Source organism: Mustela putorius, unplaced genomic scaffold (assembly GCF_011764305.1).
Source record: "Mustela putorius furo isolate JIRA1106 unplaced genomic scaffold, ASM1176430v1.1 tig00003850_pilon_pilon_pilon, whole genome shotgun sequence".
Classification (NCBI taxonomy): Eukaryota; Metazoa; Chordata; class Mammalia; order Carnivora; family Mustelidae; genus Mustela; species Mustela putorius.
The window spans coordinates 15349320-15594891 of record NW_025422002.1 but is presented as its reverse complement, the minus strand read 5'-3'; the positions used below and the strand labels follow the sequence as shown (position 1 = coordinate 15594891).

The following is a 245572-nucleotide window of genomic DNA, read 5'->3' as shown; positions in this document are numbered from 1 at the left end:
AAGGGAAAACAAAAGTCTTAAAACAGGCACTTTTTAATTATTATTTTTTTTAAAGATTTTATTTATTTATTTGACAGAGAGAGATCATAAGTAGACAGAGAGGCAGGCAGAGAGAGAGAGGGAAGCAGGCTCCCCGCTGAGCAGAGAGCCCGATGCGGGCCTCGATCCCAGGACCCCGAGATCATGACCTGAGCCGAAGGCAGCGGCTTAACCCAGAGCCACCCAGGCGCCCAATTATTATTTTTTTTAATTTGAGAAAGAGAGCATGCATGAGTTCAGGGGAGGTGCAGAGGGAGAGGAAGAAGCAGACTCCCCTCTGAGCAAGAGGCCCTACCTGGGACTCCTTCACAGGACCCTCAGATCATGACCTGAGCCAAAGGCAGACACTTAAGTGACTGAGCCACCCAGGTGTCCCTAAAATTAGATACTTTTTTTTAAAAGATTTTATTTATTTATTAGAGACAGAAAGAGAGCACAAGTAGAGCAGCAGGCAGAGGGAGAGCGTGAAGCAGGCTCTTTGCTGAGCAGGGAACCCAATGTACAGCTCTATCCCAGGACCCTGGAATCATGACCTGAGCCAAAGGCAGCCACTTAACCAACTGAGCCACCAAAGTGCCCCCAAAATAGATACTTTTAAGTTCAGATTTGGTCCTCCTGATGACAGTCTTTCAAAATCTCAAGACTGGAAATATTAAGAGTATTAACAACAACATGAACAAAACACTTTTTAATTTTTCTATTACATTTCAAAAGCCAAAATAGCCCAAGCTCACATTTTAGAAACTGTAGCCCCCAATCTTACAGTGGGGAAAGTGTGTGAAATAATACAAAGCTGTGTTTAAACTCTTAAATTCCCAAAACAGTTGCTGTAAGTAAGAGGCAAGTAATCACCTTAACTCACTTGGGTCTTCCGTACCTGCATGAAAGCAAAATCTTATTCCAAGATGGCAATGTGGCAGTGCCAGCATGGGAAAACCTTAGCTCATGGGAAACAGCCCACCAACAAGGCATAATGCCAGTCCTTGCTAAGGGGACTTATTACAGACGGAGTGCCACAGTCTCCCAGCACCCTCTGTCCCCTGCTTCCCTTCCTGTGCTTTCAGTTCCATGGTCAACTGCAGTCCAGGAGAAGATTCCTTCTGATAAATGTTTTGAGGTTGAACACTAGGGCACAGTGCCTACATCATTCCCCTCACTTCATCTTATCAGGAGGGCATTTTATCATCTCTCATCCTCACAGGGGTGAGTACAGTACGATGAGATTTTCTTTTAAAAGAAATTTTATTTGACAGAGAGAGACACAGTGAGAGAGGGAACCCAAGCAGGGGGAAGTAGGAGAGGGAGAAGCAGGCTTCCCACTGAGCAGAGAGTCTGATGCAGGGCTCCATCCCAGGACCCTGGGATCATAATCAGAGTCAAGGGCAGACAGATGCTTAATGACTGAGAGACAGAAAGGGGCCCCTCAATGAGATATTTTGAGAGAGAGACAGGCAGACAGGCTACATTCACGTAACTTTCATTGAAGTATATGGCTATAATTGTCCCAGTTATTGTTGTTAATCTCTTAGTATATCTAATTTATAAATGAGGCTTTATCATAGACACATAAGTATAGGAAAAAAGTATATATATATTTTGAGGCATCCACTAAAGGTCTTGGAAATATTCCCCCCCTCCCCCATGGATAAGGGAGGACTACTGTATTCCTCTTCAACTCAAGCAAATAAATACTGGGAAACACATTTGGGAAAGTGGAGCTCATCACCCCGGCGCCTGGAGGAGTGGAATCAGGACACACCGTGGGTCATTGTCAGGAAGGGCTGCAGCCAGCCTCCTCTCAGAAAACACTTGGGGCTGCAGCAATGGCATTTAGCACTCAGCACTTAACACTTCTTTGAAAGGAATAACAATATTTTTTGCAATCCTCTTAGCCAGTGACCATGGGACTGCAAACCAGATAATGAAGCACGATGTGGGGAATTCATTTTAATGGTTTACCCACTGAGCACAGAAGGTAGAGACCCTTCAGTCTCCCAAATCAGCGTCTGCATTTCAGAAAGCTTTCAATGCTCACCCAGCTTGAGCTGGTCAAGAATACAGTTTGCTCGCCATTAAAGCTCAATAAAATACCTAGCAGATGACAGTGTGATTTCCTGCGTGGAGACTGATAACCAACTCTGCTCTCCGAGTTTTTTCATTTATCATTTCTACCCTGCCTGCCTCCAAGAAGGATCTGGAGTGTATATTCACATGCCATCAAAGGAATGAAGTGCATGAAAAACTCTTCTCTGTTGTTCCTGAAGGTTGTAAATGCAGATTACGGGACTGTGGAGATTCAGCATTTAAGTCAAACATTATTGATAATTGCTGGATCAGTTCCCTTTTAAAGACAATCACATAATAGAACTTGGCATGTACTCAGATTCATTTCTCTTCCAGCTATAATTTATAGAAGAGAGAACTCAGCGAAACTCATCTGAGGAACTAATTTTATATTTTCCCCCACAATACATCATAATTAATGGGGTTTTTTTTCCCCTTTATTCCTGGAGATTCAATATTCTATTGCTGGCCAGACGGTAGCCTATAAATTCTTAAATGCCCAGCACTGCCCTACAAAAGACATACAACATAGGGTTTCAGGATGTCCAACCAAAGTTGTCAGACAGCGGGGTTGGGATTCCAGGTCACAGTGAAAAAGGTCATTTGGGGTGCCGTAGACTAAGAAGTACTCCCTAGAATGAAGGCTTGTTTCTTCTCTGTGCCTGCCACATGTGAATTACCTCCCCGACTTGAACACAAAATCCAGAGAAGTGCGTGGATTCAGCTGGTGAGTAGGGAAAGTGTGTGAAATAATACAAAGCTGTGTTTAAACTCTTAAATTCCCAAAACAGTTGCTGTAAGTAAGAGGCAAGTAATCACCATACATACATACACCAGTATGTCCGGGCACCAACATTTTTTTCTGTGGATACCAAAACTTAAAAAAAATTTTTTTTACACGATAGGTTGTAGTAAAGTACATTATTTCCTTATGGGTGTTAAGGATAATGAGTTTAGTTTGAGTTACAAATAAATGAATTGGGTTTTAACTTGAAAAGCAAGAAGGAGGGGCACCTGGGTGGCTCAGTGGGTTAAAGCCTCTGCCTTCGGCTCGGGTCGTGATCCCAGGGTCCTGGGATCGGGCCCCGCATCGGGCTCTCTGCTCCGCAGGGAGCCTGCTTCCTCCTTTCTCTCTGCCTGCCTCTCTGCCTACCTGTGATCTCTGTCTGTTAAATAAATAAAATCTTAAAAAAAAAAATGATTTTCAGGAGATTTAAAATATTAAAAAAAAAAAAAGAAAAGAAAAGCAAGAAGGATGACTATGGCGTAAAGGATGTTTTATTTTATTTTTTAAAATATTTTGTTTACGAGAGAGGAGGGTGAGGGGCAGGAGGAGAGGGAGAAGCAGACTCCCTGCTGAGCAGGGAGCCCAATGTGGAGTTTGATCCCAGGACCCTGGGAAAATGACCTGAGCTGAAGGCAGACGCTTAACTGACTGAGCCACCCAGGCGTCCCAAGGATGGATTTTATTAGTATTTTTTTAAATTTGCAAGAGTTTACTTATTCATTTGACAGAGAGAGGGAGAGAGCACATGCAAGCAGGGGGAGCAGCAGGTAGAGGGAGAGGGAGAAGCAGGCTCCCTGCTGAGCAAGAAGCCCGATACAGGACTCGATCCCCGGACCCTGGGACCATGACCCAAGCTGAAGGCAGCTTCCAACTACTGGAGCCACCCAGGGGCCCCAAGGGTGGATTTTAGATCCAAAGTTAATGCAATGGTGTTTCTCTTTTACAACCTCTCCCTTGTTATGGCTTTGATCCTAGACAAGGCTACAGGACCTAAGGGAATACTATGAAAAACTAAAAAGGACAGACATTTGGTTTACGACCAGCAAGAAATGCAAATGCCTTGATAAAGCTCTTAGGTCCTGGTCAGCAATGTATTTCTTCGTAGGCAGAAGCAGCTAGGTGCTTCTGAGCATGCTCTAAAGCTCAGCTTTTGGGGGGAAAAAACTACACGAATGTCTCTGATGGATTCTAAGTTTACTAGCAATACCCAGTAACGGAGTCAGGAAACATTTTTGAGGAAGGAGATCTAGACACTGTCCAAAACAACATTCTCAGCATAGGATCTTTTGTGGAAAAAAGGCAAGGTATGAATATAATAAATACATCCTAATGATCTTTTTCGATAAATAAGATCAAAATTAAGTCAGGCTGGCATTCTGGAGTGGATTGCACCCATCCACCCATTTTTCTCCCTTCCCACTAAAACTGGAATAAGGGTTTTTAAAAGAACAGCACAAAAGATAAATCCTTAAACATGAAGAGAACAAGAGAGGAGAAAACACAATAAAAATCTGGAAGTTGGAAAACAGATGGACAAGTTGTCAGTGGCTTAGCATACACCCAACCCCCAAGCTGGCATGGAGAAATTTGAGAAGCAATCTTTATACTACAGATCTCAAAATCTTGGGAACTGGAAAGGCCAGTATCTCCTGAAATGAGAGTAAGGAATGGCTAAATACAAAATATTGGGTAAGAGGCATTTGAGAAGAGCTAAATGGGTCCTTTTCCAAGTCTGCTGGGTAGTCCTCTGCAAGTTATTTTCTCAGTAAAATAAGAAGGAAAAAATAAAGGCATTTTTTAGACACGCAAAGGCACAAATAACTTATCTCCCACGTACACATCTTTTCCCAAGAAGCCACTGGAGGATAACGCTCTATCAGACCAAAGAGACAGAGTGAGAAAAAGGCCATGACTCCCAGGAAACAGGGGATCCAGTATAGGAAGGGATAAGGGGAACCGTGGGCTGGTTACCTTTCAGTAGTCCTAGAGGGACAGCACTTGACCTTTAAGAAGATTCAGACATGTGTAACTAAGGATAATGCAGGGTTCTGTGTCTGTATCCATGAGAATGACTGGAAGCTAAGTTCTATCGATAAGATCCACAAAGATGGTGAAATACGGCTGAGAGTAAACAGTAAGATAGGATGTTTGCAACACGGATGCTTGTGTTGAAGCTTGGTGACTCTCTTAATATTTTGTCAAGAACTTTCTGATCTTCATAGATTTTTTTAAAAAGATTTTATTTATTTATTTGACAGAGAGAGAGAGAGAGAGAGAGATCACAAGTAGGGCAGAGCAGCAGGCAGAGAGAGGGGGAAGCAGACTCCCTGCTGAACAGAGAGCCCGATGTGGGGCTCGATCCCAGGACCCTGAGATCATGACCCGAGCCGAAGGCAGAGGCTTAACCCACTGAGCCACCCAGATGCCCCTGATCCTCATAGATTTTATACTGGAATAAAATATCAACCTACCTGAACAAGAGGAATTCTCACATGCATTGTTTGCGAGAGTATCTCTGGAAGGGATCCCAATACACTGGTGCCAATAGTTGTCTTGGAAGAGAGATTTGGCAGGCTGGGGAGAAGGAGGAATACAGAAGACTATTTTACTGTTTGATTTTTGTTGTTGTTTCTTTTGATATTTGTACCATGTACATAAATTACTTATTCAAAATAAATTAATGAGCTAAAATAGATCTTCAAAAAAAAAACCCCCAAAACAAAAAAAACCCATCATGCTTGGGGCACCGGGGTGGCTCAGTGGGTTAAGCCTCTGCCTTTGGCTCTGGTCATGATCTCAGGGTCCTGGAATGGAGCCCAGATTTGGGCTCCCTGCTCGGTGGGGATCCTGCTTCTCCCTCTCCTTCTACTGCTCTCTGTGATTGTGTTCTCTCACTCTCTGTCAAATAAAGAAATAAAATCTTTTTTAAAAATAATAAAAAATTTAAAAAATCATGCTTGTCACTCATAATTACTTGATTGGAATTTCTGCCAATGAGAACTCTTGAGGACATGATTAGAAAATCACCTGCCAGGTTATTTTATTATTTCCCACAAACTCTAATGCAGGCCATTCCTTCTGGCTGTGTCACCAAGGTGGGCGGGGATAGCCGATTCAATGAATTTGCTAAGTGGGCGGACAATAAACAAGGCATTTTCTGCCCTTGGTTCTGCCCTTAGGGAAATGTGTGAATCTGGGGAGGTTCGTAGAAGTAGGTTTCTTTTCCTGCTCCTTGGCTTACTAATGCTGTAACCTTGCACAAGTAACAAGCTGTCTGAGCCACTTTCCTCCTTAAGGTAAGGGTGACAAGGATGAAAGCAGCCAGCACAGGGCCTGGGGCAGGTGTGGGGAGAACTTTTAACAGGTGCCATGCTCTTCCTCTCTGCCATTCTTTCCTTTAACTTGGAAAATTTGGAAAATAGTATCCTTCCCGTGCCTCCGGAATTTCCCTGGCCATCTAGTAAGCTTTACGACTAAGAAATAACTATCACTCCATCCAACTGAAAGTTGCTTTTTAAATGATTAATGTTTGCCCCTCAAAGGAGAACAGAGGGAATGGGAGTGTGGAGGAGGCCTCCAAGCATGGCTCCCAATGGTCCCCAGCTTCACGGCAGTGTGTCACCCCCTCCTGCAGTGTACCACTCTGGGTCAGTGTGACCCATAGGCTGGAGGCACTTCAGCTCCTAACTTGCACTCTCTCCCCATGGTATATCACACAGTCTCGGGGAAGCTGTGTGTCACAACAGGACACCCAGCCCTATGGAGACCCTCGTGAGTGAGGGAGAGAAGCTTCCTCTGGCCAACAGCTGCTTCACGGAGCTCAGGGGCAGGTCCCCCAGCCCCTCCTCCAGGCTTCAGAGTCTGCAGCTCCTGTGGACATCACGGAGCCACAATAAAGCCGCCAAGAGAAGTATGTGGACTCGGAGGCATTACCATGAGCTAAACCTCAGACTTTCTTCAGGGTTTTTTCCCCAATCACCCTGGCAACACCTTTCCAACAAAAAGAATCAAGCCCCAAACTATGTGTTGCATTTAGTTTTTTCAACCTAGAAAAGTGCCCCAGCCATTCTTTTACTTTTCATCACTTTGTTTTTACTTTCCTATTTCTTAAAAAATTTAATCCTGTTATTTAAAAAGCTTTATGTATTTATTTGACAGAGAGAGGGAGAGCACAAGTAGGCAGAGAGGTAGCCAGAGAGAGGGGGAAGCAGGCTCCCTGCTGAGCAGAGAGCCTGATGCGGGCCTCAACCCCAGGACCCTGAGATCATGACCTGAGCTGAAGGCAGAGGCTTAACCCACTGAGCCACCCAGGGACCCTTTACTTTCCTATTTTTGAAGTCTATGGGCTGGTTACTTGGTAGAACGTCCCTCAATGTAGGCTTATCTGATGCTTCCTCATTAGATTCAGAGCAAGCATCGTTGGCAAGAATATCACAGAAATAACACTGTGCTCTTCTCACTGCATTTTTCTGGGTATACATGATTTAGGTGGTATCTGCCAGGCTCTTTTATTGACGGGTTGGTCTTCTTCCCATTGTGATCTGTAAGGCTGTTGTGGGAAAGTACTTTGCTTAGTATGATACCCACTAGATCCATTCATGTTGTTGTAAACCACAAGATTTCGTTCTTTTTCATAGCTGGGTAATACTCTACTGTCTCTAGAGAGAGAGAGAGAGAGAGAGTGTGTGTGTGTGTGTGTGTGTGTGTACGCCACATCTTCTTTATCCATTCATCTATGAACAGACACTTACGACTTCTTATCTTGGCTATTGTAAATAATGTTGCAACAAACAAAAAGGTGGTGGGAAGGTACATTCTTTTAACACATGGCTTGAACTCATGAAACTGAAATCGAGAGTCGCACCTCCACTGATGGAGGCAGCCAGGCGCCCTGAGTACTTTGAACTATGTTAATATCCCATTCTGTATCAGATGTTTAATTAATTCATTTTTAACTTGGTAATATGGATTCCTTTTTTAAAACATGATTTAATACATAATTCATATTTATATATAAAAGTTAAAAATTTTTATACAAATAATTTATACAAATTTATAAATTTTATAAATATTTATTAAAATAAATAAATTAAAATAAGTACAATTTATTTTAATAAAATTTTATAAGTCTTTACAAATTTATTTTTATAAATGTAAAAATTAATTTATAGTTTATATTATCTATAATAATAAATATAATACATATAAATATAATATTTATATTTATAATATAATATTTGTATAATATAAATGTCTATATATTTAATAATATATAAATAACATATATAACACTGTAATATATATATTTAAGTAATGATATTAATAATAATGAATAAAAAATTTATAATAATGAATATAATACATATAAAGATAATATTTTGTTTTAAAATAAGTACTTATTTATAATGATAAATTTGTAATTACTGATTTTAAAACTCAAAATAACCCATACTTGTTTAGTAGGAACCCTTTCAAGCTGGCTTCTGTGCCATTTTGAGCATGTCCTTACTTTCTGGTACAACGAAGTGCTCCAGACTCATCTTGTACTTTTCCTGCCCTTGCCCTGGAGTCAGCCATTACTCCTTGGAGCTCTGGTTCATGTCCATGGAGAACAGTGTTCAGAAGCCAAGATCTGGGCACTAGGTACACTCATGACGACTGAGATCTTCAATGCTCCCAATTCCGCTTAGTGAACACAGTTAGGGAATGTATGTATTTCTGACATATTTACTTCTCTTTCTATATTGAAAAACTTGACTTTACACCAACTGGTACCCAACCTTCAAGATGGTGTCCCATGATGCGCCTCTTAGGATTCACGCCCTTGTCTGAAAGGCACAGAGACTGTAAGAAATGAAAAGAGGTCATTGGACATCCAAAATTCTTCTGGCAGAAAACAGGCTGAGAAAATCACACTGTTGCAAACACATGCCACCTTCCAAGGAAAAGGAAGGACGACCCAGAGGGAAGCGACGAGAGCAGTGGGGAGTCACTCCAGGGCAGGAATAGGACCAAGTCCAGTCAACGAGCATCCAACATTTTCTTGGCTGCATTTCAAACTGCCTTGGATCACTGCTGTGTGCCTTCCATTTTTCCCCTTTAGGAATAGCTCTACATTGGCTATCCTATGCCTGTCTCACAGTTGTGCATCGGTGTGTGTGCTTTGGGGGTGGGGGTGTTGATCACTTGTTTCTTCAGTTCAGGAGACAAGTGAACTGTGTTCAGAGATCCTTGCCTGCACCTGGATGACAAGATCATGGACTTTGAGCTGCTGCTATAATGGGATGAAATTGACAGAAGTGGGGTGAGCATATTTTGCATGTGGGATAGACATGAATTATTGGAGACTAGAGGGTAGATGATGCTAGGCAGGCTCCAGGATGGTCCCCATTCTTTCCCTAGTGTAATTCCCACCCATTGCATAAGGGCTGCACTTAGGGACTGGTTTCTGATGAACAGAATAAGTCAGAAGTGACCCTGTGTCACTGACACTGGGTCATAGGAAACCATGCGGCATTGCTTTGGTTCTTAGATCACGCACTGTAGGGGAAAGCCAGCTGCCATGCTGGGAGTGGTGCTATGGAGAGGGCCACATGGTGAAGAGTGGAATCCCCTGGCCAACAGCCACGTGAGCGAGCTTGAAAGCCCCAGTCAAGACTTGAGAGGATCGTGCCCCTAGCTGACACCATGACTGCAACCTAGTGAGAATCCTGCGCTGGAACCACCAGCTAAGGGTTTCCTGCATTTCTGACCCACAGGAATTGTGGGATAATAAATATGTACTGTTGGAAGCTGCTAAGTTTGGGGGTAATTTTTCTACAACAGTAAATAATTGGCTAAGTTAATAAAATAAATAAACGCCTGGCTGGCTGAGTCAGAAGAACATGAGACTCTTGATCTCAGGCTCAGGAGTTTGAGCTCCCCGGTGGGTATAGAGATAACTTAAATAAAACTTAAAAAAATAACTAATACACTCCAATATATCCAATTTCAGTCCATCATTATGGGGTTCCTGCAATGGACAGGTCTAGAAATATCTATTTTTAAAATCATGAATTAAATATTAATAATTACAAATTAAATTTACATTATAGAACGTTTCTGAACTTTTTTTTAAGAAAAGATTTTATTTATTTATCTGACAGAGATAGCAAGAGAGGGAACACAAGCACAGGGGAGCTGGAGAGGGAGAACCAGGCTCCCTGCCCATCAGGGAGCCCAATGTAAGGGCTCTTGTAAACCCAGCAATACACATAGTTCTATTTGAGCTTGCTTTTCAGCAACTGAGCTACCCAGGCACCCCTGAACTTCTTTGATATATTTGTATCTTTCTACTTATATTAAAATACCAGTTTTATTAAGATTAATGTATTTACTTACTTGCTTTATCTAATAATGTACATAAAGTAGTTTCAACTTACAATAGCCATGTTACTAATTATAATAAAACTCAGTGAAGTTTAAGGTTTATTTGCAATTCCCTTTGTCCTTAGACTACATCCCACTGAGCATACAAGGTCAAAATAATGGGTTCAAAAGTCACTTGGAATTGCCATAAGACCCAGCAATTTCACTCTTAGGTATATATCCAAAAGAAATGAAAACAGAAACTCAAACAGTGCTACATGAATGCTCACGACCACACTATTCACAATAGCCTAAAGACGCAAAAAACTCAAACGTCAGCAGATGAATAGATAAACAAAATGTGGTCTACCTTGTAGTTCTTTGGATGTGTAAGCAACATCCTCCTGAATCATGAAATGTACTTGTGTCCCAGGAAGAGGCTCAGCAGCTATGACCCTCCTTGTGGGTCTTATGGTAAGAGGTGGTGGTTATCATGGGTCTGGGGGAAAATGAGCATCTCTTTAATGTGCCGCAGGTGGGTATCAGGGCTCTCAGGCAAAGGAAGGATGGTCTCCTCAGATATGGGAGCTGGGGAAGACACTTCCACTTGTGTGGGAGGCTCAGAGTGATATGAGGATTCAAGAGTCTCAGTTTTATCTCGGTCCAACCAGATGCCCCCATTCTAAGTTTCAGGATCCTACCCCTTCCCAATCAGTGCCCTAATCCTCACGTAAGAAATTTTAAGATTGTGGATTCAATGGTTGTCGTAAACCCAGCAATACACACAGTTCCATTGCCAGCCCCGTGGCTACATGAAACGAGAGGGTTTTTTGTTGTTGTTGTTTTGTTTTGTTTTTTAAGGGCTGTCATAAAAACTGTCGAGTTCTTAGACCCTGAGTTGGGAGTTAAAGAATCCAGGCTTGGGGAACCTGGGTGGCTCAGTCGTTAAGCGTCTGCCTTCGGCTCAGGTTATAATCCCAGGATCCTAGGATTGAGCACCTCGTAGGACTTCCTGCTCAGCGTAGGACTTCCGCTTCTCCCTCTCCCACTCCCCCTGCTTGTGTTCCCTCTCTTGCTCTCTCTGTCAAACAAATAAATAAAATCTTAAAAAAAAAAAAAAAGAATCCAGGTTTGCCATTTTCTCTCTGGACAGTCCAGTGTTGCACGCAGGAAAACCCACCTGCCCCACAGTCCTTGCACCCACCATTACTGCCATAGCCCTCAGGTGGGTTCCCAAGGCACTTATTTCAGTTGTCATTCCACCACAGACAACAGCATCACCAACTGTGATGGCACTGCGGACCACCGACGGCCACCGCCCCACTTTCCATTGGCAAGGTGCTCAGCACTACACTCAAGTCCACGCTCCATCCAACCAGTTACCAAATCCCATCGTGGAAGGGCTACCCCCTCGCACTGTTTAGGCACCAACTTGGTGTCCTCACAGTCCTGGGAGCAGAAGCCACAGAGCAATCCCTGGGGCCAGGGAAGGTTTAATATAAGGAATTTGTAACTAGAAGTTACAAATGCTAAGGAGAGACAGAAAACATACTCTCAAAAACTGCTGTGGGGCTGAAAGAGATGTCTGAGGAAGAAACAAACCCCCAGGTAGAAACAGACTTCCCAACACTGTCCTTCACATTTCACTGGGTTGCCAGGGACCAGAGCTCCCTGCAGTTACCAACCTGAGCCAGGGAACCACCGACAGGTAGTGGCAAGCAGGACAACTCCCGACAAGGAGCAGATGGGCAGAACCTGGTGGGCTGCAAACCTTGGCCAAGAATGGCAATCAGAAAACTCCCCTCGAGGGTGCTGCTGTGCTAAAGAATGTAGGCAGGGCACTGCCAGCTGCAGATGTAAACAGGAAAAACTGAGTCACCTGCCCTGCAAATAACACAGAAACTCATCAGAACCTGGAAGAAATCCCCAACACCCGGCAGTGCCCCTCCAGCGCCCTCTACCGACAAAGTTTAACATCATTCCAGGTGGCAAATGGAGAATCCAGCTGTTATCGCAGAGCAAAGGCAAGAAGGGTGTAAATCGGAGAGATCGTAAGTGAAAATGCAAGATGCAGAACGGTGTGCATGGTGTGTTATTTTTTGTGGAGGAAAGCCTGGAAAATTGAGTGCATCTTTGCTTAATTTTGCACAATAAAACATTGGATTGATATACCTAGAAACTAGTAAAAATGGTTAACAATTTAAAAGCCAGGAATGAAGTAAGGATAGAGAAAATGGTGATGGAAGTGAGATTTTCTGAAAATTGATGCGGTTTTGACTTTTGAACCATGTATTTCATGTGTACAAAAATAGAATTAAGTGAAAAAAGTGAAAGAAAAAAAAAAAAAGCAAACACTGACTGGTTTGCCGTATAGCCACCGTTACCAAGGAGCAGCTGGCTTAATTCAGAGATGAAATGGCATCATGAAATTTACAGAGCCAGTCGTGGGACACTACCTTGGAAGGACAAGTTCTGTGCTATGGGATACAGGATGTATTTTGAACCCAGACCCCACGACATGGTGGCTTCTCCTCCATGGTCAGAATACACAGGTGCGGACAGGAAGGGGCAGAAGTGGGAGGGGTGCTTGCATGGAACCCTTGCACAGAAATGCCCCAGCAACTTTGAGCTCTGCTGGTTTGGGGAGTCTTCACTCCCAAGGAGGAATTGCTTCCACCAAAGGAAAGAGAGCAGATTTTGTTAAACAGCAAGATGAGACTTTCACCCGGGCCATTTGGGGCTCCTTATTGCCACTGAACCAACAGGAGGTAAAAGGGTTTATTCTGCTGGCTAGACAGATTGTCCCTAATAGCCCTGGGGGAATTTTGAGCTGCTGCTACACAGTGGGACAGGAAGGATTGTGTGTGTAACCCAAGGGGTTCTCTTGGGCACCTCTTAGCAATGCTTAATGGGAAAATACAGCAACCCTAACAGGTAGGACACTTGAAGATGCCGGCCATCTGGGAAGGATGGCCTGTTATTCCATTCTGACCAGCTGAAATCTTGGAGAAGATTTCATGTGGAAACATGGAATGGGTAACAGAAGAAGGAAGCAGCTCTGTGATCAATTCCCAAACTGAGGACTGTGATAGCCTTTCCTTGTCCTCTGTAGGAGGCTTATGCAGTTTCTGTCTTCCTTCTCCTCCTTCTCCGCCCCCCACCTTTTTCATTTTATATGCAAGTTTTTGGAGGGTGGCTCAGTCTTTAGGTGTCTGCCTTCAGCTTAGGTCATGATCCCAGGGTCCTGGGATCGAGCCCCGCGTGGGGCTCCCTGCCCAGCGGGAACCCTGCCTCTCCCTCTCCCACTTCCCCTACTTGTGTTCCCTCTCTTGCTGTGTCTCTCTCTGTCCAATAAATAAATAAAATCTTAAAAAAAAAAAGATTTCTCTCTCTTCTGAGGTCAGTTTGGCTACTTACCAGTTTCCTTTAATTCATTTATTCATTTCCTTTAATAAGACACTTTAAAAAAAAAAGATTTTATTTGACAGACAGAAATCACAAGTAGGCAGAGAGGTAGGCACAGAGAGGGGGATGCACGCTCCCTTTCAAGCAGAGATCCCGATGCCGGGCTTGATCACAGGACTCTGGGATCATGACCTGAGCCGAAGGCAGAGGCTTTACCCCACTGAGCCACCCAGGCGCCCCAACACTTTTTTTTTTTTTAAAAAGGTCTGTCTTTTGATTCTTTGACAGTGTCTTGTCTTAGTTCCTTCTTTCCCTTCACCACCAAGCTTCCAAAGGAAATCTATTGCCCCCTCTTCTCCAGTAGTGCCTTCTACCACCTCTGACTCCAAACCTTTTGATTCCACTAGGTCTCAGTTCTCCTCTGGCATTTGTCCTTATAGGGTGGGTCTCTCTCCTTATGGGCATGAGCCTAGATGTTACCTGTTTCTACTGCCATTAGGACCGTATCATTTTTTCTTTTCCCTGAATTCCCCACCTGGATGTGTATTCTGGTCTGTCACACTGTGTCAGCTCTGCTAGTCCAAGATGTTTATGTTCCCACTGACTTTTTATTGAAATGCATGGTTTTCGCTCTTGCTTGGTAAACTGTAGTCCTAAGCCATAGGTGACTTTATCTGTCCTTTTCCTGAACAATTCTTTTTTAAAATTTATTTAAATTCAATTAACACATAATGTATTATTAGTTTCAGAAGTAGAAGTCAGTGATTCATCAGTCTTATATAGTACCCAGTGTTCATTACTTCATGTGCCCTCCTTAATGCCCATCACCCAGTTACTCCATTCCCATACCCCCCACCCTCCAGCAACCCTCAATTTATTTCCTATGATTAAGAGTCTCTTATGGTTTGTCTCCCTCTCTGATTTTATCTTGCATTATTTTTTTCTCTCTTCCCCTATGATCCTGTTTTGTTTTTTAAATTCCACATATGAGTGAGATCATATAATTGTCTTTCTGATTGACTTATTTTGCTTAGCATAACATCTTCTAGTTTCATCCACATTGTTTCAAATCACAAGATTTCATTTTTGATGGTTGCATAGTATTCCATTGTGTGCGTGTGCATACATATATATTTTTTCTTTACCCATTCATCTGCTGATGGACATCTGGGCTCTTTCCATAGTTTGGCTATTGTGGACATTGCTGCTATAAACATTGGGGTGCATTGCCCCTTCGGATCACATTTTTATCTTTGGGGTAAATCCCTCATAGTGCAATCGCTGGGTCATAGGACAACTCTATTTTCAACTTTTTGAAACAGTATGGAACCTCATACTGTTTTCCAGAGCTGCACCAGTTTGTATTCCCACGCACAGTGTAAGAGAATTCCCCTTTCTTTGCTTCCTTTCCAAGATTCGTTGTTTCCTGAGTTGTTAATTTTAGCCATTCTGACTAGTGTGAGGTGGTATCTTATTGAGGTTTTGATTTGTATTTCCCTGATGCCAAGTGATGTGGAACACTTTTTCATGTGTCTCTTGGCCATTCGGATGTCTTTGCGGAAATATCTGTTCATGTCTTTTGCCCATTTCTTGATTGGACTTGGGTTCTTTGGGTGTTGAGTTTGAGAAGTTCTTTATAGATTTTGGATACTAGCCCTTTATTTGATAAGACTTTTGCAAATATTTTCTTCCATTCTGTCAGTTGTCTTTTGGTTTTGTCAACTATTTCCCTTTCTGTGCAAAAGCTTTTGATCTTGATGAACTCCCAATAGTTCATTTTTGCCCTTGCTTCTCTTGCCTTTGGAAACATGTCCTGCAAGATGTTGCTGCAGCTGAGGCTGAAGAGGTTGCTGCTTGTGTTCTCCTCTCAGATTTTGATGGATTCATTCGAAGATGAGTTGACAACACAGTTGAGGGTCCATTTCTGGGTTCTCTATTCTGTTCCATTGATCTATATGTCTGTTTTTGTGCTGGATTAGCAATCTTGATTGCACAGTTTTCTCACTTATTACCCTGATTATATCATGCCAGTCCTTTCTGGCCTGCCAGGTTTCTGTGGATAGGTCTGCTGCCAGCCTATGTTTCTACCCCTGTAGATTACAGACCTCTTGTCCCAAGCTTCTTTCAAGATTTTCTCTTTGTCTCTGAGATTTGCAGGTTTCATTATCATATGTCAAGGTATTGATCTATTTTGAGCTGCGGGTCTCTGTGTCTCCTGAAATTGAATGCTTGCTTCCCTCCCCAGATTAGGGAAGTTCTCCACTATAATTTGCTCCAATATAGCTTTTGCCTCTCTCTCTCTTCTCTTCTTCTGGGATCCCAATTATTCTAATATTGTTTCATTTTATGATATCGCTCACCTCTCAAATGCTCCCCTTATGATCCAGTAGTTATTTATCTCTCTTCTTCTCAGATTCTTTATTCTCCATCATTTGGTCTTCTATATCACTAATTCTTTCTTCTGCCTCATTTATCCTAGCAGTAAGAGCCTCCAATTTTTATTGTACCTCATTAATAGCCTTTTTGGTTTCAAGTTGGTTAGATTTCAGTTATTTTATTTCTTCAGAAAGGGATTCTCTATTGTCTTCTCTGCTTTTTTCAAGCTCAGCTAGTATCTTTAAAATCATTATTCTGAACTCTAGTTTCGACATTTTATGTCCATACTGGTTAGGTCCCTGGCAGTCAGTACTGCCTCTTGTTCTCTTTTTAGAGGTGAGTTTTTCTGTCTTATCATTCTTGCCAAAAGCGGTTGCTTTTTTATTTGTAGAGTTGTAGCTATTCTTTTCTTAGATCTCCGGTTGAGTTTTCAGGTGTTCAGAATGATTTGATAGCTATCCATCTGAATACCTAGGACCAGAGGAAACTAAGGTCTTCTAATCCTCCACCATCTTGGACTATCCCCTCTCTGGAACAGTTCTTAAAGGATGTGGAGAGAAATTCCACTTGAGGTGACATGATTACCCTCAGGCATTTTTATTTTAGAATGATTTCTTTCCTACTAACTCCATGGGAGATAAGAAGTAGCAGTAGTCCCACTGGAGGTGAGAGTGGAGCATGGTTGTGAACAACAGGAAGTGGAGAAAAAATTCCCCTAGAAATGCCTCAATAATCACAAAGCTGCACATTAGAAATGGGGAAAATTAGCCTTCATGACATCGCGGCCATCAGCCGGCCAATAAATCTTTATTATAGTCCATTCTGTGCTGAGAGGTAGTATGGGTTCCCTTGGGAGGTGAGCACTGACTTGAACACACCGAATGAGTGGCATCTCACTGCTACAAGGCTACCCAGAGTTGCCAAAATTGTGTCGAGGTTCATCCCAGGAACTCAGGACTAAGGTTACATTCAAGGGTGTCCAACTTCTCCAGGTCTCATAACCTTACCAGAATCACCAAATCTACTCCGAAGCTCTAGGATTTCCTTCTGCTTCTTCCTTGTTTACCTAAATAACACTCTCCGTATGTCAAGTACATCATGGAACATCCATATGATGGGCCATTATGCAGATGCTATAAACCATTGAGTTTTTCATACTAAGGGGAACAAAAGAATAAAATTTACACATACAATATTGTACTAAACTGTAAGTTGTAGAGTGCAAGAGGCCACAGCTCAGTAAGTTTGGGAAACATGGCATAGACTGCCCTTCAGAGATTCACAGTGCACATCATTCTTTCATAGGTTCTGAGAAGTCCTGTAGTAAAAAACCAGTTTAACTTTGTCTAATCTGACATTTTCTACATATTTTTGCTTGTGAACTATTTGTTCATGATGGGCACCAAAGAACACTTATAAACCTTTTGGGACATACATGGAAGATCTGAACCAGGCAACTGAGACTATGTGTGAAGAGAAGATGGAAAGCAAGTAGTCCTAATAGTTATAACTGCTTTTGGGTGGTGGGATTGTAGGTGAGGGTATTCCCTGCTTTGTATGAATCTATTCTTTCCAAATGCTCTAAATGTGAGAACACATTTGGTGAAAGCTAAAACACAATGATTAAAAGCCTCCAACCACTGCCCCACTGTTCCTGGAAGTAGTGAGGAATCCCAGTAGGACTGGTTGGCTGCTCCCCAGCATCCTGGCCCCATGCTGCTTCTTTAGGTCTCTGATCTCATTTTAAGCCACTAAATTACATCGTGTATTTCAGCGCTAAATGACATCTTTGGTCCTAGGAGTTCACCTGTTCATCCAACAAACATTACTTGCAGTTCTGCTTGTCCCGAGTGTTGAGATGTACAAGAGCCACCACTGCCCCAACCTGGGATGTCTGCTGTTGCCAAATGATCACACTGTAGAATATATAACCACAAGGGATGCATTTAGAGGGGGTAATGGCTGAACTAAAGCTTGTTGGATAAAGTAGGAGCTAACTAAATGAAGATGGGAGGAAAAGCAGCCCCCCCATTGGGGGAAGGGAGAGAATACTTGGAGAATACTTGCATAGGCCCAGTGGAAGGAACCAGCTTGTCTGGGCAACTGAAAGGCCGGAAAGCAAGGGAAAAGTAAGGGTTTTGCCAGATCACGCAGGCCTCATGAAGACCTTGATAAGGATCTTCTTATTTTATTTTTTAGGATTTTATTTATTTGAGAGAAAGCAAGAGTGAGAGAGCACAAAGCAGGGGGAGCAGAGGGAGGAGAAGGAGAGGCAGAAAAGGAGAGGGAGAAGCAGACTCTGCACTGAGCAAGGAGCTGCATGTGGGACTCGATCCCAAGACCCTGGGATCATGACCTAAGCCAAAGGCAGACGCTTAGCCCACTGAGCCAGTTAGTGCCCCAGAAACAAGGGTTTCAAGAAGGACTATGTGTTAGATCAATGGAACAGAGTAGAGAACCCAGAAACGGACCCTGAACTCTATGGTCAACTCATCTTCGACAAAGCAGGAAAGAATATTCGGCAGAAAAAGGACAGTCTCTTCAAATTTTCATTGGGAAAAGTGGACAGCCACATGCAGAAGAATGAAACTGGACCATTTCCTCACACCACATCCAAAAATAGACTCAAATGGATGAAAGAACTCAACATGAGACAGGAATCCATCAAAATCCTTGAGGAGAACACAGGCAGCAACCTCTTCGACCACACCTGCAGCAACTTCTTCCTAGAAACATCACCAAAAGCAAGGGAAGCAAGGGCAAAAATGAACTATTGGGACTTCATCAAGATCAAAAGCTTTTGCACAGCAAAGGAAGCAGTCAAAAAAACCCAAAGACAAAAAACAGAATGGAAGATTATATGCAAATGACATATCAGATAAAGGGTTAGTATCCAAAATCTATAAAGAACTTCTCAAACTCAACACCCAAAGAACAAACAATCCAATCAAGAAATGGGCAGAAGATTTGAACAGACATTTCTCCAAAGAAGATATCCAGATGGCCAACAGACACATGAAAAAGGGCTCTACATCACTAGGCATCAGGGAAATACAAATCAAAACGACAATGAGATACCACTTCACACCAGTCAGAATGGCTAAAATTAACAAGTCAGGAAATGACAGATGCTGGCGAGGATGTGGAGAAAGGGGAACCCTCCGACACTGTTGGTGGGAATGCAAGCTGGTGCAACCACTCTGGAAAACAGCATGGAGGTTCCTCAAAAAAGCTGAAAATAGAGCTACCTCACGACCCAGCAATCACACCACTGGGTATTTACCCTAAAAATTCAAATGTAGTGATCTGAAGGGGCACGTGCACCCGAATGTTTATAGCAACAATGTCCATGATAGCCAAACTATGGCAAGAGCATATATGTCCACCAACAGATGAATAGATAAAGAAGATGTGAGATATATATATATACATACATACATATATATGTGTATATATATATATCTCACATCTTCTTTATATGTATATATATACATATATATATATATATATATAATGGAATACTATGCAGCCATCAAAAACATGAGATCTTGCCATTTGCAATGACGTGGATGGAACTAGAGGATATTATGCTAAGTGAAATAAGTCAATCAGAGAAAGACAATTATCTTATGATCTCACTTATATGAGGAATTTGAGAAACAAGACAGAGGATCATAGAGGAAGGGAGGGAAAAATGAAACTAGAGAGGGAGACAAACCATAAGAGACTCTTAATCTTGGGAAACAAACTGAGGGTTGATGGGGGATTGGGGTGGGAGGGATGGGGTGGCTGGGTGATGGACATTGGGGAGTGTATGTGCTATGGTGAGTGCTGTGAATTGTGTAAGATTGATTATTCATAGACCTGCACCCCTGGGGCAAATAATATATGTTAATTTAAAAAGTAATTAAAAAAAAGGACTATGTGTGAACAGAATTGAAAGCTGCCCAGAGGTCAAGTAAAATGAGGGCTAAAAATGTGCAGCGTGTGGGGGCTGGAAACGGCCAGTATGAACCACTCTTGCAGAAGTCTGACCGTGTCATGTATGTCCTCAGCCAGACTTCTTCATGTCAAGGGTAGCAAAGGGCTGAGCAAACAGGCTTCCATACATTTTTGAGGGTGGTGGTGATTTACACATGCTAAGATTGGCTTTGCTGTGGCCTCCCACACCCCCTTGCAACCACCAGTTCATTTTCACATGTATTTTGACAAGACCAGTCCTGTGCCGGTCACTGGATGCAGAGAGGTGGGTCAGATGCAGTCCTTGCCCCCAAGGAGCTCACAATCTGGTGGGGGGGAGACAAATGCAAAACCCAGAGAATCATCGCTACCAAGCCCCATCTTAGCTGCTCACCTACACCAAGCAGCTGCTGAGGGTGGCCCCGTGCATGAGTCGTGGCATCAGACAAAACTACAGCTGGCTAAGTGTTTTTGGGAATTTCTGTGAGCCTTGGAGTGCCCGGCCACAGAAATCTGAGAACCTCTTATGGTCCCAAGTCACTTCTCTAGGAGGGGTGGGCCCCAGTTCATTTTGGTCCCTAAAATTAACCTTGTTTGGGTTCTACAAATTAGATCTACCAGTTTTACTTTACTTTATGGTACAAAAATATTAACTTTGAGACAATATTCTCTGGAGCTGAATTTTGGTTCTGGGAAAGGAGAAATCATACGAGCCCGACGTGTTCTCACAGGCACGCCAGAATACACCTCCCCGGTTTTTGCACATCGCATTCATAATGGCATGGAAAAACGGGCTGCTTTGACCTCATAAAATCATCTCTCCCCCAGCATCTGGGGGCGGGCTCCCCCCATGGCATTCCCAGTCCACCTCAACACTCCAAAGGAGCCAGCTCCTCTCTAACTCAATGGAACTACCAAATGTGTGGAAAGTGGCTGGAAATTATAAATCCCTTTGGAAAGTTCCATCTGTGCCTACGCTGTGACGCATACCTTTATCTTGCACCCTTGATTTAAGTCAGTCCCGGGTCTTCCAGAAAGCTACTGCCACCGGCAGTCTTGACAAGGACGGGGCCGAGGGCTCAGCTGGAGAGCTGTGTCTGCTCGACAGAGAAACAGCTAGACTTTTCAGAAAAAGTAAAAACCCGAGAGTTTTAAAGGATTTATTCGATTTCTCCACATGATCACAGCTATGGTTTTACATCAATAGAGTCTGCTACTACTCACAAACAGAATGCATATAGAAACAAAAGCAATCCTTTCCTGCCCAAAGTTACACAGCAGGCGCTGGGCCTCGTGGGAGCGGTGTGTCTGTCTCTCGAAGTCTCTGAGCGGTCCACGTTCGAGACCTGATGCTAAGCGTTTAAAACAACTAGAAGGTGAACGACAGTTCCCAGGAGGAGACGGGTCCTGCATGGGACCTTGATGTGGCCGCAGGTAGGCTAATGGGTGCGCCCGCCAGGTAAGGGGTACACAGCTCCTCCCGCCTGTCCCTTTTCGCCACCCCCACTTCACACTGGATTTGTTTCCTTGATTATTGTTGTGATTGAAGACACTTTACAGAATTACTCCTTTCGCGGGCAGAAAGGGTGATGGTATTTTACAACGAAAACTGTAAGATGCATGCTTACCTGTAGAGACACAGCTTCATATGGAATGCTGAGTCAACACCTAGGGTCATGTTTAAGTATCTGCTGTCTCTTTTCAGCTCGTTTTAGAGAAAAAGAGGCTTCTGCTGCATGCAGCGTGGGGATGGAAAAAATCGCTCTACACTGGATGACTGAAGACATTTTTAAGCGAGATGTGCACATATTAGGATGAACTTTATTTTTACATTGTTGTACAATTCATTCATAAACTTAAAAAAAATACAAAGACATGACTTGATTGTTGTCCCAGAAAAGATCTTCAGCCACTTCTGCTAGGGTCTCCTGCTCCTGCCCAAAGGTCTGTTCAATTGCAACGATTTGTGCAACTTGAGAAAAATGTCACAAGTGTGTCCTGACAGTGGTGAGGGATGACACACACATCCTGCAGCCTATCCCAGGGGTGGGGGTGGGGTGGATGACAGGCCCCCACACCTGCGACTCTGTGGAGGGCCATGTCTAGAAGGAACTGTCCCATGAAAGCAACACTGGGGATGGTGGGGGCAGGTTGGGGGGGGCCCAGCAACTTGCCAGAGGCTTTCGCTGCCCAAATGAGACTTGGCAGCGTGGCTCCAGCCTCCTTAATAGAACAATGTACCTTCTGGAAGCATCTCCCACGATAAGTTTGTAAATATAACACAGTGAGGAAACCCACTGACTTGAGCCCAACACACTGTGTCCAGTTGGAAACACGGGGAGAAACGGAATTCATTCCAGAAGTGCCCTTTTGCTAGATCAGGCCCTGGGATGCCCAACAAAGCTTCAGGACACATGGATGGCAGCTTTGGAGGCGAGGGTTCTGAATGGCCAGCGGAGCACGAAGGACAGCGACGGACAGAGCACACCACCCTCACCCCCACCTCCCCCGCCATTGGCTTTGCCCTCTCTTGTTTTTCATTCATGGTCATCCCTTCGGAAAGGGTAATCTGGTGCCAAATAGCCTGTATCTTTTCTGGAACAACCTCGAGTTTACAGTTAGACTTTACTATTGGTACAGAGGGTGAAGAAAAGCCAACATATTTCATATGTTACCACTTTACTTCAACTATTTGTCAACAGTAACACTGATATAGTTTGCAAATACACAATACATAGAGTGTGGCCTCGCGGGACTGACGCCGGGTGGCATGCAGTACAATTTGACTTTTCCTGGTCAGAACAACATCCTTTAAACTGCAAGACAGAGAATGCCTCGGGGAGCCTGACTCTGCAGGAAAACCCAAGAATTTAGGGGCAAGTGGGAGCGGGGAGCCTCCCACCAGCCTGGCCTGGACCAAATCAGACACACCCGTGCTGTTGATTTCTCTCCTTCCAGGCAGAGGCCTGGGAGAGAAACATGACACTGATGGGAAGATAAAGGTGGGCAGGTTAAAGTCACACTTCCAAAAAAAAAAAAAAAAAAAAAAAAAAAAGGCTAAACTCTAGATTGCTGTATTTGCTCTCTGTGGAGATTAACAAAGTGCTCGGTTTGCAGATTTGCTGGTATGGTGACCCCGATGATATGACAAAGGGGTGGGTGGGGAGGGAAATGGGCAGGACCCTGCATCCCCCACCGCCCCGCCCCGGTCGGCCCGCCGGCTGAGCTCCCCTTGGTCGTCCTGCCGTCTGGCCACGGCACGCCACGCCATGCCATCCACGGAGCGCGGAGCGCGGAGCCCGGGGCCCGCAGAGTCCCGCACTAGCTTCGCCCTTTCTGAAAGGGCTCTCCACCGGGGCAGGGGCCGTGGGGCAGTCCTCGGGTCCCACGGCTTAGGAGCACAGCACTGGCGGCTGCAGTGGCTCGAAAGGCTGAAACTACAAAGTACGGCCCGTGGGTGACTCAGTCACATAACCGGACGCGTGTGGCGCCCGGCCCCGAAGGAGCAGATGGTGTCACCACAACACGGAAGCGACAAGAGCACAGCTGAGAGTCATGTGATGCCCTGGCAGCTAACTGGACCATGAGAAGGCAGCACGGGGGAGGGCGTCGCTGGCGAGGGCCGGCACTTGTCAGCCGGGGTCAGGGTGGGGGGCCACGGTGATGACACGGGGGGGGGGTTGTGCTAGCACACGGCCACATGAAATCACGATGATCACGGCTACCACTCAGAAAACAAAATGGGAAACACACACACCGCCCTGGGTTGCTACATGCTAGAATCAGCCTTCGGGCTCGCTCTGAGCGGTTCCTGGCAGAAACTCGCTCGGGGGCTGGTGCCTGTTGCGGTTTGGAGACAGGATGAGTAAGTTATGGTGTTGGGGAGACGAGGATGGGAGCTGGCCGTTTTCATGTTGGAGATGAACACTTCTGCCGTGGATGGGTGCCCCCCTCGGAGGGCTCTGAATGAGTGTGCATTAAATCATATGCATACAAAAGAAATATGGATCATGGGAATTCACAGTTATCGCAGCCATTAAAGTGTCTAAGAATCTGTGTCACCAATATCCTCGAACAACCAGTTCCTAACTAGTTGTCCCGAGTTGCTACTGTAGATTTACTGTATTTTTATCTATTTGCTTACCTGAAATAACAGAGCAGTTATAATACTGAGTACTTAGGATAGTTTTCTGTTAATAAAATAAGGATTTATACAAAGCAATATTGGACTTTTTAAACAGTTAGATGCTATGTTACTTGGCACAGTTAGTAATGATTGCGTAAAGATTTTAGCCAGTCCTGGAGGGACTTCTCTTCTTTTTATGAAAATATGGAAGTATCTGAATTTGTTCCTAGCATTTACGTTTTTGGTTTACTCTCTCTCACACATTCATGTAAGGTACTGTCTTCCTATCAGGTAAGTGGAGCTCCTCATAAAGTCTATATTGCTAATTTTGTGGACTGAGACGTTTCCTTTCACACACAAATACTACCTATACAGTATATATATATATATATTTATATATTTATATATTTATATTATATAAAGTTTACTTACGTTATTTTCATCAACCATATCAGGTCTACTTAATTTTTTGCCCATTGTCAATAAAAGAGCAATAAATGCAGCAAGTTTGGGTTTTTTGTTTTGTTTTGTTCTGTCTCTGGTTTTTGTGTCTCGTTTCTTCTTTTCCTAGGCTGGGTTTTCATATGTGTGTACAATTAGGGAGCAGAGCTGAGTGCTGCTTTGGAGTGGGGGGGCATTTCGACATCTATGTGGCCGGTGGCCCCGGTTTCAAGGCTGATGGTGGCCGAGGCCCACCCCTGGGGTCGAAGTGGATGGAACCTGGGACGCCCACGCTAAGTGCGATCGGGAGCTCTGTTCCCTACAGCGCAAGCCCCGTGGGCTCAGGGGGCTCCATCCAGGCCACGGGGAGCGGGGGGGTGTTGGGGAGAGGAGGTGGAAAGAGAAGGGCCCTGGTCTGAGGCGGACCGCCCCTGGGCGTGGCTGTGTGGTGTGCACTTGTTCCGCGGAGTCTGGGACCCCATCCCAGGCTGTCTACACAATTGTGCTGATGCCGCTGGGTTTGGCCTTGCTGCTAGTAGGGGGCGGCGGGGCGGGCGGCTGCCCGTGGTGGTGCACTGCATGGCCCGGATGGCCCGGGTGGCCGGCATGGGCCGAGGGCAGCGGTGGGTGGCTGTGCACATGGGCCCCATAGGGTGGGTGCCCCCCGTGGGGGCCGTGGTGGTACTGGTGTGCATGCTGGATGTGCTGGGGGGGGTGGTAATGGTGGTGGTGGTGGTAGGGAGGCGGGTTCTGCTGCATGTGGCAGTACTGGCTGTGGTGCCCATGCACCGAGGCTGGCGGCGGGCCCTCAACAGGCCCCTGGTGATGGCTGGCCACCACCGTGTGCGGCGGGTGGGGCAGGCCCGGTGGGTGGGGCGGCGGCTGGGGAGGGGCTGAGGGCGGGTGGGCCTGGGGAGGGGGCTTCCCTCTCTTACTCCCAAATAAGGAGCCCAGGAGGGAGGATGAGTTAGGCATAGTCTGGTGTGGGCGAGATGGACACTCTCGTGTTGATGTAGGTCTCCGGCGCATGTGAGGACTGCTAATGATGGACCCCTAAAAAGGAAATTCATAGAAATCAAAATTAAAAGATCTTAAAGCACTTATGTCAGAATGATTTTTTTTCTTTTTCTTTTTTGTAATGTAAAAAGTCCACCCACTGACTGCTAGGTCTTAGTTCAACTCACTGGTTGCCGAGGGCAGGGCTGGGTGAGGCTGCGTGAGCTTCACCTCGGCTCATGCTGCTATTGGGGGGCCGGCAGGGACTCAGAAGCGGCCTTCCACTGAGACATGGGGAGGGTCAGGGCACGAGGGACCCTCCTCCGGTCTGGTCAAAGCAGCAGCAGCAGCACAAGTGTGACTTCTGCTCCCGTCCTGACACGGAAGGTGGCCTGAACTTTTGGATCGGAACAACTGGCCTGGGGTGCCTGTGAGCAGCATGTGCGGAGTGGAGTGGGGTGGGCTGGTGTGCATGAAGGACCCCGTTCCTGCTGAAACTGCATCCTATACTCTCCTGGGTCTTCTCCACAGGTGCAAGGGCCAACTTTTCTGCCTGCGTGGGCCCCGAGGTTTCTGGGAAGCTGGTGGTAGGGACAGGAGGGGGCTTGGGGACCCTTGTTCTGGGTGGGTGGGGGCTGCCTAGGCATTTCACTGCAGCTACCTACTGCAAACCAAACAAGGAAAAAGAAGGAAACAAAAAGGTCTGCAAGCTGAGGTTAAGATGTGAACAGTAATATAGAGATGGTTGGAAGATGAATGAAATCTCATGAAATCCACTCGGAATTTTTCTTGCTCTCACGGCTCTCCTCCCCCGAGCTAGCTAAGCCAAGTCCATGGTGCCCTGACTGCAGACACACAGCAATCGAAACTCCAGGAAGGAAGCGATGGGGATGGCGGAGCATGGAAGTCAAGAGACCGGCAAACCTCCCCCCAGGGCAGCGTGGCTGGAGGGTGCGTGGGCGCCTGGTGGTGGTGCCTCCCCCCCAAGGAACAGTGCTGGCAGGCGGGGACCCTGAGGGGGGGGTGCCGGGAAGCTGGGATGTTAACCATGCTCGGAGCCACTGGGGACAGGGTTAAGCGGGAACTAAAACACGGAATCCAGAACCACCCCCCCCCAACGGGTCCAGCCCAAACAAGCGGTGAGAGGCACGGGCGATTCTAGGCGGGAGAAGCTGGCATGCACTGGGGCTGAGGCAGGCAGGGGTGAGGGCGGGCGTGTCTGCGCCTCTGTGCAGTAGGGGAAGGAAGAGCAAAACAAAACAAAACGAAAACAGAAAAAAAAAAAGACAACAGATATAAACCAAGGATTGGGGAGGCAACACACGACAGCCAGCTGGACGGAGGCGCTTCCTACTTACTTCCACATTGCTCTCTAGCGATCCCGCACTGCTGCGACGCCCTCGCTTCCCTGCCCAGAACATGCAATACCAGAGGTTAGACACGGACACGAGGCCGGGCCGCCGCCTGCCTGGCCCTGAGCTGCTGCCACCGCCACCGCCACCGCCGCCGCCGCCGCCGCCAGCACCATTGCTGGCCAGGGTGAGGGTTGGAGGACGGGCTCTGCCGGGAAGCTGGTGGCAGGGCAGTAACAAGGTAAAAAAAAAGGGGGGGGGGGGGGTGCGTGGGTGTTTAAAGAAAAAAGGAAATGTTTTGCCAACCAGCCCCAACTCCATGCCCCTTCTGCTAGACTGGCAGTCCGCTGGGGACAGGGGGTGCCTCCAGGTGGGCCGAGGCATGTGCCCAGCTGGGACCCTAGCCGCCTGCCAGGAGGGGACGACCGGACAGGGGCAGTTCCTATGATGGCTCAAAGCAAACAAAATGTGGTCCTACATAGCCGTGACTTGGCGTGGATTTCATACACGCATGTATATGCATATTCGTACATACATATACATCACCCCACCTCACAGGCAGGGTGGGCTTGATGGTTAGGAGGAAACTATGCTTGGCATCCTGTCTTTTCCTCCTGGGAAGCTCAAAGGTGCCCGTACCTCTGGAGTCTGTTGTTTGGTTTGTGCAGTGCCCTGGCCAGGGGCAGGAGACAGGGGCAAGGCTGCTGGGAGGGCCCAGGGTTGTGCTTCCTGTCTGTGAGCCACCCCCCTCCAACCCCAGAATACTACAAAGCATTCCCTCAGCTGTGAGTGCTCCCTGCCAACGGCTTGAAATATCCCCGGCACAGGGCGCATAGCAGGTACTCGATACACGTTGGCTGTGTCCAAGGAAGGCTGGGTCTCCTTCTTGGTTCTGGAGGCCCAGGGCTCACCCTGGCCTCCCCAGTCCCTCCGGAGACCGTCTCCATGGATTTCTGCAGGACGCTGAGGTTGGCAGGAACGGTTGGGTGCCCAAGCTTTGGGGTCTGGTCTCCAACGGGCTCTCAGGAAGGAACAGAGAAGGGCCTCCCACTTGACATTCTGTAGGCTTCCATCTGTGCAGACCTGGCCATTAGCCAAGCATATTTGTTCTTGGTCAAGCCCCAGGACCATGCAGGTCAGGCATCCGTGCCAAGGAGGAGACGGATGCTCTGGTTGGCCCAATTCCCGAGAGCAGGATTCACACTCAGGTCTGCCTGTCCACCTCTGGGGCTGGGATGCTTGGCCATGCTTGCCTTCTAAGCTGAACCCAGGCTGAGCCTAGGAGCCTGGAAGATGGATAGATTGCTACCTGCCTCTCTGTGGCCCACACCCTAACCATGTGCTGGGTGGAGAGAATGCGTCTGTGGGTCCATGGCTTCCAAGTGTACTGGACCGTGCCTGGGATACAACCTTGATCCTGGGCACACAACAGCAGACTCGGAGCACATCTGGTCCCTTTGCTTTGCCTGCCAACCCCCAAACCTGAGTACCCGCTGGGAGATTGCTGGACTCTGCGAGCCTCAGAACTTGCTCAGGACAGGGCCACATAGAAGATTAGGGCAAGAAGGTTTTCTACCCGTTTCTGAGGACCGGAGAGAACCAAACAGGACCTGGCCCTTGTTCCTAGCTGGAAAAAAGATGAAGGTCACGTATCCTCATCTTCTGGCTGGTGTGAGAAGACGGGCTGACCTTTTTCCCTTCCTGCTTTTTGTCTCAAAACGGCAGTCCAGAGACATGGACCAGGAGGAAGTCCTTTGGCTGGAGGTGATTCCACCTGGCGCTCCTTTGATTTTTTACGTTGGTTTCTGCATCTGTGAAATGAGCGTGGCCCTGCTTCTGAGTGGGCCGGACACGAGCATCAGACACTCAGGGTACCGTGGCCCCACGCAGAAATGCCGAGTCAGGTCTCTGCTGTCTTTGGGATTTTAAAGTCAGCTCTCTGGCCCCTCTAAGCCTAGAGGGCTCCCCTGACTGAAAACCGGGGACAGAGCAAGGCCAGCCCACCCCCGACCCCCCTGCCGGTGCCCAGCAATGTCTTCCAGTTGGCCTGCTTCTCCCACTGGGACTCAAGCTGGTCCTGGAGCTAGGTTTGAGGGCTCCATATGGTATCTGGTCTGAAGAAGGACAAAACCCTCCTCTTCTTCCTTCTCCTGCCCCCGGTGGGCCAGGCTTCACGACGGTTTTATCTTGGATGTCTTTGTGTGATGTTAAGTTTCTTAGAATTCACCTTTTCAACTTCTGAATCAGCACGAGATGTGGGGTATCCTTACAGAGCTCTCGGCAGTCCAGTCCCAGAGCCCCTTACTTATAGGCACACCCCACAGACTCACTGTAGACCCGGGTCTGGGGGAGTGCACACAGAACTCCCTATGTACTCATGGAGGCACTGTATGCCAGGACAGTGGCTCTCGCCCCTGCATCCACACTATCCCTCACCTGCACTCCAAACTCCAGGTACCCTCCCTCTCTCTTGGGATCTTAGAGGTGAGCCCCGCCCCACCCCACCTGGTGTCTCTCCTAGAGCCAGATCAGGCCCTGCCAGGTCAATCAGGGCCAGGATTAGGAACCATATCCGGAAGGTGCCCCCAGCATGGCTCTCCACATCCTTCCCCTGCTTCTTAGTGTCAGCACAGGGTACAGCAAGGGCTCTCAACCCAGGGTCTCACCCCGTGGCCCTTAACGATGCTGGAGGCTGAGCCGGTGCTGCTTTGGACACTGGCCGCCAGGAGCCACCAGCTCTCCCCTCGGAGGGCTGCCTTAGTACAGAACATGGAAGGTCTCCAGCTAAGCCCAGGAGCAATGACAAGGGCAAGTGGGTCCTATGTCCTCTGGGAGACAGCCTCTTCCTGGAGACTGGTGTTGAGTAGCTTGACCGGGAAGGGGCAGGAGGATGTGGGGCACTTGCCGGGGAGTGTCAACCATGACTTGACTGATCTGGGCCAGGGGCTAAGGCTCAGTCACACCCGTGCCCCTGGTCCTCGTAGGTCCTTGATTTCAGGCTGGCAGGACTCTGAATGAGCACGGGGTCCCAGGCAAAGGAAGACCCTGTGGAGGGTGTCGGGTAGGGGCCTCCCAGCTCATGCCCCTCCCTCTACTCTCAGAATGTCAAGGGCTCCTGGAGGTCTCCTCGAGGGTCAAGCTATAACGGCCTCTTGGGTCTCCAAGGTCTCCATCTGAGGTGTGTCGTCTCCTGGAATGATGTGTGATCACAGCTACTCTCAGGAGTGGTGCCACGCCAACTGCGGAGTGCTAGCTTGCCTGAGGGGAGGCGGTGCCCCTGACACCTCGCCTCTTCTCCACGAGCTCATCTTGCTGAGGGCCGCGGTGGGTGGAGTAATGCTGCCTCTGGACAGCGGCACCCTGACCCAGTCCCAGTCCAGGGCATGGAATTCCTTGTCTCCAGCCGCAGAGCCCAGCATCTTCTGGGATGGCTGCCGACCCTGGCCAGCCTCCCTCACGAGATCCCAAGTGGCCCATTCCTAGTCTGGGGCCATGGCAGCCGCCAGCCCTCCGGGACCTGTGCCTTGCCTTCCTGGCTTCCTGGGTAGTGGAGGCTTTCTTCCCTGGGGACTTTTTTCATTATCTCAGGGGAAGACTCTATCCCTAGAGGTTTTCTTAGTTCAGAATGCCTCAGTGACAGTGGCAACAGGAACAATAAACAGAAAGTAGCCGAACCTCAGAGCTCTGTCTGTCCTATGGCCAGGGGCCTGGGCACGCAGCTCTCCTTTATTCCCAGGAGCTGGAAGAGACGTGGCTGGCTGTGAAAGCCACTCTGGCCATGGCAAGAGCCTCAGTTTCAACAGAGTCACAGTCACTTGAGGGGCTGCACATGGCCCCTCAGCCCTCCAGGCACTGCATTAGGTATCAAGAGAGGCCAGAGCTTACCTACTGCACAAACTCAAACAGAGGCTCCAGCCCCCAGCCTGCAGAGGCCCAGAGGAGTCCGGTATTGTTGAGCTGGGTTTAACAAGCCATAGGGAAAACCAGCGGTTCTCAACCAGGGGCAGTTTTGCCAACAAGGGGTGATTTTTGCCCCCCTCTCCCCAGAGGACACCTGGAAATTTCTAGAGGCATTACTGACTGTTATGACTGGGGGAGGTAGGCCTGGACTCCCGTAGGTAGAGGCCAAAGCCCCTGCTAAACATCCTGCAGAGTGCAGGACGGCCCCCCACAGCACCAAATGTCAAGGGTGCTGGGGTTGAGAAACTCTGGGTTAACCCTCATGCTGGCAATGGATTTCTGATTTTTACCATGGGAAAAAAAATATGACAAGACAAAAAAAAAAAAAAAAAGCAAAGGAAAAAAGTCCAACTTAAAAAAAAAAAAGAGGAAGAAGAAAAAGAAAGGAAAAAAAAAACCAACCCAAATTTCTGGGCAATGGCTAAGCCGCAGGAGGGCAGGACTGCTGGTGGGACAGGGTTGGGATGGGGTCCCAGGCGGGCTCTTGTCACAGGGCCCAGAGCTGGCCACCAGGTAGTGCCCAAGGCAGGGTGGGCTGGGTGAGCCCTTGGGATGGGAGGTGGCCGATTTCGGCCTGACAGGGTCTCTTCCAATGAGCCAGGGCCTATAATCAGGCTCCCAGGATAAGCTGCCTGGCTAGATGGGACAGGGGAGACCGGGGAACACGGGGTTGGCGAGGGAGGCCTGTCACCCACAGCTCCTCTGATAGCGATGCAGGCCAGGCAGGGCTGGAGCAACACTCACAGGCGGCTGGCCTCAGCTCAGAGGACCTGGCTGGGCGAGGGCTGCCAGCAAAGCTCCCTGAGGCTCTCTAGGCACACCCTCCACCCTGGGAAATCTGGGAGGCTTAGTGATGCTGCTGGCTTGGGTGTTAAGAGGCTGGCAGCAAATAAACACACACAGAAACAAAGAAACAACAACAAAAACCACAGTCTGCCAGGGCTCTCCCCTGATGTCCCAGGGGCAGCCGTGGCCACCACCTCGGGGCTGGGTGTGGGGGGGCCTGGGTTCCCCAGAAAGGGAGACCTGTGTGAGGGAAGCAAGACCAGGGACAGCGGGAGGGGGGCTCCAGACACAGTTTAGAGGGCTTCACTCCATTTCATTCATCAGCATAAAACACAGGGACGCAGCAGCACAGAGGACAAGGGACACATCCATCAGCGGGGCCTGGCTCACTCTGTGTGAGAGCAGTTTCAGGAAAATAAATAAAAGGATAAATGAAACCCCTAGAAGGAGAAAGGGAGAATGAGGGTAACCTCCTGGCTGTTCTGCCTTAACCAGTGGGTCCTGTTTCTGGGGGAATCCGGCTCTGCGTGGTCAGGTGTTGCTACAGTTTGGGGACGTTCACAGGGCAGTGCTCAGTTGGAACCCTGCCGCCGCCACTGGCCGCTACCGCAGGCCCTTGCTGGCACACGACACTTGCCCCAGCGTCCCGGTCTGAGTCCTGCGTGCGCTGGGCTAGGAAGGGGGGCCAGGCCCGGCTCTTACCCGCTTCGGAGAGGTCCCTCAGGGAGCTGCTGAGGGCACTGCGTTTGAGGCCCTCCCCGCTCGCATAGCTGTCGTCCAGGCAGGCCCGGCTCAGTGTCCCGTTGCCCGACTCCTTCTTGAGGCTGGAGCACTGGGACATACTGGGCCGCACGACGCCCTTCTGCTTCTCAAGCTCCGCTGAAACAGAGGAGGAGAGGGACTGGTGAGAGGGGACAGCCTTGGGGGCAGGCATGGCAACGCACCCTGGGGAGAAGTCAGGGCCCAGGGCTGTCTTGGGAAAGAGAAGGTGCGAATGCTGCCTTTCACAAAAGGGAGCTGGAAGGAAACCCTAGAAAGGAGGCTGGAGGGGCACGGGCCTTGGGGTCTGCAGGAAAGACAGTCACTTTGCAGGCCTGAGGGCAGACAAGGAGATGAGCCTGGTCTGAGGATAACCAAGGGGTTACACAGCCTGGCTCGGGAGGGGGTGGCCAAAGGTGGAGATAGCCATGTGTCTCTAGGGATTGAGGCCTGGAGCCAGGAAAGAAAAGGATTATAATCAGCTTTGCTGGAACCCAGGGGATGGGCTTGGCTCTGACCCCATTGGTCAGTTGGGCCCTGACGTGGAAGACAAATAATCACCACACCAAAGTGCAGAGAGCTCAGCTCTGGCACGCTGGGAAAGCTGGTCTTCTGGGATGACCGGGGAACCGGGGCCCTCAAGGGACATGCCATGCGGTCCCACCAGCAGGATGGGCCTGGCCACGGAAGCCCCGGCTCTCACAGGGAGGCCTCTGCTGCCCTGCCCGCCATGCCGCCTCCTCTGGCTTCGGGCAGGTGGGTGGTCCTGTCGTAGGGCTTTGGGAAGGACAGGGGAGACCTCCCAGAGTCTACCGCGAGACCTCCCAGATAAGCCGGGGCTGCTGGCTGTCCCTCTCCAAGGGGCCCACGACTTACACTCTATCCTGTGCTTCTCCATCTCCTGCACTTCGGCAATGGACTCCCGTAGGTCATCAGTGAACTTCTTCCGGTCTTGAGGATTGGGCGCGTTGAAGTTTATTAACACTTTGATGTCTGCCCCGGGGACAGCAGATGTGAGCCGGATGCCATTGGGGTAGTCTGCAAAGGAGGAGGAGAGGAGAAGAACCCATGGGTCCCTGTGTGATCTTTGCAATTTCCCTCCCGGTCAAGAAAATACTAAGAAGTCCGAGAGCCAGGCTTTCAGCGGACATGTCTAGCCGGGAAGGAAAGGCATCCGCAGAGCAGACCACAGGGACTGCCAGGAAATCCTCATCTTCCAGCCTAGGTCCCTGTAGTTCCATCTATAAGTCAGGGTCAGATCTGGCTGATCTAAGCAGAAGCCAGAGCCCCCATTCTTCCTCAGCCTGAAGGTCATGGAGGCTGGACCCTTCAATTCAAGGTCCCTGGTCACTGCCTGCAGCTTGAGAAAGTGGCCAGGGCTGGAGTCCAGAGGGGGTGAGAGGTAGTGTCCTGTGCTGGGTGGGGAGTCTTATCTGGTCACCTCAGACTGTTTTCAAGGTACACTGAGCTCTGTTCTCTGCCAAATGGCCTCCACACCCTCGTTCCCTTGCATGTATCATGGGCGTTCTATGCTCAAGGCACTACGCCAAGGGCAGCATCTTTCTGCTCAGACCTTCCTGGTGCCACTTCTGAGCTCACAGGGTCCCTGTGGCTTTGGCCCCTGGCAGCACCTCTCTTTTCAGTGGGTGTCTGTAGGCTCTTCGCTCAAATACCAATCCCACTCTTGCTCAGACCTCGGTCAACGCTGGGAACTCAAACGCCTAGAGATCCAAACATGTTCCCTAAATGTAGGAAGCAGACCACATGAGACCTCGGCACGACAGAGCGAGTGGGGAGAGGGGCATGCAGCCCAAGACTACCACATGGGAATGCGGGCCTAGCGATGCCAAATCCCAGTTCTTTTTTTTTTTTTTTTTAAGACTTTATTTATTTATTTGATAGAGAGAGATCACAAGTAGGCAGAGAGGTAGGCAGAGAGAGAGAGGAGGAAGCAGGCTCCCTGCCAACCAGAGAGCCCAATGCAGGACTCGATCCCAGGACCCTGAGATCATGACCTGAGCTGAAGGCAGAGGCTTAACCCATTGAGCCACCCAGGCGCCCCCAAATCCCAGTTCTTAAGAGAAGTTAGCAGTAACCACAAGTTCCATATGAAGATTTCAATTTCAGCTCAACAAAATAAAAAATAAATGTATAAATGGAATAGAACATAACTGACCTGGGACTGACCCATGGCTACCACTCTGAGATCCATGGTATGTATGAAGTCATGTCCCGTAGAAATGTCAGTGTCAGCTCTGGGGCTCCTGCCAGTGCCTTGTGTCCAGGGATGAGGGCTGAGCCCTGGGAATCTAAAAATGATCATGGGGCAGCTTCTGCCTGAGGATTCAGTCTGGTGGGGTCACTGCTGTGAGCATCATGGCCATTGCCACTCCTTCCAAGCGGGGGCCTGCTCCTCAGGAGGATGTGGGACCCTCCCTGGGGCTGCCTGGTGGAAACCGGGGCAAGGCAGGCTTCCTGGCCTAGGATGTGGCAGAGCAGGAGGTGGGGAGATGGTAGGGTCAGCATCCTGGGCTCTTGGGGGCACAGTGGGTGCCAGTTCCATTTAGGACAGAGAAGGGGTAAAGAGCCCAGATGCAAGCCCTCAGGCCCCAGGGTTTGGGATGGCCCAGCCACAAGTCCCTGGAACTTTCTCAACCTGCAGATGGACAGCTGATCAGATAGATGGTAGCTTGGTGACCTGTCCGAGAGGATGAGGGCTTCCCTGATGCTGGAGACACCACGACATTCCACAGGTGCAGGCAGCAGGACCCAGCCCCTACCCCTCATCTCAGGAGGCCTGGCTCAGCCTGAAGTTCAGGGACCTCCAACAAGGACGGGATGAAGAGGGAGAGGAAGAGGGCAGGGCTTGAGTACTGGAGAAGGACGAGATCAAAAGAAGAAGTCGGGAGTGGCAGTTCCCCGCCAGACTCCCTAGTCCCCACAGACCACTCACACCCAGAGAATTTTCAACAGCAGCTAAGCATAAATCCTGTTTCAGGGGCTGTTCTAAGTACTTCATGTGCATGCACTCAGCTAAATCTATGAGCTATCAGCCCATTTTATAGACAAAGGGAGTGGAGCCCAGAGATGTTACGGGAGCCAGGCCACAGAGCTGCTAAGAGCAAGAGCAGTGCTGGCTCCAGGCTCTCTGGCTGGGGCTGAGATCTTCTCCTCTACCTCCCCTCAGGCATGACCTCAATCTATTTGTTCACTTACATTGGCATATCACCTATGCCGTTTAACTTGAGGTTTTCCCCTGCAACATTTTATTGATGTAAATGCACTCTGCTCTAAATTAAGAAATCTCACCAGCCGTAAGCAGAAAGAATAGGAAAAGTAAATGTGATAACCACCGTGTATGATGTCACTAAATTCTTTCCCGTTACTGTTGCTTATCAGCCTCCTGGCCTATATGATGCTCTCCGCAGGTGACACAGGCCTAAGAGCATGCGCAGGAGAGCTACCCTGGGATTCTGTCCTTGGGGAACCAGGCAGAAGGGGAGATCACTGGGGAGCACTGTGCTTCCTAATGACAGACTGAGAGCTGTGATGCCATCTCCCACCCCACGGTGCTGTGGCCACGTGTGGACGAGCACCCTAGGCCACATGCTCGTGGCCTGGCCATGGCAGGCCTCCCCTCCCCACACACACTTACACTGGTTCTCGAAGAGCAAGACCTGCATGCCGTACAGGGAGAAGGACTGTCGGAAGCTGTAGGTCACGGAATTCTTCTTTTTCTGGAAGATCTTGGTAACCTGCGGATAGCCAGAGACAGAGGCTAAGTCCCATCACCTGCCCAGGTGCAGCTCTGGGAGCTTGGGATTCGAAGTGGGCCTAATGTCAGAATGCTTTCAGTGATTCAGAGGTCAGGGCAGCCCCTGGGGCAGGAAAGGGCTGCACACTCATGCATATCCTGACACGAGTGCTGGCTGCTGTTGCTACAAGTACCAGGTGTCATGCTGGCTAGGAATGATGCCCGTCAGGCTAGCACAGAGGTGACAGGCACAGCATCCCCCAGGACCCTAAAGGTGCCAGGCCAGATGCTTAGGCCCAGGACCCCTCCTGAGTGCTCTGTATGCAAGATTAGTTTTGGGGGAGAAAACGGAGGCTCAGAAGTCTGAAGGAACTTGCTTGAGGTCAGGGACTCTTAACAAAGCATCAGAAACCCACAGATCTGTGTTCTAACCTCGGTAATCAGAGAGGACCAGCTGGGTCTCAGGCAGGTAGGGATATGGGGCAAGGGCCTCTAGCGAGAAACCTGAGGCATGGGAGAGACAGAGACCCAAAGGATAGGTTCGCCCTGCTACCTGCAGGGGCATCTTTATCCCCAGTGGCTAGCACCCATGCCACCTTTTTTCCAGGCAGGAGTGCCTCAGTTTCCCTTTGGGGAATCCCCTCTCTGCTACTTTTAGTCCAGTGGTCCTGCAGCTGGGCAGTGACCCAGGCTTAGCCAGTGAGGCAGCACTGCTCCTGCCTGGAGCCCAGGAGTGGCTAGGACATGGGCCTGGGAAGCAATGAGACCTTGGCTTGGACTCTTACGAAGAGAATCCCACTGGTGGCCAGGGATGCCAGGGAGGCCCAAGGGGTGGGGCAGGATGTAGCCTGCAGCTGCCAAGGCTGACACTCCCTTCTTGGACAGAGGCTGCCTGAGGAGGAAGCCTGCACAGCGGAGAGACAGCCCGACAAGGAGTCCTGCGGACACAGTTTGAGCCTCTGGGAATAGTTGAGGCTGAAGGCCCAGAGGCTCCTCTGGGCTTTTTCAGAAGCCAGCAAAGCCCTGTGTTCATTGGCAGCGCCATGAGTTAGACTCTGCCTCTGTGAACTCAAAGACCATGGGGCTAACTCCATCCCTGTGACCCACACCCCACCCCCACATGTGCCTCTTTCAGAGACGTGGCCACATGGAGACCACAGCTGCAGGTCAAGGGTGCCCTGAGTCATGCTCCCAGCCACGGCCTGCTGTGGGGAACCACATACCACCAGGAGGTCGTTAAACAGGAAGATTTCTCGCTGGTGCAGTCCGAGTTTCTGAGGCTTATTTGGGTCTGGAACCTCAAAGAGCCGGCAGTAGCAGACCAGCCTCCGATGGGGCAGAGAGAGCACCTGTGCGGGGAGGGAAGCCTTGCTGTCAGCCCCCTGCCCCTCGGCAGGAACCCGGGCAGCACATTCGAAACCCAGCCTGTGCGCCTGGCATCTGAAAATGACCTCTCCCACCAACTGCGCATAACAGAGCAGACACGTTTGGCCTCCTAGCAATTCTACCCCGCTCTTCCTCAGGAGCTCTCCTGAAGGGCTGTGGAAAGTGCCCCTGCTTCTAGTGATACCTCCTTTCCTTTCCTTCAGGCATGTCCCAGACTTCTTAGAGCATCATGTTCATGTTGCAGGACCCTCCACCCCGCAGTGAGAAATTCACCATCCGACTCCCCAAAAGGTGCCTGTCACAGACATAAGCCCATAGGTCTCTGTAAAGTTCTCTCCAGAGAGTATCTACTCTAGAGGGGGAAATTGAGGCACAGAGAGGTTGGGCAGCTTGCCTCAGCCACACAGCTAGGAAGGCACAGAGCCCCTCCTAGAGAATCCTGATGGTTCTGGTGCCTGAAAAGCCCTGTCCCAAATCCCCAGCCAGCTGCCAGAGCTCTGTTGGGCCTGGCCTGGGCCTCTGCTCTGAAAATGCCTAGCATGGGTTCATGTGCATCCCCACCCTGCTGAAGCCCAGGGTACTCTCAAGGCCAGGGGCAACGTGTATGGTGTCTAAGGGCTGTGGTGACAAGCCGTCTGGGAGGCCCAGTCACAGCTCTGAGGGTCCCCCAGCTCACGCAAGAGACAGTAAATTAGAAAAGGGCTGGCATGTGCTGTGTATCGTCATGGCAGGCAAGGAGGGTTCACTCTACCAACAGGTGCCCTGGGGCAGGGATGCCCGAGCTCATCTCACCCCTCGTTTACCGGTTTCTAAACCCAGTCAGGATAGGGATCCCTTTCCCCAGTCCTCGAACGGGGAGGGAACACATGGCCCAGGCTGGTGTGCTCAGGGAACGGCCCTGCTCAGAGCAAAAGTGTGAAGGGGAGAGGATGGTGGGAGGTGGGGCTGGAGAGGTGGGCGAGGGTTGGTCAGTATCCAGTGGACCCTCTCTGGGAGAAGCTGGTAAGAGCGGGGAGCGGACAGTTTTGTGATATTGACTCCTGCAGCCCAGGGCCGCCTGCTGAGAGGGAGAGACAGACACGTAAGGCATGTGCCATGTGCCTGCCAGGCGGGTGTGTCTCCAGGTGCTCCTGGGGTGAGCAGGCACACTTGCTCCAGGCCATGGCAGTGGAGTATCAGGGGTCAGAGCATGGGTCGGGTGGGAAGGGTCGTCTGTTTCGGGCACAGTGCCTCTGCGTCTGGGGATAAGCCTCGGCTTTAGAGCTCTGCCCGAGGGAGAGGGACGGAGACTATGTGCTTTGGCCAGCTGGCCCAACCCTCCCCCGGGCCCGCAGTCTCTGGGCCTGCAAAGATTCGAGGCTGGGATCATTATGCAAATCAAATTTCTCATCGCTCCAGAAATTAATTCAAGCAGTTAGAATTGTGGATCTGGGAGCCAGGAGATCGCAGTGATCTGAACAAAGGACACGGGGCCCAACCCCACGGCGGGCTATCATGTATGTAAAAGCAAAAGGATACTCACACAGCCAAGCCCATGATGCAGGGATCCAATCTAAGCAGGAAACATGAAACAAAGAAAAAAAGACAACAGTGATTGAAGAAATGCACCTGGGCCCAGAGAGAGCTAACAGGACTACATCCAAGTAGGTCAGCACCCCTCCTGTGGCTCCCACATCCTCTGTCCTCTGTCCAGACATGTCCCACGCAGTAGCTGGGGAGACCTTCTCGCTGCCAGAACCCCAAGGCAGCAATGAAGGCATTCCTGGGCCACCAAGGGACCACCGCAGGACTCTGGCTATTGGTTTCTTAAGAGCCACAGGCTCTTTTTTAAACAGAACCCAGAACCAATGGCTGTTACTCCCAATTAGCAGGAGCCACCCTACACCTGCAGTAATTCCCCCTAAGGCGCTGGGTTCCAAATGGCATCAGGGCTGCTGTCCAAAGCTGCAGCCAGTGAGGTGGGCCTGGGGTCACATGAAGTGGGGATGGGTGGGAGTGGGGTAGCCAGGGACACTGGGTCACCACATACCGGCTTCTTCCCCACGATGAGCTTCTCCACCTTCTGCACCTGGGACACATGGTCCTCATTGGTCTTCAGCTCCCGCTTTCGAATGCGCTCGTAGATCCCGATCAGCATCTCCCGGGGAATGTCCTCACCATCGTCCACACCTGGATGGGAGAGCAGCCGCCAGGTGTCAGTGAGGGCCGGGGCCTAGGTGGCGGGGGCACCCCTCTGCTTCGGGCCCCCAGGCTCACCCCTCATTTACCAGTTTCTAAACCCAATCAGAAGAGTGATCCCTTTCCCTAGTCCTCAGCAGAACTAAAGGCTCTCTGGACCCACAGTCTCTGAACATCTTCAGTCCTTTACAAAGTGTCTCAGAATCCTTCCACCAGGACCAAGCCAGCACAGTCAGGCTCCAAGGCTTTATGAATATCAGCTTGGTAACAGGCCTGGGCTCAAGTTCCTGCTTGGTTCCCAAGTTCCCGACAGGCCACGTGACCGAGTCCCTAAGCTGGGGGTCCTGTTTCAGGTAGGTCACCGAGAGCACTGGTGGCTTCCCAGAGATCTTGTGAGGAGGCTAGAGCAGCCCAGGTGTTTCCCAGAAAGTGTGAATTCCGTGCACCTGCTGCTAGCTGTCATCCCACGTCACATGGCACAGAAGCTGGAGGCCTGGCCTTGAACCTGAGTTGTTCCGACAACAGGCACATACCCTTTTCTGCTAAACCCTGAACAACTGCTGTGAGGAGAACAGCCCCACTCAGGAGAGAAACCCAAAACCACACCAGTCCTCAGACTGCAGGCTGGCAAAAATCCTGGGGTTTGGTATCTGACACTGTTGGTGAAGCTGTGGGAAGGGGCCTCACACACTGCCGGTGGGACGGGGCCCCTGCCCTGGACCACTTGCCACTGGCTATCACAGTTATAAACTCAAAACCCTCCGGGCCACTGATTGCATTTGGGGGAATTTATCCCGTGGGACAGGCTCCACAGACAAGGTGACTCATTGGAGCATGGTTTCCAAATAGTGGAAGACTGGAATTCACCCATTTACCCGTTCACAGGAGACCGGTTAAGCCATCACCGCACAGGGGGGCCATGGAATATCACACACCTGCCAGGAAAATGAGCAAGGCCATAGGGAGCCGACATGGAAACACCCTTTGAGATTTGTTAAATGAGAAAAGCAAGGTGCCAAAGGGACGAGGGTAAAACCAGTCGTGCACATTGGTACGTGTGTGAGCAGGGAAGCTGCGGGCAGTACACCAGGGACTGAACAACCTGGGTGCACAGCGAGGGTGGGAGGGGCTCCGCCACAGACCTTTCCTACTTTTTTTTTTTTTTAAACAGACTATTTTTTTAGAACTGTTTTTTGTTTTGTGTGTGTTTTTAAAAGATTTTATTCATTAGTCACAGAGACAAAAGTATTCGTATAAGCAAGGGGAGGGGCAGAGGGAGAAGCGGGCTTCCTGCTGAGCAGGGAGCCGATATCCCAGGAGCCTGGGATCGTGACCTAAGCCTAAGGAGACACTTAGCTGACTGAGCCACCCCGGTGTCTCTAGAACTGATTTTTAGAGCAGTTAAGTTCACAGCAAAATTGAGGGGAAAGCACAGGGACTTCCTTATAACTCCTGCCCTCCCAGCCACGGATCTTTTACATCTCCATAGTTTTGCCTTTTCTGGAATGTCACATAGCTGAAATCCTGTGGTATGGGGCCTTTTCAGACTGGTTTCTGTCCCTCAGTAATAGGACTTGAAGGTTCCTCCAGGTGTTCTCATGGCTGCATAGCTCATTTCTTTTTTAAAAAATTTTTTTTTTATTTTTAAAGATTTATTTATCTGACAGAGAGAGAGAGATCACAAGTAAGCAGAGAGGCAGGCAGAGAGAGACAGGGAAGCAGGTTTCCTGCTGAGCAGAGAGCCCAATGTGGGGCTCAGTCCCAGGACCCTGAGATCATGACCTAAGCTGAAGGCAGAGGCTTAACCCACTGAACCACCCAGGCACCCCAGCTCATTTCTTTTTAGCACTGAATGATATTCCATTGTCTGGATGGACCACAGGTTATCTATCCGTTCACCTACCAGAGGACATCTTGGTTGCCTCCAAGTCTTGGCAGCTGTGAATAAAGCTGCTGTAAATATCCATGTGCAGGATTTGTGTGGACATACGTTCTCAACTCCTTTGGGTAAATACCAAGGAACGTGAATGCCAGACTGCATTACTTTCTGTTTGCTTTTTTTTTCTATCTATGTGAGGATAATACCCATTCAAAAAATCAAGCTACAGAATTTAAAAACAAATATCAATAAAATAAAAGCATTGCTCATCTGGCTTCCATGCCGGTGAGCTCTTCCTCCCCCACCCATGTTCCAATTCCCAGAAGTGCTCCTGCTGCTGGACCTACTGGGTGACCTGGGGTGAGCAATTCCAGAGAGCAAACATGTCCAGTGTATGTTGGGGCGGGGGAAGGCTTCCTCTACAAAGAACAAGCTGGATGTCTGCCCAGTGCAGAGTACCAGGTGGGCTTGGAGAGACCAGAGTCCTGCCCCCTCTGACATGCACCTGCTGTGTGATCTTGGGCGGATCCCCTCTCTCTCTGCCTCGGTTACCCTTCTGGAACATAAAGAAGATGCAACAGAACACTCCCAAGTTCCTGGCGGGAAAAGATGGGATTTGGTGGGAACAGCCTGGGCTTAGAAGACAGAACCAGCAGCTTGCTCTGTTGAGCAGGGGGGGATAACACCCCCCCGCCCCCGCACAACCCCTGAGACTGCTGGGGATGGTCAGGTGCAAGGGCAGATATACACCGCAAAGCCACTGATATGAGGGCGGCTGTCTGGCAGTATCTGACCCAGGAACCCCATCTCTCCCCTGACCTTCTTTCCTCTGGGCTAATCATTTCTGGCTCCCCTTGTTGTTCCCCATACAGGGAGGGGGTCCCAATTATGTGGGTGAGGTTTCCAGGCAGAAAAAAAAAGTCATAGTCCAGTCACCAGACCCTTACACCCCCCTGGGCTTGCCAACAGCATATAGCGTACAGCCTGTATCCTGCGTCCTGGGGCCACGTGGGACTCTGCGAAGACCAGGCTCAGGCTCAGCCCTGCGAGGAGTGAGGTCTAGGGCCAATGTAGGAGAGCACATTGCTGCCTCATCAAAGCATCTGCTGGTCGAGCTCATGCGCTCTGGGGCTGACTTGACATTAAGTAAGTTCCCAGACTCCTTAGCTTCCTAGAAACTCTAGCTAAGACCTGAACTCCTTGGGGCCCAGGCTCCCCCTAGACCGAGCAGAGGGCCACACATCCTGAGTGCTCAGTGCAGGGAATGGCCATCGCCTGGGTGGTCTGCACGGAGCCGGGCCCCTGGGCTTCCCTGACGCCCCAGCTGGGAAAAAAGGGCAGACCCGTCCACTCTGGGTGGGCGTCCCCTTAGCCGGAGTGTTGCAGGGGTACCCACCACCAGGGGGCGCGCGAGGACAGTTCAAATCCCAGGAGGGTCCTCCTGTCCCAGGAGAAGGGGTGACAGAGCAGGGGGGCTTTGCAGGAAAAAAAAAAAGGACAAGAGAAGTACATTTAAATGGCTCAACAAGCTCACAAAGTTGGACTTGATTTAAACCAGCTTTTTCCTTTCTTAAAAACACGACACCCTCAGGGGCGCCTGAGAGCCTCAGACAGTTAATGACTGACTCTTGATTTTGGCTCAGGTCATGATCTCAAGGTCGTGAGACTGAGCCCCTGTCAGGTTCCACGCTAGGCGTGGAGCCTGGCTAAGATTCTCTCTCTCTTACTCTGCTCCTACCTCCCTCTTCCTCTCTAAAAAAATGTATGTGCTTGTGTGTGTGTCTGTCTATACACATATTAACGTGTCTGTGTACCTGACACGCTTTCTGAGGGGACCTCGGCCTGCTGCAGCTGCTATTTCCCCAGGAGAGGGACACAGACCCTCCTCTTCCTTCCAGGGACTCCAGGCACATGAGGACATGCTATCAGCTAACACTGTGCCCCCTGGGAGACAGCTGTCCCCTTTTCAATGCCTTTCCTTCACAATGATACCAGGAAAGCCTCCCTTCCCTCTGCCTACTTTAGCACCTTAGCCTTGGGGCCTGGCCAGAAGCAGCTCTGGTGCTCTTGTCCACTGAGTTCATTTTTATAGTGACTACCTAAGTGCAGTGAAGAAAATGGGCTTCCTGTTTATAGTGATGTTGGAAAGTTCCTCTAAAACACACACACACATACGCTGAGGCAGGTCCGTTTCATGAGGAACATCAAGCGTAGGAGAGAGGGGCACAGCAGTGATGGGGACAGTGTGTGCCAACCCCTCTGCCTGGTCCTCGCCTGCCTGGGGCACCCAGCACCAGGGCTCCTGATTGTGCTCCTTCACATTCCCTGATCTGGCCTCTGGGGACTGTAGTGGGTCCTCCTGTGCTGGGTCAAGGTTTCTTAGGCTGGCCCCCTCCGTCCCAGCACCTCTATCTGTCAAACCCCTGTGCATCCTTCCGGAACAGGCTGAAAATGTCACTTTCTTCCCAAGTGAGGTTTGTGGCACCACGAGACCCAGTCAGTGCTCCCACTGTGTGTGTCACTGTTACAGTAGTCAGCCCTCTTCAGGGTCATTTGTGCTGTGTTTGTGGAACCAAGGCTCACCCTGGGTCCCCGCCCCCGGCTCTACGCTGTGCCTAGCTGGGCATGCAGAGGGCATTGGAGAGACAGCTGTATGCCGGAGCCCAGGGCCCAGGGCAGCTCACCTCGAAGGTTCTTGACGAAGTCCTCCAGCTTCATCTTTCGCTCAGGTTTGACGTTGGGGCTGTACATGTCTGTGTTGAGCAGGATGATGGCAAATGCCAGGATGAAAATGGTGTCTGGGTTCCGGAACTGCCGAACCACCCCGGGGTTGCAGATACAGTACCGCTGGCTGGAGGCCGGGAGAAGGAGCAGGATCAGGACCTCCTCAGTCAGGGCTGGACGTGGGTCTGCCCCTGCCTCAGGACAGCGCCGCTGCTCAGGCCCCGATGCTGAATAGCTGAGGCTGGTCACTGTGCTAGGAGCCTCGGTTTGCCCATCTGGTCAATGGGGGTAACACCCGCTCCTCCTTACGATAGTTACATATACTTCAGCCATCTGTCCTGTACCTGGCGAAGGCTGCTGAGGGAGAGGACTGCAGCCCCCCATCTCTCTTGGAATTGGAAGCCGCCCAGAAGGTGAAAAAGTTTGGTCAGTGGGATATGAGCAGGAGGGATGTGGGCATCTTTAAGGCTGTACATTAAAGGGCAGAGCCCACTCTCTTCCCTGCCTGGAATGGGGGTGCAATGGTGTGTGCTGGACCTGCTATCTAGGACCTTGAGATGAGAGGAGCCTGGCTCAGGGAGGGGGTGGGTGAGGTGGGCAGACTGGAGAAGAGGAACCAGGGCATGTTATGACCAAGGCAGGAGCCATTGGAGCTCAGACCACCGGGATTCAATCCTGTCTTCTCCATTAATGCTGCCACCTCCAGGAAGTCCTCCTGGAAGGAAGTACCTGAACGACCCCCTCCCAGGGCCCCAGGGTTGTCCTCCTGCTGTGTCCTCATTCCCTACCTTGGCCCCACCGCTGGTGATGAGCCCTGAGGGCTGGGTCAGTGACTGACTCTGTCTCCCACACCCTGCTTGGGCATGAGGGATCCTGCCCAGTCACTGTGCACACAGTCCTGGGAAGAATGAGTATGGGGTGGTAGCCGACCTTGACTGTGGGCTCTCTCTCGTGCCAGGCACTGGGCTAAGTGTGCACCCACACCCAAAGTGGTTTAGTTCTTCCACTCTAAGTTAAGTGTTTTTTGTGATCCCCACTCTACAGGCAAGGACACGAGGCACAGAGAGATTAAGTAACCCATGCAAAGTCACAGAGTAAGTAAGTAGCACAGTGGGTGTTAAGAGCCAGGCCAATCGGCTCTGCAGCTTGTGTTCTGTGAGATGGGCTGCCCTTTGTGAATGGGCAGTGACGACACAGACTGACGAATGGGTGATGCTCGTGAGGACCTGGAGGGACACAGACTGTCCCAAAGTCTGGTTCTAGAGATAACCAACACAGGACCTGGCATACAGAAGGGGCTACTTACTACCTCATCCTCCAGGCAAGTTCAGGGCCATCTGCCTTGGGGACAGGGCTGGAGGGGGGATTTGGGCCCTAAGCCATGGGCCTCAGAGCCCAGAACCTTCCCCTTCCTGACACCCTCCCATGCCCTGGCCCGCCCTGCCCCCAACCTGAACGCCTCGATGAGCCGCTCCACCTTCTGAGCCTCCCCTTGGACCCGGATGTGTGCCTGGAACTTCCTGAGGGCTTCATCTAATTCCATGGCAGAGAAATCCATCTCATCCACCACGCAGCTGAAACGAGAGACCAAGGCCCCATGAGGGTCTGCTGCCTGTGCAGTCCCTGCCGGCCCTCCTGTTGGGGGCAGAGCAGCATGGGAGCCCATGCAGCGCAGGCCGTGAGCTGCCCAGAGCCAGGGGACCTGGCCGCCTCTTGTCCAGAAGGGCCCTCCACCTGGCTTCCTCCAATCACAGAACACTTCAGATTACAGCCCAAAGACCCCGCCCCACAGTGCTTCTGGGGGAGTCTACAGACCCCCGGAAACTATAGGAAAATGTTGCTGAAAATCTCTGTAATTTTTTTTTTTTTTTAAGATTTTACTTATTTATTTGACAGAGACAAAGATCACAAGTAGGCAGAGAGGCAGGAGGGGGCAGTGAGGGGGAAGCAGGCTCTCTGCCGAGCAGAGAGCCCGATGTGGGGCTCAATCCCCGGACCCTGAGATCATGACCTGAGCTGAAGGCAGAGGTTTAACCCACTGAGCCACCCAGGCACCCCTCTGTGAGTAATTTTCTACAGAGGGCCAAAGCCTGTGGTCTCTACTCAGGGCACAAATGGCTTGCAGCATGCACATCACACAGGGCCCAGAATGCTTGTCCCTGCTTGAGTCTTCTTGCACTGACTGTGAGGGATGCCAGCCATGTGCTCCCATCTCCTCCAGGAGAAGGCAGAGGCTGGCCGCTGGTCTGTCGGGCAGTGACCGTGCACTGAGCCCATCTCCCCATGCCAAAGGGCCTGGGGAGAGCTGCCTGGGTTTTGCCGGCTGTCTTTCAAGGGGCCTCTTGGAGGACCTGTGCCATACTCATCTGCCAACCTGCCAATGGGAGCAGAGCCTACAGAATCGGCTGGTAACTGGGTTTTGTCTGGTTCCCCTCAACCTAGCCCTGTCCTCCCGAATGCCGTGCTCTGTCCTCTGACCCAGATCCCTGGACAAAGAAGGTGGGGTCTGTCCCACGGACCCACTCAGCAGGCTGTGGTGTCCAGTGGATCTATGTTTAACAAAGCCGTGGCCACCCCTGGGGGCACTGTGGAGGCCTCGGCCGTGAGGGGCCTCATCCTTGCTGCCAGGGCCCTTGCTCTGCTGGGTCTGATGGGTTTGGACATAAACAGTAGTGCCCCCGACCTTCTCTGAGAGCTCCTGGCTCTGGAGGAGCCATCCTTCAAGGCTGCTGCTGAGCGGGTGGGGGAGGGCAGGGGCCACACAGGGAATAATTTGCTGACTAGCCTCTGAGCTGGACGCCTGGTGTGGAGGGTCGGGGGTGTGTGGGGGGATGAGGATTGCTGCTTCCTGAGGCTGCTGCTATTTTCTGATGGGGGAGAACAATGCACGGATTTCCTACGGACCAGCAGCTAGCTTGGGGGTTGGGGAGAGCCTGGGGGGAGCACAGGAATGGCTGCAGGGGGTGGGGGGCTGGCCCAAGACCGTCTTAGGCCCAAGCCACTAAGGACCTCAGCTGTTTCCCCCTGAACTGCTTCCTGAGGCTGGTTTAAAAGGCAGGAGAGGAGGCACTAACTCTATGAACAAAGCAGCAGATCCCCCGCCCCCCCACCCAACCCCGGTTAAGGGCCAGAAAAGAAATGGCAAGTGGGGAGAAGGCAGCCCAAGTGGGCATGCCTGGCCACGGAAGGGCACAGACGCCATTCTGCTGGGTACTAGCTAGAGCAGCCGCCAAAGGCTGTGGCTCACTGCGTCCTGTGCGTCTGTGCACATGCTGGGTATACGTGTGACTGAATAGGTACGTGTGCCTAGAAGTCTACGCGTGTGGGGGTGGGGAGCACCCGGGCCAGCCCTTCCCTGAGCCCGGGGTTTCCTCACTTGCGTAAGAGGCCTCAGGCAGCTGCCCACCTCCTCCTAGGGGCGGCTGCAGACATGGGCACACAGGTGGCCGTGGCCGGGCTCTTCCTTACAGCGAGGACGCCCGGCCCCAGGAGGCCCACTGCCCACCCCCTTGGCTTTGTTCTCTGGATGATGCAAGGCACTGCCCTTGTTACTAATGTTTGCTGTCTACCCCACTTTGATTCTGCTCCTGGTCTACATCTCGGTGTGTAGCTGCCTGATCAGAAATACCCTCAATGATAGGCCTGGAGATTCTCCCCCAGGGCCCGGAGCCCCACTATTCTGTCCTTTCCCACAGCTTTGACCCCTCCTCTGTGAAAGGGGCTTAAGCGAGACCCGACACACACACCTGTGTGTTTGAAGATGACGCAGGGCCAGAACACAGTATAAACACAAGGGTCCAGCTACTGGGGGCCTTTCTACTTAGGGCAGTCTCAAGGAGGAATGGAGAGATTTGGGGTACATGTTCTCGAAACTGTCAGCGGTTTCCAGGGAGCAGGAAACCGGATTTTCTGCAGAGTTCTAAGTAGCTGGGAAGGTGGTAGCTGCCAGCTTTGGTTGGACTCTTACCTCTAGGTCTCCCAGCCGGGAGAGGCAGGAGAGAGACACAGGGGAGACAGGCACTGGGGTCCCTCTGGGCTCCTCACGCCGCACCCGGCCCCCGCCCAGCCCAAGGGCATGTCAGGACGGCTGGCAGTCAGGCTGGGAGAGTGAGCTCAGACCTCCAACCCTACTCCTCCACCCCGAGCATGGTGGTGGCTCGGCCCTGCTGGAGAGGGATGGAGGGGTCAAAGGTGCATGTTGGGGGACCTGCAGGGTCGATGTGTGAGCTGTAGTGCCGGGGGGTGGATGCACGTGTGTACGCCTGGTAGGGGGTGACGTGCAAAACCACGTGGGGTGTCTGTGTGCATCTAGGAGCAAGGAAGAGCTAAGGGGTGGATTTAGGCCGTGTTCCAGCGGCGCAGGTCCACACACCCGCCCCCACACCTCCCGGCCCCGGAACTCACTCGAGCACATCCCGGTTGAACTGCTTCTGCCGGTTGCCCAGGAATTCGCCGATCATCTGTCTGCTGAGGCCCTTGCGCTGCAGCAGGAAGTGGGCGACCCCCACTGGTGTGTCAGGCACAAAGCCGCGCTCGATGAGGTACTGGACGCCCTTCTCAGGCTTCCTGGTGAGGGTGGGGTGAGAGACAGGCTCAGCCGTGGCTGCCCTGGCCCCTCCTGGCTGGCCCTCCTCCCTGGGGACTCTGGGTGCCCTGCCCTGGTCCGTGCAGAACTGTCCGACCCAGAACTGTGCAGACCCTGCACCAGGCGGAAGCTGGGACTGGGCCGTGGGCCAGTGCGGGGCTGCTGGTACCGGGGCAGGGACCGTCCCACTGCCCCCCGTGTTCTGCACTGCCCCATACACCCCTTGGTGTAGAAGTCACTGCCCCGTGTTTCACTTGCAGGCAGACTGGAACCCCTTGCCCAGCACATCCTGGACGGCCCTCCGCCCCACCGATAGCAAACTACCTTTTCTGTAAGGACTTCCTGAGTTAACACAGTTAGGTGCCTGGAACCACATGTGCACGAAGCACCATGGAAGGTTCTCACAACTAGCCCCAGCTGAGAGGAGAGGAAGTGAAGTTGCAGCCTTGACCCTTCCTGAGCAAAGAGGGTTTCTGGGACAGGCTGGGCTGGCCCGGCAGGGCTGAGGGAGTCCACTTGCACCCAGAGCCATGTGGCGTGGCTGGGCTGTGGTGGAGGGAGGCCCCCTCATGGGCTCAGCAAGGGCCCAGGCTGGCCCTTTCCTCCCTTTGGGCCTCTGTCCCCCTGCTGGTCTGTGGCATGGGCCAGGCTTGGCTGACCTCCTAGGGTGGTGCGAGGGGGTGACCTCACACTCTTGGAAGGCAGATGTCCTCTGACAATCCCAGAGCCTCAGATGAGCCTGAGGAGCTATGGAACCCTGGCGGTGTACCCAGCACCCATTCGGGGGTGGCGAGGGGAGCTGGGCCCTCCCGCTGGGCCCGGCAGGTGGAGATCAGAGTTCTGATCTCCCGTAGCAGCCCAGCGGCAACAGTGGGTATCCACCTGTCCCCATAAACCACGTGGCTCCTGACTGACAGCAGCATCCAACACAGACTGTATTTCCACCTGCAAGCAAAAACAGGGCCCCTGCTGCAAGGTAACCTTGCTATTTTTAGCCCAGGATGAACAGACACCCTAACATCACCTTCAGGCGTTCGGCCGGGAGTGGCTGCTGGCCAGCTGGGCCCTGGCACGGCTCCCCACTCCTTCCACAGACCCCATTCCTCCCTAGGATTCTGGTGTAGCCAACCAGGAGCCTCTCCAGCTGCTTGGCTGCTCATGCTCCCTCACGGCCCTGCTCCACGCCAGCACCCACGGGGCCCCAGCCTGTGCCCATTTCCCTCTTCCTCATCTTCGAGGTCAGAGGTCACCCCGGCAAGCCCACCGACGTCTTTTCTTTAGCTTACACGACGTTAACAGTAGGGATTCTGGTGAGCACACAGAAATTGGGGTAGCTCAATCTAGAATCCAGATTTCCAGCTTCTCTTGAAAAATCAGGCCAGCTGGCACTCCCCGGCCTGTGCTCCTGTGTGGCCGTGACCAGAGTACTGGGCTGGGCCACGCCACTCAGGCATCCCATGTTAGCCCCTTGCCTGGGGGCCCAGATCCAGTCCTGGCCTGCTTCCTTGGGGGCTGGCTGCTGTCCCCACTTGGCCCCCTCCCATGTTTACACACCAACGTCACACAGTATCTCAGACTTCAGGATCCGGGCTCCTCTGCCTGGGAGGAACAGAACACAGCAGAAGGAGAGTCTTACAAGGGGCCATGAGAATGCAGATTCTTCACAGATTAAGTACCCAGACTACTTTCTTGTTAGGTACTGCTCAGGATGACAGCAGTGATGCGGGCTGGTCAGGAATACCCCACAACGTCAGGCTCTAATCCTTGGTCTAAAGGACAAAAGGACTGAATCAATGATAGCTGGAGAGGAGAGGGAGGAGTTTCTGCAGGAAAATGAGACGCTTTCTCTGAGCAGGTGACACTGGGCGGTGACCTAAGTTCTTAGAGAGGTTTCTGGGTAGAGGCAACAGTGAACGAAAAGGCCCTGAGGCGACAAAGGGTTTTGCAGGATCGAGGACCAGCGAGCGATCTGGGGTGGCTGAGAGGAGGGGCCTTGGGGGAGGTCAGAGGAGAGCAGCAGGGTGGGTGGGCCGGATCCCACAGCGCTGTGCGGGCCACAGGGGGAATCTGGTTTTCCTCTTAGTGAGAGGAGAAGCCCTAGTGTGTTCTGAATCGGGCAGTGATGGGACCTGACGTCCGTGCTCTGTGTAGGGCAAGGCTAGGTCTGAAGTGTGAGCTCAGCGAGGAGCCTCCCACAGGCATCTAGGCTGCAGGGCAGGGGGTGGGGAGAAGCACCCAGTTTCCCAACACTGCCTGAGGGTAGAGATGGCAATAATTACTGGTGGATCCGAGGTTGAACCCGATGGCTCCTGATTCAAGTCTGAACCAAAGGTGGGAGGGACTGGTTCCACCCGGCAGGTTTCATGATGACGTCACAGGAGAAAGGAATCTGAACTCACTGGACCTTGACCAGTGACCAGGAGCTTGCCCAGCAACTGAGGCAAAGGATGGGGTGGCCGGAGGCACAGTTAAGGAGCTGGGGTCGGGGGTACGGTCCAGGTTGGGGGTCCAAGGTCAGGGTGAACGTGGTTCTCCAAGGAAGCTGCTGGATGGCTTTATGAAGGAGAGTGGTCTGGCCTTCACCAACCTCTTCAGCCAGTGCGCTGGACATCTGAGGATGTGAGTTCCCAGCCTGTGGAGACCTTGCTGGTCCCGTCTACCTCAATGGTGCAGTGAGGCCCCGAGTGTGCTCTTGGGGGCCCTGCCAGGCCTCCTAGATCCACCTGCTCCCTGCAGAGCTCCATGCTGACTCAAGGGGAACGTGCCCTAGGTCTTGCTAAATGTCATACACAGTGACCTGCTGGGTGAAGGGGGGCATGGGGAGGAGTCATTAGTGCTGGCCACCCTTGTGGCACTTAGGGGACCAGGTGACATACCACGGCCAATGCACTGTGAAAGAAGGGATGCATGGCTCTTCCTCTGGGAGCCGTGGGATTCCTATGGTGCCTTCCCTTGCCACAGGGAACCAGGGAGCCCACTGTGAAATGACTCCCCTGATCTCTAGTCCCTGAGAAACTTGGTGCACACAGCACCTGGCCAGCCTGTGGCAGATGCCGATGCGACAGAGGAATTAAGCTGTGCTGTGTCAGCATACGAGAGCCCACCCAGAATGGCAAAGAAGGGGGGTCTGGCTACGAAGCTGGGCCCCGGGGAATCTGGTTCCACCCCAAGGCAGAGACACAGTGATGGGGCTCTGTCTCCCTCCCCAGCTGTGGCTTTCCATTCCCTTCATTATGAGGGTACTGCGGGACTTCTGTCTGGAACCCCCCAGGCCCTAAGGACTGAAAAGGACACAGACTGGGGTCACCTGGTTCCTATCCTGGGGTCCACCAAGGGCCTGGCTTACACAGAGCTCACCCAACAGAAGAGGAACAAAACATGCCCCAGGGAAGGTATGCCTTTGCTGGCATCACCAGCACGGTTTTAAAACCTTCCAGGGGGGACGCCTGGGTGGCTCAGTTGGTTGGACGACTGTCTTTGGCTCAGGTCATGATCCCAGAGTCCCAGGATCGAGTCCCGCATCAGACTCCCAGCTCCACAGGGAGTCTGCTTCTCCCTCTGACCTTCTCCTTGCTCATGCTCTCTCTCAAATAAAAAATAAAATCTTTAAAAATAAAATAAAATAAAACTTTGCAGGGCCTCACAAACCATGCAGGACAAGATCTGGGCTTTCTGCCCCTGGATTCACATCTTCATTCATTGCACAAACATCTATCAGGCACCTCTTCTGGGCCTGGGGTTGTGCTAGCAGGCCTGTGGCCCAAAGTCCCCATCCCTAGAGATGCCTGGGTGGTTCAGTCAGTTAAGTGTCTGCCTTTGGCGCAGGTCATGATCCCAGGATCCTGGGATCGAGCTATCGAGCCCTGCATTGTGCTCCCTGCTCAGCTGGAAGCCTGCTTCTCCCTCTTCTTCTGCCTGCTTCTCTGCCTTCTTGTGGCTCTGTCTCTCTCTCTCTGACAAATAAATAAAATCTTATAAAGAAACAAACACCAAGAACCCCATGAAAAACCAACATAGTCCCCATCCTTGAAAAACACCCTAGCTGGAGCGTGGTAAAGGTGGAACATAAACTCCCAGGATACTCCCATAAACTCCCCAAAATACTCAGAGCACAGGAATCACAGGTATGTTCTCTGGGGCCAGAGGCCTGTGCTCAAACCCAGGCTCCACTTACAGGCTGGGTGACCAGGGCTGGGGTTACTTAATTTCCCTGAGCCTCAGCTTTCCTGTCTGAATAATGGGGCCAGAGATGGTGCAGATGGTGGAGGTACTGTGAAGGTTAAATGAGTCAATGTCCCTGAGCCTTCAAAAATATTGCCAGTCCTATGGCTCCAAGAGGAGGGTCAGCAACAAGCAGAAGTAAACCAAAGCAGGGGACCTGGAGAAGGTGTGGACTTCGGCTGGAAGGGGTGGGAGGGATGACCTGGAACGGCCTCCCTGGGGAGGTGGCACTGACCTGGGAGCTGGGAAGGAGGACTCCGCTAGAAAGAATGGCCAACGCAAAAGCCATATTTGACTCATAATGCAAAGAAGGCACAGAAAGGTCAAATAAGTGGCCTCCAGGGGGCCAGGCGACAGAAAGTGTGCCAGGAGTCTCAACCCATTCCTCTGCTCCAAGAAGCTCTGCAAAGTTTCACTCAGCCCTCCCCACCCTCACTGCTGCTGAAAAGCCCCGTCTGTCCTGCTGCTGGGCCAGTTTGCTTCTCTAAGGGCCCAGCGTCAACAGGTGCCGAGGGGGACATTTGCACCATCTGCACCTGACCTGCCTCTGCGCTCTGGGCCCCACTGTAATGGGTCCTTGAAAAGCTTTAGCAGGACAGGCTGGAGTGGGAGAGGTCAAGGCTTGGCCCTACTGTGGGCCGCCAGGCGGGGCTGGCTTTGTTCCACGTCAGCTGCTGATTCAGACTTGGCTGTGCCAGGCGAGCGCCTGCAGACCCCACCAGGGGCGGCTCTCATGGTCACCTCCTGTCACTGGGCTGCGAGCAGTCAGTGGGGACACTGAGCTGGCGGGGCCCCAGGGAGGGCAGTTACAGGGCGGGCACCATGCTCCCGGTTCACGCACTTGCTGGAGCTCCAGCTGAGTGCTCTGCAGGCTCTTGTCCCAGCAGGGCTCTACAGACTTCTCCTGTCCTTTCTAGTTACCCGAGCCATCGCGGAGACATGCGAATGGTCAGCAGCGAGCCGGCCTCCGGATTTCCCACCCCACCCACTCTGTCCCCCTGAGGACAGGGGGCTGACCTCACTCCCACCCTGGCCGCTCAGAGCCCCCCAATCCTGCTGACCACCATGAGCAGTCTGGAGCAAGCCAGCAGGAGCCAATGAGAGAGGAGCAGCTCTTTTCTTGCCAGGGCTGCCGTGAGGCTGGACCCTGGGCTGGGGATAGCTGGTAGGCCTCCTGCCCTGGTGGGGCACTGGCAGGGAGCTCTGGGGAGATGGCCGGGAGATGCCCAACAGCTTTCCAGATCCAGACCCAGTAAGACCTCTGCTTCCACCAGTCTCATTGGGTTCCTGTCGCTTGCAGCGGAGAAGGCTCTGATGAACAGAGACCAACACAGGGTCTGTTTACCTGCAGGGCCCACGGATCCTCTGTGGTGAGGGGACCAAGCTGTCCCCATAACGTCTCAGCTGACCACGGGAGGAGGGACTCACCAAGTTTGGTACTTGGACCCCTGTGTGCCTGGAAGCACCCTTCAATTCAGCGATCCGGGCTCAAATGCCCCCAGCGGCCTATGAAGGAATGACCACCTTCCCTCTGCTTACATACTTCCAGGGCCAGCAAGCTCACCACCTCGTCAGACAATTTCATGCAGCTCTGGTTTTTACAAAGCTCTTCCTGATGCCGGGAGCCCAAGCTGAACGAGGCTTGTCTTTACTGCAGAGAGAAGGTGGAGGAATCACCCTCCATCACGGCCAGCTGCCCTCCAGAGCCTGCCTTGGCTTGGTTTTCTTTCCTGAGAAACTGAGCACCAGATACCCCAGACCCAGGAGGCAGCTAGGGACCGCTAGGGCCAGGAGAGTGGTGAGGGTCACAGGCTGGATTGCAGGGGAATAGAAAGCTGGCTTCCTTCTTAGTAGCTCAAAGTGCTCCGAAGAGAGCTGATCTGTCAACTGTCAGCACTACCAGCAACAGCGAATAGCTTGCCGGAACCCTGGAGCCAGCATGTCTGGCTCTGTGGCCTCGAGCTAGCACCTGACCTCTCTGAGCCCTGGCTCCCTAGAGCCAAGTGTCATGGGGTCACCGTGAGGATTCAGTGAGCTGATGCACATGAAGTATTTCGCGCAGTGCCTGGGACCTAATACGTGTTTATATGGGCTGGCTGTCATCACTGGTGTTCTCATCACTCACAAGAAACACGTCATGCATGAGGAGCACAGAGTTGGGGCTATTGATCAGGAGCCCACCCACAGCTCTTCTGCTCACCGAGAGAGGCTGGCCCAGCTCTGTAGCCTCTGAGCCTGATTTCCACGCAGGGGGAGAACAGGTGACTGTCCAGGGATGCAGGAAGGGTGAAATCTCAGAGCACCCCGGACTCATACCAGGGTTCTCTTCCTCCCCTCTGCAGAAAGGAATGACACCATGGGAGCACCTGGCAGGCACCAGGGGCTGGGCCATAGGTGGAAGGGACCTCAGAGGGCCCCTTGAACAGCTCCCAGTCCATGCAAGAGTCCCAGTACACCATCACACCAAATGGTTGTTGAGGCCCTAACTTACATGCTCCTCAGAGATGGGGCGATCACTCCTGGTATGGGAGTGATCACAGGGGAGCTCTGGGGATGAGTGCACTCTTTCAGAGGCGGGAGAGGTCTGGCCAGGTCTACCTGGACAAAACTGGCCTGGGCTACAGTCGCCTGGGCTCTTGTCAGAGTGAGAGAGGCATGAAAGAGGAGAATGACGCAAGGAGACCCATATCCCTGAGCACATGTGTGAAACACAGGAACAGGGGACCCCATTAGGGCTGTTGGGGTACTGACCCGGGCTCCTAGCGCTGTGGTGGCCCAAGGATGACCTTGGCCATGTGGCCTCCTCTGGGTGGTGTGGCTTTTCCTCCTAAGCTCTCCATTTACCTCTGTGGCCCAGTGAGCTGACGGGGGGCCGTGGGGCCACACATGTAGCAGCCATTCCCACATGGAGCCGAGTGAGGTGGTGAGAGTTCCTGCTGGCCCACCTGCTGACTGTGTGACCTCAGACAGGACCCTCTTGGGATCTCAGTCCACCCATCTGTACAGTGGGGTTAATAAGAGTCTCTACCCCCCAGCAACACAACTTGTAGAACAGTGTCCAGCACATGCTAAGCGTATGGAACTATCAGCCACTACCATGACCTCTGACTGTTCTGTCCACGAAACCACCCGTGGGGTCCTCCTACAGCCTGTGTTCCTGGAAGCCCCCAACCCTTTGTTCTGGGCACAGCAGCCCCAGCTGCCACCTAGAAGCAGCTCCTTGCTGGTGGGCCCCAGGAAAATTTCTCGGTTCCACTTCCTCTAAACCTCACCAGGCCCTGGGAGGCAAGAACCTTGTACCCATTTTCCAGATGTAGGCGGCAATGCTCCAAGAGAGCAAGGAGTTGCCATGTCCCTGCAGCTGGTGTGTGGCAGAGCTGAGGCTGAAAAGCTCTTGCCTCTAGTTCCTGGGCCCCCACCCTCCCTCTGGGGCCATGAGCTCCACGAGCAGCCTGGGGCCTGTGAAGAGCAGGTGCTTGGGGGAAACATCTGGGTGTCAGGCAGACTGCTGCCTCCTCCAGGGGCCTCAGGGATGCTCCTCCCTGTCCCCCTCCCTCACGTTCTCGGGTCTCCTGTTTTGTTTTTCCTCCCCGCTCGCGGGCTCGCTTGCCCACTTTGGGTTCCTCATTCAGATCCTCCATGTACCCTATCTGGGGATGGGGGGTGGCTGAGGTTCTGTGTCGGGAAAGCCTACTACTGGAAGAGGGTGGGAACTGACAGCTATCCGGAGGGCGGGGTGGGCCTGGCGGGGAGGCTGGGGGCATGTTTCTCACAATGTCCATCAGCACCTACCGCTGTGGGCCTGCCGTCCCACTCTGCCTCACACCCTGTGTGAAGCCAGACTTGCCGCTGCCTGTCCCTCAGTGCTCTAGACCAGCACTGTCCACGAGCACAGTCTGGGGCGGCCGAACGTCGCCAGATCTCTGCTGTCAGGAACGGGGGACACGTGTGGCCCGTGAGCACCTGCGCCATGGCTAGTGAGTGCCGGGGGCACTGGATTCGTGTTATGTTTCTGTGAACTTTAACCTCAGTAGCCCCCCTGAGGCTGGACTGCAGCACTGGAAATACACAGGCTCCCCCAAGTGAGTCTCGGAGCTGAAGGCAACACTGGTGACAAGTTGACGGGGTTGCTCAGGGGTCTTAGTGAGCGGATTCCAAAATCCATGTGGAAGAATCCTCGCCCGAAACAGCCAAGACAATTTTTACGAAGCCCAAAGGAAGGGTTTTTGCCTTAATAAGCAAACGCATGAGACCCCAAGTCTGCTGCTCGTGGAGGAACGGACAGGCCCTGTAACAGTTAACGTGGAGCTTTACAAGCATCTTCGTTCTGTTCCCTGGTCTGTCCCGGGCCCCTGAAACACAGCCTAGTGTGTGGCGGGCGCTCAAGAAATAGCTTGCTGAATGAATGAAAAGGTCCCATTCATGAGGAATTAGATGGGACTTCAAGTCCACGAAGAAAGGACAGATTGTTGAATAGATTGTTTGCAAACAACTGGCTAAGCTCTACAGAATAATAGAAGTTGGGGGGCGCCTGGGTGGCTTAGATGGTTGGGCGCCTGGCTTCAACTCAGGTCAAAATCCTAGGGTTCTGGGATCCAGTCCTGCATCAGGCTTCTTGCTCAGCAAGAAGCCTGCTTTTCCCTCTGCCTGCCGCTCCCCCTGCCTGTGCTCCCTGTCCCTCTATGACAGATAAATAAAATCTTAAAAAAAAAAAAAAGTTGGACCCCTCACATTATGTGGTTCTCCTCTCCAAAACAAATTTCAGCTTGAAGTCCTAAAGGGCATGGAAATACACTGAAAAAAATTTTTTTTAAAAAGCTATGATTTGAGGCAGAGCCCCTTTTAATTTTTATTATTATAATTATCACTATATTGATGATTTGGGGCAAGGCTCCTTTTAATTATTACTATTTTTAAGGTAGGCTTCATGCCCAGTGTGGAGCCCAATGCAGGGCTTGAACTCATGACCCAGAGATTGTTACCTGAGTTGAGATCAAGAGTTGGACGCCTAACCGACTGAGCCACCTAGGTGTCCCTGGGCAGAGCCCTTTTTAAAATAAATAACATGAAAAGCCAAAGATATGAAACAAGAAAATACGAATTTAGCTAATTAAAATTAAAACCTTCCTGTACAGCATGGTGACTGTGCTTAATAATACTGGATTGTTTACCTGAAAGTTGCTAAGGCAGTAGATCTTAAAAGTCTCGTGGCAAGAAAAAACAAATTGTAACTACGTGTGGTGAGGGATGGTAACAACTTCCTGTCATCATTTTGCAATATACATAAAAAACGGAATCATTACCTAGTACACCTAAAACTGATGTCGGATGGCAATGATCTTAATTTTAAAAACACAAAAAATTATAAGCACTTTTGTTAGATGAAAAAGCACAAAGTTAAAAGACATATATCTGAGAACCACTGAACCATACACTTTATATGGGTGAATTTTAGGATACTGTGAGTTATAGCTCAAAAGAAAACAATTTTAAAGACAAATGACAGACAGAAAATGTTTGTAATTACAAAGTATCAGTATCCACAACAAATAAAGAACTACTGGTAAATCAACATGACAAATAGCCTGAGAGAAGAAAATGAGCCAAGAATATGAACTGGGGCCCCTGGCTGGCTGAGTCAATGAAGCATGTGACTCTTGATTTCAAAGTGGTAAGTTCAACCCCCATGTTGGGTGTACAGATTACTTAAAAAAAAAAAAAAAAAAAAAAAAAAAAAAAGACACACACAGATGCTCTATTGCTCCATTTTAGATGCTGGGAAATGCAAACTAAAAAGGCCAAGAGACAACAATGTCTACCCTTTGATTGGGGGTGGGGAGAGAACACAGTGTTGCCAAGCATGCGGGAGAACGAGGACCTCTCAGATCCAGCAGCAGAGAGAGGAAATGGATGGAGCTCCCCTTTAAAGGGTAAGTTTCCAGTGAAAAATGTGCCTACCTAAGCCTCCGTAATTCTGCTTTTAGCTAGCTTCTTTATAGACTCTCTTGAGAGTGTATGTAAAGACACTCCTTGTCCTCTATGGTTGGTAATTACGAGGAAGTGGAAGCAAGGGGCCAGGTCAATCATATGGCTAGCCCTACACCAGGGACCACTAGAGAGCAAGCAGCAGGAGGGAGGGAGGTGTCCCATGCACACTGACGAAGATGGGGTGGGGCGGGGGGCTGGACCTCCACCAGCAAGCCGTGCAGTAATATCCCAGTAAGATGATGTCCACAATCCCAGGCCGCAGATAATGTCAGCAAGGCCACAGCGGCAGCAGCTAACACTTGGAAAGGGCTTCCTTGGTGCCAGGTGCTGCTCCAAACACTTCACATACCTGCTTCCTTACAACTCACACCTTGTGAGGTGGACACTATTGGGCCCAGAAACACTGTACAGACGGAAGGCCAGGCTGTGGGCCTGGGCAGTCTCGCCGGGGAGCTGTGCTCTGAGCCATGGCTGTCTGTGGTTCCTAAGAGCGCACACATGCACGGAGTGAAGATCTGGGAGGAGAGACTACAAAAACAACAAGAGCCTAAGGGAACGTTATCCTAACTGGAAGGCTCTCATTTTCTAGGGGGAATACAGTCCCGTACTGCATCCGTAACTAAAAACAGAGCTAGAGAGCATCTACACAGACCAACGCTGGTTGGTGGAGGGACTGTTTTTTTCTGGCCTTCACCTGTCGACACGGCTGGGACTCCCATATCAGGGATGTGGTGGGCTCAGGCACAATGGGAAACCCAGGTCAGTTCAGCCCCCTGCCCAGGAGGGCCCTGACCTGGGTCTTTGAAGACCTGGGAGCTGGCCGTGCCCAGAAGCAGGTGGGAGCAGACTTCTGGGACAGAGCTCAGGATGGGCTCAGCAGAATATGGTCCTTTCGGCTAATGTGCTGGCTGGACACAACTCATGCAACGGTGAGGCTGTCCCTACGTGCCGTGAGACATAAGCTGATGGGGGTCTCAGGAGAGAGCTCCCAGGCAGATGCAAGGTCTTTGAGATTCGAAGTTCTCAGCTGAGTGAGGACCAGCGACCCAGAGCCCTCTGACTGCTCGCATGTAAAGGTCCTGTTCCCTATACCCTCTGAGTCCCTGGAGACAGTACAGCACTTCCACCTGTAGCAGGGATGGCTCAAAAGTGCCCCCCAAGCCTCCCTCCATCTCGAAGAGGAAGCAGAGAGCAGGGAAGTGCAGTGGATGCCTGTCAGTTGCCACAGGGCAGTCTGGCCGTGTCCCCAACCTTGGAGGAGTCAAGCGCCAGGCTGATGTCCGATGAGCCCCAATCCCAGAGGCCCTGTGGATGGAAATGATGTGAAATACGATGTTTAATAACCAGAGCCCGCCGGCGTCCCTTCCAAGGGAGTGTGCGGCCCTCCTCCCCTTCCGCTTGCTATTTTCGGCCGTGCTAAGAATAGCCTGCTTTAAATACCCGTCTCCCTCCTTAAATCGGCTCTCAGGACTGCCCCCACAGCACCTTTCTAGAACTCCCAGCAGGGAGCAGTCCCTCAACAGACCCAATTCACACATCCACCACAGGGACCTTGCTGAGACTTCTGTTAGCACCAGGTCTCTGTCCTGCCTCCCCCGACGCGTGCCTCTAACAGCTGAGCCTGCCCCAGCCCTGGGAGATCTTGCTCAGACACGGACCCCATCATGCACTTGCCCAAAGACCTTCGTGCCCCTTGTCACCCAGCGAAGCCAATCCAAACCCCCGAGCCTGGTGTTCCCAACCAGGCACATTACGCAGCACCGTCAGCCTGCACATTCACGTTTCCTGAGACGCTACTGTGGCTGGGTGCTGCTCTAGGTGCTCACAGGGCCCTGAACTCCTGTCCCTGTGTTGCTCTATCACAGAGAAACCCCTCATTTGGCTGCTGCTCAGCCTGTGAGCCTTTGCTCTCCCCAGGACAGGGCCCTCAGGTGGGGGGGCCGGGCCCACCGCTCACCAGGCTCCAATCTCCTCTATGACAGCATCACTGTGCCAGATGTTAGTAGAGGCCCCGCTAGCACAAGGCCCCACCCTCACACATATGCTTTTAAACCCTCAGTGTGTGCAAAGGCCCTAGGGCATGAGAGCAAGGCCCTTCCCGTGTGCTCCTGCAGGGCCAGCAGGCACTCACTTGTTGAAGAGATTGAGGCCGATGCGATAGTGCCTCTTACGGATGACATCGTTGCTGAAGGCGGGGGAGTCCCAGCTGTTGCGGGTCTCCTTGTGGTAGGTCTGCTTGCTGAGCGTCTGCTCCCTCAGGCTGTCCCGGGACGACGACTCGGAGCTGCAGTTGATGGTGTCGTTGGAGTTGGATGTGCTGTTGATGCTGTCGTTGTCCCCATCGGAGTAGTCGGACTCTGACTTGCTCTGCCTGTTGGCTGAGCCGTTGATGGCCAGGTGGCTGTCCAGGGGCCGGGGGGGCCGGGACCGTAACTCTGGCTCCTCCCGGGGGAGGCTCTTGGGGGGGCCGCCCAGAGGGCCGTGCTTGGGGCTGCCCTGTGGCCCGCCCAGGCTGCGTTCATAGGCGCTCTGCCTCTTGAGCGAGCCACGGTCCGAGCGGTCGCTGAGGTCCACGGAGCTGTCGCTGGGCGGCTCGATGGTGAGCAGCGGGAGGTGCTCCACCCGCAGCCGCTGCTCCGGCCGCTCGAGTGATGGTGTGCTCCGGCAGCTGGTGTCCGTGTCCCCCTTGTCGTCCTTGTGGGCCAGAGCCCAGTAGTCCTGTGCGGCGCCCCCAGCCCGCAGCCGCAGGTCCGACTCCATGCTGGGTGGCCGGTGCCCTGCCTGTGAGAGGGGCAGGGGCGGTGACAGCTCCTCCTCGTCGATGTACAAGGTGACATCACTGTATGAGGCCGTCATTTCGTCCAGTTTGTGGTGGTCCACGCTGTGCAGGGCCGGCTTGGGCTCGGCGTCCCGGGTCCGCCCTGCGTCGGGGGCTGGCGCCTCCTCGGCGTGCAGGCTGCGGCAATTGAGGGCGTCGTCGATGGACTCCGCCAGGGACTTTACCTGCCTCGAGAAGGCGTCCTCCAGCTCCGTGATGGCGTCCGCGAAATCGCTGGACGGGGCGGGAGACTTGAGGGTGGGAGGCTCGCCAAGGTCGCCGCACTCAGACGGCACCAGGGCCCCGAGCTGAGAGCCATCATCAGTCACAGAGACCTGCTTGCCCTCGAAGTAGGAGCTGTGCACTTTCTCCGGGCCCTCGAAGGAGAACTGCATCCTCATGTTGGACAGCACGATGCGGCGTGACATGCGGTTCTCCGACATGGAGCTGCGTAGGCGCTCGAAGTTCTTGTTCATCTGGTACTGGCGGAAGGCCGTCTGGATGGTGCGGGCCGCATGGCGGGTCACGAGGCGGCCCCCATACTTGCGTTCTAGCATCTCCACCTGATTGGGGGCAGGACAGGACATTAGTGAGCTCAGCCCTGTGTGCGTTCAGCCCCGTGCGCTGCCAGCGCAGCACCACACCCACCCACGGTCATGTCTGCCACCCAGCTCCATGGCTGCAGCAGCCAGGAAGGCCTTGGCACATCCCAAAGTTGGTTATGACAACTACGGAAGCAAGCTTGTGGGTTGCCCAGAACAGGGGTTCCCTGGGACCAAGAAGATGGAGAAACCCCCTGTTGAAGGGAAAGCAAGGATGTTCCCTGCACGACCTCCCAGAACCTTTGAAAGGTGGAGTGTTTCCAAATTTCTTTGGACACAGAAGCCTTTGGCCCCAGCATGTCTTGTGGCCTGGGCTTTAATGAAACTAGCGAGATGCTGGAGGAGGAGCAGAGGGGAAGAACCCGAAGCATGAGCAGGTTAAGGGACCAGCCAAAGGTTTCAGTGAGATCCTGGACCCGGACCTTTGGTGGCAGGCTTCGGGACTTCCTCTTTACCGCAGTGACCTCGTGCTCTTACCAGCTAGTGGAGGTGGTGGTGGGGGGTGTCACTGAGTTTCAGGGAGGCCTGAAATAATCACCTTAGTGGGGAGCAGTGGGGAGCAGGCTTCAAGGTCACATGCCCAGGCTATAAGCCTGGCCCTGCCCCTCGTTAGCTGCGCCACTCTGAGCAAGCCTTGGGGCTGTGCATTTCCTGTTTCCTCATCTGTAAAGTGGGGACGGTACTCAGCCCTATCTCGTAGGACTGTGGTGAGCACCTGATGAGACGGACACAACAGCTTAGCTCATGCCAAGCATGGGGACAGCTGGGCCTAGAAAACCCTCAGCTGCGTTCCTGGAAGATGTTGATGGTTTGGGGGGTCCTCGACTCCCCTCACTGGACAGATGGGGAGACTGAGGCCCAGAGAAGTGACTCAGCTCAGAGGCAGAGGCCTCCAGACTCCAGAGCAAGCACTCATTCTGCCACCCCAGGTTCCGATGGGCCCTCTTCGTGGTGAGGTACAGAGACGGGGCCGGGCTATGGGCAGGTGGCACTGTCTGGGACTCCTCCATGTGACACCCAGACTCCCAAAGCCCCGAGGCTCACTCCAGCCCTTGGTGATCAAGGACAACCCTGAGGACTGCTTCCTGTGCCTTGCTCCTGAGTGAAAATATGCCCGTAAAGTAGGAGGCTACCCTGTAGGAAGCAAAGAAAATTCAAGATAAGCAACTGGCTTCTCCACCAAGCCAGGGCTCTTGGACTGCTGGACAGAGGGGGTGCCTGATGAAAGGGCCAGGAAAAGCCTGAGGCCTTCAGGAGGAAGGCACTCTTGCGCCAACGAGGCAAAGCACCACCCCCTGGCCTGTCTAGACCCCATCTGCCTATGCTGTGCCTGGCATCACACCAAAGCTGGTGGCACAGAGAGATAAGGTCCCTGCCCTCCAGAAGCAAAGATAAGGTCCCTCTCCTCAGGGAACCAGGCAGATACACACACCTCACTGAAAGAAAACCAAACAGACACTGACCAAATCCACACTATGGCCCGAGTTGCGGGAGAGGGTCACTCAGAGCCACTGTGGGGCGGGCCAGGAACAGAGGGCTTGGGGCCTCACGTACCCTGGTGCCAGTCCTGGTCCCTTCACTTCCTGGCTCTGGGAGGCCACCCATGTCAGGGACACCGGCTCCCCCTGGACACTGAAAGCGCCAGCTCTCTGGGGCCCGTGGGAGAGGGAGCAGCAGGCTGGACAGAGCGGCTCCCTTCACAGCAGGAGAGGGTAATGTGTGTGCATGTGGGGGGAGGGGGGTGGATCAAAATGACTTTTCTGGGCCCAGAGTCAGCCAGGGTGGGTCTGTTTTTTCTCTTGCCCTGAAGTTACTGAACACCATCCAAAGAGATGACCTCACTTCCACATCTGTAAGCAGACTCTGTTTTTTGGGGGTTTTGAGTGGAGCTCTGAAAGCCGACGGGGCCGATAAAGGGCCCAAGGCTGAGTTCTGGGAAGCCCCCCTCCTCCGCCCTTCAAGGCCAGTAGCCTGGCCCCCCTCATGTCGCCTTCAGGGGCAGAGTCATGATACCAGGGCCACCAGCGTAAGGCCCAGGGCTCACTCAGGGCTCTTTCTCTCCTGCTTACTAGGGGCCTAGACAATTAGGCAGGGATGCTGTTTGTCCGAGACCAGCTTCCCAAATCTGGGGGAAGGGTGAGGGGGGATGAAGAGCGACCTTGGAAAGGCAGGAATTGGCTCTGTGTTGTCGTCAAAGCCCCTCTCAGTCCCTCCTTCCTGGTCTTCCCTGGAGGACACACACCGACCCAGGCCTGTTCTTACACAGTCCCCAGACTCATGGTGGTCATTCCTCCTCCTGGGCCACAACGGACCTGAGGCCCAGCCTGAAAGTTTACTGGGGTGCAGGGGAGGGAATCCAATTTATATGTGCTCACCTGCTGTATGTCGCCTTCACCCGATACTCACAGGACCTCCAGCCTGTAGAGAAGCCTTGGCATCCCCCTTCTCGGAGGACAGAGGCTCTGGGAAGTAATGTGACATGGAGATGACCCCTAGCCCTCCCTCTCTCTTTAAAAGGATGCGTCTCAACAGCAGGGGAGGGACAGGGAACAGAGAGGAACACCCTTCCACAAAGCAGAACTAGCAGCTCTGATGACTCAGGACTCCTGCTCTCTTTGATAGGAAACCACCAGAAGGTGCAGAGGCCCTGAAGCCAAAGGGCTCCCTTCACTAAACGGGACTTTTGCTTACTCGGCTTTAATCTTCGTGAAATTGTGTACCCTACTTTCATTGGGCAGTTCCCATGTAGTCTGTCCTGTTCCCATTCTTGCTTTCATTGCCGGGAAGCTCAACAGCTCAGTAGTCCTCTCATCTTTTTACCACCTCTTCCTTGCTACCCTTGTTCTGCCTCAGGGCCTTTGCACCTGGGGTTACTGGTTCCTGGAAGGCCACTTCCTTCAAACGCTCAGTTCAGATACCACCTTGAGGAGGCCTTCCCCACTCTCCTTATCCAATGCTGTCCCCTCCCACAGCTACCACTTCTTCCCCCAATTTCGTGATCTCTGGGGTTTGTATCACGCTCTGGAATTAAACTGTCTTTATTGCTAACTTGCTTCTGGGACCATCTCCTGGACCAAAGTGTCAGTTCAAGAGCTGGGGCCTCACCCTGTCCACTGTGGACTCCCCAGCACCCAGCACAGTGTCTGGCACACACTGGGTATTTGGTGAACATGCATGGGATCAGAATGACCAGCTGTGGCCCCAGTAAGGCCATATGAACCCAAGGATTATCTCCATAGGCCTCTGTGGGGTCTTCAACTTCCTCACTTCTGTTTCCCAACGCTTCTGCTGGAGGTCTTTTACTACCAACTGCTTCCAATTCACTTTGGATGTGGGTGTAAGTGATCAGTGAAACAGAGGTGGTCTTCCCCTGTGGTGGGCCTGGCCATGGAGCCAAGTGCCATGATGGGTAGGGGGATGGGGGCACTTTCTGCTCCCACAGCCCAACAGGGGGTCCTCTGTAGAAGGATGGAGAGAATCAGGGGTGAGATAGGTAGCCTGAGGACAGGGAGAGGTAGGAGACTTTTTGTTGGGGGCAGAGGGTTGGGAGGAGGAAAGACCCACCTTGGGCAGCACCCACATGGTTCCTGGAAGTCAGGTGCCATGACAGGCCCAGACGCTGCTCCGCAAAAGACAAATAGGAGCAAACAGAGGGTGGCAAGGTAAGGGGTCAATGTGACCACCTAGGACTCATAAGGAGATGGCCCAGGAGCTGGGGGAAGCTGGACAGATAAGCCTGACTCCCCCAGCTCCCGTACATCTACACAGCTGCTTGCCATAGCCTGAGGGTCTCCTGAAGCCAGAAATGTCCCTTCAGTTTCACCCAAGAATTCTTACTCAAGAGTCTTCTAGGGGCCTATACTCTGGAGGACCTCAACGTGATAATCTTTGTCCCCCACCCCAGTGATTGCTCATTCCCTCTGCTTCCCACCCCCCACCCAGCTGGGACAGGCCTCTCCCTCAACGCAGGAGGCTATCTTTAGTCCTTCCCTGGAGCCCAGCCAGGCAGGCAGGCCATGCACCCTCCTCGCCCTCCTGGCACATGGGTGCCAACCCCACGGTGGGTCTGCGGGAGGAAGCAGACCTTCAGTGTGGCCATTTCCCACGAGAACACAGACTGTAACCCAAAGGAGATATAAAGCAACCTTGCCTGCAGGCTGTGGACAGGCTTGGTGTTCTTTTCGGAGCATGTTCTATTTATGTTGTACACTGACCTCCTGCTCTTCTCCTCGGGGACTCCTCCTGAGGACTATCTAAGGTTCAGGTGTCCCCTGGGACCTCAGACACTCAGCGTCTGGCCACTGAACCTGTGTGCATGGCCATGGGGACAGGGAGTGGGGTGGAGACCCAAGTCCTGACACCCCAGTCCCTTCGCTCAGGGTGCCTCCGTGCGTCGGGCAGAGCAAGAAGGGGACCCTGGGCGGAGGTGAAGGCCACGTTCATAGCACAAGTGCACCTGAGTGGACGTCAATCTGTGGGAAAGCTGAGCTTCCTGCAGCCTCAGGCTGGCCCAGCAAAGGCCTTGGCACCCGTCTCCAGCCAGAGCCACCTGGCTGCCACCTGTTCCCAAGGCAGGCCCCACCTACCTGCTTGTCCTGCAGGTCGGAGGAGAGCTCATAGCTCTCAGACAGTGACCGCGAGCGCTTGATGGCCTCCTCCTCGGCCTGTTTGCGCAGGATGGAAGTCGAATGCTGCAGTTTGGGCCTCCGTGTGCGCTGCTGTTGCCCCGGCGGCCCCGAGTACAGCCCATAGGCTCCCACTGACGCGTGCTCGTAGCGGTCGGGGCTCAGACTGGAAGCAGGCGCTAGGGAGCCCTGGTGGTAGGCCGACGGGCTGTCTAGCGACGTGCCGGTCTCGCTGCTGGGGGCCTCGCCCTCCACGCTGCAGGGGACAGAGAAGAGAGAGAGGCCTCCTGTGAGTGGGAGACCAGATCCCGGGGCCCGACAGGGAGCTGGAAGGTGGGAGGGGGCCGCAGGCAGGAGGCAGCCCCACAGCGTCCCCCACACCACTGGCTGGCCTCTGACATACTTCACTGATTGATTTTGCTCACTGTCCATCTCCTACGTGAGGACCTCAGCTTTGTGAGGGCAGAGGTTGGACACATGATGTGCACTGACGAGCCCCAGTGCCTACAGCAGGGCCTGGCCCATGGCAGCAAAGGGTCAGTGAAAATCTACTGAGCAGCTAAATGGATCCAGTCCCCTTCTCTCCCTCATTCCCACCATCTGACTTAAGTAAACCACTGATTTTTGTACCCTTTGTTCTTATTTTAAAAAGACATTGATGAAAGTGACTCCTTACTACATACCTACTTAGAGGTCAGGCACTGGGGGGGTGGTTAGGGGCTGAGCCGTGTCCCCCCAGAATTTATATCTCGAAGTCCTAACCCCCAATACTTCAGAATGTGGGGGGAGACGGTCTTCAAAGAGATAGTTAGGATAATGAGGTCCGTTGGGGTCCTAATCCAACAAGACTGATGTCCTCCTAAGAAGAGGAGGAGATGAGGACCCAGACATGCACAGAGGGACGACCATGTGAGGGCAAAGGGAAAAGGCGGCCAATCTGCACACCAAGGACAGAGGCCTCAATGGCACCAGCCCTGATGACACCTTGATACTGGACTTGGGGCCTCCAGAACAGTGAGAAAATAAATGTCTGTTATTTAAGCTGCCCAGTCTGTGATCCTTGTTATGGCGGGCTTGGGAATGAATACAGTGTTATACATACATTTTTCTTTTTAAAAACCTTAAATTAGTCTGCAAAGAAAGAATTACTAGCCCCCCTTTTCCAGGTGGGGAAACTGAGGCCCACAGCGGTACAGAGACCTGTCTGCACAGGTAGTGAGTGGGTGAGTTGAGGTCAAAGCCCAAGTTGTGGGATTCCAAGATTTGGTGGGGGGTGTGTGTGCAGCCCTCCACCGCGTTGAGCCTCATTCCCAGGATGCAGACACCTCCCTCTCAACATTCCAAGTGCTAGACTGGGGGGACAGAGAGGGACTGGCTGGCTTACTCATCCCAAACTCAGGAACTCAGAAAACAGACATGGGTTCCTGTTGTAGACTGCTTTTCAGTATAGCACAAAAAGGCAAGGCTGTGTGTAACACAGCATCTAGCAGCCTCTCTGGTCAAGCCTTGCCATTTTCCTGTCCTTGCAGGGTATCACTCAACCTTTAAAGACGCTCTGATCCCTGGGGCCAGGGCAGGGGTCTCTCTGGAAGGGGCCCAGCAGAAAGAAGGGAACACAGCTCCCCTTCCCAGGCTGCAGTCCTTCCTCCATGGTCCTGTCTTCAGACCAATGGCAACACGCTGGGTGGGACAGCCTTGGGAACAAGTGTCTACCCCCTGCCCAGCTCTGCTTCCAGCCAGTGTCACAAGGCCTGGCAGTGTCGCCCTGTGAGTGTCGAACGGGACTTTTCACGGACTCCTGGGGGAGGCAGACTCAGAATGGGGGCAGAGGGAAGTAGCCTGCCCTGTGGTTCCAATTCTGCCCTGAGCCAGGGACGGGCTGCAAATCCCTGCACTTGCCTTCCAACTTGTAGTTCAAGAATAGTACAGGACTTCCGCTCCAGCAACTGGCTCTGGCCTCTGAGAACAGACTGCGGCTATCCTGTGACAGAGGATGGCCCCTCCTGCTCCCCAGAAGCTTAAGTGTGACAAAGGTCTTTCCTTGGGGAAGAGCTCTGAGTGTTTTGCCTTCATCTGGTGGAAAATCAGGGTGGGTCGCCCCTCATTTCAAGGCCTATCTCCCTGTCCGTTATCAATGTGGGATGGACCAGATGCTTTTAAGGTGTCAGAGGAATACCCACCCTTTAAGACTCTCCTGACATCAGTTACCCAAGAGCAGTCTCCTTTGGGCCCGTGTATCTGCGAGAGGGAGAAGGATGGGGACCAACAGAGCTAAAAATTCTCCCATTCTTCGGATAAAACTTTGAGCAATACTTCACAATAAATACTTGATGGCTTGATCCATAGTTGTATGAAAGAGAGAGGGACACCCCTGTCAGACCTGTAGGCAGTCAATAAAGCAAGTCCACCCACAGAAAGGCGACCCAAAGTCCCCGCCTTTGCTCCTGCCCCAGGCGTCTCCCTGCCTCACCTCTGGGCACCCTGTGAGCATCTCATGAGGAAGTACTTCCACCCTCACACCCCCATACTGGAAATGCTTCAGTCAGGGCAGAGTCTGTTTTTCCAAGCAAAAGGCTGACAGGAAACAAAATCTCATCCTTGAAGATGAGCAGCTGCTGGCGCTCTGGTCAGAAGGTTTTAAAATAGTCTCATAACCCTGAGTTTACAGAAACACAGGGAGATTGAGGGGTGGTCTCCGTGCAGGTCCTCAGAGCAGGAAGCCCTTCTATCTGTGCCTCACAGTGGCTCCATCAGGGAACGGTGGGCTAGGACCCTCATTGTGCTGCCCTGATGTGCCCTGGGATAAAGGAGCCGCGTCCACCTCTCATGTTCTGTGGGGGATCCAACCCTCTACCTAGGCCTTGCCCTCTGGGCCTCAGAGTAACAATGAACAGGCATTCTTCCTGACGACAGTGGGGACGGGGCAGGGGTCAGTCTGTGAATCTGGTAGGTTGTTGTCATTCCCTGGTGGCTGTGGTTTGGGGCAGAAGGGCTGTATGTTGCCTGGTAGTGGGGAAGAGCCTGGCTATCTCAACGGCAGGGGTCACAAGCAGGATGTCAGTGTGGGTCCTGGCATGACAGGGACATAGGTGGCTGGTGGGAAGCAAGCACTTTCTGGGCTGTGCCAGTCCCAGGATTCTGGCTTTGAGCATTACCCTGCTCCCAACTCTCTTAAGGCAGGAGGTTCCAGAACATCCTAGGGAAAGAGGGCCAAGCCTCCCCTCAAAGCCAAGGAAAGGGGTCTGATGGTCACCTGTAGCCTTTCTCTTCACCATGACGCCAACTCTGGTCTCCTCTCTCCTATCAGCCCTATCGTCCAAACATACCCAGGCTCTCCCACTTCTCAGCAGATGGTCCAGGCCACCATCACTGCTCTCTGGATTATCACAACAGCCTCCTCAACGGTCCCCCTGCCTCTCTCTTTCCCATGGCCACCACAGTGACTCCAATAAAACAGAATATCAAGGACACCTGGGTGGCTCAGTGGGTTAAGTCTCTGCCTTCAGCTCCAGTCATGATCTCAGGGTCCTGAGATCGAGTTCCGCATCGGGCTCCCTGCTCAGCGGGAAGCCTGCTCCCCTACCCGCACCGCCTGCCTCTCTGCCTACTTGTGATCTCTGTCTGTCAAATAAATAAATAAAATCTTTAAAACAAAACAAAACAAAAAATCCCCAGAATATCGCGTTCCTTCCTTGGTCCCATCACACTTAGAAGACGCTGTCCTTGCAATGTCCTTGAACGACTGACCTTGGCTGCTCTCATCTCGGCTCTTTTCCCCCAAGCCTTGCTCATTCTGACTTCCTGACTCACTGGCTTCCTTTCTCTCCGCTCAAAGGGGTCAGGCACACTCCTGCCTCAGGGTCTTTGCACTGGCTGTTCTCTCTGTCTGGAACACTCTTCCCCATGTCTCTGCTATTGCCAGATTTAAAATCACAGCTCCCTCCCCCTCAAGATTCCTGGTCTCTTTCTTTGATTTGCTTTGTTTTTCTTTTCTTTTTTTAAAAAATCTTCGATGATGATCATCACTTCAAAACACATAATATATTTATCATGATTTTTGGTTTGTGGCTGTCTCCCATGTCAGTACATAAGTGCTACAAGGGTGAAGGTAATTTTTCTGTTTTGCTTACTGATGTTTCCCAAGTGCCAACTTATGCCTGGCTAAGAGTGTTCAGGAAATACTTGCCAAGTGAGGGAAAGCATTTCCCCATGCCTGCTGTTGGCTGAGTCTTGGAACAGCTTCTTACAGCATCCCCACCAGACCTCCTATGTGCCCCAAACCAAACTCCTTATCTTTCTCCATCCTCACGCAGTGACCAAGCTGGGATTCTGGCTGTCATCTCTTCAGTCCCTCCCACACCGCCAGCTCCCGCCCTGCTCCGCTCAGTCTGCCACCAAGTCCTGTGAGATCTACACGAATAGTATCCCCTTGCCTGGTGCATGGGGTAGGCCTTCCACCCCACCAAAATCACCATCAGCCTCAGACCACCCTGATCAGAACCGAAATGGACAGGCCAACCTCTTGCAGCCAGCAATGACCCCGCCACAGACACTGCCCTCTGGTATAGGAGTGGACAAAAGTGAGAAGTGTGTGAATGCTTGCATGAAGTTTAAGAACCCACTGTAAGCCAGAGGATAATTGGAAGCTACATGCTATTAGACATAAAAAGAGAGTTTTTTCTTAATCCGAGCCAGACAGCTCGTTCACAGAAAGATCATTTTTTTTTTTTCAAGTGAGAATGCCCAGGATTGACGGGTATGGGCAGCAACAGGCATTTCAGAAGTTTAAGTTGATGTAACTTTTTCAGAGTACTAGCTAGAAACAGTGATCGAGTCCACTCGATGGGGCAGAAGCTCTGGAAGAACCCGTAAAGATGCCTTACGTACAGCAACACCCTGAACCCCTCGCCTGCTCTTGCTTAGTACTCGGCTGTGCCCCTCAGTTCCTTCCCTGGGGAGTGTGAACAGGACAGCCCTCTTCTCCCTCCCCACAGCAGATCAGACACCTCAGAGATCTTTGCTTTATATGATGTCCACGCCTGACACAGCAGGGAGCTGGGGGTCAGGGAACCACCGGCCCCGGCCCAGGCCCCCACCCCCCCAGAGCCTCCTGCACCAGCAGCCCACCCTGCACACTGCTTCTTCACCACGGTGGTTTCCTAGCTGCAGTTCAATGTCTCATCACCAGGTCGGCTCCTCTGCGGAAGCTTCTTCCACAACTTGCATCCATCAGCCAGGCCTCAACACTCTGTAGTGAGTCCTACGCCACACAACAGCATTCAGGGGTCTCTCTCAGACGCCTGGGCCATATGCAAATCAGGGAGTGGGGCGGGCACCCGTTCCAAGGACCTGACAGTCCCTGACAGTTTAGAGTTTCTGGAACATTCTATGACAGTTAGGTGGCCACTCCCCAGCACTCTTCGAAGAGGCTCCTGGTCTAGTAATCCCTCTGCTAGATATTCACGCTAAGGAAATGAGTGGATCTGTGAAGAGATAAATACAAGGAATTTCACCGCAGTGTTGGTTCTAATTATAAACATTTGGAAATAATCTAAATGCCCGTCAACAGGGATTGATTTAAATTACTTATATATCCATATAATGGAAACAATGTCAAGCCCAGGGGGAAGATCGGTTTGATGGCTGTTCTTTGGAGAAAGACAAGATTTTTTTGGCTGACTATAAGTTTAACATGAGCCGATGCTGTGACGCAGCTGGGAAGCCAGTCACCACCACGAATTAATACAAAACCAGAAGCCACAACAGCTCTGCAGCCGCTACAGGTGTCAGAACACAGCCGAGGACTGTGTCTCGGTGCTGCATGGACTGTCTGGAGCCCGAGAGTACAGATCACAAAGTGGGGGCAATTGTTCGCCTCACTTTCGGCTGGCCGACATCACTAATGGATCACAGACTCCCTCTTGCACATCTTCCAACCCAGAGTTCCACATGACTGACCCCAGCTGGCACGTGGCATGAACCCTACTTGCCAACCCCCAAATTACAGTATGCCAGGAATAAACCTCCAGGTCTGGAAACCACCTCTCACCAAAAGCTTGGACTGCCTGGCCAGGAGAAAAGCAGCCAGAGGGGAGCAAGCGAGGATGTCTACCATCAAGCCTCTAACAGACTGACAAGAGGCAGAGGGAACAGATTTCCATGGACAGACCATGACCAAGTCTGCCCAACTTGACAACACTCTCACATGGTTAGGGGTGCTTAGGAGGTGGTGAGCTCTCTGTCACTGTAGGTGTGCAAGCTGTAGCAGGTCAGACACTTGTCAGAAATAGAGCAAAAGGACTCCTCTACTGGCTAAAAGCTGCTATGGACTGTCTGAATCTAGACCCTCACCCTGTAGCTCCCCACTGCCCTTCACTTGGGAGTAGTCTGGTTCTAAGAGGCCACACTCTGGTCCCAGCACAAAGCCTACTTCCTGCATGGGGCCGCCCCCCGCCTAGTGTGGCCCCCATTCCCACACTCTGTCACGGTGAAGATTACCTGGAGAAAGAGACAGTATGAGAGGGTCTACTCCCTGCCCTCCCAGAGTCCTGCTCCTTGAGGGATGGGTCCCTTAAAGCCCCAGCCTCCTGCAAAGACAGTGACTGAGACTGGCTCCTTCCTGAGAAAGTTCCACATGTGCACGATGAGGCTCTTGAGATGGGCCTGGCCCAGCACAGCCGTCCAGATGACAGCTGGACCTACACACAGATGTGTCCCCAGTCCTCCCCTGCTGGCCTGGGCACTCGGAGCCCTGAGTCCCTGGAAAGTGTCCCCAACCTCCTCCTCCCCTTCTCCAGTTTTCCCAACATGCCTTCCTCTGCCGGAGTCTGGTGCATGTGTTTTATGTGGAGGAATGGCTGGATCACTACAAACAGCATCTAGAGTTTCTGACTGCCCTAGGATGATGAAAAACACCTAAGAACTAAGAACACATTTTGAAAAGTTCCCCTCTTCCCCGGCAGCATCCCTGTGGCCTTTCCGCCAGGTGAGGGGGCAGGAGTCAGAGCTCTGGGTTCTGCTGCTTATCAACTGTGTGACTGGGTGGGAATACTTCCATGTCTCAGTTTCCTTTCCTGCAAAATCGGGGCAGAGGGCCGACTTCATGCCACTGCTATGAGACGTAACAGAGTTAACACAGAGAAGTCCTTAAAAGACTGCCTGGCTCATAAAAGGCACTTTGTAATTGCCGTCTCTGGTTACTCTGATGGACAGGGCCCAACCTACACATCCCGGCAGCTAGAAGTGGGGGGGCAGACAGGCCCAGTGTGTGAGCCAGGGTCGCCCGCCTCTGCCTACTGTGGGGCCTCTCTCTACGCGGACAACCTCCTCTGGCCATGGGCTGTAGTCGCTGATGACGAGGCCCTAGAGAGGGGCGGGAGAGTGACAGAAAGGGACCCGGGCCCCATGGCCCAGACGCCACATCCTGACTCTAGCTGGGGAGTGAGTCAGGGCCGGGGGCCCTCGGCCACTCGGGTCACGGATGTCTCTAATTATGGCCTGTGAAGTCATGAATTACTTTTCTCAAGAAAAATGTTAGTCAGAGGGCAGTCTCTACGGGCGGAGAGGCAAGGGGGGAAAGTGGGAAGCAGGGACCCTCTGGTTAGGGGGCTGGCTCTTCACTCCAACACTGATGATGCTGATGGTAGTTACAGCTAATGTTTATATAGTCAGTGGTCTTCTAAGCGTTCTAAGTAACTCACTTAGACCTCTAACAAACCACCCTATGGGCACGGAGGGGAGGTTAAGCTCAACCCCAAGGTCATGGGGCTGGAACCCAGACAGTGTGGCTTGAGTCTGCACATTTACTCACTGGGCTTATGTGACTTCTTAGTCACTTACACACATGCACACACGGGGTGGGTTAGCAGCAGTGACTCTCCTGGGAACCTGCTGGGTACAGGTGTTGTACTGAGTGTTCGAACACAGCCTGTGACCCAACTACCATCCTGGGAGCTAGGAGGGAGCTGTGCCTTCTGGGGCTCGGTGGGGCCAAGTCACTTACCCCAAGTGGGTGCCTTGGCCACCCAGCTGCCCAGAGGAAAATCATGCAGTTCACATGCCAGGGGCCTGGGGCTGGGGTCCAGATCCTGGAGGTCTTGGGGTTGTGTAAGGTCACGAGAGAAATAAGCCTGGGCTGCATGTGGCCAGCTATGGTCCTATCACATGGTGTAGCCACCCTCTTTAGAGTGGCCTGGGTCTTCCGCTGCAGGAAGGAGGACTCTGAAAGCCTTCCTGGGTTAAACGCCCATGCCAGGAGACTTGGTCCACACGGACTGCTGGCAGTCTGCATGTGCCAGAGCCAAACAGCCTTCCGAAATACGGATGCCCTCATGCCTCCATGCCTTGTGGCCTCCCCCACCCTCTGCTCCCAGGGTTTCTGATTTCCAGAAAGGGAATCTAGGCCAGGACAGGGACAATTCCTTCCCAGCCCTTACATGCTCTGTTGTGCGACTTCTACAGCTCTTTGCTGCCAGGGCCATATTAACTTGAGGTCTATCACTCAGGACAGGGAAGGGGATGGTTTTGCTCTGTTCCAGGTCCTCGGGGAGGGACGCAGACAGACTAGGGCAGTGTCTGGGGAAGAGGTAAGTGTGGGAAGGAAAAGAAGGCCGTGTCCTCTGAGCAAGAGCAGGGAGGGCTCAGCTGGGGAAAGGCAGCCTTGGGACCAGCCACAACCCCTAGATCTCTACAGGGGGCAACGGGAGCAGGCAGGTCTGAGGAACCAGAGGCAGGGTGAAGGCAGCCCTGCAGCTTCAGTGGATAGAGATTTTTAGCAGTTCAGCTACTGGGGGAGGGGCTGCCTTAGCGGATACTGCCAGTGTTCCAGCAGGGACTAGAAAACCAGTCTTCAGGGACTACTGCAGCTCAGGGTGGGTCACCACCCAAATACACTCCCCCACCATGCCACATGGGAGCCCTTGCACAAACCATGTCCACATACTTCACCCCTGCAATGATCCCATAGAGGAGACTCAGGATTCGTGGCTTGCCCAAGACTGTAGAGCTCGGAGCAGAGCCAGGACTCAGTTGTATGATGTTCTCCTAGTCCTTCCCACTCTGTGAAAACTCCCTGGGCCAGGAGGCAGCCCCCCAGGGTGGGCCTGGCTGCAAAGAGCAGGGTACAAGGACACAGATGGATGCATTTCAAGGTAAGAGTGAGTGTGTAAAGGGACACACAGCCAGCAAGAAGGGGACAGAGAAGACTTCGCCAGGGAAGTAAGGGAGGCTCTCCACACCCTCTTCCCTCATCTTGGATAATCCAAGAGACACCCCGGAAGGGCTTGGCAGATGTGGGGCGGGGACTCAGGTGGGTTCCTGCTTTAACAAGTTACCAAATTTGCTTTAAGGAAGATATACAGTAATCACAGAAGCACCACCCCCAAACCCCAACATCTAACTGCCCAGCACCACCCCTTGGATGACGAGTAGACCCTCTCAAAGGCAGGATGGACACAGAGCTCCTGTGCTCCCCCCAACCCTAGGCCAGCTCCTTCGGCAGCCTCCCTGACCTCGGCTGAAACCAATGCTATCCTTCCAGCGGCTCAGTCCATAAATCTGAGAGTAACTCCTGGCAAGTTTCTCTTCTTCACACCCCACTTCCCATCTGTCGGCAGATCTGGCTGCTCTGCGTTCAGAGCAGAGGCAACCTCTGGCCCACAGGGCTGCCCCCTGCCACCAGCCCAGTCTTCACTGCCATCACCTCTTCCCTGTGCTGCTGCCATAGCCTCTCTACTACACCTCCCCCCCTTCCCCAGACAGTAGCCAGAATCCTGTTAAAGTACAACCCTGACCACGCCTTTCCTCTGATCCCAGATCACTGGGATCCAGAGCCCGAATCCTCAGAGTGACCCAGAAGACTCTAACACCTGAACAAACATTCTTCTTGCTACCCGCCTCCCTCCATGCCCTCTTGGCCACCCCACCCAGGCCCCACTGTTACTCTACACCCCTGGCATACTCCTGCCTCAGGACATTTGCACATGCCTTTCCCTTTGCCTGGTCTCTTCTTTCAGATGGTTACTGGGTTCACTTCCTCACCTTCTTTGGCTCACCTTGTTTAAAAGCCATACCCCTCCTGGACCCACCCTTATCTTTCCCTGCTTCATTTCCCTCTACAGTGCTCAACGGTGCCACTACATGTGGGGATGTGAGTGTCTTCATGTTCAGCCCTGAGAACTGGGGCTTCCCCACTAGGGCAGGAAACTGATTCCATTACAACACAGAACTCTGGCGCTTCACTCAGGGAACACATACCGAATGCCAACTAGGTGACCGACCCCTGCCAGGCACTGTGAGTATGGCAGTGAACAGACAGACATAGCCCTGTCCTCGCAGGCACTCAGAATGAAAGCCATGTTAGGGAAGGGAACAGAGGAAGCAACTGGTGCAGCAGGGTGGAGGCAGTGGAGCCCCGTGCCCTGGAGGCTTCCTAGGAGGCACACAGCCTCAGCCAGGACCCAGGGAGGAGCCGTGTGGCCGTGAGGGTGAAGACCGAGCTGAGGAGGTGGGTGTCCACAGTGTCAACAGGGATGGGAGTTCAGCGTGGCCTGCACGGAGGGGCGGGCAGGCCCAGAGCCTGCAGGCTGAGAGCAGGGAAGGAGGCAGGGAGGACATGGCGCTGCCTGGGGGCCAGCACTATCGGCAGCCAGGTGGGGACAGTGAGAAGAGATCTATGTGGGGTTTGGTGACAAGCCACAAGACACCTGTGGGAGGAATGAGAGGAAGGACAGGCATCCTCAGGGTCCTGATGCCACCAAGTTGGTGAGGCCAGAGTCACCGAGCAGCTGAGGCAGCAGAGAGCAGGGACAGGGCAACGGAAGGCTGGCACAAAGTGGGCTCAGAAGTTGGGCTGTGGCAGGGTGAGGAAAGAAGCTGGAGCGGAAGAAGCCTTCAAGGACAGTGGCTGAGAAGACAGGGGGCTTGGAGTGACAGCTGAAGGGGACTGGGGTCCGCAAGACTGGAAGACTGGTTTTAAAGCTGGGACAGCTCCAGCCTATCTGAACAGTGACAGAAGAGGGGTGGCCCACTGAGATTTCAGCAGGCAGCAGAAGGCGTAGCCAGCTGGGGCCTCCCTTCTGGGGGTATCACCAGTTCCTGAGGGGCAAGGAGGGGGACCAGGGGGCTGCTGAGGGGGCCAGAGCCCTCCTACCAGCAAGCCAGGGCCGAGGCATGGCAAATTTCAGGAGTCAGAGGTCTCAACCAAGAAGAAATGGGAGATTCCCTCCAGCCTTGGAGTGGGGCCCAGCCCCTAGCACTGACCCCTGGTCTCCACCCCCATGTCTCTTGGCTTCTGTGACCCTCTGACCTCTCAGGAGGCCCCTAAGCCCAGAACAGCTGCTCCCAGAGCAACAGCACCATGGGTGCCTGGCTGCATCTCTGCTGACTGCCTTCTGACCTCCAGGCCAAACCCCCTCCTCCTAACTTCTCACCCTGAGCCCTGCCCTGCTGAGGCCAACATAAGGTCTGGCCCAGATGCCCCTCCCGGCTACAGCATTATTCCTAATTAGCCAGCACCCAGACCTCCAGAAGTGGCTTTTATATAGGTATAAAAATATAGGACTCTGAACAATGAACTTCTCGAAGCGGGGGGCTATTTTTAGAGCTCTGCTTACTGAACCAACATCCAGCATTCCCCCAGGTTGTCAGCAGCTCCTGGCGGGGCAGGCAGGCAGCAGTTAGGAGGGGCAGGGTCTTCCTGGACAGCTTGCGCATAGCACGAAAGGGTCCGAGTGGTACCATATCCAAGCAGGAGGGCGCACAGTGGTGGCCAGACTCTTGCTCCCTGCCCTCTGGTCCCGAGTGCCCTACACGGCGCTGCAGGTCACTTTCCATTCTGATGCCAAATGTGAGTGACAGTGAGAATCTCCAGCCCCAGCTTCCCTGAGCCTCAATTTCCCACCCTCCTGGGGTCGGAGGCAGGGGGCAGGCCGTTACTTTGAGGCAATGCTGGGGGGGGGGTGCCCCTGGCAAGGAGCCCTGCAGACAGCTAATGCTTTGCCTAATTAGAGGGAATTATCCAGGAGGGGCCTCAGCAGTGCTTGTCCTCTGGTGGGGCTTGTTCTCATCAGCGCACAGCCAGAGGGAGGAAGGAAAGTCTGCTGTCCCGCGAAGCCAGTGTATACGCCAGGCCCTCGCCCTGTCCTGTCCACATGTTTTCCAAGGTCAACTTTCTGGCCCCAGGAAGGTGGTGGCTCCAGTCTCCCCAGCCCAGGCCTCACTCCTGAACATAAAGAACATCTGTCTGCCCCTGCTGGAGATGAGCTGGACTGTTCCACGGTGCAGCTGTGAGTCACTCCCATTAAAACAGCCCAGAGGACTGAAGTGGGCTTTGGAGATTGGAGTTTAGCATCCTGGGGACAGGGAGTGGCTGGAGGGAGGCCCCAAGGACCTGCAAGCAGATCACCCTGGAATGTTCCTGACGCTGGGGGGCTCCTGTCAGGAAGAGGGTCTTGGCTATGCAGAAACACAGTGCCCAGTGTGCAGCTCGGGAAGGCCCCTCGTGGTGTGCAGGGGCCTGCACAGGGTGTCCCCCGGAGATTGGAGCATGGCAGAAGTGGGGGGAAAGGGGTGTTCTGGGTCTATGATGCCACCTCCACTGCCTCTGTCCTGTCGAACTCCTGGGTCCCTTCACCGCACGTCGCACTGACCACCTTCTTCTTCCCTTTGATCTGTAAGTCCGTCTCCCACCAGGAGAGAGTGGGTTCTGGAAGGATGGAGGTGTGGCTGCCTGTGCTGATTCTGTGTCTCACCAGGCCTTCCCAGGGCCGCCAACAGGGTGTGGTGTGAACAGGTGCTGGTATTTGTTGGGTGAGTGAATGAATGAACGAACCAAGGAGCGAATGAGCGATGCTACTGGGGACTAAGAAGCCCACACGCACCTGGGAAGCAGCATCCTTCACTTGTCTGTGCATTCACGTGGAGAGCCCTGTGTTAGGTGCACCTCCCTGACCCCCACAACCATGCCTATTTTACCTTCTCCCTTGGACCAGGAGCCGTAGGACTGAACCGCTCCTGATTTCCTTTCAGACCCCCTTAGCCCACTGTCCCCTGGCACGTCACCCGGGCCCCTGGTTCTCTCCCCTTCAGGGGCAGGGCTCACTCCCCTCTCATCTGTGAGCAGGAGCACCAAGGCCTAGAGGGGAGAGAGGCTTGCTGGGTCATTGACACATGGCATAGCTGTGACAAGGGCCTGTGTCCACATTCGCTCCCCTGCCTGGCAGCTGGGCCTTGGAAGTACTCAATGGCTGCGGAAACCTGCAAATTTCTCCGAGATATGGATATGTCACCGACACCCAGAGCACTGGTCTCCAGACCCTGAGTGACAAAGGAACGGGGGCCCCATGTAGTCTCACCCCTCAGGGACGCCTGGGTTCAGCTCCCCTGGGCCTACCTCCCACAGCCCTGGGACGCCTATGGGGCCAGGCCAGCACTGGCGGGGCCTCAGACAGGAAGCAGGAGCAGAGTCTCATGCCACAGGTTGGCAAACGTGCACTCTTACTTGGGCTGAAAGCCAGCTGGCAGAGGGGAGCCACGACGCTCTGCCTGAGGGCAGGGGCCGGGGGCTGGCGCGAACACCATGCCATCAAGCCCAGCCAGGGCCTCTGCCCGGGGAGGGGCTGCTCACTTTAGTCCCAGAGAGTTCCTCAAGATGCCTGGGATCTCACCTTGCATCTGGGGACCGGAGCACCAAACCAGGGATAAGGCCCAAACCAAGCGCAAAATCAGGCCTTGATCATCAGGTCTGCAGGCAAACCCAGGACAGGCAGCCTTTCCACAGACAGCCTGTGAAAAAGCCCTTTATTCTTCCCAGTGCTATCTTGGCCAGGACCAAGGCAGGGGTGAGGCCCAGCCATCCAGGACCCCGGGTCCTATCCCTAAGATAGCTGGGTGGGAGGCCCAGTGCCCACCCCGCCACTCCTCATACAGACACTATAGACTTCACAGAGCTCTCTGGAAGACAGAGTGTCTATATGCAAGGGACTCCCAAGGTCCCCAGGCCCAAAGAGTATTTACAAAAGCAAACAACACCAATCCCCCTGCTCCGCTCCCCCCAGCTGTAAGAAACCACCAATATTTAACACTAGAGGCTTTTTTATAATGAAAAGTCAGACTTCTGACTTTTCTTGGGGAGAGAAACAGTTCAGGATCTGGCCATACTGGGCCTGTCGTCCTGCTTGATGACAGACAGAGCTGGGGGCAGCCACACCCAACAACCCAGGCTCTACCCCATCCCAATCCTCACCACTCCCTAGCACCTGCCACTCTTGCCTGCTCCTCCCCACATGTCACCTTCCTGCCTATTGAAGGCATCTGCTCTTCTTGCAAAGCTCACAGAGGATCCTTCTCAAAGAACAGCGGTCTGATCTGCAGCTCTGGGCTCAGTCATTCCCCAGGAACCTGATTTAGAACACCAGGTCCCAAGGGGCAGGACCTAAGCCTTCCTACAGCTCTGCATAACTAGTGGAACGCCAAGGCCTTCCACTCTGCTGTATCCTCCTTTTAACTTTTTTTTTCTTCCTTTTAGCTTTTAAGAGACTCTCCCAGAGTAACACCACCACACCGGTCACAATCCAAAAGCCCACAGTCATCATAGCCACCGAGCCCCAATTTCCCAGGTATCCTTATTCCTCAGGTCCATACAACCAAGACATGCTCTGAAAAGCCATCTGATATTCCCAGACCTGACATGTAGGTGGTTTCCTGGGGTCGGAAGCCCAGCTCTGCCCCTCCTTGGCAGCCTTCTCTGTCCGTCTCTGCATCTGGAACAATGTCCTGGTGGCTCCAGGCATGCCTACAGAGGATGTGGGGAAACTCTGGTTGGAGATCAGACCAGGTCGAGATCAGATGGCCACTTCAGGGCTGAGTGACCTGGGGCAAGTTACCTCAACTCTCTGGGCTTCTGGCTGTCTCATCTTTGCAGTGGATCTCACTCCCCTGACCCACTGGTGTGACAGGAATGCGGGTCTTGGTGGGGCACACTCTGCCATCGGCAAAGCCCTGTGTAGATGCGTGGAGCTGTCTCTGTTGTGGACCACACACTGAAGAAGGGCCTGATGGAGAGAGACTGCTGGGATTGCCAAGGCCAAAAAGAGGGGCTCAGGATGAGTGTTCTCCAGCCCAACACCAAACTAGGCACTGCCTACTCAGGAAACCAGAAATGTCTCTTGTGGATCTGTATGGAGCTTTATACTTTCAGAAGCCCCTTCCCCTTCATCCTACCCACTGCTCACCTGGCCTCAAAGCAACGAAGTTTACAAAACAGCTTCCTTGACCATGATTTCATCTATGTATGGCATCACTCTCGTCTCTTTCTGGCTTTTTTGTTTGTTTGTTTGTTTTATTTTTTGGCCATTTCCTATAGCCCACTCTCAGCCAGACCATCACGCCAGCTAAGCCAGGGCAGTCCTTTTTGGTTTTGAGTGCATAAAGACGACCAGAGCTTCCAACCCCGGGGCTCACTTGGAAAGATTTTTCAGAATACACACACACACACACACACACACACACACACAAACACACACACACACACACACACACACACACACACACACACAGCCAAAAATCTTCCTGGCTGAGCCAAATTAAATACAGAGGCCTCTAGTTATTTCCATACGCACAAAATGGGCTCAAATAAAGCAGTTCTCTGTGGCAGGCTCCAGCAGACAGGGCTGGGCCAGGCCCCAGGGACGCCCTGGGAGTGCCGGGCGGGAGGCACAGGCTGGGGAGGCTGGCTCCGGGACAGAGTGTGGGCAGAGAGGAGGAAGATGCCCGTCGTGCTGGCCTCGCTGCCTCCGGCCCACCCTGCTGGCCAGCGTCAGGCATGCAGGCCTCTCAAAGCCTGGGACAACCTTGGGCCCAGCTCTCCAGTCCCACCCCAGACCTGCATCAGTGCTAAACTGTCCTCACAGGGAGGCGGCGGGTTGGGGGGTGCTGCCTTCGCCCACCCTTAGCTTCCAGAAAGCACATTCTAAAACGCAAATCGTTCGTGTCTTTTATGGCATCAAATTGTTGTCATGGTCCAGACCTCTGCATGTGGTGTCGACATGCTCCTCCCACAGGCTCCCTGCCCACCTCCCAGTCTGCTGGCCCCCCACCACCCCCATGCAGCAGTGATATGGTGCTATGACTTCCAGCCGGTGGCAGTGTGCACTGCTCCCCTCCCCGAAACACATGGTACCCCACGGCAGAGGGAGAAGAGCCCAGGAGAGCCCCCAGGACTTCACTGCCCAGTTGCGAGCTCACCCCGGGAAGGGGTGCATTTTAGCATCTGTGTCCCCAGGAGTTCAAATCCATGTGTGAAGTGACTGACCCAATTACTGGACAATCTGATGATGGTGCAAAGAATGCTACAATGACAACAACAGACGCTCTAAGCACTTCGCACCGAACCATCTCCTAGCATACTGATGACTTTTATTTTTTAAAGCAGTTTCAGGTTCCCAGAAAAACTGAGCAGAAAGTAGAGATTTTGCATATTTTCTGTGCAGCCCCCCAGTGCAACCTCTCCCACTCTCAATACCCCCACCCACACTGTGGTACATCTGTTAATCCATGGACCTCCGCTGACATAGCAGGATGCCCCCAAGTCCACAGTTCACATTAGGGTTCCCTCGGGGTGTTACAGATAACCCCATTTGAGACAGATGCGGAATCCTCTCCCCATTTTGGGGATGGAGAAACTGACACGCAGCAGGGTCATGTAACTTACTGAGGCCCACACCACTCACACGGGGCGGGGGGTGGTGTGAGGAGAGGGCAGGCTGAGCAGCACCCTGGGCCCAGCACTTCATCCCTCCCCCCAAGCTCTGCATGCTTTCCCCTCTGCAGGAAAAACGCACCCACCCCAACTACCCACTCTCCTCTTCCTGCACTCCCAGGACCTATAGCACCACAACATTCCCGGGACTGGCCCCCATCTGCAACCCATGCCACAGTAGGCATGCAGTAAGGGCGCCTGGGTGGCTCAGTGGATTAAGTGTCTGCCTTTGGCTCAGGTCATAATCCTGGGGTCCTGGGCTCGAGTCCCGCATCGGGCTCTCTGCTCAGCAGGGAGCCTGCTTCACCTCTCTCTCTCTGCCTGCTTCTCTGCCTACTTGTGATCTGTCCAAAAAAATAAAAAAAAAAAACAAAAAAACTTAAGGGGAAAAAAAAAAGAAAGAAAGGAAAAGAAAGGGTCTGGGGGAAGGACAAAGGCCCAGAGTAGGGAATGCCTCCTGCCCTCCACCCTCCTGCACCTGCAGCTTTGACACACAACCCTTCCCTGTAGACTGCCGGTCTGGCATGTGGCAGAGAGGGGCTGTGTGACCTTGGGTAAGTGCCTTTTCTTCTCTGTGCCTCTATTTCTCAGCCATCAAATGGGGAGTACTGTCTTTGTCACAAATGATAATGCAGACACAAATCCTCAGCCGGGGCCCTGCTACCCAGAAGGGCTCAGGTAGCTGTTGTTACTATCACAACATAGGACCATTGTTCCCCACAGTGCACGGGGGCCCTGAGGGTGAAGGGAGGGGTTGTAAGACTGTGAGCATGCAACAGTGGGAAAAGGCCTCAAGGAGCACCCTTTGTTCAGAAGATAGGCACCTGCCCACCTGGCCCTACCCCAGTATCTGCACCTGAGGACAGTGAGGGGTGAGTGGACAGGGCTTGGTCCTGCTCAGAGCAGGACTGGGGTGGGACTCAGTCCCGCTGCCTGTTTTTCTTTCTTTCTTTTTTTTTTTTTTTTAACCTAAATTTGGTTGAGGGCCCTCTGTGTACCAAGCACTGTGTAAGACATTAGGGGTAGTAATAATAATATTCCTAAGAATATATTACAATACTATTGAACTAATACAGCTATCGCCACTAAAATTTACTGAGCACCTGTCATGGGCCAGGCTTCAAAAACAGCATCGTTAGAAGCTGTGGATGGAAGAGCCCACAGGGCAAGAAGGAAAGATGGCCTTGGCAGAGGCTTGAGGGAAGCACAGTGTGGACACAGTGTCAGGGGAGGAATGGGAGGGCCTGGACTCTTCAGCCAAAAAGACTGCTCTGAGTGTGTGCCCAGAGGCCAAGTGAGTTTGAAGGGCCAACCTGTCACGGGGCAAAGGCAGGTGTCACCACCTGACTCTACCTCTAGGCAAGGGGCAATAAGGGGAGTAGAGGCAGGGCCCATGGGGACACTCAGCAGCGCCAGTCCTGCCCAGGGAGCCTAGGCATGAAGGCAGATGGCTTAGGCACTCCCGACCTGAAACCAGTCCTTCCCCCAGGAAAGCCCTGCATGAGGGAGATGGCACAGGCCTGGCCTCCCCTGGCCACCTGCAGACACCTGGTCTCCAACACAGACTTCTCTGAATGTAGCAGGAACTATTGGTCTACGAAGCTGGGAAACTGGACCAGGCTCTGGCTTCCCCAGTTGGGCCACACAGCCAAGGGCTGTTGAGGGAACTTAAGGGCTCTGTCCCAGGAACCCACCCCCAGCAACTTGACATCTCCACCTCCACAGGACAGGTCCCTGATTACAAACATCAAAATGTCTGGTATGTGTCTTAAAATAGCATGGGATCAATGAAATACAATTGCCCATGGGGGTTACCCTTCTATTCTCTCTACTTCTGTATACGGTTCAAAGAGTCCATAAGGAGGGGCGCCTGGGTGGCTCAGTCATCAAGCCTTTGCCTTTGGCTCAGGTCCTGATCTCAGGGTCCTAGGATCGAGTCCTGCATCGGGCTTCCTGCTTGGCGGGGAGCCTACTTCTCCCTCTCCCACTCCCCCAGCTTGTGTTCCCCCTCTCACTGTGTCTCTCTCTGTCAAATAAATAAATGAAATATTAAAAAAATAATAAAGAAAATAAGAGTCCATAAGGAAAAGTTCAAAATAGTGCTAAGAAGCCACTGCCTTCCTCAAGGCTTTCCCGGGTCATTCTACCATTTCTTACTAAGTAGGAAAACAAAAACAAAATTGCAAACCCTGCCCATTTAAATTATGGCTCTTAGAAAAGTCAATGGCCCCAAAGGAACAGAGAATTGGAGTTTGCACGGCTGCACAACACCCCCTCACTCCCCCAGCCCTCCTCTGGTAACAGCAGAGGAAAGAGCCGCTTCCCCAAACACTTCCTCTCCAACCCCCCGCACGGGACTCACTGCCCTTCAGGATCTAGTCCAGGGCCTACCCCAGGAAATCACAGCAGGAACAACTGTAGTTGATAGCAGTCAATAAGAATCATAGGAACAACCAGCATTTACTGAACACCTGAAAGTCCGGCACTATTCTAGCTCCTCCTTTCTCGTATTCTCTGTGGAAAATCCTCCTAGGGAATGTGGAGGACAGTTCTTATACCCAGAGGACCTCCTGGGGCTGGCACACCACTGATTCTGGGATTCAAGGCCACTTGCCAGAGCTTCCAAGGGTGTCCTCTGTGGTCTCTGCCAAGTGACAACAAACCGCTACGCCCATCCAAGGGCTGGCGCCCGGTAGGACCCTGCAGGTTCTCTCCACTCTTTTACCTTCCCGCCCCTATTTCCCCGTCCATTCTAAGGCCCACACCCTCCCACCCCCTAACAAAGTCAGGGAGCAGGAAAGACACATGAACCAGAATACCAAATCTACTTTCTGCGTAGCTCAGACATGATTTTCATTTTTGCCTTAGTTTCCTTGTCTGTAAAGTGGGAATAATACCAACAACATCGTAAAGTCTCTGGGGTGGGTTCAAATAAGGTAAGTATGTGTAAAATTCAAAGGCCACCCAAGTGTCAGATATTATCATTTTTATTCTGTAGCCTGTTCCAGCTCTAGTAGCAAACTCGTGCCAACTCCAGACCCATCACAAACAGCCGTGGCTTTGCCCAAAGCCAGCTGAACCCTGTCCCCTTCTGCCAGCATGTACTAGACACCTGCTGTGTCTGCTCTGATAACCGCCTCTCCCACCAGGATCCCCACTTGGCAGATAAGGCTCACAGAGGGGACCACCTTGCCTGGGCCACTTGTTCAGAGAGGGGCAGAACTGGGACTCAGGCCAGGTTTCTCTAGCCCCAATGCCACCACCTTTCCACTGTAGCCAGCTGCCTCTCTGTCTGGTGGCTGGAGCTGGCTGGGGAGGGCAGAGTAGCACAGCGAGGGTCCTGAGGCAGGGCTCCAGAGCTCTTAGCCCCATTAGGGGCCGGAAGCAGCCCCAGTGAGATGAGGATGCCAGAGTTACCTAAGTACCAGAACTCAGCACCGGCCACCAGCTGAGGACTCTGGACACCCTGCCACCCTGTCCCACCTCGGCACTATGGGGCTGGAGCATCAGCCTCAGTGTCTCCAGGCGGGTCTCTCCATTGCCCTGGGTGTAGGCTGCTTGCCCATCCAAAGAAGTCTTCACTCCAACTGAGAGCCAAGTCCCCTTACTTTGCAATTTTTCCAATCCATGGGCAAAGTGATTTCTAAAACACTCTGGATCACCCTCTCTTAGCAGGCTACAAGCACATGCACATGACCATGGCCTTTAATCCCATGTCACCAAGTTTATGACCTGTCCCACTCCCAGGTACCACCACCTTGCACACAAGCAACACCCTACCCTCACTTGGCTCCCCCCAAAACTACCACCCCTCTTCTTCCTTCATGCTCTTACCCCTGGCCTTGTCTGTGGCCAGAAGGACAGACAACACATTCCTGTCTAGCAACACATCTCTCTTGAACAAGTACCATGGTTCAGTTTCCCCACAAGTGGCCTTGGCAGCCCTGAAGTCACAGCTAAAATCTACTGCCTCTGAGGAACTAACTGTGTACCCTTTAAGCACTTCATGCGGATTAACAACTCCATGAGCTCCTCCTGTCACTGGCAGTTTACAAATGGGGAAATCGAGGCACGAAAGCCCAAGGAACATGCCCAAGATCACAGAGAGTGTGAGAAGCTGGGGTTAGGGTTAAGGACAGGCTGATGACAGAATCTGTCCCACTCCCCACAACACTGGGTCAAACACCCTCCCTCAGCGAATGACCACAAGCATCACGAAGCTCACCCCCTTCACAGATGGGAAACTGAGGCTCAGGAAGGGGATGGGAGGAGGTGACTGATGCCAGGGCTTCTAGGGAGGCTGAATGCCAAAAACTAGTTAGAGTGAGCTCTTCTCAGCCCTCTGGAGGGAGAGACCTTCCAAGCTTAGTAATAATCAGGATAAATAGTGACAACTATAGTGACTATAATTAACATTTATTGAGCACTCACTGTAATACAATAAGGCACCATTTTAAATGTTTCACGTGTACTAATGCATTTCATTCTTGTACCACCTAGCCTAGCCTCTCAGCCAGAAGTAGAAACGCAAACACCATTTGCTTCCATCTTTTAAAACAGCCACTGGGGAGAAAGTATTCATGTTGGTGGACAAACCTGGACCAACTCAGCCAACAGGCGATTCTGGGAGCCTGAATGGGGAGGCTGCCTCGTAGCTAGGGACTCCTCCAAATTAATAGTCCTTCTCTCTCATGGGAGCAAGTTCAGCAGCCCACACGCATATGTGTCCTCTAATGACGTCAAAGGCCTTGGCCTTGGGTTTCCTCCCCATGCAGACGCTGGCTATGTTTGCAAGGGGCCTGCAGAGAGTCTGGGGATGGTTGGGTTTTGTCGCCGAGACCCTGCTCCTTGCTGCGGCTGGCCTGGGGCAAGCGTGTTATCCTCAGAATGCACAAGTGGTCAGGGCCAAAGGGCACTATCTCAGAACCCCACCGGAGTGTATGGGGAAGAAGATCGTGGGGCCTGGCAAGACAACAGGAGACGTCCTCAAACCAGCCTAAAGGTGGGACATTTTGGAAATGCTGACACCAGGAGATCCCAGGCACCTACCTGTTCCACGGCTTGGGAAAGATACGAAAGGCTCCATTTATGATGGTGACAGATTTTGCTAAAGATTACTTAACCCCAGAGGAGGCACAACCTGGCTATAAAGAGCAGAGACCCCAAAGCCAGGTGAACTGAGTTCAAATCCCAGCTCCGAGGCTTACTGGCCAGTGACCCTGGGCAAGTCACATAACTGTTCCCCAACTGTTCCCCCAAGTGGGGGCAGAAGCCCTTACTCACAGATTGCTTTGAGAATTAAGTCCTTTGCGCAGAGCTGAATGGCAACCACTGCGATTACTATTATTATACTGACCTTTGAACAAAGAGGAAAAAACAAATGTGGTCATAGTTTCCCCACCCAGACAGACAAGGAGGGGACTCTTGCTATGGCTCTACATCTGGGCCTCCGGTTCACATTAAATGCTCGCCATGTTAGGAAGGCGCAAAACAAGGAAATAAAATACAAAAAATGTCCCTTTCCATCAAGGAGCAGGGAAGCAAAAGCTACGTTCAAAGAAAGCATAAAAGGATATCCAAGTCAGAGATGCTAGGATCGTGCCTTAGCTCCTTCAAGGACAAGAGATTTCACAAAAAGCCACGTAGCTCCAGAAACCAGCAAAAAAGACGACTGTGATGAACCACTTTTAACTCAGTAGTCACTTCTCAAGAGAAGAGGTGGTGATGAGGCTGGTGTTGCTGGCTACTGGCTACTGGGCCAGGGATCGAATAGTTGTGAGTCACCAGGCAAAGCTGCATATCCCCTGCGGGGAGGCAATTCTTAGTCCCATTTCATGGATGAGAAAATCAAGCTCAGACGGGGGAGGCCACCTCACCAAAGCCACACAGCTGGGGAGAGGCAGAGTAGGCCTTGTGGGACCCCACCTGTCCGGGTTCTGTGATACACAGTTTCACATGACGAATCTCGGTTCCTTTCCATCTAGCCTAGGGTCTGGCACAGAGCAGGGGCGCGCGGTAGCTAGGGAGTGAAGAGAGGAACACAGGAAGTGCAACAACGGGTCCCAACGCATCACTCCTGAGAACAAACCACCCCCATGCCCAGGGGAGCACACATGCAGCCAAGGGTGCAGTCACTTGCTGCTGCCTGGCTGTGCCTACCACGTGGCCGGGCACTGTGCTGGGCAGGCATGGGAGCACACAGGCCTCAGGACTTAAAGGGGCACTTGCCCCTTCAGGGGGACAGCCACAGCAGCCAGCCGAATGGCAGGTCCAGGAGTCATTGTGCCATGCTTCCCACCATAATCACCATCCACTGCTCCTCGGGAGTAGCTCAGACAGTGGGAGTGGCCAGATTCTCGAAGCCTGCACCAATTAATTCTTCAAGAGCCTTAATGGCCTTTAAAGTCATTAGGATTTGCTTTTGAGGACAAATGATAAATCACACTCAACAGCCTTGGCGCATCCTCCCCCTGCCCACGGCACATACACACACTTCCACTGGGGACCTGGGCCACCTCTGCAGAGCTCTCCCCGGGCCTCTGGCCTACTGCAAGCCCACTGGGCAGACATTCCAAGCGTCATTGCAATTCAGAGGAAATTTAAAAAAGGGGAAGGAAGAAAATCCCCTGGGTCACTGGCAGCGGGAAGAGCAGAGTGCTGACCTGGACAATCATACCTCGGACCAAAGGCCTGGGGCTGGCCAGCATGGCGAGGGCTGTCAGACATGTCCTCATGCATCTCTGTGAAGCCGGGTACCAGTCCCTTCCACGGAGGGGGAAATTGAGGCTCTGAGGTGGTGTAGTGACTTGCATAATGTCACAAAGCTGAGCTGGGATTTGAAACCCAGTCTGTTTCCCTTCTTTGCTGATGCCCTGAGCTGCTCCTGGCCTCACAGATTCTCCTGGCAAACCAAGATCCCTCGTTCCACAGAGTCTGGCCAGCTTACACCCACACACATGTGCACCTGAACTCCCAGAGCCCGGGGTGGGGGTGGCGGGGCTGTTCATTCCCTTCCACAAACACCTTTTTGCCCAGCCATCACACGGTTTGACGATGCAGCTGTCAGTCTTGTCCATGTTTTTGAGCTAAAGCTGTGTAAATATTAGCACAGCTAGTTCATAGTCCGACTTCCTTGGGCAAAAGCCTGAAAATCCTGGCCGGGCTGGCAGGGGCCCTCCAGAGGCTCTCTGGCAGAACATGTGGGTTCTTCTCCAGGCTCCCCTTCTCTTACCACCCTGGTAACAGCCTGGTCAGGTCACTGGATTCCCTATTTTAACATGCCCCTTTAGAAAGGGATGGTGGGGAGAGACCAGGGCTGCTTTGAGGCTCAAAGAGCAGGGCACTTAAGTGCTGCCATACAAAGGGGGCCACCTGTGCTGTCACAGTGCTTACGGGGTGGCATGGCTGTTCCTGGAGGGGTTATCTTAGACCTGTTACAGACTGGGGGTCTCCTGAGGTTCTGGAGCATGCTGGATACTTCCTGGGTTTAGAGAGGGAGAGATGACCAGCTGGGAGGGCTCTGGGTGGGGGGCAAGCTGGCCAGCCTCTGCAGGTCAGGAGCTGGGCTGATTCTCTGCCCCTCACCCCCCCACCCCGCTTTCTTTGGAACTGCATACCAGACAATCTGGAGCAAATGTGATTCCACCTGCTCTGAGGCCGAAGGGCAAACCTTGGGTTGTGCTGCAGAAGGTCTTCTCAATCTCCAGGACACCTGGTCTGTGCTCTGAGACTGGGGGAGCAGCTGTTCATCAGCAACTCTGACAACAAAAGGACTCAAGCAGGCTTCCCTGCAGCTAGAAGGTTTAGAGTAGATTCGAAGAAGGACTTCCAATAAGAAGGGATGCAGGACTGGGAAATATGCCAAAGCGGTCCCTATGGACATCCCAACTGGAAGGGTGACACTGGAGAGGTCTCAAGCAGGGGCACTGGGGACACCCCGCAGTCTCTCTCAGCTGGGAGCGGAAAAAGAGACATTGCCTGCGGAGCATGCCGACTGTGTCCCCACAAGTGTGCTGGCCTTTACAGGGACAAGCACTCTGAGTTTTGCTCACTGCTATGTCTCCAGTGCCTAGACAGGGAATGCTCACAGCAGCTGCTCCTTAAACTGCAGAGCCCTGGTGCCGACAAGACTTAGCGCTCAGCCTCAGTTTGCTCTCCTGCAATATGGGGATGCCGGAGCCACAAGGAAAAGAATGTACATGCGATACTGGGTGGGACAGCTGCGTAAGACAGTAGCATGTGTGCAATATGAATATCGTGACCCCCGTTTTCGGACTGATGCCACAGATCTCAGACAGCTGGCCTTGCAGCTGCAGCTTGCCCAGCCTCTGCCCCCTAGACACAAAGAAGCCACGGGTTCTTGGGAACCACACCCCCACAACCCCACATGGAGCTTCAGGCCCAGAGTGCCAGGCCCCTGGGGCGAGGACTGGGCCAGAGGGGAACATATGCATGTTCTCAGTGCAACTGCTAGACACAGGCTGCAGAATTTTTGAACTCAGAGATCAAACGGCTGCAGGTGGTTTGCCCCCCAAGCCTCCGGGGCCCGACACAAGCCAAGTCAGCTTGTCAACAAATCCTCTCCGCCCCACAGCCTGGCTCCTCCAAGGGGCCTGCAGACAGCTCAGGGGGCAGCTGCGCTGGCGAGCGGTGCAAGAAAATCGATATTCCCAGCACATACACACTCTCTCTCCATAAATACGGGCCCTTGGACACTCAGGCAGCCACCCACAGGCCCCAAAGCAGAAAAGCGCTGGTCTCTGGGACACACATTCAAACTCCCACCCCTCCACCCCTCTCACTAAGACTCCATCCCTGACCACACCAGGCGCATTGAAAACACGCATACACCCAATCACAACAGCAGACCCTTCCCAGCCGCCCTCAACACAACAGCAGCAGCCACACAGATCTCACCCCCCCCCCCAGGGCTCCAGGCTCTCCAGTGCTCTCCTGGGTCCTCCCTCTTCCCCACCCCCCCACCCCACCTGGATCACCTGTGCACAGTCGGTGAAAGAATCCCTCGAACCCCCACACACTTGCCCAGGATCTCCCCAACAGAGCTGAGGCAAAACCCTGGACACAGGCCCAGGGGCTGGCTTAGGCCCCCAGAAAGACTCCCTGGCAGCCTCAGCCTGCCCCAACCAGATACAAGTACAGACACCCGCCTGCCACACTCCATCCAGTCCACGGTCTCCTGCCTGGCACCGGATACTCACCCCCACACAAGCTCCCATCCCGACACTCACTTGGGAGCGACTGCGCACATGCACACACGCGCCCGCGCACACACACACTCCTGTCCTGACAGCGTCTCTTTCTCACACGCACAAACTCAGGTCCCTGGGCTGGTTGCACACATACTATTACAGCCACGCTCCACCCCGTCAGCCCTTCTCCCTCCCTCACACACAGGCACTCATCACACACATCCTGACAGTCTCACGCACCCCGGCACACCCATCCCCGCAGCCTCTCTGGCACACACTTACACTTAGAGCCCCAGCAGGCGCTAACGAACCGGGGCACAACACAGGACCCGGCTCTCTCACAAACCCACAACATACCGCCCGCAGCCGTGCAATGACTGGGTTTCTGCTGGCACCCCCACCCTGCCCCGCCAGGCCATTTCCGTGAAGCCCCTCCCCAAGGCCCTCTAGCCCGAGCCCCGGCGCCACCCTCCCCCCCCCCCACTACGCCATCCCCCCGACCCGCGGCCACGGGCTTACCCGCTGTCAAGTTCCAGCTCCAGCAGGGATTGAGTCCGCTCGGAGTTGCAGTGCAGGCACCACATGGCGGCCGCGGCGGGAGCTGACGGGGCCGAGCGCCCGGGACCCAGGCCCCGCCGAGCGCTGCCGACTCCCGCTGGGGCGGCAGATCCTGGGACCGACACCCGACCACCGAGAGACCTGACCACCCACCACGCGACCACCTCGGGTCGCCCCGCCCGGTGCCCGCCGGTTCCCGCTGCTCCCGGCTCTATTCCTAGCCCCAGGCCGGCCAAGCCCTCCCCTCCACCGCCGCCGCCGCCGCCACGGCCACCCGCCCGCCTGGCGCAGAGCGAGGCCCGGCCGGAGGAATGTGGCCCGGGAGGGGGCGGGGCCAGGGGCGGGCCCGAAGGCCGGGCTGCTCCGGGAGGGCGGGGCTGCGCTGAGCCTCGTGGGGAAGCGAAGGGGGCGGGGCTGCGCGAAGGGGGCGGGGCGACCAGAGCCAAGTAGGCAGCAGGATCGTCTCCGCCAGGTTAGCTGACCAAAAGCACCCCTGTACCGGCAAGCTAGGCCCTTCTCTGGGAAGGCTGTGCACTCCCTCCAAAACAGAGTCCCCCCAAATACATATTTGGCTCCTCAAGGCATAAGCACAGCAAATATAAAACCCAAACCAGCCAACTGCAGCCTACTCTGCTTATGGCGCCAATCTCTGCCAATCCTAATTTTGGCCTCATCTTATAAAACGAGACCTCTGCTCCTGGGATGTTGTGACTTTTGGGTTCTGATGTTTCTGCCCCAGAGGAAAAAAATGGGTTCCATCCTGAGGCTGGGGACACCCATTTGGGGACTTCTGGGTGAGGATCTGATGAAAGCAGCTTCTTTTTCCCTAACCCCATTCTTCAACACCCTGCTTTTCCCTCACCCAGAGACAACTTTCAGACTCCCACGGCTGGCTTGGAGTAATCCTGATTTGCTGTTAGAGCTCTTTACCTACACTTGGTCCTCAAGACAACATGTGATATAGGTGAAGCTATTGGTGGCCCCATTTTCCGGAAGAGGAAACTGAGGCTCACCTTAACTGGGTTAACTCTAAGAGGTTTTCGCTCACTTCTCTTCCAGGCTGCTCCTCTCTCCCTACTATAAGCAATCCTGGCTTGCAGTTCTCAATTTGCATATTTACTTGTTTATTATCTGTCCTTGGGCTTCATGAAGGCAGGCATAGGGCCCAGCACCCAACTTGTGGAATGCCCATATGTGGTTGGGAGACATCAAGCAGACACAGACACAATCAAAACCCCACCTGCCCCAGCTGCAAGTTTATCTCCTGGAGGGCCAGGCAGCTGGCACAACTGCAGAAGTCAGGAAGAAGTAGGAAGCCACTAATGCAGGGACATCATCTTGTGCCTTTTTGAGTCTTCCATTTGGAAGGGGTGTTGCTGAGAGTCTAATGATGAGTGCTTTCCCAGATGGGGAAACTGGAGTAGGGTTGGGGACAATGAAGGAAGTGGGCTGGGCTGGCCCAGCTGGTAGCACCGGAAGAGGCCGTCCCTAGATCCAGTTTAGTGTACCAGGGTTCCCAGGCAACAGGCTGAGCAGGAATCTAGTGCCCCTCATTGCCCATCTCCACGTTTCTCCTCTCTGCTTCTGATGCTGTCTTTGCACATGAAAAATAAATGCTCAGAATGGGAGAAAATATTTGGAAATCACATATCTGATAAGAGTCTAGTATCCATGTCATATAACGAACTCTTCCATCTCAACAATAAAAAGGCAAATAACCCAATTTTGGAACAATCGATAATTGTTCAGTTGATAATTGGAACAATTAGAAAAAGGGCAAAGGATCTGAACAGACACTTCTCTGGAAAAGGTATATGAATGGCCAATAGACACATGGAGAGATGCTGAACACCACTAATCATCTGGGCAATACAAGTTGAAACCACAATGAGAGAGCACCTCACACCCACCAAGATGGCCAGAATCAGGGAGATGGACAAGAGCACTTACACACAAGGGTTCCAGAAGGAAACGACTTTGGACATGCACTGCTCAAAGCCTGTTACCATGTCCTGCATCCTGGTTGGGGGGTAATGGGAGGTGGAAGGGGATAGGCTTTAAATTGTACAGTTGCAGGGGTGGTGGTGGTGGAAAACCCCCACCCCAGCTTGAACAGCCCTCTAAAAATAGGCTGCAATAAATGGAGCCAAGAGAATTCCCCCAGCCCAGCTGCTGGAGCCCTCCAGACACAGGCTCTGACCGACAGCCTCACAACCTGGATTCTCCAAGAATTCCAGGCACTTGTCCAGGCCCACGGCATAGCCGCCTGCCAGGATGGTCTTGGCGACATTGTTCCGGCTGGGATTTAGAAGAAGGGGGTTGAATTTCCCTGTTAGCATTTGGAATACCAGAGGATGGAGTCCCTGGAAACCAAATGCCTCTTAATTCTCTTGTTTTATCTTTCTACAAAGTGTGCCTCTTGTTTCTGCTCAGTTAACTGCCTTGCGGATTAATAATTTAGGGAACCGTGAGGCAAACAACAAAGTTCAGCCTGGAAAGGCAAAGAAAGCCAATTTTTCTGCTAAAACGACTATACTGGGCAGAATTCTTATATGTTCCATTTGGGCAAGTTGCTTAGCCTTCTGAGTCTCGGTTTTCTCAACTCTAAGTTATGGCTCATGGACCACAACTATCCTGGAGAATTCATCTTCCTGTTTAATTTAATTTAGTAAGCATTTATTAGTGCTTACTCTGTGCCTGTCATCTGAGGCCTCAGTGGGAGACACTGATGCGACAAGTGTCCCTCAGTATGATGTTATAATAATCTGGAGGAAGAAGCTTGTAAGTCTGCCTCATAACAGGCTCCAAAGATGAAGGGGCTTTGGGATGGAGCCTTGAGGGATGAGTAGGAGCCCATCTATAGGGGCACAGGATTCAAGAAAGTCATGAAAATATTTAGTTCCACTGTACCGTCCTGGGTTTCAGTCCTGAGTTGCTTGCCTTGACCTGTCTCACGTGTCATGACCCAACTTCATCCCCATCCCCAGGCTTCTGACATCAGACGCGTATATAGCACCCTATCCCACCCCCAAGGCCAACCTTTGCAGTCCCTCTCCCAGAGCTGTCAAGATGAAGGCCAGCTCCTCCACACAGCCTGCCTCCAGGCCTGTGCCCTGATTGAGGTTCTCCTCTCCAGCCCTCGCCACTTATCATGTTCCCTCCACACACGCCACATCTCCAGTAGCACAAAACTTCTTTCAAAGCCCCAGACTCCTGCTGTGCCTGACTCCTGGCTAAGACTTTGGATTTCAGCTTACGAGGTCTCCTCTCCCAGAAAGCCACCCCTGACCAGCCCCTAGTCCAAGTTAGACATTCCTCGTAGACACTCTTGGGTTTACTCTGCACCTGCTCTCCCATTACACCAGTGAGCTGTACTGCTCTTGCCAGGCAGAGTTGGGCCTGTATTGTTCTCTGCAGCATTCCCCACACCTACTAGGGGGCCTGGGACACAGAGGTGCTCAGCAGTTGAATAAATCCAGCCTGAGAGTCAAATCCGGCCCACTGCTTGCTGTTTTAAAATAAAGTTTTATTGGAACAGAGTCCCACTCATTCACTTATGTATTGTCTGCAGATACTTTTGGGCTACAACAACAAAGCTGAACAGTTACAAAGGCGATAGATGACTCACAACGCCTAAAATATTTATATCTAGCCCTCCGCACAAAAAGGTCGTCTACCCTGCAATAAATGAAGGTCCTCTGGGGAGTTGGCACCAGCTACCCTGCCTGTCCTGCCAGACCTCCAGTGCCCTTGTGCAGGCCCACCACAGACAAGATCTGGAAGAGCAGAATCCAAATGTCATGGGGGAAGGTGGTGATTAAAACCATAGGGCCGGGGGCACCTGGGTGGCTCAGTGGGTTAAAGCCTCTCTGCCTTTGGCTCGGTCATGATCCCAGGGTCCTGGGATGGAGCCCTGCATTGTACTCTCTGCTCAGCAGGGAGCCTGCTTCCTCCTCTCTCTCTCTCTCTCTCTCTCTGCCTGCTTCTCTCCCTACTTGTGATCTCTGTCTGTCAAATAAATAAAATCTTAAAACAAAAACAAAAACAAAACATAGGGCTGGGTGAAGTGACCTCCAGACAAGATGGCCACATGTTGGGACGATCCACTGCTAGAAATGATTCCTACGGAGCTTCTTGCCTGTGTGTACAAAGACTTAGGATATTAGTTGATTGTAACAGTGGAACGGGGAGAAGGAGACATACAATGTCCCTCAGTGGGGACTGGGCAGTGGGTACATGGCTATACGCCCATTACTGGAGTTCTGTGTTAACAATATGGTGGCACACCATACACATAGGAAATGATCTGAGATGGGACACTGATTAAAAGTCCAATAAATCATCATATGTACTCATAGTAAGATATATAGAACACTAGTGTGCTTATATAGCATCATATAACCATTGACTATTTCTTAAAGAAGATCCAAGAAACATAGACCAGTGATTGTCTCTGGGAAGGGAAACTGGGGTTTCCAGAGATTCCTGGAGATGGGCCTCTGCCCTCTAAGCCTGAAGTCTTGTTGGGACAGGGCTGGGAAAGAGAAGGGAGGACTTCTTGCTGTATGCACCACCCCCCGCCTTTTTAAAAAAGATTTTATTTATTTATTTGACACAGAGAGATCACAAGTAGGCAGAGAGGCAGGCAGACAGAGTGCGGGAAGCAGGCTCCCCACTGAGCAAGGAGCCTGATGTGGGACTTGATCCCAGGACCTTGAGATCACGACCTGAGCCGAAGGCAGAGGCTTAACTCACTGAGCCACCCAGGTGCCCCTCTATGCCCTTTTATAGTTTTCAAAATTTTAAACATGTTTGTTCCCTTAAAAACAAACCAAAAAAGCCAGTGCAGTGAAGAAATCAGTACAGTCATGGCAACCTACAGGACTGGAGTTGTTCTAGCATCTTATAGGAGACCCTGAGGCCCTCCAGAGCCAGTGCCCAAAGACCCCAAATTCCAGATGGTACTTAAGTTACCTCTCGGGCCACTTGGGTTCCTTTGTCTCTGAGTAGGCTGTGTTTTACTGACAGCGTGAAAATCTGTGGGAGCCCATTTGACTGCACCCTTCAGTGTTGATCATTCCTCTGTTGTTCTTCATAACACCAAATGAACACCCCTACAGCACAGCCGGCATGCCGGGCGTGGGAGAGAGCTCTGTCATCATCCCTGCAGCCCATGCCCTCATTTTACAGACAGGGAAACTGAGGCCTGGAGTGAAAAAGGGATGTGCCCTGGGCTGTGTACTAGGAACACTGACACTGGTCCAGGCATCCTGCCTCCCAGGCCACAGTACCCCACAGTCCAGCACACAGCTGGGCTTGGCGGGGCAGGCGGTGTGTTGGCTCCCTACAGAATAGAACTTCTTCCTAGGAGCATTGGATGCTGTGAAAACCAGAGGCAGCTGTGCAGAATGCAGAATTGTGTAAAATGGTATCTCAGAGAAGCCAGTCAGTCCCCCCAGGACAGAAAGTTTCCAGATGAATCCAGCTGCTCCAAAGTGCTGAGTTACTTTTTAAAATTTCATTTGTTTTCACATAAACCACTTGCAAATCACAGGCTTCCCTAATTGCACTACACCAAGTAAAGTAAATGACCTTGGGATAACTTACTTTGGGAGGCTAGAGTTGGCCCCGAGGGGGTGTAGGACTGTTTACCGTGAACTAGTCGACATGGCCATCCCCAGTGCAGGTAGTACTTTGCTTGTCATCTAGTCCCTGATGTCTTGCCTTCCAGCCTCACCTCCAGCTACCATCCCTATAATAGAGCTCCTCCCAGTATGCACCGCACCCTCTTTTGTCCCAGTGCCTTTGCTTATGCGGTTCCTACTTCCCAGGCTACCCTTTTCCTCTGCTTGGCAACCTCCTACTCAGCCTTTAAGACTCAGCCCAAACGTCACCTTCTCTTCAAAGCCCTTCCCAGTACTCTGTCTCCCAGGTGGAGAGGGAAACCCTCACCTGGACTGTGGGCATCACAAGGGCAGGGACAATGGCTCTCTGTCCACTCTCCTGGTGGTGGGGCTCAGACACTGCCACTGCTCCGAATGACCAGCTACCAGCAGAGCTGAGTCCCAACCATAAAAACTCAGTGCTACTTGGGCAGGCCAAGACCCAGACTGTGACAGTGAGATTGAAGAGGCTTTAATGTTTGCATATCCTAAATTTTAGGGCTGGAAGGAGTCACCATGACCCAGCATTTACTGCTCACTAGGTGGGGAGCCTGAGGCCTACAAGACGGGGTTGCACTTCCCGAAGTCATTCTGGGGCCAGGCCAAGACCTGGTCATCTGACTTCCTCTCCGCATCTCCTTCCCCACTGCTCTGACAAAGCAAACCACAGAGTCAGGGAACCAGTGTGGTTTGAGGTGTAAGGAGGATGTTTTTCTGTGGTCTTTGAATGAACAATAAAAATCAGACGCAGGTGCTACTATGCCTACAGTTGACAATGGATTAACTGAGGCTGGAAGAAAAGATCCTTAGGGAGGGCTTGCAATGACAGAACCGCATAGTCAGGACACAGGGTCAGAAGCAAGGAGAATCGAAACCCTTACCAGTACTGGTCGGCGCTACACAAACTCTGAAAAGCCTAGCATGTGACAGGTGCTCCGTGACTGACACTGTGAACCAAATGGTCAGGAATGATCACCTCCTCCAAGAAGCCCTCCTAGCCTACAGCCCCAGAACAGCCTATGTTTCCAGGTCCCCAGTGCCCACCACAACCCGTGACACAGTGTGTGATTATAAAGTAGGTGTTATAAAAGTGAAGGAAGGTGGGGGGGTGGCCATGGGTCAGAAGGTGCTGATGGCTTCCCGCCTTAGTCCGGCCACTCTTGGGGGCCCCCTCCCTCCATCCTTGTCCCCCTGCTGGGCCTGGTCAGGTAAGCTGAGCTGCTTGCCTGGGGATTTAGGGCGCAGGGCCTGTGGAGAACAGACCTGTGGCTTCTAAGTGCCACTACTTGAGTTATGGGTCTCTACTCAAGTGGATGGGAAGTGGCCGTCTGCCGGTCTTCTTGCAGGATTCGAGAGGCCTGACGACATCAGGAAGACATTTAGTAGCAAATACCTAATTAGGCTGCTACCTTCGTCAGTGAAGGGCTCTTCCCTGACCACACCCCGCCCCACTGCGCTCGAAATCATACTGCACACCACAGTTCCCATCAGGTGGTCTTGCCAGCCCCGGCTCACAATCAAAGTGACCCCACCGCAGCCCCCCCTTTCCCTGGCTGGTAGCACTGGGAAGCTGCTTGGCCAGATCCTCTGGCCTGACCCTTTGGGCCCCTCCATACCTGAGATAGAGCCCAGGCCACCTCGGTTCTCTGTCCCAGGGTGAAGAGGCAGCCCTGTGGCCAGTAGGCCTGGACACACATCCCAGCCCCTGACCCCCTTGTGTCACCCTGGCTGAGTCCCCCAGCTTCCTGGGGCCTCAGTGTGTGGATCTAGAAACCCTCCTTGCAGGAGTGGTGTGGGGGCTTGGCAAGAACATCTGTAATTGCCTGGCCAGGGATGGGTACCACGGAGGCCTTCAGAACTGGGCAGTCCTTCCCCTGCTCCACCACTGTCCCCACAGAGTGGGAATGCTCACACCTGGGGACACCAGTTGGGGTCACAGCCTAGCTCCCCCACATCTGATGCTCGATCTTGCATCTTGGGCAATGGGATGGGTCTTTCTGTGCTTCCTTTCCCCCTTTCTGCGTCTATCTGCCTCTTCCTTAAGCTTGGGGCTGTTACCTCTCTAGACAGCCACAAGGCCACCCCTCACCGGCGCCTACCCTGTATCAGGCACTTTACAGAAGAGGTAGCATTTAATTCTCAACAACCTTCCACTTTACAAATAGACGATGACTCAGAGAGGCTGAGTAACTTACTTAAGGCTTCCCCCCACTCCAAGGGCTTATTGAATGAGGCTCTGTGCTAAATGCTTTACACGTATCATTCATTTAATGAGCCTTACAATGACCTTCTCAGGAACATACCACTATTACTATCCTCATCCGATCATCCAGAGAAAGAACCGAGGCTCAGAAAGCTAAAAGAATGTGCAAAAGGGCAAACAGCTAGGAAGTGAGGATTTAAACCCAGGGCTGTCTGATTCCCAAGTCTATGCTTTAAACACTATTCTCTTTGGTCTTCAAGGCCCAGTTCCAAGATGTCCCCTGCAGAAGACAGTTTCCCTTCTCAGCTGATATCATGGAAATAATAAAAGCAAATCCAGAACCACCCCCCACCACAACTGCCCCACGCTGGCTATGGAGTCCGACTCCTGGCTCTGTCCCCTTCTTGGCAGTGTGGTCTTGGGCATTGCCATTCCAAACCTCAGTCTCCTCCTCTGTAAAATGGGCACGAATAACCAGGCATATCACTGATGTTGTAAAGACTTTAGTGGGATACCCAGTGCTGGGCCCTCAGCAAGAGTTCTGCCCCCACTTAACCAGCTCCCAGGTCCCCAGTCACAAATCCCAATTCCCTCTGCCCTACTCTCTTCCCGGGGGATGCCCTGCTTGCCCTCTGGAGTGGAGAGCAGCTGGGGAAAAGCAGGCAGGCATGGTGGTAGCTGGCCCCGGGAAGGACTTGAGGCTTCTGCCAGCTCTGCTAAGGCAGCCCAGAAGCCCAGGTGGGGTCACATGGGGCAAGCTCACACTCAGTGGGACCACCAGGGATGAATTAACTTCTGTGGTCCCAAGCCCCACCTACAGGGCTACAGTCTGGGAAAGAGACCCCCACGTGTGAAGGGCTTTGAGACAGCACACACATGTTCCAACAGATGGCAGCCCGCTTGCCATCACCTCCTCTGAGGGATCTTCTGGAACACCCCCAGGTAAAGCCCATCCCCTTTCTCTCTATTTCATCTAATTCCCTTCAAAGCCCATCTCTCAGCCTATATTTATCTTGCTTATATTACTTGTTTACTTGTTTATTGTCTGTCTCTTCCATCAGAATGGAGCTCTGTGAAGGAGGGACTTTGTTTACCACCGTGTCCCCAGTATCCAGATGGAGCCTGGTCGACAGTACGTGCTCAGTAATTGTCTGATAAATGAGTGAGTCATGCTGAACCACAGTTGTTCTCAGTCAGGGACAACCACATGGATGCAGCAAGGCCTGCACGCTGGGAAGGGAACGGCAGGCTCCACTCCTGCTCCCCATTCTCACCCTTGTCTTATTCGATCTCAGCCAACGCCTCTATTTCCACCATAGATAGATTATGGAAGGGCTGGGTGAGATGGTCTTTCAAAAACACCAATTTTCATCTCCAGTGTGCCCAGTACATAAAGGAACCATCAGCCAAAGATTTTGTTTAAAAAAAAAAAAAAAAAAAAAAAAGATGCATCCCTTCAGCAGGGCAAATGACCATCCTTGACCTATCTGGTTCTTTCCTGGTAGCTCTGCTTAAACTGGGGCCCCTCTGTATTAAAGGGAGCAGGTAAAGTCAGGGCATCGGGGAAGAAATATGGAAATCTGCAAGGCCTTGTTCTGTTTCAGATTCAGACACGTGTCTTTCCAGGGAGCCGCTAAGGAAGGAGCCTGGTTATTCTTGAGCCATGGGTTCCCCACAGCAGAACAGCTACTGAGGGGTTGCCAAGCCAAGGCAAGGCCCCAGTGGCCCTCTCCCTTAATGAATAGACACGTTCATTTACAGCAAGTGCCAGGGACGCCTGTTTTGCAAATGGATGCCACTAAGTGCTCCTAAAACAACAGCCTCTCTTAAGTGGGTTAAAAATTCCCCTCTGCAATTTTCTTTATGTTATTGATTTAAACAGCACCTTCTCTCATCTGGCTGGGACGAAGACTGCATCCAGCTTGACCCGACTCCACTGATTCGGAATTAATGGAGGCGGGATACGTGTGATGCCTGATTCAGTGTCTGAATAAATCCATAACTGAGAACATGTGCACTCCTGAATGTGTCCCACAACTGCCCCTGACATTTATTCCTACCTACTCTGTGTCTGTCAGGCACTGACTGGGGAACCAGAAGGTGCAGAAGGAAACAGAGGCCCTGAAGCCCGGAGAGCCTAAGTCATTTGTCCAAAGACGCACAACCTCTAAAGCACAGAGCTGGGACAGGCACCCACCCATGCTGACACTCAGCCTGTGTTCTCTGCTCCACCGGTGGTTCTCAAAGGCTGCTTCCAGGAATAGCAACAGTTGCAGTCTCAGCTGGGACTTTTTTGCAATTGCAAAGTCCAACGGTCCAGGTGGGTCTGATGCCTACTCCAGTTTGGGACTCTTGGGTCAGTCAGGGCACTGAGGTGGGCCATCAGTTCAGTATGGGAGCCAGATGGCACAAGGTCAGGACTGACTGTGAGCAGGTGGGATGGCTATTTAGGGAAGGCTTCCTGGAGGAGGTGAGGTGAGGCCTGTCTTGGGATCTGTGGCAGGAATGGGAATTCACTGGGTGGCCCAGCAAGAGAAGGGCACTCCAGGTAAAGGGAATAGCATAGGAACAGCTTTGGTGAGCTTGGGAAAATATAATCATAGTTCTGCATATATGGGGAGTGTGAAGTACGGGGATGGGTGAGCTGTGAGGAAAGAGGCCAGAGGGTGAAGAGGTTAGACTTCCGGTGACAAAAGTGGCCTGGATTTATCCCTAGGTTGGTTTTCCCAATGACCACAAAGGACACGTTTACCAATTACTTAACACCATGCTTTACATGGGGGGGGGGGGGACTCGATCTTCTCCATCAATAATAAAAAAAAAGTTTCACTGAGAATAAAAGAATAAATTTAGTTTTCCCATAAAAACAAATCACCCAAACTAAAACACTGTTATAAAATCCTGCTTGGATTCTGTTATCAGCAGAAGGCCTGTGCTGGAGGCCTGCTCTGGGTTTGTTTAACGCAGACATTAGCAAGCAAAGAGAATTCATGTTCTAGAAGGCAGCCATAAAACAGAAGGGTGCTTTTTATATCCTGATAGGGAATAAGACACAAGATGTATTGCTAGGTGAAACAAGTAAAGTGATGAATGCTGTATTTGGGTAAAAAAGGAAGGGGGAGGAGTAAACACCCCCCCCCCCCCACACACACACACCGACGCGGACATCCACGCACACACGCACACTGACATATGCATAGAATACCTCTGGACAGCGGTTACCTCTGAGGGAACTTGCCAGGGCTGGGAGGGTGGTTTGCTGTTCACTGTGTGCCTTTTCTATCTTTAATTGTTGGACCATGTGACTACACAACGCCCATAAAAACAAGATACAATGAAGCCCTTTTTTGAGTGCTAAAGACTTATTAGCAGGAACCAACACTTTGGTCTCAGAATAACTGGCAGGGCTGAAAGAGCACTGGGAGGAGTTACACTCTCCCAGGTCCCATGTGATTCTGTTCCTGGTCCCTGGACGCCGAGTCTGGGGCTCACCTGGAATCATTTCACACAGCCAGAGTCTCACACTTCCACCTGCCTGGTGGGTAGCAGGGGCAGGGTGGTAGGGGAGTCAAGGCCATCTTCCTATACTCTTGGGAATAAGACTTGGCTGCCATTCCAACGTGCACCTCTTGCATTGTGAGGGGAGAAGGCCAGGCCCCCAAGGAGTACCTCCTGTATGCTGGGCAGTTGGCAGCTATCTGCAGCTTGGCACACACTGTCCTGTGGGTGGTTATCAAGCGCTGTTAGGCAGCCCACCAGGAAGCTGAGACACACAGAGGTTTGGTAGTACACCTGAGGCCGCTCAGCTCGCAGTGGGCAGAGCTGGGATTCCAATCCGCAGGGTTCGCAGGAAAGCCTTGGAGCCTCACTCCATGCCAAGTGGGACTTGGGCTGGTAAGGGAACATGGCCCTATGAAATAAGAGTAAACCTGGAGGCCCCAGATGGGGCCGCCCCAGACTCCTGGAGTGGGTCCATAATGAGCAGCCCTTATGCAACACAGCCCACGGATAATTTTGGTCTCTCTCACTGTTTCCGTACATGAGCATAATTTATGTGTTAATAGCAAAGATATCAAGGTTTGGAAACCCCTGGAGTGTTGGAAACGCAATTTGTAATTACAAGCACACAGCAATTTGTTCAACATGTCAGCCCTGTCCACGGTAATTATTCCCCTGGTTAAGGGTAATCCCCGCCGTGCATGGGAAAGGGAAGCCAGGAGCGAGGGCGCTGGGGCTGGGACCCCGGTTGTCTTCCTTGAGGCCATTTCTTCTCCCAAGATCCCTTCCCAGCCATAGAAAGAGCACAGTCTGCACCTTACAGAAGGGACAGAGGCCCAGATGGACCAAAACACTTGCACAAGATGTGAGATCACACACCAGAACACGGGGAGCTGGGATTTGATACCAATGGATGGCCCAAGCCATGAGGGTCCTCACCTGGGATGCAGCTCTGATTGGAAAGGGCATTCTTCATTCAACACACATTGGTTCCCCTTAGGCTTTAACTCCAGGGCAAGGTATGGGGGCTAAGGGAAGCAGGGGAGGGACTCCCAGGCTCTGAAGGCCCCCTGGTTGTCTAGCTCTGGCTGCACTAACTGTAGAGCCCTCATTCTCTGCTTTACACTCGTGGCTTGCGGATGCCCTGTCCACCCTGTAAATCTGGGACCTCACATTTCCATTTCACTGCCCAAGGCTGTGGAGCAGAGACCTGGACCCCAGCACTCCCCTGCAAAGTGGGGGTCCACCTAGCCATCCCAGGTTGGGCTTGGCGGCAAATGAAGTTGGGTTTTAAAAGGACAATTTAGGGCATAGCTGGTAGAGCCATCCTTGGAGAGGAGGAAAGATGGGCTGGAGCCATTGAACCAGCAGTTTAGGTGTCAGACTGGGGTGTAGGTGAGGAGCAGGGGGAAGGGTGGTGGGCTCTGGCATGACCAGAGAGCCCCAACCCCACCTCTCACCAGGCTGGGCCTGGCTGGGCCAGTCCATCCTTCACCACTGGAGGGCTGGCGCCACCTGTCGTCCTTCTGGGGAACTGCATCCTGGCCTTCCCAGCCCCAGGACAGAGAGCGGGCAGGACTCCATGGTACCCCAGCCTTGGGAAAGGTGCAGAGAGGGGCAGCTGAGTCAGCTTCTGGACCCCACCCTAAGCTTCCTCATTCAAACCTCTCCCCTCATGCCTGAACCATCTGAGACATCCTCCTCCCCAGCCCCCTTGCAGCTGGGTTAGGAAGGGCAGCTGGGTTAGGAAGCAGAGACAAGACTCAAAGCCATTTTCACTGACATTTCAGTCTAACGACAAATCATCGCCCTGCTTCAAAATATGGCTCTTCACTGCTTACAAAATAAGCACCAAATTCCTTGTTATGCCTAGAAGTCCCTGCAAATTTGGCCTCTGCCCTCCCTACTCTGCCTCAGCCTCTTACCTACTTGGTTGGCTCCTGCCACCACCCTTTAAAAATGCTAGTTCAGCACACATGTCTCTCTCTTTTCACCTACTTAACCGTGACTCCACCTTCAAGCCTCAGCTCCTTCAGGGACGCCTTGCCTGGCCTCCTCACTGGCCCCCTGAGCAATTCCTCCTAGCAACTGGCTGATGTTGTTCAGGACAGCATTTCCCTCTCCTATACCAGACAGCTGGGTAAGGATAAGGAGCATGTCTGTGGGACTCAACATTTACTTCAGCCCCAGAGTCGTGCCCAGCACATACTGGATTCTTGAGAAATCTTTGTGGAAGAAATGAATTATGTCTAGATCAAGTGAGTCGCTGTCCCCAAATTAACATGCCTTCATAAATAAAATATTCATTTCTCAAGGGGCCAGGCATAGAGGTAAAGGTGTTTCATACTTGAGCTCTGGGGGAGGGTATGGGGGGGATATTAACAGACAATAAAGTAGGGGGTCTGTGCACAGATGTCCTGACCAGGAGTAGACAGCCAGAAAAACTCGAGCTGAGATGTGAACCCAGGTCTGTTTTCAGTCAAGCCATCCTGTGGCCCCTGAGGCCAGGCATATGGCCCAGTTCCCTCTGAGGTTTCACCTAGCTGGGTTTGCTCAAGCTGCTCACACAGATGGAGGACAGTGGTTAGAGTTCCCTTTCCCCTGAGGTTACCAACAGAGTTCTGGAGAGAGATTCTAGAAAGCTAAGCACAAGAAGACTGCCTAAGTGGGGAGGAGAACCCACCACACCTAGGCATTTCTCCCTTGCCAGTGAGCATGCTCAAGGCTGGTTCTACCATCCGTGTGCAGGGCTCCTGTGCCTGTGTCTCTGTAAAAGGCGCCCTCTTCTGGTGGACACAGCCTCTTAGACTCCTGCTTGGAAAGACTGCGTTCTTTCTTTGCCAAGTGCTCTTACACAGTGCTCAACCTGGACATCTGTGCACTAGAGGTGCCTGGAGCTCTGCCCTATTGGGTGACTATGACCCTTAGTCCCTGCCACCCTCCTGACACCAGCAGTGGATCCTTCTCTTCCTTCAAGGGGGCAGGGAGCCCTTCCAGTAAGGCTTTATACCTATGCATGCAAGACATGTGGGCCACATGTAGCCACCAGCTGCCTTCCTTTCTCAGACCCTGGGAGAAAGAAGGCCCCAGAAAAAGCCCTCTGGGAGATTTACATGGCAGAGATAAGACAGTAGCAGGTCCAGAAATCACAAGGCCCACAGAGAAAACATCAGCAAAACTTAACACTGACTTAAGTTGCCTCAAGGGAAGACCGTCAAAGTTTAATAGGGAGGCAGGAAAAACTCCAGGCCACATTATCGGCATTAGCCCAGGTGAGATGAATGACATGTTGCCTGCCTGGGTCTTCAAGGAGACAGATCCTCACTCCTTTCAGAAAAGCTGCTGCATGTCCTGGGCTTCTGCACTGAGTCAGGAACCCGGAGGAGGCCAGGGCTGGCTCAAGGTCACCCAATGGCCAGCTGGCAGCCAGGCTGGGCCCATGCCAGGGCCCCAGGCTCCACCTTCGCTCCAGACCCAGATCTGCTGGAGTGGGGAGGAGGGGGAGCTGTTCTCCAGCTCGGGCCTTCAACTGGGCACAGAGGGACCGTTCTTTGCAGCTCAACGATCCCCCTGTTTGCCCCGTGCCAGGCTACAGCCTCCCTCGAGTCCTGCTGACGAGGAAAATCTGGTGCCAGCGTCCACAAATATGTGTGCCTTCTGGAGGGAGGAGGGAGTCAGGTTCTCTGGCCGAGTAGGTGGATTTAAAGGCCCAGAGGGAAGTCACAGGATGGGGGCAGAGCAAGCTACCGGTGTTTTCTTTAAAAGACACTGCAGGGATTAAACACACATATACATGTATCTCCTGAACATTTCCAACCGTATACCCCCAAAATGCTCCTCATGTTTACTCTGAGTGGGGGGCATATGAAGTTTCATTGTATATTCTTACAATGCTGAATATTTTTTTACCAAGTGTCTGTTTTCCTAAGTAAAGAGTAACCTCCTAGAAATAAACCAAAAATAAGAGGTCCAGGAAGAAAGGAAGCTGCCAGAAGGAGCTCAGAATTTCGGAGATGGAGGGAGCTCAAGGACTGACCTTCTCAGTAAAGAACAAAAGCTGAGGGGCACCTGAGTGGCTCAGTGAGTCAAGCATCTGCCTTTGGCTCAGGTCATGATCTCAGGGTGCTGGGATCAAGCCCCATACAGGGCTCCTTGCTCAGCGGGGAGTCTGCTTCTCCCTCTCTCTCTGCCACTCCCCCCTGCTTGTGTGCTCTCTTTCTCTCTCTACCTTTCTGTCAAATAAATAAAAATTTTTAAAGAAAAGACATTAAAAACAAAAACAAACAAACACCCAAAAGCTGAGATTACCTGTGCTTGCTGGGAGTTGGGTCGTGTTGGTGGCCCATTTCTGCATGGTGACAGTTTAGCCTCAAAGTGACCTGAAGAGGCAGGCCCTATTATTGTCACTCCCACTAAACAAACCAGGGGACATCGCCCCAAATCCTAGCCACTAGCCCAGTTTGGGTCTTGTTCTTGGCCTCAACTTCCTTGTAGGGACCCACAGTTCTCAGAGAGCCCTGGGGAGGAGCGACACTGCTCCAGAGGGAATGTGCCTCGTCAGGCAAGCGAGGGGAGTCCCCCGGCGGTGGTGGCCATGGAGGCAGGAGTAGAGTCTGCAACTTCCGGGGCCACGAAGGCAGGCTGCTAGTGGAGGCAGGGCCATTCTTGCAGCCCAGGCCCCTGCCAAACCAAAGCCACCCCCCCACACTGAGGCCTCAGTTTTCTTATCTATTAAATGGGTGAGTCTTCCGTGTTTTGCTTGGTAGGAATAAAGCTTACCCGAGGGGAGGTGCCTGGCAGGTGCTCAGTCTATACCCACTTCCTCCCTCCTTCCCTGCCCTAATAATTCCAAGAGCAGTGAGGCTGTGTCCTACCAGGCCAGGTAGTGGCCACTGCCCAGGGAAAGGCAATAAGATCTGGAGGGCTGACTGGAGGTTGGCAGTGACCCCTCCCATCTAGCAGGCACGCCCTGGACACAGAAGAGGACGCAGAGCCCCTTGGGAGATGGGTGGGGAGGGTGCCCAAGAGGCTGTGCGAGCTCGAGTGAGCTTGCATAGTGGCCTGAGATCTGGCAGACCCTTGTCCCACGCCGGGCCCTTCCACCTCCTACCTCTCGCTGCTTCCAACAGACCCAGATGCCAAGAGATTAGGAGGGGATGTTTATCTTCTAGACGGAGGCACCCGGAGTTGGGCAGGGAAGACAGGGCCAGGGATCACCCTGGCGCTCCCTTACCTTGGTCCAGTGCCCCTGCCACAAACAGCGCAGCCTCGCTGGCCTCTGGGGCCTCCTCGGCGGCCCAGATAGGTGAGCTCCCTCAAGCCCTTCCCTGGCCTGTGCAAGTGGCCAGCGTGGGTCCTAAGCCCTCAGCCCCTGCTTAATCCGACAGGGCCCTAGTCAGCGCCAGTGGGACACGTGACACCCACAGCCCCACAGACCTGTTTGGCAGGAGTGGCAGCTGGGCTGGTGGGGGAGGGCTGCCTGCCCAGCCGGCGCCCTGCCCTCGGGGGCTGTCCCTGATCACCTAGCTCCTGCTGGCTCTTCCTGGCCAGAGCCTGTGGTCCTGGGCTCCTGCCCGCCTTCCTGGGGAAAGGTACGGGTATTCGGGGAGGAGGAGGCAGGACAGATGAGGAAAAGGGCACGCTTTTTACCAAATGGTGCTGGGTAATGGTGTGTGCGTGAACATGTGTGTGCACGCACATGCGCACACTTGGAATGAGCCCCTTCTTTCACAACACACACCAATCAATTCCAGGCAGATCAAAGATCTAATGTAAAACACACAGAAGAATATTCATGACCACTGAGTGGGAAAGGAGTTCTAAAACACAAGACATGAATACTAAAGGAAAAGTTAAATTTGACTTCTTAAATTAAGAACTCTGAAATGAAGACGTTCACCCCAAGACCCCAGAACAAGTAAAAAAAAAAAAAAAAAAAAAAAGGCAAGATATCTACCACGTACGTAAATGATCAAGGATTCAAGTCTCAAATGCCTAAAGAATCCCCCCACCGCAAACCCACAAGAAAATAAAAAAGACAGCCCAAGATGGGCAAAAGACTTGACCACGCACTTCACCAAAGAAGAGATCCAAACGGCGAATAAACATACAAAAATGGCCCGACCTCACTGGCAATCAGGGAACTGCAAGCTAACATCACAGTGAGAAACCATCCTCCCGCCCTGGGTGAGCAACACAGGAAAAGACTGATATCAGAAGCCTAGCAGGGCCTAGGGAGAAGGGGACGCGATAGGGAAGGACCAGGACCGCACGGCTACTTTACAACCCTGTTAAAGGTAATGAGCAAGAGAAGGAAGGGTACGCCCGCCGCCCTAGGACAGACAGATTCCAGAACAACAGCCCCAAACTGAAAATAACCCACCTGTTCATCACAGTAGACCAGCTACATCAGCTGTGGCCCAGCGACATGAGGGAATATTATACGGCAGCAACGAGGACTCACTGTAGCATCTTAGGACTGAATGAGCCACACGGCTCCGACTTCAAGCCCAAGAAGCCAGACCCAGAGAAGTATCTACAGTCTCAGTCTATTTACAGACAGCTTGAAAAGCAGCAAAGCAGAAAAGTGGAAGGATACTGTAAAAAATTGTTCAGTAAGGTGGTAAGACAGCAAGAACAAGAGCATTATTATTAGAAAAGTTGAAATGGTGAGACTCTTTGAGGCATATTGATTGGGGAGGAACACAGAGCAGGGATCGGGGGAAGAGTTGTTTCTGACAACGCTCCATTTCTCGACCCAGGTGGTAGGCTCTTGTGTATTTCTCTAATTTTTCTTTAGGCGGCTGCATATCTGTCTTTTCACTTTCCTATGTGATGGGTTCACAGCACATTTAAACAGACACATTCGTATGGGTGGGGGATAGGTGGGGACCCCTAGGTGCGGAGCTACCCACCCCTCACCTCACCTGCAACACCTCAACACTGCGGCCACCACAGCCACATGGGATGTCCCAGCTGAAAGGGCTCATTCTACCCTCTCGTTTTCGAGACAGGCTTGGAAGATCAGAGACAGAAAGGAACTTGCCCAAGGCTGCAGAGCAAGTCAGGGCCAGAACTGGAATCTAGGTCTTAAACCAGGGCTGTCTCCTCTTCCTTTTGGAAGAATTTTCCCATTGCAAATCACCTTTAATCACCAGTTGGGGCAGACTCATTCTGTTTAGCACTGGGTGCTCTCAGGAATTTTTATTCACTTGCTTATTCATTTGGGACTGTGTATGCTAGAATACAAGCTCCTGGAGGAAAGGGCTTTTGTGTCTGTTTTGCTCTTGTGGTAAAATACTTGTTCCATAAATATTTGTTGAAAGAATGAATGAACGGAGCTGACATTTCTATTTGGACTTGGAGGCCCCAGAAATACTTAGTAGCTCCTGTGATATTCCCAAAGGAGAAAATGAAAAATAACTGTATGACATTGACACACTTTCTCAGAATTACTTTCATAACTGCCTTGGGTGGCCAGCACTGTCATCACTCCCATCTTCGGGAGGAGGAAACTGAGGCTCATCAGGGAGGTCTAGTGACATGTCCCAGGCCACGAAGCTAGGAAGTAGAGAGCTCATGTTTAAACCCAGCCCCAGAGGCAGGCTGGCCCTCAGCAGGTCCACGAAAGGATCCCCGTATCAGGATCCGCATGCTTCAGCCCCTCCTGCCCACCCCCACCCCTACCTCTTTCAAGTGCCAGTTACAGCTTCCAAAGTGATCTCTGGTTTCTTCCAAACTCCTTCGGCTCAGAGAGGGGAAGGGACTGGTCCAAAGTAACAGGGAGTCCAGCTCTCTGCCTTCAAGCTTCCCAAGGTAATGTGACCAACAGTGACCCCAGTGCGGCTCGGGGATTTGCCAGTAGACACTCAATTTCCATACTGCTTTACTTCCTACCAGATTCTCAGGCCCCTTGGCTAAGTCCAAAAGCTGGTCCTACTTCTGCAGCTGGATGAACCGGATAATGAAACATTCCCAGAATACCCTCAGGCAACTGGCTTTATTAAAACACTGGAGCACTTAGCATTTTTACAAACATATATTACCATCCTGATAGCTTTCACCAAGCCCCCAGATGATAATTAAAAAAAAAAAAAAAGTCATTGACTCTGGGAGTCTCGGAGCTACAATGACCCTCGGGGGCACCTATACTACTGATCTACAATTAATCCTCCGTCCATCCTCAGTTTGCATACCTCCAGGGAAGGGAACTCACTACCTTCTAAGGCAGCTTGTTCCTTGTTTGGACCCAGCTCAGTAGAGCACAACAGAAACTTCTATCAGCCAGTGAGGTGGTTTGGCCACCGTTCTGCCTTTGGGGAATTCAGTCGTAAGCGATTGTGTCATCCCAAAAGAATGGGACAGAGCCCAGGCTGGGATTACCTTCCAGAGCGGCAGCATGAGAGGCCTGAGCCATTATATCCCCATCACATGTGGCACGTGGATTTATGTGGGTCAGCCTGGACTCTGCTCAGTTGAGAACCCCTCCGGGGTGCTACCTCCCCGAGAGCATCTAGGCATGCAAACTGGCAAACTGTGAGGCTCTAGGGCCCAGGGAACGGAAAGGATGGTCATCACTCATAGGTTGGAGGGTGTGGCATTCCAAATAGTTCCCTCTGGCCTAGGGGCTGACATCACTGTTTTAATATTATGCTTCCAGAACCTTCATACACATGAACGGATGGCTCTGTGGTTTTGCAGATGAAGTGGGATGATATATGTGAGAGCCACTGTCACAGGTTCTGGCAGGTGGCAGACATTTAAAAAATGTTGAAGATGCTGGCCAAGTATGAATTGCAATCATGCAAGATCAGAAGGCCACATACACACTTTTCTTCGAAGAGTCACTGAGAACTTGGCTGCCTGTGTTCTGCCTTCCCAAGTTGGCACATGCTCGGGTAGCCCAGTGGAATGGCCTGGGCGGGCAGGAAGGGTTTCCTGCAGCCTGGTGACCTCACTGCACACCTATGCCCCTGCACACTCTCTGACAGGGAGGCTACAGGGACTCAGGGAAGGTTTTGCTGCAGCAGTGACATCGAGAGAGTAAAGGATGAACAGAGGTTTCTGTGTGTGTGTGTGTGTGTGTGTGTGTGTGTGTGTGTGTGCATTCCTGCAGGAGCTAGGACAAGGCAAGCCTGAGTCCAGAGGGAAGACAAGGGGTATAGAAGATGCTGCTCCTCCAAACACGTTTGAGTTACACTTCACCATGGCAACAACCAGGACTGAGTGTGGGGGAAACCCAGCGCATGCAGACCTCATCAACATGAGGGGCCTTTGGCCAGTCCCCTTTATGCAAAACACACTTTCCTTATGGGAACAAACAATCCCATTCCCTACCCCCTGATTCCACCGAGTGATGAGACCATAGACTGGTGACAGAGAGCTGGCTGGGCTTTTTTAGGCTAGCTGACTCTCCACCCCAGTCGTCAGAATGCGGGGGGGGGGGGGGGGGGGAAGAAAGCTGAAGACACAAAGGGTCCCAAGATCTGGCCTTGGACTTGGCACTCCCTCTGCACAATGGGGAAGGGGCATGACTAGAGGCGGGGGGCTGCTGTGGGCCTAGCAGGTATAGGGTGGGAAGGAAAGGGCGACTGCTCAGAGCTGCCGCAGGATGAGCAGGCAGCCACGGGCCCTTTCAAAGCCACCTTGACAGGCTGGCAACTCTGGTCATGAGACCCAAGATTACTTAATGTTTGCAAACTGTGCTGGAGCCAGAGTCCCCTGCAGAGGAAGGTGCCGGTCTCCTTCCTTGTCCCTCCACTGCAGGGACCTCTGTGGGAACACCAAGTCCTCTGAGTGTTCCCTAGGCAGCAGTTGCCCCAAGGATGGCTGCACTGCTGAAGAGCTGGGGACAGTGGGATGTAGTGTGACCTTGAACACGTTCCTGCCTCTCTCTGGCCTCAGTTTCTCCAGCTCTAACAAGGGATGGGCTCTAGGATGCTTCCTCCAGCTCTGATGCTCAATGGCTAGGCTATGGGCATTGTGGAACCCGGGGCACCTCTTAGCTCAACTTTTCCTGCCTGGGGATGGGGGTGTGGGGCAAAGGGGGAATGGGGCTATTTCTCTTCTATCCTTTCCAACCCACATGTGGGTTCAGGAGCTTGGCCACCTTACCAGCCCACAGGAGGAGCCAGGCATGATGCTGGAGGCAAAGGAGAGTGACCAGAGGGATACTCCTGTGTCACCTCAGTTCAGAGTTGCTCTGAGGGGGCTGCACAGGCCAGCATGTGGGTTGTCTGGCAGGGACTGATCACAGAGAGGAGCAGTAGCTTTGTCAAAGGGCACAGCCAGACTCGGCTCCTAGTTCAGAACAAGTGCTTCTCTCCCCGCACCCCACCCCCCACCAAATATAGAGCATGCTCAGAGCAAAATGTACAGAGCTGACCAGGCAGAGCAGACTGCTGTCCCCAGAAGCCTAATCCCGTGGATAGGCCCCGGGGGAGGGGACACCCACCGTCATCTTCTGCTCCGTTTGCTCCAGGAACAGATCAGCTGTGACAGTTGAGGGCTTGGGAATTTAAAGCAGCAACTGCCTGGCAGAAACTTGGGAGGGGGATTTCCCCATGACTGGAGTGGGGGTGGGTGTGGGGACAGCCTTGACTCACCTCTGCCAGCTGTGCTGCCCGCTATACTGCCCAAGGGCAGCCCTTCTGGACAGTGCAGGGATTTTCCACAGCGGGAGCCCCCTGGCCCCTGAGGATCCCCTCTCAGGCAGGCAGGTGGGGTAGGACATCCTGACACCTGACACAACCCCCTCAGTTCTCAGACCTGCCTCCTGTCCCATTTGGGACTGGGTCCAAAGACTGCCACGGGCTGTTCCAGTCCTTGAGCACCGTCACCCACACGGAGTGCCGGCTGCTGGGCCGCTGGGATCTGACCCGGAGCAGCCTCGAACAAAAACCAGCCTCTTGCCCACGTGGGGGCAGGAGGAGGGGTCGCCCAAGGTCACACAAGGGGTCAGGGTCAGGGCTGGATTTGGACCCTGCCCCTCCAGTCCAGCCAAAACTCCTCACTCTCTCCCTAGACGCGTCTATCTGACTACCAGCGAATTCCTGAGATGCTTCAACCTCCCGCCCGCAGGCTCCGGACCCTGGACGCGGTGGCGGGATTTCTCGTCAGGAGGCAGGAACAGAGAGGAGCAGGGAGGGAAGGGAGGGAGTGCAGTGGTTGGGGGGTAGGGTACAGTTTCGCTTGACGACCCTCGGGGCCTGGATTCACGTTTCCCCGCCCCGGGGTGTGGAGGTGGGGGGGACAGCAAACTGCATAGGCGCGGAAATGGAGCACCCTGAGCTCCCCTCCCCCCAAGATCGCGCTTTAGCGTTCACAAGGCTAAACGCCCCGCATAGCCGCGGAGGCAGAATCTCCTGCGTCCTCACCGCTCGAGTCCCGGAGAGCGACACCCGTAGAGCCCGGGCTCAGAAAGACTGGCGTTGACGCACCCCAGGCGCTCCGCGTAACCCCGACCTCCAAAGCCGAGAGCCCGGCGGCCTCCGATCCCCCAACTCTACAACCCGGAGACCAGTGTCATCCTCGCCACTGCGGCCTCGGAACCTCTACAACCAGCCGGGCTCCGCAAAGCCGCCTGCGATCACCCCTTTTTCCTCCCCGGCTCCCAAGAGCTGCTCGCGCGTCCGTGCAGCCGCGGTCCCGGGGGCGGAGCTGTCGCCCAGTCCTCTCCGCAGAGGGGACTCCGGCCGCGGCCCCCGCCGCCCCCAGCCCCGGACTAGACCCGCACCGCACCGCACCGCACCGGCTGCCGCCGCGCGCGTCCCCCGCCGGCCCGCCTCCTACCTCGCGGGTCCGCCTGCAGCCGCCGAGCGCGCGCAGTCCCCGCGGCGGGAGCGGAGCGCGGGCGCGGCCCCAGCGCGTCGGACCGGCGGGGCGCCGGCGGGGGGGGCGGGGGCCGGTGGCCCGGGGGCGTCCGCAGCCCGAGCCTGAGCCGTAGCCGGAACGCCGCCGTCCCTCCTGCCTGCGCCGCCACCGCGCGCCGTGACCTTGGCTGCGGCCTCTCCGCGCCCGGCCTCAGTTTCCCTCCTTTGAAAGGTGTGTGTCGGGGGCGGTGGGGAGGACTGGTGCCGCCCCGGCCGCCGACGTCACCCGAGCCGGGACGAGTTGAGGGCGCTCGGGTCTGTAGGGGCCTCTGCAGTGGAAGGGCCGGGGAGCGGGATACACACAGTCCAGGCGCATTGGAGGGGGCACTGTGACCCCAGCGTTTCCCTCAGACTCCCCAAGACCCCTAAATAAACACCTAGTAACCGCGGCCTCAAGCCAAGTCCCTTGGCCCCTCCCACGGAGAACTGCAGCCCCTGCAGGCAGGCAATGCCCAGCCCCCCCCGTGCCTCCCCAGTTCACAGATGAGAAAACTGAGGCCCAGAGAGGGGCAGCCACAGGTCCAGAGTTGCACAGCGGGTGGGGGCTGCTCAAACCCACCCTGGCACCACGTCTCCTGAGGCCCTTCCAGGACCAGTGCTCCTTGCAGTTCGGGAGGGGATCTCGGCCTGCCGGCTGCGCGCCTTATCCCACAGCCAACATTGACTCAGCACCAACTGAACGCTGGGGATGGGCCTCAGTGGTGTAGCAACTGTCATAGAGAATGGGGTGGCACAGTCTGAGAGACAGACCCAATCCGCGGGGAAGAAGTGGCATAAATAGGAGAGGCAGGAAGGGGGCGGATGCTCCGGGAGGAGTGTGCTTAAGGAAACAGCAAGGATGGGAATGCGCATTGCCCAGCGTGTAGGGGAGAAAAGGCGGGTTCTGAGAGCCTTGAACACCAGACCGGGAAAAAAAAAAAAAAAAAAAAAAGGCGGCAGCGAGGAGCCCCCTCCCCGACCAGTTTGGAGCAACCGCGTCAGCGGTTTGGGCTGTGTTTTCGGGAGCGCCCCCTGGTGCCCAAAACGGGGTGAGACAGTAGGCGAGAGGGCCGCGTCTGCAGTGGTCCAGCTGTGAGGAAGCCTGCTTAGTGATGTAATGAGTCAGGAGACTGGAGCCTCTGCCCGCCCTGCCACCAACGGGCTGTGTGACCTTGGGCATGGCACTTCCCCTCTCTGGGCTTCTGGGAGGGAAGGAGCCTGGTTTTCAGCTCTGATATCTCATCACCCTGGATCCCCGGGGCCAGGTAGGGGTAGCAGACAGGAGATTCAGGAAGGAAGAGACAGATCAGAGACTCAGCACTTCATGAGGCTTATTTCATTTACTTGTGGTAGAAACCACTACACCAATTTTACAGACAAGGACACTGTAGCACAGAGTGGGTCATTCACCTTTCCGGGCTCACACAACTGCTAAGTGTCTGTCTGCAGTGTAAATGGGGGCCTGACCACCTCAGCCTCTTGTCTTGTAGCATTTATCGAGCACCTAAGGCATTCCTAGAGTATACGAGGCACTGGTGACAGTCAGACAAATAAGGAACAGTCCAGCTCCTGGTGGCTCTTCCTCACTCTGTCTCACAGCAAGCCCAACAGTGGTCACCCTGAAAAGACACCTCCTTCTGTTATCAGTGCCAGGAGTCAGTTACCTGGCTGGTTGGGATGGTGAGGGAAGTGGGAACAGCAAGGGTTCTAGAAACTGTTCCACCTGGATGAGTCTCATCACCGCTCTGAGGCTCACTTGAATTCTTCTGTAAAATGAAACTAATGCTAAAAATCCCTACCCTGTCCCCCTTCAAAGGCTGCTGTGCAGATCAACCATGATATTTTGTAAAAAGTTTGTGTAAAGTGCACTGTGTAAGTATTTTTATTTCCAGAAACCATGAAGGAAAATATTGATAAACTGAACTATGTAAAAAATTAAAACTCCTGAATAGCATAAAAAATACCACAAAGTTTAAAAAATCAAATAGCAAATAAAACAATTATCTGCAGCGCATATGCCAGAAGTTAATTAAGGACAATGAGATGAACGTTAATGTTCCTCATACAGAAAGAGCTCTTTCAAATTGATAGGAAAAGATGATGAACCAATTAGAAAAAAAGAGCAAAGGATATGAGCAAGGAGTTCGTGGGAAGACACTCAATCGCACTTGTAATTAAATGCATATTAGAGAAATATAAATCAAAATATAACATGCCCATTACTTTTTGTAACCTGACCAAGTTGGCAAAAATGAACAAGCTTGGTAACACTTTTGCCATTGAAAGTGGGGGGAAATGCAAGCAGTCACTGTTGGGTGAGGGTTAAGATAGTGCCATACTTCTGAAGGGTCGTCTGGCTAAGCTATGCAGCAGGCAAATGGAAACATACAAGGACAATCAACAGTATTCTATGTAAGCAAACAGAGAAACACCTGTGGTGTCCAACAGTAGGGGACCAAGAAACGGCATGAAGACACATAAGCCAGGGCTTCGTCCTGGGAAGGACTGGGATGATGATGATAGACCTCAGAGGTACTCCTGGTAAGTGGGAAAAGCAAGGAGTGGTACAGGGTATGGTGTGTTCCTTTTCATGTAAAAAAGACGGGGGTCTCCTACACATGCTGGTCATGCATATATTATCTATGACAAGTGTGCTTAAGAAATTGGAACAGCGATGTCTTCAGGAATGGCAGAGACGGCTGGGGCTGGGGTGGAAAGGAAACTGGCTTTTCACTGCGATGTTGATTTGTGTGTGTGTGTGTGTGTGTGTGTGTGTGTGTGTGCTGTATGCATGTACTACTGGTTTTTGAAAAGTAGGTTGAAAAAAATAATCATTTATGAAACTGGGTGGGGAGTTTCTAGGGCCTGCTTTGACAGAAGCTGGGGTTGACTCTCTATGTGACCTCGATGCAAGATGGTGTCCCTCTGAGCCTCAAGGTCCCCTTTATCTAGTGGACAGGAAGCTAGAGATAAGAGTTTCAAGGCTCCTTACGCCTCTGATGCCATTCCAGCCCCAGAACTTTCCCACCAGAAGAGCTAACCAGCTATAGAATGGCTGTGGGAGGTAGGGGGCTCGCCACACTTGGACCTGTGGCAGCAGAGGCCAAGGGTCATTTGTCCTAATGATGGCAGCCTGAATGACTTCTAAGACCCCTCCTGGCATGCCAATATGTTGTTCCTTTTTCCTTCTCCCAGTCACAGTGCCCTGCCTGGAAACTCCTGGTTCATATTTCCTCTCTGGGTTACCCCTGGCAATATCCCATCTGTCTGGGTTTGAGGTCAGTTCTGAGGAGCCAGGACAGATGACACAGTCTTGGGCACCCATGTGGGATTGAGATGTCAGTGGGAGCAAAGCCTTACGCTGGGAAGCTAAATCTCTTACCCCATCCAGAGATCAGCCTTGGCCTCAATCTTGGTCCTTTCCACTTTTGTAGGCAGCTCTCCATTCCACTGCCTCTCTGGTTTGCCCCCAGTCATCACCCAGAATGTTCTGTGGCTCCTCATTGCCTACCAAATCAAGCTGACACTCTTCAGCTGGACATTCAAAGTGTTGCACTTTCTGGCCTCAATTTACCCTTGCAGCCGTCCCTCCATCCATTATGTCTCTTATTTAAAGCCATTTCAACAAGACAGATTTAATTACACCCCCCACTTGCTTAAAACCCTTCAATGGCCCAGTGACCTGTATGATAAAGTCTAAGTGTCACCAGCTAGACCCCAAAACCTGACCTTGACTGCCCACCTGGTTGTACTCACTGAACTTTGTCATACATTTTCCCTTAAGCTCTTCTTTTGGGTTTACCTCTTAACTTAGGCAAATAAAACCCAAAACCACCCCTCAGGTGATGGTGACTGTCCTGATGAGACCTCCCACTGGCCCAGACAACTCAGACCTTTTGAGCTAAACCCCCAATTTGCCCCTGCGCAGATGGACCAAGGAGTGACCTCTGGTATGACATACCATTACCTCTACCCCATTATAATACTAAAATCTTTGCACAAGGAGGAGCCCCAGGCTCATATAACATACAGTGTATATATAGGCATGTTTCCTTAAGATGCATGTGCTACCTATGCCCACATCTACATATGATAACAAGGCTTCCCTATATAAATATTCATCCTAACCCAAAACAAACGTAACCCATTTACTCCTCTCTTGGGGAGTCATGGCTCTGGAAACCATTCCCTACGATCTTATTTACCACAAATGAAAATTTTCTTTGTGTGACAACTCAACCTGGTGTAGTTTCTGACTCACCGAGGGGCAAACTCACTTTGGTTTGGTTACATATTCTTCTCAGGTTAGCATCAGAACTGGTTTCTGCCCTCCTGCCTAGCTCCATCTTTAGTGGCTTCCCCCAGAGCCAAGCTCTACTTAATGCCTTTTGAGCACACTGTACTATTTCACGACATTGAGTATTTGCACATACTATTCCCTTGGTTCCTCAATATATTAAGAGTTCTTACAAATAAATAAGAAAAAAATCATGAACTACTCAAAATAAAAATATCCAATTGATTTCCCTCGGTAGTTTAGAGAAAAAGTCATCCAGGTGGTTGGGAAAATTCTTTCGTTAAAATGGAAGGGGGTTGTCATTTTCATGCAAGTGACATTTAAAAAACTGTATCATAGTCAAATGATTTTTCACAAAGATATCAAGAGAACTTACTAGAGAGAATAGTTTCTTTAACAAACAGCACTGGAACAATTGTCTATCTACATGCAAAAGGATGTATTTGGACTCTTCCCATCACACTCAAAAATTAACTCAAAATGATCAGTGATCTAAATGTAAGGCTTAAAACTATAAAGCTCTTAGAAGAAAATAGAGGAGTAAATAGAATAGAAATAGAATAAGTTAAATTAAATAGAAAAGAGAGGAATAAATAGAATAGAAATAGAAGAGTAAAGTTGTGACCTTGGATTAAGCAATAATTTCTTAACTATAAAATGATTTTTTAATTCTTTTTTTTAAAAGATTTTATTTATTTGAGAGAGAGAGAGAGCACAAGCAGGGGGAGTAGCTGAGGGAAAGAGAGAAGCAGATTCTCCAGCTAAGCTAAGCAGAGAGCCTGACACGGGGTTTGATCCCAGGACCCTGAGATCATGACCTGAGCCAAAGGTAGCCACCCAACCAATAGAGCCACCCAGCACCCCTAAAATGATTTCTTAGGTTAAAAATATCTTAAAAATAGGTTTAAAAAAGTTAGATATAATGATTTCTTAGATACCCAACACATAAGCAATAAAAGAAAAAATTGACAAATTGGGACTTTATCAAAATTAAAAAATGTTACATTTCAAAAGACACCATCAAGAAAGCAAAAAATTAAGCGACAGACTGGGAGAAAATGTTTGCAGATCATATAACCAAAAAAACAAAACAAAATGAAACACCCCACAAAGACTTGTATTGAGCATATAAGAAGAACCCTTGTGACTCAATAATAAGAATGCAACACACTTAACATATGGGCAAAACATCTGAATAGGTATTTCACCAAAGGAGATTTGGAGTGGCCAAGAAGCACATGAAAAGATGCTTAACATCACTAGCCACCAGAGAAATGCAAATCAAAACCACAAGGAGATAGCATGCACACCCACTAGGATGGTTAGCATCAAAAAAACCAGACAAGTATTGGGGAGGGTGTGGAGAAATCCGAGCCCTCTTACAGGGTTACCACTTTGGGAAACTGTTGGGTGTTTCTTAAAAAGCTAAACAAACGGTTACCCTATGACCCCCGGATTCTACTCTTAGATAGCTACCCAAGAGAAATGAAAACACATGTCCACATTAAAAACTTGCATGCATTATTATAGCAGAACTAATCAGAATAGCCCCCAGAATGGAAACAACCCAATGTCCATCAACCAATGGACTATTATTCAGCCATAAAAAAGGGGTGAACCACAGCTACATTTTACGGATGAACAGGAAAACCCGAAGCTAGAGTGAAAGGGGTCAGATACAAAGGTCATCTAATGACCATTTATAATGAAAGGCTCAGAAAGGCAAATCTCTAGAGACAAAAAATAGATTTGTGGTTATTAGGGGCTAGAAGGGGGACAAGGCCTTGATGGAAACTAGGGGATGAGGCCTCTTTTCAGGGGGTTGGAAATAATTTAGAATAAAATTGTGATGTTTATATAACTCTGTAAATATCTCTAGTAATCACTTGAGCAAGGAGTCTCTAAGGGATGTAAATGACATCTTTACAAAGCTTTAAGAGAATGAGTAGTGACGGAATGCAATGGGAGATCTGGATGAGGGAACAAATTGACATGAAGGACATTCCTGAGACGACTGGTAAAGGTGACTATAAATTGGATATTAGATCCCAGTATGGTGTCAGAGTTAGACTTCTTGAATTTGGCTATTGAACCATGTTTATGTAACAGAATGTTCTTGTTCTTAGGAAATAGACCTCGAAACATTATTCAGAAGTAAAAGTCATGTTGCATGTCTGCGATGACCTCTCAAATAGTTCTGGGGGAAAAATATGGTGAGGGAGCAAAGTTTGACGAAACGTTAGTAATAAGGAATTTGGGTGAAGGGTACAGGGGAGAAGGTTGTTTTTTGGTTTTGGTTTTGGGTTTTTTTTTGGTATTATTCTTGCAAGTCTTCTTGAAGATGGAAATTATTACAAAAGAACTTACAACTCTGAAAGAATCCACACATTAAAAAAAATTATTGTGTGGAACCTGAAGACCTCTGAGAATAAACCCATGGACCCCAAAGGTAGAAAAAGCAGCAATCTAGTCGTAGACACAACTCCCATAGAGGGTGCCCCCTCCCTGCTCATTGCATGACTCTGAGATCCCGCCCCCCACTACCACCAAAACAAGACACAGCCAGAAGCCAGAGGGCAGTGTTGGGACACACGCCTCTGTGCCCCTCAACTTACATTAATTAATTCAGTAATTCATTCGTCCAACATATATCTGAGTGTCTACTATGTGCCAGGAATCAGATGGGACACACTCAGATGTTCCTCCCCTTGTGGCATTGACATTCAGCTGGGGTCAAGGAGGGTCCTGCCAGAGAAGGAAGGGGGTGTGTAAACCCTTCAGCTCTACCTGGGACCCCAGTCTAGAGGGCAGGGAATGGTGGCTGAATCATCTCTGTTCCCCTGGTTTATAGGGAAATCAAATTCTGTCCCCATAGATGAGAGGGTCCTAGCTTTTGGACACTGGGGCCCACAGCCTGGAGGCACCAGGCAAAAATCCTGGGTCACCTCAGATTGGCAGAGCTCAGAATAGAATCAAAAGAATGGCCATTAGGGAGGGGGGCTGCAGATTGTGAGCATGGAGGGGTGTAAGAGTGGGGTGGGGGACAGGGTGTCGAGGGAGAACCTCACTCCTCTCCCACCACAAAACCCAGCACAAGTGCTGGCCACGTAGAGCTATCATGAGGTCCCCCTCCCCCCATTCGGATCCTGGAAGTTCTGGGGATTCCCAAGCTGAGAGCCCCTGAATTATTTTAGGGGATGTTACAACCCATATGCACACCCAATGCTGTTGGTAGACCAAACAAATACTGGTTCACACATTAACATCTTTCAAACCAAAATAGAAGCTGTTGCGAATAAAATTCATAGACTTCAAATTCATCTGAAATGGATTGTCAGTGGCTCATTGTCATTTTTCAGCCATGGATACTAACCAGGGGGGTGGTGAGGGTTCTCCCGAGTTTTGGTGATGTAAAGGCATCCTGCTTTTACTGGAAAAGCCTGGCGAGTGGATCTAGAGTCCCCCCCCGCCCCACCTTACTTCACGGTGGGGAGGGCAGGGTTGGAGCAATGGGCTGGTGCCAGAGCAGGGTGGCCCTCCTGCTCTTGGCTCAGCACACCCTGGGTTCTGGCTGCCTGAGTGCAGGGCGGGTGGGAGCCAGGGGCTGGGGCTGGAGGGATGGTCTTTCTCACACCCTGTTACCATGTGTTATCAGTTCTCCTGTCTGGGAGAACCCCTCAAGAGCAGAAACCGGGAAAAGGCTGAATCCTTTCTGGGTCCCAAGCAGCCAGCGCGAGGTCTGGACGACCACAAAGGCAGGCACAAGGGCAGCTGGACAAAAGGGGTGGAGCTGGGCTCAGGCCAGCTGACTCCTGGCTCTCCACTCGCTAGCTGGGTGGCCACTGTGCACTTGGAACATGTCTAGTGCAGATGGGGAACTGAAATCTAAAAAAAATTCATCGAAAGCGTTAAAATTTAAATAGTCCCATATGGCTGGTGGCTTCCATCAGGAGCAGGGCATTTCTGTGGGCTTACCAGTAATACAGAACAGGGCTGCCGAAGGTGAGCAGTGTTTGAACCCCCTAGCACTCCCAGCAGGGATCTGTGGGTCCCCTCTTCACCGCAAAGGCTGGAATGCTGGGGCAAGCCTTGTGGTCTGGCTCGGGGACCACACACTTCTGGTGGGTATACAAACCAGGGACCCTGTATATTATGGGCAACTGAAGGGTCTTCAGGGGTAATTTACCAGGCTGGTTTGGGGCTTTGAATACAATGACCTTAGATCTTGCTTTGCTCACCCTAACCTTTGTGAGAGAAGAACCCAGTAAAATCCTAATGATACATGTGCTCTGATTATAAAATATGGCCACAAATTCCCCCCATCCTGGTGCCCAGGCCCCTCTGCAGTGGGATTTGTCCCGGTTGCCACCTGGGAGGAGGGCAGACCCCGGGGTGGGAAGCACGTGAACGCCTCTCCCCTTATTGGACCCACTATGCCAGCCAACCCTCCAGTTCCTGAAGGCAGGGAGCCCCTTTCCAGCTAGCAAGGAATATGGACAAGTGATCTGGCTGACCTCAGTTTCCCCATCTGCAAAGCAGGGTGGATATTCCTACTTGAGGGGGTTGCTACGAGAATGTGATGAACACCAAGTAGGGTCCCACACACATTTGGCATCCAAAGAACGACATGTCATTCTGGTGGCTGCTGGGAAGCCTCCTTGAGCTGCATGGCTCCTTCCCGTGCACTCCTGGGTCACCTGCAGGCGAGTCAGGGTGCCATGTGGCAGCCTTGGGGTGCTCGCTGTGGCCTGCTTATCTGGGGCATCTGTGTGTGCAGGTGAAACGTGGCTTGTCACGTGGTTATTTACTCAAGTTTGGGGCCTAGCCCAGACTTCTGATGTCTTGTGTTGTTTCTGGGGCCCCACCATTTACCCCATCACCCTTGGTCAGGAGCGCCCCCCCAAGTGTGTTGAGCTTGCCATGGGATCCACCGTGACACCCCTTTCCCAACCACGCTCACGGGATCTCCTGGCCTGTGGAAGAATGGCTTGATGGTTTCTTAAAGACTGTCTCTGCCACCTCTGCTGGGGAGCCATAGGCGAGAGAGCAGGGACACCAGCTGTCCAGAAATCCAGTGGACCAGGAAGGGGCCAGTCCCTCTGCGAGCACATTGGATCTTGCCAGTGAGATACGTTGTGGAGCCCTTGGGAGCTATGGGTCTTGCCAGCCTGGGTTCAGATCCCATTTGTGACATTACTGAATGAATTTGGCTGAGGGACTTAGCCTCACCGTCAGTTTCCTCCTCCATGAAGTGGGGCAGATACAAGTGCTATGGGAAAACAGACCCCCTTTGGGTTAGTGGGTGCATCTCCCCTTCAGTCAGGGGGATTTCTGGGCCAGCTTCTGGTCAGCTTCTGCTTTGTACACCCATGAGGGAGCCACTGTGGAGAGCGCCCAAACCAGGACAGCGCATTTTAAGGACAGACAGCTTTAGGATTTCAGCCCCAGAATTTTTTTTTTTTTTAAACATTAACAGTCTGTGTTTCCTTTATAAAGTCACCCTAGAATCCAGCAACAGAGTCTTTCCATACTTGGTCTCAGTCCCATCCAACAGACCCCCCCCCCCAGTGCCGAAAAGCCCGCTGTAACAACACGAGACACCAGAAGATGACACGATCTGTGTAAATGGCCTGACCATGCTGGACACATGCTGCTACTCCACCAAAACTTGATATCATTATTTGTGTCCCCGTGTCTCCAGAAAGGTCAGGGATCTAGGGAAGGGCAGTGGCCTGTCTTGGGCACACGGAAGTCCGGGCTGGGGTTATGACAGTTCTTGAAGATGAAATGTGGTTACTTATGTGGTTCTTAGAGTTCCAAAGTTTGGAGCCGACCCCAGCTGTTTCTCCCTGCAGTCCCCCTCTGCCAGCACCACCTGCCATCCTCAGTCTGGGGCTCCAGGGCCAAGCACCAAAGGTGGCTGGCGACTTCCAGGCTGTTGGATGCGCCCTTTCTCCTCTGTCATGATCCCCTCATCATCCTTCACAGGTGGGCCTCCGCCACCCCTGCCTCCAGCAAATGCTTACTGCATGAGAAGGAATAGCCCCGAACCCCGACCCCCGGGCTCTCACATGGGCCCACCCAGACTCCCCTCCTGGGGAGTAGGTGCCAGAAGCCCCTGGCCCCTCTCTCCTTTGAGTCTGAATTCCCTGGTGGCCGTCCACCCCACTCCTCCCTCTGTCACCCATCCCCCATTTCTGCAGATCACCTCCTTGTCCTCTGGTGCCTTCCTTGGAGACCACTTGCTGACCATCCAATTGAAAGGGGCCTCCACCAAGTCATCCGCCACCTCACCACCCCCCCCCCATCAACCCATTTATCTTCCTCACTGCAATGTCTTAAAGTATTTTGTTCAGTTGTGTCCTTACTTATTTCCTGTCTCCCTGCCCCTCCCGCCCTGCAGCTCCAGGGGAAGGAGATCTGCGTCTGACTTCCTCATGGTTTTCAGCAGGGCCTGGCACACAGTGGGTGCCCGTGGATACTAGCTGAATGATTTACTAATAGAATCCCTCACTTGCTACCCTCCCAGGGCAAGAAGAGGAGCCACGGGGGTAGAGGATGTCCATCTGCCCAGCGGGAAGGAAACACACCAGGAAAACCCATCCCAGGGGCTGGGCACTCTGGGCACTCATCTTCGCAGGGACCCATGAGGTGGTGATTAGTAAGCCATGTTCTAGATAAGGCAACCAGAGGCCCAGAAGAGTGAAGAGGCTTGCCCCAGGCTGCCCAGTTTAGACACAGGTCTCAGGGGGCCTGGGTGGCTCAGTCGTTTGAATACCCGACTCTTGGTTTTGGCTCAAGTCATGATCTCAGGGTCGTGGGATCAGCGCTCAGTGGGGAGTCTGCTTGAGATCCTCTCTTTCTCTCTCTCTCTCTCAAATAAAGAAATAAGTAAATCTTTAGAGAGGAAAAAAAAAGAGAGAGAAAGAGAGCTGGGTCTTAGGCCCAGCTTTCTTACAATCTATAGCCACACAAAGGAGAGTTCACTGCGCAAAGGAAGAAACTGTAACAGCCAACATTTACTGACACCTGCCAGACACTGACCCAGCTGTTTTTTCAAGCTCCATTCATCTGTCCACTCTGGGAGGTAATTACAGGTCCATTTTGCAGATATACAACTAAGGCCCAGAGCAGCTCTGTGACTTGCCCCAGGTCACACAGCAAAGCAGCAGCCCCTTTAGGCTATGCACTCAGGCTGCCAGACTTCCCCATATGGTGAAGACAAAGGTGAGGCATGCTGTGCCCCCTGGCTGCCTCAGTTTTCCCTTTGTGCAATGAAGGTATGGGCAGAATGACCTCTGACCTACATGATGTCATCAGGGAGGCAGGACTCATGCCTGGTAAGACTTAGGGCTGAAAAGGGAAGTGAGGAGTGGCTGTTTCCCCATAGCACCCGCTCCCCACCCTGGCCCTGAGCCAGGTGGGTGGTTACTTCCCTTCCACCACTTCCTCCGGAAATTCCCCAGGAAATGCCCCTGTGCCCTAGCCCCAGCAGAGGTCCAGCCTCCAGGCTCAGAAGCCTCACACCTTGCATCCTCCTGCTAAGATCGCCCGAAACAGAAACCAGGAGGCAAAGTAACCTGCACGCTTATGTGTGTGTATTTGTACATGTGGGTATATATATATATATACATACACATGTGTGCATACAAATGGCTGTGTGTGTGATATATTGCTGATTAGATCAATTTCTTTATCCACATAAGGAAACAACAGTGAAAGCTAGGGCTGACAGTGCACTGGGACATGCCACACCTCTCTCTGCCAGGGCCCCTTCCCCTCCCCTCTGTGTGGCACCAGCCTCCTGCCCCATCCTCTGCCTCCAGTCTCCCCCTTGCCACTCCACCTACCACTGGAGCTCCAAAGGCACCCTCTTTGAAATCAGATCTGGTACCTCCAAGGCAGTGGGGGAGATGGTTAAGAGCCCAGGCTTTGGGGTCCAGCAGACTTGGGGTCTGAGGCCATTTGCTAACGGTGGACCTTGGGCAAGCCACTCTCTGTCCCTAAGCCTTGGTTTTCTCATCTGTAAAGCAGGGATCAGAAGAAATCCTACCTCATGGGGCTAACACGAAGGGGGGATGCTGGATGTTTCTGCCTGCCCAGTCTCCTTCTCACTTCAGGAGACGCACCCTGATTTTCTTTAGGGAATCCCCCTCCTCCACTCTTAGTCCATCTAGTTTGTATCCGCCAATTCCATCCCTAACTCTAGAATAATTTGCCCCCTCGCCAGAGTGATAGGTCCAGGGAGGGGCAAGTGACCCCAGCTAGACCAGTGAGAGTCTCTTCTGGGAGTTCTGTTGGAACTGTTTCTGCTGTCGAAGTCGTGAGAGATGAAAAAGGAGAAAAAGATGACAGTGTTTAGAGAGTTTAGCTCCTGAATCAAACTGTACCTGAAGCCCTACTGTTACAGAAATAGAAGATAATAAAACCCTGCAGGGCTCCTCTGTGTCTGCTGAGTCTAGCACTCTGGGCTCTGGGCCCCACCAGCCCTCCATTTGGGCCTCAACTCTGGGCTTCATCCTTCCAGACTCCATGCCACCCAAGACTGATGGCTATTCTCAAACACACCATGGACACTCAACCGACAGTCTCCCCCAAATTCTCCTCTACTCTCCACTTGCCCAGTGTTCCCACTCACATGCCAAACCTGGCTCAGAGGTCGTTTCCCAGGAAATCTCCTCTCAATATCCCTCCAGCACTCCAAAATGTAAACGATGTCTCCCTCTGGCCTCCTTCCGCTCTCTAACTATTATCACTGGGATATAGGCCGCTAGTTTTTTTTCTTTTTCCTCTTCAAAAAGCTTTGTCTCACCATCTCATTAAAGAAATGAATACCCCAGGGGGCACCTGGGTGGCTCAGTGGGTTAGAGCCTCTGCCTTCGGCTCAGGTCATGATCCTGGCTGTCCTGGGTTCAAGCCCCGCATCGGGCTCTCTGCTCGGCAGGGAATCTGCTTCCTCCTCTCTCACTGCCTGCCTCTCTGCCTACTTGTGATTTCTGACAAATAAATAAATAAAATCTTTCAAAAAATTATAAAAATAAAAATAAATAAAAAACGAATACCCTGGGAGGGTTTGGGTGGCTCAGTGGGTTAAGTGTCTGCCTTCAGCTCGGGTCATGATCTCAGGGTCCTGGGATCGAGTGCCACATTGGGCTCTCTGCTCAGCAGGGAGCCTGCCTCTCCCTCTCCAGCTCCCCCTGCTTGTGCTCGCTCTCTCTCACATAAATAAATGAACAATCTTTAAAAAGAATTTTAAAAAAATTAAAAATGACTACCTTGGATCAATTAATATTTGACAAGTTCAGAATTTGGTTTTACGTCACCAAGTGCATTTCCTGAACTTGAAGCCTGACCAGCAGACACAGGGCTGAACAAGCAGGTGCCTGCCCTTGGGGAGGGGACGGGGAGAGTCGTAGTCTGAACCAAACGATTTCCCATTTGGCTCAAGTCTGTGGTTGCAAAAACAGCAATTTTTAAAATGTTATAATCAAACCAAGACGATTGCTTTTCCTTAGGGATAATAATTCTGGACATTTATTGAGCTCTTTCCATGTCGTTGCATAGGGCATGCCCTCGCTTTACAGAGGGGATATCCTGAAGCTCAGAGGGGTTCTAGCAAGCAAATGGGGAGCTAGGATCTAGCCCTTGATCCTCCTGCTCCCACCCCATGCCCTCCCTGGTTTACCTCAGCTACAAGTGAACACACTGTGGGGGGCAGCTCAGAAGCATTTTAAAAATTTGCTGCTTCAAGCCCCAAATCCAGCTGGTTTCCCCTGGTTGCTCATGCGCAAGTGACTCTCCATACCTGCTTCACCACGGGGGCCCCTGGCTAAGACGTGTCCCCTATCTTGCGGACATCAAGTTTCAGATTCGCGGTGTTTGCTTCCGGCTGCCGGTGCAATGGGAGTCTTAGTGGTTAGTGTGCTGGGAAGGTGTTTCAACATGTAGCTGTTTTGAACACTGTAACTTCCCCATATGTCCCTGCCATGGGTGGTATCTTAGTAGCTCTCGGCGGCTGGCCAGAGGCCACCGAGCCTGGCCAACTGGTAGGTCTGAAATTCCAAGTTTGTGGGGAAATATGTTTGACAGACTTAGATAAGGTATTTTGTCCTGGCACCTGTTTCATTTTCTGCAAAATGGGGGTGAGGTACCTCCAGGCTTGTCGTGTAGCCAGAACGAGGCAATGTGTGGAAAGTTACAGGCACACAGTAGGTGCTCACTAAATGCTCATTCTTTCCCATCCTCGCTGGCTTGAAGCCAGAGCCATCTTTCACCCACATGTTAGCTCAGCTGTTCCCACCCTCCATTGCTCACTGCACCCCCCACCTAGTCTGACCTCTAAGTCCCACTGGGAATTCCACAGCCTGGCCAGCCCCACTGGGTGTGGGTCCTGAGGCAACCAGAACTCCACACTGAATCCCAGGGCTCCTGTTCCCTCACTTCTCATTCCCCAGACCAACTCCTTCGCCTTCAAAAGCTAGTTCAGCTGTCATTTCTTCTAGGAAGACTTTGGGGAACCCATCCAGATGTGGTCTCTGACAACCCTCCTCTGGTCTCCCACAGGTTTGGAGGGCACACCGCTCTCAGCTCTGATCACCCTGAACGGCAACTTCCTCTTTTCTTGTCCTATCTCCCGCCGTGTACTGTCAACATCCCTAAAACAGAGATAAGGTGTTGCTCATGGCGGCCTGGTTCCTGAAGCTGGTCTGTTGTTTGGTTGGGGAGCATTCCCTGCATGCCAAGCACAGAGCTGGGGACCCCACCTGGAGGAGCCCTGCTTCAAAATGAAGCCAGTGGGAGGAGGGAGTTGAGAAGTCCAAACCTGTTACATAAATTTAACCGCTAGATCCAGCCATTCCTGAAGCTAGTTTACGCCCTGCCCCAGACTTTTTGGTTCCATGAACCAGTGAACCCTCCTTCTGCTTAAGCCTGTTTGATTTGGGATTTCCTCTCACCAGCAACTGGAAGGGTTTCCTCACTGACAGACTGAGGCTAACCTGAGGCTAATTCAAAGTCAAATAGCTAAGAAAGCAGCAGAGTTAAGACTCACACTGAAGTCTAGGCTCTCAACCTACTTCAACAGCCTGACTCTTCCCAGAAGCCTGCCTCATGGCCCTCTGAGTCCAAACCCCAGCTGACAGCTGCGCTGATGTTCCCCACAAGCCGGTTACAGCCTGGACACCTCACTCTGAATTCACACTGATAAGGATTCCTGGGCATTGGTTGGCTCAGCCCTCAAATGGGGCTCACAAAAACTCCCTTGCAGACCCAGGCAGAAGACCCAAGAGCGCCTCACACTGGCCTGATTCATAAAGGACCCTGAGTGGAGGCCGCAGTGTGGGCTGTCCCGCCTGCTCTCACCTGTCTGATTCGTGCAGGTGCTGTGCTCAGCAGACCCCTTCCCCAGCTCGGGCCCGAGGGCATGTCTGGTCAGGCCCTCCCTCTCTAGGGATAACCCTGCATCCGTGCTGGGGTTCTGAAGGCCATGCTGCTCTAGCTCCCTAATGATGGGGGTAGGAGATCTGAACGCCTCTGCCCGCTCCAAGCCCAGGGTGGGGGCTCCCGACAGGATGAGACTGGCAGGCCCCCGGGAGATGGGAGGGCCCAAGCTGGCTTCCTGGACTCTGAGTCCCACCCAAGCCCAATCCCCCCTGGAGAAGTCCTAAGCAAAACCCTCAGGCCTAGAAGGATGCAGGCTCTTTAAGGTGTGGCAGGCGGAGAGGGCCCATCAGCCTGAGCTTATTTGGTGCCATCAAACAGGCTTTCATGCTCGAGCAGCTGGCAGCTCAGGGAAGGCCTGTGGCTTCACAAGACTCACCCAGGCGGGCGCGTGGTGCTAGGACCCAAACCAGAGCCTGTCGGACGTTGACATCTCCACAGCGGGGGGGGGGGGGGGGGGGGGGGGGGGCGGGGGCGGGGGCGGTACTACTAGGACAGTCAGCAGAGTTCCAATGTGACCGTTGGCTGTGATAGACCTGTTTGAGCAGAGCCAAGCTGAAATTGTCACGTTAGAAGTGGGACTTGGTCTGGGGACTTCCAGAAGGTTCTGGGGAAGGAGCATCTCTGGAAGTCCCACATCTCTCCTCAAAGCCTAGACTCCCCCTAGGCATACATTAAAGCTCAGCACCCCCACTCGCCGGCCTCTGCTGAGAACCCCAGGCATCCACAGCCTACATGCACCATTCCGGCCCTCTCTGCCCACCGCCCACTCTCCAGGTCAACTTCAAATCCACTCACTTTTTCATTTGGTGAGTTTGTTTCCTCCTAAGCATTGGCATCTATGAAATCCTGAATCTGGTAAGCTGGCTGGTTTTATTTCCTAACAGGCAATACGTAGCTATGAAAACAAAACACACCCAACCAGGTACGCCTCCCGGCCCTGAACGCCCTCCTCCTGTGGCCTCCCGTTTATCACTTCTGTAGCCCCAGAGACAAGACGGTGCTTGGCCTGAAGCAGGTGCTCTGTAAGTCTGTTGAATGATTGAATTCATGAATGAATGACAAGCCTGAAACCCTGCAAAGAGTCACAGAATGCCTCACGGCTCCTGACTCCACCTGGATGTTCACAGGTGAGAACACAGGAAGACTCAGGAAAGAAAAGGGCTTGTCTGGATCCCAGATGAGCCCAGCTCTCCTGGCTCCTGGTTCCGCTCTTTCTATCACCCATCAGCCAGGATCCCAAGTCTGCACCCTGGAGCCCAACCAAGGCAGGTAGATGCTGGAGACCCCTGAACTGGAGGCCAGAGCCCTGAGTTCTGAGCAGCCTGACAACCCCGGGGTTCTCCCATAGCCCCCCGCCCCCTGGCTCACTTGTGTCATCAGGGGGTCTAGCAATGTGTCAGAGGAAGGCTTTGTTGACCTGAGAACACAGAGCCCCCCCTGGGAGCTCTCACTCGTGTGGCCAAGCCTACCCTGACCCCAGCCCCAGCTCCCGGAGGCCAGTGGGGCACACAGCCCCTCTCCTCAGCACTGGGGGCCAATCCACTACAGATGGAAAAACGGAGACCTAGTTATGGGATAGTCATGCGGTCATTCACCCTAGACAGAGACTACATGATGCACTGAGGGGCTCGGAGTCACTCTGGGTTCAAGCCCCAGCTCCCCAACTTATACCTGCTGGGAGACATTGCACAGATATCCCAACATCTCTGTGCCTGAGTGCTAGCTGTTGTCCTCTCCAGGACTGTAGTGAGCTTAGATGGAGAAGCAGAGCTCAGTGGGGAATCTCCCTGAGGTGCAGGTGGCCCCAGGCTCCCCATGTTGCTCAAGGGGATTTCCCAAGGGACAGCACCAAAGAGGCTCACCGAATCTCTCTCATTCTGTGTGTTCAGAGATGCCCATCTACCTGGGGGCTGTCTCCGGAGTATCCCCCCTTCCCTGGGGCCCTGAGGGAATCTGCAGACCCTCAAGGTTCTACTCTGGATCATTTAGGGAAAATGCTTCTGATCCCTCTGCCCTGGCTGCTTTGTGCTCAAAGTTTAAGCTGGGGGGGTGGCAGGAAGCAGTGGGGGAAGAAACTGAACCAGCTACACTACAGGGGCCCTCGGCAAGTGTGTGACCCCTGTGGACCTCAGTTTACTCAGCTGGAAAATGGGCATGGTTGCTTCTCGTGGAGGTGATGATGGGCCCTAGATCTTCCACCCCCACCAAGGCCTGGGGCTGGGCCAATGCCCTGGGGAGTGAAAGAACTTCCCTCCCACAGCTGAAGCCACCCTTCTAGGCAGCTGCAGGGAAACACCTGAGGTTCTCTGGGCCCTGGGTGGGCCTCTGTGCCATGCAGGCAGTGAGGACAAGTCACAGAGAACAGTTTCAAGAGACCTCGAACAGCCCGATGAAAGCCCCAGAGACCTTGCCACAGCAGGCTGCGCAGACCAGGAGCGGCCCCTCACAGGTTTCTCAGGTGGCCAAGACCCTCTCCCTTCCCCAGGATGGATGGTTGGTACTCACAGTGTCACGGGGAGAGGGAGGAGGTCTTCCCGGAGCCCCAGCACCCTGCCTGCCTCCACGGCCCCCAGGGACAAGCTCTTCGCCCTCCCCACTACAGGGCCTGACGTCGAACTTCCTCCCTGGTTCAGCCAGCATCAAGGAAACCACGCCCTGGAGAACGGGTGCCAGGCCCCCTGGGGCCCCCGCCCACCTCTGGCTGGGCCCCAGACACTCACTGCCCAGTGGGCTCCTTCGAGGTCCAGCCAGTCTGAATGGCCCCAGCAGGCCGGCCCCAGAAGCTTTGGTCAATAAATAATACAGCTCCCTCCCTGGTCAGTCTCGTGTGGCGGATTGCGTTTCAGGCCACTTGAGTTTCTGATGAGGCTGTTTTGTTCAGAATGCCTGCCCAGCCTGGGGCTCTGGCCACAGGGGTGCTGACACTCTCGCTGAGGGCCAAGCAGAGCAGGCAGGACAAAGGCGCAGAACAGGTGGCCCTGGAGACATGCTGCCCTACTTCTTCTGAAAGCAGCTGGGGCGCAGCCGGAACTGGGGTGGCAGGGGCCCAACGTTCCACCTCAACTCCCATGGCCTCCAACCTCTCAGCTCCCCACCCCCATACTGGTGGTGCCCCCTGGAAAGCCCTTCTGCCTGACCCACCCCATTCTCAGAGGCCCCGCCCTGGCCCCGCCTCCAGGAAGTCCCATCCCCCCCTTCAACCCCCACCCCTCTGCATGCGGGAGTGATCTGTTCCCATCTGAATTCCTACTGCCATTGCCTGCCAAGCTGTCTCCTCTGGGTATCAATCATCATTTCTCCTCTAGACAGTGGCCACTACCTCCTGATCAGTGTCACGTCCCCCCAGCCCGCACCCCTCCCTCTTCGCAGTCTCATTTCCTTACAGCAGCTCCAATGATTGTTTTGAAACAGAAAGCACATCGTGTCATTATCCTGCTTTAAACGCTGCCTGGGCTCTCCCCAACCCCAGTCAACTCTCAGGTCCTCTCAAGGATCTGACATTGTCAGGCTCTGAGGACTGCACGTTCCTTCCTCCTAGACTCCAGCTGGGCCTCCTCCATGTTCTTCAAACCCACCAGGCATGCTCCCGTCTCAGGGCCTTTGCACCTGCTGTTCCCTCCGCCTGGCATGCTCTCCCCCAGGTCTTTGTAAGCTCCCTTCTCTCTGCCACTCTCAACTCAACCCCACTCCCTCAGACAAGCCTTCCTCCCTTCTTAAAACAGTTTTATTGAGATATAATGCACGTTCTAGAAAATCCACCTATTCAAAGCATACCATGATTTCAGTCTATTCACAGAGCTATGCACACCTCACCACAATCTAAGATTCGGACATATTCATCATCCCCATCAAGAAACCGCGTTTGCATTAAGCAGCCTTCTCGTTTCCCCCGCAGCCCCTATTCCCCTGGCAGTCACAGCTCTACTTCCTGTCCGTGTAGGCTTGCTCACTCTCGGCTTCTCTCACTCAATGGTCTTTTGTGACTGGCTTCTCTCACTTCTACTGTTTCCAAGGGGGCTTCATGCCAGGACCACACAGCAGCACCCCATTCTTTTTTTCGTGGCTGTGTAGCATTCCACTGTGTAGACAGACTCAGTTTGCGTGCTCTGTGGCCAGTGGGCAGCTGGGAGAGGCCTTTTCCAACCACCCAGGTCACAGGCCATCTTGGCCCCAGTCACCCAATCCACCCTCCCCGTTTAATCTTCTTTCCTGTAATCCCTGTCCCAAGACCCCTCTGTCTATTTGCTTGCTTTACTGCTTCTCTCCCCCCGAACTGTGGGCTCCATGGGGCCTGGGCCCTTTACCTTACTCCGTGCCACATCCCCAGGGTCAGGCACGGGTCTGACACAGAGCAGGGGCCCAGCAAATATTTTCTGGCCAACCAAACGAAACTTTTCCAGCGAGATGCCCATGCGATCTCCCTCCCCAGCTCAGGGGAAACCCTGCTGCCCTCACCAAGAAACGCCTCAGCTGTGACCCAGCTTGGTGACCAATAACTTGAGGCCCTTGAGCCCCTGGCTCCTCCTACGTGCAGTGGGATGGTGGCCCTCCCACAGTGGACATTAGCTGGCTAGATGTGAGGCTGGACACCAAGCACCGGGCACAGTGCCAGGGCTGGAGGAAGGCTTCAACCCTGCACAGAGACTGGATGGGGGCGATGGGCAATAGAGCAACACGGGGAGGGGCCATGGGGTGGGGGACAAGTGGGAGGGAGTGGGGAAAGCAGGCCTAGGGGCTGAGGCCATTAAGTCCCACGTATGAAAGGGTAAAGCAGACACCAGAAGAATCCATGTGTGCTTTGGGTCATGCCTAGGCAAGGGGTGGTGACAACTGGCTGAGCCCTGCCTAGGAGCTCCCGTCCCAACCCATACACAACTCTAACCCTGCCCAAAGAGGGACAGGGATAGCTGGGGCCTGTCCAGAAGGGGAAGGGACTAAACACTCCGTCCTCAGCCTCAGGGAATCCTGGCCACTACAGGCTCTGCTGGGACAGAGAAGCAGATGGGCTGGGGGCTGGGAGAGCAGAGCCGGGGCAGGTCGGGGAGGGCAGTGTTCATTTATGTGTGTGTGGGTGTGGGGGGGCACATCATAGGAAGAGGGGTGTCAGCTCCAAGTGGGAAAGAATTTCCTTGCATCAGAGCTCAGCAGGCTGGGAGGTAGGGGTGAGCTCCCTGTCCCAGGAGGTGTGTGCACACGGCCTCCCGCAGAGGGCATCAGATGGCTAATTGTCCAGGAAGCTCCCTGGAAGCTCCCAGAGCCTGGCTGCCAGCTGCTCCTCAGCCCTCCCTCCCAGATGCACCACAGCAGGGGTGGGGTGGGGGGCGGGGCTGGTTCAGCAAACCCCCTGCCCAACCCCCATCAGTACCCCAAGCGGGCTGCCTCTGCCCACCAGGCAGTTCAAATGCCCCACTGGCCACCGTGGCACAAAACGATCTGTCACTCCCAAAATAACAACCAGCTGCAAAAGTGATTTTCCAGCCTGGCCCCAGAGGCTGAGGATTACCGATACCACGGACCTCGAGGCCTGTGACAGACAGGAGCTTGTAGGTGTCTGCTTAGAGACAGAGCCGCCACTGTGTGGCACCTAGCCTGCCCGGGGTCTTGACTCCAATAATCTTACAACAGCCCCGGAAGACGCTTACCCAGTAGAAAAAGGCTGGACTGGGGTTCGAACTTAGACAGGGCTGGCTGCTGAGCTGGCGTTCTCCCTACTCCAGCCCTGTGATGCTGAGACTCAGGGGGAAGAAGGGGCCAGGCTTGGCAGGGAGGTGCTCCACTGGGTGCCGGCCAGCGGAACCCATTCATGATCTTCCCAAGAACCTCCTAGCTGGCACGTTACCCGAGGAAGCAGGCCCAGAGGGGTTTAGCAACTCGTCCCCGAATGCACATCATAGGACCTACCGTCATTGGCTTTGGGCCCCCGTGCGCAGTTCCCAGGTGTTGCGCCCCCAGCTTCTGGGCTGCAGTCACTGAACCCCTAGGCAAAGGGCCAGGGCTGGCCGGCCAGTAGCCTTCTCCCCACACACACCTCTTGCTTTTCCAGATGTCGGCGGGTCTGGGCCAGGGGCGAGAGACTCAGGCAGAGGGGAGTCTGAAGACACAAGCAGAAAACTATGTGCTGTCCGACTGCAACCCTCCAATTTGTCACTGTGGCTGCGGCGCCCCGCCTCAGGCTGCAGACCTGCTGACTCAGGTCTTCCCTGGATCCTGGTGGGGGTGGGGCGGGGGAGCTGAGATCCCACCGAAGGCGGCTCTGTCCATCCGTCTGTCTGCATGACTTGGGGAGTCAGCTCAGCCTTCTTGGTGGCCTCCCAACAACAGGGGGTGTGGGTCCAGAGAGCAGAGCAAGTCTCCCAGGGCCCCCTAAGCACTATCTTTCCCAGCCAAGCATGGAGGTGCCCTGTAGTTAAAGGTGCTAAGTGGGGGTCTGGGGCTAACCCAGTGCCAATTATGGGCTCCACACCCACCTGGTGGTGTCTTTGAGGGTTAGGCGACCACCCCACCAGAGCTCCTATCGGTTCTGCAATGCAGGCCTGCCCATTGCCTCTGACAGTTTACCGGGCCAACAAAACACTCTCAGAGCGTTACCACGAGCCATGCAAGGCTCTATCCCATAGCCCCGATGGGTCATTATCCCCTACCATTATCCCTGCTCTGTAGAACAGGGAACTCAGCAGCAGAGCGGCTGGTCTACCAGGTCCTGTGAGGTTGTGCTTCTCCTCCTTGGGCTGGGCGAGCTTCTGGCAGAGCATGGCGGGGCCTCCCAGGCCTGGGCCCCCTGCGTCCTGTAAACAGCCCTTGAGGTTTCCATAGTGCCAATCCCCGGAAACCACAGGAGGGAATGAGACACAGGGAAATCCAGCTGAGGTTGGAGGGAAAGGCACATAACACACTCACTGTAGCTGGGAGACTCACCCCCTGCCTTGGCCTGCCTGGCCGAAGTGCCAACCCAAGGAGGTCTCTCCCAGGGTCTAAAGAGGGACAGGTGGCCACTGACTCAGTCCTGGGGTGAGCTTTCCCCTCTCTATTCCCACAGCCAGCCACATCCGCGTTCAAGAGAATGCCTCCGCCTTCATTCTCTGTCTTTTCCTAAAGTGAGACCCAAGGCCTATCCCTGCCATGCCTCTCACCTTCACCCACCTATCTATCCAGGCTCAGAGGTCCAGGGTCCCAGACCTCTCACCCAGCAGTGAAGACAACTGTGGCCACTGTAATAACGGTTTCCTAGCACGGTGATCATGGCTCAGGGGCTGGGTTTCTCCTTTCACTCTGGCTGCCAGGAAGCTCAGCAATTTTCACCACCACAGAAGGACCTCAGGACCCTGCTTAGCTCTGTCCCATTCTACTTTTTCCCTCCTAGGTTATGACGTTCTGTTCCATATTGTGCTTATCCTGGTCCTGATGTTTTATTTGATTTTTTAAAAATTGTTTATTTGAGAGAGAGAGTGGATGAGGGAAAGAGAGTGAGCACGCACAAATCGGGGGGAGGGAGAGGGAGAAACAGACTCCCTGCTGAGCAGGGAGCCCAACATGGGGCTCGATCCCAGGACCCTGGGATCATGACCGGAGCTGAAGGCAGACACTTAACCGACGGAGCCAGCCAGGCGCCCGATTTATTTCATTTACCGTAGGTATCTCCTATAAGCGGTCACAAATATTTTGTAAAGGAAAGGAGGAAAAAAGGAGAGAAAGCTTATATAGTTTGTAAACTATGTGATGAGGGTGGGAAGAAAGAGAGAGCATCTCCCAATCCCTTGCCCTTCGTAAAACCTCCCCTTAAAGTGACAAAGAGGCCCTTCGGTGATATCTAAGTAAGATGTCTTTCTGAGCCCTTCCAAGCAGCTGCCTCTAAGCCCCTCCCACATGAGCTGCAGCCCCACCCAATCCCCCTCTCCAGACAAGACCCAGCCTTGCCCGTGATTGCACCCGGTCTAGCACAGGGTCCAGCTCCCCACTCCTCCTTCTGAATGTTTTCAGCAGGTGCGGGGGCTGGCGTGCACAGCGGCTCCGGGCCAGGCACCGCTTCCCAACCGTCCAGCTGGCCAAAGGGGAGGGACGAGAGAACAAGAGCAGTGGTAATCACACCTGAGGCTTACCCAGCGTGGGCCCCCGGCCAGGCCCTGTTCTTTGTATACCACCTCCTTTAAGCCTCCACTAATCCCGTAAGGATCTGCAGGTGGGAAGCTTTGGCCACAGAAATGAGGCCACTTCGAGCTGCTGATAACGCCAAGGCCACTTTTAAATTTGGGCAGCCTGGTGGCTGCGTCCAGGCTGAGTTCTCAGCCACTCAGGAGCTGCCCCGGACAGTCACACGAGATCGCCCCATGCCACACTCTGAAGGAATGAGTGGGAGCCCCATTTTACTGAAGGGTAACAGACACAGAGAGGCTAGGGGACAGGGCCAAGGTCACTCGGCTGTGCCCAGTGCCTGTGCGTTATGTAACAAACGCCTGTTCCCGTGCTTGCCGGGGAGTCTGCCAGCCATACCGTACCTGCCCCTGGCATCCTCCAGCGGCCACGTCGGGTCCCAGCCAAGTACCCACATGCTCCCCACTACTGTTCCACACTCCTGTCTCCCTCCCTCGCCATTAGAGACTCCGAGTTTCTCCAGAGGGCACCGGGCATGACCTTTCCTGCCCTCCATCCCTGCTTCCTCCAAGCTGGAGCTATCCCCGAGCTCTCAGAGTCCGAGCAAACCGGCTAGCCCAGTACCCAGCCTCCCCTCCCAGCAGGCGATGGCTGGGCAGAGCCACGTCCACGCGCGCGCGCACGCACACACACACACACAGACAGACACAGGCATACAGACACACACGCGCGCGCGCATGTGCGTCTCCAGGTACCTGAGGGTCCTCACGGAGATGCAGTACTTCCACATAAGGTTCCAAACGGCGCTGCCACCACCCTTCATGCCTGGCTAGTTGGGAGAGCCAGCGGCTGAGGGACCCACGGCCACGGCCCTCCGACCCTGGTCTCCTCCCTGTCGGGGCTGTCTTTGCTGGCTCTCAGGTCACTTCCTTCTTCATGGTGGGAAGAAGAAAGACAAGGCTAAAAGCCAGGGGGTAGGGGGAGGTGCCGGCTCCCCCAGGCCACTGTAAGTCCCAGCCACTGGCCTTGCTGTCCCAGGCCAGCCTCTGTGCGCCGGCCTGTCCGGCTGCTTGCAGACCCTCCTCCTGGCCGAGTGGCCGAGTGGCCCTCTCGCACTAGACCCCGTGGCTTCAGCACAACCTTACGCCTGCCTCCTGCCAGGAGACAGCGGTGGCTGTGGGCCAGGGGAACAGTGAGTCACTCGGGGCGGGTAAGGGGCGTCTGCCCGGTGAGGGAAAGTGCTGGTCCTGTGTCCAGAGGCTGGCCTGGGACGGGAGAGGCTGAGCCCGAGAGGGAGGGAGGTGGGCGGGGAGGCGAGGGCGGGCCCACATCCTCCCCATCTCCCCAGAGGCCTAAACCCAACACCCTCCCGCAGCCCGGCCCACCGCAAGTGGCAGGCCAGGCGCTGGGCAGGATAGGGAAAGGAGCTGCTCTGGCGGCTTGGCTCCTGGGGGTAGCTTGGGGTGTGCAGGAGACAAAAGAAAGACAAAGTCACGGCAGCTTCCTAGGAGACTAGCTGGCCCATGAGGGTCTCCATTTGCTGGGAGAGAGACAGTTCCCAGACCTGGCCAGGCCACTTCCTTGCTGTGTGACAGACGATGTGTATGGCTGGCCCCCCACAGACCTTAATTTTCCCTGACCACTTTGGGCTCATGGAGTCCTGGGCACGGGTCTAAGCTCTCCACAGGGCCTGAACGAACACATCCCGTCCCCCCAGTGGTCTTATTTGTGAAATAGTTTTGATCTGTTTGTGAGGCAACTGAGGCACAGATGGGGAAAGTCACAGCCTTAGAATGCGGGGGAGGTAGGCTTTGTGCTGTGTCAGTCTGCTCTGGGAGCTGCATTTCTGGGTGGGGGGGGGTAGGGGGTTCGGGGCCTCTGAGTGGCCAAGGGGGGGGGCTAGGCCTGTGTGGGGTCTGGGGCATTTCCAGACTGGGGTCCCAGCTGGAGCCCCCGCCCTTGCTCCCCACCCCTCAACCAGCTGCTCCTAGGCCTGCCCAGGGCAGGCAGCTGGGGCTTCCCAGGCAGAGCCCCCAGAGACAATGACTCACAGGTCAAGGTCAGTGCTCACAAAACTACTTCTACCCACCCATAGCCCCCAGGAAGTTCCCCAGGGTCAGGTGGGCCCCTATCCTCAAACCCTGCGAGGCCCTAGGTGTAGAGCTGTGTAGCTACCGGCAGCTGCCAGTGTCATTCTGTCCTGTGCCCATCAGGGCCCCTGTTTCACCTATAAGGAACTGAGGCTCAGAGGGGGGCATCACCTACCCATAGACAGGGAGGGTGGCGCTGGGCCCAAGCCTGGGTCTGCGGGTCAAAGCCTTTCTCTGTCCTCCGGCCCCTTGCCCTGGCCTGGGCAGGACGTCCAGAATTCCAGCCTGATTCCCACAGGAGGATTAGCAGCTGCATGCTTGTCCGTCCCCCAAGCCAGGAAAGAACTTTTTCTCTGAAAGCAGCATTGGCTTCTACAAAGGCCGTGGCCTCCCTGGGGGGCTTGGGAACACCAGTTCTCTCCTTATCATCAGAAGCCACCACAGGGGCCCACTACCTGTCATAGGAGCTCCTCCACAGCACCCTGGGAAGGTGGCTGCCCAGCCCTGGCTTGAACCCTGCCCAGCACCCCCCCCACACACTCACCCAGTGATGGGAAGCTCATTACTTCTCAACCTCCACTGACCTAAGGAAATTCTCTCTGGGGCAGAGCCTCACTTCCTTGGGCCGTGCAGAGTGGGACTTCCATTCAAGAGTTTCTCTGGTCTGTCCTACTGGTGGAAGTTTTCTCAACATCTTCTGTGGGTGGAGGCAGTGTCTACGTCTCCTTCATGTCTATCCACGGCACCCAAGGACTCACGCCTCCATTCACACATCCATGCCCGGCTCCCGTGTCCCTTCCCTCGTCCCTTCAATCATCCACCCACCTGTCCTTTCCTCTTCCTTCCATCCATCCCCTCACTCACTCCCCTCTGGCCTGGGCCGAACCTGGCTCCCCACAGGGTAAAGAGCAAGAACACGTGATCTCAGAGAGAGGTGTCATTTTCAGGACAGGAGGCCAAGATCCCCGTTGGGGACACTTCCAATTCCCTGTCCTGGAAGACATGTCTGCCTCCAAAGCCTCTGGAGGGTCCCGGGCCTCTCTCCTCTTTCCCTTGGCTGCACCCTCCTATGTGCCCCTCCTTTCCAACAATAGCACACTGGGGCTTCCCACCTCCACTTCACAGATGGGGAAACTAAGGCACAGGGAAGGGATGGGTGTGGCTATTTCCAGCAGCCAGGGCATCGTCTGCTTCTCAGAAGACTGCTTCTTTGGCCTGATGGGTGAGGGGGTGGGGGGCACCCATGAAGGGTTAGCAAAGCCTGAGGGAAGAGCTTGAGGGTGCGAAGGAGTTTAGTGCCTCCACCTGGGGTGGGGGGCACACCCTCAGCCATCTCCCACACTCCCACACCAGTGACCCTTGAAGATCTGCTTCTTGAAGGTGCTGGCAGCCCCTCTCCCGACCACTGGCAGCCTGGTCCAGCGTCATACCCGAGCCGTTACAGGTCCCCCGCGCTGCTCCCCAACTTTGTGGGGTGCCAATGGCACAGAGACTGTCACGCGGTGGTGTGAGGGTGGCAGTGGCCTGGGGACGTGTGGCCCCCCCCTTTGCAACCACTCTCATCATGTCCTCTCAACAGCGTTGGGGAGAGTGGCTGTCACCATCCCATTTTATGGGTGAGAAAACTGAGGCTCCTGGTGCTCCCACCAATGGTGGCTTGTCGCTGAGAATGGGAGTGGACTCCTTCTTCACCTCTGACTCCCTTGTCCCTAACACTAGTCATTCCATCTCTCTGAGCCTCAGTTTGTTCCTCTGCAAAATGGGAACAAGCATCCTTGCTCTCCTGGCCAAGGGGAGGAAAAAGTGATACCAGGTTCACAGAATCGGGTGGCCCTGGGCGCGGGACTCAGCCTCTGAGGGCCACCTTCTGCAGGACCTTCAGTGGAGCTCACGGTGGCGGTCATGACAAGGCCCCTGGCCCGGGGATATCGTCCCTCTTTCTGCCCCTGTAGGACACAGGCAGCCACAGCAGGAAGAGAAAGTGAGGTAGGTCTGTGTGGAAGCGTTCCCACCCTCGGCTCTTCCCTCTCCCCAGCCACGCGGCCACGGCCAGGCTCAGCGGAGAGCTGGCCGGCCCTCCACCCTCTGTGCGGTGACTCACATGGCCCGCTGGGGATGAAGTCACTGCCGCCCAGGCAAAGAAAAGGATACATTTGTTCCCTGGGAGATGCTGATGCCATGGTGAACTTGGCCTGTGAGGGGACAAAGCCCAGGGCCTGTGCTCTCTGGAGGGACTTAACCACACCAACAGGGAGGGCAGGGGGAGGAGACGCTGGGTGTGGGGGGAGGGGACCTAAGGAGTGGGAGGCGCCTCTGTTCTGCAGACCCAAGGGAGGGTCTGTGAGCCTCCTTCTAGCCTCCCCGCCGAGCCAGGTTTGTCACTTCTACTTGCCTGGAGAGAAATGTCTGTGGTCTCGGGGCTCTGAATGTCCCCCCAACCCCTGCCTCTGACTTCTGCCTGTCTTGGCCACAAAATGGTCACTCTCCACTCTATTCCCTGGTAGTAAACTGGCGGTGACAGTGGGGTTTAGAAGGCCAGACAGGGGCTCCCTCCCTGTTCTCTGGATCTCTGTGTGGCCTCCCCAGGGCTGTCCCTGCCTTTGGCCTGTCCCCCCACCTGTCCATCATAAGCTTCGTTTTAAACCCAACATCCTCCCTGTGGCTGGCCATTGCCTACTCCTGGCCAAAGCACAGTGAGGCAGGCAAGACCCTTTGCTGTCTGCCACCCACATCGAGCTTCCTGATCCGCACATGTGGTCCCTGCTCCAGGCACACCCCAGGCCTCTCGGCTCTAAGACTTCTGACTCTGGACAGGAGCTCTGCATCCCTGGGCCCATTACTCTCCCAGTGCCCTACAGATGGATTGCCTCCTCTGCTCTGGGCCCATGGACTGAACCAACAGTCTCCGTGCTCCCGTTCCCTGTCTGTGGCCAGTGGGAGACCCTGGCAGGACAGCAAGAGGCAGAAGAGAGAAGCAGTGGTCAGGGTGTCCGTTGCCCCTCAGCAGCCACAGTGCCTGGCAGGTGTCCCTCTGTACACCGCTCTCTCTCTCCTGTTCCACCTAACTGCCCTCGGGCTCTGGGTTGGAAGGCCTCCCCGTTGCAGCCCCAGTGCTACTCCTTCCCCTGGGTTCTCTCTTAACCCTACCGCCAAATCTGCGTGTGGTCCCACTGTGGCCAGCATTGCGGACAAGTATTTCTAGGGAACCCTTGATACCCTGCCCTCCCCACCAAGGCCACCGCCTCAAGGAAGCCAATTATTCCTGTGTTTGTTCAGCATGTATGGACTGCCTTGTTAGTGCCAAATACTCCTCTTGGAACCAGGGAAAAGGACAGGGGAGTCAAGCAGAGCTGTTGCTCTGGAGGGAGGAGTAACCGGTCCCAAGCTGGTAAGCTTTCCTGGGCTCCTTCCTCTTCCGCCCGACATCCGCTCTGAGCCTGGAGCCTCCCACTACATGGACATGGCCTGTGTCCGCGTCCTTTCCCTCCCAGCTCTGAGACCCCACGGACAGCACGGAAAATATCCACGTGGTTTAGCTCTTTCCACCCTCTGCCTCACCCTGAGAGGTGGTGCTCCCTACTACCTCTTTTTTTTTTAAAACAAATTAACAAATGGAGGTTCAGATGCTTTGTCCAGAATGATCTCTAAAGCTGTCCATCTCCATCCAGCTACAAAGGCAAAGCTCTTTCTCCTGCTTCATGCCAAAAACAAAATGAATCACCCATCATTTAGATCTATAGACTTCTAGTGGTATCCAGAGCAGGGCCAGGCTGAGGCAGCCGCCCAACATGTGCCAAGTTGGCTGAATGTTTAAACCCTTAAACTTTAGCTTCTCTCTCTTTTTTTTTTTTTTCAAGTTTTTATTTATTTGACAGACAGAGATCACAAGTAGGCAGAGAAGCAGGCAGAGAGGAGGAAGCAGGCTCCCTGCTGAGCAGAGAGCCCGATGCTGGGCTTGATCCCAGGATCCTGGGATCATGACCTGAGCCGAAGGCAGAGGCTTTAACCCACCGAGCCACCCAGGCACCCCAACCTTCCTGCTTCTTAAGCAGCACTTGCCTTATGTGGAGGGTGTGCTGGGATGTCCCTATTTTCCAGATGCAAAAATGGAGGCTGAAGGTGGTTAAGAGTGTTGGGTCATGCAGGACCACTGTTGAGTTCCCAAGCCAACCGACTTTGCCTCAGGCCTTAGAGGCCACTAAGAGCTCAGGGCACTGGCAGGGATGGCCACAGACTCAGGCTGGGTGTTGGGGAAGATGCTAGAGAAGAGCTTTGCCATGTCCATCTTGGAGAACACGAGGCACATTGTGTCCAAGCTCCTCACTTTGTCTGCTGGGCAGACAGGAAACTGGGGGTGGGGGGCAAGGACCAGGGAGCAGCTGATGCTTGGACCCCGGAGGTAGCCCAGATGGTGGGAACAAATGGCTGGATCCTAGGAACATTCTTGAAGCCGAGCCAGTAGGGATGGCAGAGGGATGTGCTATGGGGTGAGAAAGAAGGGAGAGCAGGAGGTGATGCCTGGGTTGCCGGCCTGAACAACTGGGGCATTGGAGGCCCCACTGATGGCGATGGGAACATGAGGATGGCTGGTGGGGAGAGGTGTGGGGGATGGCCAGGTGGGACAGAGGGCTGCAGATCATGCCATCTAAACTGTTGCTCAGTAGGAATAAGGCTCTGGATTTTTTCAGAAATCCAGATTTTTGCCCAAAAGCTCCTGATTTTTACGTGCCTGCAGTAAATTCAAACTTGAAATGCCATGTTAGGGCTAAACCCATGCAGGTCAAATCAAGTCCGTCTGTGGGTGTCTGGCCCACAGGTCACATCTTGGACTCTTCGTTCACTGAGCTGCCATGTCCCATAGGAAGCTGCCCATGCCTGGTCCAGCACCTTGTGGCTCCTCACAGCCCTTAGAGCAGGGGAAAATCCAGACTCAAGGGTAGATACGGAGTTGCTCATCAGTTTCTCTTGCCCTGGCAAACAATTTGGCCCAGAGGAGGAGTATGAAGGAGTATCTGCCCAATGAATGAACAACCCTTTCACTTGAGCTGTCTGCCTTTTATTTTGTAAATGAGGAAGTTGAGGCCCAGAGGAGGGGTGTGTGCTGCCTAGGGTGAGATCTGGGGCAGGACCTGCTCACGTCCAGCCTGTGTTTGTCACCTGCTCCTGAGTATCCGAGGTGAGGGTGGCAGGTGGGTAGGGAGACTGTTGTGGAATGTCTCTTCAGGACCTGCCATGGGGGCCTGGCTGTGGGACCCATGGAGCCCCAGGGTCTGACATCGACGATCCGTCAAACTGACAGCCAGCCCTCCTGGCTGCTCTCTTCTGGGACTTGTGAATTTGTTCCCTTTTGGGCCTGGGGAATGCAGACGGTACCAGGGACCCTCAGGGGTTGTGGGCCCACCTGCCACATATGGAAATTAGACAGTGGAGGCCCCACTCCCGCTCCGCAATGTTGGAGATGGAGAAACAGAGTCACAGAGGTGTTAAGTGACTTACTTAAGGTCACACAGGGAGCAGAAGGGAGCAGAAGCAGAAGATCTGGGACTCTGAACACAGGTTCTAAGACCTTTCCACACCACTGAGCTGTACCAGCCATGGGGTTTTTATAAACCATTCGCTCCCCGCCCCCCCCCGCCTCCCCACAAGTGTCCTCATCCACAAACGGGGAGAGAACAAAACCTGCCTCAGGGGGCATTTGTGAAGATCAAAGCCATCATTGGAGGAGCCAATGTTGTGTGAATGTGCTTTGGAAGTTCTAGGAAGGATCGTGGACATAAAGCAATGCTCTTCTGAGCTTCTAGTCTCTACAGCTGTGGGCTGTAGCCATCACTAAAGCTGCCAGGGAGAGAGACGTTTCACTCTCACCCAATAGTAATACTACTACTTGGTGGTTATTGAGTGCTTATTGTTGCCGGCGCCCTACATGTGATGAGCTCACCAAATTCCTAGGCCCATCCGTGGAAGTGGGTACCACAATGATCTCATCTGTAGACTGGGGAAACTAAGGCACAGAGAGGTGCACAAACATCCCTAGGGCTACACAAATAGGAAATGGCAGAGCTAGGATTTGAGCCCAAGCAATTCTGTTCTAAAACACATTATAACCACTATGCAACATGACTTTCCTGCTCTGGTGGGGAAGTCCCTCTCTATGCCTAACCTAAATCCCACTTGCTGCTGGCCTTAGGCATTCCCTAGGTTCTTCTCAGGCAAAGAAGAAGAGCTGTTCCCTGGGACACCCATCCTGTGCTGAAAGGCCTAAATTCTTTGGCCCCTGGCTCCTCGCTTCCTAGGTCTTGGCACACAAGACAAGGGACCCCAAATGGGAACCCTCTCCTTGACTGATCGTGCCCACACATGAAACTCACTCAGAGAACTGGTGAGGACTCAACCGCCCAGGACCTTGTCCTCCATGGCCTTCCTGCCTCCTGTCTTTCTCATCTGCACCCCCCACCACCAACCCTGTCTGGCTCAGCTCCCTGGCTGAGTCTCCCCTGTCACTTTCCTTTGCTCATAGACAGTTCTTAGCTCTAGCCTCACCCCACCCTTCTGATGCGACTCTGTGGACATGCTGGTGTTGCATCTAATACTGTTTAATATTTTCCCTTAAAATCAACTGGCTTAAAATATCCAGCCTGGCTTCAAACAGCAAGTCTAGTCAAGCACCTTGCTGTAACTCTCAGTTCATAGCAACTACAGGAGACAGAGGAACAGGTGAGATGACACCCGTGGGGTAAGCGATCAGCCAGAAACGGAATGTGGGAGGTGCTAAAGCGTATGGCCTGGTTTCTTCAACAAAGGGATGGCAAAGCCGGAAAAGGACGAGGAGGTTCTAGACATAAGGAGACTCAACGGACCCATGCAGCATGCGGATCGTATTAGAATCCTGATTCAAACACATCGGTTGTAAAAAGGCATTTTGAGGGACCATCTGGGAAAGCTGAACACAAAAATGGGTATGGAACGTATGGAGGAAAGATGAAACACACCGGGCAAAGCCGGGACATCTGGCACAGGTAGGTGATTCATGGCGGGACCCTGCTGTGGGACCCTGGGCAGTTGCTCTCTGCCTCCAATCAGATCTCAAATTTCCAATAACAATAAGTTAGAAACAATGCACAAAACACCCAATTTGCTCTTGAATACATTCACTTTAAAGGGAAACTTTATATCACTCCCCCAAATGGAAAACTACTATCACTTGCTGTAAGTAGAAGGTTACCATGAAAACAAGACAATGTTATTCAATTTCAGGCAGATACTGTTTCCTGCCAAGGGCGCTGGGCTTAAAATCTGCCCGGTCTTTGTTAGGAAGCAGCTCTGGGAGAGAAGTGAATGCACTCTCATTGTGGGTCCCGCTGTATGGGGACGTGGGCCTTACAAGGTAAAGTCCGTGAAACACATTTTTTCTGTTCTTCCTCCATCAGGGAGGGGAGAAGTGAGGAGCCTGGGAGGCAGGGAGCAGGGAGGCAGGGTTACCCTGCCTGGTAATTCCCACAGCAGAGAGGGTCTTAGCTGGGGGATGCCGAGATGGTGCAGCAGCTTGGGACTTTCTGCCTCACAGCTTTAGAGCCGGGCTAGAGATGAAGAAATGGAAGCCCAGAGTGGGTTGGGACACTGCCCAGGGTCACTTGGCAAGTCTGCGGGGGAAACTGGGAAGGACAAGACTCTGGGTTTTCTGACCTGCAGCCCTCTGATCGTCTAACCTTTTTCTTGGTCACGGATGTGGATTGAGCACCTACTGTGTGCCAGGCGCAGAGGATGGGGAAGGGACACGGATGAAGGAGATAGAGTTCCATGGAGTTGACATTTACAGGTGGGGCCAGAGGAGACAAACACCAGGCAAATGATGAGATCATTTCTGATGTTGTGGAGGGTGATAACGAAAACAAAACTGGGGGACGCGGAAGATGACAAGTAGGACAGGATGGTGCTATGCCAGGTAAGGCAATCAAGGAGGGCTTCTCTGAGGAGGTGGCGTTCCAACTGGGGCTTGACAGACTGGGATGGAGGCAGAGGGGGTAATCTGGGGACACAAGGCTCCAGAAGAAGCCAGAGCATGAGTACTGTGGACTAGCCTTCAACAACTCCTGACACTTTCTTAAAACTTTGTATTTTGAGTTAATTTCAGATTCCAGCAAAGTTGCAGGAATACAAAGACTGTGTATCAGAGTGCCTGGGTGGCTCAGTGGGTTAAAGCCTCTGCCTTCGGCTCGGGTCATGATCCCAGGGTCCTGGGATCGAGTCCCGCATCAGGCTCTCTGCTGAGCAGTGAGCCTGCTTCCCCTCTCTCTCTGTCTCTCTGCCTACTTGCGATCTCTGTCAAATGGATAAATAAAATCTTAAAAAAAAAAAAAAAGACTCTGTATCCTTCACCCAGATTCCCCACCTATTAACACTGTATCCCATTTTACTTTATCATATTGTCTCTCTTTTTCTCTACACATACACAAATACGAGCAAGCGCGTATGCATGTGCATGCGTGTGCACACACACACACACTTTTATTTTTTTTCCCAGAATAATTTGAGAGTCGGTTGCCCACCTCAAGCCCCTGCTACTTCAGGGTGTCTGTCCTAAAACAGGACGTTCTCTGATATAACCACAGTACAGTTTTCCAAAGTCAGGAACATTCACATTGATTCAATACCACTGCCTAACCCTTGGATCTTATTTAGAATTGTCAAGGGACCTAATGATGTCCTCTCTGAAAAGACAGTCCCTAATTCTCAAGCCTCCTTTATGGATATCCAGAGGAAAATGCATTTTCAGGGCAGGTTTGCAAGGAGAACACCCAGCCTGACCCTTTAAAGCGGACGGCATGGCAGGTGGATGGCTGGCTCAGGGCCAGCTACAGCCTGGCCCGGTGCAAAAGGAAAAACAAGCACCCTGATAACATTCTTGCCAAAATAGCGTGCTCTATTTTGAACCAAGTGAGAAAGTTAATAAGCCTTTAAAATTTAAAAAAAAAATGATTATATATATATATATAGCTTCACAGTTCGCTCTCTCTCTGCACATCACTGTCGACTGTCAGAAACCCACCCTGCAGGGCACACGGGGCGGAAGGGCCTAGAAACCAGAGCCCCTGGTTCGCAGGACACATCTTTAGGTACAATTCTGACATTTTATTTACTTGATTACTGAATTCTTTCTGGTGCCCGCATAAATTCTGTGCCCGCAGTGAACACCTGCCTCACTTCACCCAGATCCCAGCCCCAACCGCCACACACCAGACACGCTGGCTCTGTGAGTGGACAGACGGTGTGTGCACACCTGTGTTTGGCTGTCTCACGATAAAGCTGAGAATGGGCCCTTGGACCCACGTCACAGATGAAGAAAGAGAGGTTCTACAGCAGTTCACCATATCAAAGTATCACACACTAGGGAGCTTAAACAACAGATATTAGTTTTTTGTTTGTTTGTTTGTTTGTTTTTTGTTTTTCAGTCCTAAGGCCTGGAAGTGTGATATCAAGGTGTCTGCAGGGCTGGTTTCCTCCAAGGCCTCTCTCCTTGGCATGTAGATGGCCTCCTCTCCCCCTGTCCTCAGGTGGGGTATTACTCAGGGTCCTCTAGTGGAGGAGAAACAATGGGTGTGTATGTATGTATGATTCACTGTAAGGAATTGGGGTATGTGAATAAGAGGGCTGACAAGGCCCAAAGTCTGCAGTTGGCAAGCTGGGGATCCAGAATGCTGATGGTGGGTTCCAGTCCAAATGCTGGGAGGCTCAAGGCCCAGGAGCGGCCAAAGTTTCCGTGTGAGCCCAGAGGCAGGCCTCAAAGGGAGCAGGTAGAGCTCCCTTTTACCTGGCCTTTTTGTGCTACTCAGGCCTTTGATTAAATGAGGCCCACCCATGCTGGGGAGAGCAATCTGTTTTGTTCAGACTTCTAAAGCAGATGTTAAACTCCTCCAGAAACACCCTCCCAAGTACATTCAGAATGATGATTAGCCAAATATCTGGACACCTGTGGCCCTGTCAGGTGACACATGCATTTAATCATCAGACATGGTCTTCCCTTGGTGTGTGTCCTAATCTCTTTTTATAAAGACTCTAGTCACACTGGATTAGGACCATCTTTGTGATTTCATTTTAACTTAATTGTCCTTATAAAGACCCTGTCTCCAATACAGTTCTATTCTGAGTTACGGGGGTTGGAATTTCCACATAAGAATTCAGTGCAGGGTGACAGGGGGAGGGGAGGGTCACCACTGGCCCCGTAACAGGCCCTGACAGGAGAAGGAACCCAGCTCATAAGCTCTGGAGCCCTTCTTAACCTCCCTCCCATAGAGGGGGACCAGCCTCTCTCACACACAGTGCAGTGCTGCTGGGGATCGGGGGGAGACACAAAGGTCTTGGTGGGAGGTGGAAGCCATGGGGTCTCCAGAAGCATCTTTCTGGAGATCCTCCCCCAGCCTCCCAGCAGGAGATGGCCTGAGCTGGACCAATCAGACCGTCACCCCAGACTTTACATCTGGAGTGGGGGCCTTTGGCTGTGGGCTTCTTCATAGCAGGGAGCCTGCCCTAGGGGCGATGGAGGTCCTGCTCTGGGTCCAGCCCACTTCTTCAGCTTCCTCTGAACTCCTGAGAGCGGCACCTAAGTTCCTTTTGCTTTAGCTGGCTGCGGGTGATTTCTGTTCTTGCCACTGAAGAGCCTATCGGATCCAGTGTTCCCACACCACCACTCTCATGTCCTTTTTGTGCCTTTTCTGCCCTCGGCACTGACCTCCCAATGGAGGTTTTGCCATTGGAAAAACCTCCTTCACCCCTGAAGACCCATCTCAGTTCCACAAGAACCTTCCTGGCCTACCCTGTTGACATGATCCCTCCCTCTCTTGAATAATAACCCTATTTTCTTCAAACTTCTTTCATTAATAAGAAGACCTACAATTTATCAAGAGCCAGCTGCATGCCAGGTGGTTTCACACCAATTAGGCACTGTTTCTAAGCCCTTCTGAGCTCAGGACTGGGCTGTGGAAAGACTGGGGAAGTGTGTTGGATGGTCGCCGTGACAAGTTTGACCTCCTAAGATGGCCCCATAGGCTGGGCCAGACCTTGCGAATCCTGGTCAGGAAGTGGGGTGTAAGTTGCCTCCCCTTGGACATAGAAAGACCCTGCAATGACCCAAGGAGTGGACTGCCATAGAAGTGAGACCTCATGACTTCTGAGGCCTGGTTGTGAAAGCTGACACACCATCTATGGGGCTCTCTCTCTCTCTCTAGGAAGCTGCTAATTCTGGGAACATAGCCACCATGTCATGAGGAAGCCCGCAACCCACGCGGAGACCCCATGTGAATGGGTTGGGGTGGGAGGCTTCTGAGGAATGCAGCCTCTCATCTTCCAGAAGCCCCATCTGATGGGAGTAGAACAGGCCCCGGCCAAATTGGAGATCCGTGGGAAGATCAAACATTGACATTGTTTGAAGTCATTACATTCTGGGGTCATTTTTTAAATTCAGTCACATCTAGTGGAGCAGTTCCATGGAGCCAGGAAGCCTTAAACAGTGCAGACAGGAAGTGAAGTGGGGTGGCCCAGTGGGGTCCATCTCTTGGGTTGCACTGACCACATTCTGTTACCTCAAGGAGGTCACTTACCCTCTATGGGCCACTGTTACGTTGTCAGAAATGTGGGGAAAATAACAGTATCTATTTCATAAGGCTGTTGGGAGGATTAATGGAGACAACATATAAACACTCAGGGAAAGTAAGGAATAATAGTCATAATTATTATCTCAGGGACTGGCCAGATTGGATTCCCGGTCAGCTGGACCTCAGAGCCTGCACTGTCTCCCCAAGTCACAGAGCATCTGGGGTCTCACTGCCATGTTTCTCCTCAACAGACCAAACTTCCAGCCAAGAGCTGAGGTCTGGGACTCTGGTGCGTGTTGGGGTCAGCCCGGTACCCCCTAACCAGCCCTGGAAGTTCTGCCTGTCTGGCTCCCTGGGCTGTGCCCTCAAAGCTGCCAGCCCACAGAGTCCACTCACAGGGGCTAAGGCTTAGGGAGTGCTCTCCAAAGGGAGTTTCTTCACGCCGTCGTTTTGATACACCTGGCGTCGGTTATTTCCAGCAGATGGGGTCAGTGAGACCTGCCCATCAAGAACTAAGCTGACAAGTGGTCTCACCTGGAGTAACCCTACATTTGTAACCAGACATCTGTAGTATGCCCAGAGGCGAGGCTATACATCAGCCTGGGGGCAGGTGAACACGGGGAATTATAATCACTCTTAAAGAATCCCTCACTCCAGAGGACCTGGAACTACACAGACCGAGGGAACAGCACATGCGTGTCTCATCCTCCACTTCAGGAAGCCTGAGGCTGCGTGGAGGTACGAGTGTAGTTGCACACCATTTACAGCTCTTTCTCCTCTTCCTCTCTGTCTCTTGCTCTCCTTTCAACATCAAAAATAGCATCTGGCTTTTAATACCCAGTACAGGCAAGCATGTAGAGACACGGGGACTCTCACCTACTGCTGGGGAGGATGCAACACTGTTAAAACCACTTTGGAAAGCAATTCCACAAACCTCAGTGGATCTTAAGGGACTCATATACTGCCCTGGAACAAACCCTACAGAAACTCCCCAAAAGGGAGGTAAGAGACATGTGCAAGATGGTTTACCATAACCCTGTCTGTAACAGTGAAAGACGGGAAGCCGCCTAATTCATCAAAACAGCAGAACGAATGTTGGCACAATGGCATAGACATATAAGAGAATACTGTACACCAATGAAAATGAATGGAGAAATATACATGGCAACATGGATGAAACACACCAAGAAATGACGAGTTTCAAACAAGTTGCCCCTTGAAGAACTAGATAGCTGTACACCTGTGTCCACAGCAGCATTATTTCCAATTGCCAAGAGGTGGGAGCAAGCTAAGCATCTACTGATGAATGAATGGATAAACAAAATGCAGTCTCTACATACAATGGAATATTATTCAGCCTTAAAAAGCAAAGACAGTCTGCAATCCGCTCCAGTGGATGAACCTTGAGGACATTGTGCTCAGGGAACTAAGCCAGCCACGAAAGGGCAAATGTTAGATGCTCCCACTTACATGGAACCTAGAGTAGTCAGATTCAGAGACAGGAAGTAGAATGGGGGTTGCAGGGGCTGGGCAGGGGAGGGAATGGGGGTTGGTGTTTAATGGGGCCAGAGTTTTGTAATATCCTGGAGACAGATGATGGTGTGTACAACAGTGTGAACGTACTTCATGCCACCAAACTGGACATTTAAAAAACGGCTAAGATGGTCGATTTTAAGTTACGTGTACTTTACCACAATTAAACGATTTTTAAAAGCAAGTTGCAGATTACATCATATATCTGAAATAGCCTTTTGGTTAGCAGAGTTATAAGAATGTGCATGGGAAATAGATGCAATGGGGAGGGGGAGCACACTACTTAGCTTTAGCTCTGGGGGCGTGGGGGCTGGGGTGGGATTTGAGTGCAGTCCACAGGGGCCATGCACCACACTGGTGAGAGTTTATTTGTGAAGCCAGGCAATGGGTATAGGATTGTCTACGTTCCTTGCACCTGTTTCTTGAACAAGAGAACCCTGTGGTCTGCTGGGCTCTGGTGACTGGGGGGAGGGTTCTCTGTCCTTCCACAGTGGCCTCTTGGCCAAAGCTGAAGAGCTCCCGGGTGCCACCATCTCCCCAGGAGGAATGCAGAAGTGCCCTATGAACATTCTTTCATTCTCTAGTTGAAATAAGCAGCTCCACTCCTCCCCCCAGCCCCAGCCTTTGACAGAGCTCCAGGATTATTTTACATTAATTTAAGATCCCTAATGAAGAATAATTAACAGCTTCAAGGGAGCCTGGCACACCCTGTGTTTAGAAGTGGTTAATTATGCATTGTCTGCAAAACATCCTTTTCATACTCTTAAGTTTTGGGCCGCTGTTTTAAACAACGGAATATGGCATCAGGAAAAAAGCCAAGAGGTTCTGTTTGCAAAGCCTTCCTGGGGGGGAGGGTCTGTGTGGGCCAGGACAGCCACATGTTCTATGCCCCTACCAAGTGCTTTCCTGGAGTTGTCCTTTGTCAATCCCCACGGGAGCCCTGAGCCCTGAGGGGTGGGCTAGCACCCCTCCCACATTGTATAGGGGCGGGCTTGGAGGGAAAGTGAGTTTCCAAGCACTCTGCCGGGATGAGGTGTGACCATAAAGCCAAGTTCTTGTTTCCCTGACTGGTGTGTCACCATTATTTATGGTCACTCCCTGGGCATGGAGAGAGGCCTGAGCATCTCATTTGTTTTGAGAAGCCCCATTAGACTCCTCCAGCAGCAAGGGGCCTCTGCAGCCAGACTGCCTGGTAAGATCCTGATGGTCCCACCGACAGGCCATGGGACTCTGCGCAAACTACTCCTTCCTGTACCTCAGTTTCCCCCAGCAGGAAATGGGATAATCATATCCCCCACTTGTTGGGGTTGCTGCGGAGTTGGGGCTTGGGGGACCTGACATGTAGTGAACCTCAGCATTATTGTCACCTACACTGCCTTCCTTTCTAGACTCATCTCCCTACAGGTACCTTACGTGTCAGCCTCACTTTGGGCCATTTCTGAACCATGCCAGGCTACGTCCTATTTTCTTATGTTTGTTTAAGCTGTGCTCTCTGCCCTTCCCTGTCTGGAAAAATCCCACTCCTACAAGCAGCTCAGATGCCACCTCCTGCAGCAAGACTTCCTTGATTTCTCCCAGACACCCTCCCTCTTGCTACTGGTAGCTTTGTGCCACCTCTATCTCCCATCTTTAATTTTCATGGCTTGTTAGTGAGTCTATTCCCCTTGGAGGCTGGGAGCTCCTTGAGGACTATGTCACATTTGATTCTGGGCTGCAGTAGGGGCTTGGGAAAAGAGCCCTAACTCTGAATATGAACTTCCCAGGGTGGCCCGGAGGCCAAGGGGACTGTCACCAGCTCCCCCTGGAGGCTGAGCCAGGCTGCTCACAAGGGCCATGGGACTCCCAGAGACGACACTCAGCGTGTCCTTCCCTCTCTCTGTTTCTCCTGGGGTCCTCACTGTGTGCAGCACAAAGCCCAGCCCTGGGTTCTGGACAAAAGTCCCTGGCACCCGCCTCCTAGCTCCATGGTCTTTTGCTACCACCTGAAGACATCTGCCCTTTGAAAGCTCCTGGGTTTTTTGCCCACATGCTTTTCCCCTTTGCCTGAAACACCCACCTCCTTCTCAGTCCTGCCAACTTCTCATGCTTCATTGCCCGCTCACCTGTCACCTCCTCCATGAAGCCTTCAGACCCTACTCCTCTGTCAATGCTCTGACCATGACCCCTACCTTTTCCACCAGAGTCCCTGTGGGGTAGGACTGTGCCTCTCAGTCCTCCCTCCTGCTCTGAGGCCCTGGTGTGCATGCATGGCCTCAAGCTGAGGAGCACTCAAGAGAAACTATCTTGGAACAAGAGGAACCTAGATTCAGACCCTGTAGCCCCACTTACTTGGCTGATGGCCCTGCAGTTTCACTCAGCTCACCTGCTCAGAGTGGGGGGCTTGGTGCCTCTTAGCAGTAGGGCTGAGGATGGATGATCCTGTCTAGGGCTCCACCCTCCAACCATCCCTTGATAACTAACAGCCAGAACCGGCCAGGTGCCCCAGGCGTTACAACAAACTCCCCAGGGGGCGGGTGGAGGCTCGGCCACGTGCACAGGGTGGAGATCCCACCTGGTGGGGCCTTCCGCTTAGAGGCTGCGGTGCTAATTAGATGCAGCACAGGCCTCTTTCCCTGGCACCCACCCAAGAGCAGGGACTTCCTTTCTGAGGCTGCCGTGAGACCCTCGGGGCCCGCCCCATTCGGAGAAAGCCCCTGGAAGAGAAAAGAAAAGCTCCCACGCTTTCCCAGGGCTGCTCGCATGCTAATAGCTGTAGACTTCACAGAGTGTGAAATCAGGAAAAACTAATTCCCTCAGAATAGCTGGTATTCGGGTTCCCTCGCCCCAGGCCTTTCATCCCATGCCGTTTGAAGACGACCACGGGGATGGCCCACAGTGCCCTTCCTGCCCCGGCCTAGGCCCCAGAGTTTCTTGGCCAAGGTGTGCGTGCCAACACAACACACGTGTCAGGTTTGTTAACATTCAGGCTCGCGGTGTCTGCGGCCTGGATCATTTCAGGGAGCAGTCCCCAAATACCACTAGTGTCAGTTCCAAACACCGAAAGATGGGGAAACTGGGGCTCAGAGAGGGTAGGCAACCCGTCCAGAGTCCCACAGCAAGGGAAGGGACTTGAACTCTGGTCTCCTGACCTCCACACCAGGGATCCCTCATCCAGCTTTCCCAAACAGGTATCAAATTTCTTCTTCGGAGGCAGGCAGTCACACCCGTGTATCACGCGAGGCACCCATTAGGCGGAGGAAAACGAACCGTGGGAGAGCCAAACTGCCCTCCTTCGGGGTCACACCTGCCCAGGATCCAGTCCACTCCAGGACCGATCCCGGCAGCAAGAAACAATGAAACCCAGCGTTGAACTGTCGAACGCTTTTGGGGTGAGCACTTCCCTGCAGAAAGCCTACAAGTTTCAGGGCTGCGGGAGAGGAGAGTATAATTAAGCTAAGTTGCAAAGTGACCCATGGCAAATGCCCCCACTGTTCGTGGCCAGTGGCGGCGACCCTGGGCTGACCTGAAAAGGCCCTGCAATCGGCAGCCTGGGGCGTGGGGGGGCCCTCACCTCACAGCCCGCTGCCTAGTGGCAGAGGTCCTCCCCGGAGGGTCCACGTACCTCTTATAGACTCCGTGCAGCGGCTGCAGACACAGGAACTGCCAGTAATCCAGGCAAAAGGCCTTGAACTTGAGCATTTTCACCTTCCAGTCTCCAGCCGGACCACGGTAACTCCTCCACCGAGACTCGGAGAGCGGTTGGGGGTTGCTGGGGGCCTGGCCACTCTGGCACACCCTGGTCCCGCTGCAGCCCCCGCTCACATGGCCCAGCCCTGCCCAGCCGGCTCCTAGAGCGCACGCCTCCAATACAAAGAGCAGCGCGCACAAAGCCCAGCAACTCGTTGGCGCTGCTCACCCGGGGCAGTCTCAGACTGCTGCTGTCTCTGGCGGCTGGTTCTTCTTGGGGTTTCCCTGGGGGTCCCAGGAGCAAACCGAGGCAGCCCTGGCCATGCCCGGTAGCAGGGGCCCCCGGCTCGTCATCCTGGGGGGCCTAGATGCTGGGGCTCTGATGGCGGCTCCAAGCCCCTTCTTCCAACCAGGCCCTGGACACTCGGTGGCCTCACCCGCACCTGGCCAGGCAGTCGCCCACCCTGGCCTGTCTGGCCCAGAGTGGCTCTGGCCCTAAAGACCCAGGCGTGAGGTGAGGAAGGGGCAAAATGACGGACCAATGCCAACCTTGAGACCCAGATCAATTACGTTTGGTGGAATCCCGGTCCGGCCAGTGTGAGCGAGAACTCACCACTTAGCCACATGGTGTGGGTGGGAGCAGCTTTCCTCTGAAAGGCAGGCAGAGAAAGACTGACAGGGCCGGCGGCGGAGCCGTTGCCTGGGCAACGGGGCACATTGATAAAATCTAAAATGGAACCTCGATGACAGCTGCTCATTGGCTGCCAGGAGGGGACTCCTGTCGCTAGCGAGGGAGGGCGGGAGTGAGAAGGGCAGGGGGGCTCAGGGGCCAGGGCCAGCCCGAGGCTGTTGGGCAGGAACAGGGGGGTCACAGGCAGAGTGGGTGGCTCTCTGGCCCCAGAACCGGGCAGTCACAGGCGACAGGAGCAGAACCACAGGGCCTGGCCTCTCTCCCCACCCCTGCCAGTGGTCCTGCTTCTGCTCTGACCGCTCTAGGGGTCCTTCCCAGCACACCAGCCACAGGGACCTGAAAATGTCATTCTTCTGCTCCACACCCTCATGTGGCCCCAGGCCGCTCTCAGAATGAAGGCCAAACTTCTGACCCATAGACTGGATCCCGCTGAGCTCTCTGAGGCTCCCCTTCACATCTCCTAATCCAAGACAGTTCTTCGGGTCTTCCCATGCAGGGCCCTTCCCAAAGGAACCCCTCCTCTGGGGAAGTTGCTCATCAGCCATCAACCATCATCTCCATCTCGGAGCCTCCTTCACCTGTGCCCTGTGTGATCTGCTCTCCTGGATGGGCCATCATCAGATGTGATCCAAATTGTTTCCTTGTTAATTGCCGCCCTGTGCCGGCTGCAGCGGGAGCATCTCCCGGGCATCTCCCAGGCAGGGTCCCTACCTCTCTTTTCCCACCCATCTCCCAGCTCAGCCCCACGCTGGGCCCACCATGGGCACTCCGTCCTCATCTGTGGAAGGATCGGCAGATCTTGGGTCACAGAATGGGTCTTAGCACCTGACATGCCCCCCTACACACAGCACGTTCCCTCCTCTGCTACTCCAGGTCCCTGATTTGCTCAACATTGTTTACACGGCAATGGTCCTGTGGCCCTCCCCTGCTGCAGGATAAGGGAACTGAGGCTCAGGAAAGACTCTGGACCATGCATGAGGGGTGACCTCCAGAAGATGGCAACCTCAGAAGGGAGCTGGTGCTGAGCTAGGCTGCCAGGTTCCGGGGGCCAGGTGTGGAACCAGGAGCCCAATCCCCAGCCCTGTGCTCTGACAAAGCCAAAGAGCAGAGTCACCTTCGCCTGGAGGGCATTCGCAAGCACTGGGACACATAGCACTTCTGGGAGGGTGGGGCTTTTGCCTCACCTGCCTCCCAGCCAGAGGCCACGTGGCAATGTCTGGAGAAATCTGGGGTTGCCACAACTGGGGAGGGGTGTGCTACTGGCATTGAGTGGTGCGTAGATGGTGCTCAAAGTCCTCTGATGCACAGAATGGACCCTGCGATTAAGAACGATCCCTCTCCAACTGTTAATAGTGGTGGAGCCGAGAAATCCCACCCTGGAGAGTAACTCGCCCGGAAATACCTCATCATGGACAGTTAGAACTGGAAGGGCATTCGAGATGGTTCAGTCCAAGGCTCCTCTTGTACAGACAGGGAGTGTGAGGCCCAGCCAGGGGCAAGGGTACACCCAGCATCATTAGTCTGGGCCCAAGCTGGATCCAGAAAGCCCCGTACTTTCTGGGGGGCTGGGGAGAGGTGGGCCGATGGGAAGGAGGGTGACGGTGGCCATGTGCCAAGGATGAGGAGCCTGTCTGCCTGTTTGCGGAGGTAGCACAGGCCTCATGAAGTGCCGCCCTGCCCCTCCCCTCTCCCCCGACCAGGACATCAGCTTCCCTCTCACGCATGTGGCAGAGGAAGCCGGCTATGCCTTTGAAAGGAGGCGATTGCTGGCTGGGACCTTTGTTTCTGAATTCCCAAGCTGTGAATGAGGCCTCCAGAACCTCCATGGGATGGGTGGGCAGAATGGCACCTCCTCCACTGGGGCCCAAGGGCCAGGTTTCCCTGAGGCTCCTGCAATGCTGCCACACAGAAAGGGCATGGAGGCCAGGCCAGGTGCTGGTAGTGGGGGCTCTGAGGCCTGGGTCTGGCACCAATATTCTTCTGGTTTCTGCGTCTCAGTTTTCCTCATCTGTGAAATGAGAACATTGATCCTGGCTCGGCCTGTGTCCCAAGGCTGCCGTGGGGGTCAGCAGTCAGGATGCATTGGGACTGTGAGATCAAGGGGTGGGCCAGATCCCAATTAGCATCTGTCTCTTTTCTGTTCCTCTAATAGATCAAGCATGTTCTACCTCAGGACCTTTGCACTGGCCATCCCCACCTCCTGCGTGCTCTTCCCCTTCTGGTCTCTGGTTAGATGGCCCTTTCCTGACCACCCTCCTATCACTCTCTATCTCCTTTGCCCTGATTTATTTTTCTTCACAGCACTTACCACCACCTGACACAACATTTTAAAACCAGATTCCTTTGTTTGACACCTGTCCCCTGACACAGTAGCTCAGCGAAGGCAGCCACACTGCTCACCACAGTATCGCAAGCACTGGACACCCATAGGTACTCAGGAAACAAGAGCTGGGTGGAGGAGGGGGAAAGGGCAGAGCTGAGGGGTCCTGCTGTCTGCTAGGGGTCCCTAGCTTGTTCCTCTGGGACTGTGAAGGCACTGGGTCATTGGCTTCAAGGTCAAACGTGACCAGCCTCAAGGGGTGGAGGTTATTGTGGCCATTCCCTGACCATGAACTCCTGACTGGTATGGTGAGAGCCAGGTCTGTGTCAAACCTGAGGGGAGCAGGAGACATGTGACTGCCCCTCCCCAACCCCCAGATGCTCTGGGACAGAAGCCCTGTTAGCCCTCCCTTCATTCTAGAGCCTTCCCTGCCTGGCCCTGAGCAGAGTGCTGACGGGGCTGGTGGAGCGGGTAAAGCGGGGTGAGGCACACTGCTGTCTGAATCGGGGGTGGCTTTCAGATAAACCAGTGGCTCAGCTGCTTTGTAGGAGTTTCGTGAGCCTCTGCCCCCGGGGCCAGCGTCCGGCTGTGAGCACGTGAAAACAGAGCGTGGCTGTGGCGGGGGTGTGAGCCGTGCGCAGGAGGGATGGAGCAAGCACGTGAGGAACGAGTGTGCAAATGTTCCGGATGCCGCGTGTGTGACGGTGCCGGCGCTGTACCGGGGGCTGTGGGCATGAGGAGGAACGCCCAAGCGGGCAAGGAGCGTATACTGTGGCCTCGGGTGGTATTCACAGTAGGATCTGGGGTCACACTCGGGCTCTGCTCCCTGGCTGAGAATCCTCAAGTCACTTCTGTAAAATGGGTTGGTATTAGCTCTGTGCGGTGGTGAACACGTGGGGTACCGTGGGGTTTTGTCACACATGTACACTCGTCAGCATCACACGCAGCTGTGGCCATGGGGATGACCTGAATGTGTAGGTGGCTCTCTACCCTTGTGGGTGGGTGGGGAGCTGCTAGCACCACAATAGCTGGAGGAAGCAGCACCCACAGGATCACGTCTCTGCCCTTCTCACAGCCTCGGGGAGCCTGAGGCTGGGACCAGCCCATCCCAGCGGAGCACCCATGGCTCTTGTCCTCAGCACTGGGGGCCCAGGGCCGGCCGTGTCTCCAGCGCTGGGGCTCCCAATCTTATAGGCCCCCTTTCAATCTCCCCAATGGGACTCAGCTCAGCCCGATCCTCTGCTTCACCTCTGCCAACTCTGCGTGTTGGGCCACATCCAAACTTGTGGGTCGTCACCAAGTATCCCCCTTCCTGGCCACGGTTCTTCTCCCGCCCTCCACAAGGACCAGCCTATTTCTTGTCGACAAGGCCCAGGCCCCATCTGCCTGACTCACACGGCTACACCAGACATGGCTCCCCACGCCAACACCACTCCAGGACACCAGCCTGTGACTTGTCTTTTGTGCCCCTCGCCTGTGAGCAGAGATTGGCTGACTTCCGATCCATGGGACCCTGCTCTGTACCTCGGTCTCCAATGCTTCCACGTAAAGTCAGAGAATGTCTTTTTCTAAAGGCATCTTATGGAAATGTCAAGACACAAAAACCTCAAACGCCCCCAGTCCCACCAACTATCATCCGAATGCCAATAGAAAGCATCAGCTTCCCCCTTGGGCTGTTGCCTCGTTGCCATGGGAACAGGTGCCGCAGCCTGGCCCTCAGAGGGGACTCCCCCGCAGCCTTGAATCTCAGAGGAACCATTAGCTGAGCCCTAGTCTTCAGGAGACCATTCCTTGCTGGACTGGATCTCAGAGAATATGACAGCAGTACCTCCGGTACTTGGGGGAGGTTTCAGGCTCAACAGGGAGGCCAATTTCCCGTGATGCCTCTTGGGCCCACCCTTGGTGCTGATGGGAAGAGCGGGCCCAGAGGGGAGAGAGCGACAGTACCTGTAGCGGTCAGTGGACAGGCTGCTTCCGGTCTCCAGGGAGCTCCTGAGGCGGTAAAAGTGAGACAGTGTTACCCACGATACCCACAGGACCAATGCTCCTGGGGGCCATGCAAGCTGAGGCTGCACTGGGTGGTCCCAGGACAAGTCCTGGGGATAGGTGAGTAGCCCTGGGAAACGTGTTTGGCCTCCACATGCAAGAAACCATGTGCTTTCTTTCCTCTCTGACGGGTCAGTGACAGGTTGCCATGTCTTTATCCCACATGCCAGTTCAGAGAGCTCAGTTACAAAGGACCCTGGGCAACATCGAGTCCAGGTGCTCCCTGTTAACCGGGGAAACCAAGGCCCAAGATCCCACAGGGAGTCTCCCAGTCTGAGGCTCCTTATAGTCAGAGACCTGACAGGGACCTGGGCCTGCTACATGGGGTACTCCTGCCCATGAATGAGCTGACTCCTGCCTCCTCACCCTCCTCTCACCCTACCCCCACTTCTGACCATCCTGCTACCTCACTGTTCCTATAACATGCCAATCTCATTCCTGCCCCAGGACCTTTGCCCCTTTACCTAGGAGGCTAGGCCTCCATGCCACATTTGACACTCATTTTCCAGCTTAGAGGGGCCTTCCTGGAGGGGCAGCCCTGCCTCTCATGCTCTCATCCCATTGCTCAGTTTTATTTCTTTCGGGGCCCCATGGGAAAAGGAGTTAAGTTTGTTCACTGCCTGTTTTTCCAGGCAGGACCTTGTACCTCCTGGTCATGGCCGGTGTCACTAAGACTAGTCAATCCTGTCACCTGTTATAAATGGTTGGTAAGAGGTAGTGAGTACAGGTGAGTAGAGTCAGAGGAGGAGAGGGAACCCCAGCTGAGGTCCCAGAGTGGCCTGTGAGGCAGCCTCTTAGCCTCATCATGGCTGAAGATACTGAGGCTCGGAGTGGCGAAGCACCATGGGCAGGGTCTAACAGCTCTCCGACTGGGACTGGGCTGGGATTGAGACTCAGGTGTGTCTGGCCGGGGACCACCATGTTCTGTCCCTAAAGTGGCCTCTCGTCGGAGTCCTCGTAGACCACAGGCCAGGCTCACAACCTCCATGCCCAGAGTCCAGAGCCCCTGCCCAGAGACTCGATATTCAGCTCTGGATCTGGGCCCAGAGCCAGTCCACCCTGGGGTCAGACGCCACTCTACCCTTGCTTGCCATGGGTTTGCTACAAGTCCCTTTACGCACCTCCATGCCTCAGTTTCCACATTTCTAAAAGGGGGATAAGTAAATTGTTCATGGGAGCAAATAATGGATTTGAAACGACCATGGAGAAACACGAGCCTCTGTCTGCTGTGTGTGGTGGCATCGCCAGTGTCCTAGGCCTTTGGGGCCTTGGGATGTGGCCTGTCCCCCCCAGCACAGCCTGTTCCTGCCCTCCTGGGAGCAGCTTCTATGACACTAGACACACCCCAGCTGTAGAGGTTAGAGCCAATCTCCCTCCCCGCACCCCCCGGAGCTAGAGCCCACCCCAGGGCCATGCACCTTGGGCTCAGCAACTCTGTGTCAGTGAGGTCTTGCCAAAGCTCAACAAGAAAAGAGGACATAAGGGACGGTGTCGGGACGCCCTCGAGTCACTGTCCCAGACTCTTCACTGTCCTGTGCCTGTTCGGGTGAGCGATGGCTTTTCCAGGGGGAGAGAGGGTGGGGCTGGTCAGGAGGGGCTTACTTCCCTCTAGTGGCAGGACCTCCTATTGGGAGTGGTGAGGAGCTCCTGCCTTCAGGAAGTCCCTAGTCCAGACAAGAAACCCCAGTGTTCAGCACCCCTCAGATGCAGGATGCCACAAGAGGAAGTACAAATACGATGTGACAGGGACACAGCAAAGTGATGCCAAGGTGCCCAGGCATAGAGCCATCCAACACAAGCAAAGGGGTTTGGCTCCCTAGCTCCGGTCCTGCTCTGACTACATAACGAGAACCTGGCAGTATCCCGGCCAGCGGCAGAGAGCCCACCTGGTGCTAGGTGCTGTTCCCACATACGTCCTCATCTAACCCTTGCATAACCCTCACGAGGCACAAGGCAGGTGCAGCTCGGGGTGCCCTGTCCCTGGGAAACCATTCTGTTCCCTGCCTCTTTATCATGCAGGAAACTCCTATACACCCTACAAAACCCTGCTCAAGTATCAACTTCTCCATGCAGCCTTCTTTGCCGATCATGACCTCCAAGGAAGATCGCTTGCTTCCTTCCTTCCTCCTTTCCCCTCTCCCCCTTCATTCACAACGGCGAGTCTATTTGGAGCAGCTCTTCTGTGCTAGGAGGCATTGCTGTTAACCCTCTCCAGATATCAACTCTTTCAGTCCTTGTGGGAGCCCGTGAGGGTGGTACAGTGAGACTGAGTATAACTGCACTTGGAACCAACCACCCGAGCTCACACCACAGCTCCAACCTTGGTAGTGAGAGAAACGCTGAGACTCGGCCCCCCCTCTGAAACAAGGCATGGCACCTTGTTCCACTCCACCCAGTGCCACCTCACATGGACGAGGGGAGAGATGAAAAAGCAAAAGCACTTTGTAAACCAGAAAGTGCCAGTGCATGCCTATGAGATACTGACACAGCTATTATCATGCATGTCATAGTGCATATTGAGATGTTAGGCCTTCTACGTTCCAACATGAGTTCTAGAGCCAAGAGGGCCAGGGTTCAAATCCTACCTTTGCCACAAACTAGCTGTGTGACCCAGGGCAAGTCAACGAACCTCTCTGTGCTTCCATTTGGTATCCTCAACTGTAGTGTTTTGGGAAGTCAGCTGGCTTAGACATTTAAGGTACTTAGCATTCCATAAATGCCAGCTATCACTAGTATAGATAGGATTCGAAAGATTTGGACATTACTCAATATGCCTTATATTATGTAACATACATATATGTATGTAATATACATACATTATGTAACATACATTAAAATAGACTATATTAATGCTTAATACCAATAGTAAGTCAGCAAAATAACAACATGTTACATTAGCACTGATCCTATATTAATAGACATTTGTTTTATTCACATATACAAAACTCTCATTTTATATGCGGGGGGAAATTTCTTCAATGCCTCTAGTCTTACTGGAGGACTGAGCTGCTTTACCTCTCCCTGCCCAGAGGACCCTGGACCAAGCTCGGACACAGGACTCTCAATTAGCCAGGCAGACCTCCAGCTCTGACTCCTGTCTCCAGTTTGGGTGCGGGGGAGAGAACAGCCCCTTCCGGCCAGCCTGGACAAGGTGACTGCCCTGGGACAGTCCTTTCTCAGAACCCCCGCCCCCAGCCTTACTGTAGTGGGTTCCTGGGGGAGGCCACTTTCTTTTTTCTTCCGAATAAACCGGCTGCTCCAGTCCTCTCTAGCACAGCTCCTAAACAGTACCCAGCCCTCATACCAAGTTTAGGAACGGGAAAAACTGCTCTGTGTTGGAACAAAACAGGAGAGGGCAACTGTGGGGGACAGGCCATGGCTGGCAGGGCCAGGAGGGGGCTCTTGGGGAGTGGGCTGGAACATCCGGGGTTTGGGGGCCTTGGTGCTGATCACATGAGTGTGCTGTCTGTTTACAATTCAACTGTATATTGTATTTCAATAAAAATTTATGTGAAAAACCCTGCGTGGTTCAGCCGTAGCCTGGAGCAGCAGGAAATAACTCAGAGCTTGGGCCTTTTGTAGCTGAAGGTCCCTTCAGGCACCCTACAGCAGCTGTGTGGCCTCAGGAAAACCCCTTCCCCTCTCTGGCCTCAGTTTCCCTCTGCTGAATGAGGAAGTGGTCAGTGTTTCTATTCCAGGCTGTACAGTGGGAAGGGCGTTTTTAAGAATTCTGAGGTACTGATGCCTGGGCTCTACGCCAGGCCAATTAAGTCATATAACCTCTGGGGGTGTGTTCCTGCATGGTGGGTGTTTTGTTTTGTTTTTAAAAATTCTTTGCTTGGAAATAAACATAGATTCACAGGAAGTAGTAAAATGCAGTGTACTGGGAAGTCCCAGGCACCCCTTCCCCAACCTCCACCAGTGATAACATCTTGCACAACTACAGGGTGCCATCGAGGCTGACATAGGTACCATCCGCCATGGTTATTCTGACTTTGCCAGTGAGAGAAGCACATGTGTGTGTGTACATATGCACGCATGTGTGTCTCTGTGTAATTTTAACACACATGTAGCTTGGTGTAACTTCCACCGTGATCAAAGCCACAAGGGTTCCCCCACCAGGCTCTGGGCTACCCTCTCCTCCCCAGTCCCTCCCTGCTGACAACCACCCGTTGTCAACCACCGTCTTGGCAAATGTGTCTTATCAAGAATGCTCTATGAATGGAATCATACAACGTGTAACTCTTTAAGACGGGCTTTTTTTTCACTCCATGTAATTCCTCCCTGGGGGTTCATCTGAGTTGCTGAGTAACTCATTACCTCCTTTGGGTGGCTGTGGACCTAATGCGTTCCCCCTGGCACGGACGCACCCCAGCTGTCCCACCAACAGACATCTGGGTCGTGTCCGGTTTGGGGGCCCTTATGAGTAGAACCACTACGAACATTCTGATACGGATTCTTTGTGAACATGAGTCTTCATTTTTCTGGAAGAAATGGCCAAGAGTGCAACAGCGGGTTGTATGGTGAGCATACATTTGCTTTGAATGGGAAACTGCCAAACTGTCTTCCAGAGTGGCCAGACGGTTTTAATGTCCCCCGCAGTGACTTAGGCATGATCTAGTTGCCCCATATCCTGGCCAGCAGTGTGCTGCCACGGTTTTTTTGATCTTAGCCACTCCCAGAGCTATGAAGTGCGATCTCCCTGTGGTCTGAATTTGCATTTCACTGACTTCATTCAACCACCGACTTGACCATTGTTTCCCCAGTTTCTCTGTATCTTCTGTGAAACCTCTGTTCACGTGTACCTTCCTTATCAAAAGCTCCCCAGGTGAGTTTAATAGGCAACGAGCTAATCCCCTAGCACCATCTGAACTTGGCAAGTTTAAAAAGAACCTGGTCTCTGCTGTGAGAATTCTGCAGCCTGGACTTTCTGGAAGGGATACTTGGAGGGCTCTCTGGTGGGGTCCGGGCTGCCACGGGTGGCTCTGAGCTCCTGTGTCTCAGGCCCAAGGGGAACCCTGTCTGCTCCTGGGGAGAATGGGGAAGGAATGGGGTGAACACAAACAGCAGAGACAAAGGACATGGGAAGGGACCCCTCCTGGGACCCCCAAACTCTGGGGAGTCGGTGCAAACGCCACAGGCGCTTCTATGAGTGGACTTGTCTGTAGAAAGCAGTGGGTAGCCAGGTCCATGTGTGGGGTGAGGGCATGACCCAGGAGGGAACTTGAGGCCAGGCAGCTCGGATTGTCACAGGCCCCGGAAGGGACATATTTGTGGAATTTACGTCCGTCTACAAAGAGACGGGGGAGACCTTACCCTTCCCGGTTACACTGTCCCTCGCTCCCTGTCATTAAATAAGCAATACAGCGTCACTGCATCGACGGTAAGAATAACAGCAGAGCACAAAGAACTAAAATCATCTACCATCCCAGCTCTCCAAGAGACTGACCAGTGTAACTATTTCAGAATATTTTCCGGCGGGGCCCTTCTCTAAGTGCGTCCCCGTGACTAGGCATATATATATTTTTTGGCTACACAAAAAACAGTCTGTTCTATAAAATACTCCCACCCTACCCCCTCGCTCCACACTTTTCTCGGATGTGTTTTTAGGTCTCAAATATTCCTGCACGTCACCCCTTGGAAAGCTGCCTGGAACCCTTGTGGGTTCCCCGCCTCCCCAGGTGGGTGCTGGGCTTGGGCTCCTCTCTCCTCTCCTGGTAAACAAGGCTGAGGGACCATCCCATCAATACTGCCTCTGTGCATGGGCTGGGATGTTCCTCTAGGACCCATGCCTGGAATTTCTGGGTCACTGGGTGGGAATGTTTTTGTGTCTCTGGGTACACGCGGATGCTGACCCAAGAGGCTGGACCAGCACTCTCCTACAGCATTGGGGATGGCGAGTGCTTGGCCATTCTCAGGACCTACAAAGTGTTTCTGTCTGAGGCAGAGACAAGGTTGAGGGAGGACGTACTGGGCGCCATTCTGCTCCACGCCTACCCCATGCCCTGTCTACATGAATCTGTTGTGACACACGCCACGGGCACTGCGTGAGCAATGGCAGGCCGGGTCTGGGCTCCTGACAGCTCTGCTGGTGGCCAGGGAGAAAGCCCCTCAGGACCAGGGCCAGGGTGCTGTCATCCTTCCCCTCTGGGGCTGCGGAGGCAGAGACACAGAGAAGGTATGCAGTGGTCCTGGGACTTGAACCCAGGAGGCCTCTCCCCTGGGCCAGGCTGCCCTGTTGTCTCATCCCCTTATCCCTGAAGGGTGAGGCTTTTTGCCCAAAGTCACACAGTGGTGCCCACAGACCTGCTGGGGCTCCCAGTTCTGGTCTCATGAGTTAAGGGATGCTGCCTCAGCCTCTGCTTCCTCATCTATGATCTGCCTGCCTCAGAGGCCAGAGTGAGGCTCCAGGAGTGGACAGACAGGAGGCGCTTTGTAAACCAGACAGATGTGAGGTGTTGCCATGCTGGCCATGCCCTGGCGGTCCTGCCCAATCCCCTACACCCCTCCTGGGACCTGCCCCTGGAAAAGCCACAGAGGGCTCCTGCCCACCCAGCCTCGGCCTTCCTGTCCTGGCTCTGGGCCCCAGACGGCCCTGCCCAGCAGCCTGAGGCCCCACCACCCAGCGGCACAGTGAGACGATTGTCCCCAGGTTGGCCTCCATGCCCCTCTATCCTGCCAGGCAGCTCTGCCCAGAAACTCAGCCTGGGTCTGGAAAACTCCCTGCTGGCGGGTGGGAGGGGGGAGTGGGTGGGCGGGAAATTGTCTCTGTGCAACCACCCCCTCCTTGGACAGAGGTGTGGAGAGAGAGATCAGGGCGACCACGCAGAGGCCCTAGGTGAAACCAGGAGTGCACCTAGTCTCTCTAAGCCTCAGTTTCCCCAGCTGCACCATAAGAGGGTTTGTCTAAAGATGTGGTTCTTAACTTTGCAGGGGGGTGCGTCTCAGGCCACTCGGGGACAGTGATTCATGCATCCCACCTACTAACTACACAGCCCCCACTTTGGGCCAGGCACTCTAAGAACTTTGTACTGACTCCTATCACCCCATAACCAGCCTGCAACTCGAGATGTTCATATCCCCAATTCACAGATGAGAAAACAGAGGCTTCCAGATGTCATCAGAGGCATTCTTCAGAGTACAGGATGATACAGAGTGAGCAAGACAGACATATCACTGTCTGAGTAGAGGAAGGGGACAGACAAGAGAAGTAGGTAAGTGTGTACACCAACAAGGTCACTTGGACCAGGACAGAAAGTAGAAGCAGGTGTATGAGACACTAGCCAAGAAAAGCCCTTTGGAAGAACTGACCGCTGAAACTAGGTCTGAGTGACGACTGAACACTGGCTTAGAAAGGTGGGGCTCTGTGTAAGGAATAAGCAAGGGGAAGGCCTGAAATGGGAACCAGGGGAGCATGTTCAAGGCAAGGGTCCTCTTTTTTGCGGGGACAGGCCAGGCATCTGCTGCAGGAATAAATCATAGTTTGGAGAGGGAGGCCCACTGAGACCCTCAACCCCACCACTCCAGCATCTCAGCTGAAAAGATGCCACCCAAAATATCCCACCAGGTATTCTCTTTTTAAGGCAGAGACACCAGCAGAAGGTGTCTACAGGACAGGGCAGCAGGAGAGGGCACGTTCAGAGTCTTTCCTGGCTGGGGGAGTGGACTGAGGCCTCCACATGTGGCTCAGAACCTGGCCATGCCTGTGCCCCAGGGCCTTTGGCACTGCATCTGGGACTGCCACGTCCTGTCAATCCTAGGCCCAATTTGCTGATGGGCAGGGAGCTCAGGACGTTTTAGTCCAATAGAGGCTGGGAGAAGGGGACAGTGTGTTGCAGTCCTTCCCAACTGGGACTCCTTGCCCTGCCCATCTCCAGGAGAGACGCAGCTTCCAGCAAACCCACTGGGTCCCCTTGGCCTTTCTGGAGGGTCCTTCCTGGGTTTTCAGCCTCACCCCTGTCTGGTGCCAGGCTCTTCAGATAGGTGCTGACAGGGTCTCATTTAATCCTCAAGCCTGTGGGCGGCTGGAGTTTCTTTTTTCTTTTTTTTTTTTTTAAAGATTTTATTTATTTATTTGACAGAGAGAGATCACAAGTAGGCAGAGAGGCAGGCAGAGAGAGAGGAGGAAGCAGGCTCCCTGCAGAGCAGAGAGCCCGATGCGGGACTCGATCCCAGGACCCTGAGATCATGACCTGAGCCGAAGGCAGCAGCTTAACCCACTGAGCCACCCAGGCACCCCGCGGCTGGAGTTTCTTATCCCCATCTTATAGATGAGGAAACTGAGGCTCAGAGGGGCTCACACCTGCCCAAGTCCTGAGGCCTCTTGGCTGGTAAGCAACCCCCCACCCCAGACCCTGACCTGGGTCATCAGGGCTCTGTTCCCCACCCTGTTCTCCATGGTCCCCATCATGCAGTCATTCCAGACAGCTGACCCCCAACCGGGAGAACTTTCTGACCCCGCACAACCTTAAAGTGGAAGATTTGCTGAGCCACGTGTTCCCGGAGGTTATCTTTCACTTGTAGGGCTGGGGATAGGCGGGGACCGGGGCAGGGGTGGCTTTGGATAGCCAGAAAACAAGCTGATTCACCCCAAACTCAGCAACTTGCACATTAAAAAAATTTAACTTTTAAATAGTGAACACATTCTCATGGTTCAAACATAAATAAAAAAGATAGAGTTTAAAGTGTGCCTCCCCACTGCCCTGCGCCCACCAAGGCCACCCCCCCGCACTCCCAGGGAGTCCCGGACAGCAGTTTCTTGGGTATTCTTCTAGAATGACTGTATATGAATACACCCAGATACATACATGCATAGCTATATATATTACTTATGTACTTGCTCCTCACAGAGAGGTCCTCTCCTGGACACACTGCCCTTGCTTTTCCCCGAACGATATACCCCCTGAGCCCCGTCAGACTGAAGACTAAGCCGGGTGAAGGAGACATATGTCTAGGTGTAGTGGTGAAGGGCATCTCTCTTCTGTGGTCGGGGAATGCTGGGGGGCCCTCCCTAACCCAAGCCCCTGGCCCTGGAGCAGTGCGGTGGGCACGGGGCACTCCTCCTGGAGGCCATGGACCTCAGTGGGCACTGTGTCCCCTTCCGCATCCTACGTGGGGCCCACTAACAGCACCTCGACTCACGGATGTGCTCTCAGACCTACACCTTGACCATCACGTGAGCATGCGCACACGCACACAGGCACGCACAAAACAGTGTGCACACACACGCGATTGCATACGTACGAGCCTGAAGCACAAAGCTGGGAGTACCGTGGGAGGTGGGGCGGGGCTCAGGCCACCAAGCATAGGGTCACATGGTGAGCAAGTCACGGGGGGGGGGGTGACCCTGCTCCTTCCACCTTTGTGGCCACACTCCACAACCACATTAAAGGCCACTCTGCCACCAGACTCCCTTCAACTGAAAGCGGGGAACCAGGACCCGGGAGGGATGAATCACTCAGGTTCCCCTTGCAAGCTCTTTTCATGGAGATTTGCCCCTGCAGACTGGATGTGTTGATTCAGTTCAGTTAAATGAAAGCTAAAAACAACAAAGAACATTTGCAGAACCCACTGCAGGCCAGGCCCTGGGCTAGGTGCTTTATTGTAAACCTCACGAGAAACCGAGGCTCAGAGGAGCCAGTAACCATGAAGCCACTACATGCTGAGGGCCTGTTGTGTGCTGAGCACTGGGCATGTGGCTTCTGCCCTTCCGACCAGCCTGGGAGCAGGTTCTATGATCACCCCCACCTTGCAGAACAGCCAGCTGGGTGCAGAGAGGGGAAGGGGTTTGGCCCCAGTCACACAGGAAGATAGGGCACTGCAGTGCTGTTCTTGACTTCAGGGCAGACTAGACTGGAGAGGGGGTGGGGCAGGAGAGAAAGGGTCAGATCTGCACAACTGACAAGGGACCCCAGCCGGCAGCAGCAGGAGGCAGATCCCAGCTCCGTATGGGGGATAGCTCAAGGGCAGAAGACCCTGAAGCCTTCAGGGGTGGGAGTGTCGGCTGGCAGAGCTCTTGGGCACTCCCAGGCCTTGGATCCAGGGGTGTGGTGGTCTCTGGATAAAAGGGGAGCTCCGACCTACACACTGCGTTCAAAGAGGGAGGAGCTGGAGAGTAAAGAAGTTCAAGGTGAAGGCCACAGTGTGGGGGCTGCTATTTCAGGGGCGGCAAGACGCCCTCCCAGCATGCTCTACTCCCCACAGTCTGGTCTCTGCTCAGGACACAGAGCATTCTCTAGGCAGGTGGCTATAGCCCAGGCAGGCCTTGGGCATCCTTGGCCTGCGGGGCAGGCTGGTGGCGGTAGTAGTAGCAGGCAGACTTTGTCCTTGGCCGGCTGGGCAGGGCAGACCCCTGGGGTGGGGAGCTGAGGGGTAGACGGAGAGACAGCGTCCCCACTGGTGGTCTGTCCCAGCCTCTGACTTTCCCCAACTCCAACCTATACAACACTCAGCTAGGTGCTCCCCCAGCTCCTCCCTGGCTGCCCCACAGGGGGGCCCATCTTGGTGACAGCACTGCCACCCACCCAGACTCCAAGCCAGATCCTGGATAGTGTAGCCTGTGACTCCTTTGATGTCTTCCCCTCCCTTCCTGTCACCCAGCCTTAGGCCGACCCTCAGTGGGCACTCTGCTCTGTTAAGCCCTTGGCCTCCCCACTGGACCACCTCTGGCTTTTTCCATCATGCCTGCCCCACCCAGCCCAGGCCTGGCAGGGGGGCGCCCCCTGGACAGTGCTTTCTGGATGGAAGAGAGAGAAACAGAAAACAAACTACAGGCTGAAGGAGACAGGCTGTCCCTCTCTTACCTGGCAAACACTGAGGGCTGCTCTGCGCTGGGCTCTGACCTGTCCCTAAGGCCTGCCTCAGTGTCATCTCCATGGCACAGCACCCCAAGGTCTCTGTTCCCTCAGTCAGTATAGAGATAGTTGCAGGGCCCAAAATGGAGGGGTCGTGGCTGGGGCCAGGGAGCAAGGCCTGGGTAGGCAGGAAGGCTCCTGAGGGCCCAGCCGGGATATTCAATATCAGGGAGCCAGATGTGGCCCTAGGAGAGGGGGTGAGCAGCACTGCTGTCCCCAAGCTGGAGTCCACACCCTGGCTTTCCACTGATGGGCTGGGTGACCCTCGGGAGAGCCCTGCCCTCTCTGGACTCATGTCCTTCTCTGGACTTGGGGGTGTGTGGCAGGGACCTCTGTCTGAAGCCTGATGACAGGCTCAGCGCGTGTCTGAGGAATAAGCACTGGACGGAGACAAAGCCACACGCACAGCCTAGTCTGGGAAGCCTGCTGGAGGGGAAGGTGCCCTGTGTGTCCAGGAGAGGTGCCTCACACTGCTCGGGGGGCTCTGGGGTTGGCAGACCCTCAGCCCTAGCCTCCAGGAGGAAGCAGCAGCCCAGAGAACAGGAGGGAGGGTACCCGGAGAACCCAGACTTGATCCAGGGAACACATGAGCTGAGCCCAGGACCCATGCCTGGACCACCCCTTTAGCCCACAGGGACCCTGAGATGAACTGCGTGCCTCCCAGGGCCTCAAGCTTCTCCTCTATGAAAGGGCCTCCAGCCGTGCTCTGTCTCTGGGGTGGTTCTGAGCCGCACACGTACCTCTCACTGACTGCTCCATACACTGGGAAGTGCTGTGGACAAAGGTAGGGTGTTCATGCCCACGGCAGCAGCCCAGGCCATCTGAAGCCCTCGCCCTTGCTAAATGATTTTTCTCAAGAACCTGACAACCTCTGCGTGCCGTCTGCAGTCACCCCCATGAGTCCTCACCCTGGCATTGGTGGGGGGGCCCAGGAATGGCCCGTTTTACAGAAGTGGGGCATGCCTGCCTCTGTAGCCCTCACTTGGCCTCTTCCCTATACTGCTCCTCCCCTGGGAGGCAAAGCACAGACAGGATTTCCTTGCCTGAGGGGCTGGTGAAAAGGAGGCGAGGGCCATCTGAAACAGGATTTTGGGGGAAACACACCATGCCCTAGGCAGCTTTAGAAAAAAAATCTTGCTGTTGTTTAATATATGCTACTGGGGAAAAGAGAAAAGATGAAATGCTAAGAAAAATGGCTCTTGTTTATAAGCCACGGTTGGCTAAGAAAGTGGGAGGTATGGCAGCCTGTGGTGGCAGGTCGGCTGGTCCTGAGCACTGGGGAGTCCTGGGGACTTGTGCAGCCCACCTGGCTGTAGACCCTGTCCTCCCATCCGCACAGCCCCTGGCGCTCAGGCTCAGCTGCCTGGGTGAAGGCCAGCCTCCCTGATGCCTATCTGCGGTTTGGTAACCCTGAGTCTTTGCCCACGCCCGAGCTGAGGTCACCAGCTTGGCCCATGTCGCCTTCTGGCTCCAAACGTACTCAGTGGGCTGCCTGTAGCCTCAGTTTACAGCCTCTTGCCCACAAACACGCACATGCGAATCTGCCTCTACACTCCCAGGGCCGTGGGCCAGGTGGGGGTGACCCGGTCAGCCCAGCTCCATGGGAGCCAAGTGACAATGGCTGGCCTGTTGGCACATGGCCTCCCCTGGGTCATGGAGAGGGTGACAGGAATGGCCGTGACCCCAAAGCCCCCACGTGGGAACAAGACCTGGGGGAGGGCAGCAGGAGATGGTAGCCAGAGTAAAGGAGCCCCCGGATTCAGCCACACTGAAGCAGGCCCCTGGGCTGTGCCCTGATTGTAACCACTCACGTCTCTTATGATTGGAGTTTCTGTCCTTTGGAGCCCAAAGGCTCCTGGATTAACACATTTCCCAACCCCAGCCTGGCTTCCTTCCCCTTCCCAGATATCCATGTTTCTTAAGTCTCAGCGTGTCCCAGAGCCTATCCCTGTGCAGTGAGAATCCAGGGAAGGAAGGGGATGAGAATGATATTTTAGGCAACAGAAGCACCACGTGCTTTATTACCTCACTGAATCCTGAGGGCTACCCTGCCAAGCTGGAATTATTGGTCCCATTTTTACCGAAAAGAAACTGAGGTTCAGACAGTTTAAGTCATTTGCCCCAAGTCACACTGCCCCACTTGCAGGTAAGGGGTTCCATCCAAGCAACTCCTCAGAGGGTGACTGGGCCCTGTGACAGGAGGAGGTATCAGAAAAGGCTTCGAGAACCCCACTGGTGGGCCCCTCCAGTCTGCAGGGCCTGCCCAGTCTCAGGGAGCTCCGCCAGGGCAGCCTGATCACCCAGCAGCCCTGGGGATGGTCAGCGCCTGGATTTGGCCCAGGATGGGGGACTGAGGGACCTGGGAGGTGCCTGCAGGCCTCTGGGGGACAACTGGGCGCAGGCGGGCATTTCTCTCTGGTTGGATAATGAGAGCGAATGTGAGGAAGGCTGGCTCTCTGTGTTATCTCAGCACCCAGCAAGCGCTGCGAGAGACAGGCTGTGAATTGCAGAGAAGGCTGCAGTGATTAAAAATGCATCACTTCCCTTATTAACCATTCCAAACAGATGCCGGGACCGTCTTGACGAGGAAGGAAACCGCCGGAGCCAATAAAACATCTTGCAATTAACCACGCTGAGATTGGCCGCCTGCGGAGCTCTGAGGCCGCTCCGGTGGGAGCCTGTCACCATTGGGCGATTCGTCCCTCTGAGGACAGGCCAGGGCACCAGTGTCTGGCAAGGTCAGGTGTGACTGGAGGCAGGGATAGACATGGGGCATCTCCAGCCCAGGCCTTGTGTTCCTGGCTCAACCTCAGAGAATCGGGTAAACCGAAGAGGGGAGGCCAGAATCGGTCTGCTGGGGAGGGAGTCTGTCCAGGGGGCCTGGCCCCCAAGATCCCAGGTGGGTGGGGGCCTGAGCCAACACTGCACTCTGTCTGGTTTTGAACCCGCCTCCGCCAGCCTCACTGGCCTCGTCCCAGTCTCCCTCAGCCCGTGACGAGTCAATTTGCCAAAAGCCCATTCACTGAAAAGTCAATTTGCAGGACGACAGACTCATCAAAAACACTTGCTTCCCTTAACCTTTTAGTTTTAGTTGGCTGGGTTGCATTTTTGTCTTTGAATGGCATCGGAAGCAATGTTCGATTTGTGTCTGTCCCAGCTCCCTGTGGCTGGGTGGGAGGCAGGGAGCAGACACAGGGGCAGGGAAGAAGGAGGTGGCTGTGTTGTCACCCATGGAGGTGGCACTGGGCAGAGGCTGAGCAGGAGGGAGCAGGCAGGCCCACCCGAGGGAGCCTCCAGGTGGGGTTGAGCCTAGGCTTCAGGAGGGGGGCTTCCGGGAGAGTGAGGGTGTCTGCAGAGAGAGCTCTAGACCCTTATACTTATTTCCAGGGCTGATTAGGCCCCAGCTGGCAGTAAAAGGGGCTTACATTGTCTTTCTGGAAGGGGAGGAAGCTGGCCCCAGGGCCCCTGGTTGGGTGCTGCCTTTGGGGAGAAGGGGTCAAGGAGTGTCCTCTCTCAGGGAGGTGGTGACCACATAGGCTTCTTGTGGAAGGACTGAGCCTGGGGGTAGCCCATCTTCCTGTCTCATGGTCACCAGGACTCCAGCCCATTAGATCCAACACCTGTTAGCCTTTTAAAAAAAATTAACCTTTTTATTATAGATTCACCTGTAGTTGTTGAAAATAATACAGAGAAGTCCTGTTTATATTTTACCCCATCTTTCTCCATGGTGACGTCTTACTATACAAAGCGTAGGACAATACCACTGCTGATACTGACGAGGTGTGGTCCGCCATGCTAGACCTCCCGTTTTACTCCTACTTGTGTCCGTGTGTGAGCACGCACACATGTGCAGGTGTGTGTTCAGTTCCATGGGCTTCTATCACGTGTGTGGGTTCATACACGCACCCTCACAGATCAGCCACACCACAGTTCTGTTACAAGGATCCCTCGTCCTTTAGAACCCTAACCTTGTGCTGCCGCCTTCTGTTATGACATCAAGTTCATATGTAACGGCTATCGACACAAAAAAAAGTCAACAGAATGCCCTCACTGTAACAATCCAGAGAGCAAAGAAGGAAAGTAACCATAAGGAAGAGACAGGGCACCAGGCGTGACGCGGTGGGTCTGGCTGTCCCTCAGGGCATCAGGAGGATGTCAGTCGCCTGCCTCTCTAGGTGGCGGTGGCTCCAGTCCAGGCAGGGTACAGGAGATTGCTGACAAGTCACTGCCCCGGGGTGGGGGGCTGGGGGGGAAGCTGCCCTCGGTGACAGCTCTTGGCAGAGCTCTGAGCCTATCAAAGTCTGATCTTCCCTCGACTGTGAGAAGAGCAGTCGCGTTCCTGGAAAATGCAGTGTATATTAAAACCTTATGAAACGCGTTTTGTGGTTTGGATGCCGAATGGAGTGAGGTCCCGGGCTTGGTTATCTATGTATGCATGGATTTTCACTCCCATGATTATGCAGTTAGACATTCACAGATTCTTTGCTGTGCAGGCCTGCTGTCCACACTGTAGGATACTAGCCCCTGTGGCCCCTGCTGACCAGACCCCTCCCCTCGAGCCCCCTAGAATGCCTGCCCACATCTCCAGGGGCCCCAAGGAGGCAGGGCGTCCCTGCTGAAAGCCCCCCGCACTCACTCTCTGTCCCCAAACTGGCCACTCCACCTGCATCTGTCTCCCCAAGGGCAAGGGGCTGCTGTTCCCCAGGCTCCAGCCCAAGCCAGGTGCTGGACAGGCGCTAATACCTGTGCTCAACAGGACGGATCTGGACTGCCAGCCAAGGTGACAATGGTCAAGCTACGTGGAACTAGCTGGTCAGGGTCTCCCACCAGAAGGAGATGGCTGCCTCCTTTAAGGCCTAGTTGGTCACATGTCCCCCCAAACTGAGCGCTTTTCTTCCCCCTTAGATTTTATTTATTTATTTATTTACTTAGAGCACCAGCTGGGGGAGGGGGAGAGGGAGAGGGAGAATCCCAAGCAGACTCTGTACTGAGCGCAGAGACTGACACAGTGCTCAACCTGACAACACCAAGATCATGATCTGAGCTGAAATCTAGAGTCGGACACCTAACTCCCTGAGCCACCCGGAGCCTCCTGACCACCAAACTGAGCTTTTAATTGGCTCAAATCCAGAACTGCCAGCTTGACAGCTGAAAGCACGTAGGTACATATGCAGAACTTCTTGGGCGCCTGGGTGGCTCAGTGGGTTAAGCCGCTGCCTTCGGCTCAGGTCATGATCTCAGGGCCCTGGGATCGAGTCCTGCGTCGGGCTCTCTGCTCAGCAGGGAGCCTGCTTCCCTCTCTCTCTCTCTCTGCCTGCCTCTCCATCTACTTGTGATTTCTCTCTGTCAAATAAATAAATAAAATCTTAAAAAAAAAAAAGAACTTCTCTGAAGGACCTGAAGAAAGTGGACACAGTGGTGGCCTCCAGGTAGAAGGACAAGGAGGGAGGGGTGTGATTTTGCACTGCATACAGACATTTTTTTAAACCACGTGGAAGAATTCTCTCTCAGTTATATGACTAAATAATCACCAAAAAATAGACTGAAGCAGGTATTGCTTTTGTGATTAAAAATTTTGAGGACCCACTGTGTGCCCATCACAGCCAAAGGGGCCAGGCCCCCTGGAGGATTAGGTTCTGGGTGGTGGGCCCAGAGCAGACAGACCTACACTGGGACAGATGCCCCAGTGAAGTCAGTGGAGGTCCCATTGGGTGCCCAGCCCGACCCAGCCCTCCTGAGTCAATGCCAGGGGTCCCTGGGGCCAGGCGGTCCATCGGGAGGTGGGGAGGTTGCCTCACTCTGCCTTTATCAAAGAAAGGGTCAGTCAAAACCACAGCGATGGACCACGTTGCACCGGGAGGATGGCTATTATAAAAAATTCCCAAACACCGAACAGCAAATACTGGTGAGGAAGTAGAGAACCCGGAACCGTCCCCCACTGCTGGTGGAAATGTAAAATGGGGCAGCTACCATGGAAAACAAAATCATGGTTCCTCAAAAAATTAAAAATAGAATTACCATTTGAGCCAACATTTCCACTTTGGGGTATATATCCAAAAGAATTAAAAGCAGGGTCTTGAAGAGATATGAGCACACACATGTTCAGAGCAGTGTTACTCACGGTAACTCGAGTCCACTGATGGGGGAATTAATAAAGATGTGGGCTACCCACATAACGGGCACAATGGAGTACTATTCGCCCCTAAAAAGGGAGGAGGTTCTGATGCAGGCTACAGCATGAACAGTCAGAAAAGGACAAGCACCGTACGATCCCACTTACATGAGGTCCCTGGAGCAGTCACAGTCCTGGTGACAGAAAGTAGGACAGTGGCTGCCAGGGACTGGGAGCGGGAGGCGGGGGATTGGGGAGTGTGTGTTTCACGGGGGCAGAGTTTTAGTTTGGGAAGATGGAAAAGTTCAACAGCAATGTGGACATGTTTAATGTCCCTGAAGGGCATACTTAAAAATGGTTAAAATGGCAAATTTTATGTTATGTGTATTTTATCACTTTTTTTAAAGATTTTACTTAGTTGTCAGAGAGGGCACAAGCAGAGGGAGTGGTAGGCAGAGCCAGGGGAAGAAGCAAGCTCCCTGCTGAGCAAGGAGCCCCACTCGGGACTCGATTCCAGGACCTCAGGACCATGATCCGAGTGAAGGCAGTCAGTCCCTTAACTAAGCCACCCAGGCATCCCTTTACTGCCCCTTTTAAGGTTACTGGTGCTCTGCCAGGCCAGGGCCTGCAGGGGTGCTGAGAAACAGAGGCGAGGCCCTGCCTGGAAGCTCCCAGTCTGATGGGGGAAATGGGAAGTGGGCAGTTGGCAACAATGGAGGGGACTTGCACAAAGGGGACTTGGCAAAGGGGAGCACCGGGCAGGCAGGGGCCCAGCGTGGGGGCCAGTTTGCTTGGGGAGGTCAAGAAAGAGCCATGAGCTGGACCTTGGGGTCTGGAGTGAGGGGGAGAAAGGGCATTCCTGATGGAGGAAGCAGCTGGGGCGGGAGCTCCTGAGAGCACTGGGGTGTGCAGTGAGGGAAGGCAGGACTGGAGAAGCGGGAAGTGCCAGGCAGCCACAGAGCCAGAGAAGGGGAGTGTGCGAGCGGGACCACCCCACTGTTCCTCGGGGCCCCCTCTTTTCTTCCCTCCATCTCTCCATGGCTCGGGCCTCTGTGGCCTTGGTTATCGCTGCTCTGGGCTACTGTTGCTTATAGTAAGTGGCCCACCAGGCCTGGTACGCAGACTGGGTGGGGTGAATGGATCCGTCCGTGGACGATGATGCCACGTCCATGTCCCCAGCATGTGGGACAGACAGAGCTGCATGTGTGTGAAAGAGTCGGCATGTCTGAAATGCAGGTCCTGCTTCTCGCAGCTGCCGGCCTCTCTCCTCCCACCCTTCTGAGTGGGCCTGCCTAACTGACAACCGGCAAGAGGGGACCCTGCCTCTCTTGTTCCCGATGACACGCTGGCCCAAGATGGCAAGAGGCCTGCTCCCCAGGATCACAAAGCAAGGCAGGGACGGAGGTGCAGGGGAATGTCCATCTCTTGCTCTGTGAGACCCTGGGAGGGCCAGGGCCTCAGAAATGCAGGGGCAGGGATGAGTGTGAGGGGCAGACAGACAGCAGGTGCCAGCAAGTCGGTGGGGCGAGGCATGCAAGGGAATGTGGGCCTCAAATGGGCCTGGTGGGTGCCCAGTCAGCATCCAGCAACAATGTGGCCCCTGTTGGCTACAACCAAACCGGTCTGACAGTGAACCAGGAGCATTCTCAGGAGCACCCTGGCTCCGCAGTCCCCTCCTTCAGCAGGGCTGCAGGGCACAAACCACACTCCTTACCTCTCCCACAGTACTCCTTCCTGACTGTCCAAATGGGGTGTGGACTTTTGAGGGGACCTGACATCCCAGGGGATGCCACTGTTCTCTGGGGACATGTGTGCCTACTATGGATAAGGACAGTTGAGAGCCCTGTTCAGCCTCCCCTCAACTTCCCCCACAGTCTGGTGATGTAAACATGGTCCCCACCCCTGGCCGGAACCCTCCATGGCTCCCCATGGCCCACTGCCTGCAGAGTGAGCCCCCTCCGGGCACTCCAGATGCCTCCTGCCCTCGGTCCTACCTACATCGTCAGTGTCATCTGCCACCATCTTCTCCCTCACACTTGGGGCTCAATCCAGACATAACTACTTCCAGTAAAAACCTTCAGCGTAACAGGCACTAGAGCTGGCTTGGGGGACCAGCTTCAAGACCCACTCTACCCCCTGATGGGGTGTCGCCTTTGGGGACTCAGTGGCATTGCCAGTATACAGGGGATAATAGCCCACCTCCCAGGGTTACCGTGAAGGTCAAATGAGCTGATGCCAGGGATACCTGTAACCGTGGCCTAACATTTGTGTACCAGAGTGCCCTTTCCTCCCGTTCATCCTGCATGCCCGCTGTAAATCATCAAAGATTTACAGAGCAATTATTATATGCCCATGCCTTTCGAGATGCTAGAGGTAGCAGCAGCTATCTCTCCCCTGATACGGCTGACATTCTTGTTGTGGGTGGAGGGAGACCGTGCTGGGCAGGGGAGGTGGGATCTGTAAGCTAGATTTGGTGCTTAGAGCAAAACCCCGAAGGAATGGACAGAGGGGTCCCGGGAGTTCCAGGCAGAGTGAAGGAATGCACGAGCCAGGGAAAGAACAAATGCATAAGCAGGAGCCCCCAACCTCCCCCAACAGCTCTGAATAGCACACTCACTGCTAACTTCAGTGTTTGCATGGAATCCAGCTTCCCATGTTCAAGCAGCAGGATATGACTTGCCTGTAAGACGGTGGTTACCTTGCTATGTGTAGTTATAGTCGGAAGGGGGCTGACCTTAATTAAGACACCATTAATTAAACTGTCAGTACAGTAACGACCTCGGTTGTTAGCAGATTTGATTAAGGAGCTGATTCTTGGAGGCCTCATGATTCCCCCCATTTCATTAAGAAATCTCCCGTTTTTGTTGTCACCCTTTATTGTGTTTGCTGTGCCACCGCCATAAGTGACCAAGCCCTCAGGGGGGCTCCCACTCTCAGAGAGAGCCCAAATTCCATAACACTCTCTTAGGGCCGACTCTGCGGGACCCAGAGACTGAAGGACAAGAAAATGGAGGACTCGCGACACCCTGATCCTGCCATGCACAGAGACACTGGAGCGACTCTGTCAACTCTGGCCTGTGGTTTACCAGAAGAGGGACACCACTGCCCAGTGGACAGCATGAAACAGCCATGTACAGTTGCCTCTTCTGTAAGATGGGAACAACAATACCCCATTTTACAGCACTTGGTGAGAGCCGATGGGGCAGAGAAGGCTCTGAAACCCAACAGTGCAAGCGTGTGTTGGCTAGATGCTACCATGCTTGAGTTTCCAGCTGCCCCAGAAGTTAAATAGCTACAGATACTTAGCTCCTCATCCCCACCAACCCCCCATACCCCGCCACATCGAAAGCCCTGGAAACAAAGGTGGAGCAGCAGGGGCTAGGAGAGCGGAGGTTCTGGGTGAGGGCGAAGTGGGGGACCAAACATGCCCTCGGGGCCCCCTGTGAGGCCTCATCTAGCAGGCCAGCTCTCCGGCTCCAATCTTTACATAAAAACACGGGGTAATAACACCTGGGGGCAACGATACCTCCCCAGTCACCCACTACTCCCTAGCTCCTTTGCAAGCTCTTGTACCCATAGGTTTGGTGACAGCATCTGGGGGAACAGCCTGGATGCGACAGCCCAAGGCCATGGGAGCCTGAGAGCTGAAGAAGCATTAAAAGACCCACATGCATGAGAGGCAAGGGGTACCCAGCGCCCCCCAGAGGCCCTCCCTCTACACTGGCTTAGCCCTTCTCCCACGCAAGCAGCAGGACAGGCTGTCTAGGGGACAAACCTGCCAGGGGCTATGTGTTAGGGTGCAGGGTCCAGGGCTCCTGGCAGACAGAATGCGTCTCTGCCGGTTTTGGGATGGGTTGTGGAATTTGTACAGCAACTGTGTCCCTGGGAACATCATGAGCAGATAGGACCGAGTAGCTCCTGAGCCCAGGCAAAGATGTGGCTGGGAGAAGGCTGCCTTGGGAGGACCTGTTCCCAGCAACAGTGGCGGCCGTACCATGCTGGGGAAAGGTTTACTATTTGTTTCCAAAAATATAGCTGGGGCCTTGTCACAGGGAGTAAGAATGCCGGAGTGTTCTGCGCACATCAACAAACCAACCTGTGGGCTTTTCCACCGAAAAAGCAAATGAACATCACAGCAAACCATAGAAACGGGCCACCTTCCTCGCCCCCTGGGGCTCCTGTCTGGGCCTGCTGGTGCAATGGCAAGAAGTATGTTTATTTTCCTTCACGGTCTGTTAGTGAGAAGCTATCCCTCCCTGGAGGGGGATAGGTGCTGCTTAACTCAGGGCTCCACAGGTCCCTGTCATGCTACAGGATTCTGAGGCCTTGGAGGGGACCCCAAGATGCGCCCCTACATAATGCTCCAGGCCTCTCCTTTCTAGCCTTGGGGACTGAGCCCAGCCCAAGAGGGTCCAACTCGGTTCTCTAACCTTACAAGGTCTGAGGTCACTGAGCAGCCCCGAACATCTGAGACACTGGGCAGGCCGCCTGCGGCAGATGGGGATGCAGAGCTGCATCTCACCCCTATAGCTTCGAGTCCTAGAGGAGAGATCCTGCAAGGCCAGAGCCCAAAGGTTGCTTGCCCCAGAACAGCACAGTGCAGAGCCCCAGAGAGCGGGGTGGGAAGCTGACGTTCTAATCCGAGGCCCCCCGGGATGCCTAGCTTAACGAGGCATGGGCTTGGGTTTCCATAAATACCCGGACCCGTGATGTCACCACCCCGTGCAGAGTTTAACAGCTTCTGCCACTGGCTATAGGCCCAGCAGATGAGTGCTCTGCCGCTGGCCCCACCGAACACCTGTGTGGCCCAGGAGGACACCAGTGCCCCCTGCTCAAGACGGCGGGCTGGACCTTCACCTGTCTGTGGAGGACACAGCACCCTGTCCCCACCCCAACCTTCCGGCCAACCTTCCATCAGGCTTGGCTGGAGCACTGGTCACGAATGAGCAGGGCACAAGAGGCTTCTTCCGATAGACATGCTGGGGCTCTAGCAAAAGCCAAAATGGAAGAAGTGGCGTCGAAGACCCTGTATATGCATTTTTGGGGATTACCTGCCCTCAGAGATAAGAATTTCACGGCCCAATGGAGACCTGCTGACTAACAGCCGTTTTCTCTTCGTCACCACCAACAAATACCTCTGCTGCAGGAGACAAACGCTGACACCTCTGCCTGGTGGCCAGCTCCCACTGCAAGCCCCCTGCATGGCAGCCCACCCCTTCCCCCAAAGCCCCCACTCAGGCTCCAAGCTCAGTTGGGGCCCCTCTGGCCTCTGGCCCCGCGTTTCAGGCATAACCTGCCACATATACTCACAAGTAGCGTCTTCTGCAAGCCATCCTGTCTGGGGGCAGTTTTCCCCTTCTCTTCCTCTCCAGCTGGGAAGGCTCAGCGTGGTTAGAGGAGAGGCAGGATGCTCAGGCGAGAAGTGGAAGGGAATAAAATTAAATCGAGGGGCGAGTCACATTCCCGGGGGCGGCGGGCTCCTCCGCCCAGGCTGGGGCGGGAGCAGGGGTGGCAGCAGCAGGCTCCGAGGGGCCCCGAGCACAGCAGGGCTCACAGAGTGCCCAGAAGCCTGTGAAGTCGTCCAGTCACCATGGTCGCCAGGTTGGGCGGGGGCGTCGGCCTCGATGCTACCTGGGACCACCTCGGGCTTTTTCCCTCCCGCACATCCGGGGTGGCTGAGCGCGGGGAGGAGGGGAGGGCTGGGGGGAGTCTGCGCCCGCTTTGCTCTCGCAGCATCCGGAGGAGGGGCGGGCGCTCGCGAGCCTCCCCCCACCCGCAACCAGGCGCCCAAGGAGCAACGTAGTGCGGCCGCGCTGGACCAATCGCCGAAGCGCTCGTCGCCATGACAACTGCAGCATCAGGCGCGGCCACCCGGAGGCGCCCTCGCTGCAAAGTCACCCGCCCGACGGAGAGCGCCCGCGCGGGTGCGAGGCTACCGCAGCCTGCCCGTGGCCCCTTTCTGGCTGTCGCTGGAAACCTGGAAATCTTGTTGCTAAAATGCACGCGCTGCCCGGAGCCTGCGATGACGCTGCTTTCCAGGGTGGCTTCTCTGCCTTTGGCACCGAGACATGAGAGCCATGGAAGGCACAGGCTGGCGCCCTGGAGGCAGGCCTACCGATTCCAAGGCTGGCTCTGCCTCCGAAGGGCCTGGAGGCCTTGGGCAAGCCGCTTCTCTTCTGGGAGCCTTGACTGATGCTACCGTAAAATGGGATCATTACGCCTACCTCACAGAGGTTCCAAGAGGACTTGTCACACACAGTGGCTGCACAGAGGCACAGCTGTTATTATTTGTACTGGCCATGTCCTGGAGACAGGGAGAATTTCTGGTCTAGCTGTGGTGCTCACTCACTCACTCACTCACTCATTTATTTGACAAACACCCCTGACCACCTTCCACGTGCCAGGCACTCCTCGTGGACAGGCAAATTAGTGATGAAAAAGGCAATGTTCTCATAGTATTTACATCCCGAGAGGGAGATGGGAAATGTACATGTAGTCAAATTTTTAATTTTACGTGGTAAGGATGAGGACAAAAAGTAAAGCAGAAGACCGAGAAGGGAGGCAGAGAGTGGGAGAGAGGGAGGAAGACATCTATATCAGAGGGGGTGGTCAAGAGGGCACATGTGGCTGAGACCCGAATAATGGAAGCTCTAGGAAAGAGGCATTCCAGGCAGAGGGAAGAGCTAGCGTCAAGGCCCTGAGGCAGAAATGAGCAGAGTTTGTATCTGAGTAACATAGAGGAAGCCAGTGTGGCTGGAACGGAAGAGCCACAAGGAGGTGAAGTTGAGAAGGTCCACATCCGTCCCCCCCCCCCCCCGCCACCGATTTACTTTTCTCTCATGCACAGATCTCTCTCTCTTTTATTACTTGATGCTTAACTGATCAGAGTCTGTTTCCCTATCTATAAATCAGGAATCCAAAACCTATCTCAGATATATACACATACATAATTTTTATGTCCATTATGATCTTTATGACAACCTCAATGAAGGATAAGATTATCATCCTATTTTAAGGGGAGAAAATTAAAGCCAGAGGTTTAGCAGCTGCCCCAGAGTCACACAGCTGGTGAGCGGTATGCCAGGGGTGTGTGGGTCAAGTCCCAGCTCTTAAGTACCTGTAAAGCTTCCTCATTGGGAAGATTACATGAGGGAAGAGGTATGAATGCCCCACCTCTGGTTGGCAGCTCAGAGGGCCATTCCTTTTTTCCTATTCTCTCCCGACTCTGAGATCCGCTGAAGTTAGGGGAAGGAGGAATGTTGCATCCTTCAGTTTTGTTCCTTCCCTGACAGTGGAGAACATGGAACTCAGAGAAGGTGAGTAACTTGCCTCAAGCTGCACAGCACTGAGTGGCGGAGGTGGGACTGGGACCCAGGTCTCCTAGCTCCGTGTCCCATATGGAGCAGGGGGAGAGCCACGCATCTGAGTGGTGGTGGTAAATGACATCAGAACTACACGATGCTTCCCAATGCACTCTCTGGAAGCAAATCTTTGAGGAACCAGTCTTCCTACATCGTGGACTTCCCTTCCTGAGAAGAAAGCTGTCATGGATGTAATTTGTATTGCTGTGGGCTTAAAATGTTGCAGATCCTGCTCTTAACCCTCTAGCCCCGCCGTCTCTCCTGACTGAAGTTGCACCAGATTATTGTATTTCATTTTGATTTTGTTTTGCTTTATTTTAACATTTTATCCATTTGTCAGAGAGAGAGAGAGAGAGAGCGCAAAGCAGGAGGAATGGCAGGCAGAGGGAGAAGCAAGCTCCTCACTGAGCAGGGAGCTCGATGTGGGACTCGATCCCAAGACCCTGGGATCATGACCTGAGCCGAAGGCAGCCTCTTAACTGAATGAGCTACCCAGGTGTCCCAGCACAAGACTTTAATAACAACGCAAACATTACAATACTATAACCATGAGGGCTTCCTGAGGATCGTTTTGTCAGATCCGATGTTTAGTGAATCCTCAGAGTCACCTTCCGAAGTAGGTGGATTACGACCCCCTAGAGAGGTCTCACCTTGACACATCATGGGGGGCAGGAAGCCCTATGGCATGTTCATTGCTTCCTGGAACTTCTTCCTTATAAACTTACATGTCTGTTTCTTCTATGTTACGTTGTTAATTTCATAATAGGGCAAATGATGAAGACGCCAGCATTCAGAAACAAACGTCAAGAGTGTAGGCAAGGGTCTACAGGACACCTGGGCTGCTCTGATTTCTGATGGTGGTGGGCCAGGCTTCACGAAGTCTCCAGAAACCACGGAGCTGAGGCCCAGTGGGAATTGGTATTGGGACAGCAGCAGCTGTTACTCACTCCTGAGGTCCCTCTGGAAATGCCCATCATCCCACCCCCCACTTCCACCTTGTCACTGTGGGCCCCTGGAAGCCACCTGGACTAGAATGTGAAAGTGGCTGAGAAAGAGCGGGTGGGGAAATTTTCCACATCCAGGACTCCTCTCCCCGGCTGGAAAATTCCAGCCTGCCAGCTGATAGGCACATTCACAGAGGGAGCGTCTGGCTGCTGCACTCGCTGCCGATGTGCCCCCATCTGTCCCCAGCGTGAAAGGAGCACAACAGTGTTTGGGAAGAGGTAGGACAGAAAGAGCTGGAGCACACTGTCCACAGATCCTCAGGTCACAGGACCTTCCAGGCTGGGAGCTCTGGAGTCCCAGGGATCGAACCTCTTCCATGGGGGTAGTATGGAGCCCTGGCCCTCGTCCTCAGGCCCCCAACTGTCCTAATCATGGAAACACGGAACCATCCCCATTCTGACTCTTCATATCTCAAATCTTTCAAATCCTAGATTTTTTTTTCTTTTTAGTTTAAGCTTTACACTTTAAAGAAACAAAACCTGGGGTGCCTGGGTGGCTCAGTGGGTTAAAGCCTCTGCCTTCAGCTCGGGTCATGGTCCCAGGGTCCTGGGATCGAGCCCCACATCAGGCTCTCTGCTCAGCGGGGAGCCTGCTTCCTCCTCTCTCTCTGCCTGCCTCTCTGCCTACTTGTGATCTCTCTCTCTCTCTGTCAAATAAATAAATAAATAAATAAATAAATAAATAAAATCTTAAAAAAAATAAAGAAACAAAACCTGAAGATCTCTCCTCTTTGAACAAATGAAAATCCCCTGGACCACTCCCCTTGCCCACCTCTGCAGAGGTAACTGATGTCCTCTGTTTGGAGCACATCCTTCTAGAAAGTTTGCAGTGCATGTAGCCATAAAATGGTATCCTATTAAATTATGAAGTGTTTTTTTAAATTTTAGTTTCATGACACCAAAAGGCACAAAGACAACTGCAGTGAACTCTGGTGTCCCCAGCTGCTACCACAAGAATTAGGACGTGACAGGTCTGATGGAAACCCCATCACCACGTCTGTTCCCTCCTCCCCAGCCCTTCCCTCCTCACATCCCCACAGTGATTTCACCCCAAAGTGAATCGTTCCTATACGTTGCTCCTACCCATATGGGCGCCCACAAAGGGCAGCAATGCTTGCCCACGTTTTTAAACTTTACACAAATGGAATCGCACTGCATGTCGCTTTCTGCAATTCTTTTTCCCCAGATGGAATCTCTAAATTTGTTTGCTGAGTTGCCAAATCTCAGGCTTTTCTGATCCCAGCCATGGGCTGGGCTCCTGGAGCTGGGAGGGGGCCTGGCAGCCTCGTGTACAGCCCTCCTTGAGCCTGCACCCCCCGCTTCTCACGTGCACACGGTGGAGGCAGAGAGGAGGCTGCTAGAGCAATTATCTCTGGAAAGGCACACGGACTCCCAGGAGCTTAGCAAACACCCTGTCTGCAACAGACTGAATCCCACTGAGGCGTTCTGTCCCCTATCCTAGGGGAGAAGCCCAGCCCCTGGCCCCAGGGCGGCTTTTGCTGGGGTCCATGACAGGCTGCTAAGACACTGTGGCTGCTGCTTCTCAAGGCCATTTGGAGCCCAGGCCGATGGAGACTTGGAAGCCAGGGGACTGGCATCAGCCTCTCTCCCCCTGCTGTGGCAGGCTAGCCAAGGACAGCCCTGGTCCATGGAGCTGGTCAAGGCCAGGAGGGACACTCCCTGCAGACGCTCCCGCTGCATCTGGGCTGTGCTGGTAGGGGTGAGGAGGTGTGGGAGTCGGGCGTGCCTTGGTGTGTCCCTTCTGCAAGGCTGGGACTCTGTGTCCTGTTCACCAGAGGGCAAGAACCAGCAGGAGCAGAGGGTGCTGGGAACAGCCTGTGCCCTTCCGAGCTTCTACTCATCAGCCTGCAAGGGCCCCCAGTGGGATGGAGGGCGGGCGTGACTGTGAACGAGAGGCACCACTGGCCAAGGGCTTGGCCAAGGATGGACCAGTGATAGACCCTAAGCCAGAGCCGATGGGTCTGAGTGTGCCTTGGGGTGTGGGCTCCCAGCCTCTCTCAATAGGGGCTATACTCCCGCCCTGCTCCCCCGCCCCCCAAGGTGCTGCTCCTTCTCAGCATGCCATGTAGCCTGATGGTCAAGGCCAGGAGCCACCTGCGCCACGAGCCACGTGACTGTGGGCAGGTAACCCATCTATGTCCTGGGGCTCACAGGGCATGTCCCTCTACCTCTAGGTAAGGACTAAATGAGTTAACAAGTGCAAAGTGGTTTAGACCATGGCCTGACAGCCTACTCGCACTAGAAGTGTTAGCTAGTGTGGTTATTGTTCTTGAGCCAGTTGGGCTGCTGGGAAGTTCACTGAACTGAAATTCACTGGGCAGTGGAGTTCGAAGACTGGGCTAACACCTCCCCACTCCCCCTACTTCCCCCGCTGAAATGAGAGCATCCGGTGCGTCCCAAGCCAACCTCACAGCTCCTCCCATCTCTCACCTTTCTGACTACTTTGACTAGTATTTTTCTTAAATCTAAAAATAGTTTTTATTTAAAAACTAACTTACTGTCACTATGGTACATGGTGTACCCAGTGGGCTAGTTACACCACTATAAACATTCAGATAAATAGGGTCGTGAAAGAAAAGTTGTTCCCCGGAGGCCCTCTTGACCTCAGGGCTCCGAGGGTCCCCAGGTGGAAAACCCCGTGCTGATGCTGGGGATACCAGGCATGCGGTGGGAAAGGCCGTGCTCATGAGCTGGGTCAGGACAGGCCTTGAATGTGTGTGACAGTGTCTGGGGAAGGTCACAGGGTGGTTTGTGGTCACAGTGGGGTTGGAGACTGCCCCTTTCCCTTCCAGGAAGCCCTTCTGGCTTGTCTTGACTGGAGGGTTCTGTGTGTGTGTGTCTGTGTCTGTCTGTCTGGGTCTATCTTTGGTGATTGGCACTGCTCCTTGGAATCAGAGTGCCACAGCATCTTCATGGGAATCTACAAAGCTGTACTGGGCTGTGTGTGTGGTTGGGGACCAGTAAGTGTGGCCACCCACTGCCCAGCCCCGAGTTCCTAGGATCATGAACATTCCTTGACCACAAAACAGCCCTAATTCCCCATCCACTTCCATCTTCAGCCATAGAATTCTGACTACTTGCCTTGGGCCAGGCCCAGTCTAGGCAGCTGAGGGGACTAAGGTGAGAGAAAGCCACATGTCCTGCCTGGAGGAAGGGAAGAGGTCTTGAGGCTTGCGGTGAACAGCCAACCCTCCCCCTGCCCAGCCGCCTCCCCTCTCGGCAATCAACCCTGCATCCCCCTCAGTATTTGGGGCTCAGATGGGCTGGTGCCACTCCCAGGAACAGACATGGCACTCAAGCTGGGCCCATGACAGGCAGGCTCAGACTTCACTGGCATTATCAGGAGAGAGAAGCTCTGAACTTGAGTTCGAACTTAAACCTGAAAGATAGGAGCCGCACTTTCCATGGAGTCCTTTGAGAAGGAGGCCAGTGCAGGGGGAAGCCAGACTCAGAGCAGAAGAGAGACAGATCCAGGGTCAACATGGGAGCCTCTGGATCCAGTCATGCCTAAAGCTTTGAGGTGGTGTGAGTGGATAATTCCATTTCTTTTAGGGCCCTCTGTCACTTACAAGCGAAAGTCCTAATACATGTCCCTCCCAATAGTTATGATTCCGAGTGAATACTATAATATGGAGTGACTGTTTCAATGGAATTGTACACAGAATACAAGGTGGTATAGGAGAAGGAGGGCGAAGTTTCTGGAAAAGAGACGTAGGAAGAAAAAATGGAAGCTTTCTGGAAGGCAGAAGCTGAGTCTAAAAGGAGGACCAGAAGCTCGTCGGGCAGACAGCGCATGGAAAGGCACACATGCAGATGGAACAGGAGATGGAAAGGCCTAGAGGTGAGAGGCACAATAATGAGGGTCAACTTACCCTCATGAGGGTAATGGGGAGCCACAGAAAGATTCCGAGTAGAGGAGGAACATATGACTAAATAAATCTCTTCTTGGGGTATGGGTTCAAGGGGGAGAGGTTAGAGGCAGGGGGACAGTGCCTCTGGAGAAAGGTAATGTCTTGAGGCCTGTGGTGGACAGCCAGCCAGCACTTCTCTCTGCCCTGCAGACAGCATGGGGTGTGATGGGAGAGAAGAAATGCATTGGGGAGAGGTGTGGCTGAGGTAAAATGGAGAGGGAGGGTCAAACGCAACACCCAGGTTCCTAGCTTGGGCACTGGCTTCATGGTGGTGCCATTTACCTACAGGGGGACACAGGAGAAGGTGTAGGGCATAAGGAGAAAGATGACCTCACCCCGTTTGGATGTGTTGGGGCACAACGCCTCAGGGACACCTGGGGAAACATCCAGACGGCTGTAAGAATCTGGCTGGAGCCATGGCTCCAGAAGAGAGGAGTGGGGAAGGAGTGCAGGTGAAGGGGGAAAGCTGGGCAGAGCCCTGGGCATGTGGACATTTATGGGAAGAGAGCTGCTCAGCTCCCTGCCCACAGGCGCGAGCTCCACGCCCTCCCATAACACATCCCCATGCCAGCGCACTCACTCCCAGCCCTAGGACTGGGCTGTGTTCCCTGGCCCCACCCCTCAGATCCTTCCTGGGGATCCACCATCTGCCCTGCCAGTGAGCTAGGCCCCGCCCCTGCCTCCCCAAGGACCTGACATAATGTCATGGCATTTCTTAGCAAAAAAGAATCCAAGCTGAGCACTAAGCTTCGTTCTCAAAGATGTTCATCACAGTGTTATTTACAACAACAATAAACAAACTAAAACCCCAAAGAAATATTAAGGTCCAACATGGGGGGCCGGCTATAAATACACCGTTCTTCATTTGCTGGGCTCCCATGTGGCCTTTAAAAGGGAGGTTTGCAAGCAATCATGTTGACAGTGTTGTTAGACAAAAAAGTAGGTCATCAAATGTGTATTTGGTACAAAACCTGCAATATGAGTGTAACACAACTAGAAACATGCCAATATGCCACCGTTAAGAGTTCCCACCTCTGAGTGGGGAGGGTCCTGGTCAAATTTATTTCCCTCTTCATTTTAATTGATTTTTCATCGTTTCTACAATGTGCTTAACCAGAATAAGGGGGGGAAATACTGCATTCTGCAGGGGTTAGCGCACAGGTTTGGAATAGAATGTGGATTTGAATCCAGCTCCCCTGCCTGCCTCGGTGTTGGCTTGTCCTAGCTCCTCTCTCTGTCTGGTTTTCCCTCCAAGGATCTGGCCCTGCCCCTCCCACAGGACTGTATGGGGGCGGAATGAGTGAATTAGGCGGCGCCCCAGGAACAGTGGGCGCCCAGGACAGGAATGGCACAGAGATGACCAGCATTCCCAGGGGTCATAAAATCAGGACACTGTGGGTGCGCCTTGGTGGCTCCATCGGTTGAGCATCCAACTGAGGTCATGATCTCGGGGTCGGGGTCGTGGGACAGAGCCCCCCACGTGGGGTTCTGTGCTCGAGGGGAAGTCTGCTTCGGGATTCTCTCTCTCCCTCTGTCCCTCCCCCTGCTCACTGGCATGCATGCTCTCTCTAAAATAAGTAAATAAATCTTAAAAGAAAATCAGGACGCAGTGCAGGTGACCCTTGGGCACGATGTGCTGGGCTGCATGCTGGTAGCAGCCCTGAGTGGCTGGGTCCTACTGAGCTGAGCACCCAAGGTGGGCCACAGGACCCCTTTCCAAGCCCCTGATAAAGTTCTCGCAGTTGCACTGTGGATGGCACCACAGTGAGTCCCCTTGCAGCCTCTGACAGGCGTCCTCACCCTGTGTTACCCTCCATGGGGATGGAGGCTGGACACGAAGCCCAAGGTTGCCTCTAGAACCTCCCTACAAAACCTGTTCCTGGCCTGAGGGCCATGTGGGAACACAGGCCTAGAGTCAGGCTCCACTGGGCTCCCAAGGGTAGGGGCAGCTGTTGGAGTTCTTTCTATGGGAGCCTCAGACCTGGAGGCCAGACTGGGCCTGCGGAGAGGACCATAAAGAAGATGCTGACCCTGGGGAGCCTGGGTCTTGTGGCTTCCTCTCCCCACACCTCCAGTTGGCTCTGGGGCGGTGTTTCCCTCTGCCAGTCACCTGCTTGCCCCTACCAGAAAGGGGATTCTCTAGGCCAGCGTGGGCTGATCTGGCTTCTGACCCTAGCTGCCAGGGAGGGCTGGGGTCCTGAGTCACTCACTACCTGCAAAGAGACACGGCCCATCTGGCCTGATGAAGGCTGTCCCCAGGGCAAACTGGGGTGAGACAGGCTGGGGGCACAGCGGGCATGGACTATGCTCTCAGATCTCAGTTCAGGTCGCAGCCTTCTGCTTACCTGCTGTGTGACCTTGGGCAAGTGACTGCCTATCTCTGTACCTCGGTTCCTACTCCGGAAAACGGGAAAAGCAAATCCTTCCTGCTCGGCTTCTCATGGCCCTCAGACTAGAATCCACATGTCTGGCCTGGTGTCATGACTCTGCCACTCTCATTCACACGTTGACATTCACCTTTCGGTCACTCGGTTCTGCACCAGCCTTGCTCCTGCCTTAGACCCTTTGCACATGCTCTTCCCTTTATCAGACCGCCCCCCACCTTCCCACCCGCCCAGATCTCTGAAGGGCTCACTCTCTAGATCTCAGCTCAGAGATCACCTCTCTGGGAGGCATTTCCTGAGCATCCTTGTTGAAATGTTCCCCCACATGGCCTCCACCCCCTATGCCCACTCTATTTCATCCAGAGCATTTAAACTCATACTGTTTAGTTGTTTTCTATTTTTCAACATCTGTCTGCCCTCCAGAGAATGTTGGGTCCCAAGTGGCAGGACCTGCGACCTGTCACAGGTCGCGATCCTGCCACTTGGTCATCACAGCCTCTCCCAGGGCACTGATGGAGCCTGACATACAGTAGGCGCCTAATAAATGTTCACCAACTGAAAGAATAAATGGATGCTCTCCAGCCACGCTACCTGGCTCATGCCCACTGGATCGGAGGGAACATAGGTACCAGCCTGTAGCTTCTCATTATTCCCACACGCCTCAACCTTTGCGGGCTTGGTAAAAATCCCAGCCCAGACGAACGTTCTTCCCACAGTCTAAATCTGCACAGGGTAATTACTTGCGCATCCGCGCTAATAATAGGTCTTATGATTATAGTTTATTTGCTGCGATTTTAGTTAATGGACCGGATGGAATATTTGCATGTGGAAAGTTCCCCAGCTATTTCGGGGAGCTCACAAACTCGCCTCCCAGAGGAGAAAAGGCTCTTGGTGCAGAGAGAGCCCTAAGGGCAGGTGGGAGACCTGGAGGCGAGCCCTTTACCTGTCTCCATCTCATCTGTAAAATGGGGTGACAACATCTGTCTTGCAAGGAAGGAGTCCTCAGGCCAATCCCAAACCTCCACTGCCACGAACCCTGCGCCATGGGCTAGCGCTCGCTTTCAGTGGGTTTTTATTTTTCTTTACTTGAATGAGTTTAAAAGGGAAATTTTCTTTTCCTGCCCTAAATGGAAAACAGGATTGTTTGTCTGAAACAGATCTCATGGAAGAGCGGCCCTGAAGTTTTGTGACACATTGATGGATTTGTGGGTTCAGGGTCTGTCTCGCCCACCGGATCACTGGCTCTTCTGCCTGTCCTCTAAACTGCAGGTCCCCCAGGGGCACAGCGTAAATGCTCATCGAGTCAGTGGTGAATGATGCTGCTATTTTTGTTCACATTTGTTCTTCAAGCATGTCCCTGCCTAGTACATTTGCAGGATTCCAAAGCACCAACTGCAAAAGGTTCAGGGCGGAAAGTCTAGTCCCGCCTCTACTCTGCCCTTCTCAGTTCCGTGGCTCCCATTCATAAAGGCAACCGCTGCTCTTGGGTTTTCTGGTAGGCTTCCTGGGCAGGAATTGTTTTGTTTTGTTCTTCCAGAAACAAGCAAATATGGAGCAAAGACTCTGAACAGATATTCTCCAAAGACGATGTACAAATGGCCAATAAGCACCCGAGGAGATGCTCCGTATCATCTGTTGTTAGGAAAGGGCAAATCCAAACCACAAGGAGAAACTACCCCTTACACCCTAGGACAGCTGAAATAAAAAACACACAGTACCAAGTGCTGGGGAGGAACCCTCCCACACTGCAGGCAGGACTGTGAATGGGGCAACAAACAGTCCGGTGGCACCCTGAGATGTTAAACATGGAGAAACCACAAGACCCAGTCATTCTGCTCCGAGGTAGGTGCGCACAGGTCTGGAAGCATGTGTCTACACAAAACCCCTCCATGAATGTGCACAGCAGCATTGCCCAGAGTAGCCAAAGGGTGGAAAGACCCAGGTGTCCACTGCTGACGAGTGGATAAATAAAATGTGTCGCGGCTCCTGGGTGGCTCAGTCCGGTTAAGTGTCTGTCTTCGGCTCAGGTCATGATCTACTGGGCTCTCTGCTCGGTGAGGAGCATACTTCTCCCTCTCCTGTTTCTCCCAGTTCATGCTCTCTTTCTCAAATAAATGAATAAAATCTTTTTTTAAAAAAAGATTTGATAGGTATCGTGCAGGAGAGAGCAAGAGAGTGGGAGGGAGATGCAGACTCCCCGAAGAGCAGGGAGCCTGACACAGGACTTGAACTCAGGACCCTGGGATCATGACCTGAGCCAAGTCATATAAGGCAGATGCTTCACCGACTGAGCCACCCAGGTGCTGTACAGGGTTGACTCTTGAACAATGCGGGGGTTAGGGGCTCTGATCTCCATGCAGTTGAAAATCTACACATAAGTTTTGACTCCCCCAGAACTTAAATACTAACATCCTACCATTGACCAGAAGCCTTACCAACAACCTAAACAGTCAATTACTACATATGTTGCATAGATGACACACCATATTCTTCCAGTAAAGCTACAGAAAAAAAATTAAGAAAATGATAAAGAAGAGAAAATATGTTTACAGTCCTGTCCTGTAAAAAATCTACATGTAAGGGACACTTGGGTGGCTCAGTGGGTTAAAGCCTCTGCCTTTGGCTCTGGTCATGATCTCGGGGTCCTGGGATCGAGCCCCGCATCAGGCTCTCTGCTCAGCGGCGAGCCTGCTTCCTCCTCTCTCCCTCTCTGCCTGCCTCTCTGCCTACTTGTGATCTCTTGTCAGTCAGATAAATAAATAAAATCTTAAAAAAAAAAATCTTCATGTAAGTGAACCCACCCATGTTGTTCAAGGTCAGCTGCACTATCGCCTATCAAGTGCATGACAGCATTGTGTCTAAGGAGCAATGTACGTGCTTTCATTTAAAAATATCCAGTTGCTAGAAAATTCTAACCATTCTCTGAGCTTTCAGCCAGTCTGAATCTTTCTGCTGGTGCAGGGGGTTGTCTCAATGTTGATGGCTGCTGACCTCAGGGCGGTGGATGATGGCGGCTGGGGTGGCTGCGGCGGTTCCTTAAAATAAGACAACAATGAAATCTGCCGCATCGACAGACTCTTCCTTCATGACCGATTTCTCTGTACCACGAGATGTTGTTTGATAACATTTTAGCCCCGGTAGAATTTCTTTCAGAATTGGGAGTCCATCCTCTCAAACCCTGCCACTGTTTCATCAACCGAGTTTATGGGATATTCTAAATCCTTTGTGGCCATTTCAACAATCTTCACAGCATCTCCATCAGGAGTAGACTTCATCGCAAAAACCACTTTCTTGGCTTATCCATAAGAAGCGACTCCTCGGGGCACCTGGGTGGCTCAGTTGGTTAAGTCTCTGCCTTCGGCTCAGGCCATGATCCCAGGGTCCTGGGATCGAGCCCCATATCGGGCTCCCTGCTCTGTGGGAGGCCTGCTTCTCCCTCTCTCACTCCCTCTGCTTGTTTCCTATCTCCCTGTCTCTCTCTCTGTCAAATAAATAAAATCTTAAAAAAAAAAAAAAGCACGACTCCTAATCCCTTCAAGTTTGATCATGAGATCACAGCAATTCAGTCCCATCTCTGGGCCCCACTTCTAGTCCTAGTTCTCTTTCCATTTCCATCACATCTGCAGTCACTTCCTCCCCCTGAGGTCTTGAACAACCCTCAGAGCCATCCATACGGGCTGGAATCAGATTCTTCCAAATTCCTCTTCATAGTGATATTTTGACCTCTTCCCACGAATCACACATGTTCTTAATGGCATCTAGTATGGTGAATCCTTCCAGAAGGTTTTCAATTGACTTTGCACAGCTCCACCAGAGGAATCACTATCTAACGGCAGCTACAGCCTTACGAAATGTATTTCTTAAGCAATAAGCCTCGAAATCAAAATGACTCTTTGATCCATGGAGTACAGAACGGATGCTGTGTTAGCAGGCATGAAAACAACATTCATCTCGTCGAATCTCTCCATCGGAGCTCTTGGGTGACCAGGTACATTGTCAGTGAGCAGTCATATTTTAAAAGAATCTTCTCTGAGCAGCGGGTCTTAACAGTGGGCTTAAAATATTCAGTAAACCATGTTATAAACAGATGTGCTGTCATTCAGGCCTTGTTGTTCCATTTATAAAGCACAGGCAGAGCAGATTAAGCCTAATTCTTAAGGGCCCTAGGATTTTCCGCGTGGTAAATGAGCATTGGTTCAATTTACCGACATTGAGCTGCATGAGCCTCTAACAAGAGAGTCAGTCTGTCCTTTGAAGCTCTGAAGCCAGGCACTGACTTCTCTCTAGCTCTGAGGGTCCTCGACGGCCTCTTCTTGCACTAGAAGGCTGTTTCATCTGCACTGGAAATCTGTCGTTTAGGGCGGCCACCTTCATTCGTGATCTCAGCGAGATCTGGGCGACGCGCTGCAGCTTCTGCACCAGCACTGGCTGCTTTACTTGCTCTTTTCTGTCACGGAGACGGCTTCTCTCCTTCACCCTCGTGAACCACCTCTGCCAGCTTCACACTTCTCTTCTGCAGTTTCCGCACCTGGCTCAGCCTTCACAGAATGACAGGGAGAGGGCCTTGCTCTCCGTGAGGCTCTGGCTTAAGGGGATGCTGTGGCTGGTGTTACCTTCTCTCCAGACCACTACAACCTTCTCTGTATCAGCATTCAGGTTGTTACACTTTCTTATCATTTGTCTTCACTGGAGGAGCACTTTTCATTTCCTTCGAGAACTTTTCCTTTGCCTTCACAACTAGAACTTTCCTTTTGGTCTGCCTCAGTTTTTGACCTGTCTTCCTTGCTAAGCTGGATCATTTCTAGCTTTTGATGTAAAGTGAGAGACGTGACTCTGTTTCACCCGAACAGTTAGAGGCCATTGTAGGGTCATTTGTTGGCCTGATTTCAATATGATTGTGTGTCAGGGAACAGGGAAGCCTGAGGAGAGGAAGAGGGATGGGGGAGAAGAGCTGGTCAGTGGAGCAGTCAAGACATGCACATTTATCGATTAAATTCTCCATCTGACACGGACATGGTTCGTGACACTGCAAAAAACAGTTACAAGGGTAACATCGAAGATCACAGGTCACAGATCACCATAACCAATACAGTAATAATGAAAAAGTCTGAAACATTGCGAGAATTACCAAAATGTGATACCGAGACCCAAAGTGAGCAAATGTTGGAGAAATGACGCCCCCAGACTTGCTTGAAGCAGGATTGCCATGAACCTTCAGTTTGCAAAAAAATGTAGTATCTACAAACTGCAATAAAATGAGATATATTTGGACTAAAAAAATATTTGATGAATGAATGAGTCTGCTTGCAGGACAAAGTCGCTGGGCTTCTTACTCAAGGGATTTGTCCTCTTCCTTCCCCACCAAGTTGGCCAACTTCCCTCCCTCCTCGACATTCCTCATGGCCTCCCTGTGAACGCCTTCCTCTGTGGCTACTGCAGAGGCAGGGGCCGGGTCATGGAAGGTTCTGGAAGCCCCATGTGAGACGGGCCCCATGATGCTCCAGAGAATCTCCAGCTTCACCCTGGCTGACTTCTCTGAGTCAGTCACCCACCCCATGTCCACATCCAGCCATTCCTCAAGTCCTGGTCCATTGTTAAGCCTGCCCTTGGATTCAGGGAAACGGAGCGGCTCTGACATGGAAACAAAGACAGGGGTTTCCCTGAGAAAGCCACATCCTCTGTGGGGGCCGCAGCTGTTTGGAGCTCCTGCCGGGTCTCTTTGGTTGGGAGTTCCTGCATGGAAGACGGACAGGCATAAGGCAGCCTGGGTAGGGCTAGCTAGGGTAGGCTGGGCCTCTGGGACTTGGACAGTGCAGCCTGGAGAGGGCAGCACGGGGGAGGGGAGTGAAGACCCCCTTCCCCACCCCAGCCCTACAGGCAGTCCTGAAACCCAGGGAATAGAGATCAGGAGACAGCCACCTGCAACTCTTCCTGAGGTCAAGCCTATCTGCGCTGTGCAGGGTTGGAGCCAACTGCAAAAAGAAATGAGCTCCTTATCCCAAGGGATAAGAAAGCAAGCATCTATCAGGGACAGGAGAAGACCCTGGGAGCCCCTGACAGCCCTGAGGACCCTGGAGCCCAGGGATGTTCCCATGAAGTTTTCAGAGAAGTTCTGGAGTTTGTCCAGTCCCAATGTCATGAGGTGTAATACTCAGATGTCCCAGCAGAGGGCAGTATGTGGCTGCTTAGAAAGTCCTGGAAAGCATTGCCTACAAAATCTTTGGTACCCAAGGAGATCTGGAGAGGCTTCTCTCTATGTCCACGCCCATGCCTTGCTCCCTGGCTATAATGTCCTCTCCTCATCTCTGTCTCTGACAACCCAAATTCCTTCTGTACCCTCATGTTCCTAAGGGTTAGTGGTGCTTTGTCGGCACACTCTTCCCCAACCCTGTGCTGCTGTTGAACACAGTGCACCAACATGTCCCTCAGCCCCTACGTGCTCTGGCCCTGGCTCATTCCCCTGGGCTCACTCCTCAACCCTCAGCTGCTCTCTCCCTCAGCTCCAGGCCTGCTGTTCTTTTTTCCACCCTATATATGCCTCAGGGCCTTTGTACTTGCTTCCGGTTTCCCCACCACATAGCTGGCTCCTTCCACCGCTGAGTTCTTGGCTCAACGTCACATGTTCAGACGCCCTCCCTGGCTCCTTAGGTAATGTCCTTCCCTGTCTTATCTCTGGCTCAATAACCAGCATTATTTTACCTCACCGAGGTCCTAAGTCCCACAGTGTCCCCAGCAGTCTGTCTCCAAGAGCCCGCGGGGGTGGGCTGGGCTGCGCCTGGTCAGCTGTCATACGTGACTCTCAGGACACTAATTAAGCATTTCCCAACCCATTGTCTGTCTTTCTTTGGTATTTTAATCCAAGGCATTTGGGGGCCTGTCTCCCTCATCCCTGTGAGGGGTTAAGAGGCCAGGCTATGTCATTCCTGTGCTCAGGAAGACCTACCCCAGACCTGACACTAGGCTCAGCGTGACACTAGGCTCAGCGTGAGCCAAGTTTCCACACTGTCCCCAAGGAGGCCACGAGCTTCCAAACAGCAGCTCCCAGAGGAAAAGTAATGTTTCAGGGAGGGGACTTCCACCGTGTGACCCTGGGGAATTGCTTGCCTCACTCTGACCCTCAGGCTCCTCATCTGTGACAAGGGTGCATGGGGAGCACCAACCCTGCTCTTGAGTTTGCCATGACGAGGTGGCAACAGAGAAGCGACTGGGTCCACTGTTGGGGGACTGAGGGCACATGGTGATGGTAACCTCTCTTTTCTCCTCAGGCCCACAGTACAGAAGATAGGGGCCTGCTCCTGGCCAAACTGCCGGGAAGAGGGGCTCAGGGACCAAACCCAGGCCAAAAGACTTCAGCAACCACAAGCTTCAGGGCCTTCTCCCAGTGAGTCCTGTACCTGCTAAGCTGTGTGACCTAGGGTGGAGTGCATGACCTCTCTGGGCCTCCAACAGAAATTCAGGGAGGGTGAGAGTTGAGTTCAATCATTACAAAGACTTCCATGATGTCCAATCACTGCTAAGAGAGGTAGGTATTCTGTGTCTGGTGCACAGCAGGGGCTCAGAAACAGGATCACGGCTGCTGGGTTACAGTGGTGACGATCATGGTCATCTGTCTGAGCTGGGACCAGAACTAGGCTTTTCCCTCTGAGCACCTTCCCTCCTCTTCACCTGGCTCTTGGCTTACTGAATGCAACTCCAAAAAGATGCTCCACGGGTGAACGAACCAGAGGCTGCCTCTGTCCCTATCCCTGTCCAGATGAAGGCTGCCTTCCCCAGGTGGGCTCCTGCCCTTCCTGAAGCCCCCTCGTGGCTCCCCTAACCAAAGCATGCCAGGTCCACCCCAGGCTTCTTGACTCAGAACCTAGGGCGGGCCCAGCCCTCGGGGTGTTAAGAGCCTTCCATGCTGCTCCACTAAGGAGACACTCCCTCTTGGGGAGGCAGGAGCGCAGGCTTTGTGGGCCAAGGGAGCAGAAGATATTTTAGAAAATGTGTTCCCTACTTAATGCATGCCTTGAGCCTCCCAGAGGCCAAGCCTACTTCCTGCTCAGTGATAATCATGGACACCCTCTCCCTCCCCAGCCATCTGGGGCTTTTTCTGCCACTCCAAGTCTCCAGGTAGGCCCAGTGGGGATGCTGAGGACACAATCACCAGCCTTTTAGGAACTGGTGTTTGTGAATGAAGCCTGGACGTCTTCTTGCTGAAGTTGCTGAGTGAGCCTTTCGGGGCTGGCAATTTGCAGAGCACTCCAGATGTGGCAGGACAATGGGGGTCTGATTGGCAGGGGAGCGGGAGGGGCCAGAAGCTGCAGCTGCAGAGCAGGGAAAGGTGGGGGGGGGCAGGAGAAGGGGGGCTTGCAGGAAAATCTGCGGGGAGGTGGGAGTCCCGCAAAGGCGTGGGGAGGGGCAGGTCTCATTCTCCAGCCCCAAATAAAAGCGCTGAGCCAGCTGAACAGGGGAAAGGCCTGGGCAGGAGGCAGAGGGACTGGAGGGAGACAGAGGAGGGAGACAGCAAGCTTTGCCTGAGAACTCCATAGTTCGCTCGTTTATCGGATGCTCATTAATTTACGCGTGCACGCGTGAACAAACGTCTTTGGAAGGCATCACAATGGAGTGGCAACAGCTCTCAGGAGTCATTCAGACTCCGTGGTTTAAATTCTGGCTCCTTCACATATTTGGGTCCTTCTGCCTCAGAAGGAGAATGGGCATACCAAGCCCATTGCACACATCTGTGCAATGGGCTTGGTATGAGGCTAAGAAAGGATCTTACAGGCAAAGATGCCCAGCACCACCTGTGACTCTCAGTAGGGGCTTAGTAAACATGGGCTCAGCTTTCCTATCTCCTCTTTTCCTTCTCAGCCATTCTGACATCTTTCGGGTATCTATTATGACCAAGAACTGACCTGCGCCGTGGCAGACAGAAAAACACAAAATCTCTAGGCCAGGCTCTGGCTCTTGGGAAGTTCCCAGTCTTGGAGGCAGAGGCCAGTGAGGGACAGGCCTCTAAGTGCTATCAGAGCAGGGGGGAGCATTTATTCATTTATTCACTCATCCCTTTACTTATTCAATAAAAATTTTTTTTATGTCATTGCACACACACAGGCTGCACAGAGCCCCAAGCCTTCCCACGAGGGAGTCACAGTCTAGCAAGAAATCAGGTATGTTTGGACTACAGAAGGCAAGAAACAGACTCAGTACTGGGATGGCAGCACAGAGGAGGTTCCACACAAGGTAGGTTTTGAAGGATGCATAGGAGTTCCCTGGGGGGAAGGAGATAAGAGAAGAAAGCACAGTCCCAGAAAAGAAAAAGAATGAGCAAAGCAAAGTAGCCTTCTGGTGCTTTGAGAGACTGTCCTGGCAAAGGGCACACTTGCTTGGCTCTAGACCCAGAATGCTGTCTTCATGCCCTAGGTAGGGACAGCAGTACCCCCAGCTGTGCTCAGTGACCGGTTCTGGGCCTTCAGTGGTAGCTACCGTTAACCGAACATCTACCCTGTGCCTAATGTCTCCCAGGCCTACGTATAAATGGCCTCCATTGTTTGCACACCTTCATGTGGGATCTGCTTTTCTTGGGGCTCAGGAGGAAACTGAGGCTCAGAGAGGGTGACTCACCCTTTGATACCACTGGTTGGAATAAGAGCCAGGATTTGAATCCAGATCTGTCAAACATCAAAACAAAGCTCTTCGCCTGCTCTGGCATCTGGACAAAGCTAGGGGCCCTCTAGTCACTAAACTGTCCCCACGGGCTCTTGGCTCTGTTTGGCTGCATACCACGTAACCCCCAGCTCCTGCACCCGGCAGCTCCAGCCTCCGGCCATGCTCCTGGGCTGACATTAACCTTTCTGGATTTCACATCACCTTCGAGGCACTTGCCTCAGCCTTTCCCTCTGTGCAATGGGGCCTGGCCCCTCAGCTCTGCCCTCCCTGCCACCCACACCCCGCCCCCCACCTCGCCCGCTCTCTGCATCCACATCTGCGAAACCCTGATAAACCATCGCTGGGCCTCTTCTTTCTCCAGCCACGCTTTTCTCTACATTTTAATAAGCTGCTTGCAAAATCGGTGATTGATGAGTAAGAATGAGGAGGATGTGGGGCTGAACATTTTTTTTCTTGGAATCGCTTCTGGCTGCGCACTCAACTTTAAATTGATTAATAACGTGCAGGTCCAACATTAATTATCAGCCATTTGTCACCGAGGAAGGCTGGAGCCGGAGCCCTTTTCTTCATGACCAGCTCCATAGCATTGTGGGAGAGGCCCAGCGGCCCCTCCTGGGCATGGAAGGCCCCCAACACTTAAGGCCCTTGCTGGCCTCCGTCCCTGATGCCCTGAACATGGTGGCGGCCTCTAGAGGCCAAAACCGAGCATCCCAGGGTGAGGATGCCCCTGACATCTGCCTGCTCCAAGACGGCTCATGGCATCACTGGACCCTAGACTGGGTCTGAATAAGGTGAAGGGGATACCAGAAGACCCCGGGGTTTCTTCATTCAACCATCACTGACTGAGCAGTGATGACACCCAGCCATTCTTGGGCACTGAGGGCACAGCAGAGAGCAAGACAAGGTCCTTGACTTTTGGGGAGGTTCTTAACTGAATCATAAGGAAGTGCAGGAATGTCAGAGGGAGCTAGGTCACTGAAGAGAAGCAAAGCTTGTAAGCTCAGAGGGCCCAGGAAGAGGGAAAGACTACCTACTCACATAGGGGTTGGGGAAGACCTTCCTGAGGAGGTAGAAGAACATTCATGGCCAAGAGAGCAGCAGTGCAAAGGCTCTGGGGTAGGAGGAAATGGATGATTAAAAATAACAATTTGCTACATGAAAGAAGTCAGTCTCAGGGCACCTGGGTGGCTCAGTTGGTTAAGCATCCAACACTTGGTTTCAGCTCAGGTCATGGTTTCAGGGTCATGAGAGCCCTGCATCTGGCTCTGCACTCAGCAGGGAGTATGCTTGGGATACGCTCTCCTTCTGCCCCTTCCCCTGCTCACCTCCATGCCCTTGCTCTAAAATAAATAAATCTTTTTAAAAAAGAAAGAAAGAAGCCAGTCACAAAAGACCACAGAGCATTTGGTCCCATTTATACGAATTTCCAGGATAGGCAAGTCTGCACAGAGATAGAATATGGGTAAGTTGTTGCCAGGGGCTTGGAAGACGGGGGGATTGGGAGATGACTGTTAATGGGTACAGGCTTACAGGCGAGGAAAGCATTCCAAAGTTAGTTAGTGGTGATGGTTGCACAACTCTGAATATACAAAATCAACTGAGTTGCATGCTTTAAATGGGAAAACTCTGTAGTACCTAAATTACATGTCAATAAAGCTGTTACAAAATTACTATGTCATATGTCAGGTCCTGATCAGCACCATGAAGGAAAAGTAATCAGGATACGATGGCAGGGGTGTGGGTTGGGAGGTGACACTTGAGCAGAGACCTGAGCGGAGTTTTGGGGCTGGAAATGGGTGGCGGCTGGACTAGCCTGCCTGTGTCTGCCCCCTGCCCCCGGGGACCCTACCCATGTGCAGTCCTGGGAGGGGCGGGAAGGAGGGGGCCTAGTGAGCCATCTGGGGAAGCTAATACCAGAGTCAGGCACATGGGCTGTAACAGACTCCATCCTGGGGATTGTGGAAGGGACTTGGTAGGGCGTGAGCAGTAAAATTTCAGGTATGCAGGGCTGCATTTCATGAGGATCTGACATTTCAAAATCACTAGGAATTGCATCATCTCAAAGCTAGTGGGACGAATCTTTTTCAGGCTCCGGTGCCTTGGGGGGTCGCAGCAGTCACCACTGTCCTCTGCTCAGAAAGAGCAAAGATGCTACTCTGCAAAGCTTACAGGGAGTAGTGATCCCATGCCCAAGTGCTGGCACACACATCAGTAGTCCTTACGGGCCCCACTTAACTCGTGTCAGCAGTGCAGCTCGATATTCTAGAAAGCAAAGGTCAGCATTTATAGGAATTAACCAGGCCGAGGTAAATGAACTCTTCCAGATCACCCTGGGGCTCCATCTCTGAGAGGGCTCCTTGACCCTAAGATTTAGGAAAATAAATATTAGTGTTTCCCAAAAGGTCCCCTGCCCACCCAGGGGCACCTTTGGATGCCAGGGAATTCCCCACAACCTCAAAGTGTTCACTGTTCATGCCCTATTCACCCCATCTCCTCATAAAAGCAGAACCATCAGTGAAGGAGGTAGTTGTATCCCAGGGTCCCTGGCAGAGGGCATAGCACGTGCAAAGGCCCTGAGGTGGGAGCATGCCTTCTGTGTTCCAGGATCAGGAAAGAAGCTGGTGTGGCTGATGCAGAGGGAGTGATGGGGACAGTCAGGGGAGGGAGGAGACAGAGGATCGGCTGGCACAGGCCTTGGATGGCCTTGGCCTTTACTCTAATGTGGGAGCTTTGGGAAGTTTCTGAGGAGAGGACAAGAAGGGCCCCTCTGGCTCTATGCTGGGAGCAGACAGTAAGGTGGCAAGGGTAGGAGCAGGAAGAGCAGGGAGGAGGCTGATATGAGCAGCTCCAGGAGAAAACTTCCCCGTGATCTTGAGTGAAGATCCACCAGACTGCTCCCAGACAGGGACAGGGGGATCAAATAAGGCAGATGAAGACTATGGTCCTTCCAAAATGAAGCATACTTGGCTTTTTCCTCTTCTTTCTTTATACCCTGCTTTTCCTATATCTGGGTCTTTGTACATGCTATTCTCTCTGCCCAGAACACTCTTCCCTCTCTCCTTATCTGCGTGGTGAAGCTTCGTCCTCATTCCTAACACCAATGGGTGCAGGGGGTACTTCCTCTGCTGGGGTGGGCACCCCTGGGTAAGGTGTAATTCCCTCCCACCTACACAGCGGGCTTGGGCCCAGCTTCCATGACATCTCCCTGAGCCCCGCCCTCAGAGCTAGGACAGAGCCAGGGGCTGAAGAGACCACAACGTCACCTAGCCTTAAGTCAGTGGTTGGGGTGGACGGAAGGGGTGGTGCAGAGACTGGGCACAATGCCACCAAGTGCGGGTAAATCCAGCATAGCCCAGAATTCTGGGCTAAGTCAGGTTGTGTCTCTGGCTGAATTTTGCAGAGTCTCACATTTTTTGTTCATTGATTAATTATACAAATGTTTACCTGGTCTAAGCCCTGGGGATTGGGCAGTAAGTAGGAAAGACAGTTCTTGCTACCATGGGGGAAGGGGTGCACACTAAAGATATTTTGAGAAGGGCACTAAGTTCTGTGAAGGTGCACGGGGGTGGTCAGGGAGGGTTTCTCAAGGAGGTGAACTTTGAGCTGAGACCTGGACAGCAACAAGGTACCAGCCATGCAAAGACCTGGGGGCACTAGTGGTTGAGATAGGGAGTAGCAAGTGCAAAGGCCCTGAGGCCAGAAGACACCCCATGTGCTTGAAGAGCTGCAATGAGAACAGTGTCTGGAGGGGAAGGCTTTGCAAAGAAGAGGTTGAGGGGGAGACAGCGAGGTGTGATGGGGAGCCTGGATTTTATGCAAAGAGCAAGAGAGCAAAAGAGCATTGGAGGGTTTCAAACCAGCAAAGTGATGTCATTTGTGCTTTGAAAAGCTCCCCCTGGCTGCTCAGAATAGAAAGGAAATGGAGATGGCTCCTGGGTGGGTGGGTGGGGGTAATTGTTGTGCCTGAGGAGACCCACTGATGCTCAAGCCTGGATAGGGATTTGGGGGGGCGGTGGAGGCACAGGCTGGAGATGGAAATTTAGAGGCCATCTTTCAATTTTATTGTTTCAGAGATAAACCGTTATAAAGTCTAGGAATCAATAAACAGACCAACACTGGCCATCTTCTCCACCCAGATCCTGGGAGAACATTTCATGAGTAAGTGCTTTCCAAATGACTCCAGTCTGGGCAGGGCAGGAGTGGGGAGCAGTGAGACAGAAGCCCGGGCACCAGCGGGAGCTTAATAAACTCTGCCCACACCTCGATGGCATCCACTCTCCAAGGGCAGGGTGAACAATCACCGCACACATTCTAGAGCAGCATGGCCTGAGATACCCCCTGGGGACACTAAGGGGGACACCAAGGCAACAGAGCCACACCCACACCATGAGCTGGGGTGAAACACTGCCCTGGAGGCCTGATTTCCTAGCTGTGTGGCCTTGGGTCCTGGCCGAGCTGTTCTGAGCTTCAGTTTGCTCATCTGTGAAATGGACATAAAAACACATGTGCCGCAGGGATCGTGCAAGGAGAAAGTGAGCAGATACACACATCAGTGGTTCTCCGCAGCTGTGCTGCAGGCCCTTGGGGGGCAGAGGGTCCAAAACTTGGGAAGGGGTGTTCCTTGGTTGCCATGATAACGTCCTATTCACATCACAGGCTACAGCTGTCACCTGCAGGCCATGAGGGGCTCCCCCTTCCAGGCCTTCGCATACATGGTTCCCCTGGAACTGCGTAGTACACAGACCTGTGTGTTGTGTGTCTTGCTGCTAAAATGTGAGCTCCAGGAGGGTCTGGACTCAGGGCAGTGTATGCGTTACTGTGTCCTCAGCCCTGAGGACGGTGCCTGCCACGCCTACTTCTTTTTGCATCTAACTTTACAATAGCACAACTCCGAAGTTGCCATATGAGAAAACGGAGGCAGGAAGACGTTTGTTACTTGGTCCAGCTAGGAGCTCCTCTGACCCCAAGCAGAAGCACCGCTGGTTCCCCAGCTCTGAGCCAGAGCTAGTAGCCCAGGGCCCCGCTGGGAGGCAGGGGGCACCTCAGCAGCCCCTCCCCAGCCCATGTTCCCAGCCTACCCGGGGCTGACTGTCTCAGGGAAGGGGCCTCATCGATTCCTGCCACCTCCCCTAAGCCAGAGCTGTCGGCACGCTCAGATACCATCGGCTTCCCATTAGGCAGATCAATAGCTTCCACTGGTTTCCAATTTGTGTTTCCAGAAATTCATCTCCCGGCCACCTTTTTAATTAACCCCCTTCCAACACACCCACGGCACCGATAGATCATTCTCTGGGGGCTGTCTCTGCAGACCAGAGACCACAAGGTTCCATGAGCCCCAGGGGAGCTGCAGGTGTGTTTAAAGCCCACCGGTTGTTCCCATCACTGGAGGAGCTGACCCTGCTGGCTTGGTGCCATGTACTCCTTCCCCACTCCTCTCACAACAGTCGTGGAAGGGACGGGGTCCTCCTTCACAGAAAGAAAGCACAGGAATAGAGGCCAAGGCAGTGTCCTAAGGACCCCCCCCACCCCAGATGACAAGAGTTAGGACAACTGCACCTTTGGAGGCAGAAAGTTTGCAAAGGCTCTCCAGATGTTGCAAGACCATGGGGGTCTGGTGGCAGGTGACCAGGAGGGGCGGCGCCTGCAGGTTCAGAGCTGGGAAAGGTAGGAGGAGCATGATCCCCCGGGAGTCTCTGCTTCCCACACCTGGGGGCTTCTGGATATCCCCCCGCTCATCTGTTTATTCTTCTGGTGCCTACCACCCCACGATGGCAGGGGCCTATGCCTGTCTCCAACGTTGTCCTGTCCCTGGTGCCTGGCGCACAGTATGTGCTCAGTAAATTGCTGCTAAGTAAACAGTAATACTTGCCATACTTAGAACACTCCACTTGCCCTGGGCAGTGTTCTAGAAGCTTCACTAAAGGATCTCATTTCATTCTCATAGCACTCCCTGAGGTGGGCACTACTAATGTTTCCATTTTATAGGTGGGAAAACCGAGGCACATAGAGATTAAGCAACTTGCCTGAGGTCACACAGCTAGTAAGTGGCAGAGCTGAGATTTTGAACTTCTCTAACTCTGGAACTCCACTCCACTCTCCCTTACCTGCTCGCTGTGGCCTGTCAGCTTTGAAGGGCAGGAACTGGGGGTCCTGCACCCCATGTAACTTCCAGGGCATATACTAATCAGGCAAATGTGTTTGTTGAGTGAATAAATGAGTGCATTCTGTACTCCTTGCTTTCTTTGAAACACAATATGGTCAACCCGTCTCCTGGCTGAAATCTGGAATGTTTCAGGTTGGGGATGAAGGGGAGAGAAGGGGTAAATCTCCTCAGGAGACCCAGAGGTGACAGATCTCCCAGTGAGTGCAATTTGGAGAACATTACCAGGGACCCTCAGATTTCAACCCAGCTCACTCCTCACCAATCTGCTATATTGGGACTCTCGGTTGTCTATGCAGAAGGCACAGAGCCATGATTTTGTTTTATGTAAACCCTTAGAAATTTCCAGTGAGGTAAGTGGATTACTGTTGACTCAATATGGGGACAAGAACCCCCTGAGGGGTCACTCTCTCTTTCCTGTGCACACTGGGGACCAGGCCTCAGTCAGCAGATGCCCCAAGTCTCCAGACCCCAGACTCTGCCCTCCCATCCCCCTCCTTCCTCTGTCCTGGCTCTGGCTTCAGTTGTTCTCACTGGCCCCAGGTGCATGGCACCCTCCCCCTTCGTCTTTCTTTTTGGCCACCACCAGAAGCTGATCCCGACAACCACATGCGGCAGGGGCTTGGCTTCCAGGGACCTCCGGATGGGGAAGAAGCAAGGGAGCTGGGTGAGTGGGGGTGGGGGCGGACTGGAGGCTTCCTGCTCTGTTGGGGGTGGGGGCCTCTGCGGTGGGCTCCAGCCCGTGGTTGCAAGAAGGGAACCCACCAGGACTGCCAGACTTTCTGAGCCATCAAGGGAAGACAGAAACCCAGCCTTCACCTGAAATCTCCTGGTTTTCAAAGTTTGAAAGTCATTACTTTATAAAGTTTTAAAAACAAAGACCTTAACCCACATTCTGCAGGCCAGAAGCAGTCTTTTAGCAGCTAGTTTATGACTTCTGCTGCATTCAGGGTGAACTCTCAGGTTGAAGTTCAAGACCTTTCATGGTCCGGCCCCTCTGTATGCAGAGTGGACTTCCTTCCAGACAGGAGGCTGCTTCCCTTCTCAGGCCTGCCCTCTCTACCCAGAATGGTGCTGCCTCCTCTAGGAAGCCACCCCTGATTGCTCCCACCCCCTTCCCTCAGGCAGAATCCACCCCTCCTTCTCTCCCGCTCAGGCCCCACCACCAGCCAGGGGCAGAGCCTGGGCTAGAGCCACATAGCCCAGGTTCCTTCCAGTGCCCTGAAGGAGGGTCAGCAGCCACTGCTCAGGTACCTTCACCTCCTTCCTCAGACTCCCACCCCCAACCGGCAGGGGCAGAGAAAATAGTGGAAAGAACCTTCAGGAGCATTGTGAATCCCATAAAACACAAGGTCAAGCTAGAGTTTGCATTTGAAAATACCACTGAGTTACCAAAAGCTATATGACCCCCATGCACACATGGCGAGGGTGGGGGGTGCTGTCCCTCCAGTTTCCCGCCATCCGCTCCCTGGGTCCATGCGCTCCCCTCCCAGCTCACCAGGGTACGTGGCCGATCAGGGTGGAATGACTTAATGAGTGAATCCTGGCCAAGGCAGAGTGTCCAGCTTCTGCTCACACCATCTCCCCCACCCCGTGGGGGTGGGTGGAGAACCAGCCTCTACCCCAAGGGAATGGCAGAGCCACAAGAGGGAGGGGACAGTCTCCTCGGCGACTGGAGCAGAGTCCTGGGCTCATCCGGGCTGCCTCCTTGGACTCTTGATAGAGCAATGAACATCTCTCCATCGCCTGAACTCCCACCAGATTCCTCAGGAAGCTTCCTACCCCCTCTCTGGGCTCCCACTGCCCATGCTCCCCTGCAGCCCCTCCCTGGGGTTCCCACTGCCCACACTCCACCGGGCTCCCACTGCTTTGGCATACCTGCCTCCCCAGCCCCCCCCCCCACACCCTCTCCTCAGGGCACAGGACCCTGCTCCTTCCTCTTCTTATTTGGGAATCCCGCATGGGGCCTGGGGTAATCAGTCTCCATTGTTGAGTACCTCCTATAGGCCAGGTATGGTTATGAGCTCTTTAACTCATATAACCCTGAGCACAACCCCACAGAATTGTACAGATGAACAAAATGAGGCCCAGTAATGGGCTCTGCGTCCCACGGTAGCAGGAGGTGGGGCCGTGAATCCAGCCCTCACCATGGGGCAGCTCTGCCTCCCCGTGCAGCCGGCTCGCCCCAGTGAGCAGAAGGATCAGTGAGTGTCAGGGTGGAGGATGAAGGACAAGGGAAGAACTCACGGACCCGCCTGCCTGGTATTTCCTGCTGGCGAGGGGTCCCAGGGTCCAGTGAATTCCGTCCCCTTCCCACACCCACCGTTAGCACCCAGCTGAGCCCCGAGCCCGTGTTCCAGGCACATTCATCCAACAAGTGACCAAACAGACGTGCTGGTGGACGGCCGCGATAGCGGTCCCACACCGCGGGGTTCACGGCCTTGCAATCCTTCGTGCACATCTGCCCCCAGTACCTCATTTCGGATCGGCCTGAGAAGAGATGCCAAATACCAGCTCCGCAGCGCCGTAAAGCTAACCAGCCGTGCGGAGTTAGTAGCAAGAATGAAATAGTGGAAGGCTCAGGGGGTTTTATGGGAAGGTTTATATCTTAACGAAAGGCCAGCCCGAAGCCACAATGAGCAGGTGAGATGTCACAAAGCTGGCAGACACCCCCTAACCCCATCCCCCACCGTCTCTAGCCTTTTCTGCCATTTCTGATGTGCAGAAGGTGTAGCGTGGCTCGGTGACGGTGACCGCCAGGGGACAGAGGCCTGGGGGCCTTCAGGAGCAGGGAGAAAGGTGAGCCAGGGCTGCTGGGGAAAAGCAACACCATTTCCCACTCTAATAGGCAAGTCCACGCCCTCTAGGAACCATTCAGGTAAGTAAAGGCAGCGGGCAAGTGAGATGCTTTCCACCTGTTTAATCCCCCCAAGAACGCTCGTGGGCCATTAACCAGAAACGAAACAGGCTCTTGTCAAAGTCACTTGCAAAAGGTTACACAGCTGGGAGGTGCCCAACAACGAGGCGCCCCCTAGTGGTCTTCTCAAGCCATTTGTTTCTACCTAATTGCATGTCCCACTGGAGTGGTCCATTTTGTCTTCCCCTTCTTTCTCTCTCTCTCTCTTTGCCTTCCACTTTTTTCATGACCATTATTTCATGAGCATCCTTCCATCTCATTTTTTAAAAAAACCCTACTTTTGAGGAGCCTGAGTGGTTCAGTCAGTTAAGTCAGTTCTGCCTTCTGCTCAGGTTATGGTCCTGGGGTCCTGGAATCAAGCCCCATATGGGAGGGGGTCCCCTGCTCAGTGCGGAGTCTGCTTCTACCTCTCCCTCTGCTCCTCCCTCTCCCTCTGCTCCTCCCTCTGCTTGTGCTCTCTCTTGCTATCTCTCTCTCAAATGGATAAATACAATCTTAGAAAAAAACCCTACTTTTTAAGACTCTCTTCTACTCCAATATGTGGCCGTGAGGGCCTCTATTTTTAGCTAATATTCGGCGGTCAAAGAGCTGTGTGGTCAGGCATTTCCCTGTTTCAATTTACGAGGAGTTCCTTCGGGAGCATTCCGAGAGGCAGAATTATGGGTCAAGACTGTGGACGTTGTGGGGACCCTCGAGATGAACGCCCATACCCCCCTCTGGCCTGCATTTCCCAAGCAGCAATGAGTGTGCTCCTTCTGCTTCTTTCCAGCCACACACCCATCTCCCCTCGGGCAAACACTCCACTTTCAAGGGAATCTTCTCACTCCCACTGTGGGTCAGCCTTTGCTGGGAGCTTCCCTCACCCACTCATCCCTCTGAGTTGAGAACCCTGAGCTGAATGGCTCTGAGGTAGAAAGGCTGCTGGGCACAACTTGGGATGTGCTTTTTTTGCTCTGCAGGGGCTTTTAAGCACGAACAAAACCTGAACGACACCACAGTGAGCCAAACAGGGCAAGCTGCCAAAATGGAAGTGCCAGCTGATAACATCAGTACCAAACTCACAAATGAGACAGCATCATATGGACCCCAGAGCCCTATTGCTGGGGGCGGGGGAGAGAGGAAGCAGGTTATAGCCCCAGAGTCGGGAGAGGTCTTGAAGATAAGAGTGAGGGACAATAGATGGGATGCAGTATGGGGAGGGAGCCTCCTCCAAGTTCAGGGGCCAATGAGGCCAGCATGTCCCTCTGGGGTCCTGACTGTGGATGCAGACCTCCAGAACAGCAACCGGGAAGGTCATGTCCGGAGAATGGGTTACAGGGGAATAGGGTATAGACAAGGTCTACCACGGTCCTCGAGTGCACACACCTACATGAGAGAATGCCCACCCGGGGAGGGGCTGGGGCAGCCTAGAACACTACCCCCCTCTCCCTTCTTCCTCTACTCCCTCCACCCAACTTTTACTTTTTTTCCCAAAGATTTCATTTGTCAAATATTTATTTGTCAGAGAGAGTGCACGCACACAAGCAGGGGGCGGGGCAAAGGGAGAGGGAGAAGCAGGCCCCTTGCTCAGCAGAGGCTCGACTATGTGGGGCTCAATCCCAGGACCCTGGGATCATGACCTGAGCCCAAGACAGATGCTTAGCAGACTGAGCCACCCAGGCGTCCCCCACCCAACTTTTAAAGGCAAATTATCAAGGCCAGCTAGTCTGGATGGTGGATGGGTGCATGTCTGGTGCTCTCCATTCACACTGCCTGGGTTTAGATCCGGACTCCGCCTCTTTCCCAGGCAAGCCCGGCGGCAGGAACTGCTCTGTGCCTCAGAGCTTCACTAGAAAACACTGAACCCGCCTCAAGAGGTCCTTACGGAGATTAGAAAAATTTTTCTTTATTAAGCGTTTAGAATTGTTCTGGGCACACAGGAAGTGCTATATGCGTACAGGCTCTTGTTTTTATTTTCCCTAGGTTTGAAATATTTTGTAATTTAGAAAATCCATACCACTGTAGTTGAGTTATTCCAAAAGAGGTGACAAAGCCTGTTCCCTGCCCCCCCCTGCCACCACTCTAGCTTCCACTACATCCCCCTACCCTGACCCCATCTCTCCATCCCTTTGGGTGATTTTGGGCAAAGCTTTTCTCCTATCTTGAACTTGAAAACCTGCCTGATTCTCCACCCCCCAACTCCCACTCCCCCCACACACCTCCCCCCCCCACACTGTAGGCACTTCCTAGGCTGCTGGGTGACTGGGACATGCAGAGCGAGAGACAAAGGCCTCAGACCTCAGATGCCTGGCAGATTTACAGTTCGGAGATTTACACGGGGTGGGGCAGGGCACCAATTAAAGGGGTGGTGCACATGAACTTGTCTTAAAGAGCTTACCCAGGGAACAGCAGGCAAGGGGCAGGCCCTGCAGTGAACAATGAGAATGGCTGGGGAACTGCCCGCCCAGTTGTCATCCCTAAGCAGAAAGTCAGAGGGGGCTGGGGGAAGCGGAAGAGGAGATTTCAGGAAGCCAGTAAGGAAACAGCAGTGCTGGGCCCCCAGCACCCGGGGAGGTGTGCTGGAGAGGGAGAGCATCCATACCAACTTCCTGCCTGCCTTGCAGGGGCTGGAGAGCTCATTCCCTGCAGCTAGGGCTCGGGATGTCCCTGCCTGGGTTTTCCAGACCTTGCAGGCTCCATCCCCAGCCCAGCCTTGGGTCAACACGCACCCCCAGCCCCCAGCCCCGGCCCTCCCCTGCTCTTATACTTTGGCCGCGGCTACTACATGTCTTGGATGGAGGGTCTGACTTTTCCTCCAGCAGCATCTGGAGGCCGAGTCACCAGCTTCCTGGGTGGGAAGGGGGCAGCCATGGCGGCTTCCTGATCCTTCTTTGGGCAGCTTCCTGACTTTCAATGTCCAGACCGCAGTGGAGGCCGATCTGGGCCAGTTCTGTAGGGCTGCTGTGGGCTGGCTGCTAGATGCCCACGGAGAGCTTGTGCCTCAACTTTCCAGTGATGTAGGGAAGGGCCTGATCCCCTGTACTATGACCCTTTCTGCTTAAGCTAGCTGGGGGTGATGGGTTGGGCGTTTGTGTCCCCCACAATTCATAAGTTGAAATCTGAACCCCCAGGGGGATGGGGTTTGGAGGTGGGGACTTAGGGAGGTAATTAGGTTTAGATGAACCCCCGTGGGATCAGAGTCCTTATAAGAAGAGAAACACCAGGGGCGCCTGGGTGGCTCAGTGGGTTAATGCCTCTGCCTTCGGATCAGGTCATGATCCCAGGGTCCTGGGATGGAGCCCCGCATTGGGCTCTCTGCTCAGCAGGGAGCCTGCTTCCCTTCATCTCTCTCTGCCTGCCTCTCTGCCTACTTGTGATCTCTCTGTGTCAAATAAATAAATAAAATCTTAAAAAAAAAAAAAAAGAGAGAAACACCAATGTCCCTGCTCCTCTCTTGGACACAGCAAGAAGTGGCCAAATGTAATCCAGAAAGAGAGCCCTCACCAGAAACTGAACTCACTGGCCCCCTCGTCTCGGACTTGCAGCCTCCAGAACTCTGAGAAAGAAATGTCTATTGCTTAAGCCCCCCCCCCACAACCCCCCAACCCTGTGGTATTTTGTCATAGCAGCCCAAGCTAAAACACTGAGTGATTTTTTGGTTTGGCCATGTTCCCTGAACTTCACACCTCACACACACGCAGCCCTCTACCCTCATTGCTGTTCCCTGCACTCGCCCTATCTTTGCACCTGCTCTTCCCTCTGTCTGGGCTGCCTTTCCACCCATCTGCCCCTCCAGACTCCTACTCAGCCTCTAAGGCAAAGCTGATGTGCCCCTCCCCCTTCTGGTGTCCTTCCGGACCTTTTCCTGCTGCCCATAACGCATAGAATTAACAGCCCCCGCCCTTGGACCCTCGTTTGTTAGTGCCAACTGTCTGCAAATACTGATAGGGCACCCGTCTGCTCACCATGGGAGTTCCAGGGTGAAAAGGGCAGCATAGACCAGCAATGCGCACAGGTTCCCAGCCCGGTCCTGGTCTTGATGAGCTGGGTGACCTGGGGCCACTGCTGAATTTCCCTGGGTCCTGTCTGAACAGCGAGACTAGCAGGACTGTTAACACCTGTAAATGGCCTGGCAAATTCTCCAGCACAGGTAGGGCTATGCAGGTGATGGTAAAACCAACAACAAACAGACAGACAGGGGAAAAACTGCCCCAGCCCCGAGAGCTGTGAAGGGAACAGTCTGTCTAGGGGTAATCAGGGAGGACTTCTCTGAGGAGGTGACACTTGAGCGGAGGCCGCTTGGACACCTTGGAGCATCTGCCACTGTGGATACAGAGCTTCTTGGGCTGTGATCCTACTGCAGGCAGGCCAGGCACCCCACCCAGCACAAGAAGGTGGGCTGTACTGGGTGTGGCCATGCTGCTCAGTGGGAGGGTTAGGAGAGTCCCTCCAAACCTCTGCCCACATCCCTCTCCCTCAAGGCCCAGACCTGCCACAGTGCACAGTGGGCATGGGGCAGGTGCAGGAGGCCCGCAGGCTGTCAGGTTGCTCCTAAGAGCAGAGGCCCCATCCCTGCATCACCACCGAAGACAGAGAAAGACAAATGAGACGTGAGACAATGTTGTCACATGAATCAGTGTCTGAATCTGCCAAATTTTCATCTTGCTGTGATTAAAAACCAGCTCAAGCGTCATAAACTTGTTTCTGGCTTCGGGCGGCAGTTGCTGAACATCAGTCACTGGGTCGCAGGCAGCTGGGCCCCAAACTGCTCTCAGTAGGGGGGGACGCCCACATCTTGGACTCCTGCTGTTCACCCAGAGCTGTGGGGGCATGCTCCAAGGTCAGCCTCCACAAGGAGGGTCCCGCTGCCAGCCCCTCTCACAGTGAGAAAACTGAGGTTCAGAGAGGGCAAGTAACCAGTATCGGTCACATGCCTTGGAGGGAGCAGCAGAGCTGGACTTGAACCCTGGCCTGCTGCCCCTCTGCCCAGGTTTGGGGTAAGACATGGAGGTAGGTGCTAGCAGTGACAGGGGAAACACTGAGGTTGGTGGCTGGGGTGGGTGGGTTCGATTCATTTGAGCCCGTTCAACATTTTGAAGAGGCAGCAGTTAAATACATGGACCAGAGCCCTCACTGTCTTGTGACCTTGACCAGCTCTGGGACCTCTCTGGGCTTCTGTTTGTGCGTCTGTAAAATGAAGGTCCCGCTTGCCTGCCTCAGAGGGTGTGGAGAGGTTGAGGGCAGTAAAAGCACGCACAGCTCCCAGAGGAGAGGGTGACATAGAATCAGGACCCTGCGAAGGAACGTTGCCTATCGGCGCTGCTTACTGAGCTGGGCGCTGTCCTCACCTGGGGGCTGAGGGGATGGGGACTGGGAGGGAGCTAGACCTCTGCCCTCTGGGAGCTCAGGGTCTCCTGCAGGAATGTGAGGCGTGGGTGCCGCTGGCAAGGGAGTCCTTTGGGAGCCTGCCACACTGCTGATGTGATAAGGGCTGGTCGCATCGAAGCAAAGAGGTGGGCGTCCCCCCGTGAGGGACCAGCAAAGATACGCCAGTATCCACTGCCTACGGGTTGGCAAAAGAGGGCCATGGGTGTGTATTCCTGAAGAGGCACAGAGCGGCCGCAGGCAACGTACATAGCTGGGGAGCCCAGCAAAGTTCTAGAGGGGGATTTATTATGTTGCTCCAGTTTTTCCATGGGTTTGACGTTTCGAAAATACAACATTTAAGAATGTGTGACCTGGAAGAGATGGTAGAGCACCAGAGAGGAGGGCCAAGAATTTGGGGGGATCCGCAGAGGAGGGGTGGGGGCGGCAGGGTGGGGTGCGGGGTGGGGGCTCCCCAGCACCCTGGCAGCTGGAGAGGCTGGGAACGCTGCATGGGAAGTGGGAGGAGCAGGAGGGGACTGGCTGGGGTTCACGGGAGAGGCTGGGCAGGTGGGCTGCAGACACTGGCAAGCTCAGGAGAAGCCTTGCAGGTAGGACCAAGGGATTTGGGTTTCCTCCTGTTGTTCCTGAGGAGCCAGGGGTGATTTCTGCGTTGAGTGGGCAATAGAACACTTAGAGCATCTGGTAGCTCCCTTCATGGGTCTGGCCTGACTTAGCCTGTTCCCCTCCTCTACCCCCCCTCCTTCACCCCCTTTCCTGTTCTGCTGGCTCAGTCCTCTTCCTTCTCACTCTGGGATATTCCACCTGGCCCGATGCTCAGCTGGGCCCTATTTCAAGATGAAAGTCACGGTGTCTGCTGAAGGTCTGGGTCTTCTGGTGGGGTGTCCCCATCCCCTTTGTGACCCTAGATAAATCTTCCCCTCTCTCTGTAAAGCAGGGACAATAATGCATTGTCTCACTAGCTGATGCACATACTGGTGGCTGGACCGGAGGCTGTCAGAACATTTTGGCCCTCATGACTGCTTCTGTGACCCCAACAAATGCCCAGGGCCAGGTGTCTGGTGTGGGCACTAACAGTGGGCCAAGCTCCGCTCTAGGTCCTTTGCATCAGTGCTAGTCATGGTACTAGTCACTGAGGGCTATTAACCAGTATAGCACCTGTTGTTATAGTATCTGTCACCTTGAGTCCCCTCGCACTATCTGGCTGCCTGCATAGAACTGCTCCCCACTTTCCCACAACCTAACTAAAAGGTTAACATCTGGTGCAGCAGGGAGCTTCAGGAGGCTGTGAAATAGCTCAACCATGCCTATCAGTTTTTTCTCTAGCTGAATCCATAGGGAAGGAGGGGTCCTCAGGAATGAAGGAAGGAATGAAAGGTCCCTAGGGAATGAATGAGGGACCCAGAGGGAATGAATGAGAGGCTCTAGGGAATAAATGAAGGGCTCCTAGGGAATGAATGAGGGGCTCCAGGGAATGGATGAGGGGTCCTGTTGTACTTTAACCTCTTTGCTACTATGTCTCTGCAGGTGAACCAGGGCAGAGCCGATTGAAAACCCTCCCAAGTCAACAGAGGGCAATGAACCCACGACACTGGTGGGGCACCTACTACACAGTAGACCTCATACTACCTGCCGGGGTTGGGGGGGAATATAGGAAGCCAATCAGGGAGCTCACATCCCAGGAAGGGCGGAAGGGGCCCTGCAGGCAGACAGGACTGGACCATTTTGGCTTTGAGAGCCTAACTTTCTTTGTCACAACAACTCTGACTCTGCCAGTTTTCACTCCAAAGCTTTGGTAGATAATACATAAGTGAATGGTGTGGCCACGTTCCAATAAAACTTTACAAACACCGAAGAGAACAGAGACCCCAGGAATAAACTCTCGCCTACATGGTCAAATGGTCTTTGACAAGGGGACCAGGACCATTCCACGATGAAAGTCTTCAGGGAATGATGCCATGAAAACTGGATTCCATGTACAGAAGTTTAAAGTCAGACCTGTACCTCAGGTCTGTATACCAAAATCAATTCATATGAGTCAAAGACCTACATATAAGAGCTAAAACTATAAAAAAAATCTTAGGGGAAAACTTCATGACACTGGATTTGGCGATGATTTTTTTTTTCTTTTGGATGTGATACCAAAGGAGTCATAGACAAAACGTATGCAGGCACCAAAGGAAAAAAAGTAGTTATCCTGGAGTTCACCAAAATTAAAAAATTCTGTACACAAGAGGACACATCAACAGAGTGAGAAGAAAACCCACAGGATAACAAAGATATTTGCAAATCATGTATTTGATAAGAGATTGATGTCCAGAATATGTAAAGAACTGCTAAAAATCAACAACAATGAACAACAATCCCAATTCAAAAATGGGTGAAGGGCTCAAGAGATATACAAATGACCAATGTGCACATGAAAGGATGCTCAGCTTAGGGAAATGCAAATCAAAACCACAGTGAGATACCATTTTACACCATCTGGATGGCTGTTACCCAAACAAGCATTGGTAAGATGTGGGGGAAATGGATCCCTTGTGCATGGCTGGTGGCAATGCAGCATGGTACAGCAGCTGTGGGAAACTGTAGGGTGGTTCCTCAAAAAACTAAATATATTATTACCATACAATGCAGCAATTCCACTTCTGGGTAGATAGCCAAAGGAACTGGAAGCAGGGTCTCAAAGAGACATCTGTACACCATGTTCTGAGCAGCGTTACTCAACAATAGTTGAAAGGCAGAAGCTAATCAAGTGTCCAACAGTGGATGAATGGATGAAACAAAAGGTGGTCTGTCCACTTGATACAATATTACTCTTCCCTAAAAAGAAGAAAACCAATACACACTATAACATGGATGAACTTGAGGACCTCCTACAAGTGAAATACACCAGTCACAAAAGGACTAACACTGTATGACTTCACTTATAAGAGGTCCCTAGGGTCATCAAACTCACAGAGACAGAAGCAGAATGGTGGCTGCTGGGGGTGGAGTGTGGGGGGAACAGGGGATGGGGAGTTCGCATTTCATGGAGACCGAGTTTCCCTTTGGAAGATGGGAAAGTCCTGGAGACAGGTGGTGCGGATGGTTGCACCACACTGTGAACGTACTTAAGCCCCTGAACTTCACACTTGAGAATGGTTAAAATGGTAAATTTTATGTTACATAGATTTTACCACCATAGACAAAGTAAAAAAAAAAGGGGGGGGTATGCCCATGGGAACACAACCCCATCCTTAAAAATGACCCAGGGAACTGGACCTCTGATGGTGGATGGTGGGCACTGAACGAGGGAGGCTGTGGATATACTGGTCATGTTGGGAGGCAGTGAGGTCTATGGGGGGGGGGCGGTGCTGGGATTCATGTGGACTAGGAACCCTGATTTCACTCTGTCGTGTGGGCTCTGGTTTTCCCAGGACAGCAAGGCATCTCTGTTGGCCTCTCTGTCAGCAAAGAGGGCTGTCACACCCTGCCTTATGAGCTGAGTATCACCTCCTAGTTTCTCTGCGGCCCCACTGGGGAAATGGCCAAGGACTGGGGTAGGGGCAAAGGACAGACTCCCCCCCACCCCCAGCTGCTCTCTACTCCCCCTGGAAGGCTTTGAGGACTCCTTAGGCCACAGTGGCATGCTCCTTGGAAGACATTCCTTTGGCATGGGGATAGTGTGAGGACGTAATGCACACAGGACTGCTGCCAACCACTCCAGCTCGGAAAGAAGGGAGCACACCGGACTGGCTGGGCAGTCTGCAGCAGTGGTGACCTTCAGGTCCCAAAAGACAGGGTGAGGACTTTCTGTCCCTCTCCCCCCTGCCCCCGTCCTTCCACTCTGTGTGGTAGTAACTGTCGCTTTGCCTATTTATAGATGGGCAAACTGAGGCTTGGCGGGAGGGGACATTCTCCAGCTCCGGTCCCTCTGACTCCAGCTTACGTTACTCATGCCTGGTCTCTCCTATGAGGACAAGATACAGGGCAGATGGAGCAGGGGAGCGAGGGAAGGTCCCAACTCCAGATCCCAGCTTTGTGGCTTTTATGCTGTGTGCCCTTGGGCAGGCATATAACCTCTCTGGGCTCCCTGTACTTTTCTCCCCAAGGCTGCATGTGGCACACATTCAATTAACATTAATTCTTTCTCTTCCCTTCCCGAAGGAGGAGCTGCTCACAGTCTAGAGGGAGGAGGCAAACATTTAATTAAGAAAAACTCAGGACACAATCTGAGACGGGGCTGCAGAGAACAATGAGCAGAGAGATCTCAGAGCATCAGGGAGACAGCGAGGCTGGCGCCAGCAACGCAGTCTCACGGGCAATTAAGCAAGATGCAGGAGACCCGTGGGGGCTCTTGCCTGCACCCAGCTGCCCCCGGGGCCCAGCCCACGCTTCCTTCAAAGTTGACACCCAGCAAGGGTCCAGAGGATGAAACTGGCTGCCTCCACAGGGCATCCTGGCAGACCTCAGCCGTGAGTTAAGTCCTAGCTTTCCTCTCTCTGAGGTCTTAACCCACTGTGTTAGGGATTAACTAGGGCTCCAGGGAACCCCAGACTAAATGAGGCTTCCTCAGACTGAAACACAAGAGGGCTCTGTGCAAACCTCACCTTGCTCCTCCTTAGCCCCAGCGCCCTACCACCCCAGGACCGCGAGCTTCCTGTGGTCCTATGTCCCAGATGAGGACAGCAGTGTCACCATCATTGTCATCCATCAACATCACAGCAGCACCTGCCCCTTTGTCTGTGCCCAGCCTGGATGCTGTGCCTCAGGGGTCAGCGGGCCATGGCCCTCCAGGCCACACCTGGCCTCCCCCACACCGCACCCTGCTGTTTTGGGGACAAAGGTTTCACGGGAACACAACCACACCCGCCGATGACCTATCATCGCTGGCTGGGGCATCTGCAGAACTGAGCAGTGATGACAGACTGTATGGCCACCAAGCCTGAACTAGTTACTACCTGGTCATTTACAGACAGTGTTCGTTGATGCCGTCCTCTGCCTGTCTCATTTCCTCCTCACAGCCTCCTGAGAAGCTGATATTAGTATTCTCATTTTACAGGAGGACCGCAAGGCTGGGAGATGTTAAAGCCAGCCTCATGGGGACAGGGCTTCATCCTATGCTGAGCACACCCAGCAGGGCAGGGCACAGAACAACTGCCTGGTGATTCTAGGCTGAATGGAGGAACAGACATGTGGATGGAGGACATCACTTTAATGAATGACCCTACTTGGCGTGGAGTTTGAGGTCACAGGGACCCTCCTGGCACCTGAGGGGACAAGGGGCTCCTGCCCCAGGGACCAAGGCTCTGAGTAGAGTTGTGCACCCATAAATTGATGTGCTCTGAGACGCCACTTGCCAAGGTCCAGGACGGCCAGGCCACAGAAGGGCTAACGCCAATCCAAAGCCAAGGCCACAACCAGGGGTGGCCAGGGAGGTGCAAACCAGCCGGTATTGTCTCTGGAGGATGACAGGCTTGGGGCCTGGTTTGGGGGCAGAGCCAACCACAGAGAGCAAAAGTGAGAGAATGGGGCTAGGAGTGGCCGGCCCACGGGAAATGAGGGCTCCACTCCGTGACTACTGAATCAGGGGAGCATTACTGGGGCTGGGCATGAGTCAGGCCACGGAACTCCTGGCTCTGACCATGGAGGCGACAGACCAGGGGCAGCCTGGTGAGCTGGGCATGTGCAGACCTCCAGAACTACCCCCCTTCTCCCAGGCTCAGGGCACTGTGGAGGCTGCAGGCTGAAATGGGCTCTCAGTCCAAAGGGCTATGTCTCTCAGGACTGGGTGGGAATAACCTGGGTCACCCAGGGCCAGGCAAGCGCTCCTCATTCATGCCCTGGAGCAGGTCAGCCTGCAGGGCACTCGCCTTCCAGTGAGGGAGAGGACAAGGATCCTCGGGGACGGGGACACGCACTGTGGGTGGCAACACCAATCTCAGGGGAACCGGTCCATATTGCAAATACAAACAGGCCACTCAGGGAAGACCCCCAGGAGATGAAACCATGTCAAGACTGGAAGGTTAGGAGCAACATGGGCGTCTGGAGGAAGAGTGAGCCAGGCAGAAGGCGCTGCCAGTGCAAAGGCCCTGGGGCAGAAGTTTGCCTGGAACCCAGTGAAGGACAGGGATCCTAGGAAGAGCTGAAGGCAGAGAGATGACAGGGCAGATGATCAGGACCATGCAGGGTATGGGGAGAACATGGTCTCTGAGAGAAACAATGAAAGAATGCACGGAGAGAGAGAGTGAGGGGAAATAGGAGCTGAGCAGAGCTATGCACTCAGGAGACCCAGAGCGGTGGGGCAGCATGTGGACTGCACACCACTCACCATGTCCTGCAGGTGTGCCAGAGCCCTCCCAGCCAGGCCTCAAGCACAGGCTCCCTAGAAAAGCATTCCCGCCAGCTCCCTGCTAGTGGCTCCCCTTTGCTGCTGGAGACCCTGAGGCTCAGAGAGCGGTGGACCTTGCTAAGGTCACATGGCCCATTACCAGACAGGTCAGGATGTGGGCCTACACCCTTATCCTCCCAATGGACTGGCAGCATCTCCACTCCTCGGATGCACCAGGAGCTCCTTCTGAGTCAATCTAGTGAAGGAGGAGAGCTTGGTGAACCTGTGGGGATGCAGCCTAGGGAACCTGTCCCGCTGGGTGGAGTGTCTTCATGCACGCTCCCTGGGTGAGGTTTCCTGAGCACCCTGCAGGCCCCATGGGCAGGGCTGGGATTTACTGCTCTCTTTTCATAAAGACCATTCAAGGCCCTGAAAATTAATTTCCCCTAGGAAGGCAATTACATGTCAAATAATACACCCGCTAAGCAAATGATTAAGAAGAACCCAGCCAGGAAGGCTTTGCGCAGGCTAATTCTGAGCTACGTGAGCTCAGTACCGAAGGCCTTGTAAGGTTATTACCGGGTGATAATGAACGCAGGCGTGCAGGGAGTGGAGGGAGTCCATTTCTAATGTTTGTGTCCCACTGTAATTTATTTTGTACCTACAAACAGTGTCTGTTGGGAAAGCCAGTCTCCTCTGTCCTCTAGCAAAAGCATCACCAAAGGCCACGCGGGAGGAAGCAGACAGCAGTAAGCTGAGAGGCTGCAAAGGGACATGGCCTGTGGCCACTGTTGGCCCCACACATCCGGCTGGCCTGAGTCGGTGGCTAGCATGCACCTGGGAGGGCTCATATCAAAAGGTGGCCAGTGACTCCCGAAATGGCCACACCAGAGTCTCTACCAGCAATGACGGCCGGGAACAGAGAAGCCACCTTAATCCTTAGATGGGTCCAAATCCCATCCAACCAACTTTTCTCCATTATGTGGTGGTGTGACCTCCAGGAGCCCTGACCCAGGCTCCAGGTATGGAGACCGAGGACCAGAGAGGGAAGAAAGCTGCTAGGACCACACTGTGAGGCGGGACAGGGAACCCAGGCCCAGCTCTGTGTCCCCTAGCCCATAGCCTTGCTCTGCCCCAGCTTCAGTGGTCGGGCTGCAGCTTGGCCTGGGGTCAGCCTCATGAATCTGGGTTATCACGGGATTTGGCATATGTAGAACAAAGACTGGCCAGCTACGGGTCTTGAGCCAAAACTGGCCCGCTGTCTGCTTTTGCAAATCAAGGTTTACTAGAACACAGCCATACCCTACTTCTGTCTATATTGGGGTACGGCAGCTTTTAGACAACAGCAGCCTAAGGGATGCTCCTGTCCCCCTTCAGCTGACCCAGCCACCGTCAGAACTCATAGGCTCAGTGTGCATTTGTGCCCTAGTCTGGCAAGCCCTTTTTTGCCCTGAGAAAGCTCACAGCAGGGTGCATGGCCCCTTTGCAAGGCTGCAAGGGTGAGCAGCCTCTGGGGGTGGGGAGAGGGTGGTGAGGGCAGAGCATCAGGACCCCATTCATGGACCAGGTCAACTTGGTTGCTTTAGCAAGCTGTGACTACTGGAAGGGGAGGGGGAGCTTCTCGGGGGTCATGATGGTCCCTACAGAGCTCACCAAACTATGCTCCTAAAGCAAGGAATTCTGGGATTCCAGAATGTTAACCACTGGAAGTCATGCACTTCTCCTGAGCCTCAGTTTCTCTGCCTATAAAAGGGGGTTCATACCCAAAGATTTCTGAGGCCCTGCTCTGCCAGAACAGTCTGTGGATCTCAATAAGGAGAGAGATGCTGTCCTAATCTAGGCCTCGTGTGAGTGAGGTCCCTGTCAGTGAGGTCCTGTTGAAAGGTACCTGACTGCCTGGAGAGGGGTTCTGCTACTCATCTCCCTCGGACAAAATCTGGTCATTTTCACACAAAATCATGAGGGGAAAAGGAGATTTCCTCACTGCACAAGTACTCGAGGTTTTTAAAAGAAGAAATTTAGTATTGTTAATATTAAAGGGAAACGTCAGAAGCCTCTGTGTGTGTGTGTGTTGTGTGTGTGTGTGTGTGTGTGTGTATGTGTTTAAACAGCTTCATCAAGATAATAAAGGACATGTTTAAAGTTCTTATTGATGTTTAATTTCATTGTATCAGAACATATAACTTGAAACTTGAATCCTCTCAAAATTATTGAGATTAATTCTATCATATATGATTTTGTCTGTCTTGGTAATCATTCCAAGTGCACTTGAAAAGAATGTGTATCTGCTGTTGTTGGGTGGCTAGCCAAACATGTCGAGTGGGTTGGTGATACTGCCCCTCAAGTCTTTTATAACCTTAGTGACTTCTGTTTATTTGTTCTATCAAGTGTCAAAGGAAGGATGCTGAAATCTCTAACCATAATTGTAGATTGTCTATTTCTACTTATTTCTGATCAGTTTTTCCTCCGTGTGTTTTGAACATCTGTTGTGATGATTCAGGATTGCCATTTTTACCTTTATGAATTGATCCCTGAATGACGAGGGAATGACCTTCTTTGTCCTTAGATTCTTTGCTCTGAAATCTACTTGGATATTAATCAAGTCATTCCAATTTTCTTGTGCCCGGTGTGTCATGTATTTTCCATCCTTTCACTTTTAACGTATTTGTATCTTTATATTTAAGTCATTTCTTTTTTAAAAAAGATTTTTATTTATTCATTTGACAGAGAGAGAGATCACAAGTAGACAGAAAGGGGAAGCAGGCCCCCCGCCAAGCAGAGAGCCCGATGAGGGATCTGATCCCAGGACCCGGAGGGTCACGACCCAAGCCGAAGGCCAAGACTTAATCCACTGAGCCACCCAGGCACCCCTAAGTCATTTCTTATAGACAGTACCCAGTTCTCGCTTCTTAAAAACATCTAATCTGACAATCACTGCCTTTTAGTTAGGGTACTTAGACCATTTACGTTTAATATGAATGTTGAAATGGTTAGGTTTAAATCTATTTGTTTTCTTTCCATCCTGTTGGTTCATTGTTCTATTTTTCTTCTTTTCCAAAAGCTTTTTTTGGGATTATTTGAATATTTTTTTTGTGACTGCATTAGAGCTTTAATCTCTACAAGTTAAAAAAAATTTTTTTTTGTGCATTTATACCCAAACTGTTGAACATACAGGATGTAGTTATAATAACTTTTAATGGCCTTTTCTGCTCATTCTAGCATCAGTATCTATTTTGGGCCAGTTTTGATTGACTAATTTTTCTTCTCATGTGGGTCAGATCTTCTTGCCTCTTTTCATGCCAGAAAATTTTTCACTGGATGCCAGACATTGTGAATTTTACCTTGCTGGATATTTTTGTATTCCTCTAAATCATCTTGAGTTTTGTTCTGGGTCATGGTTAAGTTATGTGGAAACAGTTTGATCCTTTGGTGTCTTGTTTTTAAGATTGTTAGGTGGGACCCAGCAGTGCTCAGTTTCCCACTACTGGGGCAAGTTTGTTCAGAATCCTCTGGCCGATGTCCCAGGTATCATGAGGTTTTCCAGTATGGCTAGTGAGAATAGGAATAATTCCTTGTCCATAGATGGGTGCCACGCAATGTGCTGCTTCTGGTTTCTTTTGGGTAACTAATTCTCCAGGCTCTGGTAGTTTTCTCTTGCACATGTCCTAGTTAATACTCCACTGAATGCCCAAGTGGAACCCTCCGCAGATGTCCCAAGTTCTCCCTTCAGGCAGTGCAGTCCTCTCCAGTGCTTGTTTTGGTGTGCTCTAACTGCCGTGGTCCTTCCCAGACCTCAGTTCCATCTCTTCAACTCAGGGAGTTGTCTGGGCTCTGCCCTCCCCTCCCCAGCTACACACAGGCCACCTGCCAAGCTGGACCAGGACCTTCTCCCAAGGCAGATCCTCAAAGCACTGCAGAGATCACTTGGTTCTTCTCCCTCCTTTCAGGGATCACTGTCCTTTGTTGCCTGATGTTTGGTGTTTTCCAACTTATTCCATGTATTTTGTCCATTTTGGGGGGTGTTTCAGCTGTCCCGTTCTGTTTGAAGCCTGGTTTTGAACATCAGATTGGACTTATTTCTCGAGCAGATTTCCAGGAAACCTGGAGGACCCTAGAATTTGATCCCATGTTACAAGCAGAGACTCCCTCTACACCCAAATCTCCTCTGTATGACCCCAGAATGTGTAAGTCACCTCCCAGCTTTCTGAACCCAAAAATGAGAGGAGGCTGGAGCTCTATTTAGAGATAAGAAAATGAGACATGTTTCTCTTGCATAATTTGATATTAAAATTTTATGTCAACATTGGCATGGCCAGTGAGCTTGCACTACAGAGATAACACTCTGCATGTCTAACCAGCTAGCCCCATTAGCACCTGTGCAGATCAGAGGGCTGTGGCCATGGAGGAAAGGCTGAAAGAGCCATCCTAGCTGTCCAGGCACCCTGTCATGGTGTCCCACTCTGTCCAGGTTGTTGCAGGCATGGATTCAGGCATGTCCCCAGAAGAGAGAGCTGGAATTAGCCGGAAGCTAACTTCCCATCAGTGTGACATGCCCTGTCCCTGGAAGGGTGCAAGTAGGAGCTGATCCCCTAGCAGGGATATCACAGGCCGTGCTGAACCAGGTGGTGCTCTCTGCCCCTTCCATGGGGCACCCATGCTCTGTGAGTGGGAATCCGGCTTCATGAGTTCACAAAACCTGGCTCCTTGCTGGGAGTGCATGTCCACAGAAATGCTGGTGAACTGTGCAGACCCACAGCATCTCCCCATGCTGGCCCTGCACTCCTGGGTGTCCGGCCCCCTTGCCAGACCCAACATGTACTGCCTCGCCAAGGGGACCGGCCCTGGCCTCCCTCAGCCAGTTACATAACCGGCCGCCTTTGAAAAGACGCTGCATGGAGTCACACGGGTTAGCAAACTAGTTCAAGGTAATTTATGACTCCGGGATGCTTGGGTTTCTAAATACAACAGACAGCTACAAACTGCAAAAACCTCAAGCTCCCTCCCCAGGGGAGACTGCCCAGCCCAGCCTGGGGCGGTGGTGCCGATTCCAGCTTGGCAGAGGGAACTGGCACTCTTGCAGGCCTGGCTGGCCTCACCCACTGTGAGCCCCAGTGAGGCGCACCCTTGAGACATCCTGAAGACCACCTCCTCCCACTCCATGTCTCTGGTGTGCACGAGAAGGTGATGATGACTTTTCTCCTGCCCTGCGATGGCACAGAGAGCCCGCTGCATTCAGAGTTGACCTCTAAGTTGACTGTTTCTCTTTTTCAGTGCTAATAATATTTATCTTGGATAAGTTGGAATTCAGGCGACAGAAACTCCAGTATGGGGAAACTAACTATTGTCAAAGGTGGCTGAAGTTTCCCTTTTCTTTGGGGGTGGCGGGACCTCCCTGGCTTTCCGTCTGTCCAGTGCTGCCCTTGAACGCTTGAAGTGGGTTTTCTGCACGCTCTCCTGCAGGTTGCCTTCCTGCCCTGGTGCTTGTGCCTGAAGCTTGAGACCCAGTTCTGATCGTCTGGAAGGAGACTGTGGGATCTGCCCTTGCTTCACTGCATTCCTGCTGCTGCCCTCTGTGTCCACCATCAATTCCAGCAGCCCCCAACCCCACTGCAGGCCGGGGTTAGTGGGAGTCTGCTGCCAGGCACAGACCTTCCCCTCCCCTTCTATCCTCTTAGAGACACCAGCTGGGAGTCAGCACTGAACTCAGGTCTCCAGTACCACACCTCACTAGCCTAATCCTCAGCATCTCTCCCAGGTGTAGGGATCCAGGGTGAGCAGGACACAACTCCGTCCTGAAGCCCCAGCTTCTGACTCACACATGCACCAGTGATGGCCACACAGTGCACTATCTGCTGTGACAGGGGCCAGCAGGGGAGCCTGGGAGAGCCTAGAGGAAGCCTGGAGAGCCAGAGCACTTCCTGGAAAAGGTGATGCCAAAGGTGGGCTTTGTTCCTTGTGATCTCTGCAGTCCTGGGTTATAAGCATCCCAAGAAAGACGCTGCTGTGGGGACTGATGAGTCTAAACTCTGCAGGTTGGGTGGCTTTAAGTGACAAAGTACCAAATGGTCTGAGCCTTCTCTCTCTAGTCCTGGACAGTCAGGGACTGGTGTCTTCAGGGAAATACAGGCACAGCTGCCCACAGCCAACTGTCCCGGGGCCCTGGTTCCTCCTTAGCTCCTCCCTCAAGAATGAGGGACACTGTGCTTGATCCACAGACAGCCCTATTTCTCCACCTTCCCATCTCCACACCCTTTGCACTGGGACTGGATAGCTCTTCCCATCAGGAGGTGGGGTCTCGTCCCCTACACCCTTCAATCTGTGCCAGCTCCATGACTTGCCCTGGCCAATGGAATACAGAAACAGTGCCGTACCCATTCCTTGCATTGGCCTCAAAGAGCCTTGTGTCCTCAAGTGCCCACCCTCTTTGGACCCTTCCACCACCATGAGCAGAAGCCCAGCCAGCCTCCTAGAAGAATGACATACATAAAGCCCAGTTGCCACCACCCTTGGTTGGCCCAGCCAACAGTCAACTGGCAGTCACTTGACGCCTTCCCTCAACTACATGTGCTTAAGACAGCCCAGAAGACCTGCCTGGCCAGCTAGCTGCTCAGTTAAGTAAAAGGCTGCTGTTTAGCCACTACATTTCGGAGTGGCTGTTATGCAGCAGAAGCTAACTGATATAGCTGCCCCAGAATTCTGGGTGCATAGGCTGCAGGATTTACAGGCAGAGACCTGGCTGCAGACAGATGGGCTGACTGGCCGCAGAGATCTCACCTGGCCCTCTTGTTGCTATCATTTGGGCTCTGCTCAATAGATTGGACCCTGAGCTACAGTGACCACAGTTTTAATGAGTCTGTCTGGCAGTGTCTGTGCTCAAGCCATCTGGCTACTTCTACTGCTTATTGATCCTATGCAGAGCCCTCCAGGGGTTTCCCATGACACTCAGGGTGAAACCCAAACTCCTTGCCAACCCACGTTGCGCTCCCTATTCCCATCAACCCTCCTAGCTTTGTGCCCCTCACTGCACGTCAGGCACACCTGCCTCCAACCCCCAAGACCCAACCCGACCTCTGGGTCTTTGCACATGCTGCTCCCCTGACTAGGATGCTTCTCCCTCATACCTACACTGCTCCCTCCCCACTTCCTTCAGGCCTCTGCTCCAACAGGCTTTGCCAAACAATCCACAGATTACTCCTTACCAAATGGTGTGTCTTTCTCGGTGCCCTCCTCCTGCTTTATTTCTTTTCAGAGCACTTAGCATGACCTGGTGCAGTAAGGTCCACACTGTGAGATATTCAGTGGGAGCCAGTGAAGGTTATGAAGGGAGGGGGTTGGTGAGAAAGAGGTTAGCCGTGGGACCTTCATAGCACAGAGCCACTGACTGGGAGCCCGTGTGTCCTGAAGAAGGCTGCCATCCCCCACTGCCTGGCAACCACCAGGGACACTGTTGGCAGTGATGTGCTTTAGCCACTTCTAGGAGCTGGTAACTTGCTCGGCAGCACAAGCTGAGATTTACGGCTGTGGCGTAATTGCTTACAAGCCTCATGCAGGTGACACATGTTTATGAAAAATACCTTGTCTTGAGGTGGCCCCAGAGATCTGTTCCCTAGGACACAGAAGGCTCCACAAAGAAGGTTCTACCTGGGAGCTCCTGCTGTCTGAAACCCTTTAATTGAGGGCCCAGCATTTAGGGCCCTTCTCAGAACTGCAAGAGCCTGCAAAAGAGAGAATTCTCTAACAGGGAGCTGGGATTCCCCTGCAGCAGGCAGGAGAAGTAAGAAGTGGCCTGGCTTAGCCTCAGAAGCTGGGGAAGGCATTCTCCAGGACCTGGAAAGCCCAGGACAGGCCCAGACTCACCATGAATCCAGGGTTCAGGGATAAAGCTCTTCTACACTCTGGGAGGGGCCCCCTGGGCACTGGGGTCTTGGGCAGAGCTGGGGGCCTCATCAGAGTCCGAAAAGGCTGTGTGGTGTTGTGGTAAAGAGCACAGAGTCTGGACCTGGACTACCTTGGTTCAAATCCCAGCTCATTCACTGACAAGCTGCATGACCTTGGACAAGTTTCATAATGGTTCTGAGCCTCAGCGTCCTCATTTATAAGATGGGTGTAAAAACAGAGTCTCCTTGCAGTGCTCTAAGGAGCACTGTACATGCAAGGAGCACTGAGCCCTGCAGAATGCTCAGACCAGGGCCTGGCACACCACAAGTGCTGGGGAAGTGAGTTGTCATTAACAGCATCAGAGGCCATGACTCTGCACCCTCAGAGCAAAAGAGGAGCCTTCCTGGCAAGGACACAACTCTGTTCCAGGCTCAAGGGTGATGGCTCCAGAGTTTTCCATCCCCTTAACAGGCAAGGAGCTGGCAGGGAGTACGAGAAAGTAGTCCATTAAACCTCAGGTGCTTCAGCATCAAAATGACAGGGGTGAGAAGCAGAAGCAGCAAGAACTTCTCAGGCCTTTAGGAGAAATGTGCTAAATTGGCTTTCATTCCAGCTCAGTGGAGCCCATAAGTGGAAATGCAGGCTGTCAGCTTTGATCACTCTACTGCTATCTCCAGGGTTCCAGGTCCCAACCAACTGTGTATAGCCAGATACCAAGTGGAAGGAACACAGTACCCACCTTCAGAGAGCTGGAGCCAGACTCCACATAGGGTCCACTCCAGTTGTCATTAAAATCTCAGCCACTCCTCTTTGCTCCTATTTCCTCATTCTCACAAAAACATCCATGGATGGCTACACAGGGTTTACTAAAACACTTGCATTTATCGGAATTTGCAATTGTAAAGAGGGAGAAGGGGAGAATACACGGACACCAGGCATGACTGCAGGGTGTGCTACAAATTATCAAAGATCTTAGGGCCTCAGTACCTAGGATTTTTAAGAAGGCTTCTTGATATGTGATTAGAGAAAGGAGGCCCATTTAGTAAGTGGTGATAGGACAACTGAGTATACACATGGCAAAATGAAGTTGGATCCCTATCTCACACACCCCCCCCGCCCCCCAATTCTGGATGCATCAACAGTCTCCATTTTAAAGAGAAAACTCTAAGAGGAATTTTCTTTGGGGGAATATCTTTACAAACTTGGGGTTGGGAACAATTTCTTTCTTTTTTTAAAAAAGATTTTATTTATTTATTTGACATAGAGAGAGATCACAAATAGGCAGAGAGGCAGGCAGAGAAAGAGGGAGAAGCAGGCTCCCTGCCGAGCAGAGAGCCTGATGTGGAGTTCGATCCCAGGACCCTGAGATCATGACTTGAGCTGAAGGCAGACCCACTGAGCCACCCTGGCGCCTCTGGGAACAATTTCTTAAACAAAGTATAAAAAGCTCACTAGGCATAAAAAAAAAATTGGTAGATTTGACTGCAGTAAACTAAAAATTCATTTTTATCAAATGACTGGCAAAAAGACAAATCACAAAAAGCAAGAAGACATCTGGAATATGTACAATAAGCAAAGAAATAGTATCCAAAATACATAAAGAACTCCTACAAATCCATAGGAACAAGAGAAGAAATGAGCAAAAATATCACAGCAGTCATGTCTTAGAGGAGGAAACAGGTGTATAGATGAGCATGGGAAAAACTGTTCAACTACACTAAGATGCAGGAAAGTGCAAGCTAAGGTCACAATGAAATATTTAATAATAGTTAGATTCACAGTGAGTAAGACATATGACAGTACCAAGGGTTTGAGAGGATACAGATCAACTGGAATACCTAGTGGTTGAGTGTGACACCTGGTCTGGCCGTGTTGAAAATCACTTTGAATTTTCTTGTTAGGTTGACCATTCATATACATACCTTAAAATCCTGCAAACTCACTCCTTGGTATTACAAAAGGCATGTACAAGAAGGTTTCATAGCAACACTGTTAATATTGGGGGGGATGACCTAAATATTCACTGACAAGAGAATGCAAAAATAAATTCTAGAAAAGTCACACAATCTATTTTCACACTAGTGGAAGTGAACTACAGGTACACAACAGCATAGCTAAAGCTTAGAGTAAAATGTTGAGTAAAAAAGGTGCAAATTTTAGACATCTAACTAATAGAAGACAAGTTTTCAAAGCTTAAGAATAAACAACATAATGTTTAGACTTATTCAGTAAGCCTATGAGCAAGAGAAGGATGAACAAACACAAAATTGCAGATAAGGGCTGACCTCTAGAGTAGGATAAGATGCAAACACATGGATGCAAGCTACTGGGAATGTTCCAGTCTGGAGCTGAGCTGTGGGCTTACAGATGTTTGTTGTTTCCTTACCCTTTATAATGTACAAAACACATTAAATATTAAACAAATACAGGCAATGGAGGAAAAAAAGGAGAAAAAAAAAGAGGAACATGGTATGGATCTAGACAGATTTCCTTGTCACAGCGTTCACTATTTCCTTTGTGTCATAGTGGGTACCAAGAAGTCTGAGGAGAGGCCAGACCAGGAGGTGAAAGGACTGGCAATTGGATGATGGCATTCTTCCTTCTGAGCCTCAGCTTCTCCCTATGCAAAATAAGAGGGTGTACAAGGAATGATAAATTGTTGGCAGGCATAACACAGGTCTCCCTTTCTACCCCCACTGCAGACATTACTAATGGATTGCAGTACTACTTCACAGGGATCACATACACAGACTTGGACTCCTTCTCAGCTGGGCCTGCAGGCTGGTCAAACTGAGATGGCACACTAATAATACGTATGTGTTGTCAAGGAGACTCTACCCAGTTCTGACCTGCAAATCATGAAGACTCACAATCAGGCACTAGCTAGTCTGAAAGCCTGTGGTCCTAGGGAGAAGACTGCTGGCTTTGGAGCAGATTCTAGCCAGACCCTGCCAGTGTGCAGCCTCAGCTTCCATGGTGCCCACTCCCGTGGCCTCCAATCTGCTGCATCTGGACCCTGCCCACTCACCATCTGACCAGACCTTTTGCTCCCATCTATTGGGTGGGCAGGCTTGTATCTACCCTATGCTGGTGAGCTGTACTAGACTCAAAAACAGCTCAACTAACATAGGGCCAGGCAGGAGCTTATCATCATTCTCTAGTGCAGAGAGTACTGGAGTCAGCTCCATTGTGGCTGATCCAAATAGCCCTCTGAGGCAGGAGTATGGTATTGCTTTCATTGCCTTTGCCTATATGGTCCTACAGGCTTTCGTTCCCGTGCTCTTCTCTGCCTGCCCTCCTCCTCCTCCCCTCACTGGCCTCAGCTCACAAGACTCCTCCCAGGTTGCACTGCTCCATCTCCTTCCTCCCCAGTGAGCGGTGACATCCCTTCCTCTAGATGTCCACAACAGAGAGGTCGGCTTTTTCAAGGAGAAGTTGTGTGCTGGGTCTGGTCCAGCTTTTGTGGGTTTCTGTCCTTCTAGTGTGGGGAACCTATCAGGATCTAGCTCAAAACTGGCATGAAAATAATAATCCCATCAGGAGCAGCCACAATGCCAATGAATAAAAAGGCTTCTTTAAGCACTTCCCACCTATCCTATGAGCCTCACAGCCAGGAAAGTTGGCAGAGGGAGACAGCATTTCACTCTATTCTAACAAGAAAATCAAACATCTGTATAGGGGAGTGACTTTTCCAGCATTACTGCCCACCTTCCCACCTTCTGGAAGGCTGGGAAGCTTTTCTGCCACATTCCATCAAGACCCTGAAACCACATTCTGGTGTGGAAACCCCTCCCCTCCCCAAAGCAGGGGAGTGCTGAGTGACCACAGCCCCTAATCATAGAGCATCTGGTTTCATCCTGCTACCTCCAGATTCTTTTAATAACGAGATCATATTGAGAGACATTATATTCAGTGACATGGTGCCTTGGTGATTCATCTCTCTTTCATTTTATTCATCGTATGCAAATTTTAAATGACTGCTGGGCTGTGTGCACAGGAAGTCTTGATTTACTAGAAAGAACTGTGGCAAGTTCTTAGAAAACAAAGATGGGAATTTAAGGCATTGAGATGTGTCCAATGAGCAGAGTAAGGACAAAGGTGTCTCCCACTGTTTTGTCCTGGAACAAAGCTGCCAGCACATGCCCACACGTGGCCTGCCAGACCCTCAGATCAGAGTCTGCCACTGACACCCATTGTGTGGAAGGGCCTGAAACCTGCTATTATCTTCAGCACCATCCACAGACTCTGAGAAACAAACAGCACACCCTTGCAAAGGCGCTGAAACAGGAATGCTCAACTTGTGTTCCCAGAAATTCAGGTGCCAGATGTTTACTTCTGGTTCCAGCTTCTCCTGGGTTCATTCTCTTTCAAACCTTTGAAACTTTGGGCACCACTTTACAATCCCTCCATCAGATCCCTCCATCTCTCTCTATCCCAGGAAGCTCCCCCCCCCTCCCCGGACAATTCCAAATACTCCTCAAAACCATCTCTGATGCCCCCTCTTTCAGGAAGTCCCCTTGCCTTCTCCCTGGTCTCTTTATACTGCTAGAATGATCATAATGGGTTCAAATGCTATTGCTTACACATCTGTCTCCCCGGTCACGGGTAGGTCTGTGGGAGCTGGTGTCATGGCTGAGCTACTTCCATTACCTCCAGCCCCTCAACATGGGCCCTGGCACATTGTGGGGATGGAGTAGGGCCTCAAAAAAGCATGACCTAAATATGTGGGCTCTGTCTTCCTGGAAATTATTGAATAGTGAAAGAGAGCTAACGACAAAGGTGAACTCAAGGTACTCTGAACACATACCAGACAATCCTTTCCTGAGTACTTCACAGCTAAGCCAAATCTCATTGGTGAGTAAATGTCAACTGCACAAAAATGAGAGTAAAGAACTTTCCAAGGAGAAGCAGTAACAGAAAAATGTTCTAAGGTTGGAGGGAGCAATTTGTATAACTACTGAAAGGCCACTGGTGCTTTAGCAAAGCAATGTGGTAATGAGCAAGAATGCATAGATTATGTGTATCAGCTAGGATAAGCCAGGTCATGCTGTGTAACAAATGACTCTTAAAATCTCAGTGTCCTACAATAAGGTTTACCTATGTCTCATGTTACATGCCATGTGGCTTTCCTTCATATCTTTTCCCTTCTGGACTCAGGCTGACAGAACAATCTCTATCTGGAGTATTGCCATTGTCATGGAAGAAGGAAAAGAAAATTGTAAATCACTCACTGATTCGTAAAGCGTGTGCTCAGATTTCTTTCACTGTTTTACCAACCCCTCTCCCATGCCTGAGAGCAATATGGACAGTGCTGTATAATCCTCCATCTGCGAAGCACACCACAGTAAAAGGCACTGAATGTGGGGGAATGGTAATCCAGTTCCACACCATGATTAAGACTTTGATGTTTATCCTAGAAGCAATGGAATCTGTTGAATAAATTTTTCATTTCTAACAAATCACTCTGGCTGTAGTGAGGCCAACAGACTGGAAATGGGCAAGAGTGGATTGAGAGAGAAAAATTAGGAGGATACTTCAGTTTCCTGAGCCAAAAAAAAAGACTAGTGTCAGACTATTTAGTCTAAAGTAGGGTCATAGCAGTGGAAATGGAGAGAAGCCAATAGATTTTAAAGTGGGAAGTTCTAAGGATGTACAAAGAGAAGCATGGGTGAGTGAATATGTGACCCCAGGATGCAGAAAGAATGTAGCAGAGTTGGCTTCTTATGTCTTACCACGTGCTGGCTCTCATCTTTTAGGAAGACCAGCTACTCGATTCTCTACTTGTCCTTGGGCTCTCTGTGTCCTCCTAATAAATCTCCCTTCTTGCTTAAAAAAAAAAAATCCTGAGCTAAATAAAGAAGGGAACAAATGGATTAATAAGGTGATGAGCAGCCAAGAGAACTGAAATGAATGACAGAGTGACCAGGTGAGATTAATTCATGTGTCCAAGTGTTCAAAGAATGAAGAAAAACTAGACTCAACTAGAAGAAAGGTCTCCCCACTGGACATGCCTTAGAAGGATCCCTCCCTCCCCTACCAACACATCAGGCATCTCTCTTCTTCCAGGAAGCCATGACCAATTTCAGCTGTAGCAGAGAATAGAGAATGGGCAGGAGGGGAAGAAGGGAGGGACAGGGAGGCAGATGAAGGATGGGCTCCATGGAACCTCTATAGCATCCTCCCCTCTCTTCTGTGGCCTCCCTACACTTCCTTTCCAGAGTTCCAAACTTGACCTTCAGTAATTGGAGGGCTTGGACTCACAAACATCCCTGAAAGAGAATTTTTGTAACAGCAGCATTAGACAAACTTCCAGGAACTTAGGAGCCTTGGGATCCACACAAGCACAGAAAGCCTCATATCCTTTTCTGCCCTGGGTCAAGAAAATGAAATTCAGAGACAGAATGTTAGGGTTATGGACTCAGCTCAGCTCACCATGGACAGCGACCCCCTCACTCCGCTCCCCCGCAGCCAAGGAAGTGTTGTGGTCACTGTCAATGGTGCTGACGGGCCGACACAGCTGAAGAAACTTCTAACACCCAGCCACAGTATATCAGAGCTGAGAGGGTTCTGGGATCTCAATTTTCCCAGTGCCTCATTTTGCAGATAAGAAAAGAGAAGTCTAGATGGGGAAGGAATTCTCTCAGGAGCACACAGTGAATGGCACTGTGGTATTGGAAGCTGACCTCTAGATGCTTACTCAGAGAAAACTCATTTCCTTGGAAGGCTCCTGGCTGTTGCCCACTACCCAGAATAATTAAGTCCTGAAAACTAATAGTAGCACAGAGTAGGTACTCACTGAACATTTGTTGACTGAATAAATTATTATGGTGAGACACAAAAAAAAGTCTTGAGGCTGGGAGTGGACGCTGAATCCTGAATTCAAACAGGAAGTCTTGTTCTTTTTTGGTATGGGTGAAATGGTATGGAAGGAAGCAGTGGGGGAAGGGAGGAAGTGCATAGGCACAAGCCAGGACTTTAAGCACAGAGGAACGCTAACCTCTGTTCTCTCAGGTTTCATACAATCTCCCACCCAGGAAAATAGGTTGAACAGTTCAGGAGGTTCCTTTCGGGAGGCAGGGGGATCACCTGACCTCAATCTGGCCAGTCAGCATATTCTATCCTTCCTGGCCACAGTGATTGGCTTGGGGCTGAGTATGTGACCAATGAGATCCCAATGGATCAGATCTCAGGGTTGTAATCATAGGGAATGAGAAGTTCTATTTTTGTTGGGGGAAGGGATTTATCAGTTTGTGACTGTTGATGGCCATCTTGATATCCCAATCAGAAAGCCTACCTGAGAATAACATCAGCACAGAGGAAAGTAAGCAAAGCCAAGAGGTAGAGAAAGATGATTACTGATGATGTCATCAAGCACCCAGGAACAGCCTTGCGTGAAGCTGTCTGCCTTTGGACTTCTCAGTTACATAAATTATTCTCTCCTGCATTGTTTGATTGCTTGTTTAGGCCACTTTGGGTTTTCTATCACTGGCTATCAAAAAAAACCTACTTCCAGTTGGTTAAATGGAGCATCCCGGAATTGTATGGATTTAGGCTAGCTTGAAGAAAGGATTTCCAGAAAACACTGCAAAATTCTAGTCTAAGCTAGAGACCCAAATGGATTTAAACTATATCTATTGAAGGCTTGCTACAGGCTGGGCCACTCACGTTACCCAAATGAATCCTCCCAGGATTGACCTCATTAAGATAGCAATGGAGGACCCCATTCTGGAAGATGTGAGACTGAGGCGCCGAGAAAGGAGATGCCTGGTTTGTAAGTGTGGAGCCAGACTGCAAATCCCGACTCTGCTGCTTGTGTTCCAGGAAGCCTCATGATGTGGCTTATCCATGTTACAGAGACTTGGGTACACAACCCCATGCCTGGTATACTGTGGATGCCTGAGGCTTGGTAACTGTCATGTTCTGTTACAAGACTCACAAAAGCAATTCGCACTGAAGGGAGGAAGAAGAACTTCCTTCACCAGTACCACACACACTACTAACTCCCTGAAGCTTAGAATCCCTTTCTTTCCCTTACTTTCCTTTCCTTGGCAGAGTCATGCCCACATGACCATAGGACAGTCCCCCATTCACAGCCAGCATCAGGAGCTGTTACAGGGGAGGCCAAAACCTTCACCCCTCTACCATGCCTGGGGACATCTCTTTCTTTGGGGCCTTGGGGGACCCTACTCCCCATATGCACACCAGAGGTCTTTTCTAGAACATGCAGAGAATCTCACTCAGTTTGAAATAAGATGTATCCATCACTGTCATTCCTAGGTCTCCCTTGAAACTGAGCTCATGCACTCCTTTCTCTGCATAGTGGCCTCCTGTGTCTGCTGCAGGAGAGGCTGAACTGACAATAAATCAACAGCTCAGCACTTGAAGGCACACACGAAGCAAGAGCTGACAGCTGGAAAGCTCTGTTTAGAAAAGACCTCGCATTTCACCCTGAAGAGGCTGCAGGAGCCCCTCGGGTCCAGAAGTAATGCTTGGACCAAAGCGAACTGGAAGGTTTTATGATGGATGGAGGCTTCTTGCCATGATGGAGGGTGTGGCGAGGTCTCTGACATTCCCAAAGGCTCACTGTGTGCAGGTTCAAGGTGCACAGAGAAGAAAAGGCCCAGAGGTGTTCACAGACCAAATATGAACCGGCCACCCAGCCATGCAGAACACCATAGTTCATAACCTGCTCTCGTGGGTGTTGAATGGAGGGACAGGGGCAGATATCCAAGTCTTCTGGGGAACTAGTTAAAAATAGAGAAGTTTTAACTCACCCTAGAAGGCTGAATCTGTTAGATATGTTTGGCTGAAGTGACAAAACCCTCCTAAGAGTGGCTTAAACTACAAAGACATCTAACATTTAATATTTAATGATGATGTAAGGGATGGGAGATCCGGAGGTAGTCTGGTGGCCCAACAATGTCATCAGTAACTCAGATACCACCCCCCTCTCTATTCTACCATTAACAGAATGTTGGTTCATTTAATACCCCCTTATTGTTGCAGTGTGGCTGCCTCCACTCCAGCCATCACATCTGTATAGTTAACACTCAAGCAAGGGGGCACCTTCTTCCCTACCCACCTCTTCTTGGGAAGGAAGATCTCCCATGGAAGCTTCTATAGTCTCCCTCTAATATCTCACTGGCAGACACTGGGTTCTGAACCCTTTCCCCAGACAATCACTAGATGTAGGAAAAGTGGTTGCCACGACTGGCTTGGACAAACCTGATTCCTCCAAGTTTTGCATCCACAGGAAGAAGGCAGGGTGGGCTGGACAAAGGCTACTGTGTGAGCATCCAACACCACCCAGCCATAAGGGACAAAATGGACAAGGGAGCTGAGGGTTCAAAGGTAAGGGAACAGATGAGCAGTAGGGACAGAACAAGCAAAGGTGCAGAGGTGCGGGAGACACCCTGGGTGCTCAGGTTTACTCGTGGTTCATGTCTCCAAGAACACCAACAAGTGGGAAAGGTGGGAAGGGCCTCATTTTACATTTTTGGCCTGTAGTGAGGCAGGCCCTAGGCAATGGGAGCTACCGAGAGATGCCGAGCAAGAGAGTGAGCTCAGGAGCAGGTGGAAAATTGCAGGTGTGTGGACGTGTACTTTAGGAACTGAGCAGAGCTGTTCTGTGACAGCCAATAATGTTGCTAATAAAACTCTGGAGGTCTCCGTTCAAACAGATGATTATAATTGACAAGAGAGAGTAAACATGACCTTAATTAATTAATTTGCTAATGGCAGCTACCTGCTTCTAGATATTAGAACGCGCACCCTCAGCCAGGTCCTTTACACAGCTACCCTGTCACATCTGCGACCCCGTAACCCTCATCTGTCCCACCTGTCCTCGGTCTGGCTTCCAGCTGCACAACCCCCAGGGAGCCCGAAATGACTCAGTGTTCTGTGTTGTAACTTACAAAGCACGCCCCCAGCTCAGAGGGTGAGGCCAACTGCGTCCCACTCTACAGGAGAGAAAGCAGAGGCTGGAAGTGAGTAAGGGGCTTGCTGTGGGGTGTTGGGTGGGATCTGAACCCAGAGCCTCTGCCTTTTTTAGTCCACCATGCTGCTTCAATGGCTTCAGAGTGGGCACCCCCTCCAAGCCCAACCAGGGTGCTTGCCCAACCCAAGGGGACTCGGGGTAGGGGGTAGGATGCACGCAGGGGCAAGGCATGGAAGAGGAGAAGGGGTGGGGAGGGGAGGGAGGAGGGTTCTGCTCTGTGCAATGCCAACCCATGCAGACGGCATGCATGCATGCGACCCCACAAATGTGTCATCCATTTCTCATGCCCTGGGGCCTTCCAAGCTGAGCAGGAGGAGTGCCCTGCACCCGCAGGGACCACACAGTTCATGGGATGCACAGGTGGGCAGGGGCACAGCCCATCCCATGACTGAGAGGACAGCGTCCCTAGTTAAGGCCCTCATTCCAGGCAATCACATCCTGGGATTGATGAGTGCCCAGGCGACCAGGTTGGGCAATTCTGTCCTTGAAGTGCAAACTGGCATCTAGGGGGCTGATTTTTGTTTTAATTAAATTATACATTTATAAACCAATAGTTGAGCGCCTTGGCCACTTTCTTGTAGCCCTCAGCCTTGGCTTTTTTTTCTTTTGGGGGTCAGTTTCTGAACCTTAAGTTGAGTGTCATTATGGACATAAATATTGTCCCTTTCCTGTGTCAGCTTCAGCATTAGAGGCCACCCCAAACACCCTCTCCCACACTGGTGACAGGCCTCTTTTAATGCAGTTCTGTAGGATTATGAGCTGAGGATTTAGAATAACAAGGCCAGGAGGGTCTGTCTGACCAAGCAGGGTGAGTAGGCGGGCGCTGACCATTCACCCAGGACTCCTCAGCCGGCAAAGTGTCAGGCAGCGGGAGAGCTGCCCCCACGGGTCCGGGGGGTTTAGAGTAAGTTGATTAAGTGGATTAATCCAGCCACTGCAGGGATGGCAGGCCCTGAAGCAAGGCTGTATGCTGAGAAAGACGGAGTGTCCC

At 52.7% G+C, this 245572-nt stretch overlaps 1 protein-coding gene across 8 annotated transcripts; it reads right to left on the bottom strand.

The window, feature by feature from the left end:
* Positions 1-21124: 21124 nt before the first annotated feature.
* Positions 21125-187345, bottom strand: IQSEC1 (IQ motif and Sec7 domain ArfGEF 1). Of its 8 annotated transcripts, none has more exons than XM_004738614.3 (14): positions 186931-187345; positions 67120-67414; positions 61245-62494; positions 48724-48885; positions 45771-45893; positions 44280-44446; positions 39568-39707; positions 39061-39090; positions 37376-37501; positions 36054-36153; positions 33275-33436; positions 32342-32518; positions 26900-26949; positions 21125-25598 (listed from the first exon to the last, which is right to left on the bottom strand). In XM_004738614.3, the coding sequence occupies exons 1-14, from the start codon at positions 186951-186953 to the stop codon at positions 25038-25040; spliced, it is 3366 nt and encodes a 1121-aa protein (XP_004738671.1). In that variant the 5' UTR covers positions 186954-187345; the 3' UTR covers positions 21125-25037. The 8 variants fall into 8 exon arrangements, 7 of the variants coding, with proteins under 7 accessions (XP_004738671.1, XP_004738669.1, XP_004738673.1 ...); XM_004738612.3 differs by lacking the exon at positions 186931-187345 and adding an exon at positions 141477-141992; XM_004738616.3 differs by lacking the exon at positions 186931-187345 and adding an exon at positions 110279-110404.
* Between the last annotated feature and the right edge of the window lie 58227 nt (positions 187346-245572).

Coding starts and splice junctions, on each gene's coding strand:
- IQSEC1 (XM_004738612.3), bottom strand. CDS start 141,544: ATGAAGGGTGGTGGCAGCGCCGTTTGGAACCTTATGTGGAAGTACTGC. Junction 67,415..141,476: donor ATCTCCGTGAGGACCCTCAG/GTACCTGGAGAC, acceptor TGTCCCCTGCAG/CGTGGAGGGCGAGGCCCCCA. Junction 45,894..48,723: donor TTCAACCGGGATGTGCTCGA/GTGAGTTCCGGG, acceptor CTCTCGTTTCAG/CTGCGTGGTGGATGAGATGG.